Here is a 288,358-nt window from a genome sequence, read left to right as displayed (position 1 = left end):
TCCTCTTCACACAAAAAATTAAAAAGACACGATTAATTTGGTATAAAGAGCATGTCAAATGGACCCCCGAGAAGTGGAAGTCGGTTATTTTCTCGGATGAGAAGAAATTCAACCTCTGATGGGGGACAAACGATACGCCGTAGATGTGGTGAAGAATACCATCCAGACTGTCTGGTGTCTACAGTGAAATTTCCTACCAGCCAAATGACATGGTGGTGCATTTCGTATCACCTGTGCAGTTTATAAAAGGTTCCGTAAATGCCAATGGATACCTGGCTATATTGGAAGGCAAATTGCCCAACCATTAGAGACCATTTCAACCTGACAAGTAACTGCACCTTTCAGGACGACTCTGCTCCTTGTCATCGGGCGAAAAGTGTAAGTAGGCGCTTCTGTAATTACTTTCTGCATTAGAGGTTACACAGTAATGTGTTTACATTTGTTATAGGTGAAAAAATGGTTGGAAGAACGGTCCATTACAACTGTTAGCTGGCCAGGAAACAGCCCGGCCTGCAGTTGCCAGAAAGAAACCAAAGAGCCTTCGTGAACTTCAGGAAGCCATAATTCGTGTTTGGAACCATGAACTATCAGTTAATTATCTTCAGAAATTGATCTTGTCAATGCCTTGATGGTGTGCTGCTGTCATCAGGGCCAGACGCGGTCCAACTAAATATTAGTTTGCACCTGGTGAACTTTTCATTTTGTTTTCCATTTAAAATGATAAACTGAAGCAAATTGATGATAACATTTCAGCCATAATTGTCGTATTTACCAAAACTGTTGTATAAAGGTTGCAAATGCTCATTTTGGAATATTTTGAGAGCACCTTTCAAATATTACTTAGCTTTGCCTTAACTATTAATAAATATCTTTTGTTTATATTTCTATTTGTGACGCTGTCATTAATGTAACATACCATCTCGAAAAAGGGTTAGAAATGTGAAATTCCTAGCTAATGTACTTTCTTTGAACACCAATGTATATACAAAGGCAAAGTTCCCTTCAGGTTGGAAAAATGGCCAGGGATTTACATAATGAAGAAATAACTGGCAGGGAGGAAGCTGACATCAAAATATCCGGTATCCTCTTCCCTCGTGTGTTAAATAGGGTTAGTAAATAATAGAGTTGGTTGGTTAGAAAAATGAAACACATCTATTGAATACACTCAACTTTCAAGAATGCCATATTACTTATCAAGTTACAAAGATCATTCAGTTAAGTTGTTTTACAATATGACTGAATTTATACAGTTGACTCAAGTAGCTCAAAAAACAGGTCTATGGCCTATTTTTCAGCGATACTTTCTGTTCTTAGCGAATTTACCAAGGTCCACATCCAGTGACTGTGCAACTTTTCCCATGGAGAAATCTATCAGCCATGATAGATCCATCGTTGAGAGATTTGTGGCGTCATGAAAAATTTCCTTAAAATCAGATCAATATAAAATCTGGAAATTATTTCTTTGTCCGTCTGTCTTCATGTAATAATTTGACTCCTAGTGGATGGATTTCCATGAAATTTTAATTTGGACCTTCTCAAATTGCATTAAAATAGAACCAATAGACATCTGCCAATTTATTTTTTCATAGATATCATATACCGCAAAATGTAGGTGAAGCACTAAATATTTTTGTTTTGCACTTGTTGGAGGGATGAAAGGGCAAATGCACAGAAAGGAAATTTTCTGTTTTTAGAGGATAAGTAAAGGGGGAAGCGCGAACGCTATCCCCACGCAACAAAAATTACACGCTCCATCTATCCCAGTTTGGGAAAGTGGCAAGGGTCAACCAACTCGGTGTGCAATGAGCCAGCCTCTCCCTGGGGGTGCGTCCTTGCTGATCAACGCGGACCCCAACGCCAGGTAAGTATGAGTTCTGGGCCCTGTGAGAAACGTAGTTTTCTAAACACATACGTAAATTGATACGGTGTGTAAAGAACAATTAGTATGAAATTATTTTTCTCTCAAAACTTTTAAGTTGCTTTAAAAATTCCCTAAGGAATTTTATAAGCTACAAAATGTATTTAACGAATTATAACTTTTCTCAACATTATAAGTTTTTATTAATTTGTTATTTTTTGTTTTGCTTAATATGTACTTGTCCTGAAGTACTTAACAAGTACTTCAAGTACTATTTATGCTTATCCTGTCCTTTCGTTTGTTTTTGTGGTAGCAGGATTTAAACTGCGTGCATAATGCAGTTGTCTTTATTCTCACAGCAGAACAAACTTACTTTTGTAACGAGTTTTCCTGGTATTGCACTACTTTCGACTGCTTTAGGTATTACATTATTCACAGCTTTGAAAACTGATTTCGTATACTACATGACAGTTTACATTGAACAACTTTTCTACAACTGCTTTGTAGTCGTTTGTCATCAGGAATTACCAGCTATAAAGGAATAAATTTTGCCAAGTATATATATACAAACAGCAAAGTTCCTTTCAAGCCTGGAAAGATGGCCACGGATATAGTGAAGAAATAACTGGCAAGGAGGAAGCTGACATCAAGATATTAACACATGAGGAGAGTATCCTTCTCTCGTGTATTAATAAGATTAGCAAATAATAGACTTTGTTGGTTAGAAAAATTGAAACAACAATATTCTCTTCAATACATTCTAAAGAGGGAATGCTGTATTATTTACCAAGTTACAAGATATCATTCAGTTACGTTGTCTACAATATGACTGAATTTAACAGGTCTTTGGTCTAAGATTTTTCGGTGATACTTCCTGTTGGTAGAATTTACAAAGGTCCACATTTAGTGACTGTGCAACTTTCAGAAGTTGCCCATGGAGAAATCTATTAGCCATGCAATCTGTTTCTATTGGTGGTTAGGGAAGGAGTTGCCTGTAGAGTACAGAGCGAGATCCTCCATCGAACAATGAGTCTTCTCTCAATGATTGGGAATGAGCCAGGTTGTGCTCATGATAGAGAGAACACCATGTTTATGAGCTGCTCACTTGAGCAGCCAGTATTCAACAGCTTGCACTGGTTTTAGGGTTGTGGGGGCCACCGAAGTCCATGTTACTGCTCCACAGAGGATTGTTGAGTGGATAAATGAGACAGTCTGATGAGAAACCAGTTAGTCCTGAATCAGGATGTCATAACACACGCATTTGAAATTAATTATAATATAATTAATCATATTACAATTAATAATTTTATCGATATTTTCAGATTGTAAAATTCTGCTTTGTTTTTCGTTTGTAAAATGTAAAGATTGTAAAGAATTCTGGATTTTTCAATGTTGAATTTGACAGAATCTATTGTATGTAGTATTGTAATGAGAATTGGTTAAATTTTATTTTGTTTTGAGGGACACAGACATGAGTTGAAGGCCAAGTTTAGGAAATTTTGCATCAGGCTTTGGCTTCTATAAACGGCATTATTTTGATATCACAGATCATTACAGTGGAAGTTGAAATGTTCCACTTAACTTACAAAAGCAAGGAATATTTGCATTTCCACTGCAATGAATTTAACGTATTAAATAATAGCATGTATTTATAAATTTCGGGGAAAGGAGTCGACAGATAGCTTAATATTTATTGCTAAGAAATAAAAGAAATATACGAGGTGCGGCAGTAAAGTTCCCAAAGTGGTGCTGTTGTTGTCATGTTCGATGAATTTGAAAACAAACGGTAGAGACGTGTCGTGGTTCAAACTGCCTCCAACAGACGGTACAGAGATTGTCCAGTAGGCTCACAGGTTGCAAGTAACAACCAGTTTCATTAGTCGCGTTAACATTCCACGTCACGATTTTGCAATGGAGCAACGTACGAATATCAAATTTTGCTTTGAACAGGAAAAATCTGCAATTGAAACATATAAAATGTTAAAAACTGTTTATGATGAGAAACTTTCTTAAGTTGCGCCAGTGTGCTTGAATGGCATAAACGGTTCAAAGACGGGCATGAGAATGTTCACGACGACCCAAGAAGTGGGCGTTCTTCTACCTCTCGAAACGAGGAGAGAGAGAGACTTTATCCAGTCGTGGAACTTCATGACTTCAACATCATCACCAAGGCCCAAAATGTTTTCCTTTGCAACAATCCAGGATCAAGACGATGCTGACTATGTTTTTCAACTAGTAGAGTGATTCACAAGAAATTTGTGCCTGAAGAGAATAGATTTAATGCTGCGTTCTACGTACAGGTGCTTGAATGACTATCGAAGAGGATTTCCTAGGCGAGGTTTCAATTTCGAGAGAAAGGCAGTTGGCTCTTGTTGCATGATAATGCCCAGTAGACTGGAAGAGTATTTAAACACATTTGCATAAATGAGCCTCTCTAACAGAATCTCTCGCTCTCTGGGATTCTGACTTCAGAGAGGGCTCTTTCCCAATCTTATACAGTAGACAGTCCAGGTGTTTAATTAGACCCTAGGTCGGTGTATAAAAAATCAACTTTGTGAAATGAAAAAATCTCAGTTATATTCTGTGGGTTCCTCCTACAGGGCCCCATCAGAGAGAAGGGACCCTCCACCTGGCTTTTATGACATCAGAGAGAAGGGGCCTCTTTCCCAATCTGATATTGCAACACTCCATATAGATATTTTCAACCTGTTTGTGTATAAACTTCCGTGAAATGAAATCCTAACAAATAGATTATTCAGCTTCTTAAGAAAAGTGTAAAAAAAAAAACAGAGGGCCTTCCTATCAGACTTCACAATAAAATATACGGTTTTTAATGTTAAGAAAATAATTAATTCTGTGAAAAGTAGACCTGAGTTTATTCAGCTTCTTAAGAATTTTGTAGTTATATTCTGTGAAACGTGTAAAAAACGCAGTAGACCTCTCTAACAGGGCCTCTCGCCCATCAGAGAGGTCAAACTTCTTTCACCGGAATATTTTTTTCCAATCTGACATGCAACACTCTTTAAAATTACAGTAGATTTAAGAAAAGATTAATTTTGTGAAATTAATCTCCTCTCAAAACTGGTGGGTAAAACCTGGGTTCGAATCCGGTGAATGAAGCGAGGAATTATCACTATAACAGCAACTCACATTTAGCGCCACAATCTTCAACAAGAAAATTGTGATTAATTTTGCATTGACTGTAGAGTGAAGTAAGGTTACAAATTAAATTTTAAATTTCACTACAACATACCTATCAACACCTAACAAGAGAATTGTTTCATACTTTAAAACAAAACACGCTGTTTCAATGGTAAAGCATGTTTTAAAAGAGTATTATGAAGGTGTGCGACAGCAGTTGAAAAAATCGTAAAAGTCCCAATCCTTGATGAGCATCTTTCAGTGAAACTTCTTCTTCAACCACAGTAGATTCCTCATTTTCATCACTACAAATGTCTGCAGATTCCATTACAATAAGTTCGCAATGAGTTCCTCTTCATTCGTGCTATCCTGAAGCATTCAATGTCCCCATCCGCTTCTGCGTAATCTTTGAAGCTTAAGTTTTCCTCTTAAGTTTAGGTGATGATGCACGTTCTCAAATATTTCTTCTCTATTATAGGACTGTTCTTCGCAATTAATAGAGGAAGAAGCATGCAAAACTTCACACATTGCATGATTCAAGGCGGGTAAATCCAGCATGTGTGAAGCAGTTGGCGATCACTTTTTCATCAACTTCATCCATGCTGAAACTCATAAATATATTGCCTCCAGGATGCCAATTTCGCATTGATTTTTTCTTTCAAGACCACAATTTTGTTTAATAGCATTCTTCGGTAGTTTTTCAAGTGGCTGAAGATTCTATTCTTCTCACTCATCCTGCGATCTAAGTCTCTGATCCATTCTTCATGGATTTGTGATTTTATCCATGCGTGTCATCCACAGTTTGCTTTAATTAGGTTATCAGGCAAAAAGATAGTTATAATGACCGACGCAAATGCTTCTTCCACCATGTGGAACAGCCCCATAACGAATAATAAAGGTGAATTACTGGAAGAATTAATAATAACTAACGGATTGATTGTCTGGAACACCCCTGGGCATTTGTCCACTTATTCATCCTCTTCTGGTCAGTCTTACATAGATGTCACTCTGTCGAATGCAACATTCGGGAGATGCATAGAAAACTGGACTGTTCACTCCTCTTGGTCGGTAAGTGACCACAATGTAATAACCTTTGACATAATATCTAATGAAAACGCAGCAGCTTTGAGAGGAACTCATGACTTCCCCAGATACAAAACTCGACAAATCAATTGGAATCCTTTTGAAAAACTACTTAAGGAAAAATTTACGGAGGAAAAACTGACAAATCTGACAGACCTTACTTTGGACCAGCATCTAAAAGAATTGATGGCAATCATCACCGAAATATGCGACGAGACGATTAAGAAGAAACAGAGAAGGCAAAACTCGGTTCCTTGGTGGTCCCAGAACCTTTCTACTCTAAGGAATCATACAAAGAGCGCAAGACGAGATGTTCAGAGGGCAAGGAGAGATGGTAGACCTCAAGATGAGATAAACCGATTGAATGAAATATACAAAAACGCGAGAAGGACATATTTCAACAATATTTACAAAGAAAAACGCTCCGCTTGGGAACGCTTAGTTAAACAAACTATGGACCAGGAGCCCTGGGGCTTGATCTACAAGCTGACTCTAGACAAAATTCATCCGGGGGAAATATTCTCCTCTGTACTTAGACCTGATAACTCCGAAACCCTGACATGGGCTGAGACTATGGAAACAATTTTGGATGAATTGATTATGCAGGATGAAACTGTACCAGAAAGTCCGGTACAAACAGGCATTCGTTTAGAACATCTTTCCTACGTAGGCCAAAGCCACGAAGACGATTTTGACAGAAACGAAGTAGGTCTTGCTGTTGCGACTTTGCGTGATGGCAAATGCCCTGGACTGGACCTATTAGAAGTTACCATAGTTAAAAGAATCTGGAGCACCTGTCCCCAACTGATGATGAACCTCTTTAATGCCTGCCTACAATATGGATCCTTCCCCTCTCCTTGGAAAAAAGCAAATCTTAAATTACTCATTAAGAATCCCAACAAAACAGCAAATCTGGCAAATTCATACCGCCCAATAGCTCTACTTCCGGTCTTCGGAAAAATACTAGAGAAGTTGATTGTAGCGAGATTCCAAAAGCACTACAGAGAAAGAAACCTAAACTACAAATATCAGTTTGGCTTCACTGCTGGGATGTCTACAGTGGATGCCATTAACCTAGTTATTAATAACGTCTCAGCCTCCAATGAAAAGTATGTCCTCGGCCTCCTTGTGGACTTCAAAGGGGCCTTTGACACTGTTTGGTGGCAAAGTGTCCTGGAGAGGTTCCGAGAGGCCGGGGTCTCCGTGCCTATTTATCGTCTCATCACGGATTATTTCCAGAATCGCTCACTTGTAGTCTCCAGTGGATCCTGCTCTGTTGCGAGACCTGTGACTCGCGGTTGCCCTCAGGGATCAGTTCTTGGACCAGTATGCTGGAACGTGGTCCTTGATGGGTGGCTGGCTACCGAACATAATTGCACTACTAAGCTGGCTTACGCAGAAGATTTAATTATCCTTGTTTCTGGAAACTCCAGACTACAACTTGAAATCCGTGCTAACGAAGTCCTATCGGACCTAGATGAGTGGTGTAGTACACATAAATTAACTATTTCTGTTCCCAAAACAAAACAAATTCTTCTCAAAGGAAAATTAGACCCAAATAGACCTCCATGTATAAAGATTAAAGAACAATCAATAAAATTAGTTAACTCGTACAAATACCTAGGAATTATGTTAGATAACAAACTTCAATTCATTACCCATGCTAAATACGTACTAAGCAAAATCAAGACTTTGACAGGCAAAATAATCAGAATTACCAAAGGTTCTTGGGGTCTGAAACCCTCTACTCTCAAGCTGTACTACAAATGTATCTTTATTCCTATTGTCTGTTATGCTGCGGGCGCTTGGGGCCCCAGTATACGCAGAGTCATGGTGGAAAAAATCTTGACTCAAGCCCAGCGCTTCTTCCTAATTGCAACTTCAAGAGCTTGTCGCACAGTTTCAACGTCGGCATTACAGGTAATCAACGGCAAACTACCAATTAAATACGAAGTGCTGTACAATTACTTTCAGTATTGTAGAAAGAAGGGTATTGCGGCACAGTTCAACCAGTTTTCTGTTAACCTAGACGTGCCAGTGAAAGAAGACAACACTAGATTAAGAAACCAGTTCCTCCAGGAATGGCAAAACGAATGGACTAATGCCAACACTGGAAGAATTACTACCCTTTTTATACCCCAAGTTTCCGAATTTGACAAAAAACATTGGCCCTGGTTTAACCCAGGTCTTCACCTAACTTTCCTTCTATCCGGGCATGGCAGCCTAAACTCAAAGTTATTTACTCTGGGTTTGGCTGCGTCTCCTCTTTGTAAATGTGGCTCAGAGGAGACAGTCCAACATATAATCTTAGAATGTCGATATTATGTAGACATTCGATTTGAACTTCAGGCATTGACCGAAGTTTACGATGTAAATAACTTCACCAAGTTTTTAGAATGTAAAGAAAATTATCAGGCACTGGCTAACTTTGCAGACAAGGCTTTCCGCAGAAGGAAAGGACTTGCCGGCTGAGAATGATTATGTAATAAGTGTACTACCACTGTATATAGTTGTCTCCTTGGTATTAATCGTATTGTTACAAGATCTCTGATGAGGAAATGTATTTGTATTTATTGCCAGAAGGCAATATTAGCATTCAGAATATATAAGTCGATGTGCCAGGATCACTGTTGGGTGGACGGTGTCCTGGGACTTCGGCTTGTAAAAAGGTACATAAATTGTAAATCTTAAATTGTATAAATTGTAAATCTTACATTGTATAAATTGTAAATCATAAATTGTAAAACATAAATTGTAAATAATAAATTGCAAAACATAAATTGTATAAATTGTAAAACATAAATTGTATAAATTGTAAGATATATATCGGACCTCATTGTAACCGAACTGGTAGGTCCTAACTATCTGTATAGTTGTGTGAGTTGTGAAGGTTAATATAGAAGTTGGTGCCTTCAACAAATTGTAATAACTCAGTTGCAAGTGTTAAGGTTATATAGTATGTTTGTAATCATTCCTGTGAAGATGCTGGATCAAAATGTTTTGTAAAACCACAAATTGTGAATAATGTACAGTTACTCTTCAGCGGCGGATAGGGGAAACCCCTGGAGCCCGCAGAAAATAATAAAATACTTTGAATACTTTGAAATCCACAGTTTGCTCGATACATAGTCAGTAATGGCTTCAAACCTTTAAAGCATCGAGGTTTCATCTGCAAAACATTTTTTAAACGATTTTTCAAAGATGAATTCTTTCTTCAGCCTTTTATGTTAGCAAAATAATAATCAGTCATCAAAGTTTGTACTGCTAGTAAGTTAGTGGCTGTGGAAAGAACTCAAGGAAGCTTTACAGGAGGTAAAAACGAGTATGAGCAACACCAGATGCTGGTATGAAACGAACCAACTGTGTTGTATTACACTCAGGGTGGTAGAGAATGAAAAGGACCTGGGCGTACTTGTGCAGACAGGCTGCCAGAGAATATCATGGGGGCAGTCAATGATATACAGGAATTTGCTAGTAGGGAAAAGGAGGTGATTATCCCTTTGTATAAGACAATGTCAGGCCACAACTTGAGTACTGTATACAGGTCAGGAGGCCTCGTTTTAGGAACGATGTAGAGTTGCCATAACGATTACAGAGAAGGGCAAGAAGATTGGTGAGGGGAACGAAGGAGTCTTCTTACCAAAAAAGGCTTCAGTTCTGCAAATTGCAGCTCTGGAGGCTAGACAACCCACACTGGACCAGCGTGGCAGATTATGGTCCATTTCCTTCCTTCCTTTACCTTCGTGCATTTCTCTGTATTTGATCTCTAGAATAAATAAATGTTTATTGCTGAAGATATAGATACCAACAGCAATGTTCAAAGTTCCCTCCACAGCTGAAAGAATGGCTAGGATGCTGGACAGCGACATATCCAGTATCCTACATGTCAGGTGTTAATAGGATCAGCATAGCGTTAGGTTTATGAAACTTGATACCTTTTAACGTGCCATTAGTAGAATTAGCAAGTTTCAATACCCCAGGATCCTAAAAAAAATTAAATGATTTTGATCCTGAGAGGATATGGTTCAAAATTTTTTCTTTTTTAATAAAAGGGGGAAGCGCGAACGCTGTCCCCACGCAACAAAAATTACACGCTCCATCTATCCCAGTTTGGGAAAGTGGCAGGGGTCAGCCAACTCGGTGTGCAATGAGAGGCCTCTCCCTGGGGGTGCGTCCTTTTTGATCAAAGCGGGCCCCAACGCCAGGTAAGTATGCTCAACCACCCTACTGAGGACCTAGCGTCTGCAAAACATACTTAATTTGACACGGTGTATTAAGTTTCTTATAATTATTAATATTTTCTCTTAGAAATTTAAAGTTATTTTAAAGAAACTGTAGCAATTTTATAATCTCACAAAATGTGTTTAATGAATTACGTTTTTTTCGATATTATAAATTGTTATTAATAATTATTATGTTTTTCGTTTTTTTTTGTAAAGTACTTTAAAACGTACTTGTCTTTTTTTATTTCAAGTACCTAAAAGAAGGACAATTCCTTTATTACAACGGTTCTCAAACTTTTTCATCAGCGGGCCAATATTGATTAAAATACGACGATAAAAATTGTGGGTGGGCCGTATGTGGGGTTAATGTTGTGATTTCACTTCCATTCTCGCATGAAAGAATGGTTGCAGGTACATCTTGTTATCACTACTGTGATTGTTCTCTCTAATATGGGACCACAATTGTAATTCGAAAACAAGAGCCAATCGACAAATTTTAATGCGATTTTCGTGTTCAGCAGCATGAAATTAGTGAAGTATTTTCGTTTTTGTAATATTTTACGTGTCTACCAGTGTTAGTGCTATCTGTATTCCTACTGGACCCAAAGGGCAGGATAGTCTTGTAAGATAGTAAGATTGCTAGTGAATGCCACTCACTTACATTGAAATATATTATTTGTGTATTAGTAAATATTAAAGTTACAATATTATGAAATGTAATAAACATTTGTATAAAAATAATAATTGCTGCACCGCCTTTTAGATTTTTCTGCTATTGCGCAGTGTACCTTTTTCACCTGAACAAAAATTCTAACTTTTTTTTTTTAATAAAAGGGGGATGCGCGAACGCAGTCCCCACGCAACAAAAATTACACGCTCCATCTATCCCAGTTTGGGAAAGTGGCAGGGGTCAGCCAACTCGGTGTGCAATGAGAGGCCTCTCCCTGGGGGTGCGTCCTTTTTGATCAAAGCAAGCCCCAACGCCAGGTAAGTATGGTCAACAACCCTACTGAGGACTTAGCGTCTGCAAAACATACTTAAATTGATACGGTGTATTAATTACCATTGTTGATTTATTGTTACTTTGTTTCAAATAATATTAATTTATTTTAAATATTTTAAAGTAGTTTTATTAAGTATAAAATGTTATTGACGAATTATAGGTTTTTTTAATATATAAATCAATCTTTTCTCCGCACCTGTGTGTCAAGCCTGGGTTCGAATCTGAGTGACTCTGCAAGGTATGATGGGATGTCGAACTGGCCAGTGGCTTTCTCAGAAAACATATTCGTATATTAACAAAAAAAAGCTACAGGAGTAAATTATATTTATTGTTCTTCAGTTTATATTACTTTTTCTACCGCGAATGCCTCATGAAGGACCAGATTAAGAGAGCTAATGAACCCACATAGCTCGTTTAGGGAATCCCAGCCAAACTTATTAACTATTCATCGTATTACTGCATTCTACTTTTAATGCCAAATTACCACTCGTAAACAATATATTAAAAAATTTGTTTGTCTAAGGTTTTTCGGTGGTACTTCTTACTGTTAGCAAATTTATAAAGGTCCACATCAAGTGTCTGTTCAACCTTCAGAATTTTCCTCTCAGCCATGTGCAGCCTGTTTCTATTAGTGGCTAAGGAAGGAGTCGTTTTTTCTGGAGTGGAGAACAGTTGTGTTGTACATCCTTGTGATGCTAATATCACTGGCATTGAGGAGATGCTGCTTATCTTGCCATCTAAGTTTGGCCATTTTTGGGTGAAGAACATCTAGGTGATTATTAAAGGTCAATTTGGGGTCAAAAACGACTCCAAGGTCAGTGTGAGTGAACACATTATGGATCCGAGTGGCAAGTGCAGCAATGGAATCAAAGATGGTGCTGACTTGAGGGAGAAGGTCATTTGGGCTGATTTGGTAGGGTTTAGACATAGCCCAAATTGGTGTAAATATGCTTCAGAAGAGATAATTCGCGTAAACAGCTTTATATCATCTGCTTTGCAAATTATATCCATTCTCCCATGAACAGAGGAACAAACAGAGTAGTAAATAATAGGCCCGATGACACTCCACCTTGTGGAACACCTCTGCCTACACCACGGGTGGTCTGATTGCTCTAGTTTAGGAGTGTCCGTTTGTAGAGTAGTAGTGATTTCAAAAATGAGCGCATGTTTCCAGAAATGTGGAAGTGCCTCTGACATTGCAGGAGGAATGCTAATATTTTAATGGAGTCAAAGTAGATTTGAAGTCGAAGTAGGTGACAGCAACTTCTATATTGTCTTGTAATGCATTCAGAAATGTAGTCGTAACTGAGAGTAGATTGGTCGTAGTAGAACAACTTTGTATTGCCTGTGGGATTTGCGGAGATCTGTCTGCCAGAAGCTGTTTAGTGAGAATAGGTAGCAGGGTTTTCTCGAGAACCTTGAGCAACACGAAATGGGTCAATAGTGATTGATTCGCGTTGGAGACAGTCTTAGGTATGGGTTTCACACTGTACACCTTCCATTGTTGAGGGGAAAAGTTCAAGATGTTCGTTAGAGGTTTTAAGATGAAAGGTCTTAGGCATTTGATTATAAATTGTGGTCCCCATCACCTCTAGATGTGGCAGCCGGAAGAAGCATATTAATAGCTTTTATCAGCTGTTGCTTATAGTTTGTGATATTTGCTAAGGCATCAGATGGCGAATGAAAGTTAGTGATGTTGACGTCACGTGTTTTCAGCTTCGAGAATCTAGAAATCAGATCAAGCCATACTGTTGGATTGAAATGATTGAGAGTGGATTGAGAGTTAATTTGACTTCTTGGTGTACAGCCGTTTTCCTCTTTGAAGAGCCTGCTGAAGGTTATTTTTAATTGCCCAGACTTTAAAAAAGTGCACAAGGGCCAGGTTAGAGGAATTTGCAATAACCCACGAATACAATCGTTAATCGTATTTAGCAGTTATGGACACGAACCCCGGTCCACGCAAAGAGCGTGTACTACCGCACTCTTTCTCTTAACCACTCGGAAACATCAGGCCTGTACTTCTATTGAATTCAGCTTTGACCCTGAAGTAAGCGATAGTCCCAGTAGTTTTCCATTTTTTGTGGATATCCTGTTTGTGGTAGAAGCAAGAGTGAGAAAAGGAGACCACCATATTTTTGTTCTTTCAGAGAGCAGGCACATAGCAACAGTGTTTAGCCAGCATGCCATTAAGATGACCTTCGGGTCAAGATTACAGTACAGGAGGCTGTCCCAAGGAAAGAAATATGCTGAGAACAGGTATTTGTTAATATCCAGGAGTAGGGAATTTTACAACTAGTGGGACTGGTCTGTGATCGGAACTGAAGCATGTTTCCAGCTCACAGTCCAATACTGTAGATTTCGAAGCAAGAATAAGGTCGAGGCGGTGCGGCCCTTTCATAGCTTGGTTGTTATCTCAACCTTTAATGGGTTAAGAGCCCGGATCATCATTTTCTGGAAGTGTGAGTGATTGATTGAAGGCTGATCTGGGACTGATGGAATGGACAAAGTGGTTATGTCAACTGTGAATATATTGTACCAAGGTGTTCAGAATATTGTCCTTGAAGAACACGGTCACACCACCTCTCCTCCTAGAGCCACGTGAAGTGAAGCGGGTCTTGAACCCAACAACATGAGCGAGCGCAAGCAATTTTTCAGCAGGATAAGCCACGTTTCAGAAACACGCAGGGCATCTGTACAGCAAAATGTGGTCTGTGGCGCTTTCCATAGATGTTCTACTTTTTTTTTTTTTATTAAAGGGGGAAGCGCGAACGCTATCCCCACGCAACAAAAATTACACGCCCCATCTATCCCAGTTTGGGAAAGTGGCAGGGGTCAGCCAACTCGGTGTGCAATGAGATGGCCTCTCCCTGGGGGTGCGTCCTTTCTGATCAAGGCAAGCCCCAGCGCCAGGTAAGTATGCCCAACAGCCCTACTTAGGGCATAGCATATGAAAAACATAGTTAAATTGATATGGTGTTTTAACTACCAGTTCCAAAAATATTAAATAATAATTATAATATTCTAAAATAGTTTTATTAGTAACGAAATGTTATTAACTATTTATAGTTTCTATTAATATATTATTTTATTTTTGTTGTACGTACTTAAAGAAAGAACTACTTTTTAGTATTTCTACAATTTTGACGACAAGTTGCTCTGATATTGTACTACTTTTAAATTGTATACTGCATGGACGGTGATTGAGAGAGCTAATGACCCTCATATTGATGGGTTTGGGTGTGTGTTGGGGGGGGGGACTTTGACCCAATAAAAAAGGAAGTTAACCTTTCATGATTTCATCTTATTACTGCATTCTACTGTTAGCATAAATTACAATTCATAAACAATATATTAAAATATTAAAAAAAGATTTTAAAAAAGTTCCTTGTTTTAGTAAAATATCTTTCATTTTTGGGATCATAGATGTATTCCCTCCCCATGGAGGACGTTGCTCAAAATTCCTTGGCATGTGGCATGCCTGTTTGGAATTCTGATTATGTATATCCTTATTATCCAGATTAATTGAATTATAGTTTTTATAAATATATTACTTTATTTTAATTTTAACGAATTATGTATATACGTAATTCGTTAAAAATTTATAAAGTTCAAAAATATAAATTAACTAATGCTATTTGATTTTACTGAAATTATATAAAATTTGGAGAGCTACCTCGTCATTTTTCATATAATTTAGAGCAGCAGGGTTGAAACTGTTAGAGTAGTCTTAATGAACAAAGTCTTAATCAACTACCCTCACGACAAGTTGCCTTGATATTGTACTACTTTTAAACAAATTGAATTGCCAAAAGATTAATCTGGCAGATTTTAAAGTAAAGTACTGTGCTGGGTAATCACCGAAATATTATATATTATTAATCTGAAAAATATTTTAAAGATGAGATCATTATTATGAGAGCCCATTCGTCTTGCTGGTCCTCCAGTATGGCTTTCAGCATCATGCTTGGTAGTGCAGAACAAACGCGCAGTGACTCGCTAATCGCAGTTGTGCTGTAGGGTTACAGTAGTTCAAGTTGAACACACTTGAACATAATTACACCCTATATGTCTAGGGAGTTGAAACAATTAAAACGCGAAAGGTCGCGAGCAGCATGAACAGTCCCTTACTACTCATTTTTCGAAACAATTAAAAAAAAAATTTGAAGGCAAAAAATGATCGAGTTTATTGAAGCAAGCTGGAAAAGAAAACATTCGAATAAACAACCATTTAGGGACCAATTTTTAGGGACGTTTCGAAATCCTTTTGAATATCGTTATCGATCTAGAAGAAGGAAAAATAATTATACTGTATTTAATTTTTGTTCATTAATAATTAAAAGCGAATTTCTAACAATTATTACATAACACTTATACTATTCTTAGTAAGTGCAGTAGAACCCGGATAAGAAATTCCCGCATAAGAAGTTTTCTTCTGTTGTAGGTTTGGTTTCTTAATTCCCAACTTCAACTCTATATATTGTAATGAATTTTTTTCCCGAATAAGACGTTTCCAGGGTAAAAGGTTTTCCAGCATAAAAAGTTCGTGATAAAGAACACATAGTATATTATAACGTTTCCCACTTAATACGTTTTTTTTAATATAGAAATTATTTATTTTTATATTAAAAATATAAACTTTTTTTGTAATAGAAAAAGTTTATGCCCAGCATCATTTTAGTTCGTAGTAAACCACCGAAGTAGGTGAAATGGCGTCGTTTTTGTAACATCTCACCTTGTGAATGCCTTCACAACGAGTTGCCCTCATACTGCACTACCTCGAATAAGCAAAGCATCGCCAGTGAAGAAGAGTAATATTACTTATTTCCCGCGGATTGTGGTATCCACTAATAATCCACTGGCGAAGTGCCTAGTTGAGAATCCACTGTCGAAGCTTTGCTTATTCGTGGTAGTGCAATATCAGGGCAACTCGTTGTGAAGGCATTCACAATATGATATATTAGGATTAGTAGATACATGTGATGCAAGAAAGCAAGGATATACAGCATCAGCTAAAAAAAATCCCATTTCACCCATCCATTCTCTCCAAAAAGTTTGTTCACTTCTTCCTTGAATTTATTTAAGCTATCAACTTCCACAACGACAGATGGAAGTTTGTTCCACCAATCAACTACCCGTTGGCTAAAGGCAAATTTCCGCACAATTTATTCGACAACTGTCTTTCCTCAATTACAGTATATGCCCCCTCAGGTTTGTGATCTGAGCCTGCTCAATCCATTCACGACCTCATACCCCTCAATCAGTTCACCTCGCAGGTGCCTAGTCTCTAGACGCTGCAATTTGCAGAACTTAGCCTTTCTTCGCAAGAGCACCCCTTTGTTCTCCTCACCAGTCTTGTTGCCCTTTTCTCTACTCGTTCTAGCAACTCTACATCCTTCGGAAAATGAGGCTTCCAGACCTGTACGCAGTACTCAAGGTGTGGCCTGACCATTGCCTTATAAACAGAACTATGCTATTGCACTACTTCGGTCGGTGATTTTCTATGAACTAAAATGTTCGTAGTCTGAGGCTTTCAGCCCTAAAACTCTTTAGTATAAACATTTGATATAATGGAAGTTACATATTGCAATTGCTTTCATCGATATCCATAATTGGATATCGTCGAGCACGTGAAGCACTGTGAAGCATTTGCCGTTAAGTTCTGATGGTTGTGAACAGTTTTGAATTACTGAGTGGATTGTTTGCTGATGTGGCTTGTAATTGTGACCTTCTAAGGCGCGTTGAAACTCCAAAGGAGCTCATTCTTTCAACTTGGTAATGAGTTTAATGAACAGAACGTTAAGGAATTAGAAATCCTCAGTTTACAAATGTTTCTCATAGGCAGAGTAAAATATTTATAAAATTCAGAAATCCTACTTAAAAATCATATTTAACTTTTGTATGTGTATCATTTCATTTTTATTTGTGCAGTTTCGTACCCTTTTCATTTTCATACCTTAGGTCATTTTCCCTTCTAAGAAATTTTCCTGCGTAAAATGTTCTAAACATCCAGTCGCTTGGAAAACTCATTAGGGTTCTACTGTATATCGTAATAACAATCTCGGCTAATTTAAATGTCAGCGGGGCCCAACACGGGTCGTGGGTTTCTACCCCTGTTTTAGACTGTCTGTAGTTATTTAATAAATGGAAGATTATTAACCTTTTAGCGCGGCCATTCGTTTGAAAGAAGTTCGATACGAGTGCAACTCGTCGTAAAGGCGAGCTTTGTTCTACCATGAGCCAAATAAATACTGTGTTTGTGTGCAGGAGAGTCAGGTTGGGATTAATGGGAAGGACGGTAAGCTTCTCCAGACCTGGATTCCAATTCCGATCCAACACGGGAAAAAGTCAGTCGAGCTCAGTGAGGTTGTTTCCCATCGAGCCGTGACGTGATAGCTCTCGACACTCCCATATCTGTACGTGTTCCATTTTTTCTCAGATTCATTTCACTCATTCATAAATTCCTTACTCCAACTTAATGTTTTCCTTAATCCATTCCTTAATCCTCAATTCATTCCTTAATCCCCAATATTCTCCATTCTTTAATTTATTCTTTGATCTTTTCCTTAAGCTTTAATCCGGTCTTTAATGAGCTCCTTAATCTTAACCTTGCTTCCTTTCTTCCTTGTTCAGTGTTTATGTTGAACCTTTCCTCAACAATTATCGAATTTTTATATCCTTTCAATTTTATCTTTTATAGCAAGGTCACAGTAATGTCGTTAAATCTTGGAATTCTTACTTTGGAATCAATTTCTATTTTTATTATTTTAAGTAATGGTAAGAATTTCTATTTGCATTATTTTGCTCACAATAACCTCATGAATCCTGTAATAGAGGTAAGTATTTTCTTCGGTAACAATCTAATGTCAACAAATATATTCTGATTTCTCAATCTACAACCTATCCACAATACTAAGTATGTGCTATAGGTTCTAATTAATGGTGGGTATAATCCAGTGGTTTTCAACCGGGATGCCGCGGCACCTTAGCGTGCCGCAACAACATTCCAGGGGTACACGTAATTTGGGTTTAAGTTACTTAAACTTATTTTTTAATTTATATGTTTATTTCATTATAAAAAAGTGTACAGTATCTTTTTAATTTTGTGGTGATCTATAATTGATGTTTATTTAGTACCTCTATATAAAGAATAAAATTATATACTGTATATATATATAATTTGTATTATGAAATGTAATTTTTATAATTATAATAAATATCATATATATTTTTTATATATACAAACTTATGTTTTAAATTGTTGAAATTATAAAGGGTGAGATAGTCACACACTACAAGTAAGGGTAAGACCCCCTTAAATTTTTTTCCTATTTTCATTATTAAGATCTTGTGAAGTAGAAATTTCAAAGATGATCAATCACAAAATTAATTTGAAATATCAAAGGGTAAGTAGGGGTGGGCCCCCTAATTTTTGATTAATTTCAGGGTAAGCCCCTTAATTTTTCCTTATTTTTTGATTAATTTCAGGGTAAGATCACAACAACCCAGGCATCCTGCGAAAGTAAGCAGGTCACCCGAGGACGACCTGTCCCCTTTCAAAAATTCATACCACGAATTTAGTGGAAGAGCCAAGCGCTACCAAGGCTCGTTATTTTCCTTACTCATTAGTTTAAGGCACGAGGATCGATACCAGCCACAAAGCTGACAAGTATCGCGTATGTAATAAAAATATAGGTGTGTTTTTATACATTAAAAATTATTTTAAAACTTTGAAAATTATTCAAATTTATCTATTAGACTCTAGTTTAAATATTATTTGCCATCGAATGTTATAAGTAATAATTAGAATTTATTCTAATTATTCCTATAATTTGGCGCCATTTCGTTTTTTAACCAAATTTCTGGTATAGGAGTAATATTTTTAAGGATAAACACCCGGATAAGAAGTTTTACAAGGGAGGTTTAGAACTTCATAGAATGGAAAATGACCTAAGGGTATGAAATATTAACTATACAAATAATATAAGTACTATTTCAGAATTTTATAAATATTTTAAACCCAGGATTTTTAATTGCTTAAATTCTATTCATTAAACTTATTACCAAGTTGGAATAATGAGCTCCTTTAGAGTTTCAACATATCTTAAAAGGTCACAATTAGAGTAAGACAGAGTAATAATCTACTAAGTAATTCAGAACTGTTCACAATTATCAGAACGCGCTTAACGTGGTCTACGTATTCAATTATGGATATCGATGAAAACAATTGTAATATGTCACTCCCATTATATCAAAATGTTTATACTAAAAAGGTTTTAGGGCTGAAAGCCTCAGACTAGTAAACCACCGAAGTAGGTGAAATGTCATCGTTTCACAACGAGTTGCTCTGATATTGAACTACCTCGAATTAGCAACGCTTCGCCAATGGATTCTGGAATAAGCAACTCTTTGCCAATGGATTCTCCGGCAGATACCATCACCCAGGTATTCCAGGTACTGTACCACCACCCCTGGGTGGTATCTAATATTTCCTACCCTCCAGGTACCTGGAATACCTGGACAGTTTCTTCAAATCTGCATTATTACGCTCAAAAACAAGTACAACTTCTGAGTCTTCTATTGATGGATAAATCTATTGTCTTTTTAATTTTTAAATAAAGGCTCTACAGTGACATTTTTTATTTATTTTCTATTAAATTTGAACTTTTTAATTAAAAAAATCCAAATATACTAAAATTTATCCATTATATTTTAGTTTAAATATTATTCGCCATTAAATTTTATAAGTGATTATTCGGATTTTTATCTAATTATATTTAATTTTATTTGAGTAGGCTTCCTACAAATTTGGCGTTTTCCTATAAATCAGCGCTCTCTGTGTCATTAAATTAAAATTTTTTTTCGTCCTTTACTTCACTTATCCGGACTATCGCTTAATCCGGATTAGCAAGGTTTTACTGTACATATCATGTAAAGGTTGTGTCAAGTGCAGACATGATTTAAGTTTTTTTTTTTTTTTTTGGCAGTATTAGTTTACTTTTGGTCTTATTTGAAGAATTCCAATGTCTTTTTTTTTTGAGGAAGTGGCCATTACTTTGTCCTGAAAAGACGAGAGTGAGAGAGACAATTCTTTGTAAAGATTTTATATTTTGTCTATGTGAAGGAAATGAATTTGCAGTGCAGCAAAATAACTTGTATTTTGCAGCACTGCAAATTTTGTGTTTATGTGCACTCTGGGGAGGGATCCGTAGATTTCATCAGGATCTCAAAGAGGATCACAGATTAGGAAAAAAAAGGGTCTTAAGGGGGGGGGGGAGAGTCGGCTATCCAAAAAATAATCTCAAGTGTGGTGTTATTCAAAGGTGTTAAAGAGGTCCTTGACACCTTTAGAACCACTGGCCTAAAATATAGGTGCATTTTCATACATCAAAAAATATTTTTAAAATTCAAATTTACTAAATTTTATCATTATATTTTAATTTAAATATTATTTGCCATTAAATTTTATAAGTGATAATTAGAATTATATTTAATTATTACTTTCTTTATTTTATTTTATATGAGTAGTTTCTAAATTTGGCGCCATCTAGTACTCATAAGAGTAATTACGCTAACCAATTACAGGAGTTTTGGTATAGGAGTAATAATTTTAAGGATAAATAATTTATGGTGAACTGTTTATGTATTTAAGTTCACACAAGGCTAAAGAAAATTCATTTTCAGCATTCCTTGTATATACAAATCATGTAAACGTTGCGTCAGAATGCTCAAGTGATGATTTAAGTTTTTTGGCAGAATTAAAGTTTACTTTTGGTTTTATTTGAAGAATTCGAATGTCTTTTTTTTTGAGGGAGTGGCCATTACTTTGTGTGAAAAAACGAGAGTGAGAGTGATAATTCTTTGAAAAGATTTATTTATTTATTATTATTATTATTATTATTATTATTAGCCATATGGTGCAAGGAAGCTTTAGGCTTATGCTGCACCAGCCAAAAAAAAAAAAAATTTCTGAGTTACCCTGAAGAGAGAAGTAGAAAGGAATCATGATATCCAGCTCAGGACCCTGGGTGTGCCAAGCCACTCAACAGATATGAGCCTCTGGGATTAGTATATTTTGTCTATGCGAAGGAAATCAATTTGCAGTGTAATAAAATAACTTGTACGCAAGGTTTTGTGTGTTTATGTGTATTTTTTCTGGGGAGGGGATTCGTAGCTTTCATCAGGATCGCAAAGGTCAGTGATTAAAAAAAAAAATAGGTCTCAAAGGGGGGGGGGGAGTCGATTATCAAAAGAAGAGTCTTAAAGGGATCCTTGACCCAAAAAAAGGGTTAAGAACCACTGGCCTACTGCATAATCTAATTGCTCTCAACAGAACGAACTTTCCTTTACAACGAGTTGCCCTGATATTGTACTACTTTCAAACAAGTGCCATCGCGAAAAGATTCTGATACTTATTTAAAAGAAACACCTGCTGCATGAAAGGAAAGAGTAAGTCCTTGATACTGGCTGTAATCTTTAATCAAATGATAACGTAACCTTTTGGTAATGCCATTTCTTTGAAAGTAGTGCAATACCAGGGCAACGTGTTGTGAAGGCAAAGTTTGTTTTTTGTGAGGGATAATATCGTTTGTTTGACTAGGTTAAACCTCATTACCTACTATTTTATTGAATAAAATAATGTTGGCTATTATTTAATTGGCTGTTAAATGACATCAATTAATTAAATTTCAAAAATATGATACAGAAAAGCGCATTATCTATAATTTTCGATCACCCTGAAACTGCTCAATGAAAATATGAATACCAACACGTTGCCCTGGTATTGTACTACTTTCAAAGAAATGGCATTACCAAAAGGTTACGTTATCATTTGATTAAAGATGGCTTTCAATGCTATTGCGGATATTGAAACAAATATATTTGAACATTATTGCAGACATCCAGTGTATTTTGTATAATTATTGTAACAAAAGACCACTTTCTATAAGATGAAGGAACAGCAAGTCCCGAAAGCAGTTGTCATGAAGTCTCATCTTTCAAAATCCAATTTGTTTTAACGTAGTGTAATCCCATGGCAACTCGTCGTGAAGGCAAAGTTTGTTCTTTAAACAAATAAATCTTTATTACCAAAGATATACATACAATCAGCAAAATACAGGCTCCACTTCAGGGATGGATTTAAATATTTTGTTTTCCAGCAATTCTTTCCGTAAATTGAGTTAGCATAGCTGGCACCGTTGAACTGTTTACAAACAATGCTCGATATCTCATAGATAAAGTGACCAGACGTCCCGGATTGGACGTGTAGCCTCCGCCCATCACAAACATAATGCAAATCATCTGTATTTCTTTCTTTTAATTTAATTTCTCCTGTTTTTATTGTTAAAAGATGTATGTATTTTTATTATTAGTATTATTTCACAACCTCCCCCTCCCAAAAATATCTTGTTCTTGTTTTTACCTGCTTGCTGTAAGTCGATCATTTAGACCGTGTCTACCTCTGCATTGCAGATCCTATGTCATACAGTTCCAATTCAGTTTGAAGTAATTCTGTAATATTTACTGTATCATCGTCAGAAAGCTCTCTCTGCTATTGAGAGTGATTAAACTTATAATTTGGAGTTTCTGGAGAAAGAGGACATTAAAAGGCTTAGAATTATATTTCTTAAACCTAAGTTATTGACAATTAGCACATTGGGGTAATGACAGTTTGGTTTTCACTCTGTGCCTATTGCAACTGTGTGTTCTGTTTTGGTGTAGAACTTTCTGTTCTGCGATTGCAGGCTTGGTTGTGGAGTTGGATTTTGGTGATATTCACTCCGCTGAGCGTTAATCATGCCTGTATAAATGTAAATAGTTTTATGTATTTGGTATGTACAGTTTTTTTTTTTTTTTTTTATGTCTGCTGTGTATTGATAAGCTGGTTGGGCCCTGCTGGGCAGTGTTATTTGGTGATTTTAGTTAGTTCTACTGACACGGGCACTACATTTGGAGTTCGTGATTAACATTTTGATACTGTTCATTTGCTGAGATAATGGAGGCTTATTCAAATCGAGAGATGGCAGACATTCATTTCATGTATGGACTTGCTAGATGCAATGCAGCAGAGGCAAGACGTCTGTATGCAGAGAACTTCCCTAATCTTCCTGTGCCAAATAAGAACTTTCAGAAAATACACGAAAGCTTTGAGGAAACTAGTTCATTTAGAAAACGAGCTTCAGATGGTGGTAGACCCATCGGTACCAGAACAGCAAATCAGACGGACACCTAGAGCTTTTGAGCAGGTTAAGTCTATGATGAGTCATGTGCAGGCTTCTATTCGAGCTCACGATGGTCATTTTGAGCATTATCCTGTAAACGAAAGCGGATTGTTGCTAGAACAAAAAATGGCTGTAACTTGGAAACAAGGCGAAATCAGACATATGATTACATGAATTTTTTAAAAATTGTTTTTATGTTCTAAATTCGTCCCACATGTTAAGATACACCCTGTATAAAGACAAAGTTCCCTCCATGGCCGGAAATATAGGCAAGGGATTTACACAGTTGAAGAATAAACTGGCAAGGAGGAAGCTGACATCAAGATATCCAGTATCCTCTCCCTCAGGTGTTAATAGGGTCAATAAATAGAAATATTTATTGATATATACAATTTAACTAAATTTACAGAGCTTCTAGAGCAAACGAACGGTCTTCGGTCTAAGATTTCCCAGCAATACTTCTTTTCGCTAGCGAATTTAGAAAGGTCCACATCGAGTGACTGCAACTTTTAGCCTTTGCCCAGGGAAGGATCGCCTGAAGAGTAGAGTGCGATCCTCTAGTGCAGTGCTACTCACAGAGAAGTAAGATATGTTACTACTCTGTGGTACTACTCAAAGTGTGGTCCGCGAACTCTTTATTACTAGCCCGAAACGAATTGGAAATTGGTCGCGTACGTTACCAGTCCTAATGATTCGTCCGTTACCGGATAGGAAATAAAAGAAACTGGTCTTCCAGCACAGATAGTTTGATAAGCGCTGCTCTAGTGAACATTATACCACAGATCGGGACTTGAAATACGTCCTATTACCATATTTACAGTAGCAGTAAGTCTTCCTCGAAGATTGAGCAGCGGAGCGTTGGGATTTTTAGGACATGTCCCAGGTAAATACCAATAAAACGCTTTGCGAATGCACAGTTTGTTTTTTGTGAAAGATAATATTGTTCCATTGAGTGGGCGTTTAATTCTTGGTAGTCAGAAAAATACAACGAAATTACAAAAATAGTCCTTTCCTCTAGTCTATTCTATCAATAAAACAATAGCTGGATGAAAGAAGAGTAAGTTTCATGTAGCTATTATTTTATTGCGCAGCTAAGCAATTAATTATTGCTTAGGAGTCAGGACCATTTACTATCTGAAGGACCAGCAAAATCTGAAACACTCCTTCGTAATAATTCCATTTTTCAAGTATTTTTCAGATTAATAATAAGATGGGATTTCTGTTATTATCCATTAATCTTTGGCTATCCATTTTGTTTGAAAGTAGTGCAATATCAGGGCAACTCAAAGTTTGACCGTTATCATCATTACTATTATTATTATCCATATGGTTCAAGGAAGCCTGAGGCTTATGCTACACCAGCCAAAAAAGATTTCCGAGTTACCCTGAGAGAGAGAGAAAGTGAGAGAGGAATCACCAAGAAGAGAAGAATGATATCCAGCTCAGGACCTGGGTGTGTCCAGCCCATACTCATCAGATGTGAGCCAATTGCAGTACTATTCTCAAAAAAATATAAAAGGATGAGAGAGCCCTCCTAACTTTATTTAACTTAAAATCAAATAACATTGGTTAATTTATAATATTGAACTTTTAAATTTTCTTTAAATTTAAATCATATGTATGACTTAAATGAACTTGCACACTATTTGACTGTTCCTTTTGTTTTTTTTCAAATCCCCTTGTTTTGAACTAACCCTACAACAGCCCTACGATGGTCAATCACTGCGCATGCGTTCCGCCCTGCCAAGTAGGAACTCGAACGGTTTTAGTTACTTTAAACAAACAAACAAAACTACAAACAAAACTTATAATGTTAATAAAAGATATAATTAATTAAAAACCATTTGTAAATTATAAAATTAATTAGAATTTTTAAAAAACTTTAAAACTATTGAGCATAGATAATATGAAATTAATGATATATTACATATACCATATTTATTTACATATGTGATTAGAATTCTACTCTTCTTGGGGGTGGTGAATTCATACTTACCTGGCGCTGGGACTCGCGTTGATCAAAAAGGACGCATCCCCAGGGAGAGGCCATCTCATTGCACACCGAGTTGGCTGACCCCTGCCACTTTCCCAAACTGGGATAGATGGAGCGTGTAATTTTTGTTGCGTGGGGACAGCGTTCGCGCTTCCCCCTTTTATTAAAAATAAAAAATTAGAATTATTATTTTATTTTTCGAGGGGAAAACGTCATTTATAACAATTTTTTGAGGGAAAAATTTTTACCCGGGAAACTTGTTATGTGGATAATTAATACGTTACAATAGATAAAGTTGAAATGGGGAATTAAGAAACCAAACCCTGAAAAAAAGCCAGATGAAATTTGGGAAGGGACAAAAATCTTTCTAAAAAGCCTAAATATAAAATTTCATGAAAATCCTGCCATTAAGAGTCAAATTTGAAGGAAAAATAACGTGGGGAGAGACAGACAAAGCAAAAATAATTGTCAGATTTATTTTGGTCTGATTTTAATGAAATGTTTACCCACGTGTGCTATGTCTGTGAACTGTGTCTGTTCTCTGCTTGGTTTGCTGAAAGAAAAAGCTGTTTCCAGAGAGAAAAACCTTTCTTTCCTCATCTGAGACTGACTAACTCAGTCACGGAGCGTAAAAAAGCCCATAAAAAGTACCCCAAACCATTGACGGAATTTGAACCTTGGACTTTTTCCACCCAGTGTGGGGAAGACATGGTTTATAACCGCTGTGCTACTGCAAAGACACAAACCTGTGGAGAGTAGTAAACTCGCTGAATATTATTTTGTCACAGTATAGAGAGTTGATTGGTTGGGTATTTTACAGTTTTAGGCACATTGGCAACTTAGGCCATATTGCGCCATACATATAAATTGCGCGTTCTGTGGTCAACTTGCATAGGCTCAGAGAATTTTGTCGCATCTGATTACTGATGCCTTGACACAATCATTTCCAGGCTGCAATCTTAATATGGGCTTTTGTTGCACTGGCAAAAAAAAACAAAAAAAAAAAAAACAAGCAGATAAGAAAACACAAGTTATATGCTTCCCTCCTTACACAGGTAAGTATCCAGTTGACCTTTGAATTTATTTAAACCGTCGGCCTTAATTACCTGCGAGTGGAACTTGTTCCAGCTATCAACGATTCACTGGCTAAAACGTCTACAATTTAATCTAAACCTCAACCCCTGTAATTTGAATTTATGACCCCTAGTTCTGGAATTAACCCCAGGGGCTGGGGCTTACATCTGGTGCGTATGGGCTTGGCACACCCAGGGTCCTAAGCTGGATCTCTTTTTTGGTGATTCCTTCCTACTTCTCTCCTTTCTCAGGGTACTCAAATTTTTTTTGGCTGTGCAGCATAAGCCTCAGACTTCCCTGCACCATATTGCTAATAATAATAATTATTATTATTAGTAGTAGTACAGTAAAATAAATAAAAAAGTATTGCTGAATTATTTTTATTGAAAAAATAATTTCAGTACAATGAATGAAATAATTCATATAAAATATATTATAATAACACTAAAATTATTGGTCTATGGTAACTGAAATAAGATGAAATTTTGAAACTCAAATGATTTTAATTCCCGAGTGAATACTCCATCGATTGTCGTTCCATTATGTGGAGTATTTACTAAAGTATTTGGCTTAATATCTAGATTGAAGACATTTTTCATAATTTTATAAAACTTCTTTCCAGCTTCAGAATTTAATTCTAGATTGAAATCACCAGCGAGAACTATAGGTATACGATCCAGTGGCTCTTCCAATAATTTTGCACCTTAATGGAACACAGCATCAAATTCTTGTTTATGAATTTTCGAATTATATCTAATGACATTCTTGGAGTGATGTATATGGCAACGATGAAAATAGATTCACCAATGAATTTGCACAAAGATCTCCAATTTCATCTGATACCGCTGTCGCATTGCTGCTATTATGTTGTGCAAAGATGTGGTGTACTGATGATAGTTGAACCTTCACGTTGGTATATCGCAACACCACCACTATGAACATCCTACCTTTTAAATTGAGTCACACGTTGGAATGGTTTAAGTGATATATGTTCTGTAAGAGGTAAAATCTTACATGGTTAATATTTTAGAAGAAAAAGTGAGATTTATGTAAAATAAAGATTAGGATATGGCAATATGGGGGAGCGAACCTTACAAGTCAAGGGATTAAATTAGACAACGTCTGTACAAGGGGAGCGGTAAGTGGAAAGCTATTAGCAACCTGGGTACACTCGATTCCCAGCTCACACAGACAAACCAAAACAATAGAAGAGCGTAACTACTGCTATTTAGCAGAAGGTGGCAAATCTGGTAAACAATAGCGCCGTGGAACATGCTACTGTCAGGACATTTCTTTAATCGTGACACCTGGAGAAGAGAAGATAATATATACTGAACGAAATGCTGGGAATTAGATTTAAGGCTGGGGGCTGGCTGTCGTGATGGCAAAGTTGTTAGATCGTGGGCAATTAGTCTGCTACAGTGTAGCTATAAGCGGCTGACTTCAAAGGTACTGACAGACTGAGAAATTTTACAAAGTTCTTAAAATAAGAAGGGATAGGGCACAAAACGGACACCGTGAGAAAGATTAAAATTAGCTCTGAAGATACATACAGCTTGAGGAATTTTAAAGGACGAATAGAAGATAAAGAAAGTGGATAAAATGAGTATTATTGGTTAACTGTAAACTAGGGCGGATTTTTGGCATATGTAGGCGGTACAGAAATTCAGGGTAACAAAAAGTGAGTGAACAGGGGGAGACAGGATCACTGACCCCGAGTTGAGCTTTATGCGGGTTTTTTGCTAAAATGAGTTAAGGGAGGACAAAGTGAGATTCTTGTGGGTGTTTGGGGAATCGAGTTAAGAACGACAAAGTTAAGATTCTTGTCGGAGTTGTAAAATGAGTTGGAACAGACAGTTGGGTTTTTCGTCAATATAGGTAAAAATGTGCTAAGAACATGTACAGTTGAGGGTTCTGTTGTAGTAGAAAATATGTGTCAGTTAACAGTTGAGTGTTTGGTCGTGTTGGAAAATGGGAAGGGTAGCGCCCTGGAAAGTTATCTTCTGGAAAGAATTTTCAATAGGTGGAGCGGAAAAAGCGAGGGTAGCACCCTATGAGCTTTCTCCTTGAGAAAGGTTTTAATAAGTTGGAGAAAAAAGAGCGAAAACTGCAGAATTAGTAGCTCGATGAAGGAGCGAAAACTGCAGAATTAGTAGCTCGATGGAGGAGCGAAATCCGCAGAATCAGTAGCTCGTGAAGGAGCGAAAACTCGGAATTAGTAGCTCAATGAGAAGGAAGGAAGCAGTGAATGCCAGGTAGCCGAATAAAGTGGAGGAAGGACGCCAGATCCATGCAGCAAGGAGTTCCTGATAATTATCTATAGCAGTTCCAGGTGAAAGCAGATGAAGGAGAACCTCAGTGAGCCAAAAATGGAAGTTTGAAACCTCCCCGGAAAGGAAAGAAAAAAGATAATAGTAAGTAATGTAAGTTAACAAGGACTGTTAGGAAACAGTATAGTGATTAATTAAAATGAAAAAGAGTGGTACCACTAGAAGTAAATTGATAGATAAATCATCTCTGAAGTAAATTATAGATATACAAACAGAGTTTAATTAGTCAAAAAAGGCTATTGTAGAATGCAAGATAAACGAAAGATAAGTAATAGATTAGATTGTTGTCAAATGATTATATAATGTGTTAGGAAGATAGTAAATTTAATATGAGAAGGTTTGATTATGTTTTAAGGATAGATAATAGTATATAGTGATTGTATTAATGAAGAATTGTTGGTTCAAAGATAGATAATTGAATTATAATTGAATTGAATTTAATTAGATAATTGATTGTTTTAAGGATAAATAATTGAATATATAGTGTTTGTATTGATGAAGAATTGTTGGTCCAACTGAAAGACTAATAACAATAGAGACTTTAGGAAAATTAAGATTGGTCTTCAGTTATTGTAACAGAATGGTGAGAACACAAGAGTATAATGATTGTTAATATAAGAATAAAATATGCAAGGTATCCTATATTTAACCTGGTATGAATATTACATGTTTTTATTCAATTGCATATTATGTTGTATATATATATATGTAAATAAACTTTGTTGCTTATTAAAATGTGTTGTTTGTTATTCCTGAACACTCAGCCTGTCCGAGGGGAATTATAAATAATTGAAAACTTCCCTCAAATTTGGAATTGTCCTGTAAAGTAAAGTCAGATGTGTAAGTGGGGAAATTAAAATAAGGTGGACAAACACACATAAGGGAACTAAATAAATAAAAACAAATAAAATAAATATATAAAATATATATCATCATTCTTTTAATTCCACCCCCCACAGTTCATCATTATCCAACCACATTTCACTTAAATGCAATTTGCAAATTTTCTGCACTACGCATTCGCATAATTTTCATTGCCATATATAGCAAATGTGGAGTTACTCCACGTCGATCAGATCTACGAATTTCACTCGATGCCATCATAAAGGGAGTAATTTTCAACCATTTTTAAATTTTGAATCTTCAAAATTTAAAAATGTATGAGTCTTCATTTTATATGTACATTAATGGCATAATCATCATCTAAATCTCTAGGTAATTGATGAACCATCGTATTTACGTTAACTGGTATACATTTATTACTTGTCCATGCTTATAATGTAAACGACGAATTTGCATAAAGGGTAATCGTGGTGATATCAAATGCTCAGTTACAACATTCAGTGGAGGCAAATGAGTAGGATATGTTGAATATATAAATCCATTTGACGTGGCCATAGTTGGTATCCTTCCCTCTTTTAATGAAGTATGACATGTATTGCACATTATGAAAGTACTCACTTCTTATAAATGAAATTCATTTTGAAGTAATTCGTATGAAGTTGTTGGAAATGGTTTCAAATCTAACTGAAACCATAAACGATCACAAACATTACACAGTAGCGTAGCTACCCTTTTTTCGAGCCCGGAGGCAAAGAACATGTTCGGGGCCCCCTACTTAATTAATCAAAATTGCAAAAACAGGAGACAGCCCAAGACGTCGGGCCCCATAAACAGCCCGGGCCCGGAGGCAATTGCCTTGCCTACCTACATGGTAGCTACGCCACTGACATTACAACTAAATTCAAATGGGATTTTGTACATTAGTTTTTCAAACTCACTTTCAGCTCGTGTAGACACTCATTATTAGCTATTTCTAATTTCGCTTTTTTTCGTGCACGATATTCCTTCATTCGTTCTGCTGGAGTTTTAGATTCCTGATCAGTATCAGGCATAGTAGGACTCCGTGGTTGAATTTCATTATTATTCGGAATAGTTTGAATTTCTAATTTCGTTTTCTTCCATTCACGATTTTCCTTCATTATTTCAGTTCGAGTTTTTTTGGGTGCAGTTTGAGAAGTCCTAGGCATAACGGAACACTCTTGTTGAATTTCATCTGGATTCACATTTCTGTCTGACTTCCCTTTCTTTCTTTCTTTCACGATATTCCTTCGAACGCTGGGCTATAGATTTTGACACAGTCACTCGCGTATTAATCATTATCTGATATAACGTCGCGCATCACTGCTCAATTGTACTTGTTGTGTACAATTTTCTTGGGCGCATTCATTGCACTTGTTGCGTCACTGTAGAAACAAGTACAACACATTCGAATTGGGTTTCATGACTGTTTCTTGGTAACGTTATGCTTTTTTTCCCAAATAACGCCGGTAAAAACGTTTTAATGTAAACAGTAAGAATTCCATCATTTATTTTACTAATCCCTCTCAGCCTTATAAACATCAATCAGGTCATCTCTTAGATGCCTGGTTGCCAAGCTCTGTAGCCCACATAATCGGAGTCTTTCCTTATACGGTCATCCTTCTGCCAATTTCACCATTCAAGTTGCCCATCTTTGGACCCTTTCAAGATGTTCAATGTCTTTTTTCAAGATAAGGTCTCCATACTTGAACACAGTATTCCAAATACTGCTCTTATAATTGCCTTATACAGCAGGATTATGACCTCTCTATATCTACAGGATAACATTCGATAAATCGTCAATAGGACACCATGGGCTTTTCTGGCTGCCTGTTTGCACTGTTCAGAAAACTTCAATATGTACCCATATTGTAACTCTCAGACACCTTAACTCCTCCACTGTTTTTAATTCTACCCCACTAAGTGTATAATTTATTTGTGGGTTACTATTCCCCAAGTGTAAAACCTTGCATTTAGCAGCATTAAAACATAGATGTCGACATTGATTTAAAAACACTACATAAACAAAACTGTGGAGTAGATGGACAGACATTCCATCCATCTGCGCTTGAAAAAAAAACAAACAAAAAAAACTAGACAGATTTCAATGAAATTTTTAGATCTTTTACAATTCTAGATTATTATTATTATTATTAGCCACACAGTACAAGGAAGCCCGAGACTTATGCTGCACCAGCCGAAAAAAAAAAAAAAAATTCCCGAGTTACCCTGAGAGAGAGAGAGAGAAGTAGACAGGAATCACCAAGAAAGAGAAGAATGATGATATCCAGCTCAGGACCCTGGGTTTGCCAAGCCCATACTCACCAGATGTGAACCCCCGGGGTTAGATTAGCTGAGACTTCACAAATATCATTAAAATGAGACCAATAAAAATTAGTCATTTTTGTTCGTCCCCGTAAACATTTTGAGTTTATACATATATAAATGGAAGTGGATGCAAGATGTTTGAACATTATTCAACAATAAAATGTCAGAGTGAAACCAAATGTCAGAGTAAAACCTTTAAGAAGGATGTAGAGCTGTTGGAACGAGTACAGAGAAGGGCAACAAGATTAGTCAATAGAACAAAGGGTTGCTCTTACAAAGAAAGGCTTAAGTTTTGCAAATTACAGTGTCTGGAGACTAGGCACCTGCGAGGTGATCTGATTGAGGTGTATAAAGCCTTGAATGGTTTGAGCATGCTCAATGCCGATGGGATTCTTCCTCTTGCTCAGAATAATCACCTGAGAGGGCATAAATTCAAATTGAGGAAAGACGGTTGTAGGATAGATGTGTGGAAGTTTGCCTTTAGCCAGTAGGTGGTTGATTGTTGGAACAAACTTCCATCTGTCGTTGTAGAAGTTGATAGCTTAAATAGATTCAAGGCAGAACTTGACACATTTGGAACGAGTGGATGAGTGAAATGAGGGTGTTTTTTTTTGTTTTATGCTATATAAGCTTGCTTTCTTGCATCATGTGCCTTTGCTAATGCTAAATTTCTAGCATACATACTAATAGTCCCTGGGAAGGTTTCAGGATCATTTCTGATTCTACATTTGATATTAGTTCTCATTTGGAAGGAACTGATGTTGCAGTAACAAAAGTGTAAATTTTTGTAGATTTTAATGGTTATCAAAAGTAATTTTTTTTTTCAATGTAGCTTCAATATTTCCAGATTAATGACTTCCTTAAATACTCTAGCATGTAAATCAAGTGATCAAAGGAAAAATCTGAAAATTGCACTTTTTCCATGGTGGGTTTGATGGAGGGAAGGCCAGTAGTGTTAACAGCATAAAAAATTTCTAATAAGGATTGGGGTAAATTATGTAATAATAATAAAACTTTTTCAATCCAACAAAAAAGCCAAAAATTTTTTTGGCTTTTTTGTTGAATTTTGCAAAATAGCTTCTGTCACCTGATAATCTAAATGCATCCCTTGCACTTTTCTTCTCTGTCACAGGTTTCATCAATTCATCTGACATCCATTTAGGACTATACCTTGAGGAGTATTTATTTGGTATCAAGAGCCTAGTAGTGTCTATGATTTTATTGGAATGCTGGTGATGGGAGTAATGTTTTACAACACACAGTACATCAAACCCTGCTGAAAATGGGGCTGTGTATCCACAGGCCACTCTGAGTGCCCATGCTAACCATGGTTCACCGGCGACAGTGCCTACAATGGGCACACAAGCATCGAAACTGGACCTTGAGTGATTGGAAGGTCATCTGGTCCGATGAATCACGTTTCCTGTTACCCCATGTGGATGGCTGGGTACATGTGCATTGGTCATTTACCTGGGGAAGTGATGGTGCCTGGATGCACTGTGGGACAAAAACAAGCCAGTGGTGGCAGTGTCATGCTTTGGGCGATGTTCTGCTGGGATACCCTGGGTCCAGTCATCCATGTGCCGGGCATTCTGATGTGTACCACCTACGTAAACATCATTGCCGACCAGGTACACCCTTTCATGGCAACGGTCTTCCCCTCTGGCGGTGCCATCTTTTAGCAGGATAATGCGCCATGCCACACCACCCAGATTGTTCGAGACTGGTTCACGGAACATGAGGATGGCTTCAAGGTATTTCCCTGGCCTCCAAATTCTCCAGATATCAATCCCATTGAGCATGTGGTTTGTATTGGAACAGCAACTCCAATCTGCACAGTGTCAACCACAGATCTTACAGGAGTTAAAGGATCTGCTGGTTACATGTTAGTACCACATACAAGACACATTTAGAAATCTTGTGGTGTCCATGCCTTGCCGAGTATGCTGTTTTGGCTGCATGTGGAGGACTAACATCATATTAGGTAGGCAGTCATAATTGGTGTATCCCATCCCAGAAGCAGTCTCTCCTGTTAACAAGCACAGACCGTGTTGGGAAAAATTCTATCCCATGAGCCTTGCACAATCTCTCCAGGGCCAAATTGATCAACAAGGTTCTCATCATATACTCCCTCCTATCATGTCTGGGCAGAATTGCAGACACTTTCAAATTCTACCCTAACTCCCAACTTTTTTCCAACATTGCCCTGTATTTATTAAGTAAATCTGCAGAGCTATTCTTAATGTCATTAGTGCCAATAATTTCACTTTTTCTGCCTTTAAAAGATGATATCTGCTCTACGATGTCATAAACTTTTGCCCCTGGCAGAAGTTTACTCTGCCAGGGTAAAGTTTTTTACTGTTCCTATTCCACCTATCTTTTTTGCACAATATAGTTCCCGTTTTCCTGACAATAGAATCACTGACAACCAACTTGTGTGGGACTAGCACATTCTGTCTTGGGGTTTGTTGCTGTGTTGCCTGATGATCAATTGCAACTCTGGCAATTGATATGGACAGCTGAAAGCCTGATGAGTCCCCAATTTAATTCCTTCGAGGGCATCCACCCTGTTCGTCAAGCTGTCATAAAGGTCCATAACAACACTGAGTTGGCGTCTAATATCCTTACACTCCTCACATCGAGCAGACAGAAAGACATCTCCCTCGGCAATATTATGTCCCATTCTTGGTGGCTCTGAACAATTAATGGGATCATTGATGGGATTGAAACCCAGATTTTTTCACCATCTTCCACAGGGTGTGTGGAAGATGGTGAATATAAGCACAGTGCTACCCACAAGGGTGCAAACAGGAGATAGTCAGAGGTTCCCCAAGTTCAAGCTTCGTACCTCCCAATCTAATCAAAGTATATATAAAGATCCACAATGGACAAGAGAACATTGAGATTACATGCTGAAGAAGGGATAACAGATTTCTCAAACACTTCGCAAGTAAGTAGTTTTCTAATTTATATTGCTACATATGTTGTTAATTATTCAAAAGATGATCTTTTTGGAACTGCTAAAAAGCTTATGTAGGAAGTTGAATATAATGCAATGTTGATATATGTACAAATTACAGACATACAATGAGTTCTAAAGTAATAACCTTTATTGCACAGAAGTATTTTCACTTCTTAGAAATAACATTTTAAGAAATTTTAAATACTAACAAGATATAAAATTTACAAGAAAAAGTTTTAAATGAAACTTTGCATACACAAACTAGGTTATACACATTTCATAAAGGTTCATCCATAAAGTACTGACATCATAAAGTAAGCAAAATGAAAGGTATGGGATGGTTCTAAAGACTATTTGTATAGTATGTATATTATTTGTATATTAAATGTCCAAGTTTGCAGATGACACAAAGGTTGGCAGGGTTGTCAAGGACACTACTGACACTATGCTGCTGCAACAGGATCTGGAAAGGTTGAGCAGATGGGCTGAGAGGTGGCAAATGAAGTTTAACATTGACAAATGTAAAGTACTACACATGGGAAACAGCAACCCCAGAGCAACGTATCAACTCTGTGGTACTACACTGACAGTGGTAGAGAATGAAAGGGACTTGGGGGTGGTTGTGCAGGCAGATATGAAGTTCTCTGAGCAGTGCAGACAGGCTGCAAGAGTAGCTCATGGAGTATTGTCAATGATATACAGGAATTTTTCCAGCAGGGATAAGGAGGTGATTATTCCATTGTATAAGGCAATGGTCAGGCCACACCTAGAGTACTGTATACAGATCTGGAGGCCTCATTTCAAGAAGGATGTAGAGCTGCTGGAACGAGTACAGAGAAGGGCAACAAGATTAGTGAATGGAACAAAGGGGTGCTCTTACGAAGAAAGGCTTAAAGTTTGCAAATTACAGTGTCTGGAGACTAGGCACCAGCGAGGTGATCTGATAGAGGTGTATAAAGCCTTGAATGGTTTAAGCATGCTCAATGCTGATGGGATTCTTCCTCTAGCTCAGAAAAATCACCTGAGAGGGCATAAATTCAAATTGAGGAAAGACAGATGCAGGATAGATGTGCGGAAATTTGCCTTTAGCCAGCGGGTGGTTGGTTGGTGGAACAGACTCCCATCCCTTGTGGTGGAGGTTGATAGCCTAAATAAGTTTAAGGCTCAGCTGGACAGGTATTTTGAACGAACAGAGGGGTGAAGTGGAAGTGGGTTTTTTTTTTTTTTTTTTTTTTGGCTGATGCTGCATAAGCTTGCTTTCTTGCATCAAATGCCTCTACTAATGCTAATGCTAGTAAAATAAATGCTGATAAGCTTTTGAGAAAGATGTATTGACTAGGAAAATTATCCATTCACTGGCTTTGGTTTTAGAGGATGCAAAAAAAATCAAAGGGTAGAAAAGTGAAGAAATGTTTTTCTCAGGCATATATATATAGCATAATGAAGACCATTCTAGAAACTACCATTTATTTTTAATATATTTCAATTAAATGTTACATAATATATTTAAAAATTTTATGAGTGCCATACAAATATAACTTACCATACTTTAGTTGAGGCTGCCTTCAAAATTACAATATATGTATAAAATATACCAATAATGAGCAAAGAAAACATTACAATCTTATTGAAATGTTCACTCAAAAATTTGAAATAAGTGCATTATTGTTTAGTCTCACTCAGTGCTGTAGTCATAAAATTAGCAGAAGGTATACTCTATGAATGCTATGAAAAGCAGAGAGTATACTGTGCATATCAGGCTTATTAATTGAATTCGCTTTGGTCACGTAGAATAGAAAACCAGAAGGTATACACTATTCACCTAAAAAAATCTAGAGGGTATACGGCTTATACCCTCCAACTATAGCCCTGGTCTCACTATACAGGGTGTTTTAAAAGCATGTGTAAAAAATTCTGGGATGTGTTCTAGAGTCCAAGTTAAAAAAAAAAATAAAAAAAAAAGACATATAAACATGCATCTGATTCTGAATGGTTATGGGGCAATTGCTGGTGGAATTTCAAAAAATGGCTATGGAGTTTTGAATAGACCATATTTTAAAATTCAACCAGTCAGAGCTCTGTAACTGCTTGGAATTGCAAATGTTTATATGGTCATTCTTAATTTGAACTCTAGCATGTCCCAGAAATTTTTTTTATTGAATTCTACAATTTGTAATGTTCCTTTACTAGTATAAGATCAATTTTAGCATTCTTCTCTGATTTTTTTTTTTTTTTAATTACACTCGTGTGCATTCATCATCTTTAAAATGGAAAAGGATTGTTCCTTCAATTGAAGAAAAACCCCAGTTCATCATTAAACATGAAAAAGGTGCTAGTGTCAACTTTAACAAGTTGGCACTTTAGCACCTCTAATCAGGGTCAGACTGGCTGGTTTTGGCCAAGGAGATGATCGATGCCTGTCCACCTGGACCAATTTGTTCCTTTAGTACATGGAACAGTAAGGAGACATCACTTTCGCTGACATGACAGTGCTTTGAAATTTAAGTACAGTACAGTGTCGAAAATCCAAACTAATTGGGACGGGGGATGGTTCAGACTTCTGATTTGTTCCCATTTTCAAAATTTCAAAAAACTGTTCTGGAGACTAAAAAAAAAATAAGTTTATCAATAAAAACACCGGGCTTTAAAATCTGAAGCACCACCCATTTTTTTTTTTGTTAAAATACAGCACCTTTTTACACAACAAAGGTCCAGATTGGGTCATTAGCTGTTTTCATAGGTGTTTTTTTTTTTTTTTTTTTGCACCACCATCTATCTAAATCAAGTTTTGATACAAACTTTAAAAATTTTTCCTTGTTTTTTTTAATGTCTGTGATGGTTGACTTCCTAACTTCATAAAATTTTGCTAACGAAGACTCGCTTTGCTCCCTTTGAAAGACTGTTTAAAATCTCAACCTTCAATTCAATTGTTAAAAATTTCTGCTTCCAATTAAAAGACAAAGAAAACTACAGTACAGCAAAATAAAACTCTGAAAAACAGAATTTTTTTACTCTGTATCACACTTGTGATCAGAATCTATTCAGAATCTTTTTACTCCATATCTCACTTGCAAGTATCGTGTTAGTTGCAATTTCTACTTGCTGTGTTCTTTGTTATTAGTATTGGTATTAGTAATGGCCGCATGGTGCAAGAAAGCCTATGGCTTATGCTGCACCAGCCGAACCCCCCCCCCCCGAATAAAACAATGATAAAAAAAAATAAATAAATAAAATAAATAATAATAATTAATAAAAGAAAAGGAAATTAAACCTATCATCCTATGCACTTCCCTCACCTGAAGGTACTATCCAGATGACCTTTGAATTTTCCCAAACTGTCAGCCTCTACCACCCATGTAGGCAACTTATTCCAGTAATTTATAACTCGCTGGATAAAATAAAACTTCCTGCAGTCTAATCTAAACATTTCCCCCCGTAACTTGAATTTATGTCCCCTAGTTCTAGCATCATTTATAATCATGAAAATTTCATCCTCATTCATTTTACTGATACCTCTCAGAGCCTTAAACACCTCAATCAAATCTCCTCTAAGGTGTCTAGTTTCCAAACTCTGCAACCCACATATTCGAAGTCTTTCTTCATAAGGACGCCCTTTTGCCGATCTCACCAGGTGAGTTACCCGTCTTTGCACCCTTTCAAGAAGCTCGATGTCTTTCTTTAGGTGCGGTCTCCATACCTGAACACAGTATTCCAAGTGTGGTCTAACAAAAGTCTTATATAATGGGATTATTACATCCCTATCTCTACTTGCAAAAGTTCGACAGATCATTGATAGGACACTATGGGCCTTCCTTGCAACCTGTTTACAATGCTCGGAGAATTTCATGTCTGACCATATCGTAACACCCAAGTCCCTTTCCTCCAGTACTGGGTTTAGTTTAACTCCACCAAGTGAATAAGTTATTTTGGGATTACTGTTTCCCAGGTATAATACCTTACACTTTGTTGGATTAAAGCATAGCTGCCATTTTTCTGACCATTCCTGAAGTCTATCTAGGTCTCTCTGAAGAAGCTCAGCTTGACAGTGATCATTAACTACTCTACCAATTTTAACATCATCTGCAAATTTAGACATCACGCCCTCTATCCCTTCATCGATGTCATTTATGAAAATTAAAAAACAACAGTGGTCCTAATACTGATCCTTGGGGAACCCCACTTCTTACATCAACCCAATCTGAGAAATAGCCATTTATAACAACCCTCTGCCTCCTGCCCTGAAGCCATCCTGCTATCCATCTAAGGATTTTCCCAGTGATTCCAACCTGTTCCAACTTATAAAGCAACCACTCATGTGGGACTGAGTCAAAAGCTTTGCTGAAATCTAAATAAACAATGTTGAAATTATTCCCTAAATCTGGCTCGTGAGTGACCCTTTCAAAATAGCGAACCAGATTTGTTAAACATGATTTTCCCTTTACAAAACCATGCTGAGCATCCTTGAGAATTTCAATTCGATCCAAATGATCCTGAATTCCACCCTTGATCATTGCCTCCATGATTTTCCCTACCACTGAAGTCAGACTGACAGGTCGATAATTTCCCACTTTGCTATTGATTGACACATCTTTTTTTACTGTTTTAGCTTTTACAACCCCCCCCCCAAAGGTCAGTGAACAGAAATATCAGATTACAAAGTGTTATGTTTAATTAGTACTATATGCATATTAATTAAGTTATGTATGTAAGCGTAAATTTATTTTTATTTTACTAACCTGTGCCTATTCTTATTCTTCCGATTTTCATGTATCATTTAATTTTGTTAATTGGTAAGGAAAAGAAGTATAAACTTCCTTTACTACTGTAAGATCAATTTTAGCATTCTTCTCTGATTTTTTTTAATTACACTCATGTGCATTCATCATCTTTAAAATGGACTTTTATATCTTCATTTTTATTGTCTGTGGAAAATATTCCTCTGATTTTCGCTTATTAGAATTGCCATTTAATAGAGTCAAAATTCAATTCGCAAAGGTGATCACAATAACTGGCGTTTACTGTAATTATTTTATGGACCCAGCATAAAAAAAAAATAAATGCTAGCTTGGTCGAATTACTGACATTTCAAATTATGATGCTCTGCTGTAATACCACCTGTATGAAGGTAAATCAAGAGAAAAAGGTAAACTTTGTTGCTTTCCTTTTTTCAAAAAAAATATATATTTGTATTAAATTTTGCCACATTTAGTATACTTTTATAAATATGAATATAGTATTTATGATAATAAATTTGCATTTTTGTCACATTTACATGTTTTTCTTTCATTTTGTGGATCATCTGGGCAATTCATTTCCAGTCTACCCCACTTTCATCTTAAGAGTGAAGCCTATGACCCAAACATGTATCTCAACTACTGGATCATAATAATAATAATAATAACAAGACAAGTGGGCCATGTCACTAAAAAAAAGGTTCAGAAAACAAAACCAAACCAAAATAATTTGCCCATCATTGCAAGTTCTTCCTTCCTTCTTTCCTTACATTTTTTTTTAGCATAATGAGGGAAGAAACCACAAATCTAATGAATATTTAAAAAGCAGTCACAACTATACCTTAATACAAGTATAGGTACTATACTTTATTTACCTTATAGACAGTTCTAAAAGTTTAGTTTACGTTTTATGCAATTAATTTAACTACTGCAATATAATTCATATAATAATATATTTTATTTTTATAATAATAAAGTTTATAATAAAGATATTTAAAACATATTTATAATAACAGCTTGAATAAATAAATAACGATAAGCATAAATATTAATGCCATCGTACAACCAATGTTTAATAAGAGCAAATCACAGTTTCACTTAAATAGCTGTTCATATGTTATTAAATTAGCAGATTACATATAATTAAAACAGCAGACCACATATTAAAATCACAGGTTTTAATAATATAAATATTATAAATAACAGTTTGAATAAATAAGTAACAAAACACAGTACATAAATATTAAAACCATTAAAAAATCAGTACAGTTTTCACATAGAAAATTGTAATATGGGTATAATACACACACAGATTCAAGTGAAACATTTAAAAATTTTGCTTATACTTAGATAAACTTATCTGCAATTTTTGAATCCTTGGACATATTTTTGCCTGTATTAATTAAGCACATTTTTAATTATGTACACAAATTGTAAGTAACACTTATTTGCAATAGTGCCTGCTTTTAGTGACATTTGGTAATGTTAAATTTTTAAGTCGTTAACAGTAAAAATCGCATTTGTTGGAAATTGTCATTAAAAGTAATACTACTGTACATATATAGATAAAATGATCTTCAATAATTATATTATTGAAGATTATTCACTAGTCTTCAATAATTATATTTTCCAGCACTGGCAAGCATACTAAACAATAGCATATAATTTCTTATCTGTCCAAACCATTTCATGGAATTGAAAGCATATGTTCAGAAATGGATGTTATAATATATTCCTTTATTTAAATATGGAATTTAAAGATGTTGTTTCTTTATGATGTACTTCATGGATGACCTAAAGAATTGCAATGTTCTTTTATTTTATGCATTTGGCATCATATAGCACCATATTACATTTGATGCTCACACAAAATTAAAATTATAATTAAAGGTTTAACAGTTTTCATTTTAATTACACTGCTTTTTTTACTTAGTTTTCATAAAGTACTCGCAATATTATTCTACTTCTGTCTCTAAGGAGACAAAATTAAATTATCTGATGAGTACAATTACATTAAAATCTCTTTAACAATCAGCAACCAGTTTGGAAACTAAGCTCCAGATGATTTTTTCCCTTTATTTTTATGCACGTACACCTTATAATATGAGGTAGTATTATGTGCAAATGGGGGGGGGGGAGAACAGTCTGCAGCTGCAGCACTTAAACCAACAAGCCCTTAATGCATTCACTTACATATCAGTTACACATGTGAAAGATACTTGGGATTAACATTCTTCTGAAATTCAGAATTACAGTTAATTTTAAATGTATTTTATTAGTTATCATATCTTATTTTTGTGACAAGAGAAAATGTTCTACATAACAATTTATAAAACCCAATATATTGAAAAACAAAGGTTTTAACTATATAGTATAGTTTGGGTACATAGGAAATATTATTAATGCAAAGCAATAAGTTTATAAAACTAATCTGTGAGTTCATGATAATTTTAGTAGGAATAGCTAACAGCAAACTTTCTTTACTGTTCCTGTATATTTTTTTTACAATTAAAAGATTTCTAGTAAAAAGCCACATGAAAAAGAAAAAAAACTAATAATAAACACAACTCGAGGAGAAGAAATAAAAGAAATGTCGACCAGTAATGGAGGCAAAATGAATTGTGAGGATTTGAAATCAATCACAAAAAAAAGTAATTCTAGTAAAACAATCACTCTGATTTATTTATTAACCCCCCCTTCAATCACACACACACATACACCAATATCATCCAAAAAACTCACAGTATTTAAGCTTTGTTCTTGCATACAACTGTATATGATATGTATATATCTTATATTTTGCTGCTTATATTTTATGCATGGCAAAAAAATTTCTTATCTTCTGTTGAATACTGATTTAATTAAACATTTTGGTTTATGTACATTCACCAGAATGTTTCATAATAATATATTTTACACCTGACATCTCTAAATAAAAAACTATTGCACATTTATCCTATCATCTTGTTATTTTTATTTATTTATTTTTTATTTTTAGGAGCATTAGCAACTATGGCCACATTGCTCCAGGGATATGCGGTGGTCATTCCCTGACCTTTCCACACCTCCGTATTTGGTGGCTCACGGGCTCGAACCCCGGTCTAATCAACAAGCATGTGCTATGCACTGCTGCTCCTGCCCACCTAGCTACAGAGGTGCCTCTATCATCTTGTGATAGGATAAGCATAGCATTATCTTATCACAAGATGATAGGATAAATGTGTTGCTACAAAATGAAATCATTTTTTGACTTACAAGATAAAGACACATAACAGCTAAATTAAAAATTAAAGAAAATTAAATGCAACTGAATGTTCTACTTTAATGATGAAATAATCTATATCAGTGGTGCCCAGCCTGTAGTCTATGGACTCCTGGAGGTCTACAAAGTTCATAGACCCTCAGCATCAGGAGTCTGCAAACGTTTTTTTTTTTTTATTTTTTTTTATTTCAGTAAACTATAATATTGGTGCATGACTTTTTGTTATTTTGTCATTTAATTTTTTTTAGCTAACAAAATTTGCAATTTTGATAGTAAAAAAAAAAGAGGCTAGTTAACTATTAGTTAATAAAAACACCCTGGTGGTGATATAGAATCTTTAAAAAAACATTATAATTTCCCCAAGGACATGGGGTATCCTTGGATAAATTAAAATAATAATAATAAAAAAGAACTGATGGTCTATGTGATATATAAGACAGGGTTAAAAAGTTTCAGGCTTTTTTCTGCTGTTCAGAGATTTGTTCAAAATATCTAATGACTGACTTATGACAAATGATTGACTTATCTCCTGCATAAGAAGCATTATTCAAGCCCACTCACTAAAAAATAAGAATAGACATAGCTCTTCATGTTGAATACCATATAGTAATTGCCAAGCCATCATATCTGATATTTTAAACACAAAAAGATTATGCAACTCCTTTGTTCTCAAAGTTTTTAACATAAAAACAACAGTTCTACTTTCAAAAGAACTGGTTGAAATTTGTGATCATGATACAGGATTTATTCAAAATACCCACTTCCACAACATCACATGGCATGGCATTTTGTTCCAACAATGAATTGCTCTCTGGCTGAAAGCAAATGGCCAATGTATCCTGTAACCATTCTTTTCCAATTTAAATTTATGTTCAGCAGCTCCCTTTTGTGAATAGGCAAGTCATTAGTCATTGCCATATACAATAGGATAATCACCTCTTTGTCCTGTATAACACTGACAAAACTCCATGAGCCATCCTAGTAATCTATCTGCACTGTTCTGAGCAGTGAACTTCATGTATGACTGTACAAGATTACTGCTACCCATATGCAGTATTTTGCATTTAGTAATGTGAAACCTCAGTTTCCACTTCTCAATCCAGCTGCCTAATTTCTCTAGGTTTTGTTGCAGTAGCATACACCAGGGGCATATTCAGGGGGAGGCAGAGGTGGCATATTCCCCCCTTGACCATGCATATAAGTGTTTCTCGGTCTATCTAAAAAAAAAACTCAAAAACCTGGTCATCATGCCTGGATATGATGTAGGCATACAAAACTTAACATGCCTACATCAATATTTGTTAACAAACAGAAGCATTAAGGGACCCAATGTTGAACCCTAAGATATTCCACTCATAACATTATGTCTGTGAAGAGCGGTGCCCATTAATAACCACTGTCTCCTGCCACTCAAATATCCCTTTATTCATAGCAGTAATATGCTCGTACTGGCACATTGCTCTAATCTGAAGAGCAGTGTAGAAAGAATGCTGTTCAAATTAAATAAAAATACTTCAAAATATAAGTATATGATATAAAAATTATTTTTTTTGCGTTCAGTTCCTTTATTACTGCAACATAATAGCTAATCATATTGGTCAGACAAGATCCCCCTTAACAAATCCATGCTGATTATTGTATAACTGCATTCCTGTCAAGATGATCCCACATTACTTCTTTAATCATTGGCTCCATTATTTTCCCTTAGCACAAAAATTACACTTGTGTCTGTAATTACTTGCTTTACCTTTTGATCCCCTTTTGTGAATGGCAGAGCCATTAGCACATCTCTAAAGTATAGAGACACTCCTTGAATCCAAGGATATTCTTAGAAGTCTAGCCAAAGGTTTGCTTGTCTCTTTTGCTGCCTCTTTTAGTATTAATGGATATATTTTATCAGCCCCAGGTATCTTTATGTTTAGTTTCAACAATTTCTCTTCCAGTTTCTTTTGAGTTATCATAAAATCATTTAACTGCCAATTAGAATTAGTATACTTCTAGTATACCCATCCCTAAAAATTTATATTAGGGGGTCATACTGTTAATTTTACTGATAAGCACATAAATAAATATACTTATAAATGAATATAAATCATTAAGTACTCGAGAAATATAATAAAAGATGAAACTTGATCTGCAGGCAAGGAAAAATTGGAAATTACTCTATGACTGTTCCTGCTCATGATACAATTCCTGGATAAGATCTTTGAAAAAACTCTGTAACTGTCTGATGTTCTCCTTATTCAGCTGATTTAGCACCATATGATTTTTATTTCCTTCTCAAACTAATGAAAAAAAAACTAATCAAAGGATGACAAATTTCTAGTGAAGCAGAAGTAATGGCCACTTTGAGTGATGCAATCCAAGGAACTTTCAGAAAGGATTCTGAAAATTTTTTGCAATTATATAACTGACATAAAAAGTGTGTAAAGAGTTAAGATCATTATTTTAAAAAAATTCAATGTGTAATTATTTACAAATATTATATTTGTTCAATGAAGTTGATCATGTGAAGTTACATATTTAAAGCTTCAGCCCTGGCACTTTAAGTCTAATATGGAGTCTAATATGTATTTAACTACAAAAATAGCAGAGTACCAGATGAACACTGGCTTGGCTAAGTCACAGTAATACTATAGGTAATGTCATGTCAGAGAGCAAAAGATTGTTTCAAGAATACAGCTGTATATATTTTAGGGCTGAAATGCAAGAGATAAATCTGACTTCAAATGCAAAATATGGTCAACAAACTAAATCCAATATATGTACAGAAAAGACATTATATGGAGCATATAGTAATATACTATATGAAAATGGGCTTATAAGGAAAAAAAAAAAAAAAACTGGCAGGCAAATATTCAGAATGCCAGTATATATATAGCTATTTACTACTTTGTTTGTTCTATTGTGAAAGCTATGATTACTAAGTGGTAATGATTGCATACTGGTTATTCAAACTTCCTATATTATACTATATAAACCAGTGTCTATTGTGTAATAACTCTGCCATAAAATGCACTATAATAAAAACTGCTATAAATGTTCAGAGAGCAAGAGAGCGAGAGAGAGAAATTTCATTTATGTACACACATATATACATGTAAGATTGCACTTTCTCTAATATTGCCAAGGGTGACAGTACAAATTACAATAGTTCTTTGTCACAATAGGTACTAAAATTTTTTAAATATAAAATATATATGATAAAAATACATGCAAAGAAAAATTAATTAACATAAACAGTAGCAATGATAAACTATTTTGTGAAATCTGCTTCCAGTAATAAAACCAAGCAATAAGGCACAACATTAAAATAGATAATTGCTGCTTAAAATACATTAAAACATTTAATCTCTTTTCTCCTCAACTACTCAAATATTTGTTAAGTTTTTATCATTCAAATTTTCTGTATATAGAAATCAGAGTATCAGAGTAATAAACAAATGCCAGAGTAATAACCACATCAGAGTAATGAAATCACTTCCCATCCCCTGATAATTTATTGTGTATCTTGAAGCAAAAATTTTTTTAAAATGAATATCGTTGTAATGAAAATATCAGTTTAGCACAACAAAAATTCATCGTGCTACAAAAAAACATAATCATTATAACAATATTGTAAAAAGAAAATTCACAAACAATGTGACATACAATTTTTGATCTTGGTCTTCAGTGTTTAGCTTTTGACAGTGCTGTAATGATTTGCGGAGTAGTTACTTGCCTGTTTGAGATTAGTGGCTGTTGATCTGTTTTGTTTGTTATTTGGTTTTTAGGAGCATTAGCAACTAAGGCCATATTGCTCCGGGGATATGCGGTGGTCATTCCCTGACCTTTCCGCATCCTCCGTATTTGGTGGTGACGGGCTCAAACCCCGGTCTAATCAAGAAGCGTGTGCTACACACTGCTGCTCCTTCCCACCTGGCTACGAAGATGCAGGCTGTTGATCTGTCCACCTTCTAAAGTCTACTGAATAATTCTGAAAGTAGCAGGAGTTGATCATGTGAAGTTACATATTTAGTGAAACATGCTAGTAGATGTGGTGTATGCATTGAAATTGTTCATTTACAATTGTGTGATGTATAGTGGTTTATATTGCACCATCAGATGATTGCACTTATTAAGGTTTTATACATTTGAAATTGGAAGAGTGTTGTTTCATTTTTATAATGTTTTTCTTTTTTCCACTAGAATTAATAAGTTTTGTTTTGTTGAAAATAGCAAGTGAAAAACACAATTTTTAAAATTTTGAATTTTTCATTAAAAAATATAAAAATGCATTTAGTTCTGTTATAATTATTTTGTAATATGTGACTTATTGTTCTGACATTGTTTTTTTACTGTTTCACTGTAATTAAATTTCATTATAATCAGTAGTGAGCTGTGAATATTTTAACAATGGGCTTGCAGTTTTTCAGACTATCTCTACCGAGTAAATTTGATCGGTCACGGAAGTGATGCTTCCCATTCTCACACTACTAGTAGTGTGATTGGAGCGAGTGAGGTATTTTTTGTGACTGGTATGATATCTCGAGTCGGGGGCAGTGGACAGATGGGGCTTATTACCCTCTTAACCATGCGTATAAGTGTATGTGTATAATGTAAAATAATGTAAAAAAAAAGAAGCAAACTTAAAAACCTGGTCGTCATGCCACCCCTTATGATGATACCTGGATACGACAGTGTCTGGAGTTCTAACTTTTTAGAATTTTTGAATAGTATGATGTCACAATCATACTTTCTGAAGTTACTACTGCAGTAAGTATGATTGCAACCATACAAGTATTTGTCATTTAAGAATGTTATCAATTATGATAAGAATAATGTGCTAAAATTTTCTAATTCTTCAATGCAGCAAAGCACACAATTATTTCAGTGATTATACCCATATCAACAGTCTTGTTTCTCAGCTATATTATCTATGTTTTCCTTAAACAAAGATAGGTGATGTTTAAATCCAATTTTTGGACGACTACAAAGAAGGTACTCAGCATGGTTTTCTATTACTCCAGCACTGTTAAGATTTTTTAAAAGGCACACGAGTATGAATCATCACTCTGAGCAGAGTTCACGTGCTCTCCAAATCGGTAGTGATGATCTCACAAAACCCAGATACACATATAGATGGCTCTATTTTAATTCTACAATGAGACTCACTACAATCAAGTCCTCTAGTCTCACTGAGCACTATGGCCTTTGTTCATTCTAAGTTCCATTATCTTGATGACCATTACCTTGGTATTTGGGTTTTACTGTTTGTTTTAATGCTCTTAATCCTAATTTAGTTATGTTTGTCTTCATGTCACTGACAAAGTAAGCCAGACACTTTGCTTACCAAATGTTTTCAGTAGTTAGCATTTTAAGTAGTGTTAATTAATACTGTTAGAAAGTATGAATCAGAGCTGTAATACTCAATATGTTCTACGTTGATAATAATATTAGTAAATTAATAAGAGGAGTTTACCTCAATATAGTAACGTGGAACACTTCCGTATGATACCCTCCAGAAATTAAAACGGAAAAATCGACAACTTACCGGTCCATTAAAGTAAAATATAAATAATTAAAGTAAAATATAAATAATTAAATAATCAATTTAACACAATTCAAAATCAATTCAAAACGATTAAAATTAAAATTAACGCAATTAAAAGAATAACGAAAATATTCAAAACGATCTTCCTTCCTGAAGCTGACAATGCTTTTCGACCGACTGTCGTGATCACAGGAATGAAAATCACCGAATCAGGCTAAACCTGCAACTTAAATAGTGATTATGTGTCTTCGCGCATGCGCGTAAAGGTCCACGCATCGGAGATCAAATATGGCCGCCGAACATTAACAGAATTCTCGTGTAATTTAATTTCAATGGTTTCTGCAATTAATAGTCGCGTATAATTACGTTGAACGTTAAGTATTTTGGCCTCGTTAAATAAAAAAGTATGTTTTTCGTTAATGGCATGAAAGGCTAATTCTGACGCTGCTGACCGAGAAGCACGAACTGAGGCTTCGTGTTATTTTCGTTATTCTTTTAATTGCGTTAATTTTAATTTTAATCGTTTTGAATTGATTTTGAATTGTGTTAAATTGATTATTTAATTATTTATATTTTACTTTAATTATTTATATTTTACTTTAATGGACCGGTAAGTTGTCGATTTTTTCGTTTTTTCCGTTTTAATTTCTGGAGGGTATCATACGGAAGTGTTCCACGTTACTATATTGAGGTAAACTCCTCTTATTAATTTACTAATATTAATACTGTTAATATTTTGTGCCCAATATAATTGTTAGTGGTAATACTGAAGTAATATTTATAACAAAAGACTTACATTAATATCATGGGATCACAATACACAATAACAGTTCCAGAAAAATAAAGGATTAAAGAAAAACTAAATGTTATGGAAGAATAAAGCAAAATTCGATCATACGCATCCACAAATCATAAAGAAAAGAAGGACATCTAATGACCTGATATAAGATAATCCACTCAGAATTAAGCATAACCCAAGAATCTTATTAATCAAATAAAATCTGTGTGGCTTTCTTGTGTTCAATTTTGATCAGAGTGAGATCTTTATTCTCACTAAAGACAAGAATAATTCAGAATGATGTGGGCAAATAATAATCCAAATAAATAACTAATGCAAAACACTAGAAATAAATATTTAAATGTCGGATGTATGACACCTAAAAAAAAACAAAAAAAACCCCCAACATTTTCTAGTATATCCAATTCAAATTAAAACCATAAATAATGGTTTTCTTCTGAACCATACTGGTGAACACACTGAGGTTGCTCATATAGGTTTCCCCAGTGTGTTCACCAGTGGAGAACACACTGGGGAAACCCATATGAGCAACCTGTGAAGTGCTGTGGCTTTGTATGGCATCTGCGAAGGCCAAGTTTTTCAGATCAACAGCTATAAGGTCCTACAGGTGGTATGCAACTATCTCGAAGTTTGGACCATCTGGCATAGCCCAGGCACCAATGTGAACAAAAACAGGCAAGCATACTGTCCCCACCACCTTTGGCTCACCAGTCCCCAGGCTTTACAAGCTCATCACCCTAGCAATCCCTCTCTAATGAGGTCACAACAAATTCAAAATCGACTGGTCATGACTACGGTTAACCAGATAATACCAAAATCCATAACCATAAGAACTTCTCCCTCATACTTAAATAATCCCAATACACACTTGCTGTTTGTTTGGAGCATTAGCAACTAAGGCCATATTGCTCTGGGGATATGCGGTGGTTATTCACTGACCTTTCCGCATCCTCTGTATTTGGTGGGCACGGGCTCGAACTCCGGTCTAATCAAGAAGCGTGTGCTACGCACTGCTGCTCCTGCCCACCTGGCTACACACTTGCATGCCAAGCATAAGCTAGCCACATGCAATCAGATAGTCCCAAAGATCCTGCCCCTCATTTATGCTGCCAAGCTCCAACTAACAGAGGAACTGAAAACTTCCAGGACAAGGAAAATGAGGAGAGATCTGCTTTTTTATGCACTAACATATTTAACCTTGGGGGCTCACATCTGGTGAGTATGGGCTTGGCACACTCAGGGTCCTGAGCTGGATATCATCATTCTTCTCTTTCTTGGTGATTCCCTCCTACTTCTCTCTCTCTCTCTCTCTCTCTCTCTCTCTCTCTCTCCCTCCCTCCCTCCCTCCCTCCCTCCCTCCCTCGGTAACTTGGGAATTTTTTTTTTTTTTTTTGTCTGGTGCAGCATAAGCCTCAGGCTTCCTTGCACCATATAGCTAATAATAATAATAATAATAATAATGATAATACAGCATCCTCTTCTCTCACCCTTTAATGCACACCACACCAATTTTCTCATATTTTATTATTCTAGTGTATATTGTATTTATTTTACTTTGTCTATCTACGTGCATCAATATAGATATTATAGATGCTATAGTGCCTATTGGCATCTATTTTGTAATCCACCAGGAACGGCAGCCACTGCTCAATAAACATATAAACAGAGTGGTGTTTCTTCAGTGATATCCAAATTAAAATGAAAAACAAGTGAATATAAAACTAACCTTGAATCTCCCAGACAGGAGGACTACAATGAATTACTGCATGACACCACAAAAATAATGATATATATTTTCCATGAAATTCAACATGATACAGTACATGAAGATGGAAATAGAGAGATTCAACCTCAGACAACCTCAAAGAGCATAAAATAAAAAGTGGAAATTCTATTTATAGTGATAAGATAAAATGCACTAAAAATGAAAGGAGGCATCCTTTTGGAATGCCATGCAAATATTTGTTGCAATTCTCTCTGTAAGTTTCAAGGTAGTGTCATATAGCCATTGATATTCCATTTTAATTTGGACCGGATATACTGTAAATGGTTTTTTGTAAGTACAATATGATTTTTTACGTCAATTATTTATTTGGTTTATTATCTGCTTTCATTTTCTCTTGCTAAAAAGAATGGATTTGGATATTTTTAAACATTTTAAAACATTTTTAAACATTTGGACATTTTATATTTCACTGTGTTAATCTGTCATTTGAATTAATAAGATTTCTTATTCTAAGTAGTTTACTTTGTGTCAGTTTATTAGGTTGTATTTTTCTTTTATGATTTTTGATGTGAGGTAGAATTTTGCTTTAAATTTTTTTTGTAGTATTTGGTTATTTTTTAATCTTTATTTATTCTGCAGTATTTTGACTCATTAAGCAGACTACCTATTAGTAATTGAGTTTTATTTTAATTGCAGCCATCATTAAATATCGTGACTGCTTTTTGTCACCTGCCCTTTTCAACTTGGTTATTCATAGATGTTGGATATTTTATATGCTAGTATTCATTGATGCCATATTGATAGCTTACTATCATTAATTATGTAAGGACAGATGTATTATCGGTAGGACAAGGAAAAATATTCTTCATAATTGTCTGTCTCAGTAACTAATGTTTATCTTTATACAGTGTCTATCTTTATTCAAAGCAATAATCAAAATTTAAAATGATTAACATATGTGGAAGCAATTAATTTCCATGAACAAAGTGCAGCTATCACATGCTATATTCCACTATTTTAATATAATGCCAAGATTTTGATTTTAGATTAGCGAGTTGGATAATGGAATATACATATAAATAACCAACCATTCATTTTTACTTATAAAATAAACTACAGAATTTGGCTGATCTACCAAGAATGAAAAAAAAAAAAATAAATAAATAAAAATAAAAAATAAATATATTTTTAATGATAGTTTCTCCTGCTCTGCCTCTTATTTCTGTTCATTAATGGATATGCCATTAATGAACAGATTAGCTATCAATTCTACACAATGAATATCATTTTGGATTATACAGTGTAATGCTGAGATCAGAAGAAAAAAAAAAATAAATAAAATAAATATACATATATATATATAAAATTGGTAGATACTGGCAGAAATAATTTATCATGTTTTCACGTTATCCCAAAGAGCATAAAAAGAAAAATTTGGGACATAATTTGTAATAACAAAACAAAATGTATTTGACCAACCATGTTGATCATATTAAAGATAGGCAGTTCAGTCTATTTTGTGGTCCCTTTGAATTTATAAAATTTTATGTATGAAAATACAAAATTAATTTTCACATGAAATAAAGAAATAAAATTTACGTAAAAATACTAAACCAGCTGCATAAGAAACAAATTGTCATTAATAATTTTTTTTTTTTATCAATTATCGAAATTCTAAAAAAGGATGACTGAAATCCTATTAAAAAACAAATAGAAAATAAGTGACAATCCAAAACATAACATGAGTTTAAAAAAATATATTAAATATAAGAGGAATCTTTTGGCAACATGGAAGGGATGGGGCAAGTGGGGAACCATATGTATGCGTGTGTGCGCGCAATTATATGTAACTATAAAACTACTTTGTTCAAAAAGTAAACAAGTCATATGTAGAGGTCCAGGGAGTAACATGAGCCCAAGAAGGAACTCTTTTTAAAAATTCTGAAAAATCATCAGACACAGAGTCATGGCCATGAAGGTGATGCACAACGAAGGCCACATTTAGAAGATAATGGCTGGAGAAGTCTTCATGTATCTATATAAGTAAATAAGATAATTACTATACAGGATATTATATATATAAATAAATTTATAATATTAACTGTGCAGTATTTATGTTATAGTCCGAAAAAGCAAAACTCCAATCTTTTCAGTTATTCTTATATATTACATATAGAAACAAACACTATTGATAAATTACAGCCCATATAAGGTGAAAATAATTAGTGATAGAGATATCATGTACTTTGGTGAGGGCCGAAGCTATATACTTACAAAATAACTCCTATAGTATGAATTTTCATATTACAAGAATAATTTTAAGTAATTTTAAAATTACTTAAAATTATTTTATGTGATTTTAAATTAATGGAAATCAAACTTTTATTTGCTGCAAATCAAAACAAACTAATATTGTAAACCAGAATAAACTAGCTGAAGTAATTGGTTTGTGGTTCACGAAAAATACAATATTTTATGTATTTCAGACTGGGAAATGTTAGCATTGGATCCTTTAACCCTTTCTCTTTAAATGTATTTATTTTTTTATTTTGACTTTTGATACTTAATTCTTTTTAATTTATTTTTTATTTTGTGGATTTCTTTAGCTTACTGTTAATTGCAGGGATCCAATATTTGTAAGTCATAATCAAAAATGCCATGATATCCAAGAGGCAGATCACTTTGTAAATTACTCTGATAAATTGTTTTAATGAAAGCTTTAAGTAAATTCCAAATTACTTTGTTCCTGCTAAATTAAGAATTAAGTAGGAACAAAGTCAGAATTAAGAATAATTTTTAAAATTTTTACAGTTTCAATTTTTTCTTACTATTTATCCCCTAAACTTGACTGGCGAATTCTGTACACCAACATGCCACTACTTGGACTTTAAAAATGGACCCGCAAAAGGCTTAAAGTGACTGGCTTATTTTCATTGTAAAAATCGTATCCAACTATATCTTACAAAAATTTTAAGTATAGTGATACATGAGAATAATAAAAAATAAATAAAGGACTGGCATGTATCTAGAAGACAAAAATGGACAGCTGCACTTCATAAGATAAATATAGAACTTTATGCTTATAAGAGATGAGAAAGGTTGAACCACCATTAACCAAGGCTTGGAGTGAAGGTGAAAGTATTGATCCATGCTAGGTGTGGAATCGAATGGAACACTTTGGAATCGAAATTATTCTGGGTGGGTGAATTATAACACAATTTCACAAAAAGTAAAATTATGGCTAGTATTCAAGTCAATACAATTATGGCTAGTAATTTGCAGAAAAGCATTAATACAAAGAACCTCTGATCCTCAAATATGCTGATATAGGTAGCTTAAAAAGTCCACCACAGCTGCATTAAGTGCATTCAAGGACTAAAGTAAATTTTGTTATCATCAAACTGACCATTTGTTGAATAAGACAATGTTATTAAGAAGCACAGGCCCATTCTGGTTAGTGATAGTTACATCTTTTTTAAAATTCCTAAGCAAATCTTGAACATCCTCTTGATGAAAACCAATATATTGGTTCATCTACAGATAAACCAATATATTGGGTTTCTATATATTTTCATTTAATCACAATAGGAACAACATTTATAGATATCTCTCAGGTTTCTTGGATATATGCCTTCAGATTGCATGCATTATGAGGTCAGAAGGTGGACACTTACAATCTGTTATCTCACCCATGTGGGTCTCTTTTAAGGCTGTTATTGAATTTAGCATTTCATAAAAATATAGATAGCTAATACAAATAATAACACTATGGGATAATTACAACGAACATCAGAAATTCAAAATTATAAAATGAGAAATACTATTTGGCATTTGGAATATTACAAAATTATGACTATCTTCTTGTATGTTTTTTTTTTTTTTTTTTTTTTTTGTGGCTGGTGGGACTTAAATTGCTTAGTAAATTCAATGGTCTTAATGCTCATGGATGACAGACCTGGTGCTACTATGGCTTGTCTTGGTACTGCCCTACCAAGAACCAGTAAGTTCCAAAACAGGCTTGATATCAGTGCTACTACATTCTTTAAATAAATGACAGATTAACCTTTCAGTGATGCCTTTTTTTAAAAAATGTAGAGCAATAATACCAAGGCAACTTGTGATAATATGAAGTTTGCTCTGGTGTATTAAGACTATTATATTTACTAGGTACTTTAAACCCTGCTGGCTACAAAAATACAAAAAAGAATGAAATACTCATACTTTTCATAATTTGGAATATCAGAAAATTATGGAAGGGCATTACAAATTCTAAAAAGAAACAACTGTGCCACATCTAGTGCATTTTTTTTGTTGTGCAATTCCAAATAATGAACACGTACAACAGTTTACTATATCATGCATGTAGTTGTCATTATAACTCCTAACAGTCCAGTTTGCTATGAAGTGACAAAATATTATGATATCACCATACTGTATTCCAAAAATGGTATTATCCTTCTAATAAATATTAGAATAATGTCTTTTTTTTTTTTTTTGAAAGTGTAAGCAAGGCAATAACTCTAATTTTAGGTGATTGTGCTTACCTTTAGATCCACAGAGAACTGCCATGGAGTTTTGTATTCGCCATATGAATAATAGATGAAATATGTTGGATGTCCCTGCCATTGTCGACTAGTAAGAGGGGGATCTGAAGTCAATGACCATTGAACTAGTTCTACCCCTTTAACAGGTGACAGCAAGAAAACCATATGGTCAGAACCTGAGAAAAAAAAAATTAAAAATAAATAAATATATAAATAAATAAATACAATTTCAGTATACATAACTATCTGCATTTTTGGCATGCATGCCAGAAAAGGTTTGCTTATTTTTAACTATTACATTATATTTCAATTTCTGATATTTATGGAATAATAAACAAGCAGCAAAAGGGTAATACTACTTTTCACTTCTTTTACAAGTCAAATATTCATTTGTGCCATTTGTCTTTTATCAACTTTATTTTAATTAAAATATGTGCAAAATGTATACTCAAACTAATTCCAAAAGATTCTGCATTCAAGCAACAAATAAATAATGTTTAAACTGAACTGAAAGATTACCAATAGCTCTGAAAGTCAGTCGTTGCATATGTTTGCTGATCACTTGCTGAGAAATCAATTCAAACTTTTTTGGCATGTGAATTTTTGGTTTGGAAGCTCGGAGATAATAAGTTGATCTAACAAAAGAAACAATGAATATATGCAAATTCCAAGTTAATAATAAACAAGCATAAAAAATATGAGAAAAATTGATTTCATTGATTTAAAATATTTTTATAGTTATTTCTAACCTCTCTCTCCCATCAAAAAAGAAAAAAAAAAAAAAAAAAAAAAAAACAATGTGCATGTGTGTCTGGTGAAAGGCAGAGTTTATTTCATATTTTATGAACAATAATACTAAATATCATGTAAAAAAAAGGAAAAAAAGGCAAACATACAGTGTGCAATCAATGTTGGATATAAAAATAAGCTCGATAGCAATAAAAGAAATTCTAGTCAAAAATCTTTAAATACTGGAACAAAATATTCAATTAATTGAAGTCTTTCTTTGCCTATTCACTTAAGTACGTTGGCATTCGAGGTGAGCGGACGCGCTTAGACAGGGCTCCTCGGTTAAGTGGTTTACTTTTGGATAGTGCTTTTAAATATTTGATTTATTTAGATATTGTTGGATTATTTTGTTATAGGTTTTCCTGTAACTGTTTGATTTTAATAATATTATAGATATAATTTTTTAAAGTTACTTTCATTGATATTTATTTAATTTTACAATGGTAGTTACGAGATCTGCCTTAAACACGTCACAGGGTATCGTGACTCACACGGAAATAGCAGATGGCGATTTATGGGCGAGTCATGATTTAATCTGTTGTGGAACCTGTGGAATGTTTTCCAAGGTCGACCTGGTGACTAACCCTACCTCACCTGGGGATTCTTTTCTTTGTGATCGATGTAAGGAGTGCACCGATCTTAAATTACAATTTGGTGCACTGATGGAACAATTTGAGTCCCTGAAAAAACGAGTGCTTGCCCTCGAAAATAATGCATCTGGGAGCTCGTCAGGGACTCAAAACTCCAGCAATCTACCAAGTGATGCACACCCGATTCGAGCCTCAAAACAGAAAAACCAAGTGCAAACTACTCTGGTTAAAAAGGACATTGTTTTATTAGGAGACTCCATTGTCAGGGAAACGGGGAATATTTTTAGTAATAAAGATAGGTGGAGTAGAACCAGGGTATGTCTGCCGGGAGCAACTATTGATGATGTCACCAACAGACTGTCAAATTTTAAAGGGGGTAAAGAAAATATTATTATTCACGTGGGGACAAATGATATTAAACGTACACGATGTGACGATTTGTTGGAAAAATACAGGACCATGCTGAGGAAATGTCGCGAGCTAGGCCATAATGTCTATGTATCTGCAGTTCTGCCCAGACACGATAGGAGGGATTATATGTTAAGAGCCTTGTGGATTAACTCAAGATTTGAAGGAATCTGCAAGGCTTTAGGGGTTAAATTTCTATCAGCATGGCCCACACTTGTAGGTAGAAGGAATTTGTTTTGTAGAGACGGGATACACTTAAACAAAGGTGGTGCAAAAGTTTTTGCCAGTATTATTGAGGATACCTTAGGGGTTCAAGGAAACTGCTAGTTAGGGGGGATGTGGGTAATACTGACACGCGTTTATCTTATAATATTGGTCAATGTAACTCTTGCACATACCTTAAGAGTTCTTTTCTGTTACCCCAACTGGACGTATTATCTAGATGTTCTGGGGGCAAAGACGTTTCACGTGAGCGAGTAGCTAATATCAGGGAAGAGAGCCTAAAAAACTTCAAGGGTTGTGTTAGGGTTGTTAAATATACAAGAACAGTAAATCTTAATTGTTTATACAGTAAGGTTAGAAGTGTTGTCAATAAAATGAGCGAATTCGAACTGCTGGTTAAAACAAGTAACGCGGACATAATAGGGCTTACAGAGACGTGGTGCCACCCGGAAATTGGGGATGATGAGTTTCAGTACGGCTTGTATAATGTATTTAGGAAGGATAGGTTAGATAGAAGGGGTGGTAGAAGTAGCCTGAGTGCGACGATAGCTTTCCCGGATTCAGACATTTCACATGCTAGTATAGAGTCTGTATGGTGTGAGATAGTTGGAAACAAAGGTATAATGCGAATAGAAGTAATCTACAGACCAGGTGATTGTGAAGATTATGACAAAAGCCTCTACATGCAAATGGAATGGGCAAGTAAGCGTCAATGCCTTATTATGGGTGATTTCAATTTGCCTCTAATTTATGGGAGTAAAGGGGAAGGAAACTCGACATGGGGAACAAAATTTTTAAATCAACTAGATGACTGTTATTTGTATCAACATGTCAGGGAAAGTACTAGACAAAAGAATATCCTAGACCTCATCATCACACATGAATCAGATGACATAACAGGGCTGACAGTAGAGGAACCAGTAGCAGGAAGTGATCACAGAGTTCTAAGGTGAATGATGTCGAGAGAGGTAGCAGAAGTAAAAGGCAAAGGAATGGGTTTTAATTTCAGAAAAGGAAATTACGATGCCTTAAGGTACTACATGGCCTCTATTAACTGGGTAGATATCGCGCAGAGAATGAATACAATTGAACTGTGGTACGCTTTTAAAACATTAATCACAGATGCCTTGAATGCGTATATACCATTAAAAAAATACTCCACGAGAAAGGTTCCAAGTTGGATGAATAGTGAAGTTGCCGCATTACTTGAGCAGAAAAAGGTGGAATGGAAAGGTTACAGAGCAATAAAAAGTACTGAAGCCTATAACAGCTACAAGGTGATGTGTAACAGAGCCACAGAAAAGGTTTGACAGGCAAAGGCAGTTTATGAGAAATCACTAGCAAACAGAGCAAAGAGGGGGGGGGGATAAAGAATTCTTCACATATATAAATGCCAAGAAGAGCAGGACAAACCAGATCGGACCTTTACGTAAGGGAAAGGGGATAGTAATAAATACACCAGCTGCCGTTGCACATGAACTCAACAGTTATTTTGCATCGATATTTACAAATGAAAAGCCTTTTGTGGCAATGGGAAATTGTGGGAGCGAAGTTAAAAAATATGTAATTAATGATATTGAAATTTCGCAAGATTATTTAATCAAAAAACTTTCGAGCCTTCAGACCAGTAAGGCTCCTGGAGTTGATGGAATATACCCTATAATCTTAAGAGAGGCGGCAAGCGAGTGCATTGAACCATTGAGGCTAATTATGCGAACATCACTAGACTCTGGGGAGATTCCCTTGGATTGGAAAAGTGCAAATGTATCTCCCATATATAAGGGTGGCTCTAAAAGTGAAGTTGGAAATTATCGACCTGTCAGTCTGACTTCAGTAGTAGGGAAAATCATGGAGGCAATGATCAATGGTGGAATTCAGAATCATTTGGATCGAATTGAAATTCTCAAGGATACTCAGCATGGTTTTGTAAAGGGAAAATCACGTTTAACAAATCTGGTTCGCTATTTCGAAAGGGTCACTCACGAGCTGGATTTAGGGAATAATTTCGACATTGTTTATTTAGATTTCAGCAAAGCTTTTGACTCAGTCCCACATGAGCGGTTGCTTTATAAGCTGGAACAGGTTGGAATCACTGGGAAAATTCTTAGATGGATATAAGGATGGCTTCAGGGCAGGAGGCAGAGGGTTGTGATAAATGGCTATTCCTCAGATTGGGTTTATGTAAAAAGTGGGGTTCCCCAAGGATCAGTATTAGGACCACTGTTGTTTTTAATTTTCATAAACGACATTGATGAAGTTATAGAGGGCGTGATGTCTAAATTTGCAGATGATGTTAAAATTGGTAGAGTAGTTAATGATCACTGTCAAGCTGAGCTTCTTCAGAGAGACCTAGATAAGACTTCAGGAATGGTCAGAAAAATGGCAGCTGTGCTTTAATCCAACAAAGTGTAAGGTATTACACCTGGGAAACAGTAATCCCAAAAAAACGTATTCACTTGGTGCAGTTCAACTAAACCCAGTACTGGAGGAAAGGGACTTGGGTGTTACGATACGGTCAGACATGAAATTCTCTGAGCATTGTAAACAGGTTGCAAGGAAGGCCCATGGTGCCCTATCGAACTTTTGCAAGCAGAGATAGGGACGTGATAATCCCATTATATAAGGCTTATGTTAGACCACACTTGGAATACTGTGTTCAAGTATGGAGACCGCACTTAAAGAAAAACATTGAGCTTCTTGAAAGGGCACAAAGAAGGGTAATTCGCCTGGTGAGATCGGCAAAAGGGCGTCCTTATGAAGAAAGACTTCGAATATGTGGGTTGCAGAGTTTGGAAACTAGACACCTTAGAGGAGATTTGATTGAGGTGTTTAAGGCTCTGAGAGGCATCAGTAAAATGAATGAGGACAAAATTTTCAAGATTATAAATGATGCTAGAACTAGGGGACATAAATTCAAGTTACGGGGGGAAATGTTTAGATTGGATTGCAGGAAGTTTTATTTTAGCCAGCGAGTTATAAATTACCAGAATAAGTTGCCTTCATGGGTGGTAGAGGCCGACAGTTTGGGGAAATTCAAAGGTCATCTGGATAGTACTTTCGGGTAAGGGAAGCGCATAGGATGATAGGTTTAATTTTCTTTTTATTTATTTTTTTTATTTATTAATTATTATTATTTAGTTATTTATTTATTTATTTTTTTGTTTTTATTATTGTTTTGTGCGGATTTTTTTTTTTGGCTGGTGCAGCATAAGCCATAGGCTTTCTTGCACCATGCGGCCGTTACTAAAACTTATACTACTAATACTATTTGTTTAGTTTTTAAATATTATCTAATTTTTTTACAAATTTATTTTTGCTTTTATCTTTACTATTAATCTAACTTTACTTTCTTTTTCTCTGTTTTTTAGATTGTTGACTTGCTAAAGAGGATCAAAAACATTGTCTTAAAAGAGAAATTATTTTTAACGAATTGAGTGTGTCGTTGTAGAGTTCCTACTTAATAAAATAATAAACTAAAAAAAATTGCTTTTCAAGATATGTGGAGTCAAGCGTTTTTATTTTTACTCTTATTTACTTTTACATTAAGTTAATCTTTTCTTTTTCTCTTATTGCTGCTGTTCTTTGCAGACATAATTCAAAATAAAATTTTCACTATCTTCAAGCAAAGTTTTGCATTTTTTTGATATTTATACGAGATAAATATGAGATAATTTATTTCTAAATATGTATCATGATTCTGATATTTGAATGAATCATGTGCATTGCTAGAAAACAAGAATGTTTATTTCTGAAAGAGAGAATCTCTTTCAGAAAGGAACATTCGGCTAAGGTAAAGAAAGCCTGCATGAGAATGACAAGAAACGTTGGATAACTTATGCAGAAAATTAGTTTCCTGACACCGAACTCTAGCGCTGCTCGCTCGGTAAACAGACGGTAGGTGTTATCAGTCTGGAGCAGAAATCGAGACGGATATATTGATTGACAGGTAGGTGTGGCAAACGATGAAATCATTGGTGGTGGGAATGACAGACGACAAGCTACTGTGTAGTCATTGGTTGCCATTATAATGTGTATGTATGAATGTATTTCTAAATATGACTGCTTCTAAAGAAAAAAAGGTTAGGTTACCCCCTCTATTTCGGGAGGGGTTCAAGCTCCCATGGGATTCAAGTGGAGGTAACCTGACCTTTTTTCACCATTAGGGCATATTATTGAACAAGACAAGTTACCATTAGTGCTGCTAAAGTGAAACTAAACCAACATTATCGTGTGTTGTGTTTGCACATCAGCACATCGTTTGCCACGCCCAGCTGTCAATCAACATATCGTTCTCGACTTTGCTCCAGACCGATACCTACCGTCTGTTTACCGGGTGAGCAGCGCTAGAGTGCCATATCAGGAAACTAATTTTCCGCATAAGTTATCTGACGTTTCTAGCCATTCTCGTGCAGGCTTTCTTTACCTTCGCCGAACATTCTAATAATTATTAAACATTAGATAAATAATAATTATTTACTATTTATCTAATATTTAATTATTTATAACTGATTAGCAAGAATTATTAAATAATTTTAATAATTCTTAGTAATGAATAAAATACTTCTTCTAGGGCTAGGGTGTCAAACTGGTGGCCTGTGACAAAATTTTTGTGGCCCGCGATGCCCAAAAATAAAATGTTAAAGTAAACAATTAAAAAGTACCTATTTATAATTCTAGAATATAAGTATTACAAAAAACCTCTGTAATAAATATAAAAATAATCATTTTAATTGATAATAATTTAAAAAAAAAAGACTGGATCGATGGAGCCTTGATTAGAAAGAACTAAAAATATAAATAGTAATTTCAAATGAATGAAAATTGAAATTATTATCTTTATATAACATTGTAACTTTTTAGTTTATTTCTTTAAAAATAAAAGAGTTACATTTTATTTTTTAAAATATTTTTTTAAATCGAGAAATCTCAATCTAAATCTCTTTTACATTTAAACTAATATTACAATATTGCAAATGCAGCGTTTTTTTTAATTTTATCGAAAAGATACTTCATTCGTACTAGTTTCTTTGTCGGGATCTGCTGTGTTGTGTTTGCTATCTATAATTTAACATACGTAAGTAATCGTTTTTTAAATTTTATAAATTTAATTTCAATTATAGAATTTATATAGAAAATGTCGCTTTCAACACCAGTCAAGAAAAGAAAAACTGATAACGAAGGAAGAAAATTCCAAGAAAATTGGGAGCTGCACTATTTTTGTATGGAAGTGAACAGTAAAATTACATGCTTAATTTGTAAGGAAAATATTAGTGTTGCTAAAGAATACAACATTAAGCAGCATTATAACTCTAATCATAAGGAACGATATTCGGGCTTCGAAGGAAAAATAAGAGAAGAAAAATTAAAAACAATGAAGAAAACACTTCATAGTCAACAAGTATTTACAAAATTCATGAAAACTAATGAATCAGTAGTAAGAGCAAGTTACGAAATAAGCTATTTGTTAGCAAAACGTTCAAAATCATTCATGGATGGTTCATTAATTAAAGAATGTATGATAAAAGCAGCTGAAATCATCTGTCCTGAAAAAGTGCAATCATTTTATGATATTTCATTATCAAGAAATGAGTACCCAGATAAACCAAAAACCATGGCTGTCCACTGCCTTATTCATCAACAAGTTCTGTGTTTAAAAATATTAAAAATGGACGATGTATTGAAAACAGTAACAAAAATAATCAACTTTATTCGAGCGAGAGCACTCAACCATCGGCAATTTACTTCTCTTCTTAAAGATTTAGAATCTGAGTTCGACGATCTTCCTTATTATACAGAAGTTCGATGGTTATCATGCCACAAAGTTTTAAAGAGATTTTATATGCTTTTGGAGGAAATAACAGTTTTTCTTGAAATGAAAAATGAAAATGTATCAGTTATAAAAAATCCTTTGTGGATTTTTTTATAAGGATTTGGCATTTTTAATTGATATTAAGAAGCCACCTCAATAATCTTAACATTTCACTGCAAGATAAAAATAAGTTAATAACGAACATGTACGATGCAATAGCAAGTTTTGTACAAAAACTAATGTTATTTAAAAATCATTTAAAAAAAAGACGTTTTGACCCATTTTCCTACTTGTAAGCAGTTAAAAACACAAAATCAAAAACGAATTTGATAAGCATTTTAATGATTTTAAAGAGTTAGAAGATATGTTTTCTCTTTTTGTTGGATCTTTTTCATTTGAAATCGAAAAAGCTCCCACTTTGATTCAACCGGAATTAATTGATTTTCAAAATTATTCATTTTTGAAAGACAAATGTCGAGAAGTAGGAATTCCAAAAATATATTCTTACTTAGGTGAAAAATACCCTTAAATTAAAAAGTTTGGTGCACAAATTATGTGCTACTTTGGGAGTACATACTTATGCGAGCAATTATTTTTACGTATGAAATTAAATAAAACGGTGTATAGATCAAGATTGACAGATAAACATCTTTCCGACATACAAAATTGTATGTTCCCAGTCTTTGACTCCTGATGTGGAAAAACTAGCAGGGGGTAAACGCTGGTAGGTATCAGGGATTACTTTCATAAATACATTGAATATTTAATTTTTAAATAAAAATATAACAATTATATATACTAAAACCAAAGGAGCGCAAGGCAGCCAAAGTAACACACCTCTATTAGTTACAATTTATTAAGAAACGTTTCAGAAATTGTTATTGTTATACAATCCATCTTCAGTCTTTGTAGCAATTTCCAAAACGTTTACAGTTCATTGATCGTATACATTACTTAAAAATTACAAATGGCAAAATGGCAGAGTGAAAAAAAAAAAAAAAAACTTTTTATTCACTGAGAGAGAGAATGACATTATTAAGATTAGCAAACTGTTGCCTCTGTGGATAGAACTGAAACAAAAGTCTAGAATCCAATTCCCTATATACTAACATATCCTAGGGACAAATAAATATTTTCACACATCCTCTATTTCTCCCATCATTCCTGATGATTGTACAATTATTATATTTTATTTTTTTTTTTAAATAAAAAGGATATGCCAGAAAGCTGTAACATTCAGTATCAACATTTTTTTATGCATGGGGTGGGAGCGAGGAAAAAATCCTTTTGTTTTCCTTAATCATAACTTTGAATGAACCATTTTCTTCATGGTTTATTTCCAATATGATATACAAACTAGCTGGCAACATTTCTGTACTGCAATAAGTTAATTAGCTTATTCTGAATCACAATTTTAAAAAAAGTTCATGTCACAGAATCTATTTTCAGTTCCTTGATCATATGAAGATTTTGCATAACTTACAAACACAAATGACAGACCCAAAAAAAAAAAAAAACACTGTAACTCCTCTCTAATAATTTGAGTGAAAAAAAAAAATAGACTGACTAGAATCTAATTTCCAATAAACTGACATATCCTGTGGCCATATAAATCTATTCAAGCATCTTCTGTGTTTCTTCCATTGTTCCTGTTGATTGCATGAGTATTATATTTTCTGATAACCTCACCTGATACTGAGCTCTGTTAATCAGTGTTACTCGTATTAGTATTAGTAATGGCCGCATGGTGCAAGAAAGCCTATGGCTTATGCTGCACCAGCCAAAAAAAAAAAAAAAAAAAAAAAAACCCCGAATAAAACAATGACAAAAAAAAATAATAAATAATAATAATAATAATTAATAAAAGAAAAGGAAATTAAACCTATCATCCTATGCACTTCCCTCACCCAAAGGTACTACCCAGATGACCTTTGAATTTCTCCAAACTGTCAGCCTCTACCACCCATGTAGGCAAATTATTCAAGTAATTTATAACTTGCTAGCTAAAATAAAACTTCCTGCAGTCCAATCTAAACATTTCCCCCCGTAACTTGAATTTATGTCCCCTAGTTCTAGCATCATTTATAATCTTGAAATTTTCATCCTCATTCATTTTACTGATGCTTCTCAGAGCCTTAAACACCTCAATCAAATCTCCTCTAAAGTGTCTAGTTTTCAAACTCTGCAACCCACATATTCGAAGTCTTTCTTCATAAGGACGCCCTTTTGCCGATCTCACCAGGTGAATTACCAGTCTTTGCGCCCTTTCAAGAAGCTCGATGTCTTTCTTTAGGTGCGGTCTCCATACTTGAACACAGTATTCCAAGTGTGGTCTAACAAAAGCCTTATATAATGGGATTATCACGTCCCTATCTCTACTTGCAAAAGTTCGATAGATCATCGATAGGACACCATGGACCTTCCTTGCAACCTGTTTACAATGTTCAGAGAATTTCATGTCTGACAGTATCGTAACACCCAAGTCCCTTTCCTCCAGTACTGGGTTTAGTTGAACTCCACCAAGTGAATAAGTTATTTTGGGATTACTGTTTCCCAGGTGTAATACCTTACACTTTGTTGGATTAAAGCATTGCTGCCATTTTTCTGATCATTCCTGAAGTCTATCTAGGTCTCTCTGAAGAAGTTCAGCTTGACAGTGATCATTAGTGATCATCTGCAAATTTAGACATCACGCCCTCTATCCCTTCATCGATATCATTTATGAAAATTAAAAACAACAGTGGTCCTAATACTGATCCTTGGGGAACCCCACTTCTTACATCAACTCAATCTGAGGAATAGCCATTTATCACAACCCTCTGCCTCCTGCCCTTAAGCCATCCTGCTATCCATCTAAGGATTTTCCCAGTGATTTCAACCTCTTCCAGCTTATAAAGCAACCACTCATGTGGGACTGAGTCAAAAGCTTTGCTGAAATCTAAATAAACAATGTCGAAATTATTCCCTAAATCCAGCTTGTGACTGACTTTTCAAAATAGCGAACAAGATTTGTTAAACATGATTTTCCCTTTACAAAACCATGCTGAGTATCCTTGAGAATTTCAATTCGATCCAAATGATCCTGAATTCCACCCTTGATCATTGCCTCCATGATTTTCATTACCACTGACGTCAGACTGACAGGTTGATAATTTCCCACTTCACTCTTAGAGCCACCCTTATGGGAGATACATTGGCACTTTTCCAATCCAACGGAATCTCCCCAGAGTCTAGTGATGCTCGCATAATTAGCCTCAATGGTTCAATGCACTCGCTTGCTGCCCCTCTTAAGATTATAGGGTATATTCCATCAACTCCAGGAGCCTTACTGGCCTGTAGGCTCAAAAGTTTTTTCATTAAATAATCTTGCGAAATTTCAATATCATTAATTACATATTTTTCAACTTTGCTCCCACAATTTCCCATTGCCACAAAATGTTTTTCATTTGTAAATATCGATGCAAAATAACTGTTGAGTTCATCTGCAATGGCAGCTGGTGTATTTAATACTATCCCCTTTCCCTTATGTAAAGGTCTGACTGGTTTGTCCTGCTCTTCTTGGCATTTATATATGTGAAGAATTCCTTATCCCCCCTCTTTGCTCTGTTTGCTAGTGATTTCTCATAAACTGCCTTTGCCTGTCGAACCTTTTCTGTGGCTATATTACAGATTATCTTGTAGCTGCTATAGGCTTTAATACTTTTAACTGCTCTGTAACCTTTCCATGCCACCTTTTTCTGCTCAAGTAATGTGGCAACTTCACTATTCATCCAACGCGGAACCCTCCTCGTGGTGTATTTTTTAATGGTAAATACGCATTCAAGGCATCTGTGATTAATGTTTTAAAAGCATACCACAGTTCAATTGTATTCATTCTCTGTGCGATATCTACCAAGTTAATAGAGGCTATGTAGTACCTTAAGGCATCGTAATTTCCTTTTCTGAAATTAAAACCCATTCCTTTGCCTTTTACTACTGCTACCTCTCTCATCATCTTCCACCGTAGAAATCCGTGATCACTTCTCGCTAGTGGTTCCTCTACTGTCAGCCCTGTTATGTCATCTGATTCATTGGTGATGATGAGGTCTAGGAAATTCTTTTCTTTAGTACTTTCCCTGACAAGATGATACAAATAACAGTCATCTAGTTGATTTAAAAATTTTGTTCCCCATGTCGCGTTTCCTTCCCATTTACCCCAATCAATTAGAGGCAAATTGAAATCACCCATAATAAGACATTTACGATTACTTGCCCATTCATTTGCATGCAGAGCTTCGTCATAATCTTCACAATCACCTGGTCTGTAGATTACTCCTTCTCCCATTATACCTTTGTTTCCAACTATATCACACCATACAGATTCTATACTAGCATGTGAAATGTCTGAATCCGTGAAAGCTATCGTTGCACTCAGGCTGCTTCTGATAAGAAGCATTACTCCACCACCCCTTTTATCTACCCTATCTTTCCTAAATACATTATACAAGCTGTGCTGAAACTAATCATCCCCAATTTCCGGGTTGTTGTTGTTATTTGGTTTTTAGGAGCATTAGCAACTAAGGCCATATTGCTCCTCCCCAATTTCCGGGTGGTACCATGTCTCCGTAAGCCCTATTATGTCTGCGTTACTTGTTTTAACCAGCAGTTCGAATTCACTCATTTTATTGACAACACTTCTAACATTACTATATAAACAATTAAGACTTACTGTTCTTGTATATTTAACTACCCTAACACAACCCTTGAAGTTTTTTAGGCTCACTTCCCTGGCATTAGCTACCTGATCACTTGAAATGTTTTTGCCCCCAGAAAATCTAGATAATACGTCCAGTTGGGGAAACAGATAAGAACTCTTGAGGTATGTGCAAGAGTTACTTTGACCAATATTATCAGATAAATGAGTGTCAATATTACCCACATCCCCCCCCTAACTAGCAGTTTCCCTGAACCTTTAAGGTATCCTCAATAATACTGGAAAAAACTTTTGCACCACCTTTGTTTAAGTGTAACCCGTCTTTACAAAACAAATTCCTTCTACCTACAAGTGCGGGCCATGCTGATAGAAATTCCCCGCCCTAAAGCCTTGCAGAGTCCAAGTCTTGAGTTAATGCACAAGGCTTTTAATAAATAATCCCTCCTATTGTGTCTGGGCAGAATTGCAGGTACAAAGACATTGTGACCTAGCTCGCGGAATTTCCTCAGCATGGTCCTGTATTTTTCCAACAAATCGTCAGATCGTGCACATTTAATGTCATTAGTCCCCACATGAATAATAGTATTCTATTTACCCCCCTTAAAATCTAACAATCTGTTGGTGACATCATTGATAGTTGCTCCCGGCAGACATACCCTGGTTCTACTCCACCTATCCTTATTACAAAAAATATTCCCCGTTTCCCTGACAATGGAGTCACCTAATAAAACAATGTCCTTCTTCACCAGAGTAGTTTGCACTTAGTTACTCTTGTTCTTCAGATTAGAAAGCCAGCAGACTTAAAGCAAGTTTGACAAAGGCTAAATTGTAATAGCCAGAACTGGGTCAGATCATATACAAAGTGGCAGGGCTGGTGGGGCGCTCACGGTCAGCCGTGGTTAGTACCTTCCGAAAGTGGTCCAAGGAGGGGAAACCCATGAACCGCCGGCAAGGTTTTGGATGACACGGCTCCTCGAGGTGAGCGAAGGCTCTCCTAGATGGTATGTGGCAACAGAAGGGCGACTGTGGCGCAGATTGCTGGTAACTGGAATGCTGGTGATGGGAGTAATGTATCACAACACATAGTACATCGAACCCTGCTGAAAATGGGGCTGCGTAGCCGCAGGCTGCTCCAAATGCCCATTCTAACCACGGTTCACTGGTGACATCGTAATTTCCTTTTCTGAAATTAAAACCCATTCCTTTGCCTTTTACTACTGCTACCTCTCTCATCATCATCCACCGTAGAACTCCATGATCATTTCCTGCTAGTGGTTCCTCTACTGTCAGCCCTGTTATGTTATCTGATCCATTGGTGATGATGAGGTCTAGGATATTCTTTTCTTTAGTACTTTCCCTGACATGATGATACAAATAACAGTCATCTAGTTGATTTAAAAATTTTGTTCCCCATGTCGAGTTTCCTTCCCATTTACTACAATCAATTAGAGGCAAATTGAAATCACCCATAATAAGACATTTACGATTACTTGCCCATTCCATTTGCATGTAGAGGCTTTTGTCATAATCTTCACAATCACCTGGTCTGTAGATTACTCCTACTCGCATTATACCTTTGTTTCCAACTATCTCACACCATACAGATTCTATACTAGCATGTGAAATGTCTGAATCCTAACCACGGTTCACTGGTGACATCGTAATTTCCTTTTCTGAAATTAAAACCCATTCTTTTGCCTTTTACTACTGCTTCCTCTCTCATCATCATCCACCCTAGAACTCCGTGATCACTTCCTGCTAGTGGTTCCTCTACTGTCAGCCCTGTTATGTCATCTGGTTCAATGGGCACGCAATCATCAAAACTGGACCTTGAGCGATTGGAAGAAGGTCATCTGGTCCAATGAATCACATTTCCTGTTCCACCATGTGGACGGCCGAGTACGTGTGCATCGTTTACCTGGGGAAGTGATGATGCCTGGATGCACCTTGGGATGAAAACAAGCCGGTGGCGGCAGTGTCATGCTTTAGGCGATGTTCTGCTGGGATAACCTGGGTCCAGTCATCCATGTGCTAGGCACTCTGACATCTACCACCTACCTAAACATCATTGCTAACCAGGTACACCCTTTCATGGTAACGGTCTTCCACTCTGGCACTGCCATCTTTCAGCAGGATACTGCACCATGCCACACTGCCTGAATTGTTCGAGACTGGTTCGTAGAACACGAGGAAGACTTCCAGGTATTGCCCTGGCCTCCAAATTTCCCCAAGACATCAATCCCACGAGCATTTGTGGCATCTCAACCACGGACCTTACAGGAGTTAAAGGATCTGCTGGTTACATGTTGGTACCAGATACCACAAGACACATTTAGAAATCTTGTTGCGTTCATGCCTCGCTGGGTACAAGCTGTTCTGGCTGCACATGGAGGACCAACATCATATTAAGTAGGTGGTCATAATATTTTGGCTCATCGGTGTATATATATATACACATAAAACTAACATACTGTTAGTGCTATTAATATATATTTTCATATAGAGCTAGCTACAATTACTATATATGAAAAAGCAAATGAAATGAAAAGAATATACATAAATTATAACTCAGATCACACACAAAATGTTAAGAAAGGTATTACAAACACCATAACATACAAAGCAAACAAGCATCTGTGATGATGAGTTTCTATTTTGACAATAATTTAATAACCACCATATAATAATAAGAATAAGCTTAATAGGAAAAGAAAATGATTACATTAAAAGTAAAATAAGAGGCCATATTTATTAGGAAATATAATAATCATACAATTAATAGGAACACACAGATATATATACAATAATAGCTCAATTTCTTGTGTCTTTGTTCTTTGTGTTTTTCAAAAGTTATGCGTGTGATCCTTTAAATTGCACCAATCAAAAAACTGCCCGAGTTCTATAATATAATTCTTCTTCTGGAAACTGCAATGGAGAATAAACTAGTTAACTTAGCATGGTATAGTAATGTTGTCAGTTGATTTGTACCTCATTATGTTTTTATTTTCAATTGTTCACATACCTGAGCAATGACACTACTGGGAAATAGTATGGCATTCCACATAAAAGATGAGTATCACAATTTACTTTTTCTGCATTCTTTAACTCTGGAATGGCAGAATATAGAGCAGAGGGTCCATTGTAATCCATTGGAATTATCCAATATCCCCAATCCTTTGTTACTGGGAAACCAGAATGGTTGTGAAAGGTACGCTCAGTATTCTAAATCATAACACATATACCTTTAAGTTACAATGTATTAAACAAAGTACAACATTGAAATGACTAACATTAAAAAGAAAAACTGTAAAACTATTCAATTATCAGTGTATTTAATTTAATGAAAAATGATTTACAAATAAGAAATATCAGTTCAAAAATGGAAAATAAAAAACAAAACTTAAAATTACTGCACACAGCGATAATGGTAATTAATCAGAATTACTGATATATACACAATTTTAAATATTTCTATAGTGTTTTTATATTTGTTTTTTGTTTATGTTTTCAAAATATTTCTAAATAGTGACATATGGATAAAAAAAGATAGATATCTGAAAAAAATCCATTGCTATAAGAAACAACTTAATGTAAATTAGAGTATCCAGCATATTTTTTTAAAGAAAATGTGGGAACCATGTATAAATTATAATCATTAATTCTTTTAATTATCAATAATAAGTGCAGGTGCAAATTGACCAGAAACTTATTCTATGCTAGTGCTAAACTGACACAGGCAGAGAAGTTTCTCCATCATTCCACATTTTCAACATAACAATAATTAACAGTAATGAGTGTACGGTTTATTGCTGTTAATTAAAGAATTACAAGGATTATAATTTATGCATAGTTTCAAATTTTTTAGAAATTCTGTCCTTAACAATTAAAACTGCATGTTTGTGTAGCACATTATTTATAAAATCATGGCCACCACAAGGCAACTTCATATGATTATCAAGTGATCAAATGCAATTTTTTTTCCATATTATTCATTTATTGCCAGAAACAGAATACTATTCCAAACTAAGAGGATTGTGTTCTGTTTTACAGAGAATTACACCAAGAATATACAGAATACAAAGAGCCACCTATTCACAAGTAATGAATATGTACAGTATATACAATGGAACAATATTGAGATTACGTTGGCATTCGAGGTGAGCGGACGAGCTTAGACAGGGCTCCTCAGTTAAGTGGTTTACTTTTGGATAGTGCTTTTAAATATTTGATTTATTTAGATATTGTTGGATTATTTTGTTATAGGTTTTCCTGTAACTGTTTGATTTTAATAATATTATAGATATAATTTTTTAAAGTTACTTTCATTGATATTTATTTAATTTTATAATGGTAGTTACGAGATCTGCCTTAAACACGTCACAGGGTATCGCGACTCACACGGAAATAGCAGATGGCGATTTACGGGTGAGTAATGATTTAATCCGTTGTAGAACCTGTGGAATGTTTTCCAAGGTCGACCTGGTGACTAATCCTACCTCACCTGAGGATTCTTTTCTTTGTGATCGTTATAAGGAGTGCACCGATCTTAAATTACAATTTGGTGCACTGATGGAACAATTTGAGTCCCTGAAAAAACGAGTGCTTGCCCTCGAAAATAATGCATCTGGGAGCTAGTCAGGGACTCAAAACTCCAGCAATCTACCAAGTGATGCACACCCGATTCGAGCCTCAAAACAGAAAAACCAAGTGCAAACTACTCTGGTTAAAAAGGACATTGTTTTATTAGAAGACTGCATTGTCAGGGAAAAGGGGAATATTTTTTGTAATAAGGATGGGTGGAGCAGAACCAGGGTATGTATGCCGGGAGCAACTATTGATGATGTCACCAACAGATTGTCAGATTTTAAAGGGGGTAAAGAAAATATTATTATTCATGTGGGGACAAATGATATTAAACGTACACGATCTGACGATTTGTTGGAAAAATACAGGACCATGCTGAGGAAATGTCGCGAGCTAGGCCATAATGTCTATGTGTCTGCAATTCTGCCCAGACACGATAGGAGGGATTATATGTTAAGAGCCTTGTGGATTAACTCAAGACTTGAAGGAATCTGCAAGGCTTTAGGGGGTAAATTTCTATCAGCATGGCCCACACTTGTAGGTAGAAGGAATTTGTTTTGTAAAGACGGGATACACTGAAACAAAGGTGGTGCAAAAGTTTTTGCCAGTATTATTGAGGATACCTTAAAGGTTCAGGGAAACTGCTAGTTAGGGGGGATGTGGGTAATACTGACACGCGTTTATCTGATAATATTGGTCAATGTAACTCTTGCACATACCTTAAGAGTTCTTGTCTGTTATCCCAACTGGACGTATTATCTAGATGTTCTGGGGGCAAAGACGTTTCACGTGAGCGGGTAGCTAATATCAGGGAAGAGAGCCTAAAAAACTTCAAGGGTTGTGTTAGGGTTGTTAAATATACAAGAACAGTAAATCTTAATTGTTTATACAGTAACGTTAGAAGTGTCATCAATAAAATGAGCGAATTCGAACTGCTGGTTAAAACAAGTAACGCGGACATAATAGGGCTTACAGAGACGTGGTGCCACCCGGAAATTGGAGAGGATGAGTTTCAGTACGGCTTGTATAATGTATTTAGGAAGGATAGGTTAGATAGAAGGGGTGGTGGAGTAATGCTTCTTATCAGAAGCAGCCTGAGTGCGACGATAGCTTTCCCGGATTCAGACATTTCACTTGCTAGTACAGAGTCTGTATGGTGTGAGATAGTTGGAAACAAAGGTATGATGCGAGTAGGAGTAATCTACAGACCAGGTGATTGTGAAGATTACGACAAAAGCCTCTACATGCAAATGGAATGGGCAAGTAATCGTCAATGCCTTATTATGGGTGATTTCAATTTGCCTCTAATTGATTGGAGCAAATGGGAAGGAAACTCGAAATGGGGAACAAAATTTTTAAATCAACTAGATGACTGTTATTTGTATCAACATGTCAGGGAAAGTAATAGAGAAAAGAATATCCTAGACCTCATCATCACACATGAATCAGATGACATAACAGGGCTGACAGTAGTGCAACCAGTAGCAGGAAGTGATCACAGAGTTCTACGGTGGATGATGACGAGAGAGGTAGCAGAAGTAAAAGGGAAGGAATGGGTTTTAATTTCAGAAAAGGAAATTACGATGCCTTAAGGTACTACATGGTCTCTATTAACTGGGTAGATATCGCACAGAGAATGAATACATTTGAACTGTGGTACGCTTTTTAAACATTAATCACAGATGCCTTGAATGCCTATTTACCATTAAAAAAATACTCCACGAGAAGGGTTCCAAGTTGGATGAACAGTGAAGTTGCCACATTACTTGAGCAGAAAAAGGTGGCATGGAAAGGTTACAGAGCAATAAAAGTACTGAAGCCTATAACAGCTACAAGGTGATGTGTAATAGAGCCACAGAAAAGGTTCGACAGGCAAAGGCAGTTTATGAGAAATCACTAGCAAACAGAGCGAAGAGGGGGGGATGAGGAATTCTTCACATATATAAATGCCAAGAAGAGCAGGATAAACCAGATCCGACCTTTACGTAAGGGAAAGGGGATAGTAATAAATACACCAGCTGCCGTTGCAGATGAACTCAACAGTTATTTTGCATCGATATTTACAAATGAAAAACAGGCGCCTCCGTAGCCAGGTGGGAAGGAGCAGCAGTGCGTAGCACACGCTTCTTGATTAGACCGGGGTTCGAGCCCGTCACCACCAAATACGGAGGATGCGGAAAGGTCATTCAGGGAATGACCACCGCATATCCCGGAGCAATATGGCCTTAGTTGCTAATGCTCCTAAAAACCAAATAACAACAACAAATGAAAAACGTTTTGTGACAATGGGAAATTGTGGGAGCGAAGTTAAAAAATATGTAATTAATGATATTGAAATTTTGCAAGATTATTTAATCAAAAAACTTTCAAGCCTACAGACCAGTAAGGCTCCTGGAGTTGATGGAATATACCCTATAATCTTAAGAGAGGCAGCAAGCGAGTGCATTGAACCATTGAGGCTAATTATGCGAGCATCACTAGACTCTGGGGAGATTCCCTTGGATTGGAAAAGTGCAAATGTATCTCCCATACATAAGGGTGGCTCTAAAAGTGAAGTTGGAAATTATCGACCTGTCAGTCTGACTTCAGTAGTAGGGAAAATCATGGAGGCAATGATCAAGGGTGGAATTCAGGATCATTTGGATCGAATTGAAATTCTCAAGGATACTCAGCATAGTTTTGAAAAGGGAAAATCATGTTTAACAAATCTGGTTCGCTATTTCGAAAGGGTCACTCACGAGCTGGATTTAGGGAATAATTTCGACATTGTTTATTTAGATTTCAGCAAAGCTTTTGACTCAGTCCCACATGAGTGGTTGCTTTATAAGCTGGAACAGGTTGGAATCACTGGGAAAATCCTTAGATGGATAGAAGGATGGCTTCAGGGTAGGAGGCAGAGGGTTGTGATAAATGGCTATTCCTCAGATTGGGTTGATGTAAGAAGTGGGGTTCCCCAAGGATCAGTATTAGGACCACTGTTGTTTTTAATTTTCATAAACGACATTGATGAAGGGATAGAGGGCGTGATGTCTAAATTTGCAGATGATGTTAAAATTGGTAGAGTAGCTAATGATCATTGTCAAGCTGAGCTTCTTCAGAGAGACCTAGATAGACTTCAGGAATGGTCAGAAAAATGGCAGCTGTGCTTTAATCCAACAAAGTGTAAGGTATTAACACCTGGGAAATAGTAATCCCAAAAAAACTTATTCACTTGGTGGAGTTCAACTAAACCCAGTACTGGAGGAAAGGGACTTGGGTGTTACAATACGGTCAGACATGAAATTCTCTGAGCATTGTAAACAGGTTGCAAGGAAGGCTCATGGTGTCCTATCGATGATCTATCGAACTTTTGCAAGTAGAGATAGGGACGTGATAATCCCATTATATAAGGCTTATGTTAGACCACACTTGGAATACTGTGTTCAAGTATGGAGACTGCACCTAAAGAAAGACATCAAGCTTCTTGAAAGGGTGCAAAGAAGGGTGAGATCGGCAAAAGGGCATCCTTATGAAGAAAGACTTCGAATATGTGGGTTGCAGAGTTTGGAAACTAGACACCTTAGAGGAGATTTGATTGAGGTGTTTAAGGCTCTGAGAAGCATCAGTAAAATGAATGAGGATGAAATTTTCATGATTATAAATGATGCTAGAACTAGGGGACATAAATTCAAGTTACGGGGGGAAATGTTTAGATTAGACTGCAGGAAGTTTTATTTTATCCAGCGAGTTATAAATTACGGAATAAGTTGCCTTCATGGGTGGTAGAGGCCGACAGTTTGGGGAAATTCAAAGGTCATCTGGGTAGTACCTTCGGGTGAGGGAAGTGCATAGGATGATAGGTTTAATTTTTTTAAAATTTTTTATTAATTATTACTATTTAGTTATTTATTTATTTATTTTTTTTTTTTGGCTGGTGCAGCATAAGCCATAGGCTTTCTTGCACCATGCGGCCGTTACTAATACTAATATATATATATATATATATATATATTTGTTATAAAATATAACAAAGATATATATAAAAAAAAATGGAAGTATTTACTTAAGTAAAATCTCTTACTGAACCAATGCCAAATTTTTTCATAATTGCCTAACCTAAGTTCCATTGTCATGTTTCAGTGCAACACTTTCTACAAAAAATAATAACCTGCAGTTGTGTTTTGAATCACCACAATCCTCTGAGCTACTTCCTTTTCATTTAAGTGGCATATTTATGGGCATGTAAAAATCACAGAAAGTTACTGTGTGAATTGTTTACAAGCATGACAATCTAAAATGACTACCCAAAATTTAAAAATTGTTTTGGAAAAATTAGGCCACAGGTGGTGTAGACTTCATCACTGAAAGTATAGAACTATTTATGCATCACCATTAATACGTATGTGCATGTATTTAAAAACTTATGTATATGAATAATATATCTGTATCATCTCTGAAGAAGTGGAACGGTCATGGAATCCACAAAATGTCAGATTAGTTTCTGATAATTACTGATACTTTTCAGTTTAGGAAGTAAGCAAACCCTTAGCCATAATTATGAGAGCTTCCCTGAACACAGCAGAAGTACCCATGGACTGGAGATGTGCAAATGTGACCCCAATCCACAAAGGAGGATAAAAGGGAGACACAGGTAATTACAGACCTGTTAGTTTAACTTCTGTTGCAGGGAAATTAATGGAGGCACTGGTTAAAGAAGCATTGGAGAATCATCTAGACAAGACTTCAGTTATAGTTTGGACACAGCATGGATTTGTTAAGGGGAAGTCTTATCTGACCAATTTGATTGGATACTATGATGTAGTCACAAAGGAACTGGATGCAAAGAATAATTTTGATATCACATATTTGGATCTTAGAAATGCCTTTGATACTGTTGCACATGGAAGACTGCTGCACAAATTGGAGAAGTGTGGCAATGGAGGGAAATTGCTTCTATGGATAAAGGGATGGTTGAGCGGGAGAAGACAGAGAGTGGTAATCAATGGACACTGCTCTTCGTAGACTAATGTTATTAATGGAGTCCCTCAGGGTTCACTGTTGGGTCCATTGTTGTTTTCTGTATTTATAAATGATATTGATGATGGTATATCAGGCTTAATGTACAAGTTTGCAGACGATACTAAGGTTAGCAGGGTTGTTAATGACAGTACACTGCTGTAACAGGATCTAGAAAAGTTGAGCAGATGAGCTGAGAGGTAGCAAATGAAGTTTAACATTGACAAATATAAAGTACTACATATGGGAAGCCGTAATCCCAGAGTAACGTATCAACTCTGTGGTACTACACTGACAGTAGTAGAGAATGAAAAGGACCGGAGGATGTGCAGGCAGATATGAAGTTTTCTGAGCAGTGCAGACAGTCTGCAAGAGTAGCTCATGGTGTCTTGTCAATGTTATACAGGAATTTTTCTAGCAGGGATAAAGAGGTGATTATCCCCTTGTATAAGGCAATGGTCAGGCCACACCTTGAGTACTGTATACAGGTCTGGAGGCCTCATTTTAAGAAGGATGTAGAGCTGTTGGAATCAGTAGAAAGAAGGGCAACAAGATTAGTGAATGGAATAAAGGGTTGCTCTTATGAAGAAAGGCTTAAGTTTTGCAAATTACAGTGTCTGGAGACTAGGCACCTGCGAGGTGATCCTTGAATGGTTTGAGCATGGTCAATGCTGATGGGTTTCTTCCTCTTGCTGAAAATAATCGTCTGAGAGAGCATAAATTCAAATTGAGGAAAGACGGTTGTAGGTGTGTGGATAGATGCGCGGAAGTTTGCCTTTAGCCTGCGAGTGGCTGATTGCTGGAACAAACTTCCATCTGTCGATGTAGAAGTTGATAGCTTAAATAGATTCAAGGCAGAACTTGACAAACATGTGGAGCGAGTGGATTGATGAAATAAGGTTTTTTTTTTTTTGGCTGATGCTATATATGCTTGCTTTCTTGCATCATGTGCCTTTGCTAATGCTAATTAATTTATATGTATCCCATGCATTTTTCTTTTCTGCCACATGTCTCATTAGTTCATCTGACATCCATTTAGGCCTAAACCTTGAACAATATTTCTTAATTGGTATGTAAAGCCTAGTAGCTTCCAAGATTAATTCTTTGAATGCTTCCCATTTTGAATTTACTGTTTGTGACATCATCAGTTGGTCCCACTGTATAGAATTTAAATATGTCTCAGACCTCCATAGTCGCCTTTATGAAAGCAAAAACCCTTCCCTTTACCCCTGATTGGTAGTTACCTCTTTGAGTAAATCCCACTTGAACACACTGTGATCACTGTCACCTAGTGGTTCCTTTATCTGCAGATTCTTAATACATGAAGAATCACTAATGATAATCAGATCAAGAGTATTACTCCCTCTAGTTGCTTCCCGAACATGCTGATGTAGAAAACAATCATCCAATAAATCCACAAAAGCCTTGATAGTGTGTGAGTGACCAACCCACAAATTCCAGTCAATATCAGGGAAACTAAAATCCTCCATTATAAGACTCTCTGATTTACTGGCCCACTCTATTTCCCAGTACAGTTTTTTATTATACTCATCAGAGTCATTAAGCCTATAACACACTCCTATTCTCAATTTTGATCTCCCAGTGCTTATGTTACACCAAACTGAGTCGACATTGCACTGTCCAGCGATGTCTAGTGGCTGCACTTCCTTAGATTTTATGTGTTTCTTAACTAATAGCATAGCCTCCCTTTCCATCCTCTCTATCCTTCCTGTATACATTGTACTCCCCAAATTCCAGTTCAACATTCCTTATATCTGTGTGACACCACGTCTCTGATATCCCAACAATATCTCCCTTTGATGTTTTGACCAACACCTCAATTTCATCAAATTTAATTACCAAACTCCTAGCATTGGTGTACACACAAGCATACATGCACCTGTTCCTATTCTTAGCTACCTTAACACAACCCATGTGTTTACTTGTACCACAATGACTCCCAGCAGTCTCTGAAATACCCTGCATCTTGTTTTGCAGGCTGCTGCTCATTCCAATAGAAGCAGTGCAAGAATCATTTTCACCTCTGCCAGCAGCTACTGTTAATCTATTAGTCCATGTATCCCCCCAAGCTAGTAGTTTTCTGATCCACCTAACACCACCTTGATAGCATCAGCAAATATTCTTGCACCCTTTCTATTTAAGTGTATCCCATCCCTGTAGAAGCAGCCTCTCCTGTTAACAAGCACAGACCAGGCTGAGAAAAATTCTACCCCTTGAGCCTTGCACAATCTCTCCAGGGCCGAATTGATCGACAAAAAAGCTCTCATCATATACTCCCTCCTATCGTGTCTGGGCAGAATTGCAGACACTTTCAAATTCAACCCTAATTCACGGCTTTTTCAATTTTAGTTGGTGTAAGACCCACTGTACTTAGACCAATGGAAAGCTGTGCTATGGGGGTGATGAGTCACAGCAGATGGTCTGCTAGTCTGACAATCATTCATTGGGGGGGGATGCATTTGCCTGGAGAAAGCTATCTGCTGGACTCTATTGCCTTGACAATGAAGTTTAGTGGAAGCAGTATGCTAATCTGGGATTGTTTAGTTTGGACTGGGAACATTGGTTGTTTTGAATAAAGCTACAAATGCTAAAGTCTATAATGCATTAACCTGCAGTTGTGTTTTGAATCACCACATACCTACACTGTGATACAATGTCGAGCAAGGCTCAGCATGACAAAACTCCATGTCATTCTGTTTGCATTGTGATGGACTGGTTTGAGACAAGCATTAAAAAGTTGGCCAGCCAAGAGCACCAACCTCAATCCTATACAGAACCTCTGGGACGAATTGGATTGTTAGGTTCATGTGCAGAGAGGCTGCCCAAAAAACAATGCTCAAATAGTGTAGCCTCATAGATTAAATGGCAGAAAAGACTGGAGGACATTTTCAAACAAGTTAGTTAATGTATGTAGTGCATTACATTTCAGGCATATTCAATTTTATTTTTAAATTAATTGAATTTTTTTTTTATTTTTATGTGATTAATAGAAGTGAAAAGCAAATACAGTTATCTACTTATCAATTAATTACTAAAATTATAACTTTACAGAATACTTAATTAAAACTATAGTTTTACATTCTCTAAACTTAGCTATTCTGTTTAATTTCAACTGTATAATATTTATTGCTCTTCTTTCATATACTCTCTCTCTCTCTCTATATATATATATATATATATATATAACCATTATGTTTCCCTACCAGGTTATTACCATGGACCAGAGACAGCTATGACAGCTATCACAGCACTTAGTTACCACCTGCTCTTACACAAAATATTCATAGATATTAAGACTGATGTAATGTTTAATCTAGACATTGATGGCATTAATCAGCTCTTCTCTCCCATTGTCAGGTTCTGTGTTTAGGTTTTCACTGATTATCACCATTATAATTAAATATCTTACGTTTATAATTGTTAACTTTTGCCATATCCACTATATGTGTATATGTACATCTTTACAAGCGACACTATGTTCACAAGGCTTCCATAACAATACACAAAAAGCGTGCAAGCACAGCTAAAGCTAATAATACTGAATTAAAACTACACTTAACTTATGAATTCCTTTTATCCATACAACTTTACTGAAAAATGAAATATTAATTGCCAGATTTATATTGGTCCAATTTTAATGAAATTTGGAATGGCTCGATAAATATTTTTAAAAGGACCAAATATAATATTTCATGAAATTATGCCCCTGTTACATGCAGATGGATGGACAGACAGATGTGGTGAAGAAAATAGGTGCATATGCATACATATTTATATATTACACATACATACATACATATATATATATATATATATACAGTCGATTCTGGTTTTTGGGACACATCGGGACTAGTGCATTTTGCCCCAATTATCTGAAGTTTCATGTAAAAAAAAGTTAAAAATGCAATGGACCCTCAGTTTACAATTGGTTCACTGTACAATCAAATCACATTAGATGGAGTCACCACAGTAAAGTACCGTTCACTATATGATGGGTAGTAAACGCCGGTCATTGTGATCATGTTTGTGAATTGAATTTTAATACTATTAAACAGCAATTCTAATTAGCAAAAATAGGAGGAATATTATCCATAGGTTATAAAAGCAAAGATATATTAAGCACAAATTTATCCTTTATTACCTTATCAATTAAAATATTAAATGATACTCGAACATGGGAAGAATATACGTGATAATCAGAATAATTAATACGTACTGTAATATGTACATACTAACTAGTTGACATTTCTGTTCATTGACATTTGTGGGTGGGGGTTAAAATTTAAAACAGTAAAAAGATAAGCAATCAATAACAAAGAACACGGCACACACAAATTGCAAGTAACACGATACGTGCAAGTGAGAACGGAGTTACAAGTTACGAAGCTTTAAAAATAGGAATGAAGCGAAGATTCTGAAAATTAATTCTTTTATATGATTGAAGATTCCATGGAAGTGTAAACATATTTCACCATAATTACCCACAGAATTCCAGCTGTCGGTATTATCGCAAATTCAATAAGATCAAGTTTGCTATCCATTTATGATAAATTGCACTAACAGAAAAGCCCAGGCACCTCTGTAGCCAGGTGGGAAGGAGCAGCAGTGCGTAGCACACGCTTCTTGATTAGACCGTGGTTCGAGCCCGTCACCACCAAATACGGAGGATGCGGAAAGGTCAGGGAATGACCACCGCATATCCCGGAGCAATATGGCCTTAGTCGCTAATGCTCCTAAAAACTAACTAACTAACAGAAAAACCCAATAAACAGGTGACTGCTAATTGTTTTTGTTTTATGGTTATGCCCTCCAGAAATCTGACCGAACCATGTGGTATGGTCGGAGACAATCGTAGGGTAATCTCCAGTGCTGTGGTCTCCTGCCCCGATTAAACGGCATGTAGTTCCAATTAAGCGAAGTAAACCCCGGCTATTTTCTCGATTGGGTTCTGTTTTTTAAGATTTGCCGCAAATAAACGGCTGCCCTGATTAATAGGTGGCCCAAATAACCAGAATCCACTGTGTATATATATATATATATATATATATATATATATATATATGTAAACACAACTAAAAACTGGTGGAGAATGCTTCAAGGAGACTAGAGGCTAAAGCCTTCAGCGCACTTTATTAGTTTTACTGTAAATAAAAGTTATTTGTAGATATCTAGGTATCCAGATATTAGTGGTAGGACATGTATATTCTGATCAATACAATCTATGACAAAATGATAGGTAAAAAAATTTCTTCTATAAGGTCTATGGCCCTTTAGCACTATTACTTTTCTTAGATATTCATACACTAAATTAATATAGTTATACAGTAAATTAATTCTATTAATCAAACCTTCAAAATTAGAGACTTACATGTCATATTTCATGATCATGTTACTTATGGTTCTCACCTACTCTCGATTTTTAAACTTGCAGCTTCTACATTAGGTGTACTTAAATGTACACATAGTGACTTCAGCAAAGTTGTTCCTATGATTACCATCTTCAAAATGTTTGTTCCATCAATCCTGGAATATACAATTCAAATTTGATCTCCTTATCTTGCCAGTCACATTAAAGTTTTGGAAGGTCTGCAATCCAGTCTTCTCAGATTTATTTGCTATAAGTCTCGAATTAAACAATTATAAAAAATCCTGTAATGACTGGTGCACCCATTTTCATTTACTGCTTTTAAAACATCAATGGATTATATCAGACTGAAGTTTTTTAAATAAAATTATCTCTGGCTTCACTGACTGTCCCCAGCTCTTAAAAAATATCAACTTTAATTGCCCTCTAAGATCTCTCGGACACTTTCCAACATTTGTAAGAGACAAATCTCACACAAATAATTTTTCAGTTCTTTAACAGAATTGCAAAATCATTCAATGACACTTTGGGCATCTTTCCATCAAATGGAAAATTTAAAAAAGATATGCTTACTCCCATTTCTGGAAATCCCTATCTAGTTAATCTTATAGTTTCATTACTTTATTACGTAACTTTGTTCTCATTAAGTATCATTTTCCTTTTCTTGTTCTTTGTTAATATGTTATTATTTTAGCTATTTATTTTTCCATTAATACAATCAACAATACATTATTTGGAAACTTGCTTCCAGTTGCTCATTGATATGTGTTGTTATTAATGCATTGCTGTATATAATGTGCATACATACATACATACTGTTTCGTAAATACACTTCCATTTGTAATATTGTATATTTTTGTAATATATTTCCCTTGTAAGAATTGCATTCTGTTTCTGGTAATAAACAATACACAATAGTAAAGATATAACAATACATAGAGAACTGACATGTCTGCTCAAATTAAGATGTCTTATCTACAAAGGTTAGCATTCTGAAACAAGCAACAACCTAATGACATATTAATTAGTTGTGTAACAATGTATACCAAGACACAGCCAACCAAAAGACAGAAAAAAATATTTTTACTCTGTACTAATTATAAAATACTTCGGGAGCATATTTCATTTTATTCCATAATAAAACATGCCTAGTTTATAATAACACTAAAATTAATCACCATACAAATTAGCATAGTATCATATGTACCGTTATATAATATCTCTGGAGGGCAGGACCAGATGGATTTGTAGAGTATGGAAAACCTAGTGGAGTGGCGATGACTGCCGTAACTGTAACAATGCAAACTGTCAGCAGGACTCCCACTACTTTCAAGACATCTCTTACAACCTGAACTAAAACTACCTGTCAAGAAAAGAGATAATTGCTCCATTAAACATAACTTTAATTTACACATTGAATGATTTTCTGATTCAGTCACAATATTTTATACTGCATATTTAGGTTAGTTACTATCTTGCAATTGAGAACCAAGTTAAACTAATATATTAAAAAAATGCTAAAATTATGATATAATGATAAAACCTGCCATAAATTTGTAAATCAAGAATTTATCATCTGTTTAACTACCAATTTGTATGCTTATGTATTATTAATAGGGAAATCTAACTTCCCCCTCCTTCCATAATTTTTTTTTTAAAGAAACATATACAGGGTGTTTCAGTTAAACGTTTCAGAACTTCTAAGAGGGGTAGGATACATCCTGACAACTCGAAATCATATAGCAATGTGGGGTCGGAAATGCTTTCCTGAAGCGGTGTTGTACACAGAAGCACCATAAAGAAAAGAGACCGTAAGTGAGAAATCGTTTTAATAATACATGAAAAGAAGCAAAAGGTACATGGATTAAAGTAAGTGTTCTAAGTTTCTTTCACGGGCTACAATGCACGCCTCACATCTCCGACGCACGGACATCCGAACATTCTGGAATACTCCAGGCGAATTTCTTCGGCAGCTACTGCGATTCTTGCAACCAGCTCCTCAGCATTGGCAACAGGGGTGTCATAAACTAGCGATTTCATATGACCCCAGAAATAAAAATCAAGACATGATAGGTCGGGTGACCGAGCAGGCCAACGCACGGGACCACCACGTCCGATCCACTGTTGACCAAATGTGACATCCAGGTAGTTACGAACATCTCCGCTATAATGGGCAGGGGCTCCATCGTGTTGGAACCACATTGTCTGTTGCATCGATGCAGAAATCTGTTCATCTCTCAAAAGTTGTGGCAATACTTGCTGCAGAAAGATCAAGTAGATAGGTCCGGTTAGACGACACGGTAACAGGTAAGGTCCGATGAGGTGATCTCACATAATACCGGCCCATTCATTGACCGAAAATCGAATCTGTGCTGCACGACGTCGCACGACGACTTCTGTGTACAATACCGCTTCAGGAAAGCATTTCCCACCCCACATTGCTATATGATTTCGAGTTGTCAGGATGTACCCTACCCCTCTTAGAAGTTCTGAAACGTTTAACTGAAACACCCTGTATAATAAGCTAAGGGCAATTGCAGCATAATAATGATCATGCTATAAAGCAGTCTCACTGGTACAATGGATTTTACAGCAGTGTGTGTGTGTGTGTGTGTGTGTGTGTGTGTGTGTGTGTGTGTGTGTACAGTCAGTTATGTCTGTTACCACCACACATAATTGTTAAGAGCAATTTATCATATCTCTAAATTAGTTTGATAAAACTTTATATTAATCTAACAAAACATTATGATATTGTTTAGGCCTAGAAACTTCCAATGCAAAATAATATTTTGCATTGGAAGTTGCGCACAATTAATACAATATAAATTAATAAAATTTATATTTTATTAATTATATAGTAGCTTTTACTATGTGAAGTTGTTGTTGTTTGGTTTTTAGGAGCATTAGCAACTAAGGCCATATTGCTCCAGGATATGCGGTGGTCATTCCTTAACCTTTCCGCATCCTCCGTATTTGTTGGTGACGGGCTCGAACCCCGGTCTAATCAAGAAGCGTGTGCTACGCACTGCTGCTCCTTCCCACCTGGCTATGGAGGCGCCAAATGTGAAGTTTGAAGCATTATTATTATTATTATTTACTTTATCTTCATTACAGGTGCTGTTTGCATGAATTTATATTTACATCCATGTGCTTTCCCATTCATTTTTCATAGCTATGGGTGCTTCAGTAGTAAGGTATATGTTTGCCTACTGGTTGTCAATAGTATATGGTCCACAGGTGCTCAACTAGTCTCTTGCTGGGTTGAGGGATTATCGACACTGTTTTTCCTTCACCCACTGTTTTCCTTTATAGCATCCCTGAGACAGAGCATCAGCAGTCGAATTTTCTATTTACTTCCTCCCAGGTATTTCCATTTCCTTTTACAAGTATGGTGTATAACTTCCATCAGCATTTTATTAGGCTGGTTTTGCTTTAATTTTTTTTACTAAATTTCTCTGAATTCAGCATTGCAGTCTCTTATGAACATAAAGTTTATCATTTGTGATAAACTTTATGCTCATAAGAGACACACAGTATAACATTAGCATTAGCAAAGGAACATGATGCAAGAAAGCAAGTTTATATAGAATCAGCCAAAAAAAACCCCTTATTTCACCCATCCACTCGCTCCAAATGTTTGTCAAGTTTTGCCTTGAATCTATTTAAGCTATAAACTAAACTTCTACAACGACAGATGGAAGTTTGTTCCAGCAATCAACCACCTGCTGGCTAAAGGCAAACTTCTGCACATCTATCCTACAACTGTCTTTCCTCAATTTGAATTTATGCCCTCTCAGGCGATTATTCTGAGCAAGAGGAAGAATCCCATCAACATTGAGCATGCTCAAACCATTCAAGGCTTTATACACCTCAATCAGATCACCTCGCAGGTGCCTAGTCTCCAGACACTGTAATTTGCAAAACTTAAGCCTTTCTTCGTAACAGCAACCCTTTGTTCCATTCACTAATCTTGTTCCAACAGCTCTACATCCTTCTTAAAATGTGGCCTCCAGACCTGTATACAGTACTCAAGGTGTGAGTACTAATAAGAGGAACTTTTGAGTTTCTCACTTCTGAACTTTCTCCTATTTCCTCAAATTTAGTACTGATGTTAAATGCTAGTGTCAAATGATGCAAGAACGCAAGCTCATACAGCATCAACAAAAAAAAAAAAAAAAAAAAAACACTCCACATTTCACTTACCCCTACTCTCAACCTCAAACTGAATTTCACCATTAATTCAATTCCATCAACTTCTGGATCTGAATTCCAGATAATAAGTTCAATTGGCAAGTGTCAGCCTTAAAATGAAGCTAACACTTGCCAATTTTAAAAGCTATTTTCATGCTGCTATCTATTAAAAATTATGTCAAAATCAGTTGGGAAGTGCCCCCCCCACACACTTTGCAAACCACTGTAATAGCTGGTTCCCCTCTATTATGGGATGATTACTTTTTGTCAGTTTCTGTTGTGAAATTAGTGTTCTGCCATAAACTGTATTTTTTTAGTTCTATCGTTGTGGAGTGGATAGCATTAGCATTAGTAGAGGCATATGATGCAAGAAAGCAAGATTATACAGCATTAGCCAAGAAAAATAAAAACCCTCCCATTTTTCACCCATCCATTCACTCCAAATGTTTGTGTAGTTCTGCCATTAATTTATTTGAGCTGTCAACTTCTACAGCTACAGATGGAAGTTTGTTCCAGAAATCATCTACCTCACCCGCTGGCTGAAAGGAAAATTTCCGCACATCTTCAAACTATCTTTCTTCAATTTGTATGCTCCTCCCCTCAGGCGATTAATCTGGGCAAGAGGAAAAATCCCATCAGCATTGAGTTTGCTAAAACCATTCAAGGCTTTATACACTGCAATCAGATCACCTCGCATGTGTCTAGTCCCCAGAAGCTGCAATTTGCAGAACTTAAACCTTTCTTAGTAACAGCAACCTTTTGTTCCATTCACTAATCTTGTTAATCTTGTTGCTTTTCTCTGTACTGTTTCCAGCAGCTCTACATCCTTCCTGAAATGCAGCCTCCAGATTATGTCTTCCCTATCCACACCTACTCAAGGTGTGGCCTGACCACACCTTGAGTAGGTGTGGATAGGGAAGACATAATCACTCCTGCAGTATTTTTGAAACTGCTGTACACAATTTTGAGGAGGAATTTAACAGATCCCTTCTCAAAATAATTATTGTGCATTAATTGTAGGTTCAATGTTAATGGTTGAAAATTTCAGTACCTTCCTAATTATAGACAAAGTTTCACTGAAGCAGTTTAATCCATTTGCAGAGAAGTTTGATTCCTCTAAACCTGTAAAACAGAAGAGGAAATTTCCACAAGTCCAGTCTAATTTATAATATTATAATTTTAAACAACACCAGTATAAGTTCAGATGCACTATCGCACACAAGCACACACACATTGCCATCAATAAGAGTGAGTTATGAGTCAAAAGAGAACATTATTAAACAATTTGCATTATCACTGATCAAAGAAAAATAAATAAATAAAAAATAATAACAATAATAACAATATTTGCATATGGCCATATAATAAAGGCTTTTGTGCTGGGTACATTCTGTGCAACCACTCACATTAAAAACAAGAGTGTATCTACGGCAGAATTAAATGACAGTCAGAAATGTATCAACTAAAATTTTGTGTTAGATTTAATTATTAATAACAGAAACAGGATTCCTAGAGATAAATCATGAATATGCTCAACTGGCTCAAAAACTTTACAGATGACTGAAAGTGTTACAGAAAGGCAAAAATCAATGCAACAGCATTACTATTTGCCAGAATCATCTTTCAGTTATAAGCAAAAATTTCACGGATTATATGATATGCTCAATATACTCATATTAGATGTGAAATCTATTTGTACAACACTGCTTTGTTGAACAACTAATTCGACAATCAGCAATGAGTATACAACTACATGCAAATTTGATAAGATGTCAATTCTGAAACCAACTTCATTTTGTTTTCAATTTTTGAAATTTAAATTTTTCAATATACAGTAAGTCCCTGACATACGTAAATGATACATTCCAGGACTTCTTGCGTAAGTTGAGTTTTACGTAACTCGGGAATGACTAATGAAATATTGCTACTATATCGCTGATATGCCAAAATTACAAACCCACATAATATCCTCAGAAGAAAGAAGAAAAATAGTTATATACTGTATTTTTCAATTAATTAGTGTAATTAAAAACTTTTTCTGAGGACAGTTGTGAAGTAGCCGGAGCAGCACATAAGAAAAGAAAACATAAAAGGAAGAAAGAACGTATGTTATTGTACTTAAAAGTTGATATATATAATATTGGTGTTGATACACCATAGTTAACCCATAAAATTAAACTGTGTACTTTTAGTGTAAAGGTATTGTTTTAATTATATCTCATATTGTGGCTACTTTCACAACGAGATACCAGGGATTGCATTACTTTGAATAGGTAACACTTCTCTAGTAGAGATGACTCCTGTTACTTATTCTTGGTGGATACCACTGAGAATAATTAACAGTAGAGAAGCATTACTTATTCTTCTACTAGAGAAGCATTGCTTATTCATCTATTAGAGAAGAGTTACTTATTCGTCTACTAGAGAAGCGTTATTGTGACTACCTTCACAAAGAGATACTAGGTATTGCACTACTTCGAATAGGTAACGCTTCTCTAGCAGAGAAGACTACTGTTACTTATTCTTGGGCACAACTGAGAATAAGTAACAGCAGAGAAGAGTTACTTATTTGTCTACTACATTATTGTGGCTACCTTCACGAGCTGCCAGGTATTGCACTATTTCGAATAAGTAACGCTTCTCTAATAGAGGGTACCACAAAGAACTAGTAACAGTAGAGAAGCGTTATCGATTGACTTTTTTTTACTGTTTTAAATTTTACAATCCTAAAAAAAATTTATGCAACTAGGGCTTACGCAAGTTGGAGACTTACTGTAATTAAAATTTTCATCTTCAAGCAGTAATGTAAGGGGAAAAACATTCTTTATTTTCATTAGAATGCCCACCCACATTTTCTGAGAATAAGAAGCAATGAAACTTTGTATTTATAGAAAACACTGGACTATTCACCATACACTTTGATTTGGATTGCTGATGAGGTTATCACAGAGTAAAAAAATTTAAACAGTTTGAAAGAAGCTTTCCTACATTAAATCCTAAATATCTTAAAAACTGGTAGCAGTTCAACAAAATTGCATATCTGAGAATAATGACATTTGCAAAAGAGCCAGAGAACATTCGTTTCAGAAGAAAAATAACAGGTGCAACTATCCATAAACATTACATTTATAAAAAATCAGCTGTATATTAAATAAATGAGATAAATAAGCAAATGAAATAAATAAATAAATAAATTATGTAGGAATAAATGAGGAAGAAGAAAAATTGAAATTACTTCTTTGAAATTAATTGGAAGTACTATAAGTTTGAAGTTGGACAGTAAAAGGATGCTGACTGGTTGTGGCACATGTTGGGATTGGTTTGAAAGAGAGAGTAGGAATTATAGAAGTGAATCCAAAAGAACAGTGCCCATGGAAGTATCTACAGAAAAGGCATGCAGCAGAAACAGAATGTCTATGAGACAGGGCATGGAGAGACTTTGTTAGAGATGAGTCATTAATTAACCTAACTGCCCTCTTTTGAAAGGAATGTAGAAGCCCGAGAGAGGTTTACCAAACAACAAGAGGTTGAGAATGACCATGAGAGAAATGCTCCACTGGAGAAGAGGCTGTTGGCAAGTTGTGATCTGAGGTACCTAGATGACCATTCACCTCAATAGTGTACTTGGAAGGGTTGTTTGAAAGAAAAACATCAAACATGTTGACTGTGTAGTTAGGATTGTCTGGTATTCTGGTAGGTAAATGAACAATCCGCAAGGTCATTAGCAATTGCAAAAGCCTCAGCATGTCACCTTTGGCATCTATTTATAGCAATTCTTCTTCTTCTTCATTGCCTATATTATTGCATCCATCATCTGCAGCAGGAAAGACTTTTTTACTTTAACAGAATTCAGTTCTTTTTATTTCTGCATATTTTGAGTTACTGGAGGAGCAGAAGTGGATGGCAGTGGATTCAGGGTATTAATAGCATGGTCTCACATCCTGCTTTGAGAAGATTGCTCCCAATCTGCCAATAGAGATCTTGTCCATTCTACAAGTCCATTCTGAATTTAGATAGTGTGATTTGGAAAGTAAATAATACCTCGTGTCTGTAGATTAACCATTTGTAACTTACCGCCATTGTTATACGATACAATGTGTGCTAGCGTAAGGTTTAATGGAAAACTAGATAGCGAGTATAGTAGTATCAATTAATCAGTAAAATTTATTAATCTTATTAAATTTCATTGTCAATTGAATTGTACTTTTTTAACTAAATAAATATAGTGACCTAGTTATTACAAACGTAACATTATAAATTAATACATATAAGTTGACAGGGGATAAGAAAGTCACATAACGTAACTCGGAGATAATATTCGATACCGAAATACATATATATATATAGTGTTATAACTGCATTGGGATATAGGTTTAGGGTTATATTTTGTATTGGAATTTTATTGAACTTGAATAGAAATCATGACTCAGACCAGAGCAGCAAAGCAAAAGGCTCAAACTAGTGGAAGTGCTGTGGCTCAGGGAAGAACCGAGGGGACAGTTGTCCTCTGAATCACAGTCTATTGAAATGCACTGCTTGTTTGATGTTTGTGGAGCAATCAGGAACGGGACATGATATTGCCAAGGGATATATATATGATATTGCAGATTACGAGAAATCTTTGGCAAAGCATGCAAAGAAAAAGCAAAGAGTTCTTTCCTTATGTAAACTCTAGAAGGAAGGGGATGAATCAGATTGGTCCACTTGATATAGATGGTTCAACTGTTGATGATCCTGCTTAGGTAGTTAACAAACTAAATGAATATTTTGCATCAACATTCACACATGAGGAGTTATTCAGGGTGGGGAATGCCAGAGGTGTATTCAACTCTGGCAGTAAGCTAGTTAATCTTGTAATAACTGAGAGTAAAGTGGAGGAGAAATTTTTGAAGATAAACACAAGAAAGGCACCTGGGGTGGATGGAATCTATCCAGTTATATTAAAGGAGGTAGCAAAGGAAGTAAACAAACCCTTAGCCATAATTATGAGAGCTTCCTTGGACTCAGGGGAGGTACCCATGGACTGGAGATGTGCAAATGTGACCCCAATCGACAAAGGAGCATAAAAGGGAGACAGGTAATTACAGACCTGTTAGTTTAATTTCTATTCCAGGGAAATAAATGGAGGCACTGGTTAAAGAAGCATTGCAGGATCATCTAGACAAGACTTCAGTTATAGCTCGGACACAGCATGGGTTTGTTAAGGGGAAGTCTTGTCTGACTAATTTGATTGGATACTATGATGTAGTCACAAAGGATCTGGATGAAAGAATAACTGACATCATATATTTGGATCTTAGAAAAGCCTTTGATACTGTTGCACATGGAAGACTGCTGCACAAATTGGAGCAGTGTGGCATTGGAGGCAAATTGCTGCTATGGATAAAGGGATGGTTGAGTGGGAGAAGACAGAGAATGGTAATCAATGGATACTGCTCTTCATGGACTAATGTTATTAGTGGAGTCCCTCAGGGTTCAGTGTTGGGTCCATTGTTGTTTTCTGTATTTATAAATGATACTGATGATGATATATCAGGCTTAATGTCCAAGTTTGCAGACGATACGAAGGTTGGCAGGGTTGTTAATGACACGAATGACAGTACACTGCTGCAACAGGATCTAGAAAAGTTGAGCAGATGGGCTGAGAGGTGGCAAATGAAGTACTTCCCATATGTAGTACTTAACATTGACAAATGTAAAGTACTCCATATGGGAAGCAGTAACCCCAGAGTAACGTATCAACTCTGTGGTATCACACTGACAGTGGTAGAGAATGAAAAGGACCTGGGGGTAATTGTGCAGGCAGATATGAAGTTTAATTGGATACAGAGAAGGGCAACAAGATTAGTGAATGGAACAAAGGGTTGCTCTTATGAAGAAAGGCTTAAGTTTTGCAAATTACAGTGTCTGGAGACTAGGCATCTGCGAAGCCCTGAATGGTTTGAGCATGCTCAGTGCTGATGGGATTCTTCCTCTTGCTCAGAATAATCGCCTGAGAGGGCATAAATTCAAATTGAGGAAAGACAGTTGTAGGATAGATGTGCAGAAGTTCGCCTTTTAGCCAGCGGGTGGTTGATTGCTGGAACAAAAAATCCATCTGTAATTGTATAAGTTGATAGCTTAAACAGATTCAACGGAGAACTAGACAAACATTTGGAGCAAGTGGATGGGTGAAATGAGAAGGGTGGGTTTTTTTTTTTTTTTGGACTTATGCTATATAAACTTACTTTCTTGCATCATGTGCCTTTGCTAATGCTAATGCATCTGTGTCAGACAGTTTTTTTTCACTTACTTTTATGCAAGTATATTCCACCCACATGGCTTTATGTCTGTCCTGTGTACCAATCCACTTCAGCTCTGTTCAAGATTTTATTCTAATACATCCAGTTTCACATTTCTTTTTAAGAATGCTCAACTATTTATTTTGGAAATATATAGGCTAAGAAAGTCTCCCTGTCAAGAGCAATAATTATACTTTTCCTCCTTGGAGTTTACTTGTATGCCACACTGCTGCAGAATAGAAACTGATGGCTTGTGTTAGCAAGTAGACACCTTTATACATAGGATGATGTAATAGAATGCTAAAATTACACGATGATGAAATAATACTTTTGTATTTTATAATTTCAAGTGTAGGAAAATACTATTGAAATAATAAACTTTAAGGGAATGAAGCAATTTTTTGTGGCTGCTACTGTAAAACTCGATACTGCAGCTTACAAGAAAAATAAATGCATCACCAACAGTAACAATTCACACTTACCATATGAATTGTACAAGTAAACACAAAAAAGGCTGAGAAACCTCCAATAACAAGTTCAGGATTAATAACATGCCCAATTCTGCCCAGTATAGGAATAAATACATTATAGATTATCCAGCCAGCATACATGATTAGAGTAAGAGGTACTGTCTGCATGACAAAGTGTAGAATTAAATGTGGCACAGTAGAACCTGAAAAAAAATAAAATAAAATAAATAAATAAATAAAAGTTAAATGCTTTTCAAACATTTGCTATGTTAAAGAATTTTATAAAGATTATGTCTATGATACTGAAACAAAAAAACAAAAAAAACAACAAAAAAAAAAAAAAAAAAACAGGAAAAATAAATGCAAAAAATTCTTTTCAATATGAAAGATATATAAATAAATAATTTTTTTTTTATATTGGCTGTATTAGGAACACATTAAAGAACACTTGCTCTTCTGCTATCAGAAATTTTTACCACCTTTCAGCTGTCTCATTTCATTAAATTAACTTTGTATGATTGAAACAAGTTATATATTACTTTTCTAAAATATTAACCTGGCAGTTGTGAGGAATTTGACAGGTCCCTCCCCAAAAATAACTATCGCAAATTGTTGGATCAATGCTAATGGCTGAAAATTTAAGTACTTTGCTAAATAGAGACAAAGTTTCATTTGAGCAGTTTTGGAAGTGAATAATTATTGTTTACTTGGAATTATAAGCGTAAAGCAGTGTCAGATCTAGCACAGCCATTTGTGTAATTACTTTTAACTTCTGCTTCATTGTGTTACTTTTGGTATCATCATAAAGTAATGTTTCTTGGTTGATACATCTACAGAAATTAGATGACCTGTTTTATGTTTAATTATTGTAAAAAATATATTTTTTGTGTCTGTTATTAATGATTTGAAATGGATTCTTCTTTTGATTATTATTACTTATCCATTTATTTATTTATTTGATAAACCATATTAATACACATGCATGTCTAAGTTTATATTTTACGAATGTAGTGTTTTTCTTTTATTTTCAGAAAAATTAACAAAAGTTTTGTTTTTTTGAAAATAACACATATAAAAATTACATTTTTAAGTTTACAAATTTATCATTAAAAAATAAAAAAATCATACTTAATAAGTGTTACAATTCATTAGTAAAAGATCAAGCACTGATGTACTTCAAATAGAATTCAAAAAACCAAAAACTTTTTCCAGAAATACAAATGTCTAAATACAGTGGATTCCGGTTATTTGGGCCACCGGTTAATCGGGGCAGCCATTTATTTGGGGCAAATCTTAAAAAACAAAAACCAATCGAGAAAATAGCCAGGGTTTACTTCGCTTAATTGGGACAAAATGCCGTTTAATCGGGGCAGGAGACCTCAGCACTGGAGATTACCCTACGATTGTCTCCGACCGTACCACGTAGTTCGGTCGGATTTTTGGAGGTCACAATCATAAAACAATAAAAACAATTAGCAGTCACCTGTTTATTGGGCTTTTCTGTTAGTGCAGTCTATCATAAACGGACAGTAAACTCGATCTTATTGAATTTGCGATAATACCGGCAGCTGGAATTCTGTGGGTTATTATGGTAAAATGTGTTTACACTTCCATGGAATCTTCAATCATATAAAAAAATAATTTTCAGAATCTTCTCTTCATTCCTAGTTTTAAAGCTTCCTAATTTGTTACTCCGTTCTCACTTGCGCGTGTTGTGTTACTTGCAATTTGTGTGTGCCCTGTTCTTTGTTATTGATTGCTTACCTTTTTACTGTTTTAAATTTCAGTCCCCACCAACAAATGTCAGTGAACAGAAATGTCAACTAGTTTAGTTAGTATGTACATATTACAGTACGTATTAATTATTCCGATGATCACGTATATTCTTCCGATTTTCACGTATCATTTATTTTTTTAATTGGTAAGGTAATAAAGGGTAAATTTGTGCTTAATATATCTTTACATTTATATCCTATGGATAATATTCCTCCTATTTTCGCTAATTAGAATCGCTGTTTAATAGAATTAAAATTCAATTCACAAACGTGATCATAATGACCGGCGCTTACTGCACATCGTATAGTGAACGGTACTTTACTATTTTGAGTTCGTCGTAACGTGATTTGATTGTACAGTGAACTAATTGTAAAGGGGGGGGGGTAAATTGTATTTTTAACTATTTACGTGAAACTTCGGATAATTGGGGCAGCCGCTTAATCGGGCCAAAATGCACAGTCCCGATGTGTCCCAAATAACCGGAATCGACTGTATATGTTATCAATTTCTTTTATAGCCACTAAGTCTATCTTGTATGAAAGTTTTATATTATTTGTTCATATGACTTGTTGCTGAATGAGAATTTCTTCAATTTATTTGCTTTTGAATGGGAAATGTCCCCTTAATGGATCTGGCTAATGGTCCCATCAGCCCTCCAAATAACCTAACTTATGCTGTTGAAAAGATAACATGGCTGTTTTGCCTATAAAACTTGTAGTTAAGACATGTAAGTAGAACCTTGATGGGGTGGCAAGTAGAAAAAAACACAAGATAGTTAGTGCCTTTTTTTTTTTTTTTTTGAAAGAAAATGTGCAGATATGTAGCATATCTTTAAGTTGCTCCATAAATTCTCCATACACAGCATATCTTTAAATTGCTCCATACCTAAATAAATATAAATAGACATACCAGTCTCCACCCAATTTAGGGTTCATTAATTTGTTTTAAATGCAAGTTTGATAAGTGGCATTCAGCACCTAAATAAATACAAATAGACATCCCAATCTCCACCCCATCAAGAAAATAATATAATTATGTCACTTATCAAATATGTTGTGCAACGTGTGATGTGGCTATGTTATTTTCCCTGTAATTTCAATCAGAGAGTACTTTTTTTGGATCTGACATCATCAAGGAAGATGATGATATCAGATAAAATTATAACCACCACCCATTTTGAACTTTTATGTATATAGCTCAATCCAAATAAAACTCACAGACATGTCAGATGATTGCTTTAGTTCAAACTAATGACAATCAAAATGTCAAAAATCGAATGCTCTTGTTCAACACATACCAGTGGTTGCAAATATTTTTTTTAAAAGTGGACTACCACACTTAATGTTCAAATGCATGGAGAGGATGCCACGAAATTAAAATTTGTAGTGTGAGGGATGCACTTTAAAACTAATGTGAATATATTAAAAAAAAAAAAAAAAAAAGAGAGAAGAAACCTAATCACCAAATTAAAAATTTAATTTGTGCTTTAAGGCAAGAATCTAAACCAGTCAAATTTTGAAAGGTGCATGAAGTTAAAATATTTATAAAAAATTATTTTTTTTCCTTTTCGTGAAAACAAAAATGAACTAAACTTTTACCTTTTCTCTATTTTTTAAAAGTTACCTTGCAAGAATAATATAAAAAGAATAAAACAGTTTACCAGAAGAGACTAATGCTAAAATTAAAATTTGATATTTTGTTTTAAACATCATACCTTTTAAGGCAAATCTAGTAAATAATTTATCACCAATCATTCTGATTAGAGTTGGATAAAGAAGCCATATAGTACATAGAATTCCAGAACTAAGCTTCTTCCAGAGCATAAAAAGAAGCAAAAGAGTCCAATACACCTGAACAGCATCATAATGAATTTCTTCAGCTAGCCAGTCATCATTATTCTGAAATTTAATAATATATATTAATTCATGATTTGTAGAATTTGATTACTAGTAATATATCAAAGTATGAAAAATAATGGCAATGTAAGCTACACATTATTAATAAGCATATTCTATATATGTATGTATTTGTATGAAATGAATAAAGGTGATGAAGAAACAGTTATCTGTTCATACGAAGTTCTTACTGCGCCTCTATTATTATTTTGTGGACGGCACTTTAAAAAGCTGCCCAAAACAATTTTTAAATGTACACCCTACATGTTAACACAGGAAGCTGACTACAATTGACCTACAATTGAACAGTTATCTGTTCATACGAAGTTCTTACTGCGCCTCTATTATTATTTTGTGGACGGCACTTTAAAAAGCTGCCCAAAACAATTTTTAAATGTACACCCTACATGTTAACACAGGAAGCTGACTACAATTGACCTACGATTAGAGATTGCAGTCATAGTGAGACTCCAGGAAGTTTTTCCAGGAGTTAAAATCTCTGGCTGATTCACTTTGTTCAACGTAGCCATCGCAATATAATCTCAAATTCAAGTAACACACATATTGGCACTACTTGTATATACCATGCCACACTAGTTACTCACAAATGAGTAATTGGTATGATTTATAGCAGAATAACACTGCTCACGTTGGTGTGGAATTTTTATGGGCCTTTTTCACAATGGCTTAGTTAGTTGGTCTCAGGCGAGAGTAGCATGGTTTTTTTCTCCTGGAAACTTGTGTTTTGTATCCAGGAAAAGAGAAAACCGATATGGCCTTAAGTCTCCGATGCTCCTAAAACCCTACCACAACAACAACTTGCCATTTTATGAAAATGTTTAATGGTGCCAACCAAAAATTTCTAAGATAACGTGTGGAATGAGGTGGTTAGCTATTTGCAGGAAATTAAAATTTGCATTTTAGGCATACCACTGACTTCCATATGTATCTCTCGTTGCCATGGAAACTACAGGCCTTTTCGTTAGGCGGTGGATGGCTGGTTATACATGTTTGCATTAGCATTAGCAAAGGCACATGATGCAAGAAAGCAAGCTTATATAGCATCAGACAAATTAAAAAAAAAAAAAAAAACCCTTTATTTCACCCATCCACTAGCTCCAAATGTTTGTCTAGTTCTGCCTTGAATCTATTTAAGCTACTAACTTCTACAACGACAGATGGACGTTTGTTCCAGCAATCAACCACTTGCTGGCTAAAGGCAAACTTCCACACATCTATCCTACAACTGTCTTTCCTTAATTTGAATTTATGCCCTCTCAGGCGATTATTCTGAGCAAGAGGAAGAATCCCATCAGCATTGAGCATGCTCAAACCATTCAGGACTTTATACACCTCAATCAGATCACCTCGCAGATGCCTAGTCTCCAGACACTGTAATTTGCAAAACTTAAGCCTTTCTTCGTAAGAGCAACCCTTTGTTCCATTCACTAATCTTGTTGCCCTTCTCTGTCCTCTTTCCAACAGCTCTACATCCCTTTTTTTTTTTTTTTTTTTTGGCTGATGCTATATAAGCTTGCTGTCTTGCATCATGTGCCTTTGCTAATGCTAATTCTAAAAAGCAGAATAAATAAGCATAAAATGACATGCTTCTCACACAAATTTTTCAAAAGATACACTTCACTGCATGTAATAAAAAAGGGAATTTATTATGTGGTTAATTGATTTTATGTTAATTTGGACAAAAACTTAAAACAAAGAAATAGAGCTGGCAGATATTACAAATTCTAGCTCAAATTCTTCCTTGGTGGATAAAACTAAAAGAGATGCACTTAGAATTTAGACAAATTGCACTACAATCCTACTTCAATGTCTCGAGCCTTTGCATATCCATACTGATAGGCAATGGAAAAAAGATTAAAGATTGCATGCATCGAAGTATATATTTTTTCCAAATAAAGAATAAATTATTTTTAAAATTTCTGTCCACAGATTTTTATGGTAATCCAGACTGTTCGATATTGAATAAAATTGAATTTTGGTTGAAGAATGATAAAGACTTCTAAACTGCATTAAGAATCTGCAGGCAAAAGATCCATTGGGTGGCAGTGACCATAGTGTACTAATGTGGAATTTAATTAAAGACATAACTACTGTCAAGGGTAAAGAGAAAGGCTTTTTGCTTTCATAAGGGCAACTAAAGAGGTCTCAGACAGTTTTAAAATTGTGTGCAGTGGGACCAACTGATGATGTTACCAATAGCAAATTCTAAATGGGAAGTATTCAGTGAACTAATCAAAGAAGCTACTAGGCTTTTCATACTAAAAAGAAATACTGTCCAAGAAAAAGATAAACTATTGAGACACATGGCAGAGAAGAAAAGTGCATGGGATGTATATAAAGTATCAGGTGATACAGAAGCCTATGGTAGATATAAATTAGTCTGTTATCAAGTCACAAAGGAGGTTAGGCAAGCTAAGGCAGATTATGAGAAGTCTCTGGCAAAGAAAAACAGCAAAGACTTCTGTACTTATATTAACAGTAGAAGAAAGTGGTTGAATCACATTGGGCCAATTGATGTCTATGGGTTAACTGTTGATGACCCTGCTCAGGTTGCAAACAAATTGAATAGGTATTTTGCATATACATTCACACATGAGGAATTCTTTATGGAAGGGGATGCCAGAAGTTTATCAAATATTGGTAAGGTATCCAATCCACATGTTGGACAAGATTTTGTAGCTCTGGCGAACGCTAAGTTTTTATTTATATTTAGCCATTTTATTGACTTAATTGTTATATTAAATTATTTTCTATAAGTAGCTTATAGTCCTAGTCAAGCTTCTTGGTTTATTTTTAATTTAGATAGCGATTATGAAAGATAATACTTAGTGTCCAGAGATTTACCATTTGTAATTTGCCACCATTGTTATATGATACAACGTATATCCCAAACTAGATAGCATAAGGTTTAACGTAAAACTAGACAGCGAAACATGTAGCACTGTATTAGAAATCTTGAAAGTTTAGTATAGTATAGTATACTTAGAAAACTTAGTATAGTATAGTATTATCAATTAATCAGTAAAATTTATTAATCTTATTAAATTTCATTGTCAATTAAATTGTACTTAAATGGAATACCCAGGCTAGAGCAGCAAAGCAATGCTCACAGATTAGCCAGAGTGCTGTGGCTCGGGGGAGAACCGAAGGGAGCGATTCTCCAACACATCACAGGCTAAAAAAATGCACAAAATGTGAAATGCTTGGGGACCTATCTAGAACAGGACATGATCTAGCCAAGGAGGATGTCCTTATGTGTGCTAGGTGCAGAGAATGAGGAAATTAGGTGCCATAGACACCTAATTATTAGGTGCCTCATAGACGCCCATCAGAACACTGATGGGCGTCTATGAGAGCTTGAGGTGTAGGGTGGATGCTCTCGAGAAAATTAATAAGAGGGGCCCATCAAGCTCTCAGCTGCCTAACTCAACGCCAGAGCACACTCCTGTGCATCAGGCAACACAGGAGCAATCTCCAAGGCAGAATGCACTGGTCCACAGGAACTAGTTATTGTTCGTGATTCTATTGTCGGGGAGATGGGGAATATATTATGCAAAAAGGATAGATGGAACAGGACCAGGGTATGTCTGCCAGGGGCAAAAGTTGACATTGTAGAGCAGATATCATCTTTTAAGGGCACAAAGGGTGATAATGTTGTACATGTTGGCACTAATGACGTTAAGAGTAAGAGATCTGCAGATTTACTTAACAAGTACAGGTCAATGTTGAAAAAAGTCGCGAGCTAGGGTTGAATTTGAAAGTGTCTGCAATTCTCCCCAGACACGACAGGAGGGAGTATATGATGAGGGCATTGTCAATTAATTTAGCCCTGGAGAGATTGAGCAAGGCTCATGGGGTAGAATTTTTTTCAGCGTGGTCTGTGCTTGCTAACAGAAGATACTACTTCTAGAGGGATGGGATACAATTAAATAGAAAGGGTGCAAGAATATTTACTGGTGCTATCGAGGCAGTGTTAGGTGAGTCGGAAAACTGCTAGATTGGGGGGATTTCACAGACTAAAAGATTAACAGTAGCCGCAGGCACAGGCGAAAGCAATTCTTGCACTGCTTCTATTGTAACAAGTAGCCGCCTAGAGAGCAAGTTGCTGGGGACTTTAAGAGCTGCTGGGAGTCATCATGGAACAAATAAATACATGGGCTGTGTTAGGATAACTAAGAGTAAGAACAGGTGTATGTATACTTGCATGTACACCATTGCTAGAAGTATAGTAAATAAATTTGATGAATTTAAAGTGCTGATCAAGGCATCAAAGGCAGATATTGTTGGGATATCAGAGACGAGACATGGTGTCACACAGATATAAGAAGTGCAGAACTGGAATCTGGGGAGTACAATGTGTACAGAAAAGATAGACAGGGTAGGAAGGGAAGAGGGGTTATGCTGTTAGTTAAGAAACACAAAATATAACGAAGTGCATCCAGTTGACATGGGTGGACATTGCAATGTTGAATCATTTTGGTGTGACATAAACACTGGGAAAGGGAAAATGAGAGTAGGAGGGTGTTATAGGCCTAATGACTCTGATGAGTACAATGAACAATTGTGCAGAGAAATTCAGTGGACTAGTAAATCAGAATGTCTTGTAATGGAGGATTTTAACTTTCCAGATATTGATTGGAACTTGTGTTGGTCACCTGCATGCTAGAAAGACTTCTGTGGATTTCTTGGAGGATTGTTTTCAACAGCAACATGTTCAAGTGGCAACCATATGGGGGGGGTAATACTCTAGATCTCATTATCAGCAGTGATGATGCATGCATTAGGAATTTGCAGATAAAGGAATCACTAGGTGACAGTGATCACAGTGTACTGATGTGGGATTTACTTAAAGATGTAACTACCATCACGGCTAAAGGGAAGGGTTTTTGTTTTTGTAAAGGTGACTACAGTGGTCTCAGGCAGGTTTTGAATTCTATACAGTGGGATTTAACTGATGATGTTAAAAACAGTGATTTCTAAATGTGAGGCCTTCAGGGAATTAATCTTGGAAGCTACTAGACTTTTCATACTAACTAAAAAAATACTGTTCAAGATTTAGGCCTAAACGGATGTCAGATGAACTAATGAGGCTTGTGACAGGGAAGAAAAATGTCTGGATGCATATAAATTAGCAGGTGACACAGAAGCCTATAGCAGATATAAGCTAGTCTGTAATCAAGTCACAAAGGAGGTTAGTCAAGTGAAGGCTGATTATGAGAAATCCTTGGAAAAGGATGCAAAGAAAAACAACAGACTTCTTTACTTACACAAACTCTAGAAGGAAGGGGATGAATCAGATTAGTCCACTTGATGTTGGTGGTTCGACTGTTCATGATCCTGCTTAGATGGCTGAAAAACTGAATGAGTATTTTGCATCTACATTCACACATGAGGAATTCTGTAAGAAAGGGAAGGACAGAGGTTTACTAAACTAACAGGGAGCTAAATGATATTGAAGTAATGGAGAGCAAAGTAGAGGAGAAATTGTTGAAGTTAAACATAAAAAAGGCACCTGGGGCAGATGGAATCTATCCAGTTATATTCAAGGGGGCAGTGAGGGAAGTAAGCAAACCCTTAGCCATAGTTATGAAAGCATCCTTAGATTCAGGTGAGGTCCCCATGGACTGGAGATATGCAAATGTATCCCCATTTCACAAAGGGAGTTCAAAGGGTGATGCAAATAATTACAGATCTGTTAGTTTAACTTCTGTTCCGGGGAAAATAATGAGGTCACTGGTTAAAGAAATGATGCAGGATCACCTAGACAAGACTGCAGTAATAGTTCAGACACAGCATGGATTTGTCAAGGGGAAGTCTTGTCATAGTATCCACATCATTGGATACTATGATGTGGTCATAAAGGAACTAGATGCAAAAAATAATTTTGATATCATATACTTGGATTTCATGAAAGCTTTTGATACTGTTGCACATGGAAGACTGCTGAACAAATTGTAGTGGTATGGCATTAAGGGCAAGTTGCTGCAATGGATAAAGGGATGGTTGAGTGGGAGATGGCAGAGAGTGGTAATAAATGGACATTGCTCTACATGGACTAATGTTATCAGTGGAGTCCTCCAGAGTTTGGTGCTAGGCCCATTGTTGTTTTGTGTATTTATTAATGATATCGATGAAGGTATAATGTCCAACTTAATGGACATGTCAGGCTTAATGTCCAACTTTGCATATGATACAAAGGTTGGCAGGGTTGTTAGCAATAGTAAAAATAGTATGCTACTGCAACAGGATCTAGAAAAGTTAGATAGATGGACTGAGAAGTGGCAACTGAAGATTAATATTGACAAATGCAAAGTACTGCATATGGATAACAGTAAGCCAAGAGAAATGTACCAACTGTGTGGTACTACACTCAGGGAGGTGGAGAATGAAAAAGACCAGGGGTTAATTGTGCAGTTGGATATGAAGTTCTCTGAGCAGTGCAGACAGGCTGCCAGAGCAGGTCATGAAGTTTTTTCAATGATATAGAGGAATTTTGCTAGCAGAGACAAGGAGGTGATTATACCTTTGTATAAGGTATATTCACCTTATACAATGTCAGGCCACACCTTGAATACTGCATACAGGTCTGGAGGCCTCATTTTAGGAAGGATGTAGAGGTGCTAGAACGAGTACAGAGAAGGGTAACGAGATTGGTGAGAGGCTTAAATTCTCTTACCAGGAGAGGCTTAAGTGCTGTCAGCTGCAGCGTCTGGAGACTAGACACGTGCAAGGTGATCTGATTTAGGTATATAAGGTCTTGATTTGGTTTTGAGCAGGCTCAATGCTGATGGGATACTTCCACTTGCTGAGATTAAGAACTTGAGTGGGCATAGATTCAAATTGAGGAAAGACGGTTGTAGAATAGATGGGCAGAAGTTTGCCTTTATCCAGCAGGTAGTTGATTGCTGGAATAGACTTCCATCCATTGTTGTGGAAGTTGATAGCTTAAATAAATTTAAGGCTGAACTAGACAAACATTTGGAGTGACTGGATGGTTGCTAAACTCTAAATGGTAATGCTAAACTGTAACAAGGAGCTAAATGACTTTGTAATAACTGAAAGGAAAGTGGAGGAGAAATTGTTGAGGACCCACATAAAAAAGATACCTGGGGTAGACAAAATCTATCCAATTAAAGGAGGCAGCAAAGTAGGTAAGCAAACCTTGAACTATAATTATGAGAGCATCCTTGGATTCAGGGAAGGCCCCTATGGACTGGAGATGCATCAATATATCCCAAATTCATAAAGGGGGATCAAAAGGCAACATGAGTAATTACAGACCTGTTAGATTAACGTCTGTTCCAGGGGAAAAAATGGAATCACCAGTTAAAGAAGTAATGCAGGACCATTTGAACAGGCATACAATTATACTGCAATTACATGATAGATTTTTCAAGGGGTGGCTCTGTCAAGGCATGCCATGGCTGCAGGGTTAAAGGAAAAAGAATTTTTCGTACTGTTATAGAATGTTATAAGCAAACAGAAACCAAACTGTGAATTTCCAAAGGGAAGTTTACATTTCTATGTTGATTATTTATAGCTGTTAAGCAGAACTTCTCCTGAGAGTTTCAAGTCACACTATGGTTAGTATAATAAAGATTATACTGAATTGTGTCATAAATGTAATGGTTATTTCCATATAGCAAAGCATTAATTTTTAGTTGATTTTTATTTTTATCTAAATAAGTTTCTGAAACATCATTCTTTAATATGTACCTGACCATCACTTTAATTTCTATTCATAGCTTCATTCTCAAGTTCTAAATTTTATATGTAAGCATCAATCATTCTAATTCATCAATCATTGGAATTTTTTTAAAAATTATTTTACTTTTTTGTTTTATATGAACATAGTGTTCATATAGTTATTGATTCATGAGCCAAAAAATTAATGAGAAATATGTCCCATTAGGTTTAATACACTTTGAAACCAGAAAAAACAAATACAAAGAGAAATTTCAACTATTTATAGCTGTGCTATAAACAACTAAATATTTTTTGCAAAAACTAGTATCAACTGTGTACCACTTAAATTATGGTAGTTTTTTTTTTTAAAAGTATTACTATTATGAGTATAATATAATGATAGCACAATGATTATATAATTACTGACTAGAGAAAAGATAGAACATCAAGAAATGTTTGTGCTATTAAGCATCTAATTTTTGACACGTATACCGCTTACATTTGACAGCAGTAGCTAAATATTCCATAAGCAGCTAAACGATCTACAAGCTGCAACATACTCTTTTTATTACATATTATAAAAGCTGAAATTAAATTATCACAGAGCCATTAAATTTTCATAGTGAACAAGATATGACTCAAAAATAATGATCTCAGAAACTTCCTAAGACTATAAATTAATTTACAATAGCAAAAACCGCACACATATTATTGTGAAAAGAAAAAAAAAGTTACATTCCCAATCATAAAGGAATCTAGGGGCTACCTAACATTTCTCATAGATATGAATCATTATGCTTTCTTTAAAATATAATGTGAATTCCAAATAGGTAGGCAATGAGGTTGGAGAGCAGAAAGCACATGTAACCAAATAAAGTCTATTAGATCCCCATGAACACCACCACCACATGAGCTAAAATTAAGCTAGAAGAACTGTATAAGTTATTCCAGTGCACAGACCAGCATGAAGGTCATAGGCTCAATACAACAATGTCTGGTCAATAATTTTGGAAAGCATGTGGAAAATTTTTGAAATGACAGATTATCATCCATCTATATGATTACAAAGATTTATACATCGTCCCCTCACACACAAATAAGATGGTAAATGATGTAGGATTTTAATAAATGCTGGTTAACATGAGGGTGACAAGTATGCCAGCTAATATTATTACAGAACAAAAAAATTTTTTTTTCGTGCCACTTAAATTATTCTAGTCTTAAATAAACTTTGGTGTAAGTCAACTATATCCGATTCACATTAAAAAAAAAAAAAAAAAATCACCTCTTTCCTTCTTCTTCTTTGCACAGATATCCTTAGAATAATTACAATTGCTGCCAAGGAAGGACACATATAGATCCCAACAATCAAATAAGGACGATTATACCAAGACATTGTGCATCCTACCATTTCTAAGAAAAAGGCTATTAAAAGGTTTACAGTAACAGCTCCAATAAAACCTCCAAGGATCACAGCCAGAGTCTGTAGAATTTTTTTCAAATAATTTCCAATGTAAGAGGCTGGAAAAAGAAATAAAACAATATTAACTATTCTGTAAAAATTTAATTAATATCAGTCTTGTATAAAATATTACATTAATTACAGTTGTATCATAACAATAAAAATATTTATTTGCAGTAGTGATTAACTCTGGTAAACATCAAGATGGTCCTCAAGTATCAAATACACCAATGATGAATTAATATAATAATAAGCTAGTGTGTGTGTGTGTGTGTGTGTGTGTGTGTGTGTGTGTGTGTGTGTGTGTGTGTGTGTGTGTACTTAAGAAACATGAATAACCCATGAAAGGAAACCCCTACTTCCATTGTCCGAAACTTTTCTTTGATTCTTTGAACTTCTTAAGGGCCATTTCACTAAAGAGGCCTTTAAGAATTTTTCCAGTTACCAATAGGGGTTCAACAGACTGCTCCAAGTAAATAGCAAGTGCAAATTTGCCACTTTATACTGTTATACAAAGGACGTACCAAACACCATATTTAACACATACAAAATAAAAGAAAGGTGTGTACTGGAAAACTGTGGATTCTTATGAAGTTTTATTAATAAGAATGTAAAACAAAATAAATCAAAACTACATGTAATATTTTACAGTCAAAAAAGTGGATGACTTTTAAGTTCAACAATTATCATGCAGCAACAATCTGGAAACAAAATTACAGCAGATAATGAAAACACCAAACTTGTAATAATAACGGTAATTACACAAGGTCGGTAGACCTTGTTCAATTACCGTTATTATCACAAGTTTTAATATTTTAATATTGTAATTTTAAATTTCACATTATTTTATTATTTTAATTTCACATTATATTTTAAAAGTCGTGTTGCAAAATTAAAAAAATAATAATAATAAATAAAACAGTAAAAAATAAATAAATAAAATGCATAAATAACAACAAGGATGACTTTGCAAAATAAAATCAGCAACTTAATTTATAACACAGGCTAGACAAAGCCATGGATTTTGAGACCAAATTTTTGTGCTAATTTAGTACAAAGTATAGGATCAACAATGACCAGACTATAGAAAACCATTAGCTATTCCGCAGACAGTTGTTTCAATGCTTTTTGCCACTTCCACAGAATGATTACACTGAAGAATTGTGTCCAATTTTAAGAGCACATAAGTTGACTTAATCTTGATTTTTGAAAGGCCCTCACAGAATGGGAAGATAACAAAAATCTACTGGAATTAACAAAAATTGATTCTATTTTCATAGTTATGAGCCATAATTCAGTCTTCAGAAGCTTGAGGTTTGTCACAGACATTCTCTCAGGTATGACAAAATAGGGCTTGCTACCTGGGAGTCTAAAATTCTGATGAAACTGATATTAGGTAACACTTGTGAGTTGTGTAGCCTGAATTTCAGTTAAGCTGGTTGTTCTGCAACAAACAAATCCTCTTCTTGCACCTTCATGATGGTGGGATTGTCACTAACCCTGGGTATAGCTCCTGTGTGCAAGTCCTGAAATGTTACACCTCTCCAATACACTGGAGGTGACCATCCTTAATGTAAGTAGGGATTGAGGTGTGGTGTCCAGAGGAATGCCACCCCTCTGTGTTACCAGGCAATACTAGGTAGCAGATGACTCTCATCAACCAGTGCAATACCAGCACTTTGTTTATTGGGGGCTTGAAATGATTTTGGTCTCTGGAGCAGAGCTCTGGCAACCCCATCTCTTCCATCATGCAGTATGATGTCTTTTGGGATTATGATGTTCATCATGGCAAGATCCAATCTTCCTTCCTTACCCCAAAAAAAAAAAAAAAAAAGGTGAATTTTTATGTGACACCATGGGTTCAAGGGGGAATATCTGTTTTGTGTAACTTAGATAAGCTAAAAATTTGAGGCATTACAAAATTTATTATGGCAATACTCTGTAACTGACCCAGGTTTATTTTATTTTCTTTCCTAACTTTGAAAACATCGGTGTTTATTTTTCTCATTTGGATCATGTTCACCTGAGATTGTGTGGCTGCTCAAACTGATGTATGATTATATTATGTAAAATCTTAATGTTTTTAACTCTATTTCACACATTGGCAGATGAGGGTTCTTCCAAAAATTAGTAGTTCCAGTTCCCAAAATTTTAATGTCTATCAGTGATTTAATCAGAATGACCAAAATGATGTGCACATTCTTTTGGCAAATTGCTTTTTAATCTCATTTAAATTTTTTTTTCACAGCTTCATCAAAATAGCATTAAAAGGTGAGTAGTGTAAAGAACTGAGGTTATTTCATTCTTAATTAGATAAAAAATATTTTATACTTAAGTTTCAACCATTAAAGTTTTTTTTGATTTTAGCAACTTTTTCACTTTAAACTGTTTTAATAAATGTCTTTGCCAGCTGATTTACCTTCCCTGTCCTGCATTATGGAGACTTCTGCTTCAGTTCTACTACTAAAGACAAATCTTACCTAAGTAATGTATAATTAGGACATATGAACTTTAATTCCTCTTTAATTATAGCTTTTCAGCAGGATATACATTGGGAAAAGCATTATAACGTGTCTAAATTTAACAAATACAATTCTGTATTTAAGTTCTGTGTAGCTTGTTCTTATTCTTGGAAATTTTTTACATGTCAACCACTCACACCAGTTGTAGCAGTTTTTACAATACTGCAGTTTATATAGTTTAAAGTGTCATCATTATCAGTTTTACTGATTTGATTCATTCCATTTAGGAATAAATCAGCTGAAAGGTGGTCATGGCATCTAGCCAGTAGTAACTGGCTAGATGCCACATAATACAAAATGTTGGATAACCAAAGATCAGTTAAGTGAAGTCCAACTTTATAACAATTTGAATAATCAAAAAAGCAGAATTTAGGAAAACTGCTAACAGATACATGACTACTAATACATCTCAAAGTGCCAAAAAAATATTTAACTTATTTTGTCCAAATGTACGATAATCATAAAACTAGAAGATTTATGAATGAGTTTGGAGAAAATGATCCAACTTAAAGGTTAGTGAATTGGTTTTAATTTAAGCTAAGCAATATTTAAGTTATTTAATCACCCAGCAATTTAATACTTACCACGCAAAGGTGATTTGTTTAGTTGAAGAAATTTGTTTCCAGCTGGCAGCAGCAGAGCAAGAACAGTTATAATGCAGTTAACACCAGGGGAAAGTAGAACCATAAATAAGCCAAGGAAATCCAAGAACACAATTTTTCCTTGATGCTGATCTGATAAATCTGACATTCCTGCAGAATTTAATGCTGCATGAATCAGCCCCAAGAGGTTTTCACCTGAAAAAAAAAAAAAAAAAAAAGGTAGCATGAATCATTCAGTTATTAATAAGCATTAATTACATGACATGACTAATTTTTATTTATTTATTCTGTTGTTTTTTACTTTAAACACTCTACATGGTTCCTCTTTTAAGTTTAAAGTAATAGACGAGATAAAATGATGCAGGAAGCTTATGCAGCATCAGCAAAAAAAAAAATCATTTGCCCATCCCTTCTAATAGGTTGTTTAATTCTCCCTTAAATTTATTCAAACTGCTCACTTCTACAACACTAGATGAAAGTTTGCTCCAACAATCAATTACTCTGGTTAAAAGAAAAATTTGCACACACACACACACACACACACACACACACACACACACACACACACACACACACACACACACACACACACCTACAGGCAACCATCCTTTTCCAATTTAAATTTAATGTCCCTTTGTGTGTATGTCTTTCTAGAAAGAGGAAGATGCAGCAGCATTTAGCTTCCTCAATCTATTTAAAGCCTTGAACACTTCAATCAGGTTTCCTTGAAGATGCCTAGTTTCCAGAATGCAACTCAGGTTTTTTTTTTTTTGCTAACAGAATCCTTTTTTGCCTCTGACTTGTTTGGGTGTCTAACAAATTAACTACACTACTAAATTTATTCCATTCCATCTAGAAGTACACATCAGTAGCTATACATGGACAAAAAGAATAAAATTTAATTAAGGGAGAATAGAAACATTTCCAAACTTTTGTTTATAAAACTTGATGATCTGGAGTAACTCAAGGCTCCCAACTAATATTAATACAAAAAAAGTGAAGTAATTAATATTTCCATTTTAAGAGCACAGAAGATTCCTATTACCCACATTTACTTCAGTGATGGTGAACACTGAAATGTCAAATGAAAGTGGCAAACATGACTTACCACTCTCATTATTCTTTTTAGTTGAGATGCTTTCTTCTATAATATTGAACAAAATTACAAAAAAATTAAATTCTGTACCATATAAATAATGTGTCGTGCTGCTAGCATATTTAATGTGCATATTTTGCTAGCATATTTTACATTTAAGAGTCATCAGCAAATACTAAAAACGTTTTAATTTTCAGATATTAATAAAATTCATGGATAATAATATAACAATGTTTTTATTTTATTAATAATAATTACATATAGGTTACTGAAAGTATTAGTCTGTGATGACTAAAGTAGGATATATAATTTTTACATTGAAGAGATTTTAGTTCACTACTAAATACACCATCTATAGTTGTTCCATTATGTGTAGTATTTATTGAAAGATCCAATGACATGTCCAAGTTGAAGAATGTTTTCATAAATGTGCAGAACTCTTTTCCAGCCTCAGAGTTTAATTGTAAAGAAAAAAAATTACATTCAATCTGAAAACACAAGGTGACTTGAAACCAGATGCGTTTTCAAATTAATGCATTTCCCAGTTTCCGAATGTTTTTTTGTATCTTAAAAGTTTAATATTTCTGTTTCTAAATTCTTTAGCTTTCAATGATATGCTATATGTCCACATTATCCTGTTTATTATGTGAGAAAATTTCCTTGATCACATGTTCATATTTTCCACTATCCTAGAAAAACTACTGCAATTTTCATAGGTTTGAAAGTTTTCCCTTTAGTATAGAGCTAAGATGAAGCTCCGTGCAAAATTTTATTAAATTTGGTCCAGTAGAAGATAAATTAAACTGTAATCATTTTTGTAATGCTTTTCGCATGACAGTTTTTCGTTGCAAACTTTTTGGAAGAACGCCAGAAAAAACGTTTTTAAACGTCAAAACATCTAAACTCTAGCCCATAAATAACGATAGCTATTGACCACTATTTTATTGCATGGTATACCACCCTATGATCTAAACAGTTACATGCATCTTTCTCTCTTAGTATATAACAATATATTGTTATCTGATTAATTAATTATATGTCACACAATGTCATAGATCAATTATGTATGAGGTACATCCAAAGAGTTCTGGGAATTTTACAGTTTTACTGTAAAAGTTTAAGTGAACAGTTGGGATTATTAACCTAATCACCTTCCTTCTGCATGCACACACCCAATCAGTCTTCCCAAGCTTTCAAACATTCTTTAAAATCATGTTTTTTATCATGCATAGGGCTGCTTTGGCATTTTCTTTGATTTCATCTACTGTAGCAAAACGATGACCACGAAGCCCCATTTTCCATTTAAAGAAGAGGCAGAAGTCAGAGGGTGCAAGCTCAGGGGAGTAGGAAGGCTGCACAACTGTGATATTTTTTTTTATAGCCGAGAAATGCTGAATTGCTATTGCTATGTTACTGAGTGCATTGGGTGCAATTTCCATGTAGCCAGATGACTGGCATATGTTTGTTGCTCAAAACTATGACATCATCCTTCTACTGTTATTGGTTTTTGGTAAATTTTCTTGTGCCCTTTCTCAACAATTCCATTTGTTGAGGGAAACGTGGTGGCTGTCAGCGATTCCGATAATATGGATGACCAATCTATGTGTCCTCAAAATAATCACAAACCAATTGGGAATCTGGTGACAATATACTGCTATCACACAATACTTCAAAGACATTTTCTTATTTCTTAAACCGTGAAATGTGTATAGCTGAGAAAAAAGAGGGGGGGACAGTTTAAAATGTACAATCTGCATACAAGTGCTGGGACTGTGCTCATAATTAAAGGTTCCAACGAGTTGAAAATATTAAAATACAATCAACTTTAGGACCAGAGTCAGTAAAAAATTCTGCCATTTGCCGTTTGTTTATAAATCTCAGGAAACACTATATCTTCTCATTTCGCAGGCACCACTGGCCCAGCAGTCTTCTTCACATGAATATTTCTCACTGTTCTTTTCCAATTTTGTAAAGTTGGTAAACTAGCAGCAGTCAATTTACTAATTCTAATTGATTGCTCTGAGATAATGTAATCTGAGAAGTTTGTTCCAGCAAGTACTCAAGGCGTGGCCTGACCATTGCCTTATACAGAGGGACAATCACCTCCTTTTCCCTGCTAGCAAAATTCCTATATATCATTGACAAAACCCCATGACCTGCCCTAGCAGCCTGTCTACATTGCTCAGAAAACTTCATATCTGACTGCACAATTACTCCCAGGTCTTTTTCATTTTCTACCACCTTAAGTGTAGTACCACACAGTTGGTACGTTTCTCTGGGGTTACTTCTACCCATATGCAGTACTTTGCATTTGTCAAGGTTGAACTTCAGTTGCCACTTCTTAGCCCATCTGCCCAAATTATCTAGATCCTGTTGCAGTAGCACACTGCCATTACTGCCATTAACAACCCTGCCAACCTTCGTGTCATCTGCAAACTTCGACATTAAGCCTGATATACCTTCATCAATATCATTGATAAATATACAAAACAACAGTGGACCCAACACCGAACCCTGTGGGACTCCACTAATAACATTAGTCCACGAAGAGCAGCACCCATTGATTACCACCCACTTAACCATCCTTTTATCCATTGTAGCAACTTACCCTTAATACCATTCTGCTCCAATTTGTACAGTAGTCTTCCATGCGCAACAGTGTCAAAAGCTTTCCTGAAATCCAAGTATATGATATCAAAATTATTTTTTGCATCCAGTTCCTTTGTGACCACATCATAATAACCAATCAAATTTGTCAGACAAGACTTTCCCTTAACAAACCCATGCTGTGTCTGAATTATTGCTGCAGTCTTGTCTAGATGATCCTGCAATGCATCTTTAACCAGTGACTCCATTATTTTACCCGGAACAGAAGTTAAACTAACTGGTCTGTAATTATTCGTGTCACCCTTCGAACCTCCTTTGTGAATTGGGGATACATTTGCACATCTCCAGTCCGTGGGAACCTCCCCTGAATCCAAGGATGCTCTCATAATTATGGCTAAGGGTTTGCTTAGTTGCTTTGCCGCCTCCTTTAATATAACTGGATAGATCCCATCCGCCCCAGGTGCCTTTCTTATGTTTAACTTCAACAATTTCTCCTCCACTTTGCTCTCAGTTATTACAAAATCATTAAGCACACTGCTACAATTTGATAACCTTCTTCCATTTTCAAACTGTAATGATTCCTCACGTGTGAATGTAGATGCAAAATACTCATTCAGTTTGTTTGCTATCTGAGCAGGATCATCAACAGTCGAACCATCGATGTCAAGTGGACCAATCATATTCAGCCCCTTCCTTTTAGAGTTTATATAAGTAAAGAAATCCTTGCTGTTTTTCTTAGCATCTTTTGCCAAAGATTTCTCGTAATCCGCCTTTGCCTGCCGAACCTCCTTTGTGACCTGATTACAGACTAGCTTATATCTGCTACAGGCTTCTGCGTCGCCTGATAATTTATATGCATCCCATGCATTTTTCTTCTCTGTCACGAGTCTCATTAGTTCATTTGATAACCATTTAGGCCTAAACCTTGAACAATATTTCTTCATCGGTATGAAAAGTCTAGTAGCTTCCACGATTAATTCCTTGAATGCTTCCCACTTAGAATTTACTGTTTGTAACATCGTCAGTCGATCCCACTGTACAGAATTTAAAAACTGTCTGAGACCACTGTACTCCCCTTTACGGAAGCAAAAACCCTTTCCTTTACCCCTGACGGTAGTTACCTCTTTGAGTAAATCCCACTTCAGCACACTGTGATCACTGCCACCTAGTGGTTCCTTTATCTGCAAATTCTTAATACACGAATGATCACTGCTGATAACCAGATCAAGAGTATTACTTTCTCTGGTTGCCTCTCGAACATGCTGCTGCAGAAAACAATCATCCAATAAATCCACAAAAGTCTGACTAGTGTGTGAGTGACCAACCCACAAGTTCCAGTCAATATCTGGGAAGTTAAAATCCCCCATTATAAGACATTCTGATTTACTGGCCCACTCTATTTCTCTGTACAATTGTTCATTGTACTCATTCGAGTCATTAGGCCTATAACACACTCCTACTCTTATCTTTGCTTTTGCAGTGCTTATGTCACACCAAACTGACTCAACAGTGCACTGTCCATCTATATCAACTGGATGCACTTCTTTTGATTTTATGTTTTTCTTAATTAACAGCATAACACCTCCTCCCTTTCTGTCCTGTCTATCCTTTCTGTACACATTGTACTCCCCAAATTCCAGTTCTGCATTCCTTATCTAACCCCGGGGGCTCACATCTAACCCCGGGGGCTCACATCTGGTAACCCCGGGGGCTCACATCTGGTGAGTATGGGCTTGGCACACCCAGGGTCCTGAGCTGGATATCATCATTCTTCTCTTTCTTGGTGATTCCCTTCTACTTTTGACTCTCTCTCTCTCTCTCTCTGTCTCAGGGTTACTCGGGAACTTTTTTTTTTTTTTTTTTTTCCTGGTGCAGCATAAGCCTCAGGCTTCCTTGCATCATATGGATAATAATAATAATAATAATAATAATAATATCTTTGTGACACCACGTCTCTGCTATCCCAACAATATCCGCCTTTGATGTCTTGACCAACACTTCAAATTCATCAAATTTATTTACTATACTTCTAGCATTGGTATACATGCAAGCATACATGCTCCTATGCCTATTCCTTGTTACCCTAACACATCCCATATACCCAACTATTCCAGGATGACTGCCATCCGTCCCTGAAACCCCCAACACCCCTCGCTCCAGGTCGCTTCTTATTCTAATAGAAGTTGTGCAAGAATCACCTTCACCTCTGCCTGCGGTTACTGTTAAACTATTAGTCTTTGTATCCCCCCAAGCTAGCAGTTTTCCGACCCACCTAACACTGCCTCGATAGCATCAGCAAATATTCTTGCACCCTTTCTATTTAAGTGTATCCCATCCCTGTAGAAGCAATCTCTCCTGTTAACAAGTACAGTCCAGGCTGAAAAAAATTCTACCCCTTGAGCCTTGCACAATCTTTCCAGGGCCGAATTGATCGACAAGGCTCTCATCATATACTCCCTCCTATCGTGTCTGGGCAGAATTGCAGACACTTTCAAATTCAACCCTAATTCTCGGCTTTTGTTCAACAGTGACCTGTACTTGTTAAGTAATTCTGCCGGTCTCCTACTCTTAATATCATTAGTGCCAACGTGTACAACTATATCACCTTTTGTGCCCTTAAAAGATGATATTCGCTCTACAACGTCATCAACCTTTGCCCCTGGCAGACATACCCTGGTCCTGTTCCACCTATCCTTTTTACATAGCATGTTCCCCGTTTCCCTGACAATAGAGTCACCAACAACTAATAGTTCCTGTGGGACCAGCGCATTCTGCCTTGGGGGTTGCCGCTGTGTTGCGTGATGACCAAGTGCAAGCTCTGGCGTTGATGTGGGCAGCTGAGAGCTTGATGGGCCCCTCAATTTATTTCCTTCGAGGGCATCCACCCTGTCCTTCAAACTCTCATATAGGCCCATAACAACGCTGAGTTGTCGCCTGATTTCCTTACACTCCTTACATCGCGCACACACAAAGACATCCCCCATGGCAATATCATGTTCCGTTCCAGAGAGTTCGGCAAACATTTCACAAGTTGCACATTTTTTTAGGCTGTGACGCGTTGGAGAATCGCCCCTCTCAGTTCTCCCCCGAGTCACAGCACTCCTGCCACTTTGTGCCCGTTGCTTTGCTGCTCTAGTTCGGGGCATGGTAGTTTAAATTAATAAAATCAATAAATTAAATGTCAGTAGTATTTGAATAGAAACTATGAAATAGAAACAGTGAAGCGTATTACTATATAATTATGCGTTAGAGCTACCTCAATTAAAAAATTTGAATTCCCTACAAAAAACTTTGAATTCCCTATATACAAAAACAATGGCTACAAAAATCGAACAAAAATAACGGTTTTACCTATCGTAAGTAAAATCCACAAAACTCTTTATCTAAATTAAAATAAAAAATAACCAGCGTAACTATAACTATATGACTACGTATTAAGTACAATATAAAACAACAATCATGTAAATAAAAGGCAAACACTTATCGTTTTTGCGGAGCCTGTAACTGTCAGCTGTAACTTTTAAATAGAGTCAGCGCCCTCTCATCACATTTAACAAAATTCTTTCTATACTATTAAATTTTCTCAGTTTTTAAATATCAACGTGAAATTCTGAATGTTATTTGTGAAACTCTGAAGCATCTCTACAAATCAGAAGTTTGCAGATCACAGTTTGAGAAACACTGATAATGCTGATCTACAAATTACTGATGTTGCATCCAATAGAACCACCTTTCAAGGAGAGTGGAAAAGTACAATATTTAAAAATCTCTGTATTTTACTTTCATAGAATGTTAAGACAATGTGCTAGGGTGGAGCTCTAGACACCTCAATTGCAGCACTGTTACTATCGGTTAAAACAGAAAATGGTTCATTTTGCAAATATTTCAAACTCCAGAAATTATATCACATACTATATCTTTCAAAATCGCAGTTATGTTTGTTCTGCCAGAATCAATATTTAAACTTCTGATTTAGGAAGCATTTTCCTAAATAAGGTACTAGTGAGAGGGACAAAAGGGTGCTCTTACCAGGAAAAGCACAAGTTATGCAAATTGCTGAATATGGAAACTAGCCACTTACTTGCAAGTAGATCTGATTAGTTGTTTAAGGCACTGAATGAACTGAGTAAGCTTAATGTTGATGGAATCCTTCCTCTTGCTCAAACTACACACAAGGGGGCACAAATTCAAATTGAGGGAGGAAGATTGCCGGATAGATATGCAGAAATTTGTCTTCAGCCAGCAGATTGTTTATCGTTGGAACAAACTTCTATTTGGGCTGTAGAATTGGGTAGTTTGAATAAATTCAAGGAAGCCTACACAGACTATTAAAGGATAGACAAGTGCTAGCTTTGTTTCATCATTTTCCACTACTAATACTAGCACAGCCTACTGCACTCAAAAAAAATTGTGTCCTACCAGGAGTGAAGTAACAAAGCCATTCTGCTTGTATAACACCTGAATTGGTATTTCCTCTATTGACAGAACATTGTGTTTTGAAGTGATCTTGGTACTCTGTTGCCAACATGCTTTGCACACTGAAATATAATGGTTAATATCATGTTTAATATTTTTTCTACCATGTGTTATATTAATATCACATTAACACAAAAAATAAATATTTCTTCTTTCTAACCTGAAAATACAGACAAGCACTTGTATAAGCATTCACGAACAAATGAAAATTATACTTCATACTTTTTGTCATCTGGTATTATTATTTATTTGTAATTTGAAGTAACAACTATAACTTCATAATTCACAAGCACAAAACAACATGTCAGTGGCTACAGCATGTACTCTGCATGAAATATGAATAGAGGAAGAGCAATATCGATAAAACTATAATAACCTTCATCTCATTATTTAGTATTAGTATCAGTAGTGGCCAATAACGCAAGAAATGCAAGCTTATACAGCTTGCTTTCTTGCAGACAAATAAAAAAAAAAGCCCCAACACTTTTCATATCACCTGATCATCCCTTCTACTGGTTTTTCAATTCTTCCTTGAATTTATTCAAAATACCCACCTCTACAACACCAGATGGGAGCTTGTTCCAAAAATCACCCACACACTGGCTGAAGGCAAATTAGCACACATTGACCCAGCAACGAACCTTATTCAGTTTCAATTTATGCTACCACATGTGTATAGTCTGGGCAAAGACTCCATCAGCATTGAACTAACTCAATCCATTCAAAGCCTTAAACAACTGAATTAGATCTACTTACAGGTGCCTAGTCTCCAGGTGCTGCAGTTTGCAGAATTGAAGCCTTTCCTGGTAAAAGTACACTTTCGTTCCTCTCAATAATCCTGTTGCTGTTCTCTGCACCTATTCCAACAAATCCATCTTCTTCGTAAAATGAGGCCTCCAGCTCTGTATGCCATAATCAAGATGTGGCCCGACCTACATCATCAGGCCACATCTTGACCTTGCAAAATTCCTGTATATCACTGACGAAATTCTATGAACTGCCCTGTCCGCCTGTCTGAACTGCTCAGAGAACTTCATATCTGACCACAAAATTACCCACAGGTCCTTTTTATTCTCCACTACCCTGAGTGTGGCACCATATAGTTGGTATGTTAATCTGGGATTACTGCTACCCATATGAACTACCTTGCAATTTTTGATAAAATTATATTTCCACTTCTCAGGCCACATTACCGATTTGTCTTTGTATCATTTGCAAACCTAGACACTAAGCCTAATACACCTTCATCAAGATCATTAATAAATACAGAAAACAACAATGGGCCAAGCAGTGAACCCTGGGGTACTCTGCTAATAACATCAATTCAAGAAGAGCAGGCCCATTGATAACAACTCTCTGTCTTCTCCCAACCAACTACCCCTTTATCCATAGCAGTAACTACCCCTTAATGCCACACTCATCCAATTTGTAGAGCAGTCTTTTATGTGTAACATTATCAAAAGCTTTTCTAAAATCTAAGTATATAATGTCAAAATTATTTTTTGCATCTAGTTCCTTTGTTACTGTGTCACATATCCAATCAGATTGGTCAGACATGATCACCCTTTAACAAATCCATGTTGTGACTGCAATATAACTACATTCCTGTCTGGATATTCCTGCATTACTTATTTAACAACTGACTCCATTATTTTCTCCAGAATGGAAGTCAATCTAACAGGTCTGTAATTACTCATGTCAATCTTTGATCCGTGCTTTTTGTGAATTGGGGGTACATTCACACATCTCTAATCATGGCTAAAGGTTTGTTTACCTCTTTTGCTGGTTCCTTTAATATAATTGGATAGATCTTGTCTACCCGTGTCTTTTTTACATTAATCTTCATCAATTTATCAACATACATCAGAGGGTATTTGACAAACATGACTAAAAAAAGCAACCACTCAATAAAACGGACTTTTTTAAAAATTTTAGTGGTAAATGAAAGTTTACAGGCATAGATAAACATAAATAGCACATTAACACCTGCAAAAATTTAAATGATAAATATTTGCTTTTATCAATAACATTCTCTTTTTTTAATATTACACACACACACACACACACACACACACAAAGAGAGAGAGAGAGAGAGAGAAGCAAAGATTTAGTGATCATGCTTTTCCAATGCAAAATCAGCAGCATAAGAAGAGGAGCGGGCGTAATTACAGCAAAAGAATATATTTAAATGTAATCTAAGAAGCTGCTCATTAAAGAAAAACATTCTCAATCTCATAATTTCCTAAACATATACACATTCACACACAGCTGTTTCTGCAGTAAATAAAATGTCATTATTACATTAGTGACAGTTAAATATAAATTTTCATTTCATTATTGTCTCTCTTTTATTAATCAACATCTTGCCAATATAACAGCTATTAATCTGAAAGGGGAAGGTCCTAATTCTGTAGTTTTAGCTAAAATCGTTACTAATATCCTTATCTCAATTAATGTAGTTCAGAATTTCATACATTTTCACATTTTAATTTCATTATATATTACAGAAATATAACATCCCATTCATAAAGTTTCAACATTTTCACACCTCTTAAGTTATCACAATTTATAATATTCGGTTTAAAAGATATAAAAAAAATAGTTCGGCATTATTTGGGCATCCAGCTGATCTACTTTTATAAAAGTAATTGACTACTTCATCTAATAAATCAGTATTTCATCTATAAATATGATTATGCACACAGCTCTTGAAATCTAAAGATCTGTTGGATCTCTACTAACAGTTATCAAAATGATGGAAATGAATCTAATACTAGAAACGTTTTATACTGCTGGAAGATTTGAATATACAAACCTGCTTGTTGTATGGAACCAGGTGAAACAAATTTTGGAATGTCATATTTGGTATGATAGACATAACCATTCTTAATGTATGCAAAGTCCAATCCTAAATGATAAAAACAAATATTTTAATAAACTATTACAGCCAGCTACAATAATAAGCAATATAAACAAATAAACATTATTCAGAGCATGTGTATGTATTGTATATGGTTATGTGAATTGTATGCTCTGGAGCTTTTTAATAATTTACATTTTTCCTATTTTCAATTTTAAATATTAGTACCTTATTGGAAGATGATGTTGCTTCAGCGTACCATAAGCAAATTGCTATCTGGAAATTTTTTACTGATAAATTTTCCTATCTGATAGGTGCTGTTTGGTTTCAGGCATATCAGCAACTTAAACCATACTGTGCCATTGGGTATTATGTCTGTACAAGTGCATGTCCACAGGTAAATTTACATATTCTACAGGCAGAAAAGGAATAACTCACAGGGGAAAACCCTACTCCCACCTGAGAGTGGCTATTTTTACTGATCTTGACAGAAGTGTATTTCAGAAATTCCTCTGCTCATTAATAGGAGTTGAACTCAGGCTTCACCAAACAAATGACAAAACCACTATTACTCAAAGAGGAAATATAATATGATAAGTTACATGGACAGCTGCAGTATGACACAAGATCAAAGTATCCAGCTAAAAAGAGTATACAATCAGTTAAAGGATCATCCTAGATACCAGTTAAATGCGGGTTGTTTGTTTGTTTGTTATTAGGAGCATTAGCAACTAAGGCCATATTGCTCCGGGATATGCGGTGGTCATTCCCTGACCTTTCCGCATCCTCCGTATTTGGTGGTCACGGGCTCAAACCCCGGTCTAATCAAGAAGCGTGTGCTACGCACTGTTGCTCCTTCCCACCTGGCTACGGAGGCGCCCCAGTTAAATGCATTTCTTCTGGTCATGGACAGTTCTAGATTTAGAGTAAGTAGTGGTAGGTGATGCAAAAAAGCAAGCTTCTACAGCTCAAAAAAAAAAAAAAAAAAAATTTCAGATTTGTATAGAGTCATTTGTATATGACTCTATAATTACCCACACTTTTTTTCATTCTCCACTAACCTGAGTGTGGTACCATACATACAGTTGGTATGCTAATCTTGGATTACTGCTACCCATATGCAGAACCTTGCATTTTCAATGTTAAACTTCAATTGCTAGTTCTCAGCACATCTGCCTAATTTTTATAGATCTTGTTTTTCTAGATCTATCTCGAAACCTTTCAACTGATCAACGATTACCAATATGAATTCTGTTAGTGAGCCACTGGCGACATATTGGCTTATGTTATACCCATCTATGGACAAATTCAATGGAAAAATTCAGTGAAAGTTTGATTCTTGACATTTCTAATGCTTTTGATCATGTCTAGCATCAAGTTCTTCTAAACAAGCCTTCCATCTTATGGATTACCAAATGTTTTTTGCAAATGGGTATCCAATTTACCATCTGACCACTAGTTAATAGCTCCCTGTCCTCTAACTTCTTGACTAATGCTGGTGTTCTTCAAGGTTCAGTTCTTTCTCCCATTATTTTCCAATTGTACAAAATGACCTTCTTCCACTGACTGGAAATCTTATCCACAGTTCTGCTAATGACAGCACATTGCAATCCACGTTCAGTTTGCAGTTTGAGAAACCTTGCTCTGCACAAACAGCTTCAACTTTTCGAATATCCATCACCAATTCCTTAAACAATCTCCAGGTAATTCTCCAATGGGACAAAGATAACTTAGTTCATTTAACTTTTCTAAAAAAAACTCAGTTGTGTTTATGTCTTGCAAAAATGAGTCTACTGCTCCTATTCTTATTTTCAATGATACTCAGATTTCTAGACAAGATCACATATCTCTATTAGGGATTACTCTGACTTCTAATCTCTTTTGGAATAAGAGAGATTAGAAGTCAGGGTCACATCTAAAAAAACTGGGGGTTTTTTTTTTTTTTTTGTGAAACCATCTTTGGCGGTGCCTAATAAAGTTTTCGGACTGAAGTAAAACTGATTGGTAATGAAAATTTGAAACAGAAATAATACAAAGCACGTCACATCCTAAATGACACTAACTCAGTCACTAACATTTATTTGGTAGAGTAAGTAGTGGGCATGAGCATAAAATGTTACATCGTTCATACTAAATATTTTGGACTGAAGTAAACCGATTGGTAATTAAAATGTAAGACAGAAATGACATCACTTCCTAAATTAGGCTAACTCAGTCACTAACATTGATTCGGTAGAGTAAGTAGCAGGCGTGAGCATAAAACGTTACATCATTCATAACTTTGGTTCTAGCTGTTCGACGTTATGAATGATACTTATGAACTGGCTTATCTGCTTCTGCTCTGCCTCACTTCTCCTATACGTTGACTGGATAGAGTGAGTAGTGGGCACGAGCATAAAATGTTACCAATCGGTTTTACTTCAGTCCGAATGCAACAATACAAATCAATCACTTCCGGCAGTAGCTTTTGATTGTGACGTCATACTATTCCACAAATAGATTTTACTAAGTTTATTAGTTTTAGTTCATTCTTAAAATCCTTTAACCTTGTCCAAGCCAAGGATGTTTTCACATAAAATAAAACATCTTTCATGCATATAGGGTACACACAGTTGTTTTTTTTTTTGCTGTCAGCGCTACTTTTCTTCTAAACAACTACTTATGCCCTACAAATCTCAACCTCTGTACATCTCCCCCCCCCCCCCCCCAAACCTCTCTCAGGCTTTCAGACTCCACTCAAAAGAGGGCAGTCAAGTTAATTAATGACTCATTTCTTACACAGTCACTCCACTCTATGTCATAGATGTTCAGTTTAAGCTTCATACCTTTTCTATAGATACTTCCATGGCCACTCTTTCTTCTAAACTGGCATCTCTGTTTCTCCACACTCTCTTCCAAACTGGTCCAATATATGCCACAACCAGTTGGCATCCATTTACTGTCCAACTTCAGAGTCACAGAACCAACTTTTCTTCTTCCTCATTTTTCTCCTTCAACTTTTTTTTTCCTGTAACAACCTTCCTTCACGTGTATTTTCTGAAAATTACAAACTACATAAATTTAAATCTAATGTCAACAAGACTGAAGATATCTTCTCAGCCTTTAACTCATTCACTGTCTAAGTACAGGGAAATAGAGTGGGCCAGTAAATCAGAGAGTCTTATAAAGGGGGATTTTAATTTCCCAGATATTGACTGGAATTTGTGGGTTGGTCACTCACACACTAGCAAGGCTTTTGTGGATTTATTGGATGATTGTTTTCTACAGCAGCATGTTCGGGAGGCAACTACAGGGAGTAATACTCTTGATTTGATTATCAGCAGCGATTCTTCATGAATTAAGAATCTGCATATATAAAGAACCACTAGGTGGCAGTGATCACAGTGTACTGAAGTGGGATTTACTCAAAGAGGTAACTACCATCAGGGGTAAAGGGAAGGGTTATTGCTTTCGTAAAGGCAACTACGATGGACTGAGACAGTATTTAAATTCTATACAGTGGGACCAACTGATGATGTTACCAACAGCAAATTCAAAATGGGAAGCATTCAAAGAACTTATCTTGGAAGCTACTAGGCTTTACATACCAACTAAGAAATATTGTTCAAAGTTTAGGCCTAAATGGATGTCAGATGAACTAATGAGACATATGGCAGAGGGAAAAAATGCATGGGATACATATAAATTAACACGTGACACAGAAGCCTATGATAGATATAAGTTGATCTGTAACCAAGTTACAAAGGAGGTAAGGCAGGCGAGGGCAGATTACGAGAAATCTTTGGCAAGGGATGCAAAGAAAAACAGCAAGGAGTTCTTTACTTATGTAAACTCTAGAAGGAAGGGGATGAATCAGATTGGTCCACTTGATATCAATGGTTCAACTGTTGATGATCCTGCTCAGGTAGCTAACAAACTAAATGAATATTTTGCATCGACATTCACACATGAGGAGTTATTCAGCGAGGGGAATGCCAGAGATGTATTCAACTCTAGCAGTAAGCTAGAGAATCTTGTAATAACTGAGAGTAAAGTGGAGGAGAAATTGTTGAAGATAAACACAAGAAAGGCACCTGGGGTGGATGGGATCTATCCAGTTATATTAAAGGAGGTAGCAAAGGAAGTAAACAAACCCTTAGCCATAATTATGAGAGCTTCCTTGGACTCAGGGGAGGTACCCATAGACTGGAGATGTGCAAATGTGACCCCAATTCACAGAGGAGGATCAAAGGCTGACACAAGTAATTATAGACCTGTGAGTTTAACTTCTGTTCCAGGAAAATTAATGGAGGCACTGGTTAAAGAAGCACTGCAGGATCATCTAGACAAGACTTCAGTTATAGCTCGGACACAGCTTGGTTTTGTTAAGGGGAAGTCTTGCCTGACCAATCTGATTGGATACTATGATGCAGTCACAAAAGAACTGGATGCAGGGAATAACTTTGATATTATATACTTGGATCTTAAAAAGGCTTTTGATACTGTTGCACATGGAAGACTGCTGCACAAATTGGAGCAGTGTGGCATCGGAGGCAAATTGCTGCTATGGATAAAGGAGTGGTTGACGGGGAGTAGACAGAAAGTGGTAATCAATGGACACTGCTTATCATGGACTAATTTTATTAGTGGAGTCCCTCGGGGTTCAGTGTTGGATCCATTATTGTTTTCTGTATTTATAAATAATATTGATGATGGTATATCAAGCTTAATGTCCAAGTTTGCAGACGATACAAAGGTTGGCAGGGTTGTTAAGGACACTACTGACGCTATTCTGCTGCAACAGGATCTGGAAAGGTTGAGCAGATGGGCTGAGAGGTGGCAAATGAAGTTTAACATTGATAAATGTAAAGTACTACATATGGGAAACAGCAACCCCAGAGCAACGTATTAACTCTGTGGTACTACACTGACAGTGGTAGAGAATGAAAAGAACCTGGGGGTAATTGTGCAGGCAGATATGAAGTTCTCTGAGCAGTGTAGATGGGCTGCAAGAGTAGCTCATGGTGTCTTGTCAATGATATACAGTAATTTTTCTAGCAGGGATAAGGAGGTGATTATTCCCCTGTATAAGGCAATGGTCAGGCCACACCTTGAGTACTGTATACAGGTCTGGATGGCTCATTTCAAGAAGGATGTAGAGCTGCTGGAAGGAGTACAGAGAAGGGCAACAAGATTAATGAATGGAACAAAGGGTTGCTCTTACGAAGAAAGAGCTTAAGTTTTGCAAATTACAGTGTCTGGAGACTAGGCACAGGTGAGGTGATCTGATAGAGGTGTATAAAGCCTTGAATGGTTTGAGCATGTTCAATGCTGATGGGATTCTTCCTCTTGCTCAGAATAATCACCTGATAGAGCATAAATTCAAATTGAGGAAAGACAGATGTAGGATAGATGTGCGGAAATTGCCTTTAGCCAGGGGGTTGTTGGTTGGTGGAACATACTTCCATCCCTTGTTGTGGAGGTTGATAGCCTAAATAAATTTAAAGCTCAGCTGGACAGGTATTTTGAACGAACGGAGGGGTGAAGTGGAAGTTTTTTTTTTTTTTTTTTTGGCTGATGCTGCATAAGCTTGCTTTCTTGCATCATATGCCTCTACTAATGCACTATAAAGTACTAAGTACTACTCAACTAGAGGAGGATTCTAATACCTTTCTCAGATTGAGGTTTTCATAAGAAAAAAAAAAGAAAAAGAATAACACTTTGAAGTAACTAAAATCTTCATTTATAACAGAAAAGATCATATATAAACTGTTTCAGTGTAAGCCATATTAATTAATTCTAGCCATGCCATATTTTACTTGTATCATTTTTACATATTTTAATAGAATACCTGGTATTTTCCCAAAATCTCTAAAAATTCTGTAGTCTGTCTCTGCAGGTACAAGGCCACTCTGAAATATATCCTCAGCAATAACAGAACCAAATGGAAATTTTGCTGCCTTTGCATAGATCACACCCAACCAGTTTCTCTTGCTGTCTGTTTTTTAAAATGGAAAAGATCATAAGATATAAAAAGAACAAATAAAAATATGTTAAACTGTTTAAAGATAGTTCATGTGAACATTAATAACAAAAATAAGTATTTTATTTGAACTCAGTAGAGGTGGTCTTATTTGTAATTAAAATTAAAAAAAAAAAACTGCCATAATGGCAGCAAATCTCTCTCTCTCTCTCTCTCTCTCTCTCTCTCTCTCTCTCTCTCTCTCTCTCTCTCTCTCTCTCTCTCTCTCTCTCTCTCTCTCTCTCTCCTACTCCAGTTACATGACTTAATGTTTCATCACTGAGTGCTGTTACATCTTTAAGTATTCTGCTGCAATGTTACTATGCAGTGCAGAAGTATCTTTTTAACAACAGCAACCCATGAAATTCAAGGCAATTTCAGGCAGTATAAACTTTACTTAATTAAGTCAATGTAGGATACGTGGGCTTATTTATATAAATAAATTTACACACATACATGTGTGCATGCACTTTTCAAGGTTCTGTCAGTGCAGTATCAACAAATTACATCTCCATATGTACAGATTATCTTGAAACTATAAAGACATGATGACATCTGTCAACTGTGTTTGCAAGTAATAGTAGCCATTTTACATTATGACAGTTTCAAAAATTGGCACAGGAAGGCACGGCCCTCTCAAAAAAGCTCTGAGATAATTTGGGCTGAAAATGAAGATATTCTCATGAATTTAGATCTAGAAGTTGAATGAAAGTGAATTAAATAATATACCGTGTTTCCCCACGTATAAGATGCACCTTAATTTTGGGGCCCGAAATTTGAAAAAAAATGTATTACATAAAGTTATTGAACTCAAGTTTTATTCATCATAAAATTCATACAACTCATCACTGTCAAAACTCCCATCCATTAGCTTGTCCTCGTCTGTGTCTGATGACGAATCACTTTCTTCATATATTGCCTCGTCCTCAGTTCCATCTATGGCATTTGAAATGCCACACTTCTTAAATGACTTGACAATGATCTCAATCTTGATATTATCCCAGGATCTTTTCACCCAGGTACAAACTTCTCCTATAGTTGGTTTCTTCACTCTTTTTGCTGGTGTCAAATTGTCCCCAGAAGAATTCATCCATTGGTTCCATTCGTCTCTCATGGCAGCTTTGAAGGGTTTGTTAATGCTGACATCAAGTGGTTGGAGCTGGGAGGTTAAGCCTCCAGGTAGGACGGCAAGTTTTGTTTTTTGCTCTGCAGCAATCTTCTTTGTATTTTTTGTTATGTGTGCCCTGAACTGATCAAGCACCAATAGGGCAGGTTTACGTAAGAGCCCACCTGGTCTCCTGCTACAAACTTTCTCAAACCAGATCTTCATCTCATCCTGATCCATCTAACCCTTGTTATGAATGTGGACAATCACTCCTCGAGGAATGTCTTCTTTTGGCATTGTTTTGCATTTGAAAATCAGCATAGGATGCAGCTTGGTTCCGTCGGCACAACAAGCTAGAACAACTGTATAATGGCTCTTTTCATGTCCACTTGTCGTCACAGTTACAGTTTTCACCCCCTTCTTATCAACAGTTCTGTTACTTGGGACATCAAATTGAAGGGGGGGACTTTGTCCATATTTGCAATCTGTCTCAACTCAAATTGATGTCTTCCGACATTGAATGACAAAACGATGAAATTCAAGGACCTTCTGCTCATAGCTTTCAGGCATCTTTTGGGCAAGTCTGGTGTGTGTACGCATGCTTAGTCCATTCCGTTTCATGAACCTGAAGCACCAATTGTGTCCTCCTTTGAAATCAGTAACTTCTTTTTCATCAGCAATTCTTCTTGCCTCATGCTGAACCATCTTTGTGGACACAGGAATTCCAATTGCCCTTTGCTCTTCAATTCCCTCTCTAAATCAGGCCATTTTGCTGACTTGCCTCTCATGGCCTTCTGCCGTGGCGTTTTCAGTAGGGTTTTTCATCCCGTAGCCAGTCTCGGATTGTTTTCTCAGTTGGAGGAGGACCGAACTTACGTTCAGCAGCACGATTTCCATTCACTTTTAACTTGAATTCAGCACTGTACGAAAATCTTTTCTGAGCCATTTCTGTGCAGAACGTGGCAAAACGTAACCTAATATACCGGTAACAAGTGCGAAACAATGAGTGCAAAGACAACAAGCGCGAAAAAGCGGGAAATGCAAGTAAAAAAAATCTACAACCACTGTATAAGATGCACCCAGTTTTTAGACCCAAAATTTTTTGAAAAAAGGTGCATCTTATACATGGGGAAATACGGTATGTGTAAAATGATATAATAATGAGGATATTACTGTAAAAAAAAAAAAAAAAATTAATGATGAATTCTTTTTTACAAAATTTTGATTTTATTGTTTATAGCAATCCTGCTCTAATGTTTGGTTATAAAATCAAAACAGGAAAAAAATTAATATTTAAAAAATTATTCATGCACATAATTTACTTCCAAATTGCTCAAAAAAATTTCACTTCAGGTGGAGCGCATATGAAACCGACTCGTGAAAGGATTAAAAATGCAATTTGAAAAAGTAAAGCAAAAAGTACCTACCTGCTTGAAAAAGGATCTGTTTCCCTCCAGATCCAGATGCTTCTAGATTTATAAATGCTACAATTTCTTTTGCCCATTTGTGCTGTGTAATGAACCCATGGGCAGCCTAATAAAACAACTTATTTTATTAAAAGTATTAAAATGATGTACAAGATAATATATAAGGAATAAATACTTGTATGGCATCTTCCATAAAAAATAAATCAATTAAATTTAATTAAATAAAAATAAAATATCTCTCCAGTTTTATATTTTATCTATCTTTTCCATATATTTATATAAAAGTGCCTTATCATTTTATTTTAAATTTAACAGTATTAAATAAATAGTATTAAATAAAATCTTGGCTTCTTAACCTAGAGAAGCTAAAATTATTTCTTGAATGTTGCCATAAAAAAACTTTTTAGATACATAATATAAAAATTCTATAAACAGAATGGAAAATCAACATTTTTTTTTTTTTATTAAGCAAAAAAAAAAAAAGTCATTTTTTCAAAGTCAAAGTTTTTCTGTGTATTTGCTATAATCATATTTCAAAATGCAATTTTAACGGTATTCTGCCAGTCTCAGATTAAATGTACATCATTATTACACTTTTAAAATCTGAATTTTAATTAATTAGAAATGAGTCAATGATCAACACAGTCACGTAGAATTAGGCAAAGTAGTAAAGTAGAGAAAAAGTAAATTCGTAATAAATTAGTAGAAAACTTGTATCTTTAAAAATTTTATGTGTATAACATACAAACTATTACTATTAGTTGTCACATTATACAAGCTAAAAATATTTCTGTACTTAAATTATTCTAGACCACCCCAAAAATTTATATTTACGGCAGACTCTCGATTTACTGAGATCGGATTAACCGGGGACACTTCAAGACTCCAAATTAAAAAAAAAAAAAAATCAACCTGAAATCATAAAATTCAAGTAATAACTAGAATAGGTATAAACATATGTTTTGCAAGTCGTAAATAAGTGACAAGAAGTTCCATTATAAGTCTTCATTGGGAGATAGTGCACCTATTATCTTTAGTTTAGTAAGCTGTGTCGTAATGCAAATGTTTAGTTTGTTTTAGTAAGTCGTGTTGATTGTTGTGTTTTGTCGCAAAAGTAAAAATTTTGTTTCGTTATTTATGTCAGGGATGTTGGTATTTTTTTTTTTTTTTTTTGTTTAGAAATCGCAAAAATCATGGGCAAATGCAAGAGTTGTGCTTTCAATAAAACAAACACTTGAAGTTATTCAAAGGTTTGAAAATGGTGTATCCGTTAAATCTCTAATGAACCATTATAATGTTGGTGACCAAACCATACGAGACATTGCAAAAAATAAAGGGAAGCTATTTAATTTAAAATGGACATCGTAAAAAATAAAGGGAAGCATCGTATTTGGCCACGCGAGTGGTGCGTGGTAACTTTTTTTTTTGTTTTTTTTTATATCGCCATACTTTTTACATAGGTTGCTGAGTTTTTTGATACAGTAAATCCAAGACTTACGTAGCTTCGAACTTACATTACGTTACACAGAATACGAGAAGCAGTGAAAGGATCGGCATCAATGAAGTCAACTATAATAACCAAGGCTATGAAACACATATCAGTTTTTACAGTACAATAACATGCATTTTTTCTTCCTTTTATGTTTTCTTCCTTTTATGGTGTATCCGTTAAATTCTAATGAACCATTATAATGTTGGTGACCAAACCATACGAGACATTGCAAAAAATAGAGGGAAGCTATTTAATTTAAAATGGACATCGTAAAAAATAAAGGGAAGCATCGTATTGGCCACGCGAGTGGTGCGTGGTAACTTTTTTTTTTGTTTTTTTTATATCGCCATACTTTTTACATAAGTTGCTGAGTTTTTTGATACAGTAAATCAAAGACTTACGTAGCTTCGAACTTACATTACGTTACACAGAATACGAGAAGCAGTGAAAGGATCGGCATCAATGAAGTCAACTATAATAACCAAGGCTATGAAACACATATCAGTTTTTACAGTACAATAACATGCATTTTTTCTTCCTTTTATGTTTTCTTATGTGCCACTCTGGCTACTTCACCACTGTCCCCAGATAATTTAATTGAACTAATTAAAAATATATGAATATTTTTCTTCATTCTTCTGACGATATTATGTGGTTTTTGTAATTTTGTCATATCGGGGAGACAGTAGCAATATTATATTAGTCATTCCCGAGTTCGCAAAACTTGACTTACGTAAGAAGTCCTGTAAAGTACTCTTACGTATGTCGGGGACTTAAGTGTATTTTTGGATTAACCGGGAAATCGGGGAATTATCCGGGAAATTTTTTTTACCATCTATCCCGGAAAATTGAGTCTACTATAGTTTCTTCTCAGTTTAAAATTTTTATCTTTGATTTGAGAATAATTTTTTTTACACACTCCAGCATAAATTTTTAACAATATATACTGCATTAATTGGGTGATAATCACTGATGATTTTTACCTTGGCAGATTTCTAAAACAAAATGAGGAAATAACAAATCAATTGTCTTGCACCTTACTGCTTCTTGTTCCCATTATGCAGCTTACCTATCTAATTAGTAAAAGATGAATAGTGACTTCGAACACGAAATGTTATCAGAATCAATAATATTGAAGTAGTACTGTGAATAAGCTAAAAATCAGAATTCGTTCATGCTAGACTTAAATTTCTGTAGTTTGCAATTTTTAGAAAATATATGAGGAGGATGACTGTTCCAAAGAATAGAAGAAGGAATAAAGTAAGAAGAAATGCTAATCAGATTTGTCTGAGTTGAAGTGTTAATAAGTGGACCACAAACAGTTAGATAAGTAATGCATGTGCTCAGATAGTAGTGAAATTGCACATGCCAATTCAGAATAGCAAGAATAGAAATAATACTATTTGGTATTTATACTAATACTAATAGTAAAAATGATGCAAGGAAGCAAGCCAACACACACACACAAAAAAAAAAAGAAAAAAAATGCCCATTTCATTTGTCCATCCCTAGTAACAGCGCTTTTTTTTGTAAAAAAACATAGGTGCCGGTACTCATTCTTTGCTATCAGGAAAAATTTAAAATTAAAAGGATGTGAAAAGTACTCTAAAAATTTTTTTTCCTGATATTGTTACTTTTGTAGTAATGCTTTTGGAATAAGAACAACAAATTTAGTATATTAACACAGTTTATTAAGTATAAATTAATTATTCAAGTATATATAGAAAAATAAGTAAAATGGGAATAAAATAAATAAATAAATCGGTCAACTACTGAGTGCCGGGCACTCAGGATGAAGGGTCCATAGTCACAAATGGTCGTTAGTGTAATATCACAAATAGAGAGCTTTATGGTAACTGAAAAAAAGTTTCTAGTACCACGGCTTGGCCTAAAACTTAGGAAATAACAAAAACATTGTCTATTTGAATCTTTCCAGTTGTTGTGAATGCCAAGAGTGGGAGAAGCAATTAAAGTCTCTGAGGAGAAGCGACTGGCAGGTGAGGGCCGTGCAAGACTCCCCGCAGGCACCTCAACACTGGCTCTCTGAGTATCTCCTTGCCGGGACAACTCCAGCTTTGAAAATTGTTAAAAAATACTTCTCGTTGCAAAATTTATAAATGACCTTTACAGAATTATTAACTAACTATTTAGCAACCTTTTTGTCACCAAAAGGAGAATTACTTAGTACAAAGAAGCGTGCTATCAAAGTGCAATAAAAAATTGTTTTTTTTAATTTTAACACATATATAATTTATAATTTATCATTTAATTATAAATGATCGATTTCAATCGGAGTAGTTTTCCCTTGATAAGCATAGCTAATGTGATTTTTAAATTTTTAGCTCCGTTAGCAACGGAAATAGAGAGGGGGATACGAAAGTTACTCACATTTTCCTGTCAGGCGCTGCCATTTTTAATTTAAAAATTATATTTTAAACATACTCGTTGAGCTCTTTTTCCAACGGTGTAGCTATAGGTTGTCGACAACATTTTTATACCCCACATTTTAACCCCCCTCCGTTTCTCACAAATTTTTATCAACAATGATCGATATGGCGTTATGTTGGCCCACTCGATGTGCAAAACCATGCAAAATTTCGAGTCAATAGGTTGAGTGGTTCCAGAGATACAATGCTGTGATGGACGGACGGACAGGCAGACAACCGAGTGACATTTTAAGGGTCCTTCGTTAGACTATGGCCCCTAAAAATAATAAGTAAAAATAAATAACACGAGTAAAAATAATTTTATAATAGTTTTTGTAGAATATTCCAAATTTTTATTAAGTTTTAATCCGACACCCCATGCCGACTTCTTTTCTTCCTCTTCCTCCTTCTTCTTTTTTGTGTGTTTCGGTTGCTGAATGACGTTTCCGAAGCAGCCACAAATCGACATATTTTTCTGGATTGAAGCAGGTCAGTGGTGGGCATACAATTTTAAGAAACAGTAGTGAAGAAACTGTTTTTGTCATCAACGAAGCTCTGGTTGGGCTGACAATCAGATTCATTTGTGAAAATCCTCATTCACATTTAATCAATGAAATTGGTATCATATTCAGAGCGTCCATCAAATTCTTCAATTCTTCTGAAACCATCTTTTCAACTAGGTACCCCCGAAATCCACGAATTGCATTTAACTGTAACCTAATTGACAATTTTCTAACTTCATTTTCACCAAAATGCCAATAATTCATGTTTAGAAGGTTTAATACCTTCGTTGTCCTCATTTTCCTTCTCTCGTCATCGGTATTGTCACTAGTCCTTAAATTTGAATTTTTTTTTTTTTTTTTGAAACTGTCCAAAATGTCAGTGTCATTCAGATACTGTGGTCATGTAAACAGAGATAGGGAAAATTTACCGAAAAATGTGGATAATGCACTTCCGCGAAACAACAGATGATTATTTGTCGGGGTAAAAGAAAATCACATTTCTAATTCTCAAACGAGGCCGCTTACAGTTGATTCACGAAGTTGTCCAACCTACGGCCAGCCCGGAAAGTGAACTAAAACAGCATTTTAAATCTTGTTAATTATCAAAAACATTTTGTAATTAAATGTTTTGTTCAGTAAATGTAATTGTGTATTGTATTTAATAAAATTTTTGAATATTTTCAATTTTACTTTAACAAGCAACAAGATATGGAAAAGGTAACACACTAAAGAAATCTAACTTTGAATTTTTTTTGAATAAGGCCCCTGTACGGGAAATGTTTGGACACCACTGCAGTAGAAGGTGGACCACAGCCCATTGGGAATACACCTTGATCAGCTCATCGCAGACCAGCACGACTTCTCTGTATGTGGGACAGATGGTCGGATAGTTTTTACCAGGTACCAGTAAGTTGCAGAATGGTAATCCCTTCAGCTCTCTTAATTCGCGCAGCAGCACTAATTGCCTGAAGGCCAGAAATGCGAACAGGGCATATTGAGTTAATTCTCTCCTAATCCGTTCGCTATATGAAAATTTTCTCGCTCAACAGAAACTATTTTAGCATTAGCATTAGTAGAGGCATTTGATGCAAGAAAGCAAGCTTATGCAGCATCAGCCAAAAAAAAAAAAAAAAAAAAAAAAACCCACTTCCACTTCACCCCTCTGTTCGTTCAAAATACCTGTCCAGCTGAGCCTTAAACTTATTTAGGCTATCAACCTCCACCACAAGGGATGGGAGTCTGTTCCACCAACCAACCACCCGCTGGCTAAAGGCAAATTTCCGCACATCTATCCTACATCTGTCTTTCCTCAATTTGAATTTATGCCCTCTCAGGTGATTTTTCTGAGCTAGAGGAAGAATCCCATCAGCATTGAGCATGCTTAAACCATTCAAGGCTTTATACACCTCTATCAGATCACCTCGCTGGTGCCTAGTCTCCAGACACTGTAATTTGCAAAACTTAAGCCTTTCTTCGTAAGAGCACCCCTTTGTTCCATTCACTAATCTTGTTGCCCTTCTCTGTACTCGTTCCAGCAGTTCTACATCCTTCTTGAAATGAGGCCTCCAGACCTGTATACAGTACTCTAGGTGTGGCCTGACCATTGCCTTATACAATGGAACAATCACCTCCTTATCCCTGCTGGAAAAATTCCTGTATATCATTGACAATACTCCATGAGCTACTCTTGCAGCCCGTCTGCACTGCTCAGAGAACTTCATATCTGCCTGCACAACCACCCCCAAGTCCCTTTCATTCTCTACCACTGTCAGTGTAGTACCACAGAGTTGATACGTTGCTCTGGGGTTGCTGTTTCCCATGTGTAGTACTTTACATTTGTCAATGTTAAACTTCATTTGCCACCTCTCAGCCCATCTGCTCAACCTTTCCAGATCCTGTTGCAGCAGCATAGTGTCAGTAGTGTCCTTGACAACCCTGCCAACCTTTGTATCATCTGCAAACTTGGACATTAAGCTTGATATACCATCATCAATATCATTTATAAATACAGAAAACAACAATGGACCCAACACTGAGCCCTGAGGGACTCCACTAATAACATCAGTCCACGATGAGCAGTGTCCATTGATTACCACTCTCTGTCTTCTCCCCCTCAACCACCCCTTTATCCATAGCAGCAATTTGCCTCCAATGTCACACTGCTCCAATTTGTGTAGCAGTCTTCCATGTGCAACAGTATCAAAAGCCTTTCTAAGATCCAAGTATATAATATCAAAGTTATTCCCTGCATCCAGCTCTTTTGTGACTGCATCATAGTATCCAATCAAGTTGGTCAGGCAAGATTTCCCCTTAACAAAACCATGCTGTGTCTGAGCTATAACTGAAGTCTTGTCTAAATGATCCTACATGTAACAAAAGATTTTACATGTAACTTCCAAGGGGAATTCAAAATAATTAAACAGAGGTCCGACTGAGTAATTTAGAATTATGAAAATGGTTACACAGTTTTATATAGAAAATATCTTAACAATAGACAGTGAAAAATGTAAATTTAGTTTGCATAGTAGATAAACATGTAAAAAAAATTTACGGAATATTACAAATTTCAAAGTGCACTACATCCAGATGTCATACATCACTGTTAATGAAGGTGCCGGTACACCGTACCGTTGTGTACTGTCACAAAAAAAGCATTGCCTAGTAATAATCTATCTAATCCTCTAAATTTATTCAAACTACTCACTTCCACAATCAGATGAAAGTTTGTTCCGACAATTACTCTGGCTAAAAGCAAATTTTAGAACAACTATCCTGCAAACAATGTCTTTCAAATTTACGTTTATGTCCCTTTGTGTGGGTATCACCCCAGAAAGAGTAAGGATGCCATCAGCATTCAGTTTATTCAATACACTACCTTAAAATACTTCAATCAGGTCTCTTTACAGGTGCCTAGTTTTTAGATGGTGCAATTTACAGAACTAAAGTTTTTTTTTTTTCTTTTGGTAATAAAAACCTTTTATACTCCTGAGCTACTCTTGTTTCTCTCTTCAACATATTATCTGTTTCTGTGAAAGAGGTGTGCAAGAGATTTAAGCAGAACTAAACATCTGTGTGTGTGTGTGTGTGTGTGTGTGTGTGTGTGTGTGTGTGTGTGTGTGTGTGTGTGTGTGAGAGAGAGAGAGAGAGAGAGAGAGAGAATTTACCCAATTTGTAAATTACTTTACAAATTGAGTATATTAGCAAAAGATGGTTCACTGATTAACTCAACTGTTCCAAGCTTCTTTCTTGATCTCTGATATGCTTATGCCAAGTAAGGTTGGAAGTTAAATTAAGTTAGATGTACATTGTTCCACATAACAAAATAAAATTAGATAAAATTTTTATCAATGATATTGATGAAGGTATATCAGGCTTAATGACCAAGTTTGCAGACGATATGAAGGTTGGCAAGGTTTTTAATGATATTAATGACAGTACACTACTGCAACAGGATCTAGAAAAGTTGAACAGATGGGCTGAGGGATGGCAACTGAAGTTTAACATTGACAAATGCAAAGTACTGCATATGGGTAGCAGTAACCCCAGAATAAAGTATTAACTGTATGGGGACAATTGTGCAGTCAGATATGAAGTTTTCTGAGCAATGCATACAGTCTTGAAGAGTAGCTCATAGTGTCTTGTCAATGATATACAGGAATTTTTATAGCAGGGATAAGAAGGTGATTATTCCCCTGTATAAGGCAATGGTTAGGCTACACCATAAGTACTGTACAGGTGTGGAGGCCTCGGTTTAGGAAGGATGTAGAGCTGCTTCAACAAGTACAGAGAAGGGCAACAAGATTGGTGAAAGGACCAAAGGATTGCTCTTACAAAGAAAGATAAGTTCTGCAAATTGCAGTGTCTGGAGACTAGGCACCTGTGAGGTGATCTGATTGAGGTGTATAAGGCCTTGAATGGCTTGATCAAGCTCAATGCTGATGGGATTCTTCTTGCCCAGATTAGTCACCTGAGAGGACATAAATTCGAATTGAGGAAAGAGAGTTGTAGAACAGATGTGTGGAAATTTGCCTTTAGCCAGCAGGTGGTTGATTGCTGGAACAAACTTCCATCTGTTGTTGTAGAAGTTGACAGCTTAAATAAATTCAAGGCAAAACTAGACAAATATTTGGAGTTAATGGATAGGTGAAATAAGAAGGATTTTTTTTTTTTTTTTTTTGGTTATATAAGCTTTCTTTGCTTTCTTGCATCATATGCCTCTACTAAAGTGAATGATAATGCTAAAATAATAAAGAGAAGGTATAATTTATAAATATTGAAAAATAAATTTGGGAATAACTGACCATATGTTATGGTCTATCCTTCAAGACCTTCATCTGTGGCAAACAAGCTATACTGTAGCTGGTTGGGTTGGCTAAGGAGGATTTACTACAAATTAAAATAAATTACACATTCCTTATAGAAAATGTTTACATGAACTTAAAAGCTCAATAGTGTACACATTATAAATCATTGTGATTATGTGAATTATTCTTTTAAATTATGATTGCAGCAGGGACAGCTCAATATAATTTACATTTCATATTTTGCTTTAAGACTGGTAAATTAAGTTGTTCATAGTTAACTTAAAATTGAATCTGGTTAATAATTACAAAATGCAAATTTGTTAGGTGAGATGCCATATAAATTATTATATTGAAATAAGGACATGAGGATACCAGTCAATAATTGTCTAGGCAATGGTGCACTAAGAAAAAAAGAACTCTTAGTAGTTGCTCAGCCCAAAGGAGTCTGACTGCTAGTTCTCTGATTCTGGTGCCTCTTGGGATGATGTTGCAGTTCAGTTGAAAGAAAGGAAGGAGAGCTGGCAGCAAGATTTAAAAGAAATAAGAAATAAAAGCAGGTAACTATCTAGTTGCCCTTTGAATTTCTTAAAACTGTCAGGCTCAACTACCAGCAGAGGCAACTTATTCCAGTAATCAACAACTTACTAGCTAAAAGAAAACTTTCTACAATCTAGTCTAAACCTCTTCCTCTGTAATTTGAATCTGTGGCCTCTAGTTCTAGAATTCTTTATAACAGTGAAAATTGTCTTCGTTCACTTTACTAACTCCTCTCAGAGGTTTATAAACTTCAATCAGGATCCCTCTAAGGTGCTTGGTTGCTAAGCTCTGTAGCCCACATAATCAACATCTTCCCTCATATGGTTGCCGTTTTCCTGATCTCACATAGTGAGTAGCCTATCTTCAGACCCTTTCAAGAAGCTTAATGTCTTTTTGCAGATGAGGTCTCCATACCTGGACACAGTATTCCAAGTGTGATCCTACAATTGCCTTATACGCTAAGTTTATGGCCTACTTATCTCTACGGAATATTGTTCAATAACTTGTCAGTAAGATACCATTGGCTTTCCTGGCTGCCTGTTTACACTGCTGAGAAAACTACATATCTGTCCACATCATAACACCCAGATCCCTTTATTCCTCTAGTGTTTCTAATTCAACCCCACCAATGTATAAGTTATTTTGGGGTGCTACTCCCCAAGTGTAAGACCTTGAATTTTCTTGCATTAAAACAACCACTTTTCTGACTATTCTTGAAGGCTGTTCAAGTCATCCTGAAGGATCATTGGTTGGCACTGACTGTTAACAACTGTCCGATTCTTTACACTGTTTGCAAATTTTACATCATGCCTTTTATCCCTTCATCAATGTCATTTATGAAAATCAGAAACAACAGTGGCCTGAGATCCAATTCTTGGGGTACATCACTTTTGATGTTACACCAATCTGAAGAATATCCATCAGTCACAAACCTCTACCTTCTATCTTGCAGTCATGCAATCCATTTTGGAATTTTGGCAGTAATCCCAACATATTCCAGCTTACACAGTAACCTCTCATGAGGGACAGAGTCATATGCCTCGCTTAAATCTAAATAAACTATGTTGAAGTTGTTCCCTACATCCAGCTCATGAATAACTATGTCAAAAATAGCTTACTAACAAGTTAGTACGTTCTAACTAACAGGTTGGTTAAACATGATTTTCCCTTAACAAAACCATCTTGTGTGTCCTTCTGAATGACAATTGTATCTAAATGTCCCTGGATTGCACTGTTAATCAATGCCAACAAGATTTTCCCTACCACCGAAGTCAGGCTAACTGGTCTGTAGTTACCAACTTCACTTTTAGAATCACCTTTATGTACTAGCAATATGTTGGCACTTCTAGAATCCAAAGGAATCTCTCCCGAGTGCCCTCATAACAAAATTAACCTCAAAGATTCAACGAACCCTCTGGCTGCCTCCTGCAAAATTACTGGGTATATGCCACCAACTGCAGGATCCTTGTTTACGTTTAGGCTCAAAAATTTTTCTAACAGACATCTGAAATTTCAGAACCATTAATGTTATATGTCTCTCACTCACTCGCACAGCCTCTCAGCATGATGGGTCTTTCATCAATAAAGACTGATGCAAAGTACCTATTCAATTCATCAGCAATATCAGCTTGTTTATCCAAGGTTCATTTTCTTTTTTGTATTCACATACATCAAAAAGTCTTTGTTCTCATTCTTTGCTCTCTTAGCCAGTGCTTTCTCATACTCAGTCTTGGCCTCCCTAATCTTATCTGTGGTACTGTTACAGATCAACTTGTAGATGTAAGCTACAGTACTTTTCATCGCTCTGTAACTTTCCCATACTATCTTTTTCTGCTCTATTAGACAAGCCAGCTCTGATTGATCCATCTCAGCATCCTCCTCATGCTCTATTTTCTTAATGGTATATTATGTATTCATGACTTCTGTGATAATTTCTTTCAAGGTATTCCATAATATTAATGTATTTTCCCTCCATCTGCAATCTGCTCATATAACAGATGCCAAGTTGCACCTTAAACTGTCACAGTCCCCTTTTTCTAAAATTAAAACTGGTGCCTTTACCTTTAACTACTGCAACATCTTTCTTCATATTCCAACTAATGATTGTGTGATCACTACCTGCCAATAGTTCTTGTACTTAGCTCTGCAATTTGTGATGATGAGGTCTAGAATATTCTTACCCTAGTATTTTCTTCAACATGCTAGTACAAATAATAATCATCCAGTTTATTTAAAAATTCTGTACCCAATGGTGAGTTGCACTACAATTGATTCCAATCAATTAGGGGCACATTGAAGTCACCCATAATAAAACATTCACACTTGCTTGCCCATTCCATCTACATGTTAAAGCTCTTGTCATACTCTTCACAATCCTCTGATGTGTAGATTACTCCCACTCTCTTAATCATAATTTCATGGGAAGAAGGGTAGGTTGCAATTAGAACACATCAACAATTTTCATTAAAATAGTTAGTTGATTCTGTTAAGGATTCCATATACATACATGTGTGTACCAGAAATTCCAAAATACACCTGACAATTCAAGAATATATACTGCAGAACTGGAGTTAAGGACTGGCAAACTAAAAGATAACAAACCAATGCACTATGACATTGGTTTGTTATCTTTCAATGAGCAGTTAGAGACCATTTAGGGATACATTTTGGAACTGGTACCAAAGGAAATATCTTGCACAGGGTAATTTTGGCTAGCTCCAGCCATGAATATGAATGTAGTTGTAGCAGGGAGGTTACTACATACTAAAAGATATTACCTACATATGTTTCATGAACCTACCTGTAATATATTCTCTTCAGCTCCATTGAATAGGAAAACAACAGGATATTTCAGTGGTTTGTTGTGTTGGGTGAGAGAGATCAAAATTTCCAGCATGATAGCACAGTTCACTGCATCATCACTTGCCCCTATTCATATATAAAGCAAATTACATTATCCGTGTTTTTTTGTTTTTTTTTTAATGTAACAAACAAGTAAATTTTGTTTTGAAATTTTATTCAATAAATGGGAATCATGACTCAGACCAGAGCAGCAAAGCAAAAGGCTCAAGCTAATGGGAGTGCTGTGGTTCAGGGGAGAACTGAGGGGGGCAGTTGCACTCTGAATCACAGTCTTTTAAAATGCACTGTTTGCTTGATGTTTGCGGAGCAGTCGGGTACGGGACATGATACTGCCAAGGGGGATGTCTTTGTGTGTGCACGATGTAAGGAGTGCAAGGAAATCAGGCGACAACTCAGCGTTGTTATGGGCCTTTATGAGAGCTTGAAGGACAGGGTGGATGCTCTCGAAGGAAATAAATTGAGGGGCCCATCAAGCTCTCAGCTGCCCACATCAACGCAAGAGCTTGCACTTGGTCATCAGGCAACACAGAGGCAGCCCCCTAGGCAGAATGCGCTGGTCCCACAGGAACTAGTAGTTGTTGGTGACTCTATTGTCAGGGAAATGGGGAACATGCTTTGTAAAAAGGATAGGTGGAATAGGACCAGGGTTTGTCTGCCAGGGGCAAAGGTTGATGACGTTGTAGAGCGGATATCATCTTTTAAGGGCACAAAAGGTGATATAGTTGTACACGTTGGCACTAATGATATTAAGAGTAGGAGACCAGCGGAATTACTTAGCAAGTACAGGTCACTGTTGAAAAAAAGTCGTGAATTAGGGTTGAATTTGAAAGTGTCTGCAATTCTGCCCAGACACGATAGGAGGGAGTATATGATGAGAGCCTTGTCAATCAATTCGGCCCTGGAGGGATTGTGCAAGGCTCAAGGGGTAGAATTTTTTTCAGCCTGGACTGTACTTGTTAACAGGAGAGATTGCTTCTACAGGGATGGGATACACTTAAATAGAAAGGGTGCAAGAATTTTTGCTGATGCTGTAGAGGCAGTGTTAGGTGGGTCAGAAAACTGCTAGTTGGGGGGATACAAGGACTAATAGATTAACAGTAGCCACTGGCAGAGGTGGAAGTGATTCTTGCACTGCTTCTATTGAAATGAGCAGAAGCCTGAAAAACAAGATGCATGATATTTCAGAGACTGCTGGGAGTCATTGCGGTACAAGTAAACACATGGGTTGTGTTAGGGTAGCTAAGAATAGAAACAGGTGCATGTATACCTGCTTGTACACCAATGCTAGGAGTTTGGTAAATAAATTTGATGAATTTGAGGTATTGCTCAAAATATCAAAGGCAGATATTGTTGGGATATCAGAGACGTGGTGTCACACAGATATAAGGAATGCGGAACTGGAATTTGGGGAATACAATGTGTATAGAAAGGATAGACAGGACAGGAGGGGAGGAGGGGTTATGCTATTAGTTAAGAAACACAAAGTCCAAGGAAGTGAAGCCAGTCGACATCGATGGACAGGGCAGTGTAGAGTCAGTTTGGTGTGACATAAGCATAGGGAAATCAAAATTGAGAGTAGGAGTGTGCTATAGGCCTAATGACTCTGATGAGTATAATAAGATATTGTACAGGGAAATAGAGTGGGCCAGTAAATCAGAGAGTCTTATAATGGGGGATTTTAATTTCCCAGATATTGACTGGAATTTGTGGATTGGTCACTCGCACACTAGCAAGGCTTTTGTGGATTTATTGGATGATTGTTTTCTACATCAGCATGTTCGTGAGGCAACAAGAGGGAGCAATACTCTTGATCTGATTATCAGTAGTGATTCTTCATGCATTAAGAATCTGCAGATAAATGAACCACTAGGTGGCAGTGATCACAGTGTGTTGAAATGGGATTTACTCAAGGAGGTAACTACCATCAGAGGTAAAGGGAAGGGTTTTTGTTTTCGTAAAGGCGACTATGATGGTCTGAGACAGTATTTAAATTCTATACAGTGGGACCAACTGATGATGTTACCAACAGCAAACTCAAAATGGGAAGCATTCAAGGAACTAATCTTGGAGGCTACCAGGCTTTACATACCAACAAAGAAATATTGTTCAAGGTTTAGGCCTAAATGGTTGTCAGATGAACTAATGACACATGTGGCAGAGAAGAAAAATACATGGGATACATACAAATTAATCGGTGACATGGAAGCCTATGATAGATATAAGTTGGTCTGTAACCAAGTCACAAAGGAGATTAGGCAGGCAAAGGCAGACTACGAAAAATCCTTGGCAAAAGATTCAAAGAAAAACAGAAAAGAGTTCTTTACCTATTTAAACTCAAGAAGGAAAGGGATGAATCAGATTGGTCCACTGGATATTGATGGTTCAACAGTTGAGGATCCTGCTCAGGTGGCTAACAATCTAAACGAGTATTTTGCATCTACATTCATGAATGAGGAGTTATTCAGGAAGGAGAATGATATAGGTAAACATTGGCAGTGAGCTGGATGATTTTGTAATAACTGAGAGGAAAGTGGAGGAGAGATTGTTGAGGATAAACATAAAAAAGGCACCTGGGGTGGATGGGATCTATCCAGTTATATTAAAGGAGGCAGCAAAGGAGGTAAGCAAACCCCTAGCCATAATTATGAGAGCTTCTTTGGACTCAGGGGAGGTACCCATAGACTGGAGATGTGCAAATGTGACCCCAATTCACAAAGGAGGATCAAAGGCTGACACAAGTAATTATAGACCTGTTAGTTTAACTTCTGTTCCAGGTAAATTAATGGAGGCACTGGTTAAAGAAGCACTGCAGGATCATCTAAACAAGAATTCAGTTATAGCTCAGACACAGCATGGTTTTGTTAAGGGCAGGTCTTGCCTGACCAATTTGATTGGATACTATGATGTAGTCACAAAAGAACTAGATGCAGGGAATAACTTTGATATTATATATTTGGATCTTAGAAAGGCTTTTGATACTGTTGCACATGGAAGACTGCTGCACAAATTGGAGCAGTGGGCCTTGGAGGCAAATTGCTGCTATGGATAAGGGGATGGTTGAGTGGCAGAAGACAGAGAGTGGTAATCAATGGACACTGCTCAACGTGGACTAATGTTGACTAAAGTGGAGTTCCTCAGGGTTCAGTGTTGGGTCCGTTGTTGTTTTCGGTGTTTATGAATGATATTGATGATGGTATATCAAGCTTAATGTCCAAGTTTGCAGACGATACAAAGGTTGGCAGGGTTGTTAAGGACACTACTGACGCTATGCTGCTGCAACAGGATCTGGAAAGGTTGAACAGATGGGCTGAGAGGTGGCAAATGAAGTTTAACATTGACAAATGTAAAGCACTACATATGGGAAACAGCAACCCTGGAGCAACGTATTAACTCTGTGGTACTACACTGACAGTGGTGGAGAATGAAAAGGACCTGGGGGTAACTGTGTAGGCAGATATGAAGTTCTCTGAGCAGTGCAGATGAGCTGCAAGAGTAGCTCATGGTGTCTTGTCAATGATATACAGGAATTTTTCTAGCAGGGATAAGGAGGTAATTATTCCCTTGTATAAGGCAATGGTTAGGCCACATCTTGAGTACTGTATACAGGTCTGGAGGCCTCATTTCAAGAAGGATGTAGAGCTGCTGGAACGGGTACAGAGAAGGGCAACAAGATTAGTGAATGGAACAAAGGGGTGCTCTTATGAAGAAAGGCTTAAGTTTTGCAAATTACAGCATCTGGAGACTAGGCACCGGCGAGGTGATCTGATAGAGGTGTATAAGGCTTTGAATGGTTTGAGCATGCTCAATGCCAATGGGATTTTTCATCTTGCTCAAAATAATCACCTCAGAGGGCATAAATTCAAATTGAGGAAGGACGGATGTCGGATAGATGTGCGGAAATTTGCCTTTGGCCAGCGGGTGGTTGGTTGGTGGAACCGACTTCCGTCACTTGTTGTTGAAGTTGATAGCCTAAACAAATTTAAGGCTCAACTGGACAGGTATTTCGAACGAATGGAGGGGTGAAATAGGAGTGGTGTGTTTTTTTGGTTTTTTTTGGCTGATGCTGAATAAGCTTGCTTTCTTGCATCATATGCCTCTACTAATGCTAATGCTAAGTAATTTAAGATATTTATTTCTAATCTGTCAAAAGACTTTGCTTCCCTTTCAAATCTAATAAGAGATATTGCTTACCTCTATACAAATATCTGTCAACCTAAACAAAAGAAGCTAAAGAAGGTCAAAGAATAGGCTATTGCAGCTCCTTCCTCTTAAATGGTTAGTTATCATCTGGTAAACCAGAATGCCATTCTGGTTTATCACAGGCATCAGGTGAAATGAATCAGAATGATATGTTAAAAATAAAATATTTCCTTGTCCCTGCTGATAAAATACCTGTTGTATTCCTGTTCCTATTGTATAAGGCAAATGGTTAGGCCACATTTTGAGTACTGCATATAGGCCTGAAAGCCACCCTCAATAATGGATGCAGATCTGTTGTATGGGTGCGGAGAGGAGCAATAAGATTAGTCAGGAGCAAAAAAGGGTACTCTTTTCAAGAAACCTTCAGCCCATAAATTGAAACATATGAAACTAGATACCCACGAGGTATCTAGTTTCATATGTTTGTAATAGTACTTTAAAGCACATCAGCAATTTAGACCACATTGCTCCATGTGTATGCATCTGCATAAGTGTGTATTCACAGCCAACTTGCATGCTATGTGGGCTCAAAAACATGGAATAACTCACCAAAAAAATCCTACTCCCTCTACCTGTGATTGGCTAACTACAGCCCAAGAGAGATACTGTCATGGAGAACACCTGTGAGGAGCCCTGATTGAAGTATTTAAGGCTTTAAAATTGAGTAAACTAAATGCTGATGGCATTTTTACTCTTTGGATTAATTTTTGTAATGAACCATGGATAATCACCATGTAGTAAAAGTAAAAAGTAAAGTGCAGCCATTATCAACCCACTGCAGGATGGAAGCCTCCTCAACAATTCATGTTGAGGGAAATGGACCATAATCTGCCACGCTGGTCCAGTGCGGGTTGGCAGATCGACCGTATTCAGCAGTCAGGGGCTTGAACCCCGGTCTACTCAAAGAGCAGGTGCTACTGCACTCCCGCTCCTGCCCACTCGGCTACGGAGGCCTTAGTATCATTTCCAAATTATATTACATCCTTACTCTTTTTTAAGGTGACCCACATAAAGGCAAATTTAAATAAAAAAAGGATGGTTGCATGATAAATGTGGGAAAATTTGGTTTGAGCCAGAGAGTAACTGATTGCTGGATCATACTTCCATCTGGTGTTGTAGAAGTGAATAGTTTGAATAAATTTAAGGAAGGACTATGCAAATTATTAGAGGGGATGGACAGGTGATATGTGTAGCTGTTTTTTTTTTTTTTGCTGATGATGTATAACTTTGCTGACTTGCATCATTTACCACTACTAATACTAAATTCATCAAAATCAAAAGATGCTTTCAACAGAAATCATTTCTGTATTGCAATTTAGAGAATGTTCTGAGATCGGTGATGAATGATCAGAAGCATATTTCAACCAAAATGATGTGTGAACTCTCATAATTACAGAACACAAACCAAAAGACATCTATGCAAAATGCAGGAATAGTCCCTTGCCTAGTATAACTGTGTACTGTAGCAATACTGAAACAATTCTTGACTACCTCATTTTCTTAAGCTGAATTTCTGTAACTTTAAGTTATGGAATTACTTAAAGGAATGTGTTGATGTGTAATGATCATATTAACATCGGATTGCATTCTACCATACATTACATAAGGTCAGAGGAATTTTAAAGATAGAAATATATAAGCAAAAGTATAAAAAATGTCTCTCATAGGATGGATTAGCATACTAATTTTAATAGTGCACAGTAATAATTGAAAAAATTAGTATGTATGTAAATGTAAATTAACATGCACCCCATTTTGTTATATGTTAGTTTCAAATAAAAGTTGAAACTGAATTACTGACTGCACCACAGTGTGTAATAAAAAAAAAAAAAGGTCTCTCATAGATTTGCATACTAATGTTTAATATTGCACAGTAATAATGGGGTTTTTTCCCATTATTACTATGCAATATTAAAAATTAGTATGCAAACCCATTGTATGAGAAACATTTTTTTACTATACTTTTTGCTTATATATTTCTGTCTTGAAAATTCCTCTGACCTTATGTAACATTCCTGGATTATAAACAGAAATTTTATTTTGAGTTGTTTTTTGTGTGGGTGGGAAGAGAGAGTCCCAAATTCTTCATTATTTCCCATAGTCTCTCCCTATGGATACTCTTTGCCCTATAACCCTTTTGCCCGTTGCAAGGGGAGTACAATATGTATAGAAAGGATAGACAGGAAAGGAAGGGAGGAGGGATTATGCTGTTAGTTAAGAAACACACAAAATCTAAGGAAGTTCATCCAGTTGACATAGATGGACAGGGCAATGTTGAATCAGTTTGGTGAAAGCACTGGGAAAGCAAAAATGAGGGAAGGAGTTTGTTATAGGCCTAATGACTCTGATGAGTACAATACAGTGGGATCTATACAGTGGGACCAACTGATGATCTTACCAACAACAAATTCTAAATAGGAAGCATTCAAGAAAATAACCTTGGAAGCTACTAAGCATTTTGTTCCAACTAAGAAATACTGTTCTAGGTTTAGGCCCAAATGATGTCAGATGAACTAATGAGACTCGTGGCGCATAAGAAAAATGCATGCAATACATATAAATTTTCAGGCGACACAGAAGCCTATGGTAGATAAAAGCTAGTCTGTAATCAAGTCACAAAGGAGGTTAGGCAAGCAAAGGCAGATTATGAGAAATCTTTGGCAAAGGATGCAAAGAAAAACAGCACAGCAAAGATTTCTTTACTTATATAAACTATAAAAGGAAGTAGATGAATCAGATTAGTCCATTTCTAATCAATGGTTTGATTGTAGATGATCATTCTCAGATAGCTGCCAAACTAAATGAGTATTTTGCATCTACATTCCCACATGACCATGGTCGATTGACAGAACAAACCTCCATCTGTCATTGTGGAAGTTGGTAGCTTAAATAAACTGAAGGAAGAAGTGGACAAACTTTTGGAGCGAATGGATGGGTGAAATGGGTTTTTTTTTGGCTGATGCTGTATAAGCTTGCTTTCCTGTATCATATGCCTCCACTAATGCTAAAAAAGAGTAACTGATATAGCTCTAATGAAATTTCTAATTTTTATGTCTGGCATTTTACCCCAGGGGCTCACATGTGGTGAGTATGGGCTTGGCAAACTCAGGGTGGGTCGTGAGATGGGTATCATCTCTCTCTCTCTCTCTGGGCAATGCAGCTAATAATAATAATAATAATAATAATAATAATAATAATAATTGTTACCTGCGTGACTTTGATGCTATAATTAACACTGAATTCATTCACTGACTAGCCATTTTTTTTTGTTTCGTCCCTCAGGGGATTTGCCATTCTCTTCATCTTAATTATTTTAAGATATTGATCCCCTTATAAATCTTTTAAATAACTGTTATCTCAGCTTATACTTCAAAAAAATAAATTATATTGAAAGGAAAAAATTTCATAAAAAAATTAGAATATCTAAATAGAAATAATGAGATGTTACTATACTTGTATATATGTAGTCACTAAACTTTTGAAATAATTAAAAAAAAAAAAAAAAGTACCATTTGCATTATACTCGCAATAAAATGTATTTTGGAATCACTATACCAACTTACTGCAGCCTGCCATATACAAGCACTTCACATAGAGTGAGAAACTCTTTAAACATCACATACCATGCTACCACGGTGTGATCTCATATTTACATTGTGATAGGACAACATGAGAACTTCTTTAACATTTTTAACATTTATATAATTAACCAGCATTAATTCGATGATCACATTAGTTGTAACCATGGCACTACACAAACTATCATGCACGTGTAGTACCATAACTAAAAGTTTGAAATTTCTGCCAAGATGCAAAAAATAACAACTCCTTTCTTGAAAAATGGGCTTGTGTATTGGGATCATATCATCAATAATAAAATTACTTGACACAACCAACTAAATGTTAATTAAAACAAGTATACAAAATTAAGTAAAAATAAATTAAAAATAAGTAAATGAGTTAAAATAACAGTTCATAAGATAAAATAAATTAAGCACATAAGTTAGAATCACAAATTTAAATGAAGTTTGAAGGCAAGACATCTCTTTGTCCACTAAACTAGAAAATGGCACAATATGACATAAATAGCAGATTTGCCATGTGAGAGAAAGTAAAATATTTGTATTTATCGTTAGACTGCATCCCGTGATATATTTTTTTTTCCCCTCTGCCACTAAGTACACTAAGGTTTGTCTAACATCCATTTAATTCTAAATCTTGAATAATATCCCTTAGTTGGTTTTAAAAGGACTAAGTAACCTAAATACTCTTTTTGAAAATGAGAAAACTTATCTCATCTCTGTCTTCACAGTTGACAAAGATAAAAATACAATTAATCTCATACTTGGAATTTCCATTATTTTAAAATTTTTAAAAATTATAATTGGTATTTTCTACTTGCAAATTAAGAGCTTAAAATTTTTGCCAATGTGATTAATAAAAGTTATTAACACCACCTCAGGCAGACTTTACTTGCAAATTATAGAAGAGAGAAATACTACAAGTGGTTGAAGGTCATTCATTAGCTGTCCAGTTCTCTCTCATTCTGTATACTTTCACTTACATAATTTGTGGTACTGTCTACTTGCCCTTGCAGATAGCACAGTTGATATTATCATCACTGTCCTCCCCACACCAGGTGGAAAAGACCAGAGTTCATACCCTGTCAATGATGTAAAGAACTTTTATGGACCTTTTTCACAATGTGGTTGAGGTGAAGACACTATGCTACCCTTTCCTAAAATGACAAAAATGTCAGTTTTAGGCAAGGGTAGCATAGTGTCTTCATCCAGAAACTTGGTCTTTTTGTCCAGCAAACAGGAAAATTAATCACAGAACACAAGCAATTTTGAGGTAATATGTGCAATGCAATATAGTATAAGTTGCTGATGTACCTAGAACCCAACTACAACAACAACCAACAGATGCTTACATAAGCAGTGTGCTTCTTAGACCAACAGTTGTTTATGAAAAGGGTGGAACTGTGCTTGAATACACTGTGCGAATAAATAATGAATGGCCCTTATAGGTAGCACAGTTGGTAGCATTGCCGTCCTCACACTGGGTAGAAAAGACTTGAGTTCAAATTCTGTCGCTCGTGGGAGGAATTTTTATGGGTCTTTTTCGCAACATGGCAGAGTTAGTCGCTCTTTGGGTTAGCATGGTTTTTTTCTCCCGGAAACTCGAGTTTTTCATCCAGCAAACAGAAAATCAACCTGAGAACACATGCAATTTATAATATACATGGAGCAACATGGCCTTACTTGCCAGTGCTCCTAAAACCCAACAACAACATAATGAATGACCTTGACACCTACAGAAATTCTCTCTACTACTGCTGGGAATTTGGTTGGCTAGTGATTTTGGAGGTGCTTGCATATCAACTACTTTAACCATTAAATTATTTAGATTTCATTAGTCTGTATATCACACTAAAGAAATCAAAAAATACAAATTTGTTAAATAAACAATACATAATTTGATTTCGAAAAAAGAAATTATTATTATTGTTAACTGAGATGCTACAAGTGTAATTTTTTTAGCGCAAAAAAATAAAAAAAAAAATGAAATTACATTTTTTAAGAGACGCCATTGAAACCTAGGTGGGAGATGACTCTCATCAACCAATACCACCACTTTGCTTAATTGGAGGTTTGAAATGGCGAAACTCATGTTTAGTCTCCAGAGCAAAGTTTCTGGCATCCTCTTCCTCCTCCTCTCCCTCACCAACTCCTTCATTCTATGCACGATACTAAATACTATTAGTTTTGATACCTTTCGTGTTTGGGGATTTCATAAAAAAAAAAAAAAAAAACTTAACTATAAGGAAAACGTTAAAAATGCACTGAGAATAATATAAAAATATCGAATATACAGTACACTAAACTCCTGCTCATCTATTCTAGTCCCATAATCTATCATGTGAAGTGGGGATCCGGTTTAAGTGATCTTGGGGTCCGACCCTTCGAAAACGCTAACACAGGAGTTTACTACATTGTATTTTGCATCCAAGATATGACCTTTTTTTTAAAAAAAAATCTTTACAAATCAATCCACACCAGAACAAACAACAATAAAATAAAACAACAGATAAAATTTATCGGAGCAATTAACCAATTCTGTTAGCTACACCGGAAAAAAAAATTCAAAAAACCGAAGGAAACTATCGACTTACCTGGGCTGATCGGTACCGAATCAAAATGGCAATTCACAAGTAAACTTCTATTAGATGAAGTTGGGGAGCTAATTTTTGCTATGATATTTTTTACATCTGAGTAACAAGATGTCATACCGTCCTGACATTTCAAATTAAAACACCCACTGGTTTTTTGTACATCAAATTCAAGCGTGTGATGGGGCTTAACATAACTTTTAATATGGGTTAATTGCCTCAAAAGATAATCTACTGCTAAAACTTCATTTTCATAGCTTCCAGTTGGCCTCGGACCAATACTGCTTAATTCATTAAGAAAATTTCTGGCTCTCTCTTCACTAAAACGATAACCTCTCAATTCCACTTCATTCCAAATGTGATCAGTTGAAATTGGCGCTGGTAAGAGGAACTCATCACAATACACCACTATCATGAAAATAACAAAAAGAAAAGAAGATGAAAAAAACACAATTCTTTCTTCATAAACGTGCGAAGTGTGCTTTCTACTCCGACCATCATCAATGATAGAGTAATCTGCTATTTTATAAGACAAATTTTTTGATCTAAACCGGACCCTTGACTCCATTATTCATAAGATGCACCGAGCCAGCGTATATGTAAGAAGCTGCAGACAGGCGCACCGTACATGAATTAACAAAGCCCAGAATGCAGTGCAAGCACAGCTTCTTTATTTTAAATTTTCCTTATTCCATTATTTTCCATAATTATAGTAACTTTTGATATATTTTTCAAATAATATCTTTGTGATTTTCTCATAACAATATATGGCATTTACTGACAGCATATAACATACATGAGAACATTGTCTCATTCAATACTAATCAAATCCAGAACCCCCCCCTTTAAAATGTATGCTTAGCAGTTCATTTTACATAAAAATTTATATATTGAAATTATTTTTAATTTCACATAATTCATGAAACTGAAATTTTGTGCATATTTGAAAATCAATTCGCTTTTACTGTTGACGAGCGAAACAGTAATTGTGTCGATCAAGGGGTACAGTATATACACTGAACGGCCATTTTATTAGGTAAACCTAGCGTTTTCACGAAATAGGGCGCTCCTTTAATAGTGGCATGCACACATACTCCTATAGAATCCTCAATGCATGGTACTTCATGCTATGCATTATATATTTTATACTACAAGAGGAGTCTATATGAGTATGTAGTAGCGGATTTCCGCACAGGCGCACGAGGCGCGCGCCTGGGGCCTCTTAAATCGAGGGGGCCTCAAATCTCAGGTCTCAAAAAAAATAATAAAATTGTTTCATTTTAAATTTTTACACTCATCTTTATTACCGTTACTGAATAAAACTATAATTTAATATGAGAAGTTAGTAAACTCTTATGCGAATATCCCCACATATTATATGAAATATCTATGCGAACTAAGTGAATCTGAAGTAGAATACATATTATCATTAATGCTAGATTTTATGTATTAATGTTAGATTTGGGAGGGATGGTAGTTGTGTCATTTTTTCATTTAAACATTAGTTAAAATATGTATGAAAGAACTGCGCAACCAAAATGATTAAAACCGCAACACCAAATCTAGAGCGCGTGCTATAGTAAAAACGTGCACGTAGAATGCACACTGTAGTGGTACCGAAAATATTTAGAGGGAGGGCCTCAAAATTGAATTGCGCCTGGGCCTCTCAAGTGTTAAATCCGCCACTGTGAGTATGTGTGCAGTTCAGTGCGAGCATGGTCAAGCATAAGATTTAGACATAGTAGTCAGCGCCAGATGCGTCGATATGAGAAACGGAAACTCCAGTCCTGCTAGGATTTTCACCTACCACTGTTTCTCTGTTTTTTTATTTTATTTTACTTTTCCTTTTCCTGCTGACGCCCTGCTTCGAGCGTGGAATCTCCCGGTTCAGGACCCTCCTGCTGCCTGCTCCTGCCAGGCGGGCAGGAGTGTTTATGCCTTGCTCTGCATGATGCTGATTCGAATCCCGTCGATGACGCGAGGAACTTTAATAAGCTTTTTTTCCCCTCCGTGGCTGAGTTAGTCGGTCTCAGGCATAGATAGCAAGGTTTTCCCCGAGAAACTGGGTTTTTTTGGTCCATCAAAACAGGCAAATCGACCAGAGAACACACGCAATTTACAGACAAAATAGATATATGGGTATATATTAGAAATAATGGGTGGCCCTAATATAATAATTTGATTTGATTTTTTCGATTCTTACTAATTTTAATCTCACTATGTGTTTAGGTTGTGCTGCTGCTGTAACAGAAAGAAGGAAGACACATGTATCAAATTATGGATTTGCTGAAATTGGAGCATCATTCAGTCATAATGTTTCTCACCAAAGAAGGAAATGGGCTGAAGCCATTCATGAAAGGATGGCGGTTGTGTATGGCAACAGTGCACTTTCAGAGTACCTGGTGAAATTCTGGTCAAAACAAATGAGGTAGGATAGAGAGTCCACTGAAGATGATTCATGTCCAGGAAGGCCTGTGACGAACATTCCAGAAATGTGCAAAGCTTTGGAAACTCTTGTGCTGAATGACAGACGTTTAAAGGTGTCCCAAATCTCTAAGGATTTTGTGACATATCTGAAGGAACACTTATAACCATCTTCTATGAACATTTTGAGGATGACTAAGGTCAGTGCAAGGTGGGTCCCCAGATTTCTGACCCCTGTGCAGAACCAGCCCTCGAAGAAATCAAAATCCAGTTCTCAACAAGAACTAAGTCAAAGGATAACCTAAATTGGGTCATCAAAACCTAGAGTAGAATCTTCATGGGATGGCCCTCCTACTATTTCAGGGACTTTGTTCCTTTCATGGCCACTGTGCAGAGTCTGGGCACATAGAAAAGAGATCACCCTAGCAAATGCAACTGCAAAGGAGTAAATTGGCCGCATGACCACTATCAGGGATGAATCCTGCTTCTACATATAAACAAGTAGGGGGGTGTTTTCAGAAATCAGACCAATTATCACACAAGTGAATGCACAATCTGTCTAGGTAGCCAACCACCTCACCAAGTTTATAGAAAAAATAAACACTGAAGTGAATCTTCTGCAGGAACCTGTTTGCAAATGGGGCGAGGTCTCTGGCTATCTACTGTCATATCACAGGATCCAAATCTGTGATACTACCTACATGGCTGCCATCATAATAAGGAATCCAGTCCTAGTGATTACTAGAATTTCCTCTTTATGCACCTCATATACTGCAAGTGTCACCATCAAAAGCAACACTAACTGTCATACCAAGATGACAGTGTACTATCAATTTTGCAACCATATGGCACAATTATTGAATACTGTTGATATCACTGGGAGAGGAGGGCACTTGGTGGCTGCAGATGCCAATGCAAACTCAACACTGTGGTATGATGCAACCATGGATCAGTGAAGCGTTCTCTTAGAGGACTTCATCACGTCTGCCAGATTGGACATTGTAAATGAACCAGGTATGCCCACGACATTCAACTCTATGCTCAACAGCAAGGAAAAGGCAGCGGGAAAACAAAACTAAGAGTAAAAGTGTGTTTTAGGCTTAATGACTCTGATCAGTACAAAAAACAGTAAGTCTGAATGTCTTATAATGGGAGATTTTAACTTTCTATGTATTGACTTGAACTTGTGGATTGGTCACTCACAGAGTAGCAGGCCTTTTATGGAATTTTTGGATGGCTGTTTTCTACAGCAGCAGCATGACAGTGAGGAAACAAGAGGAAGCATTACGCTTGATCTGATTATCAGTAGTGATTATTCATGCATTACGAATCTGCAGATAAAGGTACCACTAGGTGGCAGTGATCAGTGTGGGATTTACTTTAAGATGTAACTACCATCAAGGGTAAAGCGAGGGGTTTTTGCTTTAGTAAAAGTAACTACAGTGGTCTTAGGCCGTTTTTAAATTCTATACAATGCAACTAACTGATGATGTTACCAACAGCAAATTCTAAATGGGAAGCATTCAATGAATTAATGTTGGAAGCTGCTAGGCTTTTCATACCAACTAAGAAATACTGTTCAAGGTTTAGGCCTAAATGGATGTAAAATGAACTAATGAGAGACTCCTGGCATGTGATAAAAATATTAATCATTAGGTGATACAGAAGCCTATTGTAGATATAAACTAGTCTGTAATCAAGTTAAGGCAGATTACGAGAAATCGTTGGCAAAGGTTGCGAAGAAAACCAGCAAGGACTTTTTTACTTATGTAGACTCTAGAATGAGGTCGCGGGGATGAATCAAATTGGTTTACTTGCTATCGATGGTTAGACTGTTGTGTTGATAATGCTACTCAGGTTCCTGACAAACTGAATTGAGTATTTTGCATTTACATTCACACGTGAGGAATTCTTTAGGGAAGTGGAGGCCAGAAGTTTATCAAACTCTAACAGGGAGCTAAATGATTTTGTAATACGTGAGAGGAAAGTGAAGAGAAATTGTTGAAGTTAAACATAAGAAAAGCACCCGGAGTGGATGGGATCTATCCAGTTATATTAAAGGGGCCAGCAGAGGAAGTAAGCAAACCCTTGGACATAATTATGAGAGCATCATTGGATTCAGGAGAGGTCTCCACAACTGGAGATGAGCGAATGAATCTCCAATTCACAAAGGGACAAGTAATTACAGACCTGTTAGTTTAACTTCTGTTCCAGGGAAATTAATGGAGTCTCTAGTTAAAGAAGTAAAGCAGAATCATCTAGACAAGACTGCAGTTATAGTTCAGACACAGCATGGATTTGTTAAGGGAAAGTCTAGTCTGACCAATTTGATTGGATATTATGATGTAGTCACAAAGGATCTGGATGCAAAAAATAATTTTGATATCATATACAGTACTTGGATTTTAGGAAAGCTTTTGATACTGTTGCACATGGAAGTCTACTGTACAAATTTGAGCAGTATGGCATTAAGGGCAAATTGCAGCTATAATATATTTATTTATTTAAATAAATTATCAGACCAACGAGAACTGTACAGTTGAACTGGGGTCCGAGATTAATATTGGGCGGATCCTTCGGCGCATGTCATGCAGAACGGATGGTGCATGAACGTTCCATGTATCAATCTTCATCCGCAATTTCATTTCTCAGAGGAGATGCTATTGCATGTTCAGGATCTGGATGGCGACCGAAAAAATTCTGGTGAGGATCGACAGATATACAGGCAGTCTTCAGTGATCGTCGGCCAAGGTAATCACAGTCATCTCCCGTGACTCACTGATCTGCATCTCCAGCCAATTTGTTTGAAGGTTCATTCACGTAGTGCCGTCGAGGAATCTGCCTGACACTTCTCTTCGAATCCATGTTCGACTGCACAGTTCCGTAAAGAATCCTCATATTTTAACGTTAGCTCCTGGCTATTACCGTGTGGCTGTTTATAACGGTAGTTTGCTGTACAAATTTGCTTTTGCGTGCGTTGTAAAAAGAATTACTCTGGGATCGGAGAAAATTCGGTTATTTGCTCGTCGACAAGAATGGCGATACTTTCATTACAGCTCTTAGAGCGTATCAAAAACATAAAAAACATTTCTGTCTTTGATACGCTCTAAGAAGGATACATTTCGAGAAGTATACTTAAACGTATTAAATATATGCAGTAACTATTACTAATATAAAATAACACTAATAATACAATACTGTACACTATAATATAATATAATACTAATACTTACTGGTACTAATACTAACACTAGGTGGTAGATGGCTCTCATCAACCGGTGTAATACCACCACTTTGCTTATTGGAGGCTTGAAGTGGTGAAACCCATGTTTAGTCTCTAGAGCAAGTTTCGGGCATCCCCCCACTGCTCCCTCAACCCATGCACTGTACTACTAATAAACCAGTACCACTACTAACACTAATATAAAATAGCACTAAAAATACAATACTATAATATAATACTAATATGCACTAACACTAGGTGGTAGATGGCTGTCATCAACCGGTGCAATACCACCATTTTGCGTATTGGAGGCTTTAAGTGGTGAAACTCATGTTTAGTTTCTAGAGCAAAGTTTCCTGCATATTCCCCCATACTTCTCCTTCAACCCATGCACGGTACTAAGTACTATAGGTTTTGATACGTTTTGTGTTTGGGATTTTCATTTAAAAAAAAAAGGAATTCAGAGTACAGTGTTGTTAGCAGAATTTAGAGCTTTATGGAAGGGATCCTGAACATTTCATATCCAGAATTGTTACGGGTGATGAAACAGGTTCATTATTGGGATCCTGAGACAAAGCAAGAATCGATGGAATGGAAGCACAAGGGTTCTCTCCACCCAAAAAATTTCTGGCACAACCTTCAGCTGGCAAGATTATGGCCACCATTTTTTGGTATGCTGAGGGAATGTTTCGCATTCACTACTTGGGACACGAGCAGACAGTCAGTGGGGAGTCATGCATCTCTACCGCACAACCTAAGCGATGTCATAAAGGGAAAACGCTGTGAAAAACGTTCTAGAGGTGTGCTGCTTCTTCACGACAATGCACCGGTGCACAAGTCGCATGCTGTTGCTTTGAGAGACTGTGACTTTACATAATTTACCCATCCATCTTACAGTCCGGATCTGTCCCCAGTGACTATTTGCTATTTCGACACCGCAAGATGGATAAAGTACCTGCCCGGCACCCAAAGGTCGCGGGTTCGATTCCCGCCTCGGGCTTGGATCAAAGTACTGCAAAAACCTTGGGAGGTGCAATATGGCCACAGAAGCCGATGCGCCAACAACTACCAAATCAATCAAAAAATCAATCAAGACACCGCAAGAAAAACTTATGTGGACGCCGCTTTGTTGATGACAATGAACTGAAGTAAACAATTTCTGCGTTCTTTGACGGACAGGACAAAGAATTTTATTTGTCTGGTATTTCCTCATTGCCAACAAAATGGAACAAGTGTATTGAAGTTCAGGGGAGTTACATTGAAAAATAAAACCAGATTTTTGCCTCTATCTAATTTTCATCATAGGTAGATAGACAATCTACCTATTCTTTTTTTCCGTTTTTTCTTTATGACATCCCTTAGGTTGTGCAGTAAGGATGCATATGACCAATCCTTTGTATAAGGCAATGGTTAGGCCACACCTTGAGTACTGTATACAGGTCTGGAAGCCTCATTTTAGGAAGGATGCAGAGTTGCTGGAACGAGTATAGAGAAGTGTAACAAGATTGGTGAGAGGAGCAAAGGGGTGCGCTTACGAAGAGAGGCTTAAGTTCTGCAAGTTGCAGCATCTGGAGACTAGGCACCTGAGAGGTGATCTGATTGAGGTGTATAAGGCCTTGAATGGTTAAAGCAGGCTCAATGCTGACAGGATACTTCCGCTTGCTCAGACTAAGAACCTGAGGGGGCATAGATTCAAATTGAGGAATGACAGTTGTAGAATAAATGTGCGGAAGTTTGCCTTTAGCCCAACGGGTAGTTTATTGCTGGAACAAACTTCCATCTGTTGTTGTGGAAGTTGATAGCTTAAATAAATTTAAGGCTGAACTAGACAAACATTTGGAGTGACCGGATGGGTGAAATTGGAAGATTTTTTTTTTTTTTTTTTTGGCTGATGCTCTATAAGCTTGCTTTCTTGCATCATATGCCTCAACTGATGTTAATGCTAATTTACTGAACGCCCTTTGTAGCTAAGCCATTGCGTATGGCTGCAGTAACAGCGAAGTTGCTGATGCGGGGAACTTTTTATCTGAAGAATAATCAAAAGTATAAATGAAGCTTATTCAAATATTTCGATGGAAAGTTTTTTCTTCTTTTATATATATAACCTGTGGGTTACAAACTAAAACCTTATCGCAATGTTTGGATGTGCCCCTGCCCATAACAGCAAACAACCTCATTCCCGGAAGTGTTGCTAACCATTGTTTACATCGGTAGTTTGTTTACATTCACATTCCATCTGCTTGTTACAATTTTTTTTTTTTTTTTTTGTGAAATCTGTGGGATGCTGTACAAAGTCTGGATTCCTTATGATAAATATCAAAACACATGCTGTTTTTCTTTGATCGGTGTGACGTCAAAAGTCAATTAATCTTGAGTTCCGTCTCAAGGCGCTGAAGCTTATGGCTGCACTTGGAGTTGAGCTGAGGCTGATTTTTCCTTGTTGATGATATTTGTGCAAGTTTCGTTACACACCAACAGCCTTTGGATTCTTATTAGCCAATTTTTTACATCAAAATAAATAACATCCATCGTGTCTTTACGAACGTGATGTTTTAAAAGCGTTATCAAGATTTTTCAGCTTTCTTTTAGGTAAGTAATCCCAAAGTGGTTATTAACTAGCCATAAACTGTTTATTTTCTTCGAGGGCTGCAGATTAAATTTTAATAAGCATTTATTTCTTCAACTACTAAAAATCCAGTATGGTTGATTTAGGTTTGCAAAGACCCTATTGAAGTAAACAGAATTTCAGGACGAATTACAAAGATGAGATTGAAATTAAAGATGTTTACAATTTTTTAAAGTCGATAATGGCATATTTTCAGTTAGGTACTCTAGAATTTAATAGAAAAAAAACTTTATATATATATATAGTGCTCTTTGACTTAGTAAATAAGAAGTTAAGGCAAAACATTCTTATAAATGTCTTAGCTCTTGCATCACATGACTATATATGACGTAGCTCTGAAGTTTTCCATAAGCACAACTAATTGTCATCTTGCAACATAAAACATGAAGGTGAACCGGGTTGAAAATGCTGCGATGCAGACAATGTATCTCTACCCAGTAAATTAAAATTATTGTATAATTGGGTTTGGGAGCTGGAAATTCTAATCTACTTCATTTGGACTTGCACTTTAGAGATATTAGGAAAAAACTGCCAAGGCGAAAACAAAAAAACGCATTAGTTTATTGTGATTAACTGATGTAATTACATGTGAAAAATACTTAGGAAACTGGTATTTAACTGTTTTGCCTATTCGCATGCTACTAAATCCAACTTTGTAATTAAAGGCTCTTGCCTTTTAATTCGTTTTCTTTGTTGTGATGTGCATTATACATATATAAGTGTTTGGACTCATTAAGTTATACATAATTTTATTCCGTCAATTTATTGACATAAGGAGGAATATGGAATTGAAAGGACTGTTATGAAAACAAAATAGTCCTTTTGTTTGTAAACAGAACAGTATATTTATATCATATTAGTATTAATAATGGAAAAATAATACAAACAAGACTTATTTTGTCACTCTTAGCAAAACAAAATAACAAAAAAAAGTAACCTAATATCATCTGAGTGCCTGTTCATATTTTATTAATATTAATAGAGGCAATGATGCAAGAAAGCAAGCTTATACAGTATCAGCCAAAAAAAAAAAAAAAAAAAAAAGAGTTAATTTTTTTAGTTGGGGGGGGGGGGGGTAAGGCAAGAAATGGTTTAGAATGAGAAAGTAAAATTTTTATCTTTAATTCTTACATTATATATAATAAGATGAGGAAAAAACATCATTATAAACAAGTCTTGTTATCAAAAAAAAAAAAAAAAAAAAAAAAAACCATACTAACTTTTCAGACAAATTTCAGGAGAGTGAACAGCTGAAAAAAAAAAAAAAAAAGGAAACTGAAACCCCAAGAAAAAGTTATCATAGTAATGACTGCTTTTAATGCAATTTCCTCCCCAGAAAATTTTGCTAGTTGGGTGGCATTATGAAGTAGCCATGTGGGGAAGTGCAATACTTTGCAATATTATAAAATTTTCTGTTATTTATAAATGTGACTTAAGTGATCCAGAGCAAAAATTAATTGAATAATTTAACATTATATGCTCCTGTCACGTTGATCTCGATTGCATAGTATGTTTGAATTAATATTGATCGAGATCAGTGAGCAGTGCCATACAGTACTGCGAGAATCACTTAAATTTTAGTTGGGCGGTCAGTTAAATTTGCTGGGTGATGTACCCATTCGATAGGTCCTGGGGAGAACACCGTAATGTATATGGTGCCAAAAAGATTTTTTTTTTTTATAGAGCCAAACTTTTCGAACTGAAGAATAATTGATGATAGAGATCTAAAAGTGAATATTATAGTGGAGGAATATTAGATTTGGTGCATTATGGCTTAAGCTGCTGATGCATCATTAAAAACAAACTCAGTCAACTGGAGGAATACTAAAATTCACACTGCTGTAATTCTAATAAATATTTAAATTCCTAAGTTTTATTGTTTGTGGTGTACAGATACTCCAACATGTCAACTAGGCAGTTAAATTTGTTTAAGCCTTTTGGTTCTACAGCATTAGGCAAGTAGTAATTAACTATAAGGGAATTTTCTTATTCCAGTCTACAGTTGTTTTTCCTTGATTTAAGTACATGTTCATATGAGTATACTAAATTTGGAAGGTTTTTGTTAGAAGTGGCAACAGCAAACAAATGTCCTTCATTACTTAGTATACTCAAACCTTTCAGAGGTTTGAATTATCTCTCTCAGTATATACAAGGGGGTATCAATAAGTTTTTCCCCGTTATTGTGTTTTACATGTCCCAGAAGGTTGAGTTTGGAATATTTATTTCTTGTTCTCTATGTAGTTACCACCCAAAGCAACACATTTTTCCCATATTTTGCAGCACTTCCTTAGTCCATTTTTGTAAAAGGATTCACCATATTCTTGTCATATAAATTACCTTGCATTGCCAAAAGAAATGCTTTCCATACAAAAATGATTTCAGCTGCAGAAAGAGAAAGAAATCAGAAGGTGCCAAAGTCAGAGGAATAAGGCCAGTGTGGCAAGATAATGAGGTGCATTGTTATGAAGCAACTGCATGCTTTTGTTGAACATTCTGTCTTGCTTTTCCTTAATTGCTGCTTGTAATTGCTTCAGTAAGTTGCTGTAGTAATGTGGATTGATGTTGGTACCCTTCTCCATGCAATCTATAAGAATAATGCAGATATAATGCTTGAATATTGGCAGCAATACCTTTCCCACAGATGGTTCTACTCTGGCCTGTTTGGGAATCAAAGATGGATGATTCCATTATTTTGAAACGTGTTTTGTTTCTGGGTCAAAGTGATGTATCCACAATTCATCCCTATTCACTATTTGGGGAGGGGGGGGACAGGTCAGGATTGCTGTCACACATGAGATCATTTCAGCAGAGCAGGACTGCTTTTTTTCCTTACTGAAGATGTGAGAAAGTGAGGAATCTATCGTACTGAGACCTTATTCATATTCAAATCATGAATTATGTTCTCCACTGATCCAAAGCTTATGAACTGTCTCCACTAATGTTTTACATCATATGATGGACAGATATCCCCCATACACTGTAGAACTCTCTTCGTGGATAGTCCTTGGCCGTTTGCCTTGCGTAAACAGGAATTTGATATTCAACTTTATCCATGATGACATTGTCACACATTCAGCTCTGTAACAAAAGAAACATAAAAGTTAGAGAAATAAAACTTCTGTCATATATTACTGGATAAATAAGCAATACAGCCAATAAAACATAATGTTCATAGACTACACAGAAAATGGTAAGGGGAATAACTTTTTGATACTCCCTTGTATATAAAAATTCCTGTACCTCCTATTGTTGCAGTTTAGCTTGGATATTGCGTAGTCTACAGTAGTGGTTCCTGAACTACTGAGATTTACGAACCCCTTCAAAAATCAAAACAAGTTTGCGAACCCCTTCAAAAAAGAAAACCCAGTATGAACACTGGGTTTTCTGAAAAGAAAATTCAAAGTTTAATGTGTGAAACAACTCACCTTTATTCTTATTTTTATATAAATACATAATAATAACTTTATCATCAATTTGCTATACATAGAGGCGCCTCCGTAGCCAGGTGGGCAGGAGCAGCAGTGCGTAGCACATGCTTCTTGATTAGACCGGGGTTCGAGCCCGTGAGCCACCAAATACGGAGGATGCGGAAAGGTCAGGGAATGACCACCGCATATCCCCGGAGCAATATGGCCTTAGTTGCTAATGCTCCTAAAAACCAAACAACAACAACAACAGCTATACATAGAACAAATAATTTGATATATGGATACAATTATATACACTAATTGTATTGAAAATAAGTAATGTTCTAGGATTTTTTTTTTTTTTTTTATGTGAACCCCAAACATGAGAGGTATTAGAACCTATAGTACTTAATACCGTGCTTGGGTTGGAGGTTGAGAAAACAAAAGAAGATATTTGTTGACATTGGACTTGAGCTTCTGTAGATTGTAATTTTCAGGAAATACGTATGAAGGAAGGTTGTTCCAGAAAACGGCAGTTGAATGAATAAATGAGGAAGATGAAAAGTTGGTTCTGTGGGTTTCAAGTTGGACAGTAAATGGATGTTGGCTGGTGGCAGCACGTGTTCGGACTGTTTTGAAAGAGAGAGCGGGAATTATAGAAGCCAATTCAGAAGAACAGTGCCCATGGAAGTATCTGTAGAAGTGGCATGCAGCAGAAACAGTACGTCTATGAGAAAGCGAGTGGAGAGACTCTGTTAGAGATGAATCATTAATTAACCTAACTGCCCTCTTCTGAATGGAATTGAGAAGCCTGAGAGAGGTTTTGTGGGGCACCTCCCCAGTGTGGGAACAATATTCCATGGCAGGGCGGATTTGCGATTTATACAGAGTGAGCAGCTGTTTGGAAGAAAAGTAACGCCGAGAGCGAAAAAGAAAACCAAGTTTTTTAGATGCAGAGGAAGGCAATATTTGTAATGTGCTTGTGCCAAGAGAGATTAGAAGTCAGGGTAATCCCCAAAAGAGATATATCATTTTGCTTAGAAATCGGAGTGTCACTAAAGATAAGCTTAGGAGCAGAAGAATCCTTTTTGCGAGATATAAGACAAGACTGAGTTTTAGAAGGGTTGAAATGAACTAAGTTGTCTTTGCCCCACTGGAGAATTACCTGAAGATCGGCATTTAAGGAATTGGTAGCAGATTTTCGAGAAGTTGAAGCTGATTGAGCAGGACAAGGTTTCTCAAAATGGAAAGTGGAATGCAATGTGCTATCATCGGCAAAACTATGGATAGGATTTCCAGTCAATGGAAGAAGGTCATTAATATACAAGAGGAAAAGAGTGGGGAAAAGAACTGAACCTTGGGGGACACCGGCATTAGTGGAGAAGTTAGAAGACAGAGAGCCATCTACCATCACCCTCAGTGAGCGATCAGAGAGAAAACTGGATAACCAATTACTAAAAACAGTTGGCAAACCATAAGATGGAAGCTTGTTTAGAAGACCTTTATGCCAAACACGATCAAAAGCCTTTGAGATGTCAAGAGCAACTACTTGTGTTTCACCGAACCTTTCCATTGAATTAGTCCATAAATGGGTAACATAAGCCAGAATATCACCAGTGGATCGACACTGATGGAATCCATACTGGCGATTGTTGATCAGACGGAAGGTTTCTAGGTAGTTTAAGGGTTGGCGGTTAATTGATTTCTCCATTACTTTAGAAAGAGTAGAAGTAATTGCAATGGGACGATAATTGGATGGGAGGGATTTGTCACCCTTTTTAGGAACTGGTTGAATATGATCAAATTTCCAAGCAGAAGGAAAAACACCTTTGGAATAAGAAAGTGAAAAAAGGCGGCAAAGAATAGGAGTAAGTTCAGGAGCACAGGTTTTGAGAACAAGTCGAGAAATACCATCAGGACCTGGAGCTTTCTTAGCATTAAGATTCATCAAAATCCTTCTGATATCCTTTTGATGGAAGACCACAGGCGGCATTGAATGGAGCGTGTTGGGAATGGTGGGAGGTGTTTTACCAAGATCATTAATAGATGAGCTGGAAGAAAAATGGGATGCTAGCAGGTCAGCTTTATCCTCGGCTGAAGTGACAACAGAACCATCTGGTTTGGACAGAGGTGGGAGCAGAGATGGGCAAAAGTTGCGGCCAATAGCTTTGGCAAGAGACCAAAATGCTCGGCTACCATTAGGGCAAGAAGCAAGTTTTCTACTCTTAGCCTATTCAAACTCTAGTTTGGACTGATTGATAACTGCTTTACAATTGTTGAGAGCTTTGGTGTAAGCAGAAAATGAAACTGAAGAATTAGAAACAAGCCAGTTACGATATGCAACATTCTTCTCTTGAACAGCCTTAGCACATTTATTGGAAAACCAAGGTTTAGATAAAGGATGAGATTTTAAAGTGGAATGTAGGATAAAGAATTCCATTCCTGCAAGAATAATTTCACTGACACGATCTGAGCAAATGTTGACATCGGAAGTTTTGAAACAGTAATCCGACCAAGCAAAAGAAGAAAAGAAGTCTAGCAGGTCATCCCATTTTACATTCTTGTAATGCCAAACAACACGAGGTTGGGAATAGCCATGAGATAAAGGTTCCATTGGAGAAGAGACAATCACCAAGTTGTGATCTGAAGTGCCTAAAGGACCTCTCACTTCGACCGTTTACTTAGAAGGGTTGTTTGTGAGAAAAAGATCAAGCGTATTGGCTGTATGATTAGCATTGTCCGGTATTCTTGTAGGTAAATGAACAATCTGTGCTAGGATGAAGTTCATTGTGATTCTGTCAGTATAATTTTTAAGAAAATAAACACATATTACTTGATACCTTCTGAACGTTTTGCAGACCCCCTAGAACTGGTCTTTGGACCCCAGTTTGAGAAACGCGGGTCTACATGAAGCATGAGATTAACATTAGCATTAGTTGAGGCATATGATGCAAGAAAGCAAGCTTATACAGCATCAGCCAAAAAAAAAAAAAAAAAAAACCCTTTCCCATTTCAACCATCCAGTCACTCCAGATGTTTATCTAGTTCAGCCTTAAATTTACTTATGCTATCAACTTCAACAACAACAGATGGAAGTCTGTTCCAGGAATCAACTACCCGCTGGCTAAAGGCAAACTTTCGCACATCTATTCTACAACTGTCTTTCCTCAGTTTGTATATATGTCCCTCAGGTTCTTAATCTGAGCAAGCAGAGGTATCCCGTCAGCATTGAGCCTGCTCAAACCATTCAAGGCCTTATACACCTCGATCAGATCACCCCGTAGGTGCCTAGTCTCCAGATGCTGTAACTTGCAGAACTTAAGCCTTTCTTTGTAAGCGCACCCCCTTTACTCCTCTCGCTAATCTTGTTGCCATTCTCTGTACTCGTTCTAGCAACTCTGCATCCTTCCTAAAATTAGGCTTCCAGACCTGTATACAGTACTCAAGGTGTGACCTGACCATTGCCTTATACAAAGGGATAATCACCTCCTTGTCTCTGCTAGCAAAATTCCTATATATCATTGACAAAACTACATGATCTGCTCTGGCAGCCCATCTGTGCTGCCCAGAGAACTTCATTCTCCACCTCCCTGAGTTTAGTACCACACAGTTGGTACATTTCTCTTGTGTTACTGCTACCCATATGCAGTACTTTGCATTTGTCAATGTTAAACTTCAGTTGCCACTTCTCAACCCATCTGCCTAGCTTTTCTAGATCCTGTTGCAGTAGCATGCTGTCTTTACTGATATTAACAACCTCGCCAACCTTTCTATCATCTGCCAACTTGGACATTAAGTCTGATATACCTTCATCAATATCATTGATAAATACACAAAACAACAATGGGCCCAGTGCAGTGCTGACCCCTGGGGGACTCCACTAATAACATTAGTCCACATAGAGCAGTGTCCATTTATTACCACTCTCTGCTGTCTCCCACTCAACCATCCCTTTATCCATTGCAGTAACTTGCCCTTAATGCTATACCACTCGAATTTGTACAGCAGGTTTCCCTGTGCAACAGTATCGAAAGCTTTCCAGAAATCCAAGTACAGTAAATTATTTTTTGCATACAGTTCCTTTGTGACCACATCATAATATCCAATCAGATTGGTCAGACAAGACTTCCCCTTAACAAACCCATGCTGTGTCTTGTCTAGGTGATCCTGTATCACCTCTTTAACCAGTGACTCCATTATTTTCCCTGGAACAGAAGTTCAACTAACAGGTCTATAATTATTTGTGTCACCCTTTGAACCCCCTTTGTGAATTGAGGATATATTTGCACATCTCCAGTCCATGGGGACCTCCTCTGATTCCAGGGATGCTCTCATAATTATGGTTAAGGGTTTGCTTACTTCCCTTGCTGCCCCCTTTATTATAACTGGATAGATTACATCTGCCACAGGTGCCTTTTTTATGTTTAACTTCAGCAATTTCTCCTCCACTTTGCCCTCAATTATTGCAAAATCACTTAGCTGCCTTTTAGAGTTTGATAAACATCTGGCATTCCCCTTCTTGAATAACTCATCGTGTAGATGCACAATACTCATTCAGTTTTTCAGCTATCTGAGCAGGATCATGAATAGTCGAACCACCAACATCAAGTGGACTAATCTGATTCATCCCCTTCCTTCTAGAGTTTACATAAGTAAAGAACACTTTGCTGTTTTTCTTTGCATCCTTTGCCAAAGATTTCTCGTAATCTGCCTTTGCCTGCCTAATCTCCTTTGTGACTTGATTACAGACTAGCTTATATCTGCTATAGGCTTCTGTGTCGCCTGATAATTTATATGCATCTCATGCATTTTTCTTCTCTGCCTCGAGCCTCATTAATTCTTCCGACATCATCAGTTGATCCCACTGTATAGAGTTTAAAAACTGTCTTAGACCACTGTAGTCACCTTTACAAAAACACTTCTCTTTACCCTTGATGGTAGTTACATCTTTAATTAAATTCCACATCAGTACACTGTGATTCAAATTCCTCATGCATGAATAATCACTGCTTATAATCAGATCAAGAGCAACTTTCTCTCTAGGCTGCTGCTCATTACAATAGAAGCAGTGCAAGAATCGCTTTTTCTTCTGCCTGCGGCTACTATTAATCTTTTAGTCTGTGAATCCCCTCAAGCTAGCAGTTTTCCAACCCACCTAACACTGTCTCGATAGCATCAGCAAATATTCTTGCACCCTTTCTATTTAAGTGTATCTCATCCCTGTAGAAGCAGTCTCTCCTGCTAGCAATGAAAACCAGCACAGTGTTTGAATATATTTTATTCGCTGGTGGATAAAATATTTCAGTGAATTAAAGGTTATTTTATTACATTGTTTTTTTTTTTAACTTTTGAATTTGTCCAAATATCTAATGTCACTTTTAGCATTAAGGTAAGGAAGTTTTCTGATTTTTCTAGTTTATAGTTGTTTTGGTGAAAGTTTTTTATTAGTAGTAAAAAAACTTCTTGCTATGCAGGAAACTTATATGAAACTTATTGTTCCTCAGCAGTGTCTGTAAACTGCTTTTTCTGACTGTCTCTGATAGTTGTACACTATATTATAATTAAACAAGTGTGGTTATGTCTACAAGATTGTTATGAAAAAGAAAACACTCTTTTCCACAAAACAAGTAAATGCTACATAATATTAGGGTAACTTCTCAGAAAGATGCAATATTGTTACCTCTATGTAAACCAAAGTTACATGCACTCGCAGCAGTGCAAGATTATGACTCCCCACCCAAGAAGATGCACCCCCATAACCACTGAAGCACAAAAGCCATTTATCTATAGAATAAAAACCAAAGACAGGAAACTCACAAACACCATCTTTTCAAGATACATCAGCACTGGTGATCACCAAAAAGCATCACAAAAAGCACCATCGATGGCTATCCAGCCAAAATGACAATAGAACCAGCCAAATGCCAATAGACCTGAGGGGGTATAGATTCAAATTGAGGAAAGACAGTTGTAGAATAGATGTGTGAAAGTTTGCCTTTAGCCAGCGGGTAGTTGATTGCTGGAACAGACTTCCATCTGTTAAGGAAGTTGATAGCTTAAATAAATTTAAGGCTGAACCAGGCAAACATTTGGAGTTACCGGATGGGTGGAATTTTTTTTTTTTTTTTTTTTGGCTGATGCTCTGTAAGCTTGCTTTCTTGCATCATATGCTCAACTAATGCTAATGCTCCTGTGTGATCCTTAACACAAAAGGAGTAATGAACAAACTCAAATTATAAAATATGCCACAGCCACCACCACCATCCCTATAGATTAAATAAGAAGATGTAACAAACAAAATGCAAATTTACAGGAGTATAAAAGTATTGAAATTTACAGTTCTGAAAATTTACCCTAATTGTAGCATTTACTTGTTTTGTGGTAATAGTGTTTTCTTTGTCATAATAGTTTTATGTGAATCAAAGATTTAAAAAAAAAAAAAAAAATCACAAAAACCACTTATATCTTCACGGACTGATTTCCATGTTGTCCAGGTTTTTCAATCTGTATAACTTGCATATCAGCTTTTCAGCACTCACTCCTACAGACTTAATATCCTCAATACAGATATAAGTTATGCTTGAGAGCTGTTAGCATAATAATTTTATATTATTTCACCAATTCATCATTATAAATATAGTGATTTCACATTAAGCTGTCTGATTATCTTGTACACTTTGGTGCTGTTGCAGAATATGAATATTACCTCTGTGCTTTGCAGAAGTAAGCTACCTCTGCCTTATCTGCCATATTTGTTTGGACACTAGTGGTGACGTGGGCTTCCAATTTGTACTGCAATGCATAATTTCCAATATTGTTGATCTTTACAGTAACCACTGACAAGTCATAAGAACAGAATTTCAACATGTTGGATAACAGAGGTTGCCAGTGAAAAACTCCTGACGTGCATGGACAACTTATATGACATCATCAAGGTGCAGATCATACATCAGCATCAAAATTTCCAGAGACCATAATAATATAAATAATGTATGTTTAAAGAACTTCCCAAGGAATCCAAGAAATATTTTGAGGACCTTGAACTTTTCTTTTAAACTACAGGCATCCCTCACTGATTTTAACGGTTAGTAACTGGCAAATCTTGCAATTGACAAAACAGCAAATACTTAAAAAAAAAAAGGGGTTCCAGATGATTTGGAAAAAGAGAAGTGTAATTTTTAAATAATAGAAAAGAAAAAATATAGTCATTAAATTATGTGTGTAAAAATATATGTTTAATTTGGCAGAGGTAAATGCAGTGGAAATAGAAATTGTTTTAAAGAATTGTGTGATTGAAAGTTGTGTATCTTTATTTTTAATTCTGTTATAAGGTAGTACAGCAGCTTCAGGTTTTCAAGCTCCCAAAACACAAATTGATTTGTGAACACACTCTTGCTTAGATATAATACGCGATAAACCATGTGAACCAGCATATGATCAGAATAGTCAGATGCAGCAAAAATCTCTGAAACCAGGCCAAAAACCATAATAAATTTATATCTATTTACCAGCATGTTTTCATAAATTTAAGAATTATCTAAGATAAAGTTTAAATTTGTGACTCTATTCAGTAGACCATGCTGCTTGTGCCCATGGATAGGCTTAGATTTTTATTTTTGTCATTGTATTTTAAGAGTTTCACAGCTGCTATTGTATGTGTAAATCAAATTAAAAATTGCCAGTTTGTATATAATCTAACAGTTCTCAAAAGGTCTCAAAATGATTGTTCCTTTGTAGAGGAGAGGGACAGTTGAATTACGTACTATATAAGCAAATCTGCCTGTATAGTAGGCTGTGTTTGTAGTATAAAACAGTGGAGGATAATTTAAATGCCTTTATCAAGTCACCATGCAGACATTTGGTTTTGAAATGTTTGCCACTCACAGAATTGGTCTCTCTTAGAAATGCTTCTCATTTCTACTAACTAACCTTATTCTCTCCTATACTTTTTTTTTTTTTTTTGTAAATTTGTATCCTGAAATGGGGTCCCCAAACCTGTATGCATACAACTTCCAAGAAATGTGGTTCAGAGGTTTGCACTGGGCAAAATTTTTTAATTTATCCTATCCATCCAACTGTTGCTTATCCACACCTGACTAAAATCAACCTTTTATTCACAATTAATTACTCAAAATTCATTTGTCTGAATCAGTAGCAGCTCTAATTAGCAAAATTATGAATAGTGGAGGAAAGCTGATCTCAGGGCATGTTCATTATCTCTTTTGTCTGATGAATGTATGTGCAGCCTTTTAGATAATTCCACAACCAGCAAGGTTTGGATCTGTCTGGAGTGTAGTGTGAGTACTTTTTTTTGAAAGCTTTATGGATGAGTTGTGCACTAAACTAATCCCCCACAACCCCAGGGGCTCATATCTGGTGAGCATGGGCTTGGTACACCCATTTTGATCATATACTGTACTTAGATTTCAGTAAAGGTTTTGATACTGTTCCACCTGAAAGAAGTGGAGTTGCTCTGTGTTCAGTGCTGGGCCTCTTATTGTTTTCAGTATTTATTAACAATATTGATGAAAGAATATCAAGTTTAATGTTGAAGTTTGTTGATGATACAAAGATTGGCAAGATGGTCCTATCAAAAATGATAGAAAAACCAGAGTATGCTACTGTGGCATACCTAGAAAAATTAGGCAGATGGGTTGAGAAGTAGCAGTTGAGGCCACTTCTCGGGCCATCTGCCAAATAATTACTACCCAAATGCAATACTTGCATTTATCAGTATTAATTAAGAAAACATTGATGGCTGCTGGGTATTACAATTGGGTACTAATCTCAGAATGACATACATTTGGTGGTACAACACTCCATGCAGTGCCACCACCGGCGCCTCCGTAGCCAGGTGGGAAAGAGCAGCAGTGCGTAGCACACGCTTCTTGATTAGACCGGGGTTAGAGCCCATCACCACCAAATATGGAGAATGCGGAAAGGTCAAGGGAATGACCACCGCATATTCCCGGAGCAATATGGCCTTAGTTGCTAATGCTCCTAAAAACTAAATAACAAACAACCACAAACAGCAGTACCACCAAATGTAAGAAAATGAAAGAGACCCAGGAGTAACTGTATAGTCCAACATGAAGTTTCCTGAATGGTGCACACAGGGCCCCAGATGCCAAGCGTTTCTTAATCCTAACCTTCAGTATACCAAATTTACCAGCTTTAATCAAAACACGTTGCTTAAACTACCAGATTCAGCCCTTTATCCTGAACCTCCTAAGATGCAACAAATGCCAGAAATTTGGTGACTCCCAGGTCATATAGATGCAACATGTCCAAACTGTGAGTGTAAAATTCATATGCAAACAGAATGCAAAGCACCACCACTGCAGTGTCCTAATTGTAGAGTAGAGGCAACCATCCAGCATACTTTAAAGATTATGTACTCTGAATGTTAGGATAAAAAATACAAGAACTTGGGCTGAATTTGAAGTTTCTTATTGGGAAGCAATGAAACAAGTTAAATTAAATATGCCAAAATGCACTTATACTTCTGCTACCCACGGGCACCAATCAAGAGCAGATTAGACAGAAGTGTTGATCACTACTCTGGATCCAGCATCCATCTAAACTACACCTAGTAGATTAAAGTAATAATTCACCATTCAAATTCCATCACCATTGTCAAGTAGCAGAGAAATTGCAAAAATCAAATCCTGTTGAGGTGAAACAATCACACTCATAAAGCATGGATACAAATGATGCAACCTATCAAGAAGAACTGCTTGAAATACATGCAGATGGTATGGAAGATAGCAATGACTTAGGATGCCCCACTTTGCCCAGAAAAGAAAAATCAAAACATTTACTGTTATAAATGTCTGTGGAGGAGTAGCCATACTCTTGGACTCAGGTGACCCTTAAATGCCGATGGGATTCTACCTCTTACCCAGAATAATTGCCTGAGAGGGCATAAATTCAAATGAGGAAAGACAGTTGTAGGGTAGATGTGCAGAAGTTTGTCTTTAGCCAGCAGGTGGTTGATTGCTGGAACAAACTTCCATCTGTTGTAGAAGTTGTTGTTGTTTGGTTTTTAGGAGCATTAGCAACTTAAGGCCATATTGCTCCGGGATATGCGGTGGTCATTCCCTGACCTTTCCACATCCTCCGTATTTGGTGGTGACAGGCTCGAACCCCGGTCTAATCAAGAAGCGTGTGCTATGCACTGTTGCTCCTTCCCACCTGGCTACGGAGGTGCCCCGTAGAAGTTGATAGCTTGAATAGATTCAAGGCAGAACTAGACAAACAGTTGGAGCGAGTGGATGGGTGAAATGAGGAGGGTGTTTTTTTTTGTTGGCTGATGCTATATAAACTTGCTTTCTTGCATTACATGCCTATGCTAATGCTAAACAATCCATTCATAAAAAGCACGTGGATTCATCTTCCTCTTACAAAACCAAATAATGGAACGCATCATACAATGGATTTAGAAGTTTTCTCAGCAACTTCAATGATATCTGTGAACTAATTCACCACTACAATCCTGATGCCATGTACTTACAAGAAACAAATTTGAAACCCCAAAAATTGTACTGTCTTCATGTAAGATAGATATGACACTAACAATGTTTGTGGAGGAGTAGCCATACTCTTGGACTCAAGTGACCCTTCCAGATGCATTCCATTGCAAATCTCCGTAGAAGCCATTGCCACACTTATAGTAATTGTTATCACTCTGACTTGTCTCAATTTATCTTTCGCCTAATCATCCATGTACTATTCAGGAAATCAAAGATCTTGTTTTGCAATTACCATTTCCATTTTGTTTACCAGGCAACTTTTTTAATACAGGCCATCCGTTATGGGGTTCCTCCACCTCAGACAGATGAGGGAAGCTTATTGAAATGCTCATAGACAGAATTTTGATAAGCTTTCCTCACATGTCTGAGGCTCTCCAAACCTCTTTCCAGGTATAGATTGGTATCATTAAAATGGTATCATCATTAAAAGTTCTATCATTAAAAACTTTTAATGATGTTCTCAACAGCAATGATTACCTGCTAATATGTCAGATTTAAATATGCTATTCTTTACTAACAGAAAATCCAGAAAAGTGGAAATTTTCAAATGCCGATTGGATAAAATGCAGCACATACACATCTCATTTGACAACCATATCATCCAATCCTGTTCCATCAACAATATTACTAAGAATATTACAAATCCAATGATAAATCTATGACCTTTGCCATTCCACAATATCAAGTAAGAAATCATCAACAAATAAATTACTGGTGGAATGAAGATTACGACAATGCAAAAAAAAAAAAAAAAAAAAAAAGAGAGGAAAACAAAGCATGGAACTAATTCTGCAAACACCCAACAACTTTCAATCTTATCGATTATAATTGACTTCAAGCAAGAGCCTGTTATATCAGATGGAGAGCAAAAAAAAAAGAATCCTGGATTAAATTTTCTTTTTCAGTTAATAAAAATACTGATGTCAGACTCTGGAGAAAAATAAAACAGTTAAAAAATTTCCTCCATTATCTACTCCAGTACTTAACTGGAATGGACAGGAGTTCTATTCCTACAGAAGTCACAAATGCACTAGGAACCATATTTTTTCAGTTATCCTCCTCACCCATTTCAAAAAAATTAAAGCTGTAAATGAGAAATCCAAATTGATCACTGACACCTGTGCTTTCCATCAACCATTTACAGTGTTTGAACTGCAGCAATCTCTTACCAACTCAAAGAACAGACTGCTGGTCCTGATGGAAGATATGTAATACTCCAAAATTTAGATCAAATATCACTATCTTTACTTCTGGCTCTTATCAATCGAATCTTTACTGAATGCACATTCCCAAGCTCTTTGCTTCATTCCTATGTACTGACAATCCCAAAACCATCCTGTTCTTCACAGCTACGACCGATTTCTCTTACCAGCTGTCCAAGCAAAACACAAGAAAAAATGATACATCATCATCCCACTGAGTTCCAAAACTTGGTTAATAATAATCAGTTTGGATTCTGAAAAAATTAATCATTTCATCTCATGATTAAAGCTGAAGGAAACATCATGAATGCATTCATCAAAAGTGAATATCTTGTCATGATCTGTCTTGATTGAGAAAGCTTTTGACACTACATGGTATTTTGGCATCTTAAAGGATCTATATTCTCTAGGTCTGAGAGGCCATTTACCATATTTCATCCATAATTTCTTCAACACAGATTTTTCCAAAGTTTGTTATCTGGCAGTTCTCCCTGAAAATTTTGTCCATGAAGAAGGAATCCCATGAGGTTCTGTTCTTAGTGCCACTTTATTCGCAGTTGGAATGAATCATATAACCCGAATCATTCCAAAAACAGTGCATTCATATGCCAGTGATCCCACAATCTCCTGTCATTCTCAAAATACGAAACTACATTGAGTGACACCTGCAAATTTCAATAAACTGTATCTAACTATGGATGACGCTAAACAATGATAGAAGAGTATTCATCCAGAAATCTACTGCCATTTATTTCTGTATTAGACATAAGCTGCATCCTGAACTCCACATGGATAACGATCCTCTTCCAATAGCGAATAGTATTTGTCTTCTAGGTTTAATTTTTGATAGCAAGTTAAACTATTGAAAGCACATTGAACAACACAACTCCAGACTGCTTGTCAAAAAAATGAGCATACTCAAAGCCTTATCAGCAACAGCCTGGGCCATAGATTGTTACATCTGGACTACGACTTTTTCAACTGTGCTGGGGAAAGTTGAAAGTAGCTCTGTATGCTATCAAAACATCTTCATTACAAAGTCTCTATGTTGAAGCCTATGGAGCTCTTCTAAATATCAGGAGAAAGATGTATTACTGAACTATGCAATTAATATCCAAAACCAGATGAAGGTAAATGTGAGCTTCATCAGTCCATGAAATGCAGTCTAGCCATTGTTGGTTTCATTCAAGTTGGGCAGTATATGGGTGTGAAATGTAGATGGAACTTCCTCAGTCAGAGGGCAACAACTCAACCTGTTTTGAACTTTTTTTTTTTTTTTTTAAGAGTGCAGTTTGACTATAGATGTCTAGGGTCTTTGTTAATATCTAGATACTTATGTTGCATTGCATTCTCCTTAGGATCAAGTTGAGGATATGTTCACAATTCAGCTGAAATGGCAGTGGTTTCTATATGTAGGGATAGTGTTTTAATTTTTTATGAATAATTCATTCCGACTCTTTGGACTTTATCAGTGCCCTCAGGGATTCAATTGAGCAAGTACTTTGACCTTCCTTCATTTTTATTCCATTCTTTGAGGGCAGCCATAGCATTATTACCATTTTCACAATAACAGCAGGCAAGAGAAACACCTTATTGCAGAGAACATTGTTTGGTTTACAAATTGCAATGCTTTACGACCTGTTCCTTTTATATGAATCATAGCATATGATGTTTACCTTTGACAAAATGTTTTTAGTAATATATGTACAAGTAATTTGTGGTGCCTCCATAGCCAGGTGGGCAGGAGCAACAGTGCGTAGCACACGCTTCTTGATTAGACCGGGGTTCGAGCCCGTGACCACCAAATACGGAGGATGTGGAAAGGTCAGGGAATGACCACAGCATATCCCCGGAGCAATATGGCCTTAGCTGCTAATGCTCCTAAAAACCAAACAAACAAACAAACAAGTAATTTGTAAAAAGTTAATGATATGTTCCGTATTTGCATATTTTTTTTCCCTTTCAGGCATTACAATAAAACTTGGTTATCATGTTTACTTCTATATAGTTTAGTATATTTATGCTGAAATATTTACATATTTTTACATTTAGTTGCTTTATGCCCCCACCATACTTAGCACATAAGCAGTGCAGAAGCCTAATTTGTGGTAAGTATGGGGTGGGGGCTAAGTAGGAACCACCGTGTTATACTGCATTATAGAGGGTGATCCATTAAGTAAGGAAACTATTTGGAATAAGTGCTGTTGTAAATATGTATGTTATTTGAAAAATAATAATTATTATTTTTTTATATATTGTTTCTGAATAATTTGAATATAGAAAAAGTACTATGAGCCCTAATGAAGGAGACAATTGTCAAGTGGCATGTAAAATATGAAAATGCTGCAGAAGTTGAATGCCAGTATAAGAAGTTCTTTTGGGCATAAACTACCCACAGTAAAGATCATAAAACAAATTGTGATGTAGTTTTTTTGTAGTTTCATGAAGTAGGAATAGGATGGAACAGTGCACAATGTACTAAAACCTGATAACCTTGTATCTCAAAGACATCTGCCAATTTGAAACTCATAAGAAAGAATATCGAAAGAAGTCTAAAAAAATCTTAAAGAAAGCAAAGTTTGGAACTTAAAATACCTAAAGCAACCTTAAATAGAATCATAGGAGGTTTATTATCCTACGTTGCTATAAAGTTTGAATGAGGACGACTCAGATGGTAGATTGGAATTTGTTGAACAGTGTTTGGCCATGAGTGTTACAAACCCAGATATTATTGATAATATCTTGTGGACTGATGAAGCTACATTTAAACTAAATGGAATTGTTAATTGCCATAACTGTATTTATTACTCTTCTAACAATCCTCATTTATTCTTTAACAAGAATTTAAATGATCCTAGCATGACAGTCTGGGCTGAAATTTGGACAGCAGGTATTTTCAGACTTTTTTTCTTTGAGGGAACCATGACAGAAGAAAGCTACCTGAGACTACTAAAAGCCAAAATCATTCCATTAATGTAGTTAAAAATCAATTTTATGCATTGCTTTTTTGTGCAGAATGGAGCAATAGTTGAATATGCAAAAATATTCTGCAAATTCTCAAATCAGTGGATTGGACAGTGGAGTTCATTGAATAGTCACCACACTCCCTGTATTACTTTTTAACCTGTGATTACTTTTTTGTGGGGATTCTTTAAGGATAAAGTAGTTAATAATAAGCACAGTTCTCAGCTGGAACTTCAGCAGCTAATTGTTAAGAGAATTCGAGAAAAATGTCTAAGGAGTTGTGCCTTTGCTCTATCACTCTGGGCTCAAAGCCTACAGTTTTGTAAAGACCAAAATGGCAGCCATATTGAACAGATTTGTGAATTTTTTTTTTTTGTGTATGCCCTCTCTGTTGTGCTAGCATTAATTAAAATATATATTTAAAGTAGTGTTGTTATTTACAGTCAAACATATTTCCTTACTGATGACCATCCTGTATGCATACTGATGATATACCTCGAGATGTTGCCCAGAATAAAAAAATTTTCCCCACTTAGGTACTGGTTTTCATTTCATTATGTCTGAGGCTGAAGATGATACTAATGGTGCAAAATACACCGCATCTGAAGATGGTGGTGCAGCTGCATCGCAGGAAGGAAACTTTGAATGCAACATTTGTCTTGATACAGCTAAGGATGCAGTAGTAAGTTTATGTGGACACTTGTTCTGGTAAGTTTTGTTATTGCAAAATATAAAATAATATAATTACTTCTTTAGTCTTTGCTAATTCGGCGACCTAGGCTAAGTCGCCGTAGCCTAGTGGTCAGGCGCGCGGGTGCATAAGTACACGTGCCTTGAGTGACTGGGTTCAAGCCCGTGACTGCTGAATACAGTGCTGTTTCTTGTATTCTGTCTACCTAGTGAACTCCTCTGATCATTTGGTCGTCCCGGAGTATAAACAGAAAATTTATTTATTTATTTATTTTAATTAATCTGTTATCAGGTGTATTTTGTTTCTTAATGTAAGCTAGACATGTGTTATAAAATGTTAACCCAAATTTAAATGATTGTAACAAGGCCCTTATTAAAGTATTTATCATTAATGTTTTTTGTTAATAATGTCATAAATAGTCTACAAATAAAATATCCTATTCATAACAGAAATATCTGTTAAAAAGTAATGAGCAACAAAATAAGATTTTTATTTTTAACCCAGAGTGGTTGTGCTGATTTTCATATAGATTTCTAATTAAAAGCATTTTTTGATTGATAATGTTATACAAGGTGTCTCAAAAATATTGGTACAGACGTTTAGGGGAGGTAGGTAACATCTAAAGGAATGTGAATCGCATAGGAACCCATAACAGGAAACGTCACCGTAAGTCGGTACATGGCGCTGTTCATCAGTTCACGAGAGGGAAAATTTCTGGTTTACTCATTCAAGCGGTAGTCGCCGCACGAAGAGCATACATCGATTATACGAACTGTGAGCTGGCAGACATGCACCTAGTGTATGGATTAGCAGAGGGCCCACACGGTGTGCGCCCCCATGCGGCACAACATTGCTTCGCAATAAATGTGTGGGTAGGTATGGTCGGTGACTGCTTAGTCGGCCCATACCTATTACCATCCTGCATGAACTCCTCTAAATATCGCATCTTTCTTGAACAAGTTCTACCAGGGTTACTTGACGATGTTCCAGCAAATGTGAGACGCAACATTTGGTTTCAACATGACTGGGCACCTGCCCATTATGGAAGATGTGTTCGTGACCATTTGAACAGGCGTTTTGGGCGTCGATGGATTGGCCGTGGTGGACCCGTTGCCTGGCCCCCACGCTCACCTGATTTATTGAGCCTTGATTTCTTTCTGCGGAGGGCTCTCAAATCTATCATGCATGAATTGCCTGTGTAGATGGAAATGAATCTCGTGGCGAGACTTGTCTGTGCTGCTGGTACTGTCAAAGAAACTCCAAGTGTATTTGACCGTGTCCGCCAATCCATGCTGCGTCGGTGTCATGCATGCATCACGTCTCATGGTGGAACCTTCGAGCATCTGTTGTAACATCATGAAATGCATCCATCTCGTACTCCATTGTTAATATTATGTCAAATAAATGTTTGCCACTAATTACTGTCTTGTGTCATTTCTGCTTCTTGTGCCTTTGCTACTACTTTCCCGTGATGTTTCCTGTTATGGGTTCCTATGCGATTCACATTCCTTTAGATGTTACCTACCTCCTCTAAATGTTTGTACCAATATTTTTGAGACACCCTGTATACAGCAGTACCTCACTTAGCACGGCTTCAAACAGCACAGGTTTCACTATAACACAGTTTTCAATTAAGTTTAAGTCGAAAATTTATTGTACATATTAAAACTCATTTAATAGCCTAGACAGGTACTATACATATATGCTGCATTGTCTTAGCCAGGTACTATACATATATGCTGCAGTGCCGTAGCCAGGTACTATACATATATGCTGCAGTGCCGTAGCCAGGTACTATACATATATGCTGCGTTGTCATAGCTAGGTACTATACATATATGCTGCAGTGCCAACTCTATTGTCTACCATGCACATGATACTTTAGCTCCCTTCAGGCAGTCAGCTGCAACGTGCAACAGTGTTCAGTATTCTTAATTCCATCCTGATGAGACAACATGATAGTTTTTCAAACTTTTCATTTCAAAATTAATTTTTTACCCCTTTAAATACGATCGAAAATATATCTGCCTTTTGGCTAGAAATCACTGCCAACAACATGCGTTCTGTTTGGCAGCATGTGTTGCCCCATTTGGTAAATGATTTCACTTGTTTTGAATTGCAAGTTCAGATAATTTCTGAAGACATTGTGAAGATCGGAAAAGACTTGGAATTCGAAACTTTGGACACTGCCAATGTATGTGACTGCATTGACTCACATGCAGATGACTTGGTGCAACTCTCCTTGAAATTGACGAGCAAACTGCATATGCAGAAGAGGAAAACGATTCTGAAGTGGATAACACTGAAGTGCCACCAAAACAATTTTCAACAGAAGAACTGGAGAAATTTTTGTTTGGGGGGGGGGTTGACATGGACTGAGAAGCGATTAAGAATGGAGATCTGAATGTTGAACGTAGCATCAAGATACAGCAAATTTTACAAGACGGGATTCAATGCTACAAAGACGTGTACGCCGAGAAAAAGAAGAGACGGCTTCACCAGACTTTACTGAAGTCTGGTGAAGCTGTCTCTATTCCGAATTATTGAAAAGGTAACATCTCTCATGATGTTACCTTTTCATTAATAAAATTTTTGCAATATTTTTTTAAACTTCAAATCCTTTTAATTGGCTATCAAGTGCAAATTGTTTATAGATTTATTATAATTTGTTTGTAGACTGTTTCTCTGGTACGCATTCAATTAAAACCCATTATAATTATACCTCAATCAGCACGGTTTCACATAACACGGAATAGTTTCGGTACCAATTATCAGTGCTATGCGGGATATTACTGTACTTTGTAGAAATAAAATATTCATAACAATAATAATAAAAAATAAGTAAATTTGCAACATAAGCAGTTTCAAGGCAACATTTTATTAAATTGCTTTTTTTTCTTGGTGAATAATAAGCATTAAAAACATTAGCAAGCAGTATAAAAATAAAATGCTATGTTCATAATTGCAATGGTTAATTTTAAGAAAATTATAATGTCATTTCACCCAGTTTTTAGAAGCTTATAATGGAGTTGAAAATAAACTACTACTGGATTTATTTAATTTTTGTTAATACAGTGGATGCCATTTATTGTGATCACTTTGGGGCTCAGCTTAATTGATAACAATAACTGATGAAACAAGAATTCGGCTGTTCAGGCTTGTTTATTGATGCAGAGTGGAAGTGTGTACCTGAAAAGAGCAGAAAGAAAACTTTAAAATTAAACAATATAAAATACTTTAATTTGAGTGCCAACTATTTCTTTAAAGAAAGTCGTCAATAAAAATGAAACTTATGTTTCAAGAAATCCGTACAAACTTTCAAAAACAAATAAATAAAATTTTAAAAGAATTAGTGATATATGCTAAAACAGTCAGATTGGTACAGGTACAATACTTTCTTTCAGAGTAAAGACACCAACAGTCATATGAATTGTGCTAAGCAACAACAGTAACTAGATACACAGCATGTTGGAGTTCAATAACAAACCTAGTAATGTAATCACTTCCACTGTATTTGTGCAAACCAAAAACAATTGCAGTCAAAGTGATTACAATAAACATGTTTTTTTTATGTATTAGTATACAGCTGATCAGGATTTCATGAAAGTGATAACATTAAACAAATAATAATATCCTTGATCACAATAAGTGGCATGTGCAGTATATATTTTGCTGAAAGATGATAGCAATGTTATTTTCAAATATATATTCAGTGAAATAGCAAGTCTAAAAGTATTAGTAGTGGCAAGAAAGCAAACTTATACAGTATCAGTCAAAAAAAAACAAAAAAAACCTAACACTTCCCACATCAACTGTATACCCCCACTTCTAATAGTTTGTCTAGTTCTTTCTTAAATTTTCTACAATGCCAGATGGAAGCCTATTTCAAAAACCAACTACCTGTTTTCTAAAGATTACACTGGACCACCTTGCAACCATCCTTCCTCATGAATTTGTGTCCCCCTTCTGTGTAATCTGAGCAAGAGGAAGGATGCCATCAACACTGCGCTTACTCAGTCCATACAAATCTTAAACACCTCAACGAAATCCCCTTATAGATGCCTAGTCTAAGGACCTTGCAACTTGTGGAACTGAAGCCTTTCTCCATAGGAGAACCCTTTTTCTCCCCTCACTACTCTTGTTGCTCTACTCTGCACCTGTTCCAACAGATTCATATTCCTTCTAAAATAAGGCTTTAAGAACAGTAGGTAGCACTCAAGATGTGGCCTAACCATTGCCTTATACAATGGGATAACAATGCCCTATCCCCAACGGCAAAATTCCTTATATTATTGACAAAACACCATAAACTGTACTGGCAGCCCATCAATACTGCTTAGAGAACTTTAGCATTAGTAGAGACATATGATGCAAGAAAGCAAGCTTATACAGCATCAGCTAAAAAAAAAAAAAAGAAAAAAAAAAAGCACCATGTCACCCATTCATTCATTCTAAATGTTTATCTAGTTCTGCCTCAAATTTATTTAAGTTATCAACTTCCACAACGACAGATGGAAGTTTGTTCCAGCAATCACTACCCACTGGCTAAAGGAAACTTTCCGCACATCTATTCGACAAGTGTCTTTCCACAATTCCAGATTATACCCTCTCAGGTTTGTAATCTGTGCAAGAGGAAGAATCCCATCAGCATTGAGCTGCTCAATCCGTTTAAGGCCTTATACACCTCAATCAGATCACCTCACAGGTGCCTAGTCTCCAGATGCTGCAATTTGCAGAACACCCCTTTGTTCCCCTCACCAATCTTGTTGCCCTTCCCTGTACTCATTCTGGCAACTCGACATCTTTCCTAAAATGAAGCTTTAATACGCATTCAGTGCCTGACTGCATATGTTATTCTGGGATGACTGTTATTTGTATGCAGTACCCTTTCTTTTGTGAATTTTAAACTTCAGTTGTCACTTCTCAGCCCATCTGCCTAATCTTGTTGCAGTAGCATTTGCTGATTACTGTTATTAACCACTCTGCCTTGATTGATCTGCAAACTTAGACATTAAGCTTGATATGCCTTCATCAATATCATTAATAAATATAGAAAACAACACTGGGTCTGGTGCTTGAATCCCGGGAGTCCACTAATAAGCAGTCCAAGAAGAGCAGAGCACCATTGGTAACCATTCCTTGCCTTTTCCCAGTCAACCATCCCTTTATCTGTAGGAGTAACTGGCCCCTAATGCCACACTGCTCCAATTCATGCAGTAGGCTTTTATGTAGAATAGTGTCAAAAGCTTTTCTGAAATCTAAGTGTAAGATATCAGAATTATTTTATGTATCCAGTTCTTTTGATATTGCACATAGTATTGAATCAGATTGGTCAGACAATATCGTCCATTAATAAATCTGTGCTGTGGCTGCAGTATAACTGCATTCACAGCACAGATGCAGAAACATCTAGATTTTGCATCGCTTCTTTAATTAGTGACTGTTATTTTCCTGGCACAGAAGTCAAGCTAAAAACTTTCTAATTACTCATGTCAGTTAAAACAAGAAATAAAAAAATATATATTAATGTGCTTTTTGGAGTTGGGCATTTTTCACAGCTGCTAGTGTCTCGTTAAATTTGTTACGATTGTTGATGAATTAGTTTGAAAGTTATAATATGTCAGCCTTGATTTTGTATTATTTTATGTATTTCATTTTGGAAAATAGCAACTATACATTTATAGGTATAGTTGAACTTCTCAAATCTGGCAACCTCAGTACCAGATCTTGGAATATTCCTGATTTTAATTGGTCATATAGTCATAAAAAAATTGTGCAGCCTTTTTTTCAAGAATAAGGTAATGTACAATACAACGGAATACAGTTATTTCTCATTTTGAAATACACTGTGCACACTACAGTAGGAGAAATAGCAAAGTTTCACACATCTGTTACCCCGAAGTTCCAGCATCGAGCACCTTTGATAATACAACCTTTTTCATAATAGATAATACCTGTGTAGGCCTTTAAGAGCCCACCTCCCTCTGGGATACTTAATTTTAATTTAGGAGACATGTGGACAATTACAAATGGATGAATGGTTGCTGTTGGTGATACTGTTCTTGAAAATTCATTAAATGTGATAAATCTTTACCTCAGTTTAATGTTCATTCTGTTAATTGTGAAACTTAGAAACTGAAAAATCCATCACCTATTATCACTTATTATCAATAAGTTACTAGTCTTGTTCACAAATGTCAGTTTAGATAATTCTATGGCGTAACAAGTTTCTCAATGTCATTAGAGCTTGTTAAAAACTGATGGCTTTGAGGTGAAATTACCAACTTGTGTGATCAGCTCTGCTGTGCTACTTTGGCAAATAGTTAATCTAAGAATTAAATTTACTGATTTTCAGACTTACTGGATTTGTTCATCATCCTAAATATAGTTGGTGGTGCTGATAATGGATCAATGGATTTGGGAGGTTCAACTGTACCTGTGATTAGGAATGTTTTAGAGATCATTGATGCAGCAGATTGCATAAGAGGATATAGTATAGCAGTAAAACTGCAAATTCTGCTCCCCCATGGATCCCCCCCCCACCATTTTCTTTAATAACCATAAATTCAATAATCGTGCTCACCAACTCTTCCGTACTGAAGAGGATCCAAATCTAGTCATTACTCATCCTTAATGGATATCTTTTAAGTTATTAATTCATATATGTAAGCAAAATGTTTAGTTAAATGAAAACTAACCTGAATGGGGGAGGACTACATTTTTTTTTTTTTTTTTTTGTTAATTTGGCTTTATGGCAATTAATGCTTTATATATGACTAACATGAAATAATTTGCTAATCTGGCTGGAGAAAACAAGCAGGTTAAAGAAATGCTATGCAACAAAAGTGCATTACTGTTGTACCCGCCCTTCTTTCTAGTTATGAAACTAGTTTTACCAGCTAATAAAAGGTAAAAAAAAAAAAAAGTAAAGTGCAGCCATTATCAACCCACTGCAGGGTGGAAGCCTCCTCAACAATTCATGCTGAGGGAAATGGACCATAATCTGCCACGCTGGTCCAGTGCGGGTTGGCAGTTAGGGGCTTGAACCCCGGTCTACTCAAAGAGCGTGTGCTACTGTACTCCCGCTCCTGCCCACTCGGCTACGGAGGCGGTATTAGCTGGCTAAACTAGTTTTAAAGGTAATAAAAGGTATCATTGTTGCGAAAATTAGAAATTGAACTTTCTAATTGAATGTGATATTTTAGTAGTGTGATAATGATATTTGTTATTATTTTTTATTTTAGTTGGCCATGTTTGCATCAGTGGCTAGAAACAAGAAGTGCTAGACCAGTATGTCCAGTATGCAAAGCTGCAGTTAGCAGAGACAAAGTTATTCCACTATATGGAAGAGGAGGTTCCATGCAGGATCCAAGGTTTTAATTGCCATCCATATATTTATTTATTGCTTTGTTAATACTGCATCACTTTCTTTGATTTCGAAAAGTACTAACTAAAAGTCACTTTTGTCTACCGAGGTCATCGTAACTCGTCTGTCGGCCTTGACCATTTATGGGGGCCTCCTTTAAATGATCACGGCCAATTTACAAATTTTTGTAAAATAAAAATTTGTAAAATAAAATACAAATGAAAACATCAAAAACTAAATATTAAATATTGTAGGTGAATGTAAATTCCCAAAATGGCAATAGAAATATTGCTTGCTGGGAAGCCATTTCCACAAGAATTGCAGGGCCTTGGTGAACAAAACAGTGGCTTCCTGATATGAGGAGTCCCTCTGCAGACAAAAATCTGGTTTACATTAGGCTTGTATTTATCTTTTGATTTTGGGATTTTTTTTTTTTTTTTTACAAAGTTTAACACTCTTCAAATTGTTGACACCATCCTAAATTTCTTTCTAAATTGATGACTAGTAAAAAGTTAGTTTGTGTAATGCCTACATTAATTCTCCCTTTGACTCTATATTTTCTTGTTTACTTATTTTTGTAGCAAATGAATTCATATTTACAGTTTAGATCAGCAGTGGAAAACATTTTCCAGCCCATATACCAAAAATAAACAAAAACAAACAAAAGATTTTAGTAAAAAATCTTTTACTAATGCTAAAAAAGATTTTATCATTATGTTTAACTGTCTTTACTGTCTGGGAGCATTATTGCCTTTCTTGTGACAGTAACAGAACTTGGGCTTGTGTTTTTTAAAAACAACTATGTTCATCTACAATTTCACCTAAAGTTATTAATATAATTTTTTATACAAATTAATCACTATTTGGTTCCATCATCAAACAGTGGACACCTTCAATTAACAACTTTGTATTGAGTGGTGGATTAATGTATAGAATCTAAAAAGCAGTCAAGTGGTGTGCAGAAGAAAATTTCCAGTTCAAAATGTAACTTTCATTATATGTATAATAGAACCCCATTATTGGGCTGCTCTGTCCCAAAACAGCATTTTAGTTAAGATTTCTGGTACTATTTAAAAGCATGTAATGGAATAATAAAAACTTAACACAAAGTAGCATTATTTTGAGAAAATAATGCTACTCTGTGTTTTGTTTTACTGTCTGGGGATGCTATTATTCATGCATGAGAGTGACAGAGCTTGGCTTTATGCTCTTTGGACTATGGTAGTGTGCAAATTAATGGAAACAAGCATTGTGATGCAGAAAATGTTGGTTTTGTGTGATGAAAGCTGTGGGAAAGGAATTATATTATATTGTCACTTCACAACAAATTATTTTAAAAAAGTAGCATTACTTTAATTAAATTTCCTTATAATTAGTAGATAGAAGTTTTGCAGTGTGATGTAGCATATTTGTAGCAGTTGAAGCATATTTGTGGTTTGTGTTTTTTCATATTTCAGCTGTTGATATCACACCAAAGAAAAGAACAAAAATTGTAATGTCTGAATCATACCAATGACTCAAAGAGAAATAGCAAAAACATGTGGAGTGAGTGTGAGTGCTGTAAATAAAATTCTACAATGCAAGAAAGAGATAAGGTCAGTTTCTCCAAAGTGGAAAGGAACCTCCGGGAAAAAGCAAAAAACTACAGTTAGAAATGATGCAATCCTTTTAAGAAAATCTAAGATTGACTCACAGAAAACAAGTCTTGATCTTCGAAAAGAACTTGCTGGTCCATGACTTTGCAGTTCATTGCTGACTCTTAGAAAGTGATTGAAAGGAAAAGTGCCCTCTGACAAAACAGCTTCTAAGAGAGATTATGAAGAAAAAAACAATTGGATTGGCAAAGAAATATGCTGGATAACTGAACATTGGAAGAAATTGCTATTTTCCAACAAGACACTTTGTTGTTCAAAAAATATTACTGTTCCATCGGCAGTACAAAATATTTGCAAATTTTGGAAACATTTTATTCCTGCATTAGTCACACAGGTGTCTTCCAGCAGGATCTTGCACTTTGTCATTTTTTGAAAGTTGTTAAAGCTTTTTTTGCCGGAAAATGGCATTACATGTTTCAGTTGGCCAGGTAATTCACCTGACATTAATCCTATGTCAGGATTAATGTCAGGTGAAAATTAGTGGGCAGTCTGTAAAGGAAAATTGAGAAAATTGGAATGCATAACAAAAGTTAAAATGGTTCAGTCCTTAATTTAAGTTTGGTTTCATGATCCAGAAATGCCAAAAATTTGTCAAAATGGAATCTATGACAAAAATAGTGAAACAACTTATTTCAGCCAGAGGAGGCCATATCGCTTACTAAGTTCCACTTTTATAATACATTTATTCAATAAGTGCTTATCTGTAAATAACTGGCTTGTTTCCATTAATATGCACACTATTGTATGTTTATTCACAATCCAACCTAAAGTTACTAACATCATTATTAATTGAATAGCCTCACCAAGAAGACAAATCTGTTATTCGTTAAACAGTAGAGTGGCATTATTTTCCAAATATATAAAAATTTATATTATGCTGTAAAAAAAAACATGAAAAACTGATTAAAATTAGTAAATATGAAAAAAGGTAACAGTTCATAATATCAGTAAATGCAAACTTGGTTGCTACATAATTTTGGCACAATTACTTTATGGTTGTCACCGTTAAATGTGGTTGAAAGGCCATAAAACAAATTTTTCATCAAATAAAAAGTTCTTTTTTTTAGTATAAAGTATTTATGGTTGGTCAAGTGCTGGTATATTTTCTTGTTTGTGCTGTGGGGTTTTAATGGCACATATAGTGCTTGGCTGTAATGCACTTATTTATATATTACTTCATTTGGTTTTATCAAATTCTAGAACTGAATTTCACCAAAATTCTTCAGTTTTGGTTTTTGTAAATCCGAATCAGATAATTGATGTTAACAAATGTGATCTCCTCCTATTTTCAAAGCTAATTTCATGCTGCCATCTATTGTAAACTGTATCTATAATTAGTTGGAAACATGGATAACTGATGGTGGCATGTACTCAAAAAATTTCTTCAAGGCAGTTCATACTTTCTGAACATCACTTAAGATATTTGAAGCAACCTTGAAAATGTGGAACTCTATAAAACAATCTCTTACATTAACCCTTTCAGCAGTACATACGTACTGCTGAAAGGGTTAATGGAGGAGATTGTTTTTATAGAGATGGGATATATGTGAAAGAAGGGGCACAAGAATATTTGTTGATACTTTTAAGTCATGGTAGGATGGTTTGGAAACTGCTAGTTTTGGGGGGGGGTGATGCACAGAGTAATAGTTTAATGGCAGATAGTTTAATAGTTTAAAGCTCAGGTGCATTTGATTTTTGCATTGCTTCTATTGGAGCATTCAGTAGTCTAGAAAGCAGGGTAGGGCAGTGGTAGGTTATTGCTGGGAGTCTTTGTGAGTCAAACAGTTATATGGACTGTATTAGTCACTAACAACTCAGAAAGGTGCATATATACAGTACTTGCATTATACACTAACTGGAAGTATAGTTTATAATGGACATTGTAGGTATATGATGTGTATAGGAAGGACACACATGATGGGATGGCGATTATAGCCATACTGTCCCACAGCTACTTTATATAGTGGAATTATAACCTCCCTGTTGCTACAAGTAATTTTTGACTGAAATGTTCACTGTCATCAAGAAGACACCAAGGGTCCTCTTGATGATAGTGAAGGGTGGCAACGGTCACCCTTTCCACCTCTCTGCACTGCACAGAGAAGTTTATGGTGGAAATTCCTAATGGAATATTGTGTTCGGGTTTCTAAAAAGGGACAGCGACCTTCTTGAAAAGATCTAAGGGCAGGCAGTGCAACTGATGATACTGACAAAAGGATGCCCATGCATGGAAAGACTTCAAATATGATTGGCTACAGAGCTTAGTAACTGGGTGTGTTAATTGGAATCTAAAGTTTAAGGCTTTAGGGATGGAAATAATAAAATGAATAAAGGTGAAAATTTCACAGTATTAAATGATGTTAGAACCAAGTTGCACAATTAAGGGGGAAGACTAAGTTTCCCTTTATCCAGCTAGTTGTTAATCAGTGGATTTGAGATGCCAGTGGAAAATTGAAATACCAGCTGGATTGATATCTACAGAAGTAAAGAAACACTTAGGTAGGTGGTTTTTTTTTTTTTTTGCTACTGCCAGCAAGAGCTAGACCACCTTACATTGCATGCCCAAAACCAATACTAACCCAACACTATGATATTAATAACTAATTTATTCTGTAGAGAATTGCAATACCTAAATAAGCATTTTGCATTCTAATTAGTGCCACTTGTCAGTATGTGAATAAGGGATTCACATAAATCTCATAAAATAAAGTTTATTCTAGTGTTTGATATTGTAATTCTTTGTGGAATAAATTGGTAATTGTCAGTATCCTGAAATTTAAAAACTATAATTGATGAATTTAGCTGCGACATATACCTGACATATACATATAAAATACTTTTATTTAAGTGTTTGGGATTCCATTCTTTTTATATAAGGAAACCCCTGATTTTAGGATGCCTCCTGAAATTTCATAATGTGGAAATTTATCAGAAATAAATTAACCTGATTGTTTTTAAGTTTATCTAAATAGTGTTAAGTAATTTAGAATGTCACAACGTGATGATTTGGTTTTTACCTTATTATTTGAAGGAATTATTTTTCATTTAATATTGGTTATTAATAAATTTTATCACTTGCTTCTTTTTAATAGTTTATAAACAAAAGGTATGCATGTAATTATGTAGGGACAAGCTGCCTCCACGACCTCCTGGGCAACGAACAGAACCTGATAATAATTCTGGGGTAAGTCATTTCCAAAATATTGTCATTTTGTAAAGTTTTGTTTTAGATTTGCAAATTTATTTTTATAGTATCGAAGAAAAATTGTTACTTAGTGAAATTACTTCAGAGTTCACTTGCAGAGGAAACAAATTACAGTTGTGCCCCCGTATCTGCTGATTCAGTATCCGCTGATTTAGTTACTCACGATTAACTACGGAAAAAAACAAAAAACTTAACACGTACTACTTGCATGTGCAATACAATGCTTCCCTTTATTTTTTACAATGTTGCATATGGCTTTAATTTGAAAGCACAACTCTTGCATTTGCCCATCATTTTTGTGATTTCTAAACAAAAAAAAAAAATTCTGACATCCCTGACATAAATAACGAAACAAAATTTGTCCTTTTGCGGTGCAACGGAACACAAAAATCGACATGACACACTAAATTAAACTAAACATTTGGCCTTGTAAAGTGTCCCGGTTAATCCAATCCTGTAAATAAATCGAGAATCTGCTGTACTTTATTATTACCGTATTTAATGCTGGTAGTGTCTTACTGTGTGTTTAATTTATCAATTAAACTTTATTATAAGTATGTATGTACAAGAAAACCATTCTATATATGAGGTCAGCAGGTGTTCGCTTATATCTGCGGTTTCAGCCATCCACGGTAGGTCTTGGAACGTACACCCCGCGGATATGGGGGTCTTACTGTATATGGGTATTTACATTTTTTGCTTAAAAGTGTAAGCCTAATTTACATTTTTATTTTAAATAACTTTACCATTTATATTTTTACTTTATTAGTGTAATTGAAATGCTTTGAAGTTGATATTTTGTTTTGTAATTCTCAAAGGTTAATTCTATATTTTTGGAAAAGATACTGGTTTGTGGGTAGCTGAAAGATGCCACTGAAATCTAGAAAATCTAATATACTTTTCTTGAAAATAAGAAAGAGCTTAATAGGTTTCTATGCTATTCTGTATTAATAGTATTTTCAAAAGTTCAGATTCCAGGCCCTCCCTCCCCAGAAGAGCATTGCTCTGTTAATGTCAGCAAGCAAAAATTAGGTAGTTAATCCATATCCTGTTTTAAAAAGACTTAAGTTGTATTGTATTTACCTTATGTAATGCTTGAGTTAAGTATGGTACTTGTTGATGAAATTAAACTGAATAACGATTGAATATTAAAATTTTAAAAGCAGAATTAACCTGTTCAAAAACTGCAAATGAAAGTAAACCCAGTAACTATTAAAATTAAAGAATAAAATTATGATGTAAAATGAAATATAATGATGACTAACATAAATTAATTGGGCAATTAATAAAATCCATAGCCAGGTGGGAAGGAGCAGCAGTGCGTAGCACACGCTTCTTGATTAGACCGGGGTTCGAGCCCATCACCACCAAATACGGAGGATGCGGAAAGGTCAGGGAATGACCACCGCATATTCCCGGAGCAATATGGCCTTAGTTGCTAATGCTCCTAAAAACCAAATAACAAACAACAACAATAAAATCAACTAATTAAAAAAAGTAGAATTTTTTTTTTTTTTTAAACAGCAGAGAATATTGAAAATTTAAGTTGCAGTAAAGAACCAGACTAAAAACCTATGTCACCTGTATGGTATTCATTGACAACCTTTACATAATTTTCTGTAGCTTTGCTTTCAATTGCTTTGCATTAGTAAATATTGGAATTGAGATAAAATAAATGAAATCAAGTTGTGTTATCAGCCCTTGGGTTGTCATTCGTATCCATTTTGTTTGTAGAAGCGTGTGTTCATGGAGTGATTTATATGTTGCGCAGGCTGATAAACTCAGAATTACTCGAAGAACAATCCTACTCCCTTCACCTGTGATCAGCTAATTACAGCCTTGATTGAAGAGGCAAACTTTGTAGCAACCAGTAAAATATCTTCTTGTTTTTTTCCCTTTAGGAATTCTTTCAGTTGCAGTTGGGAATCAAACCCAGACCTCTCCAAATGAGTGGCAGATGGTGATATGTGGTGCCAACTAAGTTACCATAGAGAACACTGGAAGCGAGGTAATCAGGAAATAATTTTCTTGGGTATTAGTACAGGCCCTTGCTGCACCAGCAAAGAAAAAAACAAAAAAAGAAACGTGTGCCTCAACCAGTTTGTTGAGGCACATGTTTGTTTAAAGGACTACTTTAAGGATGCTGTTTGTCACCTACTTTGTTTAAGCTATACCTGGAAGTTGTTCTTAAGCCATGGTCACAGAAGTGCAATTCAATGGGTATTCCCCTTGGTCAAAATAAGTACCTCTACAATCTACTGTTTGCAGACGACCAAGTTATGGTAGCACAGGATGATGAATATGAAAATTACACGGGCAGAAAGTTATTAGAAGGATATAAAAAATGGGGACTGACAGTTAATTTTAATAAGACAGAGTACATGAATCGAAGTGAGGATGTTCTGGATTTGGATGGATTACAGGCAAAAACTACAGCAATTGAAATTCTTGGGTGCAATTATTCGGGCTGATGGATCATCTGTACAGGAAATTGAGAGAAGACTGGGTGAAGGTAGAAAGGTCATAGGAATGCTCAATTCTGTGCTGTGGAATAAAAATATCATTAATAAAACTAAACATCAAATATATAGTGCAATATTACAAAGTATTTTATTGTATGGATGTGGGACTTGGACCTTAAATGAAAGACAAAAAAAAATAAACTACTGGCTGTTGAGATGGATATTTGGCAAAGATTGGCAGGAAAGTCTAGGACTGGAAAAGTTAGAAATGATGTAATAAGGAATACAATGAATGTCCAAAAAACCATCATTGATAAAATACAGGGGAAAATATTGGAGTGGTTTGGCCATGTAAAGAGAATGGATGACGACAGACTCCCCAGAGGAGCCATGGAATGGATGCCATGGAGAAGGAAAAGGAGAGGAAAACCAAAACACATGAATAGAGGGTGTGAGAACAGCTATGAATAGAAGAAGACTAGTGGATGGAGATTGGGAAGATAGAAGAGAGTGGAAAAAAGAATAAAGGAATGACTTTTTGGTGTTAGGTTGAGGATAACCATTGTGATAATGGAATGAATCCTAAGAAGAATAATGAATAATGAAGATATGTGTCTTAGGAACTGTACAGCGTTATAATGGTGACAGAAATCTTGGTTGTGTACAATTAAATCTATTGTTTATGTGCATCAGTTAGTTGCTGTTTAGTAATAGTAATTGTGGCATGTGATGCAAGAAAGCAAGCGTATGAGCTTATGTAGCATCAGCCAAAAAAAATTCACGCAACCATTCCCTCTAAATGTTTGTCCAGTTCCTTCTTAAATTTGTTTAACCTATCAACTTCCACAACAACAGATGGAAGTTTGTTCCAGCAATTAACTACCCGCTGGCTAAAGGCAAATTTCCACACATCTGTTCTATAGCTGTCTTTCCTCAATTTGAATTTATTCCCCCTTAGGTTCGTAATCTGAACAAGTGGAAGAATCCCATCAGAATTCAGCGTGCTCAACCCATTCAAGGGCTTATACATCTCAGTCAGATCACATCACAGGTGCCTAGTCTCCAGCCACTGCAATTTGCAGAACTTAAGCCTCTCTTGGTATCAGGCAATCCCTTCATTCCCTTCACCAATCTTGTTGCTCTTTTCTGTACACACTCAAGCAAATCTATATCCTTCCTGAAATGAGGCTTCCAGACCTGTACGCAGTACTCAAGGCGTGGTCTGACCATTGCCTTTATGGAAGAGGTTAACCATAGATTTAATGAAGAATGTATTTTTCCAGTTGTACCCATACAAGTCTCTCTCTCTCTCTCTCTCTCAGCTATTTGGCACCTCCGTAGCCAGGTGGGCAGGAGCAGCAGTGCATAGTACACGCTTCTTGATTTGACCGGGGTTCGAGCCTGTGACCACCAAATACAGAGGATGCGGAAAAGTCAGGGAATGACCACCGCATATCCCCAGAGCAATATGGTCTTAGTTGCTAATGCTCCTAAAAACCAAATAACAAACAAACAACACAGCTGTTTGACCAGCCACATAGCCATAATTTGCATGAGCAGTTCAAGCAAAATTACAGAGTTTGCTGAATAAGTGATAGAATTAAATGAGAGAATTCTTGAAGACGAATCTGAACATAGATGTTAGCTGCAGATTGCTTTCTTAATATCTTCAGATTGTAAGGTGTTTTAAATGTGCCATTCTCTTTTTCTGGAATTGAACTTTTCAGTATTCTCCTCCCTTACGTTAATAATTTTTATTAATTTATTCTCATTATGAAAATTTTCAATTAAATAATAGTGTATAATTAAATTAATAAATCTAAATTTACTTTAATTGCTGTTTTTAAGCATATTAGAAAAATAACTTCAGAAGACTTTCCTGGATTTAATTATTTCTTTATTTTATTTTATTTCATAAATTATTAAATACGGAAATTTATAAATTTGTTTATTATTTAATTATTTCTACACTGTCCACTCAAAACAGTTCCAGGACAACTATTAGCAATTGTATCAACAGTGGCTTTAGTTATGTTTAATATGTAAGTCCTGGAACTTTTGGCTGTATTACATTAATATGTATATTTCACTCTTTTTAATATGTTTAATAATATTTTAAGTTTATTTCCTGTTTTTCTAGTTTGTTGGATTATTCAAAGTATTAAAAATCAGAATATATGTCAACTTCTCTCTAATTATAATGTATGTATGTTGTATTCTGATTACATGTTGCTGTTTTTCTTTCCAAAAGAGTTATCCTGGATTTGATAGTAGTTTTCATATGTCCTTTGGTATTGGTGCCTTTCCTTTTGGATTTTTTGCTTCAGCCTTCAATTTTGGAGATAGCCGACCTGCTGCCTGTAAGTAAATTGAATATTTCAGTTTGTGTTTGTGTGTTTCCACCTTTTTATCTTAAGCATAAATTCACCAAAATTTGTCAGAACAGATTGCTGCATCAAAGAATTAGCATTATATTTTTTGTGACTTGCTTTAGTACCATTATAAAGATGACTTTATCCATACAAAAATATATTGTATGACTTTATATAAATATGGTTACCTTTTGGATGCTAACTTGCAAAGAGGGATATGCTGTCATCCTTTAAAGAAAACAGTTATATTTGTAGGTCAATAATAAAGGGACTACCAGCAGCCCCTTACTAACTACCTATGTATCTGATAACCGGTCCTTGGGTGCAATGTGTGCATTCCATCCGTGGACAGATCCAGCTTTGAGTATTCAGTTATGAGATGAACAAGTCTTAGCATTTGTATAACTAATAGTAAGTTGTTTATTACTAATTTGATATATTGCATATATGATACAGCTTGAAAATTTTAATCCTTCTTAACCTTTGAAATCTTACAAAAAAATGTTATAAACTGCACAAATTCAAAATTTGTGAAATTAACTTCTCTCCTTCATCAGGGTGGTGGTAAAAAAATTTACAACAAAGTATTTAAACCTTTTTTTAATTCACAACACATAAAGGTTAGGTCAAGTACTACATATAGGTCTAGAAGCCTCATCTTAAAAAGAATATGGATCTGTTGGAACAGGTCCTTAACTAACCTTGTTGCAGAGGAGCAACAAGGTTAGTTAAGGACTCAGAAGGGTACTCTTGCCATGAAAGACTTCAGTTCTGCAAATTGTAGCACTTGGAATCTAGGCCCCATAAGAGAATCTGATTGAAATGTTTAAGGCTTTAAATAGATTGAGTAAATTAAATGTATCAGCATCCTTACTCTTTCTCAGACTGCAACATAAGGGGGATTTAAATTGTAAAAGGATGACTGTGGGATAGATTTTTGAAAATTTGCTTTCAGCCAGAGTGGCCCTCATGGGCAGCACAGTTTGTATAATCATCATCCTCCCTCACACCCAGGTGGAAAAGGCCTGATTTCGAATCCTGTCAATGATGCATGGAATTTTTATGGGCCTTTTCCCCAACATAGCTGAGTTAGTCAGTTGGGTAGCATGGATTTTCATCCAGCAAACAGCAAATGGACTACAGAACACACAAAATTTACAGGCATATTATATGCTGCACAATATGGCCTAAGTTGCTAATGCACCTACAACGGTAAAACCAGAGAGCGATTGAAGAAGGTTTGTTGAAACAAACTTTCTATCAGGTTTTGTGGAAATGGGTAGTTTGAATAAATTTAAGGAAGAAATATTATCAAAGGGGATGGACAAATGAAGTGGATTTTTTTTGATGCTGTATAAACTTGCTTCTTTGCACTATTTGCTACTGCTAATACTAAATCTAGGGTGTTATATTTTCTCAGCATAGATGAAACACCACTTATGGATGCTAATTGCACATATATCAACCTTGTAGAATTATACTGGCAAAACTACTTTAAAATCACATAATACATAATTATGACATCCCAAATGAGAATCTCTGGTCTAAAGAAATGATGAGCAATTATAGTATCATTATTTATACCCTATGTTTTTATTCAGGGTGTTTCAAAATTTTCACTCTTATGCACATAAGAGTGAAAACTCTTTTGGCTCTTATACATACATGCATATGTTGTGGACTAAAAGCATTACTAGAAGATAAAAGTTGCATTACCCATACCACATTTGTTCCCTGGATTGACTGGACAGTTGTCTCATGTTTAAGTCAATAGAGGCAATGTTAATGCAATTAAAAACAAAATATTATTTTTAAGTAAATAAAATAAAATAAAATGAATAATAACGAAGATAGGGCAAGACAAATAACATAATACCCCCGTATATAGGTAATCCCTGGGCATGAGCTTTCCACACTGTGAGACCCGACAGTCTTGCGGGTATAAAACTATACAATATGTACAGGCCTGAATGTAAAGGAAGTTAGTCTACTGACATGTTGTTTAGAACTAAGTCATAGTTTGTAATGTTTTTAAATTTAATAATGTTAAATGCTTTTTTTACAAAGATAATTTACAAAGAGCAGTATTTAAATTGAACCAAATAACAGAAGAATATAAAGTTAAAATATCAATGATGAAAACTAGAACAATGGCTTTTAAAGGGAAAAATACGGTGAGAACGAAAATAGTTATAGACAATAAAATATTAGAACAAGTAAAGCATTTTAAATATCTAGGATGTGATAAAACATATGATGTTGAAGAAGATATGAACCAGAAATTGGCAAAATTTCAAAATATACGTGGAACAATAAAAAGAACCATGGCTAAGAAAACAAGGAAAGAAACAATTAAAATTGTACAAAGTAGTCTTAAATTTAGCATGCATTTTCTCATATTTCTGCTATCTTTTTCCTCTTGGCTTTTGGCATCCTGTGTAACTTACACTTCCAGCTACACACACACACACACACACACACACACACACACACACACACACACACACACACACATGTATGTATGTATGTATGTATCTATATAATATCGGTGTTTAGATACACCATAGACACTCTTAAAAAACTACAAAGTAGTTGTTGTGGGCATCATTTGTTCTTTCTCATATTGTGCTCTGTCTTCACGACGAGTTGCCATGATACTGCACTACCTCAAATAAGTAACGCTTCACTAATAGAGAAGACTATTGTTACTTATTCTCAGTGAGTAACACCACCCAGACATGTTTCAAGGCTATTGGCCTATCATCAGTGGGTGGGCAGGTACCCTAGTATTGCAGACATGACGACCCAGTTGTGAAGTTAATCGCACAATATGGGAGATGCCAAAAGGTGTATAAGATAATATTTAAAATAATTAAATGCACATGGCATAATACTTTAAGAGTTTAGTATCTATATAATATCGGTGTTTAGATACACCATAGACACTCTTAAAAAACTACAAAGTAGTTGTTGTGGGCATCATTTGCTCTTTCTCATATTGTGCTCTGTCTTCACGACGAGTTGCCATGATACTGCACTACCTCAAATAAGTAACGCTTCACTAATAGAGAAGACTATTGTTACTTATTCTCAGTGAGTAACACCACCCAGACATGTTTCAAGGCTATTGGCCTATCATCAGTGGGTGGGCAGGTACCCTAGTATTGCAGACATGACGACCCAGTTGTGAAGTTAATCGCACAATATGGGAGATGCCAAAAGGTGTATAAGATAATATTTAAAATAATTAAATGCACATGGCATAATACTTTAAGAGTTTAGTATCTATATAATATCGGTGTTTAGATACACCATAGACACTCTTAAAAAACTACAAAGTAGTTGTTGTGGGCATCATTTGCTCTTTCTCATATTGTGCTCTGCCTTCACGATATTGTGCTCTGCCCACCCACTGATGATAGGCCAATAGCCTTGAAACATGTCTGGGTGGTGGTACTCACTGAGAATAAGTAACAATAGTCTTCTCTATTAGTGAAGCGTTACTTATTTGAGGTAGTGCGGTATCATGGCAACTCGTCGTGAAGGCAGAGCACAATATGAGAAAGAGCAAATGATGCCCACAACAACTACTTTGTAGTTTTTTAAGAGTGTCTATGGTGTATCTAAACACCGATATTATATAGATACTAAACTCTTAAAGTATGTATGTATGCATTTGCAATGAGTATGTAAGCACTTTTGGCTTTGGCCATCACAAGAATAAACAGAAATTTATTTATTTTGATGTGTGATGATGTACATATGTCCATGTAGTGTGTTTCTTGAACTGTCTTCTTTACAGTTCAAATTTAGCCCTCAGTGATTATCACTTGTATGCATCAATGAAGAAGCACCTGGGAGACCATTTAAGGAAAGTTTGAAAACATGTTTTTTTTTGTAATAAAAGTAATTTATCCTTTTCTTTACAGTTCATGGCAGTCCTCAATATATAGAAGATCAAGGAGGCGGCAAAGCAACTAAGCAAACCCTTAGCCATAATTATGAGAGCATCCTTGGATTCAGGGGAGGTTCCCACGGACTGGAGATGTGCAAATGTATCCCCAATTCACAAAGGAGGTTCGAAGGGTGACACGAATAATTACAGACCAGTTAGTTTAACTTCTGTTCCGGGTAAAATAATGGAGTCACTGGTTAAAGATGCATTGCAGGATCATCTAGACAAGACTGCAGCAATAATTCAGACACAGCATGGGTTTGTTAAGGGAAAGTCTTGTCTGACAAATTTGATTGGTTATTATGATGTGGTCACAAAGGAACTGGATGCAAAAAATAATTTTGATATCATATACTTGGATTTCAGGAAAGCTTTTGACACTGTTGCGCATGGAAGACTACTGTACAAATTGGAGCAGAATGGTATTAAGGGTAAGTTGCTACAATGGATAAAAGGATGGTTAAGTGGGAGAAGACAGAGGGTGGTAATCAATGGGTGCTGCTCTTCGTGGACTAATGTTATTAGTGGAGTCCCACAGGGTTCGGTGTTGGGTCCACTGTTGTTTTGTATATTTATCAATGATATTGATGAAGGTATATCAGGCTTAATGTCGAAGTTTGCAGATGACACGAAGGTTGGCAGGGTTGTTAATGACAGTAATGGCAGTGTGCTACTACAACAGGATCTAGATAATTTGGGCAGATGTGCTAAGAAGTGGCAACTGAAGTTTAACCTTGACAAATGCAAAGTACTGCATATGGGTAGAAGTAACCCCAGAGAAATGTACCAACTGTGTGGTACTACACTTAAGGTGGTAGAAAATGAAAAAGACCTGGGAGTAATTGTGCAGTCAGATATGAAGTTTTCTGAGCAATGTAGACAGGCTGCTAGGGCAGGTCATGGGGTTTTGTCAATGATATATAGGAATTTTGCTAGCAGAGAAAAGGAGGTGATTGTCCCTCTTTATAAGGCAATGGTCAGGCCACGCCTTGAGTACTTGCTGGAACAAACTTCCATCTGTCGTTGTGGAAGTTGATAGGTTAAATAAATTTAAGGAGGAACTGGACAGGCAATTGGAGGGTATGGTGTGATTTTTTTTTTTTTTTTTTTTTGGCTGATGCTGCATAAGCTCCTACACTTGCTTTCTTGCATAAAGTGCCACTACTACTACTACTACTACTACTACTACTACTACTACCACCAGAAATTCAAGACAGATGACAAAAAAAGCATGGCGTTCTGAATTAGTTAAGCAGGCAGCCTACTTCTTTTTATGTGGCCAGTATTGGTGTTTTGCCACATAAGAGCCAAAATTGTGTCAGTGTAGAGGGACAATGTCATTCTGGTATTTATGCGGTTGTAAAAAAAAAATAAAAGTCCCTCAAACAACTGTCACATATGTTAAATGGTTGTACATGTACTGTATAATTATAGTGCATGCTATGTAGCATGTTTCTTGAAGTATGTATACATATATGCAGGTGCATATATATGTAGCAAATATTTTAAGGAAAGTTTGAAAACATGTTTTTTTTTGTAATAAAAGTAATTTATCCTTTTCTTTACAGTTCATGGCAGTCCTCAATATATAGAAGATCAAGTGTTCCCTCATGTGTTTCTCTGGATTGCTATTGGCTTTATATTGTGGTTATTTTTTGTGTGACTACGAAGTAGATCAGTTCAGAAATCTGATATTGATCATCTGAACAGCGTAAATTTTTAGGAAAAACACAATACATATTATTTTGGTTCTGCACACAGAAAATTCATAAACATTTGTTTGACAACTTGCATTCAAGTGTATAGTCTTTTGATAAAATTTATATTGGCTGTGAGTATATATGTATATATATATATATACATGCATACATAGCCATTTTGCTACTTAAGTTTACTTATTTATAATTAGGGTTCATAATGTGCAACATTTTATTTCTGAAATTGACAACTAAAGCGGATTTATTTTATATTTTTATTTTCTGTGTGCAAGTATGATGATATATAATAGAGAGGGAAAAGAAAAACACTGTCCAGTTGTCACTCACTTGGTCATTGCTGATTAGATTAATCTGGTAGGACAGTAATTCTGAGTGATTATTGATGATTAAGATTTTGTCTTGTTGCTCCCTTTGTTGTTATAGAACATTTTCAGCTGACTGAGGTGCTTTAGAGAAAATTATATTCATTGCCTTTTCTGAACTTTCCTTAAACAAACAGTACACATGAACTACATAGCTAAGTTTTGGAAGTATTGGAATTTTATAGTAATCAGTTACTGTCTTTTCCTAATTTTCTGCCACATTTTTTGTCATGTACAAATGAAATTCATTCATGATCACATTAGAGCACTTTCATTAAAATGTCATAATATTTGATATTTTTCAACATTTAAAATTGCATAAACATATCCTCAAAATGTTAAAATTTGAAAAGTATGAACCCTACTTATAATAAAAGTAAAGAGATTTTCTTTACAGTTGTTACAAAAAAAAAAAAAAACTGGTGGAAAAAGTTGCATAAATAAAAGTAAAATACTGTATAGAGATTCAGAGAAATTATATGAAATACAATGTATAAGTTTATTTAGTACATTATATAAAACAGTAATAAATGTACTCTGCCTTCTTGTATTGTGCAAATACAAGACTCTACAATATGGATGCTGCATTTCCACAGACTTGCAAGAAATTAAGTATATATTATGTAAATAACTTTTATGAATATTATATTAATAACTTATGCTGGAACCATGTAATATAAGGCAGCCAGTAGTGACAATGGGATTATTTCTTATGAGGGAATATTATGGGGGAAGGAAATTAAGTTTGAACTTATTTTGACAAACTTTTTTACGATAAAATTTTTCTGTCGTGTGGTACTTCAGCAAATCATTTCATGTTCATACATCTGTTAATTAGTAGGATATTAATGAATGAACTAGTTTAATGTCCTTTTTTAATTAAGCTTGTGAACTCATTTAATAAGGATGAGTTTGAATTGCAGATTTAATTTCATATTTCTCTACACATAGTAAGGAAAGTTTAGATATTTGCATAGTGTGATTTTTTTATGAAAATTTTCACAATTACAGTAAATCTCAATATTTGGGCAAGTGCTCAATTTGTGTGTGTGTGTGTGTGTGTGTGTGTGTGTGTGTGTGTGTGTGTGTGTGTGTGTGTGTGTGTGTGTGTGAACGTAGGCATATGTTTGTCTATATTTATGATGTACTTAAGTCAGATCTGCCCAATTGTATGTTTGTCTATAGACATTAGAATTATCTTTGTTAAATTTTAAAGTTAATTGTTAATGTAATTAAAAACAGTTCGTTTGTATATGTATGTGTTTAATTGTTATTCAGCACTTAACATGCACTGAAAAAAATGTTTAGTTGCCGAATAGACTTGTAAATTGTTAACCACTCTACGATTTTATATTTATTTTCAAATCTTGAACTAAATCATTGAGATTCCTAAGTATTGCCATTACTTTATAATGAAATTCATCAAATTATTCTTATAAGTACATTTTTCAGAGGGAAAACAATTTATTTTCCACAAGTTTTAAAAAACTATTTCTTGATTGACTTGTGAACTTGCTTCATAATTGCATGTACACTATGACCACACAGCTATTTTATAAAATAAAACATTCCCAAACTTCAGTGAAGCATTTACTCAGCAAACCTTAACATAAGAAAGCAACTGTTGTTCCACCAAAAAACAATTTAAGCAGGTGACAGACTGACAAAGTTCATCATCATGATTTCATTATGATAATTCATAATTATGAAATTGATTTATATTATATAGTATAATAGGAAATTTCATTAAGAAAAAACATTGAAGTGTCTTTTTTCCTGTTTTGTGTTCATAATACCGTTTTTTAATTCATAGTATACTATTTTATTGATATCTTAAAAAAAAAAAAAAACTTTTGGTGTACTATGAAAATTAAAACTATAATACAAAATTCTTTTAGTGTAACTTATGGCAGTTACAACATTGATCTTTTGATGCTCCTGATAGGAGAGAGGAGATGTTGCTAATCCACTACATTTCCAAAATAATCACTAATTTTGTTGAAAACAATCTTCATTTTTGCGGCAGCCAATTTTCAATTATTGAACACGTTTAAACGAACTTACTGCAGAATATCTTTATATGCCAAAGGTATGCCCACATTCTTAGCAAACACTCATCTTCATTAGCATTATCATGATCATCAGTTTCAGATTGCATTTCAGGGTTGGTTGGTGCCTTATTGAAATTTTCAAGCAGTTGCCTATTATGGCATGTTGTAGTTGGAATTTCTTTCTCATGTTACATTGTTATCAAATTATGCAGTTACCTTCCAGAGAAACCAATTCTCTTTGAGTGTTCAGAGGGTGACTAAACTCTTTCTGACATCTGCTGCATATTCCTGTTCATCTTCAAGTACTTAGTAAAAATCATTGGCTACACCATGTGCTATTAATCCATCAATTGCATCAAACAGTTACTGATTTTGCAGTTTTCTAATTTTGTTGAAAAGCACTGTAGCACCTTCCAGTATCTTTGATATCCTGTATAATTCTGTAGCTTATGTGCTGAACATATGATATCAAATTTGGAAGAAGAAATTTGATAATGATATGGCACATATCTATTGTATGGTAATGATTACTAGTACTGTTTACTAAAAGCAGAATCTTTTTGATATTTACTTTTCATCTTCTGCTGTACAGATTTCATCTGTTGTTCAGAAATAACAGAAGTTATCCATGCTTTCTTTTTGAAGCATTAGCCATATGGTGCAAGGAAGTTCCATATTTTTTTCTGAGGTATCACATGATAGATGAAAAGTGTGTGTTCACAGTGTTTATTTTTAAATGCATGGGGGACTTCAAATTTTCACCTATGGGTTTAAAATTAATGGATATTTCTTAAATTCTCCTCTGCTAGTCCCTTACCAGTTGTTGTTGTTATTTGGTTTTTAGGAGCATTAGCAACTAAGACCATATTGCTCCTGGGATATGCGCTGATCTTTCCGCATCCGGTGGTCACGGGCTCGAACCCCGGTCTTATCAAGAAGCGTGTGCTACCGCACTGCTGCTTCTGCCCACCTGGCTACGGAGGCGCGTCCCTTACCAGAGTTTAACTTTAATTACCATACTTCTAAATTAAAGATGTTAATAAAGACCTTTTGCAACAGTATTGCATTGATTTTGGGGATGATGTTGCTGTTGCTTTAAAACATTCAGTAGTTTCTGTTTACAAACTTGAGTTGCATTCAAGTCCATATTTGCAGATTCACTGCATAGGGATGGTAATTTAATTTCTATCCCAAATGATTCCATCTACTTATTGGTGGCTTGAAAGTGTTCACTATATGATTGCCGAGTCATTTCTTTTTGCCTTCACACTGAAGCATTGGATTAAAAATTAAATATTTTTCGCACAAAATTTCCGAAGAAATTCTTAGAGAAAAATATTTATGCTATAATTTTCCGATTTAAAAAAAAAAAAAATTCTCTCATTGGTACTGTTGTTTTCCTAGGCCTTTGAACTCTGTGTGCATGTGTTTGTTTTTATTAATGTGCCTGGCTGTCCATTTGGCAACACTGAATTTTCTAAAGCATTCTAGCTGACACCTTTATAGGTAAAGTCCAAAATTTTCTTCTTACTTTGCTTTTTGAAAATGTTTCATTTAATCTTTTTACAGAACACTAATAAACACTGTTGTGTGGTTATGTAACCAGCATTTAGTGAAGCCCATTCAACAATTATTTTGGGTGTTGTGAGATTATAAGTCACCATTCACATAACTGTTTTGAAATAGTCAAGTTTTTCTGTCCTGTTCGATGCTGGCATGAGAAAACATTTGATATTTTGCTATCTGCTATGAAAAACAAAAATGCTAAGGTTGTGCACTCACCCTAATATTGTTGCTTTTCGGGTCTTGGGATTTTTGTTTCCACAGAAATTTGGCTTAATGTAATGTCTTCGTGTAACCATTGTAAACAGGGACCAAATATAGCAATGTTTTAAGTTTTTTTTGATTCTTTTCAATAGTGAATGTTTGTGTTTTTGTCTCTCCTAGATTATGTACATTAGTTACAAAAGTAAGTGGACAAGTTGTGGAGAGTTTAGAATTTATAAAACTTTGAAATGGGGTGCAAATTATACAAGACAAGATTCATGTGACTTAAGTTATAGAGGCTATGTATAAATTAATACAAAAAAAAAAAAGTTCTATTTGGGACCTATCTGGCTTGGCACCACAACCAAGCCAGAAGGTTTTACAAGTAATCATTTTGGACAATGAATACAATCATTAACTGTATTTAGCCATCATGTGGCCTCAAACCACAGTCAACTCAAACATGTGTTACTGCACTTCTATGCTGACTACTCAACTATGTAGATTTTTATTTTGGGTTATTTGCATCACTAACAGATTGCAAGTAAAGAAGCTTATCTACCTTTTGATAGACAGGCTTCTTTACTTGCAATCTCTATTTATTTAGAGATGCACAGCTTTAAAGGCTAATTAAGAAATTTAATTGTTTACACGTCATATTAAAATTATAATAGTGCTAACATTTTAACTCTTACATTTTACACTTCATAAATGTAATTGCATCCCTCTTAATATCCAGTGAAAGAAAGAGAACAACTCTAGAATTATATAGATACAAAAATTACAATTAATAATAAAGTATGCCCCTTCCTCCATTGTACAATAAAAAGCCATTTGCCACTTAATTAATTTTGCATTACTAAAGACCCAAACCCTGCAAGGAAATGTAAGTATTGTTTATATTGAACAACAGTTCTATGAGCATTACATAATGAGGCAGTTATTTGGTAATCTTTTGAGATGACATTTTGGCAGGTGGTATGAGTCAGTGTCTTGTATTCATATTAGGGTACAGTATCATTATGTGGGGGGAGCTTTGAATGCATATTACACTTCTCTCCATGTTTATTGGCAAATGTAACTAGTGTTACCATTAAATTTCTTTGGTATAATTTGTGCTTTTGTTTCAAGTTCTTTCTTAGCTTGCATCATAAGATTTTTTTTACATATCTACTTCTCTTTGTCAGGCCCAGTTAGAAATATATATGGGAAGGAAAATATAAAAGAGTGCAAACTATTTCATACTGCTTACTCCACAATTCCAGATTCCTAAATTCTTTAAAACTAGCACTTCACCAGTTTTTCACTAGACTATCTTCTGATTTGGAAACTCTTATATTAGTAATCAGTTAGTCACAAGCCCCCTCCCCTACCCTGTTTCCTGCGAGAATTCATTCTGTTACTCTAATTAGCATTAGCAGTGACATATGATGCAAGAAAGCAAGCTTATACAGGATCAGCCAAAAAAAAGAAGGAAAGAAAGAAAACAAACCCATTTCACTTATCCATTTGCTCCAAAAGTTTGTTTTCCCAGTTCTTCCTTGAATTTATTTAAGCTATCAACTTCTAGAACAACAGGTAGAAGTTTGTTCCAGCAATCAATCACTTGTTGCAAAAGGCAAATTTCCGAACATCTGTTCTGCAGCTGTCTTTCCTTTATTTGAATTTTTGCCAACTGGTGTGTAATCTGAGCAAAAAGAAGAATCTCATCAGCATTGAGCTTGCTCAATGCATTCAAAGCCCTATACACCTCATTCAGATCACTTTGTAGGTGCCTAGTATCCAAACGCTGCAATTTGCAGAACTTAAGCCTTTATTTGTAAGCACACCCCTTTGTTCCTCTCACTAACCTTGTTGTCCTTCTCTGTACTCGTTCTAGAAGCTCTACATCCCTCCTAAAATGAGGCCTCCAGACCTGTATGCAGTACTCAAGGTGTGGCCTGACCATTGCCTTATAACTGCAGCCATTATCAACCCACTGCAGGATGGAAGCCTCCTCAACAATTCATGCTGAGGGAAATGGACCAAAATCTGCCACGCTGGTCCAGTGCTGGTTGGCAGATCGACCGTATTTACCAGTCAGGGGCTTGAACCCCGGTCTACTCAAAGAGCGTATGCTACTGCATTCCCGCTCCTGACCACTCGGCTACGGAGGCCACTCATTGCCTTCTACAAAAGGATAATCACTTCCTTATCCCTGCTATCAAGATTCGTGTATATCATTGACAAGACCCCATGACCTCCTCTGGCAGCCTGTCTGCACCACTCAGAAAACTTCATATCTGACTGCACAATTACCCCCTCCCCAGTCTTTTTCGTTCTCCACTACCCTGAGTGCAGTACCACACATTTGAAATTTGGTACATTATTCTGGGGATACTGCTACCCATATGCAGTACTTTGCTGCATTTGTCAATGTTAAACATCATTTGCCACTTCTCAGCCCTGTCCATCTATCCAACTTTTCTAGATCCTGTTGCATTAGCATACTGTCATTAACAACCTTGCCAAACTTGAACATTAACCCTGATATACCTTCATCAATATTATTGATAAATATAGAAAACAATAATGGACCCAACACTGAGCCTTGGAGGATTCCACTAATAACATTAGTCCACAAAGAGCAGTGTCCATTAATTACCACTCTGTCTTCTTCCACTCAACCATCCCTTTATCCATAGCAGCAACTTGCCCTTAACTGCTCCAATTTGTACAGTAGTCTCCCATGTGCAACAGTATCAAAAGCTTTCCTGAAGTCCAAGTATATGATATCAAAATTATTTTTTGCATCCAGTTCCTTTGTGACCACATTGTAATATCCAATCAAATTGGTCAGGCAAGATTTCCCCTTAACAAACCCATGTTGTGTCTGAAATATAACTGCAGTCTTGTCTAAATGATCCTGCATTGCTTCTTTAACCAGTGACTCCACTATTTTCTCTGGAATAGAAGGTAAACTAACAGTTCTGTAATTACTTCTGTCTCCCTTTGTGAATTGGGGATACGTTTGCACAACTCCAGTCCATGGGGACCTCCTCTGATTCCAAGGATGCTCTTATAATTATGGTACTAAGGGTTTGCTTACTTCTTTTGCTGCCTCCCTGAATATAACTGAATAGATCCAATCAATCTGAGGTGCCATTCTTATGTTTAACTTCAATAATTTCTCCTCTACTAGCTCTCAGTTATTACAAAATCATTTAGCTCCCTGTTAGTTTAATAAGCTTCTGTCCTCCACTTTCCTACAGAATTCCTAATGTGTGAATGTAGATGCAAAATACTCATTCAGGTTGTCGGCTATCTGAGCACGATCATCAACAGTCGAACCATTGATATTAAGTGGACCAACCTGATCATCCCCTTTCTTGTAGAGTTTACATAAGTAAAGAAGTCTTTGCTATTTTTCTTTGCATCCTTTGCCAAAGATTTCTCGTAATCTGCCTTTGCTTGCCTAACCTCCTTTGCTACTTGATTACAGACTAGCTTATATATACCATAGGCTTACATGTTGCCTGATAATTTATATGCATTCCATGCATTTTTGTTCTCTGCCACGAGTCTCATTAGTTCATCTGACATTCATTTATGCCTAAACCTTGAATAGTATTTCTTAGTTGGTATGAAAAGCCTAGTAGCTTCCAAGATTAATTCCTTGAATGCTTGTGTGATTCCTTGAATTGTGCAGTTGTGATAATTCAGACAAAAGCAGTCCTTTTAAGAGTTTAGAAACCAGATAATCTGCCGTTAGTTTCAAATATATTATCAGAAATCGCCTCTACTTTATACATTTGTTATCACTGTCTTTGGGTATATTTGTCCTTATATTTATGACTGTAATTAACATCCATCCTCAGACTGCTGGTCTCGCAGACAACAATTGATCATTGCTGTAACCATCTCTAAGGAAATTTCTTCTTCTTTAGCTCTGGTGCTGCCCTCTCCATTTCACTTCTCCATAATTACATTTTCCTCTTTCCAAGTTCTTAATCCTGCCTTCAGTTGTCCAGTTGATTTGAGCAATAGCCACTTCTTTTTTGTGGTTGTTGTGTATTTTGTTATTTAAATTTGTAAACACTATATTGTCATGTATAACAAAATTTATTGCCAATTGAATTATCATATTTACCTGTTTTCTTTTCCTGAAAGTAATGTCTGACACACACACACACACACACCACACACATACAAGAAAATAAAAAAATATTGCATAATTTTTCCCTGTTCATATTAGTGAGAAATTCTTCCAGAGTGAGAACAAATATATAGAATTTCTCTTAGTGAGAAATTCTATATATTTGTTATAAACTCCTAAACCAATCACAGTTAAATAATTTTGTTCCATTATGCAATTGGTTTATTTATTCTTTTCAGAATGAGAATTATTCTTGTGTGGTTTTTTTTTTTTTTTTTTTTTTTTTAATTGTTGGCACATTGGCTTCTGTGGCCATAATGCACCTCCCAAAGTTTTTGCATTTTACTCTGATCCAAGCCCGAGGCGGGATTCGAACCCACGACCTTTGGTTGCCAGGCAGGCACTTTATCCACCTGGCTAGCCCGGTCGGCTCTTGTCTGTGTATCCCAGTTATTGTTAAGATAATGCAATCTGTAGCTGATTTGTTCTATTATGTTTTCTAATTCAGTGCCTTTACTATCATACCTTTGAACCAGCTTATGCTGCCCTACCAGATACTTTAATAAATTACACAATTGTTTTAATGTAGAATTACATTTTCTGTTCATTGCCTGAATTGTAATAAAACCAGTAATTTGTTTCTTTTCACTCAAATATACCTTCTCCCATATATAGTTCCACACTAAAAAATTACCTGTATGTTTTCCCACTGTGCTGTTTTTATGTGATAGTAGGAAACATAAAAAAAAAAGAGAAAGATATATAGTTTAAGTATAGAAGAATGATTTTTTTTGTATTCCTCTTCCTATGTTAATTTTTTTAGATTATATTTACATCTACACTGAATTTTGCAGACCTACAACAAGGAATAATTGGCAAATGTTACCTTTATCTCCTTGAAGTTCTGCTTGCTTTCAGATTTTCTTTGTCATACTCAGAATGCTTGGCTTAACATTTAAAATACTGCCAATCCAGGTTTTTTGAGTTTGAATCCCTTGTTACGGGCTGATAATTGCAGGTTACTGTCCTGAAACATACTCACAAATTAGCATTAGTAGATGCACATGATGCAAGAAAACAAGCTTATATAGCATCAGCCAAAAAAAACCACATTTCACCTATCTAGTCTCTCCAAAAGTTTGTCTAGTTCTTCCTTGGATTTATATAAGCTATCAACTTCTACAACAACAAATGGAAGTTTGTTCCAGCAATCAACCATCTACTGGCTAAAGGCAAATTTCCACACATATATTCTGCAGCTGTCTTTCCTCAATTTGAATTTATGCTCCCTCAAGCGTGTAATCTGAGCAAGACGAAGAATCCCATCAGCATTGAGCTTGCTCAAACCATTCAAAGCCTTATATACCTCAATCAGGCTTTGAATGATTTGAGCAAGCTTATCATCTATATGCTCTTCTGAGTTCCAGAACTGATTATAGAAAACTGGTTATGAATTTATGCCACATTTCCTGATGAAGAAATCCTCCCCGCCAGATATTTTCAACATCTAAACTGATAGCAAATTCTAAAATATATTCATATTACCATATAACATATAAATTATACTTATTTATCAATGTAATTTTCGTGCTTATGGTCTTAACTTATAAAATATCTAGTCATAATTTCTAAGTAAAAAAATTATTTTAATAAAATTCTTATTTTTAAAATAAGAATTGTAAATGCTTACAAATTGCAAATGTAATAACTCCACCTTTTTTTTATAAATAAAATTTAAACTGTCATTAGCATATTCCTTTTGCTTTTGTCAAAAATGAACTTATTGCTTACTTCCATCAAAGACAATGATGTTTCAATATGAACTATAAGGTCATGTTAATGGCATAGTTACTAACCATTTCCTAATCAGCATAATTGGTACATAATAAATATTTTCAGTTTATTTGTGTGTATATGATGAGATCAGGGATGAAGACAGAGAGAGAAAGAAAGAAAGAGAGGGACTGTATATATTTTGTATGTTTGTAATATATATTGTATTATCTATATTTATTTTTAAGGCTTAAGATTGGCATTTGGGCCCTTGAAATGTTTGTCATCAGAAGGACACATTGCTATTGTTATTGACTGTGTGGGCATATTTTATTTAACACGTTAGCTGGTTGGGTTAATAATATCAGCAGATACTTGGTGTATTTTATACATCAATAACCTATTTTTGGGGAAAAAAAGGTAATAAATAGTTTAAAATTGGAAATTTTAAAATGTTATTCTTAATCTGACACTTTTATATAAATGAAAGGACTTGCCTCTTATTTTTTCCAAGTACTGCTAAAATCAACACGTACAGAGTTAAAAAGATTGCAATATGAATTTTAGTGCTCCTAGAAAAAACACATCAGAAACTTAAAAAATGAATGGGCACCCCTATTGCTATAAACAGTGGAATAAGAAATGTAATTAAAATTCAGAGAGGCCCACCAAAAAAGAAATCAGTAATTTAAAATCTACTACTTAGCCCAAAATCGAACCAGACCTCATCAAGGCTAACCTCAGGAATGCAAAGGGAGACTTTAAATAGGTTACTTGGCATCAGGTGAGAGACTATTGTGCATGTGTTCATTTTGCTTAAAGTCTGATTAAATGTGAACATCTTATGTTGATGGAAAAGGGTCAGTTGGCCAAAACTGAATTTACATATTGGTTTCATCTCTGTATGAGCATACATGTGGTAGAACCTTGGCATGAGGAATTACAAGCCATACAGGAAATACTGTAAGCCAGATTATGTCTCTGAAACAAACTGACCAATGAAAGGATTGCAATTTGAAAATTGTCTGCAGTTTACAGATGGGTTTTGCTATGATTCTGCATTGTTTTTAAGTATCTGTATTAAGGTTTTATACCATTGTTCAGTATATGGAATACGGATAACTTTTTGATTGAAATTTATTAGACTGATTTGTAACTGATTTCAGATGAACTACCTTTTCTTGTACGGTTTTAGTTTTCACATCTGTTCATCAGGATGTTAATTTCATTATCCAAGGTGCATGAATAGTACAGCATTTGTATGCATTTAGGAATTGGAATTGATTAAATAAGACAGATCTTTTGTGAGTAAAAGGTTGCTAATTATCATAGTGGTAAAACTGTAACATTGATATTTGTGAATTTATGGTATATATTGAATTTTGATTCATTTTAGAGTAAGTTTAAGAAATTTAAGTGAATTTTAATCAGGTATAAACATTACTATTCATATTCATAATGGTATGTATGGACTTGGCATCCATGATGCAAAATATTTCATCTAAGCTATCTTCTGCAATATACAATTTACAGAATAAAAGATTGTAGGTGAATTTGCCCAATTTTTGGATAAAAGTTTGCTTATGCTGAAGCCCATCCATTAGTAACCCATAAATTTGTTTAGCAACTCATTTTTTTCCAAGGTGATGTAGTTTGCAGGACCCTTAACAATTTAAATACATTTTTATTGGCTAATTTTGTCCTTGAACTAAGTGGAATCCCCACTGTAGAGACCAAATGATATCAGTCATATAAGAAAGAGGAATATTTTTATATAGAGAGAAATGCTATCTAGTGAAAATAATTTATCATTAGCAGACAGGCTGTTGTTTCTAATACCATTGAATAAATGATCTGTATGTTTAACAGCATAACAGTATCCCATAAATAATATGATAGATGTATGTTGCTAAGGGAAAAGAAACAATTTCTGTAAACAATCAGTCTAATGGAATGGCCATCTTTGCAAATCTTTACTTGTCCAAATAAGGTGAGAATGTTATAGGTACTTTCTCTTAACTCTTTAAGAAGTGCCATAGAAATATAATCACTCTTATGGAAACCAGTTATGGTAATCACTCTTATGGTAACCAATGTTTTTCATTGCATTTGTTAATCCAATTATGGAAAAAGGATTCAGAAGTTTCAGCATAGGTAGAAGTATCAGAAATAATGAATGAATAAATGAAGTTTATTATGCACTAAAGGAAAGTACAGAACTTAATACATAATAATACCCATCATGGCAAGGTACCAGTGGCTTATAGTAGGATATATATAGAAACAGAGCACATGGCTATCTTAAATAATGTAACAAAAACTGACATAATGAATAGACTGCTGTACTATGTTCTTGAAAGGTGATCATATCTTACAGAAGATGTTCAGCTCATTTTAGTTGGATATACTGAAGTATTTTATACAAAGAATTATAAAATCAAAGCCAGGAAACCGTTTCAACATTGACATCCAGCCTGTTTTCTCAATGGTTTTCAAATTGCAATCTCTTTGGAGATCCAGTCTACCATTGTGGATATGTGTTGGCAGCTTCTGGAGGACCCTCTTCCTGACAGGAGGAGGGTCCTCCATAAACTGGCCGCAAGTATCTAGTTGGGAGAAATCTTTCTGAAAGAGAGAGAGAGCCTGCTGAAGCATATTATAATAAGATACAATTTTCATGGATAGAGCTTTGAGGAATCCTCTAGAAATGGCATTTGGCTTTATCCATGATGATATCTTCCTTAGTGACCAGCTGAATTGAAATTTGAGCATTTTTTCAAAGCATAGTAAGTGTGTATCACTTCTTGTGTTTGTAAAGCACTGTTTTTATTATTAATTAATAATAATAAAAGCATTGTTATTATAAATGAATAATATTAAAATAATGTATGTATGGCAATGTTTTTATTATTAATTACCTTGTTTACTTGTATAATTACATCTTGATTGGTTTTTGCATCATAATGAAAATTGGACATCAACCACAGTTTGCTTCTCAAAGAAAATTGGGAGTAAATTATAATAGGGGCATCAGTTATAAAAATGGATCAATACTTTTATGCTTTTAAATGGGCATTTATCAGACATCACATTTAAATTTTTTTTTTTTTAATTGGTAAATCAAGTCCCCCCCACCAGTTCTTTTGTCCACCAATATTCTGTAATTCATTATACAATATTTTCTGTTTTAATTTCCATATACTATGAATTATGGGAAATTTATTTTTTATTTGGTGTTTAACAGATGCCAGAGAAAAAGCATCTGTCTTTGTTATACACAACTCCAGTTCCTGTGGCTTGTGTGAGAAACCAGTGAGAGCTCTCTAATTCTTGCTAAACATGAACAGCTGGCAAAAATACAATTGCTCATATTGCATCTGCCAGATGCACCGGATCAGTGACAACCCCTGGTTAAGAAGTATAACTCCACAATATGAGAGATGCCAGGTGGTGTGCAACAGTATAGACCTTGACTTGGCACATTATGGTCTTTGCTGCCAATGTGCCATTAAAAACCAAATAAAATCAAATCAAAAACAGTACAGACCAGCAGTTTCCAAACTGTGCACCCCGGGATATTTTAAATTTTTGATGGAAACACAAGGATACTCGACATCTGTCGGACACCGAGCGAACTACTAGCTCTAGGTAGTTCACAGTTTCAGCATTACTTATTAAGTTGTTTGGACCTAACTACTAGGTTAGGTATTTCTTTTGGCCTAGGGGTGCTGTGAAAATATTACCGAGACACTAGGGGTGCCGTGAAAAAATTAGAGCTACTAAGGGTGCCGTGAACCAAGAAAGTTTGGGAACTTCTGGTATAGACTAAAATGATTTTAGGGCTAAAAGCCTCAGACTATGGAAAATTCACTAATCAAACAAGTTAGTGCCTAGCATCATGTTAGTTCATAGTAAATCACCAAAGTAGGTGAAATGGCATCATTTTTGTTATATTTCATATAACAAAATGCTTCACAACCAAGAATAAGTAACATTAGTCTTTTTCACTGGTGAAGCGTTGCTTATTTGACGTAGTGCAATATCGGGGCAACTTCGGTAATTTACTGTGAACTAACATGATGCTATGCACTAACTTGTTCGATTATTGAATTTTCCATAGTCTGAGGCTTTTAGCCCTGAAACCTTTTTAGTGATTTCTCTTGTTTATTTTTGTTAAATATTTCGTAATTGAGTTTAGTAATGATCTAATTTACATTGAAAGCAGTAACTAATGCACAAAAATGAAATTAATACCTTACATGAAATGTGTTCGATATTTGGTAGTTTTAGTTTATCAAGAATTCAGAAAAAAGTAAGATGCCAATAAGTCCATTTTAACTTTAAATGACTGGTATTGAATCATAGGGTTGTAAAATTGATATATTTGATGAACAGAAATTGCATTGTAGACCTATTAATAATTGCTATTTTATTTTGATTTAATTTTTTATAAATTTTAACTTTGCTGAAGAGACAGTAAGCCAAGATAAAAAAATAAGGTTAAGTTCAATGGAAAACTTCACTATCTTCATCTGGCACTAATGATAATTAAACTATAAATAAATTAATTATATTTAGTGAAATTAATGTCTTTCCTAAAATTTTGTCTGGAATGTTTTTGCCTTAAACTTTGTCTTAACAAAACCTTTTTGCATTCATAAAAAGTGAGCCTATATAAAATTTGGAAACTTAATCTGCTATAATTTTTTTTTTTTTTCTACAAGGCAACCCATAAGTTTGATTTTGAAAGAAATATATATTTGGCTAAATCTAATAAAATGTCACAACTAAAACATCTTCAGAGTTATGACTTGTACTGAGGAATGCAACTTGCTTCCACATTAATCATTGTATATTATGCTATAAGCAAAAAAAAAAAAAAAAAAAATTAAAGCTATATTTTCCTCTGACCAAGACTAAACTTCTGGAATAACCTGTATATCTTTGGTTTAGCTTTGTAAGTAAAAAATTGTCAATAAAATGGTATGAAATGGTTTTATTAGAAAGAATTATACTAATATGAATTAGAAATGTGAATTATAATAACAAATCTGAATTATTGCACTGCATATTTCTTGACTGTTATACACTATATAGTATATATTTATTGAATATACACTATTTGGTGTAAACTACAATAAACTATATACATTTTAGAATAAGAGGTCTCAGATTTTACACAGTTCTTAATATTAATGGAATGGTACATCTGCTAGTAGAAAATTCCAGAAAATGAATAAAAGAATGGTTACCTTAATAAATAAAGCTCCTGTTATTGTGTATTAAAAGAAAAAATTACAGAGTGGTGAGCATGTGTAAATGTGTTTTTGTAATTGTGTAAAGTGTTATGAATTTATATTAAAAAAATTGTAAATATTCTAACAGCTATTTCTATTTACTGCTCTCAGATTCTTCATAAATTTTCTTGAATTAATCTTCAGTGCAAAGCAATTTCAGAAATATTTCACAATAGCGCGATTTACTTTTGAGTGCTTTTAGATTTTAAAACTTTTCTGATTAGCAATAATATCATTCAAATGCTACTTTTGTGTAAATAAATTAGCTTCTAATTGATTCATTTAGTGAATATCATAAACGTTAGCCCCTTCTCCTTCATCAAAAAACTTTCAGACATGAAGATAATTTTGTATAGTATAATGTTCTAAGAATTATCAATTCAAATTAAAGCTAAATGTGAGTTCACTTGCTTTCCAGTATTCAGTAGGAAGATTTGATGAAGTTATTTTGTGTTGCTGAATTAAATTTGGGATATTATTTAATTACAGTTTTATGAAATTTAAATTTAGTGATGGTTCCTCCTCAGATCCCAGTACTAACTTGCCAAGGGTACATAGAGACCTTTTATCCTTTTAGCTCTAATTATTTTTTCCATAAAAAAAATAAATAAAATTAAATTAAATCGGATACTGTATTATATAAAGTAGTTGGAGAGGTGATCTGTACAGCTACTTCATGCAGAGTGTGGAAAAATCTCTCTCTCCCAGTCGCATAGCTTCCTGAGGAGCTGTTGTGGCCACTAACAAATTCCTCCAACTGCATCGATCATGTGCTCTATGAGCGGCATCGCAAAATCTCATGCCCAGAAGTTCACTGATCCCATCCTTCCACCTAGTTGCAGGTTTTTCTCTGCACCTCTTCCCTCTATTTTTCCTTACATTATATTCTTCAACAGAAATTTTAGGCCTGCCAATTTTGTTCAATACCCACTCATGTTCTTTGATCCGGGTAAGAAATACACAGTATTCTCCTGTAACACAACATTTCAAATGCCTCAATTTTCTTCCTGTCAACCCTTCAGATCCATTAGTGGCAACGGGAAAAATTAATGAATCAATGATTCTCAGTTTCATCTTTAGGGGCAGATCTTGAACTCTCCATAATTTTGTCAGATCAGTTACCAATATTTTAGTAATTGCCTGTCGTCTCTTGTCCGTTGCCTGTCCTTTTTGGAAAAATATGGATAAGGAAAATATTTTCTTCCTCATCTCCCTCAAAATAGTTCCCAAGGATCGAATACACTTGTTACAGCATTCATACAATCTATGGAAAAACTTGGAAACTCATATGTTTTGATGGTATTTAGTTCTGCTGCCACATTCTTCTGAATGTCATGAATGCTGTCAAATTAGCATCCTTTAAATCTCAATTTCAACTTGAAGTAACTCAGTTTCATCTTACAGTGTAGAACAAATTTCATATGAATTTTTCTTTTTCCTGTCTTCAATAATTATGGACCTTGTTGATTATTCACAGCAAGGTCCATAATTATTCAATGGGTATTCACGCTTTGTCCACGAATTCAGGGCTGCAGGTTGTTTTCAGTCGTCCAGCTTGAGGATTGTCTGCTACTCTATCCTCTCTGCTCCTCTTTAAAATGCTTAAACCATTGAAATGTTTGTGTGTGGGACAGAGCATCATCCCCATAAGCTATTTGTAACATTTTGTGCATTTCAATAGAACTTTCCCCAGGTTTACATAAAACTTGATCTGTTCCATTCTTTGGTTTCTGATGGGGAATTTAGACGTGATACATAAAGGTCTGTACAAAAAAGCAACTTAAGGCCAACTAGTTTTGGTTGGCAGGACTGCCAGAGTCTTACTTGGCAGTTCTGTGCAAACACCCTCTTCCAGAGTGATTATTATTATTATTATTAATCACTCTAATAATCGCTCCTTGTTATTATTATTAATTTTTTCAAATTCAGTCTCATTTTTTTTTTTTTGCCACACTGTGTATGAAGTAATGCAGCAAAGTGAAATTTGATAAAAGGAGTGAAATGGGGGTATTATTATGAAATCTTAATTTTTGTTAGTTTGAAAACTGTATAAATATAAATGGAATGATTAAGAAATATGAAGGTTAAATCATAAACAACAAATTTTGCTTGGTTAGATCTTAAAAAAAAAAATCTACTTATTTTCTCAATATCCTTGTAATAAATTTTAAATTCCTAAACAGAAACAAACATTTCAAAGAACCATTGTCTTAAAACGTACAAAAATATTAAATGTTTGAATTATTTAATTATTGTAAAAATTATTAGTAACCAATTTGTGATATTTTATATGTATAGTAAATTATATGTTAGTGCAATTTATAGATCTGTAAAGCATTCCAGATCAATTAAACAGTAGAATATTCATGCCTTCTTCCAGGTTGAAATTGTAGTAATTGAATTTTTTTTTTTTTTAAGTGGATAAATAGTGATTATTATTTTGATTTCTAGCTGTGTTTATTGTAATAATGACTATAAAATAATGTATACTATTAAATTTCTTTGAAAAATGAAAAGTTTTTTTTGTATAAGAAGTTTGTGAATAAAGATATTATGAATTTGTGCATTTGTTTGACATTTCCATTGATAGTATTTGTAGATTCACTGGATTCACATTTTTGAAGTCAAAACCTCTGAAAAGTTCTTTCTAAAGATATCAAAAAAAAAAAAAAAAAAAAAAATTTCCACTGGATATGAATGGTATAACTTTAGATGACCCTGTACAGATAGCTGATAAATTGAATAAATATTTTATATCTACATTCACATATGAAGTTTTTAAAAAACACTTAATGGGCCACTATCTAATACGGATTGAGAGTTTAATGATTTTATAATAACTGAAAGGAAGACAAAAAGAAATTGTTACAGCTAAATGTGAACAAAGCACTTGGGGATGATGGCATGTATCCAATTATATTTAAAGTAGCAGCAGAAGTAGGTATTCAAAGAAGTGGGTAGCCATAATAATAAAAGCAGCCACAGAGTCAGAGGAAATATCTCCGATTCTGTGGCTTTTTTACAAATATGCATTTGCATCTCCTGTTCAGTAGTTGAAAGGGTGGAGTGGGTAACTGTAAGTGTGATCTCTGTGCCAGGGAAAATAGTCAATAGGCAAAACTAATATACAATCACTTTCTAGGAGTTAAGGCAATCACAGCATGGATTTGTTAAAAGGAACCCATACCTGATCTGTCTGGTAAGTATTGGCAAATGATGCAAGGCAGCAAGCTTATACAGTATCATCCAAAAAAAAAATCGAACTGTCCATTCCATTCAACAGTTGCCGATGTGCCTAATAAATCCCGAAACAAACAAACAAACAAACCATTCTGTAACAACTGTCTAATTCTTTAAATTTATTTGAGCTACCCACTTCCAAACTGCCAGATGGAACTGTGTGCCACCATTCTAAATATGCTTCTTGCTGGAAGAAAATTTCCATACATCCGTCTTGTAACTAACCTTCCTTGTTTTAAATTTGTGTTGTTGGCTGAGCAGAAGTAAAGATTCATCAACGCAGTTTACCTCAATCAAATCTTGCAGGTACTTGGTATCCATATGCTGCAATTTGCAAAAATCAGGTTTTTTCTTTATAAGAATACCCTTTTTGTTCTCACTAATCTTACTCTTCTCTACACCCATTCCAACAGATCCACGTACTTCCTAAAGTGAGACTTCCAAATCAGTATACTGTAGTTGAGATGTGGCCTTATTATTGGCTTATACAGTGGAATAACTACTTTCTTATCCCCAATGGCAAATTTCTTGTGCATCACTAACAAAACTCTTGTGAGCTACCTTGGCAGCCTATCTGCACTGCTTGGAAAACTTTGTCTGACTTCATAGTTACTCCCAGATCTTTTTTTTATCCCTACTTACTACCTTTTGTGATATCACGCAGTATGTTATTCTGGAGTTACTGTTACCCATATGTGTTTGCCAATACAGTCACTTCTGCTGTAACATGTGTTTCTAAAAATTTCCATATTATGGAATTTCATGCATTAAAAGTAACAGGGCTTATGGGAAAAATGGAGATAGGGGCAGTGCACTCAAAAATATTCAAGTGTGGTAAGTAAAACACTTAAAAAAGTTAGAAACCCAATAAAATTGCTAACACAGGTTTACATGTCCTAAATTTTTAATAAATAAATATTACAGTAAATATAGCACTGTATACTATTGATATTTCTGTTCACTGACTTTTTTATTGTAAAATTTAAAACAAATTCAATAATGATGAACACGGCACACAAATTGCACAAGTGAGATATGCAGTAATAATTTTGCACATTAAAAATAGAAATGAGAATATTCGGAAAATTTTATGTTTTTTATATGATTGATGATTTCATGGAAGGGGAAACACATTTCACCACAATAATGCAAAAACCTATAGAATTCCAGCTATTGGTGTTATTGCAAATGCAATAAGATCGAATTTACTACTTGTTTATAATTAGATTGTACTAACAGAAAAGCCCAATAACAGGTACCTGCAAATTGTTTTTATTGTTTTATGGTAGTGATCTCTAGAAATGTGTCTCCTTGCATTGTCCCACCTCATGAAATTTCTGTTTGAACAAAAAAATGTAAGCTCCTGAAAACATGAGTTGGCCTACAATATCGTGTTATCTTGTGAATACAGTGAATGACAACAGTGTCCTGACCAATACAACTGTAGTAAATGGGAACTATAGTTCTCTCACGTTTGACATTTTTTAAGCTTCGTAAACTTGTATGTATTGCTGTGCAGGTCACTACATTTAGCTTTGTGCTGGTTTTTTGCATTCACCTGGTGTTACTTGCAGATGAAATCATGCATGAGCCAATGTGAAAATTGCATTATACTCACAGTGTTCCCTAACATATTAGTCACGTTGGAGCAAATTCACATTGCCAAAATGCACGTTATAGCAGAACTGACTGTATTAAATTCCAATTGCCACTTCTCCATCTACCTAATTTTTCAAGATGTGGTTTTTCTTGTGATTATCATTAGTCATGTCACCACCGTTTGTGTCATCTGCAGACTTAGACATTAAGCCTAATATGTATTCATTAATGAATATCAAAGATAATGGGCCTAGCACAGCCCTAGGGACTGTCTAATAACAGTCCAAGAAGAGCAGTGCCCATTGATAACCACCATCTCCCACTCAACCATCCCTTTATCCAAAGCAGTCACTTGCCCTTAATGCCACACTGCTCCATTTCGTACAGCAGTCTTGTGCAACAGTAGCCAAAGCTTTTCTGATATATAAGTATATGAACTCAAAATTATTTTTTGACATCATATACATAGATTTGTTACTGTGTTATAGTATTCAATCATATTGGTCTGAAAAGATTGTCTCTTGACAAATCCATTTTGTGACCAGTATAACTGCACACCAGTCTAAACAGTCATGCATTACTTTTTTAACCAATTACTCCATTATTTTCTCTGGAATAGAAATTAATCTAATCCTTTGTGAATTGGGGAGGCATGTGCTCATCTCCAAACCATGGGATCCCCTTAATCCAAGGATTTCATAATTATAGCTAAAGGTTTACTACTTCTTTTGCTTCTTTTAATGTAATTGGATAGATCTAATTATCTCCAGGTACCTTATTTACTTTTAGCTTCAACAATTTGTCTTCCACTTTCTTCTCTATCATCACAAAAGCATTTAGCTCCCATTTATAAATTGGTGTACTTATAGTATTCTGGCCCTAAAATCTTCATAGATAAATGTAGATGTAGAATATATAGCTTGTCAGCAACTTGGACTGATCATCAATAGTTATCCTGTTTATATCTAGTGAAATTATTAGCTACTATGCATTTACATTGCAAAAGTAACTGGATATAAAGAATATGTTTGGCATCACATATGTAGTTTTAGAAAAATTGTTGGGGCACCATGTGAATGAATGTTATAAATTTAAGCAATGTGTATTAGGGGCAAGGGGTACTAGTATGGATAAAAGGATGGTTAAATGGTAGGAGACAGAACAGTTATAAATGGTGACCACTCACCATAGACTAATGTGTTGCCCTCGTGGGTAGCACAGTTGGTAGAATCGCCATCCTCCCCACACTGGGTGGAAAAGACCCGAGTTTGAGTCCCACCAATGATGTGAGGAATTTTTATGGACCTTTTTCACAATGTGGCTCTGTTAGTTGGTCTTAGGCAAGGGTAGCATGGGGTTTTCTCCTAGAAACTAGGTTTTTTATCCAGAAAACAGAAAATCGACCCCAGAACATATGCAATTTACAGACTATATTGGGACAATATGGCCTTAGCCACTGATGCTCCTAAAACTACTACTAATGTGATGAATGAGATACCATGGGGGGGATCATTATTTTGGAGCCACTTGTGGCTTTCCCCAAAATAATGATTAACTGTTAATTAGTTAAAAACTGTTAAACTAAAAAAACCCAAAACTGTTAATTAGTTAAAAACAATTTTTTATACCTTTTTAAATATAGACAGATTTTTATTTGGCATGTTTTTGAAGTGATTTTTATGGTTTTCTCTTAGTAATTGAGTGCAAAAATGTCAGGTTCTCTGCAACCATCTTGCAACTGCATGAAACGTCAAAGTGTCGGCACTGCTGATGCTACAAAGCCTTGAATTTCACAAACAATTAGTTTTTTACACTTCAAGTTTGGTTGGTTGCTTTTCCTCTCACTAATTCTATAAATGTCTGTGTGGGTAGCACAGTGGCATCATCACCAGGTGGAAAAGACCTAGGTTCAAATCTCGTTGATGACGCAAGGAACTTTAATGGGCTTTATTCACTCTGTGGCTGAGTTAGTCAATCTCAGGTGTAGATAGCAAGGTTTTTTTGTCCAGCAAATCGACCAGAGAACACACACATGCAACTTACAAAAAAAATAAATATATGGGTAGATGTAATCATAATTTGATAATTCTATAAATGTCTGCAAATCTTACATGAGTTGTTTTTGAATATTTGTTATTATTTTTGCATAAGAAAATGACACTCACTCAAGATGTCGTCTATTCTGTGGACAGTAACTTGCTTAATTTTGAAATCTCACCTGATTCACATTGCCAAATTTGAAATCTTAAAAATTGATGGTACAAAATATGTATACATGTTTTTTTTTAGCATTTGGGATATTTATTTGAAACTAATGTTTCAAGGTCTGCATTAATTCTACAAAGCTTGAAAGCATGCATGTGATCATCATTCAAGTTTTACTTACTTTTAAACTGTGTATTTAATAAATGAAAATTAACCCTTTAGAGGCTATTTGTTTGTAAACAATCGTTATAATGAAACATGTATGCACAGAAAGATGGAAGAATAATTCATTAATTTGTAATTTAAAAAATCTGTAATAGCTCTTTATAAACAGTTCATACCTTGTTTTACGTATAAATGATTCAATAAGATTATTGGAATATTTTACATTTGGGTTGTGCATTTAGTTGTTATCAGTGCATGGATAATATTATTTGCATCATATATGTAGATGATAAATTGATATATCATCTGATATATCAATTTATCATCTATTTGATAGCTATTTTGGAAAATATTTTAAGATTATAAATATTGGGCAAATGCAGTTTTTAATATTTATAATAAAAAATTACATTTGGCTAACAATTAAAAATTATGGCATTGAAAAGGGTTGTTGAAAACACTGGAAACAATCTTTCTCTGGCACAATTTAGCCATCTTTTTTCAGTAGCAAGCCAGTTTCACAACATGGTTGAGTTAGTAAGTTTGGATTGCAGGGTTGTTACATCATCTTTATCCCAGTAACTGGTCAACCTTAGTTTCTGTGGTGCTTAACACAAACATCCAACCTAGTATTCCAAGAGTTGTTATGGTAAAATCACATTATGCAGAAAATCCTTCATTTTGTCGGTTTGATGGTAAGAATAACCAGAATTGCTAAAGGCAAGAACAATAAAGTTCAATCCTTCCTACTTCAGTAATATTGTTAAATATAACCAGAATGGAGTGGGGAGTTGAAGCCAGAGCTTTAGACTGTAAGATCTGAAAATCTTACGAAACATAAAATATTTTTTTAAACTTTGGAAGTTAGTTTTCCTTTGATTCTTGCCGTTAATAGGATAAATGGGTAATATATGCAGTTTCAGAAATAAGAATTATTCTGGTAAGAGGTATAAAAATTAAAAGGTAGTAGGAACGAAAACAGAGCCATTAGCTTTACATCCGTTAAAACTGGGAACTGATGGAGAATACTATGACAAACCCAGCAGGGGGTCCGGCGCTACAAAAACAACTTAAGGTTTATGAGGGGTAACACACCAGAAACGTATTCTGAACAACACACACTAGTTTCTAAAAATAGACGCTATGGTAGCCAGTGTCACGTTTTGTGGTTTTTTTTGAGTGCAATAGAGACAAGCTGTTATGAGACAGGAAGAGTTGTTTTGGAGTATTCGGCCGACATCAAAGAACACAACGGATGTCAACAGGTTGTAAAGAAAGGGGTATAGAGAATCACGTGCTACGGGGCAGGCTGAACTAGGCCTTCCAACAAATGAAAAGAAAAAAAAATGGAAAAGAAAGAGTGATTGGAAGAAAACACTGTGGGGAGGCGTGGAAAACTCCGGGAGAAAATTATGGATGGATACGGACACAAGAGGAGAGAGAGTGAAAAAGGAAGAGAAGGAGAGGGGAGAATTTTTGAGCGGTGCTAGTGAAAGGGTGAGTCTGGAAGAGTTGCTTGAGAGATGATGAAGAAATAGCCGACGAAAAAAGTCGAAGTGGGGTTATCAGTAATGTAGTGAGTGAGAAATTAGGAGGTGAACTGGAAAGGGGTAGTAAAAGGGAAGTTCTGCAAACCGTGAGAATGAGAGAAGAAGATTCCCTTAGAACACCCAGTCCACCGAGGAAGGCGATAATATCCTGGTATAGTCTTGAAAGGCAAAGTAACAACCCTGGAACAGAAGGTAGCCGTCCTGACAGGAAAAGTAGCAGATCCTGAAAGCGGAGTAGCAGTTGCGAACGCCATATGATGATGCCCTGGAAGCTGTAAGATGTTGCCCTGGATAGCAGAAGATAGCAGCTCTGGATAAGGATAGGATAGAAGGCCCTTATGAAGACACCTGATCACAGAAATTAAGTAAGTGAAAGTTAATTTGAGAATACTGTAAGTTAACTGCTAGAGAAAGGACTGTAGTGCGATAATTGGGGAATTTAATGATAAAGATAAGATTAGATGGGTGAACCAAATAGGAGTAAAATCTACTCTAAGGCAATTATGGTTGGTTTAGGCAGTAATTTGGAATAAGGAGGATAGTAATGTAGATGAGAAAGTGAACGGAAGGAATTGTAGTAAAAATAGAAATATTAAATGTGTGGAGATAAAATTTATGTATATTGCCAACCCTTAAAGGTGTATTTGAATGTAATATTGTATTTTGGTGATCAAGTTCTGTAACTGACAATGGTTAAAGAAATATATAAGAAAGAGGAATAGGGAATTAAAGAATAAATTGGTAGTTATGATGATACATAAAAGTAATATGATCAATGATATATTTAACTTTAATGATAAAAAAAATGTTATTGACACCTATGAGGTATGATTTGATTGTGTTGTAATAGGAGCAGAAATCAGGTGAGCATATAAAGAGTATAACTATTTAACTTGTGTATGTGTAATGAGAAAGGTGAGATAAAAAAAAAGTCAAGTCTGTAAAGGAGCCTGTTAGATAGGAAGAAGACTGGATATGTTGTAAGTACCTTGGTGTTGAAACAGTGAAATTCTATTCTTAATGAGATTTGTTATGATTTAACTGTAAATATGCATAATAAACTTGTTTTTTTGTATAACATTTGTGTAATTATTTGTTGTACTGGACACAAGCCCATCCGAAGGGAATAATATACATCTAGAAGTTCCCCCCCAAAACCTGAAGTCTTCTGTGAAGTTGAATAGTCAGATGCGCAAGTGGGGAGATATTATAAAGGGGAGTTGTTTAAATAGGGGAATAAATTAAAATAATATAAATTATATATATATATATATATATATATATACACACACATTTAACCCCCCCCCCCACAAGACCTACTCTACGACTATCTTTGTACAAATTGTTGGTTATGGTACTCATGTTTGGATAGACTGTGCATTGAAAAGGGCAAATGTGCACAAGATACTTCCAATTCAGAGAGCAATGCCATTTACGGCTCAGTATGACATAATAGATGGTGTCAAATAATACACTGCATGTAAAGTATAGATTAGTGCAATTGCGTGAGTTCAATTCATAGCCATCTCCAAAGTAGTTAAATTGACATCATTTTAATTATATCTCATATTGCATATACCTTCACGAGTTGCCTTCACAGTATATTACTGTACACCAACAGGGATCTCTCATATTGTGGAATTATACTTCATAACTGGGTTGTCACAACTGCAACACCCACCCACCGAGGGAATGCCAAATAGCCTTGAAACGGTGCCGTTTGCGGGACTTGATGCTGCCTGAGTTACCGAGAATAAGTAACAACGGTCTTCCCTAATGGGGAAGAATACTTAATATTATTTTAAAGCTTTTTAATCCCCTCCACAATACTTTTTAATAAGATACAATATGTGATTTCCAATATTAGATAACAAATTTCCCCTCCCATGGCTGAGTGGACAGTTTATTAGAGTGTAACACACTTTTGGCACCAGCTCGTGGGTCCCATGAGACCCACCAGGTGGTGCCAAAATGTTCCACACAGATGCTGGCCCATATAAACCCAATTGTGTCCTACAGTTGTTTAAATTAGACAGGCATATCATCCTGCAAATATCTCATTCCACATCATATAGATGCTGTAATGAGGTGAGATCTGTTACAAAGCAGTACAACCTTAGCCTTATTACACGTCACATTATGCTGCTAGAAGTAACTGTTACCAAATGGATAAACTGAACATGAAGTGAAGCACTTGGCCAGCAATAATGTTTGGGTAGGTTGTGTCATTTAGGCATTGCTCCACTATACTTTCACTAACAGCCTGCATTGCTAGCCATAGTAAGAGTGCAATGTATCTGCATTGTTGACATCTGGAATGATGGGCACATTTATTCATGCTGCTGTTGCCTTATCCTGGTCCTGCTATCACTATGAAACAACTGACCAAACAACCTTTTTCCACTCGATTGTTTACTGAGTTCCTGTACGCATACCTGATTGTCCTAACTGTGCTGTAATTTTGGTCCCTCTGTTAGACTGTGTGATTCTTTTCACCCCCTGTCAACTTTCCCACATCAATCTGTTCTCCAGTCACAGGACTGTCATTAATTAGATGTTTTCTAGCTGTCAGTTCATTCTAGATACTATTGTGCATGAACCTTAACAGTGTGGCAGGCGTGATAGATAGAACCTATCTGTTATACTTGCTCAAGTCTGTCTCCAATTATCACACAACACTTGAACATTACGCTGTGATTGCAGTATAATTGTATTCCTCTCTAGATGGTCTTGCATTCCTTTAACCAGTAACTCCATTATTTTCTCTGGTACCGAATTTAAGCTAACAGGTCTAATTACTCGTGTCACCCTCTGTGAATTGGGGATACATTCACACATCTCCAGTCTGCAGGGACCTCCCCTGAATCCAAAGATGCTCATAATTATGGCTAATGGTTTGTTTACCTTCTTTACTGCCTCCCTTAATATAATTGGATAGATCCCATCCACCCTAAGTGCCTTTTTTATGATTAACTTCAACAATATCTCTTCCACTTTCCTGTCAGTTATCACAAAATCATTCAGCTGTCTGTTAGATTTTGAACTTCTAGTATTCCTCTCCCCAAAGAATTGCTCATGTGTGAATGTAGCTGCAAAATACCTATTCAATTTGGCAGCAACCTAAGCATGATCATCAATAGTTAAACCGTTGATATCAACTGTTATTACAGTGGTCAACATGTAAAATGTTACGAAAACGAAAATACCCAGTCTTGACTAATCACATTAAAATTTGTCGATTGGTTCTTGTTTTCAAATTACAGTTGGGGTTTCATATTAGCGAGTTACTGTACATTATCACCTACGGCTATCGGCGAAACGCATGGCAACACCGCAGTTTCAGTATCACACGCTCTTATCACGTGATCGGCAACTGTCGCCTTGCTCTGCATCACGTGATAAGTTGTCGCCTCAAATGCGTCTTCTACTCTGGCAATAATACTCGAATACGGCTAAGTACAGGATGATTAGGGTCGTCGATGCCCGGGGGCAACACGTATTCCTGGCTCCCCTGATTGCGATAGATAATTCCTTCAGTTTGCGCTCTTGAAGCTCGGCGCCCGGAGAAAATTCCCCCCAGCACACACCCCCGTGCTACGCCTCTGCAATCTTTATGAATTTATAAAAATTACTATTGCAACGGTCTACGATTTTCATATTTATTAATAAAATAATATAATGAATATAACAAAAAAATATCAAAGAAAAAGAAACTTCAATACTGATGAACGAATTGGAGAAGTCGTAAAGGGGGTATAGATTTTATATCCTACAGAAGTGATAAACGTGATTGTTGAAATAACAACAGCTATTTGAAAAATTTTGTTTGTCCTCCTGTGGTTAGCACTGGAGGACAAACCAAAAAGCTCAGAGGTGTGATGTCACAAAACGGACCATACTTTATAGAAGTCTGTAATTGGAGTTTCTCTGTTTTCGAAATTTGTAAAACACTGTTCCTCCCTGATATTTTTAATTTATAATTTATAATTTTTTTCAAATAAATTTTTGGAATCGTGTAGCATGTACAAAGATAATTCAGTATTTTAATATTTTTTTTATTTTTATTTTAAACAAAGAACACAAGTTGACCAGTAGCTATTATCCGTGTCTGGAATACGCCTTAAATCTTTTGACTGGCTATAGAAAGCAGTTGACAGCATGACTTCTCGATAGGTGGCTGCATACGTTTTACGTTCCACTTACATTGTAGAACCATAACCCCTTTGACCCTTAATTTGTTCTTTCTAATTGCTTAAATTGCCTAAAGGCAAAAGGTGGAAACAAGCATACAAAGTTAAGTCTCTCGTATTCCTTTCGTTGTATAGAAATTTTCTTCATTCTCGTAATTTCCAAAAGGAATTAAAAAAATTCGCTATAAAGAAGTTCGTTAAACACGTCCGACTGTAATTTAATCAAAAATGAAGCAATTTTAAAATATATAACTGGTCGAAAGCTGCACCTGGGGCCCCGCTCGCCCCACCCTAGTTCCGGCTCTGTAAGATTAAATTGGCGTGAATAGTCCGGATGACTTCTGTTATGTATGTGGAGAAGTCACATTAGCTTCAAGAAAGCGTCCCTTAATTCGAGCCATAAAAAATGCCTACTTATATCAACTCAACGTCTGGTTCATCAAAACTCAACGCGTGGATGAATCGAAAGGAACGTTTTATGCCTTTCACAGTGCCCATGATATGGAGGGAGCCACAAATCACGTCACAGCCTGTTACTTCTGTATGGTGCCTCCTGTTAGAAAAGGGATGACAATGAAGAAAAAGTGGACGGTGACGTAACCAAATATGCCATCTGCAATTCGTCCCGTGCCTCACGGTGAAGTACTACATATCCTGAAACAACCGACCGTTTTTTTGTACACTCTGATGAGGATGAAGACACTGATGTATATCAAGTTGTATATCAAAAGATAAAGGTTTGGACAAAATGGTGGATCCCTTGACGAAGAAGTACAGCAGCCATCTACGTCAAGGGATCCACCATTTTGTCCAAACCTTTATCTTTCTGAACTACATAAGATCACAGAAAGTGATCTTAATGACCTCATCAGTGATCTCAAACTGCCGAATAATAAGGCAGAGCTTTTGGCTTCGAGGCTTCAACAGTGGAATCTTCTAGAATCTAGAAGATTTCAATGATCTAGAATCTAGATCATTCTGTGAAAGTGACAACATTTCGTACCCGAAATAAGACTATGATAAATTTAAACAGAAGGTGAACTCACTGTTTGTGAGAATGTGGATGGTCTAATGGCAGCAACGAACGTGAAGGGCAAGTTCACGAAAAATGGCAAATACTTATAGACGCTTCTAAGATTAGCCTTAAAACTGTGTTATTACACAATGGAAATACGCTGCTTTCAATACCTATTGCGTATGCCGTCCACAAAAAAAAGAGAAACATACGGAAACATGGAGAACATCCTCTTAGGTGTATGCTATCAGAAGAAGTATGAGTGGCAGATATGTGGTGATTTAACGGTAATCGCCATTTTATTAGAACTACAAAATGGTTACTATTGTTGCTTTCTCTGCGAGTAGGATAGTCGTGCCAAGGATATGCACTACAAAAAGAGGAGTTGGTCTCAACTAAAGTCATTAACACCTGGAATGAAGAACGTAGCATTTGACCTCTGGTACGTCCAAATAAAGTTTTGCTGCCAACGCTCCACATCAAACTGAGGCTCATGAAAAATTTCGTGAAGGCTTTGGAAGTGAAAGGTCTTGCATTCATATACTGTATGTGCAAGAGAAATTCCCAAGATTTAGTACAGAGAAGATTAAGGGAAGCGTTTTCACTGTTCCACAAATAAGGCAACTTTTCAAAGATGAATAGTTCGAATGTGCCCTTAGTGATAGCGAGATAGCAGCGTGAAAAGCCTTTCGAAATGTTTCGACTGGTTTTCTATGAAATGTTAAACTGGCAGCTTGTGGAAGATCTCATTACTTCTTACGAAAAACTGGGGTGCAACATGTCATTGAAGATGCATTTCTTGCACCCACACCTGGATTTCTCCCCGACAAACTGTGGTGTCATCAGTGATGAATATGGTGAGCGCTTCCATCAAAACATAGCAGCAATGGAACAAAGATACAAAAGCAAATAGAGTGCCGCCATGTTAGCTGATTATTGTTGGATGGTGAAAGGGATGATCCCAAAATTGAATACATGAGAAAGGCGAAAAGGTCTCGTGTTTGATACAGGTATGTTCGTAGCTACATATTACTTATAAATAATAAATATAAATAAAAAAAATACCTTGTATAAATATAAAAACTACTTTTTTCGAAAACAAGAGCCAATCTGCCTTTTTAAGCACTATTTCCGTGTTTAGCACCCCAAAATATATAAAATAAACTTACTTTCATGCCCATAACAAGATATGACCCAAAATTTGTTGTTCAGGGTTATGGAAATGTGTTTCCGGGTTTCCTAAGACAGTTCCTGGAATTAACAACCTATCACAAGTCTTCGGGTTGGGCCCACCCCCAGAAAGATGACACAAGAGCTGAAAGTAGTCACGTGTTGACTGTACCCTTTTCCGAGTATTCTACACATTCCCTCTTTTTCTTTCCAATTGAACAACTACATAATCACTTTTTATCGCCATGACTGAATTATTGTGGACATGAGCAATGTAAGTAAAATCCAATTGGTCAAAACATTGGATTGTACTTTGCTTTCACAACGAGTTGCCATGGTATTGAACTACTTTCAAATGCATCTATTTATTTCAAATGAGGAATTAGCAGATCAACATTGTAGGTTTGACATTATATTGGAAAATGTTAATCTGCTATTTCGCCATTTTCTCCTATTTTAACTTAATAGCAGATTAATTTTTTTGTCATGTGATTTGTTAAAAAGTAGTGCAATACCAATGCAACTCGTTGTGAAGGCAAAGTTTGTTCTACTGTTCAAAATTGCTGGCTGCAAAAAAATAAAATGAAATTATAATAAATAGAAATAGTTATTTAATTGACATCCCTTTTTCAACAGCAATAATCAGTCACTGCGTCTTTGACTATTATCTACCTACCTATACCTTTTTTTTTTTTTTTAAAGGCTTCTTTTTTTTTTTTCTTTAAGGCTTCTGTTACACTGAATTAGTGTTTTTATAATCTATTTTATTTCTTGTAACCTGATTCAGGGCTGTGGAAATGGGAGGTGTATTGGATGTAGCGCACCAGGGTCCCCAATCCATGGAGCCATTAAAGTCTCAACATAAATAAACAAGGTCCTTTAACCCCTTTTGCATCCGGGATCCCAAGTACCTTTGCACGGCTCCGATCAAATTAATATTAAAATTAATTAACATTATAATACGCTAAAATTAAATAAATTCATAATATAATTTATTTTAATGATAATTATTATTATTTAATTCTAACCTCATTTTTTTACTTATTTTAGAACGAAAAACACGAAAGATATTAGAACCTATAATACTTAGTAGGATGCGTCAGTCTGAAAATAATTTTGAGAACAAGTGGAGAAATGTTAGGACCCTGTGCTTTCTTGGCATCAAGAGTGTACAGAATTTTTTTAATGTCCTGTAAATCTCCTACCGGTATGGTAGGAGAATATTTACCAAGAGTGTCGATACAGATGTGTTAGAAGAAAGTGCGATACTATTAAAACGGTTTTATCTTTGACTGCGGATGCAAAAAGACCATCAGGTTTTAACAAAGGTGGGAGTATTGATGAATAAAAATTGCGGCTAAACTACTTTGGCAAGAGACCAGAATGCACGACTACTACACTGTTCGACAAAATTAACAGAACAAAATGTTTTTCATGAATATTTTATTGTGAACAGTGTCGCCGAAGGCGAATATTTGATATAAATCGGCATCCTGGCATGCAAATTCAGAGTATCCAATAGAAATCGATCTACCACATTACAGAGACGCACATTATGCAAATTATTCATGCTTATTAATACACAGGTTGCGACCACATCACTTCATTTGCATTTTTTTGGCTTGCTCAGTGGGATAGTCGCATCTCCAGTACTCGGGATGGCAAGTCATCGTTATTCACATGATTCTTTGAGATGGCAGGCCGTTGGACGACTTGAAGCAGCGCCACCTTAAGAATATATTCTTAAGGTGACGTTGTATCCCTCCGTAGCCGATTGGTCAGGAGCGGGAGTGCAGTAGCACACGCTCTTTAAGTAGACAGGGGTTCAAACCCCTGACTGCTGAATACGGTCGATCTGCCAACCCGCACTGGACCAGCGTGGCAGATTATGGTCCATTTCCCTCAGCATGAATTGTTGAGGAGGCTTCCATCCTGCAGTGGGTTGATAATGGCTGCACTTTACCTTGTATCATGCAGTGCCGTCTCTGCACTATGGAAACAGTTTCAGGAGACAGGAACCATGGCAAGAAGAGCTGGCCAAGGTCGCCGGAGGGCGCTGTCACTCAGAACAGATAGCTATCTGGTTCCAATAGCAGGACGGAACCCTACGATGTCCTGTCATCAACTGTCTCTTGAGGTTACTGCGGACACGGGTGAAAACATTTTCAACCGGACTGTGTTAAGAAAGTTCAATTGCAGTGGACTCGACCCAAGGAATCTAATGGTTTGTATCCCATTAACCCAAAACCACCGTAGAGCTCGTCGAAATTGGTGCCATAAACGTGTGACTTGGAGCCCTGACAAATGTACAGTTCTGTTCTCTGATGAGTCCCGTTTTAGCCTACAAACTGATTCTAGATGTTATTTCTTCTGGTGACAACGAGGAATGCAGTACCATCCCTCCAACATCAGAGAAAGGAACAGTTACAGTGGAGGTAGTGTCAACTGTTTCACCCCTCTTCATGTTTTTAATAGGGATACTGTAACTGCGCAGAGGTACCCAGAACGGATCCTCGAAAAGCCTATGCATAGATTTTTTTGGGTGCGGTATGCCCAGATTTCCTCTTCATAGAACTCAAATGATGGTGGAATATCTTGAAACAAGATATCCAACGGCTACGGTGGCCAGCACGATTTCAGACTTAATCTGATTCGAACGTGTGGGGCCCTCTTTGGGTTATATTGCACGCCGATAACCAACTCCTCGGTCATTTGGTGACCCAGGTGGTCTGCGCTGGTGAAAGAATACGATTTGTTGCCACAGCACTTGTACAAGAAGCAAGTGTTCTACAGTTCAAAATCGAGTTTGGATTAAGTAATAATGTTTTGAAATTGGAGCTTTAGTGTTGGTAAAAATTGAATCTGGATATTTGAATAGGAGCCAGTTTCAATATGCGGTATTGTTATGTTGAACAGCCTTAGCGTATTGGAAAACCAAGGTTTCGATAACCGAAGAGATTTTTTTGGAGAGTGCAGAGTAAAGGATTTTATCCCTACAAGAATAATTTCACTGACACGATCTGGGGAAACAGTAGGATCAGAAGATTTGAAACATTGATCCAACCAAGGAAAAGAAATTAATATGGCACGAAGCTGAGAATGATCATAACAGAGCTCTGTGGAGAGGAGACCACAACCAATATGCACTACTAACATTGACAGCTTATGAATAATTCTGAATGTTTTTTCTTTATATTGAAGCCATTTTGGTCCCCCACTTGAACGAGGGAAAATGGTAACCTTGCCCAACAAGAACTAACCCTATCTGCTGCTTGTTTAATGAAATAGGGATAAGCGCGAACGCAAATCCCTACTACCAAAAATTTCGCGTGCCAGCTATCCCAGTTTGGGAAAGTGGCAGGGGTTAGTTATCTCGCTTATGAATAATTCTGAATGTTTTTTCTTTATATTGAAGCCATTTTGGTCCCCCACTTGAACGAGGGAAAATGGTAACCTTGCCCAACAAGAACTAACCCTATCTGCTGCTTGTTTAATGAAATAAGGATAAGCGCGAACGCAAATCCCTACTACCAAAAATTTCGCGTGCCAGCTATCCCAGTTTGGGAAAGTGGCAGGGGTTAGTTATCTCGTAGTGCAATGAGAAAACCTCACCCTTGGGGGTGTCCTTGCTGATCGACACAACCCCTACGCCAAGTAAGTATGCTGTTTCATTGAACTGGAGTCACTGCCATATACAGGTATGAATTATCGAAATGGGTGTCTCATAATTTAAGTGGAGCTAACCTGCTGGGTGACACCCCGATAGGAAGTACTGTACACAAATAATATTATATAAAATTGATGAGAATAAATGCACCTTCTTTGCAATCTGAAAAAGCACATGCATGAAATTTTTACGTTCTTAATTTCCAAGCGATTATTTCATATGCATTTGATTTTCGGTTGGGCCGGCTCGGTTCGAACTCTTTCCCAGAGAATTGCACACAGTCCAGTTTTTAAGTATGGTTATAAACGGAAATTTAACTGAAGCCTAATTATATATACAGGAATTATATTATATAATTAAAATTTTTAAAATAATAAAATAATTCCAAATTGCGAATAAGAGCTACCAAAAATTCCTCACTTAATAAAATTGTTTTTCGTAATTAATTATAATTAATTACGAAAACCAATTCGTAATTAATTACAATTAATTAGTTACGAATTATGATTATAATTATGAAAAAAACAGACAAACAAATTGATTGATGTAGCGTTTTAGGCGTGACTTTATTGTGCCATGCAACCCTCTCCTGAGACCAACTAACTCAGCCACGCTGTGAAAAAAAGGCACATAAAGGTTCCTTACGTCATCGGTGAGATTCGAACTTGTCTTTTCGATCCCGTGTGTGGAGGATGGCGATTGTACCAACTGTACTAACCACAAGGTGTGCACATAAATTTGATTAAAGATGAGTATTTTGGTTTTAATTCCAAAGAAATATGCGAAGGCACCATTTAAGTGATGGCCCTTGTCAAAGATAATAAATCAAAACTGCCAGATCCTAGAAATACTTCTAAATCTTAGCCATGGGAGTTTAGAGGTCACGTGTAGCAGTCAAGAAATACGGTTGAAAAAGAAGGGTTATTATAAAGTGCTTTTTTATTGAATAAAAAGGGAAAAGGGTGAATGAAAATCCCCAGCTGTCAAAAATTCCGCGCCTACAAAAAATTGTATTTTTGTAATTAATTGTAGAATAAATTATTACCAATTAATACATAAAGACAAATACATGCTTTTAGAATCATCCGAGAGGGCCAATTTACTCCATCCCAAATTCCTGAAGCGGCCCTTGAAATTAACTGTTACTTTTACACGCCTATGAATCATATTTTTGCTTTTTAAAGATCGTTGACAAGAAAAACAGCGAATACCAAAAACAAACAAATATATAAAATTAATTTTGATTTTTATTCTAAATTAACGTGCGATGGTGAGTGGTAACCCGAGTCAAAGATAAGTGTCAAATACGACTGTTCCTCTGTTTCTAAGACATCATGACGCAGCAAATTTGGAGGTCACACGTAACAGTCAAGAAACGCGACTGAAGGACACGGGGGTGAATGAATTCCAAATGCCTTTTTTTTGGTTGAATAAAAAGGGAAATGCGAGAACGCAGATGCCCGGGTAACAAAAAAAAAAAAAAATTCCGCACCAAAAAAATTGTATTTTCGTAATTAGTTTTAAAATAAATTAATGCAAAAATGATAAATGCATGCTTTTAAAATCAGAGAGCCAATTACCCCATCACAAATACCTGAAGTGGCCCTTGAAATAATTTTTACTTTTACAAGCTTATAATTATACTTTTGCTTTTTAAAGATCATTTACAAGAAAAGCAGCGAATACCAAAAACAAAAAAAAAAAAAGTATAATTACAAATAAAATTAACAAAGGACCAATTACGAGTGTTTCATTGCTTCTAAGGCATCGTGATGCAGACGAATTTGGAGGTCAAGGAACGCAACCGAAGGACGCGGGGGTGAATAAAAAGGAAAAAGCGCGAACGCAAATGCTAACAAAAATTCCTTGCCTTAAAAAAAAAAAAAATGTATTTTCGTACTTAATTGTAAAATAAATTATAACGAATTAATACATAAATGAGAAATGCATGCTTTTAGAATCGTCTGAGAGGGGCTTCACAAATTCGTGGAACGGCCCTTGAAATACACTGCTACTTTAAGACGCCTATGAATCATATTTTTGCTTTTTAAAGATCATTAACAATAGGGAATACCAAAAACAAAACATGATTACAAACAAAATTTTGATTTTTATTCTAAATTAACGTGCGTTGTGACCCGGGTCAAAAGATAAAAGTGTCAAATACAATTGTTCCTAAGGCATCGTGACGCAGACGAATTTGGACGTCACGCATGCCCGGTGAAGAAATGCTGGAAAGGGGCACGTGGGGGGGTTAATGATTTCTGAATGCTTTTTTTGATTAAATAAAAAGGGAAAAGCGCGAACGCAAATCCCCAGCTACCAAAAATTCCGCGCGCCAGCTATCCCAGTTTGGGAAAGTGGCAGGGATTAGTCACCTCCTTGTGCAATGAGAAACCTCTCCCCTGGGGGCATCCTTGCTGATCAATGCGACCCCAACGCCAAGTAAGTATGCTGCCAAATAGCAATGAAGGCATCGCCATGTACAAGTATGAAATAAAGCAATTGGTGCCTGAAAAAATAATCCTATTTTTTAAAGATCTATCGGAATATTTAAAAGCATTCTTTAAATTTTATAGTATATTTTATTTACAATATTATTATAATTTTTAAATATTTATTTATGCGAATATATTAATGTATATTATTAAGTAAATATTTAATAAATGCTTTCCTGTGTTTGTGGTTTTCTCTGTTACTGTAAAATTCTGTTTACGTAAAAGGTATTCATGTTTACTTGCTATTTACGACTATTTATTTTGATCCCATTCATTTCTCAATAATTTATATATTTTTTTTCCAGTTAATTTATTAACTAGAAAAAAAATATCTATGTATATTCAGCAAAAATAGAAGACTTAAATATTTAAATATCCATCGGTTTGAATTTTGGTATTCATGCAGTATTCCCAAGTTTGCATCATGAATTATTTTGTTATTGAAAAAGAATAGCCATGAAAAAAATTCTTTTGCAGAGCGTTTTTTTCTTTCCTCCATACTTTTCCACTCCGAGATTTGACAATAAAGTAGTTGGGATTTTTCTATTTTATTATTATTTTTTTTGAATAGCAAGAGTGTTGTGTTTTGATCTTATCACACAATATAATTTCAGAATTAAGAACAAAGTTTTAAAGTTTCCCATATCCTGTTGACTGCAAAAACACATAAAGCCTTAGCTAATAACAGAATGAACGAGAGAGCTCAACTTCCATACAAATCGACTTTTGTTATTACTGGGTTTAGACAGTGTATTGTATAAGTTTTTGAAAAAAAGTAAGTTAAAAAACAGTTTTATCCTTTAGAAGAAATTTTAACACAAAAAACTAAATAGCAGGAAATTTGGTTTTCTATTATAATTTTAATCCAATGGTCTTATCGCTCGCAGCAGAAGAAACTCTGCCTTAACTACGAGTTGCCCTGGTATTGTACTATTTTCTATGTCAATCTTTTAATTATACATTAATCTTTTTTGGGATGCTTTTTTTGATATTCCACTATTTTTAACAAAAAAAAATGAGAAAAGCTAATACACTTAGTTTAATGCCAAAGAATATATTTTATTTCGGACACTGCCTCCTGTTTCTCGGCCTGTCTGCAAACATTTTGCTGTTTATGACTCTCAGAGCTTTTCTATATATTTTTTTGGATGTTGAGCTTTTCCGCCCCTTAAATTAAAACAGGCTGTTATAGCAATGCTTCTCTTTAACCTTCAGATAATCCATTTATTTCAGGCAGTGTAATATTAGGGCAACTCGTTGTTAAGGAAGAGTTTGCTTTAGCTGTGAGTGATTACATTATTTCCAGCTTATGTGAGCATAAGTTGTGTGCACAGTTTGGAAATACAGTAATATAATTTAATTTTTAAATTTATGACTCTTTCTCAGAGCTTTTATTTTTTTTGGATGTTGAGCTTTTCCACCCCTTAAATTAAAATAGACTGTTATAGCAATGCCTCTCTTTAATCTTCAAGCAATCCATTTGTTTCAGGCAGAGTTTGTTTTAGCTGTAGGTGAATACATTTCCAACCTGTGTACACACAACTTGTTTTTTTTTTTTGTTAGTTGTTGGCGCATCGGCTTCTGTGGCCATAATGCATCTCCCAAGGTTTTTGCACTACTCTGATCCAAGCCCGAGGAGGGATTCGAACCCGCGACTTTTGGGTTGCCAGGCCGGCACGTTACCCACCCGGCTAGCCCGCACACAACTTGTATGCACAGGTTGGAAATACAGTAATATAATTTAATATTTAAATTTATGACTCTTTCTCAGAGCTTTATTTTTATTATTATTATTTTTGGATGTTGTGCTTTTCCACCCCATGAAATTAAAACAGGCTGTTATAGCAATGCCTCTCTTTAACCTTCAGGCATTCCATTTGTTTCAGGCAGTGTAATATCAGGGCAACTCGTTATTAAGGCAGAGTTTGTTTTAGCTGTGGGTGAATACATTTCCAACATGTGTACACACAGTTTGTGTGCACAGGTTGGAAATACAGTATATTATTTATTTTTTAAATTTATTCTATCTGTGTACACAAAAGGAATTATTGCTGTTTACACACAAGAAAACCATACGATCCTTCTTTCCTAAGGTTCATGTTCGTCGTCGGTTTTTTGGAGTTTGCTAGTGGTGTTGGGCAACTTTCCAGTAGGTAGGTAGTCTTTTCCTTCTTGTAACTGAGGGTTATGTCCGGTTTTTTGTAAGGGATCATCTTGTCCTTTCTTGATCTCGCTTGAGTGATCTCGGGAGGTCACACAAGCGAGGTCAAGAGAGAGAGACAGACAGGCGTATGAATAAGGGCGTGTCAAGCCGGGGTTAGAGTGCACAGAGTGGCGTGCGTCTGGTCCAGGCGGCCCATCTCACAGAGCTCTGAGCACTTCTTTCCCGAGAGAGAGAGAGAGAGAGAGAGGAGGTGAGGAGATCCTGGCGGGATTGGTCCAGGGAACAATGATGCAAGGAGGTACACAAAAATTCTCGAGTAGAGACAGAATGAAGTAGAGGTGTAGAAGAGATTATAGATACCCAGAGACAGTTCCTCGAACCAATCTCGTCCTTTCTTATGACATGGTCTCAGCACAGTTTGTGGATATGGGTCTCTAGTATGTCTTGAGGTTTCGTACTTGTAATACTTTCTGTGATCAACTGGGGTATTTCTATAGCTTCTGACATATTCTCTTGGCGACTTGCTTGTGCTTGTAAGTGTACTGCGCCTGGGTGATCACCCTATATATCACGGAGACGTGTTGTTTCTGGAGAATTGTACAGCTTAGAACTCGTAATTATTGCATGTTAATTTTAAGAAGTAATTAAAACAAGAATACATTTTTAAAAAGGCTGCTTTTTTCAATGATAATCATATATATTTGGGTACTCCCTCATGGCGATACTTTACTGATGTCTGAAAAATAACCCAGAAGCAACTGGCGGCCTTTCCCTCTGCTGAATATTCACTATAAGATTCTTGCCAAGCTACTAACGAGAGGTTACAATTATCTATACACATATACAATTATACATTTATTATTTATTTTATTTTTATTTATTTTTGTGCTGGTACTCAGGACTTCGTTTTGATAGTTTCTTTTGTTAAGAGAGGTCCATAAAATTGACCCATTTTAGATGCCCATAAAGAAGCTCCCATCCGAAAAGAATTTAATTTCCAATTCGATAAATATCGAAACCAATCGATACCTCAGTACTAGAAATCAATCGTCACAGTACTATTAATGTTATACAAGCGAAACAGGATTAACATTTGTTATTTTGTGACATTTAGACATTGCATTTATTGAGAAATTCCTTAACACTGTCATTGAGTAAAACACGTCAAGAGGTTTTATAAGTATGACTGTCCCTAATAAGTAATTTAATTGCATATTATAAAAACCATTTTCCCTATTAATATATACAGTTCAATACCTATGCAAAGTTTGTGAAGGAGAGGAGCATACTCTGTTAAACTTTTACTTTTTGTGTTTCTATTCTAATCGAATAGTGTCAGCACACCCAAGTCGAAACTGGAACGAACGACCTTACAGAAGAAGTTATATTTCATCCTTGGTACAGATATTTAAGGCGTATTCCACTTAACTTTCTTATATTTCTTTCTCCCCTTTTAACAACACGAGATTCACCCAAAAATAATCCAAAAATTACCAAATTATGTGCACATTACAGTAATTAGTTAGGAGTTAATTTCTAATAGGTACGCATAGCCCTAAAATGAAGTTCGGTGTCAACATAGGATACAATATATAATGCATTATTTTAAAAACTTTACTTTAAAAAAATATATGTTTTCCTATAAAATACTTTCTAAATTATATAATTCTATATAGAAAAATAAAGTAAATTAGAATTATTTAAAGCTGCTTTAAATTTTATGAATATACTGTTCACAAACCATATTTATTAAGGTATCTGTTTAGAAGGCCTCCTTTCCCTGAATGGTGAAACTCATACTTACCTGGCACTGGGGCACGCACTGATCAATAAGGGTGCACCCCCAGGGAGAGGCCCTCTCATTGCACACCGAGTCGGCTGACACCTGCCACTTTCCCAAACTGGGATAGATGGAGTGTGTAATTTTTGTTGCTGGGGACTGCGTTCGCGCTCTCCCCCTTTTTTTAAATCAAAAAGTAGAAGCTTGGGGAATACAAGATCTTCACCCCCTTGGTTGGTTGCTATGTTACTCCCCAACCCCTGCTGGCCCCCTTCACCTGGTGGGCAACCCCCACCTCATCCTTCTAGCACTTTGTGTAACTTTCACATCCATTTATGCATATTTTAATTAATACAGACTTAATAAAGGCATATTGATTTGTCATAAAATTAATTAACCGATAATCCACTGGAGAAGAGATATTGATACTACCTTATTCGAAGAAGTTATCGATAATTAAGGATATCGATGGTGGTGGACTCCACCACGTTAAGTTCTGATGGCTGTGAAGAGTTCTGAATTACTTAGTGGATTATTGTTCTGTCTTATTGTAATTGTGACCTTTTAAGGTACGTTGAAACTCCAAAGGAGCTTAAACGTACCTTAAAAAATTCCAATTTGAAATTTCTTTCAACTTAGTAATGAGTTTAATGAAAAGAATGTTAAGCGATTAAACATCCTCAGTTTAAAAATGATTTCCATAGGCAAAGTAAAATATTTATAAATTCTGAAATGGTACTTAAATATTATCTTTATCTTATGTATATGTACATTTTTATTTGTTGTAGTTAATATTTCATACCCTTAGGTCATTTTCACTTCTAAGAAGTTCTAAACCCTTGGAAAACTTCTTATCCAGGTTCTACTGTACTTGGACATGGCTACATGATTAGAGGATCACCAGCATGATTTTTAGCAGCATTTATCAAAACTGCACAAATTTTCATTGCCAAATTTAACGAACGTGCTTTCTCCACTTCTGCTTATAAAACTAGAAATTAAAGCGGTTTACATGAATTCGATCTTCAGTCTCTGCGAAAAATTGTCCCACACTACTCGGCTACGGAGGCCGCCAAGACGACCTCCGTAGCCGAGTGGGCAGGAGCGGGAGTGCAGTAGCACACGCTCTTTGAGTAGTCCGGGGTTCAAGCCCATGACTGCTGAATACGGTCGATCTGCCAACCCGCACTGGACCAGCGTGGCAGATTATGGTCCATTTCCCTCAGCATAAAAAGTTGAGGAGGCTTCCATCCTGCAGTGGGTGATAATGGCTGCACTTTACTTTTTTTTTTTTTTTTTTTTTACTTCGTTTTTAACAAAATACAAACGTTGACCTATATTTAAGTCCCGGTTGCCATCGGGATAATAAAAAGGTACAGAAATTGATTACGTGTTCCCCCTCTGGAGTGGGCCCCAAGTGGTATTTTTATGTTTATTTTATTTATTTATTTATTTTATTATTTTATATATACATTTTTCCCTCTCTCCTCTGGAGTGGGCCCCCAGAGGAATCTGGACCACCTCTTGGCAACATCAGGTGGGCCAGAGTCTCGAATTGAGACACATATCTGGTCTTTTTGCAGTGGTACTGTTCTTCACAGTGATACGAGGCTGAGTTGAACTGTCGTTCTAGGAGTCGTCCTTACACATGTCCACATGTTATGCAGGGCCGGAAGAAGGTATTTCGGCCCCCTTTACTAAGGATATAGATATTTTCTGCCTTATTGTTCTGTTTTTGGCGCCCCTTAAAGAATGGTGCCCAGGCCAGATCCTGCAGCCCGTGCTTTAATCCGGCACTGATGTTATGACAGCCTGTTTCAGAGCTTTGTGGTCCTTCATTAAATAGCAGGTGGTCTCTAGTGACAACACGCAGACAACCGATTGTAAAGATGATCGATGTGAGCAAGGAAATGTGTTCCAATCTAGCTAAAGCTGTTTGCAGAAAGTAGTGCAATACCATGGCAACTCGTTGTAAAGGCAAGTTTTTCTGTTATCAGCATTAATTCAATTCCTTTATCTATATAATTTAAACACTACTAGCCATTAAAAGAGATGAAAGAATGAAATTAATCATGATGACTGTTTACAGATGTAAATAAGTCATTTTATGCTTAATATTCATTGAAATGTGCTGCTCTGCAACTGTTGAACCCACTAGATGTACCTATAAAAAATCAGGAAATTTTAACATCTGGCACCTATCAATCCCCGAGAGGATGTCGGATTCTTCAGAGTTTACTGTATATTAAGAGCGAATACTCAGTTTATATTTAATAATAAAAGGATAATAATAATAAATTTGATAATTGAATGTGCGCATAATTTGTTTTGTCTCACGTTCTAGTTGTGCAATACCAGCACAACTCATTGTGAATGCATTTGTTCTGCTGTGAGCATTAAGATCATTACGTTAACTAATCATTTTAAACAAATGAGACTGTAGTTATATAAGAATTTTAATCAATGATTTTAATTTATTAATTTAGTTTAATATCAATTACATTATTAAAATCAATTATGAAAATAAAATAATTATTAAATTGTGGAGTAAGAGGAATATCCAGTCCTACTATCTGTGGCCAAAGAGATTTAATTATTAATTAACTAAATTCATAATTTCATTTATTTAATTATGTTGAGCCTTTTTTTTTTTTTTTTCTTAAATTGAAGCCATTTTGTCACCCAACTTGAAAGGGGAATTAAATTAGTGAACCCCGGAAAAAAATAAAGGCAAGAGCTGATTATATAAAAAAAGAAAAATTTGTAGAAATATTCCAAAATTTAATTAAAATCAGATCAACAGAACTGTGGCAATTATTATTATTATTTATTTTTTAATGCACGTCATATAGGCTATTCATATAGCATACATTGTAGCTGAAGCAGTGAATATTGCTTGTTGCTATGTGTTTGGAGGATTGAATGGGTAATATGGCGGATGCGCAGAAACGAAATGTTCTTGGTTCAAGCATAAAACTCATCAGTATTTTCTCATTTTTTTTGTTATAAATCATGAATTATTACTCTTTGCAAACACGCTTGAAATGTAACGCGGTTTTGACCCATCTTGTGTTCCATTCCTAGGAGTTATTCCTGATATTTTCGCATTCTGAGGGTAATTTTTTCTGCAGCTATTTCTTCCGGAGGATATTTTCCAGGGGAATTTTTTCATGGATTTCTCGTGTTAATCCCTTGGCCACATATAAGTAAGCCGTGGGGGGGGGGGGAGCCTTGACTGCTTATATGTACACTATACTCATGTCTTCAGCAATAAAGATAGTCCTGAAATCGGCTATCATTTCAGTTGTTTTAAATAACTGACCAATTAACCTTTTGGCCAAGTTACCCCTTTAAAAGTTGTGCAATACCAAAGCAACTCGTTACAAATGCTGTTGTGTTCCTGAAACAGTCTAAAACTAAGTCATCGTTTCTCATCTGCCCAGGCACTTTCAAAAATATAGTTTCCTAAAGTGGATCACATCTGTACAACTGGAATAAGTTTTCCTAAATTTTGGGTATGAACTGTGTCAGAGTACCCAGCGATGAAATCATGAAAATATCATCTACCCCTCCCCCTTTCGCATATTTAAGAACAATATTTGAGGGTGGGTAAGGAGAAATATCCCCAATAAACTGATTTTATATAAATACTAATTGGATTAAATATCTAAATAAGATGTGACAATATTTAAATGAACTGTAGGAGACTAATTATAGCTCCACATTTGCAATTTTTCTCTTACTTTGAATTTTTAACTTGGGATGGGGTATATGAATGCTCTGGACTTTTATATATATAGAATATTAAACCAATATATTTGGTAATACAATACCATGGTAACTCGTTGTGAGGGTAAAATTTGGTCTGTTGTTGTTGTTGTAGTAGGATTTTAGGAGCATCAGGGACTAAGGCCATATTGCTCCGTGTATACTGTCTCTAAATTGGGTGGGTTCTGTGGTCGATTTTCTGTTTGCGGGACGAAAAACCCGAGTTTTCGGGAGAAAAACCATGCTACCTCGCCTTAGACCGACTAACTCCGCCATGTTTTGAAAAAGCCCATCGAAATTCCTCACGTTACGGGTGGCTTTTCCACGCAGTGTCGAGAGGTCAGCGATCCTATCAACTGTTTACCACTGTAATAAATATCAGTTAACTGGCCATAAAGAGAATATGCCATTATAGATCAGATTATTGATCTGCAAAAAGAGTATTCTCAAGTAGCTGATGATTTTCAGTTCTTTTGAGCTACTTTCCAGGAAACATTCTAAATAATCCATACATAAGGGGATTATTTATTATACCTTAACCAGGCAGTTCCAGATGTACCTCACAGGTGTAGCACTAGCTAACACCTGTGAGGTGCATCTGGGAAATACGTTAATTGTAGATTGACGATAAAAATTTGTGATTTTCTGTAGCTTGTTAAATGTAGACAAAATTTTAATGGGTATTTTATCATTTTCCCAGAGTTATAAATTTTTATACTCAGCAAGTATATGCTTGGTACAAATTTTCACTGGCAGTAGTATAACTCACTAGTTCTGAAGGAAATAGGAAATATCTCACTATGAAATATTTCTCGTGTTTGTTATTGGCTATTTGCGTTATTTTCTCTCTATCTTTAGAAGTCTCGATCTGATATAACGATTTTTATGTGAAATAATTATTTCTCAACACAATTATTTCTAATAATAATAATAAATAGGAGATTAGCCAGGCCATTTGTGTTCAAGTAGTTCAATACCAGTGCAACTCGTTGTGCAGGTGAATACAAGCATAGTACAATAAACTCTCTACAGTAAAGAACTCTCCTTAGTATTTCATGGATAAAAATTTTAAACAAGTTTTAAAATATTGTAAAATAGAAGTACATAATACTTTCTAAGATGTTATATAGCTTTTAAATGTTTTTAATTTAAACAATTCCATTTTAATAATAATAAACAGCAATAATGGACATGTTCACATTTACAATTTTAAGCTATTAAAAGTTTTTAAAATTAGAAAAAAAATGGAAGAAACTAACAGTTTCACTTATATTTTATGTCTACAATTTTTTTTTATTTAATTTTCAGCAGAATTAATATGTTTTTTTGTTTTTTTTGAAAATAAAAGGTGTAAAAAGACACCTTTTATAAATGTTTAATTTTTTTAGAAAAAAAAATATATTGTTAAGCTCTAAGCAGAATTTAAAAAGTTCATAAACTTTTTCTAGAAATTAAAAAGAAAGTTTACACCTGTCAGATGTAGCGCTACCCTTTAGTAATAATTAGTGCTCCACTACTTAAAAAAAAATAATAATAATACTAATAGTGCAGGAACCTCATTAAAAAAAATACAGTTAGTATGGCAGATTCTAGAGTTAAGCAGGACACGGGTGCCAGAATTAATGGTAAGCAGGGCCGGATTTACATATAAGCTAAACAAGCTACAGATTAGGGCCTCACACTACAAGGGGCCTAGCTCCATCTTAAAAAATCCTTTTTTAATATTGTCACAGGTGCACTGTAAGAGAGAAGGACCTCATACTTAGGGTTACAACAAGTTTAAATCCGGCCCTGATGGTAGGGATACTTGGTCTTCCTTGCTGCAACTGAGGGTCCCTTTATTCGGATTTGGGACCTTACAATGACTTTGCTTACAGATCATAAATAAAATAAAGTCATTTGAAACGTTAAAAAAATTACACGTTGTTGGGAAAAATACATTTATTCAGGATAAAAAAAAAAATTTACAAATGTAAAAAATTGTGCATCGTTTAAATTTAAAAGACTTCCGTTGGATTGCAGGTCTGACCTAGATCCACGCTGTTCGTAACGAATGACGCATTTGTGATATTTTGACGCACTTTAGTCTTCTGTTCTGCATTTTTTTTTTTTGGAGAGTTCTTTCGGTTATTTCATCCCACGTGAACGTTGCCAGTTGTGAATTTACAGATGACTGTTTTCACTTCATCTCCACCGAGTTGTAAAGTCGAATGATGTCGTATGGACAGAGTATTGATAAAAGTTCCAGGGGCGCACTGAAAAAAAACAAACAAACTTTTGTATTAAATTATGAATCAGTTGTAAACTAAAATAAAGAGTTTGTTATATAGAAGGTGTGATCAAAAAGTTCGGTGACTGATTTTCTATCTTGAAATTACTTCGTCTTAGCAAGTCTGGACTTGTCGCAACGTGTTCAGTGACACACGTTGCGACAAATTTTAGCATAATAGAATCACTTCAATTTACATCACTGATTGTTTAAAACAGTTATTAATTTTGTTATCCGGCAACGTTGGTTTGGACAGAATTTTGACCTCCTCAGTTTAATCTTTTAATCAAAACTTACTGTTTTACATCATGTTCAAGATGATTTGAAAGTCTAAACATAACATTGTCAACAACCTTTCTCAGTCTCATTGCTATCTTTTCCACCAAGCATGAAAGACAATCCACAGGAGTACTACCAGTCACTTTCCTGATTATTTCCTCCAGCATATCAACAGGTTTTGGCTTTCTAGGATTTGGTCTAACCCCAAAAGAAGAACCAACCACTGGGGCACGTGTGGTCAAGTCAAAGTCCAACATCGGGCAGGAATTTTCAAGTCATCGAAGACCGGTAACGTACTGAACCAGTTTTCAGTGAATACAGTACGTGGTAATCAGTGGAAGAACTTGAACGTTCATCAGTTTCTTCCACTTGAGGTTGAGGACCCAGGGCATCAACACAGACCATGTTTTCAAAAACAGGACTACACTGTTCCAGTTGCAGTGGTAATAATCTGATGGTTTGGTGCTGAACTGTTGGACCGACAGGTTCTATGGACTCTGCAGAAGGAAGGACAACAGAAACCAATGGTACAGTTTTTTTACGTATTGTAACATCCTCGATAATACCATTCTTTAAACGCCATTGCAGTTTTATGGTCCAGGAACTTGAGATTTTCGATAGACCAATTTTTCTTGCCACAATGCTCTATGTGTGACTGCTTGGTTTGGGGAGAATAAAGTGACTATAGAACCACTTTGGGACAAATTGGAAACACGAATATTTTGGTCATAAATTACAGGCGAGGATGGCTACATGTTAAAATCTGATCAGTGTCTTCCTTCTTAGTGTCCCAATACTTTCGGTAACATGGTGCAGTTCGAGTACAACTATCAGTAACATTATTGATTGATCAATTTAAGTTTATTGTTTAATATCGAAAAAAATATATACGTACCGAATGACCAACGCAAGTTCCACAGCCCTCCAAGGGTATTTTAAATACGTAATTTCGTCTTCCATTACCTTGGATGCTGCATCCTTTGGGATCTGGGCCAGCTTGGACAACACCCTTGAAGGGTTCAGAGAAGTTCAGGTGGATGAGAATTTCACCGGTGTCGCAGGACAAAGAGACTAGATAAAAAAAAAAAAAAAGCGGCTCCATAAGTTCACAATCCGATTCCAAGATATAGGATTTTTCAATAATAAATAAATAAATAAATCATCTTTATAAGTTTTAAAATTTCAAAGATTTTTAAAATTTGAGCATTTGAGATCTTTCATGGGACTTTATCTTTCTAACAGCATCCCTGTAATATCTATCAACACTGGGAATAAGTGTAATGAATGTTTGTAATATTTGAGATAAAAAGTCGTGCACAATATCATTTAATTCTCAAAAATGGCAGCACTATATATTTGAGTTTGAGATTTAAAACTTGGTTGGCAGTGTTATACTCCTCTATGTAGCTGAATTCTAGAGCTACACATTTTTTCCAATTGTGGAGAAGTCTATTCAGCCCCTTGAACAGAAAACCAGCCCTCCATTTCATTAATTACTTCCTTCTCAATCTGAAATCTGCAGCCCCTGCAGTTTCTTTATTTTAGGCTTCTACAAAAAGAGCCCTGTGAGCGGGAGAATTGTCTGGTAGGAGGTGGATACTTTTGGATGGCTTCCCACTTCTCTTTAACTTAATAGCCTCCATTAACTTTCCCAGGTGCTTTCTGTTGTACTTTCCAGGTGGAAAAGCCTTGAGTTAGAGCCCCGTCAATGACACCATGAATCTTTATGGGCCTGTGGTTGAGTTTGTCTGTCTCAGGCGAAGGCAGCATGGTTATTTCTCACAGAAACTTTGGTTTTTCGTCCAGAAAATCGACAATAACAGACGGGACTCACAGACAATAGATACGGCACAATATGACCTAGGTTGCTGATGAACCTAAAACCCCAACAACCAACCAGTACAGCTCAGTACTGATGCTGTTACCTTTTGGGAGGTAATCTGCACGGACTGACAACATCATCTTTTTTGGAAGACTATGGAATCTTGGTTTTATTTTGGGGGTTAGTGAATACGAATCTTTCCATTGTTTGCTCGTCTATTTTGTTTCTGGGTCATGGTGATGTACGTGTCAACTATCTCGGAATCCATCGAGATGCCACCTTAGGCATGTGCAGGAACACGTGCACTATTGGCAAACAGACCCATTTGGGTCTGTTTGCACAATAGTGTTCAAGGACTATCTGTTCCACTTTTGCCACAGTGGCAGGGTCTGTAGCTCAGATGGGATTTCCTTTTCTTGGGTCTTCGTACATGCACACACACCACTTCGCCCACACCTGAACTGTCTTTCCTATTTTTTCTGTCTTATATGATGGTCAATCCTCTCCTTATTTAGCTCTCATCTCCTCCTGGACAACTTAAATTTCAACAGAACTTAAATCTTGAATAATGTAACACATTAACCATACCTTTGGCTTTATCTGTTCTGAATTCACTTTGGATCCCTTGACTGGGTCGATACCTGGTTCCACTCCTTAGGCGTTGCCCAGAACTCAACTCCAATATTAGCTAAACAAAAATGTAAAATACCAATTATTAACATGCTGACAAAATACCAAAATACTAAATAAATCTGAAAATTAAAATTTTAAGATTTATTTTAGAAATAGATTTAATATTTAGAAAAATTTCAGGACACCAAGATATAGTTCGCTTAAACATGTCCTGGAAAAATAAATTTTCTTTTATCCTTTGAATATCTCCTAGGTAGGATGGAAGGAATGGACATAACCCATTCTAAGGATTATTCTTTTGAGCAACGAGTCAACTTCGTACCTTGCAAGTGGCCGATGCTGCCTTATAAAGAAAAAAATCGTCACGTGGAAGTGAGTTTACAGCAATATTTCTCTAAATTTCTAGAAACCACAATGGACATTTCTGTAACATCTCGTCCTCGTGGGTACAGTTGGTAGAGTCGCTGTCCTTCCCCACCCCGATGTAAAAGATTTGAGTTCGAGTCCCGTGGACCACGTGAGGAATTTTCATGGGCCCTTTTCATAATTTGGCTGAGTTCGTTGGTTTCAGGAGAGGGTAGCGTGGTTTTTCATCCAGCAAACAGAAAATCGACCACAGAACACACACATTTTGGCCATGCAATATGGTCTTAGTCGCTGTTGCTTACAAAATCCTACAACACAGCTGTAATTCAACTAAAAAGCTAAAAAGGCAAACTGCAGCCATTATCAATCCACTGCGGGATGGAAGCCTCCTCAACAATTCATGTTGAAGAAAATGGACTATAATCTGCCACGCTGGTCCAATGTGGGTTGGTAGATCGACCATAGTCAGGGACTTTAACCCCAGTCTACTCAAAGAGCGTGTGCTACTGCAGTTCAGTTATTTATCTTAGATCCAAAACCATTGATTAGCTAATAGAAAACATATCCCAAAATTTTTCAATTTGATTCAGATGTGGAGAATTAGCATTAGTAGAGGCATGCACCCTTTTGTTCCTCTCACCAATCTTCTTGCCCTTTTACATCCTTCCTAAAATGAGGCCTCCAGGCCTGAACGCAGTACTCAAGATGTGGCCTGACCATTGCCATATACAAAGGGATCATCACCTCCTTATCCCTGCTGGAAAATTCCTGTACGTCATTAACAAGACCCCATTGCCTGCTCAATCGCAGATTACTTCTACCCATATGCAGTACTTTGCAGTTCTCAAGGTTAAACTTCAGTTGCCACTTCTCAGCCCATCTGTCCAACTTTTCCAGATCCTGTTGCAGTACCATACTGTCATTTAAGTGGACAGAGTACATGGTGGTAATCTTAGGAATGTTCCTGAAACCATCCAAATCCAATTTTTGAAAACGTCGTTTCATAGCCACTTTTAGAAATAATTGTTTCTAAATAACCTAAGCCCGAGCACTGTCACCATCAACAGTAACGTCCTCAGACAGTAGATTGAAAAACAAAACGAGGAGAAGCGTTATTTCAATTTTTTGCAATAACCTGCGTTGAAGTAGCCTTCATGATTGAAGCATTTAAAGGAATAACTGTGGATGCTTTTCTTTTTTCTATTTAACCAGTTATGAAACGTAAGGGTTGTAAATCGTTTTCAAGGAAACAATCTAGTGCTGCCCTAGTTTGTCTGACGAACAACTTGTTCCAGACTTGCGTTTCTACCCACTAATGATTCAGCAAGTTTGCACCAACACCCACACATCCTCTCTTAAATCTGACCGAACACCTTTTTGTAGATAAGACAGAAGAGTTTTGAGGAAATTAGGGTTTTTCCAGAATTTTTATATCAATATAATTAATCCATCATGTTTTGTTATTTTGAATTTTCATTAAACTTTTAATTCGATATTTAATTTTAGAAATTAGAAATAAAAAAACAAACTAGATTATCGAAAAAATCTCCAGAAAACGTCGAAATCAAATGATGTCGTTTATGTTAAGGGTCCTTCGGAAAACTGCACTCTAAGCGACTGCCCCTTGCGTCTTTAGCTTAGACCGGCCCTGCAGAAAGTATTCAAAATAAGCAACGTTCAAGTGAGATTGCTAATAATTGAATTTGTACTTCAAGGGTCCTAGGGTACATGTAGTGAGCTAGTGCAATGCACCTGGCTATCCCAGATAGCCAGGTGCCTTGCACCTGGGGGAGTATAGCGCCAGGTTTCACCATTCTTCCATCAGGATGTTTTTCAGCTATTTTTCTGATATTTTTGTTTCTAAACCTTTTGACACACCAATTCTTGGTGTATCACCAATAACTTGTGGTCATACCACTTTCAATTATCGGTTGACGCCAATTGCAAATGGTTTCTAATTTTTTGGACAGTGAGTGTATCTCAGAAGGGGTATCCACATTTCGGAATTGTAGTCTGCCCTTGAAAACGTTCGGCTGAGTTATAAGGGAGCTCATATTGCGCACACAGACAGGACAAAGTCACGCTGATAGGGTCTTCCGGGTTGTTCGAGACGCCCACTTATTTGCGTGGCATGGCTTTGCACTTGTTAGGTCAGTAGGTGCTTAGGACAGTAGCTGTAGGTGTTTACCAGAAATACTGCCCACATACGAGTGTACGAACATGTCAACGGATATAACCTAGTAATTAAGGGGAGAGCAACAGCGTCATCCTCATTTTATTTTTGTTTAATGATAGTCCCAAACACGGATGGGTTGAAAGCTGAGAAGACAGAATACTTGTCTACATTAGACTTCAAATTGGGTAACAGGAAGTTAAACTATCAGGACATCATAGCAAACAAACAAGTAGAGTCATCTTTAACCCCCGAAAGACGTTAACATTTTTCCAGGAGATGACATCGTCTGCTTTTAGGGATCGTCTGCTTTTTGGGATCGTTTGCTCTGAAAAATATTTTTAGTCCATGATAGGGATTTATACCATTCGTAAAAGGTATGAATTCCACCCAAATTTCTATACGTCCCGATATTAGGGTTATTGGTTTAGTTATAGGGTTATCATTGGGAAAATGTGGAGATTGAGGTGTTTAAGGCTTTGAATGTATTTAGCAAGCTCAATGCTGATGGGATTCTTCCTCTTGCTCAACCTACACGCATAAGGGGACGCAAATTCAAACTGAGGAAGGATGGTTGCAGAATTAGTGTGTGGAAGTTTGCCTTTAACCAGCGGGTGGTTGATTTCTGGAACAAACTTCCATCTGTTGTTGAGAAAGTTGATAGCTTAAATAAATTCAAAGAACTAGACAAACTTTTCAAGGAAATGGATAGCCGAAATGGAAGTGTTGTTGTTTTTTTTATGATGTTGTATAAGCTTGGTTTCTTGCATAATTTACCACTACTAATGCTAATGGGGACAGAGTTTCAAAAGTTCAAGAAATTGTGGCAAGAGAGCTCTGTTTCTCTTTCAGAATGATGGCTGATGAGTTGGGTGTGATTAAGGACACGATTCGTTGAATTCTGCATGAAGGTTTATGGAAAAGGAAAGTCTCCGCAAATTTTGTGCCGCACAGTCTGATGGATGAGCAGAAGCAACGAAAAGTGTCATAATCCGAAGACGTCGTCCAGACTTTTCAAGACAATTCTAATTTCCTCGACCGTACTGGCACTAAATGTTTCGGTAAATCATAAACGAAGCGTGAGAGCATTCAATGGATTTCAACACCATCATCAAGGCCCAGAAAGTTTCGTTTACACAAGTCCAGGATCAAGACGATTCTGATTATGTTTTTTAACAAACAGGGAGCGATTCACGAGGAACTTGTACCTGAAAGGGAGAGAGTCAAAGCTGCGTTCTTTGTAGAGATGCTTCAAAGACTATTGAAGTGCATTTTCCGGTTGTAATTTCGAAAGGCAGCTGGATATTTTTGCACGATAATATTCGCACCTTGTTGAGAAGAAACGTTTCTGACTAAACATGGCATTGTACAGATCAACCATCCTCTTTACTTTCCTAATCTAACACCAGCCGAACTGAACTTCGTCTCTTTGGATGTCTTCTCTGACTGACTCTTTTCAGAATCTTTTAGAACGATGTAATAAGTGCATTCCATTAGGTGGTGATTCCTTTAAATAAAAATAAAGCAATTTTTGGGCTCCTTCACTTTGTGTTCTTTTTTTTTTTTTTTTTGCCATACTCCAGGAACTTTATTGCTACACCTCGTGTGTCCATTACTCTCTGTAGTAATGCGGATGATGATGGCAGGTGACACTAAGTCTCTAATTTCGAAGGTTCTGTTAATAGGATTAGTTATAATCATAATCAAACGTTAGGAGCAGGTCACTGTGAAAGTCATAAAGAACAACAAAGGACTTACCAAAGTTAAGATTAAGACCAATGTAGATCATCTATCTTCAATGGGCAAGCCGAATAAAGAACCAGTTTTAAAAGCTGAATCTTTAATGCCATAATTAGACATCAAATAGATGGTGTCAAATATCAGTTGTTGAGCGAAATCTTGTCAAAATAAAGATGATAGGTGATTTCCTTCATAAAAGTATAGGATTTTATATCCCAGAAATTCAGGTGTCATCTCAGTTTTACAAGAAAACTAACCTTTAATGCACGTAATTTACGGTTCATGGTCACAATTCTTGTTGCTTATCTTAAAATACTCCACCTCCGTTTAACACGCAGCGCTGCATCCGTGATTGCAACACCTAACGATACGGCAAATTAAGGTCCACCGGTGGAACCATGGTTGTTTTATTCCTTCAGTGCAATAAAGCACATCCTACATATGAACTATAAGAGAAAATCAAGAAGACAGAAACAAAAACGCCCATCTGGCTACCACAATCATTCTTCACCCTTGACATTTCAAGGATGTTTTTGACCCATTTATCATTTATACCGCCTTTATATGATCCTCCTAGTATTCATATAAAATGCGCTTACATGGAAAATCGAAAACTACTATGTCCACAAGTTCTAGGAGTCTTTGGAGAAAATATACTCAATGTTTCTTGTTGCCGTTTTTCAAATAACTAAATTTTTGGGTTAAGTTTTCAAGAAATCTTCAAATCAGTCTATCAGCAGGTAAGAATTTAATCTATTTGTATTTACCTAAGATTTACTGTTTCTATTGCAATGGCAATTCAAAACTTAATACTTTTTATATACGATAATAACCTCTATGGACAACAACCAGGTAGCATCCTTCCCTAACTATAATATATACATTTTTTTTTAGCAGAATGTACCCTAAACAGTTCTACAGCAAATCCAAAATTCCCTCAAAACTAAATGACATTTTGGATTCAACCGAAGATGACTGTCCACCCATGAAGGACAAAGAAAAAGAATTTTTTATCGCTATATTACCACCCGAGAATGCAACTGGGGATATTGCTGATGAAGATTCTGGTGAAGAAGATGGTCCAGGAAGCATAAATAATTTGCCTGGAAGCATGCTCAAGATGCTTTAGATGATTCTTTAATTGAAGATGAGGAGTCTAAATCCCCTCCGAAGGAAAAAAGGAAGGAGTGGGAGGAGTAGACCGAATGGACCAGAATATATTTCATTGTAAATCATAATTTGATGAATAAAATTGCATTAATCATGTCATTAGGTTCTAATTGTCCTTATTCCCCACACAAATTTAAAATTCATAAAAAATCCTGATTTAAGGCATAAATTGGGTTGAGTATTTTATAGAGATGGCCATTCCTTGCCTGAAAAAACAATTTTGTAAAGATAAAAGAAGAAACCAATTGTTTGCTGATGTTCCATATGGTAATATGATACAACTATCGCGTTAACCACGTGATATTTCGAAAGTCAAAGAACTGTTTCTTGTAGGAAAATCTCTTACTTACCGCAAGTACAAATCCCAGGAGTAGCCACAGAGGTCCCATGCTTGTCTTGTGCAATGTCGTCAGCTGTTTCCCTCTTTGTTTTGTCACCGCATACACTTGAAACCTGTCGGTGCTGGGCAGGGCCGCTCTCTTTCCATGACCTCCTTCTTTAAGACTGACGTTGCCCCACGTGATATTACAATCAACACCTTACAACCAGTAAGAGATTCCGTTAACTTTTCAAGACCAAAATTTCGGGGAGGGGAACACGTGGTTGTCATAGAAACTAGTATTGCAACTTCGAAATATGTGGGCCTTCAGGAAACAGTTGAAGGTAGACTTGGCACCTTTTGTTTCTGAAGGGAAGGGTGGGCGTGGGGAAAGAGATTAATATTTCCTTTCAAAGTTCATTCGTAACAATATTCGATTAGGGTTTTATAATTTTTATGGGAAACAAACCCTTGCCATAAAAGTGGTAAAGATTGGCAAATTCAGTATGAAACATCCATCGAAAGTTGACACCAAAGTAGATATTATAAATTCAGTTTCCATTAGATATATCATTGCATATGAAATCCGTCTATTCTTAATCCTTTTTCTTCAGAAATAAAAGACTTAACCATGAAGGTGTGGCAGTGGAATAAGGTTGAGAACCCTGTCCTTGAGGTGCACGAGTTACACAGTCTACTTTTACATGTTTAACATTTTGAATTTAGTTCTCAGAATGATGATGCTAATCGATGTGTCAATAAATCCCTCGTGGGTGGGACTGTTGGTAAAATGGCTGTCCTCCCCACACCGGGTGGAAAACACTTCAGTTCGAGTCTCATTGGCGCGAGGAATTTTTATGGGCCTTTTTCAGAAAGTGGCTGAGTTAGTCCATCTCAGGTTAGGACAGTATGGATTTTTTCTCCCGGAAACTCGGGATAAAAAAATATACCAGCAAACAGAAAATTCACTGGTGTCCTAAAGTTGCACAATATTCTTTTTCTGGAATATAAGCAAATGCTGGTCGAGTCACAGAGATCAAAATTCCTTTGACTTGTAAATGTTTGGAAATATGTTTAGTAGGTTTACATACAGGTTGATTCGAAATTGCATGTCCTTAACAGAGGGTTACTAACAAAAGGAAGGGTCCATATTGTTCCTAGGTGGTTTTTCGGTTTAAGTCGATCATATTAATTTGCTTTAACCTTCAATTATTTCAAGTTTCAAGTTTACTCTGAGGTTCAGAGTAAACTTGAAACGCCACCAAACTGTTTTAAGGGTGAATCGAGGTGGAAACATTTCATTAAATACCAAAAATAAATTTAGATGGAAGCCTCATGATGAGAGCTATAAAACATTACTCAAGAAACAGCTCACGGCTTCAGGTTTGCTCATAGTGCATCGATTTCTTATTGGGGAGGCAGTTCACCACACACACCGGGTGGAACAGAGCTGAGTTCGACTGTCTTCAATGACGTTAGGAATTTTTATGGGCCTTTTTCACAACGTGGCCCAGTTAGTCGGTCTCAGGAGAGGGTACTCCTGACTCGTGCTTTTCTTCCAGCAAACAGAAACTCTACCACAGAACACACAGAGCAATATGGCCTTAGTGCTTATAAAACATACAACAACAACAACAATTATCCTGAATAAGTGTCCCATTAAAATAGTTTTTCCCTGAATGCCAATCTTAATCGAAGATTTAAATATTACATTTTTTAAAAAAAAGATCATTTAGTTTTTCGGGAGCAACCGAAGCAGTTTATTTGAAGATTTTATAAAAAATTAAAGCAATATTGAAAATTGTGGATTGTTTTAACTAAAGCAGAGAGAGAAAGAGAGTTCAGCTTTATTTTTAATATATATTTTCATCCAGACGATGACTGCCAATAAACAGTGAGTTCTCCACTAGATGGCAGCACATTTGCATTAGTCTTCTGTGTGAGATATTCGAAGAACTTTTGCACGTTTTTTGAAGGATGCAAGATTGGAAATCAAATGCGTCATCAATAATTAATTATCCCCTCTGCTTTCAATGAGATGTGATAGAACAAAGAATATAAGCTAAGAAGTCTCTGCTTATATTCATAGTAGAGGAATGGGTTGAATCAATCATTGATTCAGTCAATCTGAATCTGAAATTGAGTCAATCATTGGATGGGTTCCTTATTGAGGGGAATTCCATAACTTCATCAGGATATATCAAGAAGATAATTGGTTTTGTTATAACTGAGAGGGAAGTGAAAGAGAAATTGTTGAAGCTTAATACAAAAAAGGCCCCTGGGATGGATGGGATCTACCCAATTATATTAAGGGAGGCAGCAAAGGAAGAAGGCAAGTCCTTAGCCATAATTAGGAGAGCATCTTTGGATTCAGGGGAGATCCCTATGGACTGGAGATGTGCTAATGCATCCCAATTCACAAAGGGGGATGAAAAGGTGACATGAGTAAATACAGACTTGTTAGCTTAACTTCTGTTCCCGAGGAATGCAATTATACTGAAGTCACAGCACGGATTTGTTAAATGGCAATCTTTACTACAAGGCGTCTCTGTACTGTGAGGCGGTTTTCATCTAAGTAACGAAAATATTCATACAGCACGTAGACAGAATGTATCCCAATCTGGTCCCATGAGTGACTCCCAAATTCTGGTGACCCGGATAGGAATAACTATGCAAACTCTTAGGCTTTACAGAACCTAGCCCCTACGATGTTTTTTGTTTTTTTTAAATAGGCCCTGGCCACTGAAATCCCAGGAAACTAGGTGGCAGGGCCTGCCGGAGTAAAAATTTCAAACTACTGTGTACCTGGTCTGCCTCCACGAGGCCAAGTGTGGGCAACGTTGGGCCATAGCAGGGGTCTAGTAGCTAAATGGCCAGAAGAACAACGATACAAAATACTACACTTACAAAATCCATACACTTTTAAATCTCTGGCCTTTGCAGTGAACTGTTACACCCACAATGAAAGCAACGTGGAGATGGGGGAAACCCCTGGTGCCCTCAGACACGAATACACTTTACACTTTGTCTAATACACGAACACCTCCGACATCATTTGATGTTCCATTGTAACGTTTTTGTATATTAATGTTAGCTGATGAAGGGATCCATCGTCCCGATAGTATGATTGTAAATAGTTTAGTATTTTGTAAACATTTTAAATATTTGTATAGTTTGTAAATATTTTAGTCCTGCATCTTTTGGATGCAACAGTGTTCCTTATGCATTATGGAACCCCAAGCAAGGCCTTTTCCTAAGTGTCCTATGTAAATGCGGGTAAATAATTACGTAGTGATATTTATTCCACCTTGAGAATGCCGCGTGGTGGGGGGTAGGGTAGCTAGTGGGAGAAGAGGGATACGGGTCACGTGGTACAAGTGGGCAAGGCAATTACGTCACTACAAATGAACAGATAAATAATTAGATAGGTCATTTCCTGATTGGATATTGATCGGTGCGTTTCCACAGGTGTGTCTTTCACATAGAAAAGATTTGACTTACTCCGCCATACCTCTACATTTTACATAGAAAAGCGTGCGCGAGGGTTGGTGAGCAAAGCGAGCAGGGAGCGAAGTTCCCTGGTTATTATTATTATTATTGGTAGTAGTAGTAATCATTTCACCTGTCCATTCATTCCCTACAATAATATGTCAACTTCTTCTTGAATTTATTCAGATACCCACTCGCACAATAACAGATAGAACTTTCTTCCAACAACTGGCTGAAGACAGACCTCGCAACCGTCCTTCCTCAATTTGAATTTGTGTCCCCTCACGTGCGTAGTCTGAGCAAGAGGAAGAACGTCATCAGCATTGAGCTTGTTCAATCAATTCAAAGCCTTAAACACCTCAAACAGATCAACTCGCAAGTGCCTGCTCTCCAGACATTACAATTTGAAGAAGGAAGGTTTGTTCCCTTCACCAACATCGTTGCCCTTCTCCGGTTGCAAGAGATCCATACCCTTTGTAAAATGAGGCCACCGGATCTGTATGAAGTACTCAAGATGTGGCCTAACCATGACCTTGTACAATTGCAATATAAGTACATTCCTATCTAGATGGTCCTGAATTAATTCTTTAACCACAGACTCCATTATTTTCTCTGGAATAGAAATTAAGTACACAGGTAATTTGTTATTTGTATTTTTAAGATGAAAATGGATTGTTCTATGATTGGATAAACCACTTGGGATTTCCAAGATGAAAACGCTGTCTAGACAGCATAGTAAGAAGCAAAGCGAGCCCCTCCAATCAATTTATCACTCAATGGCTGGCACAATACACCCTTAATCATCGAGAATTCTGAAAAGGGTAAAAGTGATCTAAAAATAGCGGAGGGATTTCAGAATTCTTTCAAGAGGAAGTCATTCTAGATCAATTCAAATGTAAAATTTGTGGAGATGATAAAGCGATTAAGTGCAATGAATTCCTAGGATTGATCTGAAATCCTTGCGCTAAAATAAATCTAACTAAATTATCCAAAGCAGAAAGAGGTCCTTTTTGTTATTGATCACAGTAAGGAGAACACGAAATCAAAAACTTATCTGTAAATTATCAGATGAAAATCGTGATAATAATTTTACGCAAATTCCTCTGAGCATTCAAGATTACTTTGAGCTGGATCAGTCCTCTGACCATCAGGAAATCAGTGCATATTTCTACGCATAATAACCCCTCGTGTGAAATTCGTATAGTAAAAAAATGACAGAGGATTCATTCATAAATGGTCCTCGTGGGTATATAGCACAGTTGGTAGGATCACCGTCCACCCCAAACCGGCTAGAAAAGACTGGGTTCGAGTCCCATCGATGACGTGAGGAATTTTTATGGGTCTTTTTCACAACCTGATACGTCAGTCGGTTTCAGACAAGGGCAGCATGGTTTTTTCTCCCGGAAACTCGAATTTTTGTACATCAAACAGAAATCGACTGTAGAACACATGCAATTCACAGAGAGTATACACGGATCAATATGGCCTTAGTTGCTGATGCTCCTAAACCCTTTTACAACAACAACTGGCAGCTGCTTTACTGGTGGAATGGAGGTGAATCCTGTCCAACCTACAGGAAATCGAAATTATACTCAGTAGGATTGAGACAGTGACACAGGCAGGTGGCCATACTGGGTATTTGGATTTTTAATTAAGAATCATTTTCGCAAGTGCCTATGTGAATACGCATGCGTGAAAATACATTTGGTCATGTCTAATTCCTGATGAAGGAAAGATTAGCCAAGCAACATCTTTAATCAGAAACGAAAGCGTATTTTTATTACACATGAAACATATTCTTGGAGATTAATGCGCAACGAACTCGTAATTACAAAGAATGTCCTCTCTTTCAGAGTCACAACGGAATGGAACTAAAGGGAAAAGTTGCCATCGTGACAGGATCTGCTCAGGAAATAGGAAAGGCTGTAAGTGAAGCTCTTGCAGACCGAGGATGCAAGGTAAGTTTTTCTATTGTGATCTTTTTCCGAATTTTGGGAAGTTGGACTTTGGGAACTTTCAATAAAATGCTCAATAACATTCTCCACTTTTAGTGAACGAGTACATGTACATTGAAAAATGTGGCTAATATGGGTATATATCTTAGGAGTTACACTTCATCCTGCGATTAACTTGAATATTCAAAGATTTTGTTATCTATTTTAAAACTATGGTTCTTTTTTCTGTAAATCTCTTTGAAGATTCAGAGAAACTGAAATGGCATAATGTACTTTTTAATGTATTGAATTTTTCCCACGGAGCAATATGGCCTTAGTCCCTAATGCTCCTAAAATTCAACAACAGCAAACTCCAAAACCAAAATACATTAAAAAGTGTCTTAGGCCCATTTCAGTTTAAGACTCCATAATATGGTCTTTGGCATGATCAATACAACTCTAGAAGAGCTCTTAGCCAAGATGGACTCTTCAGGAGAACCAAATACGGAACACTCTGAGGAGAACTCCATGAGAGGAAAAGATGAACTCAACTTTGACATGATAACAAATGACTCAAGTGCTCTGATGAAGACATTTGCCGAAGTAACAGAAGCCTACCAATGAGCTGTAACTTGAAGGTTGGAATCATAACTATCGAAAACCTAGTAAGATCAATTTGATCTACGAGAGTACATGCCACGAAAGAGTATCAATGGGCCAATTTTTGCCCTATTTTGAAATGAGCCACAGACCCTTATGCCTTAGGAATATAATGTTCTCTCATGAAACTGAACAGTACAAATCAAATTATTCTTCAATGAGTAATTTGTATCTCTTACAGGTTGCTGTAATTCGTGGGATCAGGCTTGCTTTCAACGTCATGGGAAAAGACCACGGAGGCCAAGGTGGAACTGTAATAAATATATCATCCTTATCAGGTAATAAAACATCAATTAGATGTATTGGATTAGTTCCATCAGCCACAAAACAATTCTCAATATTCCAAGTACTCCTGTGATCGTGTTGTATACTTTATTTTTGGCTTTCTTCCTCCTCTTGCTTTCCAGTTGTCCATTGAACTTTTTCAATAGTCCAGTTCCTACATGACTGGAATGGGCGACCACTCTGCGCATCGTCCTGAACGTCTTCCAGCCCTTCAACATTTTATGGTTAATTTTAGCTGGGTCCTCGAATCCATGACGATGCGATTTTACTGAACTTAAACACGGCTTTCGAGTAGAACGCCTCTGTGCACACTCCAGTTCAGACTTCATAGTGAATAGTTTCAACAGTGGCCAACGTATGGCGCTAGTAGTATCGTTTAAAAAAAACAAGTCTTAAAACTTTTTTGAACACTTTGTATGCCCAGGAGGATTGAGGCTCGCGATGCATTCTTTTTTTTTGAATTAAAGGTCCGTTTTCTGTGTGCGCGTGTGTGTGTCCGAGTTCTTTTGGTAATTTAGTGAGGAATTGCAAAATTTCAGCGATTTACGCATCCAATGCATGTTTTAAAAGATTACAATCAATATTGTTCTAAAAATTATGGGTGAATTCTTAAAAATTGAATTTCTTTCTAGGTTTGCTGCCATTACCTCCAGCTCCAGTTTACTCTGCTACGAAGCACGCAATAGTTGGTCTCACCAGAAGTGTTGGGCTAAGTGTTTTTCATTTGTCATCTTAGTCTTCAGTTGATCAAATCCCCACTAAATAATCTCTCCCTTTAAAGTATTTTTTAAAAGAAATGAATTCTGACTTGGAGGATGAAAATTTATCTACAAGGGGTGATCCTTTAATTCGCTGGCTGGTGTAAGATTTTAAGTTTATCGCGCGTACTTTCCATAATTACCACTGGAGGCGCTCTCCCTGATGGCTACTGAGCAGACTCTATGTGTGCATGTCAGTACTTGTCGAGCGTTGTGAAGAGGGTTTTTTAGCCGCATATCACTGGCGATCATTTTAAAGCGTGTATCATGTCGGACATACAGACTGAACAACAATATGTGATTCGTTATTGTGTAAGACGGGGCTTAAATGCATCGCAAATAGTTAAAGAGAAGAACGAAACGAATGATGGTAATGAGTGTCTTGGTAGGACGGCCATGTTCCGGTGTGACTGAACTTTCGGGTATGAAGTGGTTCTACATCATGACAATGCCAGGTCGCATACGGCCATATTGTGCAGGCAGTGATCACTGCCACAGGTACCGAGGTTCTGCCACATCCCCTTTATTCACCGGACTTAGCCCAGTGTGATTTCTTCCTGTTTCTGCATCTGAAGATAGCTCTGAAAGGCAAGCTTTTTGTGTCCGATACAATGATGCTCGCAGTCTTTCGAAAAATGGCTTGCAAGAAGCATTTGATGCGTGGGTACGATGGTGGAGAAAGTGTGTAAAGTTCAAGGTAGAGCGTTTCGAGAAGGAGAAATCCACAAAATATTCAGATGATGACAATTAAGATAAGATCGTGCACCATTCCGCGAATTAAATGATCACTCCGCGTTCTTTTAGAGAGCTAGAATGGCAAAAGTATTTCTTGTATTTTGCAATGAGTAATGGCAGAACATGCGATGTTTGAAATGTAGAATTTATAAAGGTTGTAATCAAAAAAATGGAAACACCAAAGTCGTATAATTTATATGAGGAATACTGGACCTGCAGCAGAAGAGCCATCGAGACTGTTCGCTGGCTCTTCTGCAGCAGAAGAGCCAGCGAACAGTCTCGATTTAAGCTTCTCAGCACCGATGGAAGAGTTCACATATAGAGGAAACCTCACGAGGGACTGGAACCGTTCTATTGGGAACAGAAATCCTGGATTCAAGTATAAGCTAGGGGTAGAGGAGCTAAACGTTGTTCAAGATGAAAAAGAATTAGGTGTTATGATTTCTGATGTTCCAATTAACAGTACCGTACAATGAGTGGCCAGAAATCGTGGGATATCTACCTAGTAACGGGTAGGCCCACCTTTAGCCCGGATAAGGACAGTCACACGGCGAGGCATTGAGTCCACTAGTTCACGAAAGCGTTCCACAGGTATTTTCATCCACGCCTGCTGCACTGCTGTCCATAATTCCGTCGCATTCCTGGGTGAAGGATTCAAAGCTCGAACGGACCTTAAATTCAAAGCTCGAACGGACCCTAAATATGCTCCACAGGTTTCATGTCCGGTGAACGGGGAAGCCATTACATGGTGGTAAAATCTGCGGAATGCTCTTCGAACCATGTTCTAGTCATCACGGCTCTGTGGAGAGGCGCATAGTCCTGCTGGAAGAGTCCATTTCCCGGTGGGTGAAGGATGACCACGAAGGGATGCAGATGGTCTGCAAGGATGCACACGTAACTTGGACCGTTCAGAGATGCGTCTAGACATACCAGAAGTCCCAACGTCTGCAAGTTGAGCATGCCCAGACCATTACCGACTGTCTACTTGCCTGAACAGTTCTTTGTTGACATGCCGGGTGCATAGGTTTCCGCTAGATATGTATCCTTCCGTCCTCTTGAAATAATTGGAAAGGGGATTCATCGGACCAGGAGACCTGTCTCCAATCATCCAAGGTCCAATGCCAATGTTCTTTCGCTTAATTGAGGCGTAGAGTCCTGGGTCGTGGTGTTAGCAATGGGACTCAGGTGGGTCCCATAACCTATTGAGGCCATCGCCTGATGGTCTTGGTGGAGACGTTTCTGGAACCTCCCTACTTGAAGTCGGCGGTGATTTGTGCTACTGTCGCTCTCCGGTTGGATGAAACAATGCGAGACAGACGTCGACGGACTCGTTCATCCGCCACCGTTCTCCGACCACAGCGCTGTCCACGATGAGATGTTATTCCGGAAATGGCGTATTCCCGATACACTCTTGAACTGTCGAACGGGGACAGTGCAATTTCTGTACCACCTCCGCGATAGAGTGACCCATGAGTCGGGCACCCACCGTCATCTCTCTTTCAAAGTCGGTTAACCCACGACGTTTATCCATACTGACGTCGAATTATCGTCTACGTGAATGCAGTGTACTTAATACCTGCCAAGAGGTGGGTTCGTCGACTAGTGAAAAAGGTGACAACGTCGCGTTGCCCAGGAACCAGGTATCCCACGAATTCTGTCCTTTCAGTGTATATCCCCTTGCACCAATGTTCTGTCCCTCTTATTGCAGTCGTATGATTTTATGGTTAAGCAGTTTTCTTTTCAATTATAAGACTGTCTTATCAGCTATCATCGTATAATAAGATAAACACAAGGCTGAAAATCGATTTTTGCTTTGTAGACTGATTTATATTTTTCGAAATCAGGAGTGAGCGTGTGCGCGGTTTATCCAACGTTCGTGAACACTGATTTGTATTCTGCTCTCCTGGAACACTGTAACAGCGCTGATGTCACCAGAATGATGGTCGCTGGTGCATTAGAAGAATACGCAGTTTTCACGTAAGTGTTCCTCTACTTTATTTTTAATTTATTATTTTATGTTAATGTAGGAGGCGAATCCTTCATCAATTTTATTAAATTATTATTTATTAATTAAAAAACGTATGTAGAAAAAAATATGACAGCACTAGTATATTTTCACTAGTGTATTTTCTGCGATTTTAATCTCATTAAGCATATCTATTGGTACTCTTTCCAGTCCTTCTGATGTTGCCCAAGGTGTTCTGAAGCTCCTGAAGGATGGAAAAAATGGAGCTATTCTGAAAATGCACAAGGACTGTGTCGAGTATGCGTGATCTTTATTACTAGAAATGATGAGATAGAAGATACTTCGGTTTCTCCTTCTATAATTGAACGAAAATTCCTTCAGTTACTTTGCCAGTGGAATAAATGTGAAAATTGATAGATGATATGATTAAATAAAGTAGAATTTTCTCAATAATTTGTCGTGTGTTTATTTGTTAAGTGTACAGACTGCTGCAAAAATAAAATTCAATTTTGATAAATGAGATTAACACAGTAAATTAACAATACCGTATTTACTCACTCAAGATATCTACATTTCAAGAAAAAATCACATGACTTCACTTTGGCGCTGTGGACGGATCTACAATATACAGCACACGAACAGTCTATGATATACGCGCATAAAAAAAAATAAATCTAAAACTGCATGATAATCCATCTGCTGAAAATGGAATTATTACATGCAACCGGACAGACAGACAAATAATAATTGCCAGATTTCTGTTGCTTTAATTTTAATGAAATTGGGAGTGGCTCGACAAATCTTCTAATAAAACTGAAATATTAAATTGCACGAAAATTTATCGGTGTTTATTATTATTATTATTTGGCTGAAGTTTGTTTCTTTGCACGATTTACTACTACAGTAATACTAACGCTTATCGAATAAATTGCTTAGCGCTCCACTAGATGGCAGCACCATAGGATGCAGGTTTGTAGGATTATTCTGGAGACTGGATAAAAACCCTTTGCTTCCAACTGATATGAGTATTCGGTGCAGACTGCCTGATTAAGTTCTTAGTTCATTAAAAAAGTTCTGCGGTGGTGTGCACCGAGTACTCATTGAGTACTCGGTCTCGGTGGATACCTGGCTTTCCCAGGTATCCTTACTACCCTCCATTCTCCTTCATAGGCAATTTGTGTGAGTTTTGGAGCCACCATCAGCGTCACGATGATGTCTGTTTGAAGTACTTTGCAGAAAAAGTTGTCGTGTGAATGACCTTATCGTGTCCCTCAACGTTCAGTGGTTTCAAAAATTATTGATTATCCATCAGAAGAGCTGATTTCTTGAATCCCTGGAGTGCTCAGAAGGTAGAAATATTAGGTCCACCCGAAAACTCATTCATCTGCCCATTCCATCACTATATATGCTGCGCTGGTAGTTGACGTCCTTCCTTTGGGATGCGTCCACTCGTGAAGACAAGGGTGTCTATAATATTTTGGCTGGTTAGTGTATATTCTGTGTATTGTATTACGCAATGTTCATATTGTATAATGCAATACATGTCTACACTGCCCTACCATTAATATCCGGACACCCCTCCATGGATGGGGAAACTGGTCCTATGCATGCAACACGTCACAGAACCTGCTATAAATATGCACACTGGGCTTCGAACAGACAATTGCAGAAGTGGTCATGCAAGATGGTACGTTCAATATAATTAAAGGACTTCAAACGTGGAATGATAGTAGGATGCCACATAAGCAAGCGTTCTGTACGAGACATACCTCCCACCTCGGTGTTTACAGTGACAAGGAAATGTAGCACTTTTTTGCTGTTTTGGGTCCAAAAGGACCCAAAACACCAAAAAAGTGCTCTCAGCAACTTGGAATAGTTGCTGAGAGCACTTGGCTTTGGTAAGACAATTGAGAGCGCTCTCCCATCACAGAAAATCGAAAGCTCCCTCGAAGTCAATGAATATGGCCAGTTCATATTTGGCCCTGGAAGCTGATATGTGGTTAACTAAAGAGACCAAGGCGTCTTCACAGGATTTTCTCTTCTTGAAGCCAAATTGGAATATTTTGACCTTCAATTAAATCTGCTACTCTGTGCTAACAATCTGTAAGATTTGAAAATCTTACAAAAATAAAATATTTTTTATTAAGACTTTGAAAGTTAGTTTTCCTTTGATTCTTGCCATTAATAGGATAAATGGGTAATATATGCAGTTTCAGAAATAAGAATTATTCTGGTAAGAGGTATAAAAATTAAAAGAGTAGTAGGAACGTAAACAGAGCCATTAGCTTTACTTCCGTTAAGACAGGGAACTGATGGAGACAAACCCAGCAGGGGGTCCGGCGCTACAAAAACAACTTAAGGTTTATGAGGGGTCACACACCGGAAACGTATTCTGAACAACACACACTAGTTTCTAAAAATAGACGCTATGTATCCAGTGTCACAATTTGTGGTTTTTTTTTTGAGTGCTATAGAGACAAGCTGTTATGAGACAGAAAGAGTTGTTTTGAAGTATTCGGCCGACGGATGTCAACAGGTTGTAAAGAAAGGGGTATAGAGAATCACGTGCTAGTGCTACGGGGCAGGCTGAACTAAGCCTTCCAACAAATGAAAAGAAAGAAAAATGAAAAAGAAAGAGTGATTGGAAAAAAACACTGTGGGAAGGCGTGGAAAACTCCTGGAGAAAATTGTGGATGGATTTGGAGGAGAGAGAGAAGAAAAAAGGAAGAGGAGGAGAGGGGAGAATCTTTTTGAGCGGTGCTAGTGGAAGGGTGAGTCGGGTAGAGTTGCTTGAAAGATGATGAAGAAATAGCCGACGAAAAAAAGTCGAAGTGGGGTTATCAGTAATGTAGTGAGTGAGAAATTAGGAGATGAACTGGAAAGGGGTAGTAAAGGAAGTTCTGCAAACAGTGAGAATGAGAGAAGAAGATTCCCTTAGAACACCCAGTCCACCGAGGAAGGCGTTAATATCCTGATATAGTCTTGAAAGGCAAAGGTAGCCGTCCTGACAGGAAAAGTAGCAGATCCTGAAAGCGGAGTAGCAGTTGCGAATGCTGTAAGATGATGCCCTGGAAGCTGTAAGATGATGCCCTGGAAGCTGTAAGATGTTGACCTGGAAGCTGTAAGATGTTGCCCTGGAAGCTGTAAGATGTTGCCCTGGAAGCTGTAAGATGTTGCCCTGGATAGCAGAAGATAGCAGCTCTGGATAAGGATAGGATAGAAGGCCCTTATGAAGACACCGGATCACAGAAATTAAGTAAGTGAAAGTTAATTTGAGAATACTGTAAGTTAACTGCTAGAGAAAGGATTGTGGAGCGATAATTGGGGAATTTAATGATAAGAGAAAGTTATTTTTGAAAATACTGTAAGTTAACTGCTAGAGAAAGGACTGTAGTGCGATAATTGGGGAAATTAATGATAAAGATAAGATTAGATGGGTGAAACAAATAGGGGTAAATTCTACTTTAAGGCAATTATGGTTGGTTTAGGCAGTAAATTTGGAATAAGGAGGATAGTAATGTAGATGAGAAAGTGAACGGAAGGAATTGTAGTAAAAATAGAAATATTAAATGTGTGAAGATAAAATTTATGTATATTGCCAACCCTTAAAGGTGTGTTTGAATGTAATATTGTATTTAGGTGATCAAGTTCTGTAACTGACAATGGTTAAAGAAATATATAAGAAAGAGGAATAGGGAATTAAAGAATAAATTGGTAGTTATGATGATACATAAAAGTAATATGATCAATGATATGTTTAACTTTAATGATTAAAAATGTTATTGACACCTATTAGGTATGATTTGATTGTGTTGTAATAGGAGCAGGAATAAGGTGAGCATATAAAGAGTGTAACTATTTAACCTGTGTATGTGTAATGAGAAGGGTGAGATAAAAAAAAAGGGGTCAAGTCTGTAAAGGAGCCTGTTAGATAGGACATAAGAGTTTCTCCCCTATGAACTTAGAATTTTCTGAGAAGTAAAGTCAGATGCGCAAGTGGGGAGATATTATAAAGGGGAGTTGTTTAAATAGGGAAATAATTAAATAAATATAAATAATATATATATATACAACACTAATAAACCCCCCCCCCACAAATCTTTCAAATAGTTTGCCAAAAGAGAGATGGGTCTGTATGCTATGGGATCAGATTTATTTTTGTCAAGCTGGTGAATAATTTTGATCAAAGCTACCTTTTAGAGATTAGGAGAAATCCCCTCAGTAAGACATTTGTTGTACATAAAAGTATTTCTGGAAAGATTTCAGCAAATTTGAGAATTACAGAATTTTCCACAAGATACCTGGACATTTATGGATATTTATTTTTCTTAGGGCCAGCTTTAGCTCGGGAAGAGTAAAGAGATTCATTTCATATGAGGAGTGGTAGGTTGAGTTGCAACTCCTAATAGATATTTGTTCTGGAGTTTCTGTAGCAAGCGATCCAGGATGGCATTAACTGAGTCATTCCAGTTAGATACCTACTTAGGATTTCTCTAGAAGATCTATTATGCTGTTATGTAAGATCTTTGGCACCATACCGGTAGTTGACACGCTGATCGGGATGGTCGTTACTTGTTGCATATGCCACATCTCTTTGATGTCCTGCTTTAGGTCCGTGTACTTCCTGATCTCTTCCTCGTGGATTTTCCAGAGGTTGCCAGCATTGGGCACCACTGTGTCAATCAGATAGGTAGCCTTTTCCTTCTTGTCGACAAGGGTTGTGTGCAGTGGGATTGTCTTGCGCGTTATTATGGTAAGGTCCCAGTACAGTCTGGGATTCATACTTGTAATAGTACACTTTCTTTAATCAACTGGTATTTCCTCGCTAGCTTGTGATGTATTATCTTGTCTGCATGGTCGTGTCTACGGGTGTACTCCTCTGTTTGGGTGATCACCTTGCATCCTGCGGTTATGTGTTGGATCGTTTCTGAGGACAGGTGGCATTGTCGACATGTATCATCCTGATACTTTGGGCTCTTTTTCGATGCATTTTCTATAGTTCCTGGTATTGATCACCTGGTCTTGGATGGTGAGCATGAATTTGGTTGTCACATTGCTGACAATGGAAGAGTGGGGGTTCCTGAAAAACACTTTTGACACTTCGTGGAGTCTATACCCTTATGACTTGAGGCTTAATTATCTAATAGACTGGACACTCAGGCTTAAGAGTTAATTTGTTCCTAACGCGCACTCGTAAAGCGAGAATTTATTTCCCATAGACATAAGGTTAAAAATAGGGGTTACGTTCTCAACAATGAAATTAGTTAGCTAATTAGTTTATGTTTAAATAATCATTGATTTATCGAAAGAAATGAAAACGTAGCCTGCAAAATGAAGCAAATTATAATAATAGAGAAATTATTTGCGACTTACAAATGTTAAAGAATGTTTATTCTTCACCATCATCATCGACTAAATGCACACTCGTTGATCACTCATTATTAGCACTCGTTGGTTAGTTGCTCGAGGAGACGTCTTCTTCAGAAATGTTTCAAGAGGCGTTGTTTCCAAGATAATCTCTTTTAATTATAAATTTCACAAATTGCAACTAACACGATTCACGTGGAGTAACAAGTTTACGAAGCTTAAAAAAAAAGGAATTAAGAGAAGATTCTGAAATTTTATTTATGTTTATTATACGATTGAAGATTACAGTACGAAATATCACAAAGGCGTTCAAAATGGATTCTTATAACGGAACATATAATAACGATGAAAGTGTAGTGCATTTTAATGATTTGAATTGGTAACTAATACAATTTACAAACCACTCTGGTGATCTTAAAAATGACATTTATAATTAATCTTCATATCTTAGATTTTGTTGATACTTGGGAAAAGAAACTCGTAAACCTGGGAACTCACTCGTAAAACGAGAACAGCCTGTACATGTTTTTCCTGGTAGCAGTCTAACTGGTGATGACGAAACTTGGCACCAAAATCACCGGATGAGATATCACAATTTGTTGCTTATCAATAGGGACAGGACCTTACATAACAGAATTCCAAAGATATTGCCCTTGTTGTCACTCTGTAAGTGAACACCGAGGCAGGAGGTAAGTGTACCAGAAAATATAAAGTAAGGTGAGGTTCATTGAAGGATTTAAAATTATGTGGAATATCAGAAATGTTCAACTCTATTTTATTGTTCTAATTCGGTGATTTTATTCATTTTTTAAATTTTCAATTTCAGTTTTTAATTTTTAAAAAGATTGAGAAAAACTGCTGTCGATAAGGAGCAACGAAGTCCATCAGTAAATTATCTGCCAATTTGCTCTTACTTGTGGTTGGCTTACTGGAAAGTTTTCCTTTAACTGCTTTAATATTTTATTTATTAATTTTAAGATATTAATGTATAACAGAATCGATGCTAGAATTGTTGACATATGCCAGAAGGTTTCCAAATTTTCTTGAAGATTCAGGATCATTCAACAAGTATTTTGCAGATGGTGGTAGATCAATTAGCACCAGAATTGCTGGGTGGGAGATGAAGGTCCTGAATCGAGTGGAAGAAAAGGCTTTACTTGTAACACATTCAAAGATTATAAGCTCTTACTGAAGAGAGCTTTCTGTACTTAGTTCCTACAACAGACTCAATCCATTTGGATTTGATTTGACTCTGTGTATAGTCCGATCGCTTTCAGAAACCCGACCCTTCCACACTCTTTGTCCCTCCTGTACATTCTACACTCAACCTAATGAAATCCTTCATCTCCTATCTCTGGATGACACCATATCTCGTTAGTTTTATCACAGCAACGTTGGTTGGTCAAATCAAGGCTCTAATTCATGTAGTTTATTGGACTGATTTCAATATTTTTATTTTTTTCCTCTCATTAGTTGGATCAGCAGTTTTTAAAGGGAGGATGCAAGAGTGATTTTGGCCTATGTCACTAACCTTCGTCATTCTACTGGCTCTTCTAATCCATCGGGTTAGCAATTTCCCTGAAAACCCTCAGCAAAACCTTGTTTTCAAATAATTTCCATCTTTCGAGTAACCGCAGCTATTTGTATCAACAATTCCCTGAAAATGGCAAAAGCCGAGGAGACCCCATGGACTACAAGCTCCTGACTTGAATCCACTCCGTTTTTACCTGTGTATGCGATACAAATATTTCGCCAAAGAGTAGAACAAACTATAGGTGGTATTGACTATCGTTCCACTACGTGCGTTATGGTAATTTAATTGTAAAATTAGAGAATTATGTTTTCCTTCGTCAATGAAATGCCCAAGCCAAGAAAGAATATTTCTTTAAAAGGAAGCAACCCAATAGGCAATAAGTTCTAAGTGGTTTCTTCTTTTTCAGGATGGAGCTACAAGGAAAAGTTTCTATCGTGACTGGAGCAGCCCAAGGCATAGGAAAGGCCATAAGCGAGGCCCTTGCAGAGCAGGGATGTAAGGTGAGTTTTTGAACGTGACATTTTTCCGAAATTGGTAAATTCTAAACCAGTGGTTGCCAAACAATGTGGGAACAATTCAAAGACAATAACGGATTCAGCTTTGGCTCAGAAGAGCGATGCAACATAACCTCGAAATGTTCCAACTGGTAAAAAGTTTTAAAATGAATTGAACAGCCTCATAAGGGAACATCTTGCAACACAGAAAAATTCGACTGGGTTAGAGATCCATTTGCGAATTCCAACTGTTTACATCTGACATTAAATGAGGAGGAGGAAATGGACTGGATTTCGAGTGATCGCGCCTTGAAATTGGAACACGGGAGTATGCCACTGGACTCTTTTAGGATATACAACCAGAAACAGTATCCACGCATGTCTTCAAGAGCATTATCCATTCTTCTACAGTTCTCCACGACATATTGGTGTGAACAGAGATTTTCAGCTCTGATAAATATCAAAGACCAGAAAAGATAGAGGCTTATTTGTGTTGATGAGGAGCTGAAAGGTTGTTTGTCTCAATTAGACCTAATATAAATTAGTTTAGCCGAAAAAAACAAGCTCACAGCTCTAATTGAATTTGTATATTTTGTGAATATTCAGTGAGAATCATGTCTTTATGTAACTGCATTTTTTTCATACTTTCTGGATGTCTCATGATCATATGAAGTAGTTGAATTAAATATAATTTTTCGAGGTGCGTGTGGTTGGAGAAAAGATTCTGATCAACCTGATCGATTTGAAACGTAAATTCCTGGAGCGCCAAGGTTGTTTGATATTCTATGTTCTTATCCTGAACAGGTTTAGCACAGTTAATGGAAATCCATGGTTCTTTTGACCAGATACTCAACCTTTTTATATAACTCGATTAAAAATGGATACCATTTTTAAATTAGATCCATATCATCCTACCAACGTGATGATAATTGAAGAATAATAAGTTATTCTTAAGTTTAGAAGAAGGCACCATTAAGAAAACAAAGTTAGTCATTGATGTGTCGAAAGCAGCCATCCCAAAAGAACACACAATGAGTGGCAGAAGAAAGGAGAATGCAGCTCTAAAAGGAACTGTATCTGAATGATTGCTTTCCCAAAGTACCCAATGTGTACATTGGCTGCCTAATTCTCCAGATATGAATCCAATTGAGAATGTCTTGGATATGTTGGAAAGGAAAGATATCTACCGACCACAATACAATAGCTGACAAATATCTTGATGAAAGAGCAGTAAAATCTGGAGGAAGATTCCCTCAGGGTTCTAGGGTTCTATTTTTTGATCTCTTAGACAATAATCCTCTCATATAAATTTTCGTTAGAGCAGTAAATTCTTGTACAAACTTAAATCATTATAATTTCTGGTATTTTTCCGTCCATCCAAAATTAACATGGAATGCTTCCTCTTTAGGTATGTATAGCAGATACCAATGAGGAGAAAGGTCAATCCACAAGTTCGGAGATCAACAAGAAACATGGAAAAGGAGCTGCAATGTTTGTTAAGTGTGACGTGACCTCAGAAGCTGAATTCGAAGGTAAATCACGTTATCTTAAACACTGACTTACCCTTAACTATAGACACCATCTTAAAAAAAGAAATTCGGTACGAAAAGGGACAGCATTACCTGATGATGTCTGTAAGAATTCCAGAAGGCAAGTGGAAACAAGTGATTTGATATTAAACTCATTTTCTAAAATATAATCACTAAACAGCAGCCAAAGAACCATACAAGAAATTCCATAACTCATTCAAAATATTTTTGTTTCAAGGTCTATTCCGGGAAGTAATCTCCAAGATGGGGAAAGTGGACATTGTCATCAATAACGCAGGAATATATTCAGAGGAGAACTGGGAACTGATGATACAGGTTAACCTGGTGAGTATTATTCCATCTACACAAAAAATGAATTATGTTATTCAAACTTATCTTTAATATACAATTTGTTATTGTTTCCAGGCTGGTGTTGCTCGTGGGAACCAGCTAGGTCTCCGATTCATGGGAAAAGACAAGGGTGGAAATGGTGGAACTATAATAAACACCGCATCCTTAGCAGGTAATAGAATCATCAACGTATTAGACCCATTTTACTTTAATGATCAGTTGCAGGAAAAATTATCATAATATACCAAGAAGCTACTGATTCTGATTTGATACTTTAAAAATTAGAAACCTTTTGAAATTGGGGTCACCAGATAGTTAAAAGTAAATTGTGAAAATAAGTTGTCAGATGGTGTGATCACCACTGTAAGCTTTTCTGGAGATCCATAGTCAGCCGGTCATGGGAAGCCAGGTGATGCATCCAGACTCTTTCGTGTTCTGTTGGTATGGACTGAGTCCGCGTATGCTTTTAGAAGGTCTTGTTACATCCAATGGATATCGTTCGGTCGTACCGAACCAATTTCACTCTGCAATGCTTCGTTTTTATCCGTTTTACGATGGAATTCTTTCAAGACGACAACAGAACTATTAGCTGCACCGAATGGTTCGGGGAACCGTCCTAAGGTTTCCAACATCTACCATGGCTGATTAATTATTCGTCATTAGAGATTACTGTATAAATTAGCGCAGGTTGGAATAACAGCGAAGATCAATTAGTGGATTAGGGGTTGGTTGAAGAGGAGACAGCAAATGATGGTATGGGTATTTCTCGGAGGAACGTGGATCTGGTAGTATCTTATCTGATTTTCGAGGTGAATATTCAGAACTGTTCAGTGATAAAATTTTACTGATTCTGTGCGACTAAACTAACACCATCCCATGCATAGAAGGGTAGTAACACAATAATTGATTCAGAGAAATTTGCGTAGTTGGTGGGAAAAGGTTAGGTTGAAAAGGTCATTGCAGAAAGTGTCTGCAATTCTGTCTCAGACACAATAGGAGGGAATACACGATGAGAGACTTGTCAACGAATTTGGCCCTAGAGCAAATTTGCAAGGATCACGAGATAGAATTTTTCTTTGGGTCAATGCTTGTTAACAGGAGAGACTGTTTTTACAGGGATGGGATACACTTAAATAGAAGGGCCGCGAGGATTTTTATTGATATTTATTTATTTTTATTCTAACAGATTCATACTCTTTCTAATATGGGTCCTTCAGACATCCATGAAGGACCTGCATACAGGTAGGGAGGACTCATATTAGAAAGAGTATGGCTGTGTTGGACCCGGTATAGAGGACATCGAGATCAGTGAAGGGAAAGAAAAGTTTTCTTGCCAAAAAAGGCTTCAATTCTTCGAATTTCAGTGTCTGGCATCTTCGAGGTGGTCAAATTGAGCTGTCTAACGCTCTGAATGGATTCAGTAATCTCGGTGATTATGGGATTCTTCCTCTAGCTCAGATTACACAAATGAAGGGGTGTGTAAGTTCAAATTGAGGAAGGATGTTTGCAGGTCGAATGTGCTGAAGTTTGCTTTCATCCAGCTGGTGGTTGATTTTCTTAACAAACTTCAGTTTGTTAAGAAAATTATGGAAGTGGTTAGTGGGTATTTTTAAAAGAATTCAAGGAAGAACTAGAAAACTTGCATCATTTGCCACTATTAATACTTATGCAAATACTAAAGTAAATGTAGTTAGAATGGACGTGTTAAGATAATGCAATCAGAGTTAGATTCTATGTTTAAAAAATGAATAAAAGTTTCAAGTAAAAATTTTATTTTCAGGCTTAATACCGTTTCCTGCAGCTCCACTTTACTGTGCGACTAAACACGGAGTGGTTGGACTCACCAGATGTTATGGGGTAAGTGTTTCTGATTTAATTATGGAGTCATGGTGGAGTCATCGAAGTATTTTCAATTAACAGACACTTAACCCACCTATCGGTAACAAAATTTCAGTTTTATTGAAAATCAGAAACAAAATCATCATTCATTTTATGATTCTATGGAGCTTGAAGAAGGGCTCAGTGGAAGACCCAACCTCCAGTAATTTAGAAACCTTTATTGAATGTCTAGTAAGATCGTCTTTTAACCAAAATTTTGTTACCAACAAGTTGGTCAAGTGTAGAAAGGAATATAGGTCCATTTCACTGCAATTCTTTTCTTCTACTATCTTTAACTGCCTTATTTCTTATCATCTTGTAATGAAATAAATACAAAGCCAAAAATTCATCTGACTACTTTGGCTCTCTTTGTAGGACGATTTTCATTTTTCCAAATCTGGAGTGAAAGTTTGTGCTGTTTGTCCCACGTTCGTAGAGACCGACATGTACTCTAAGGTACTAAAGGATGCCAAAGACAATAAGATTATTGAAGATGCAATTCGGGAATTCTCAGCTATTAGGTAAGTATTCAACTCATTCCACAGCCTTCTTCTTAGACAGTAAAATATCCTTTTATTCTTCTTCCCCAACTTTTGGTCATTAGTGCATGTACAATTATATTTTTACTAAGTCTATTATTCCTTCCAGTCCTTCTGATGTTGCTCAAGGTGTGCTGAAGATTCTGAAAGACGCTAAAAACGGAGCATGCTTGCTAGTGGACAAAAAGGGTCCCAACTATGTCTAAAAATCATGTACTCCAGGAATGCACAGTTTGAAATATCAGTGAAATAAACTCTGCTTTTCTCAATAAGTGTTGTTGTGTTTATTGAAATGTATATGGATTAATTAAAGGACATAATAAACATTCAAATTTGAAAGTAAATTAGAAATACCGAATTCACTCGTCAAATTTATTTGCGTTTGTTTTCTAAGAAAAGTGGTTTTCTTGAAAATTTCATTGAACTATAGATTGTAGAAAAACAACCAGAATATATTTTTTTTTCAGTCCGCGGATTCAACTTTTTCTTGTACAAAAATGAGTCTTTGGAGAGAGAAGAAAGGTCCATCTTAGAAATCAGAACTTCCAGTCAACGTATATATCTTCAGAAGCGCGATTGAGTGAAAATGTTATTTCCATTAAAAAGTTAGTGAATTTGTTCATGAAAATTAGCTCATGAACATCATGGAAACAGCATAGCCCACCACTGTCCAAAAATTCAGAACTCATCCCGCCACGGGGATGATCATGGCCACCAGGTTTTTAGATATGGAAGGAATTTTTTTTGATAGACCACGTGCCATATAAGAAGACCATCATTGGATGAATACATTCTGTTCCATTATGGCCTCCTTTCAGAAGGGACCACAGAGGAACAAAAATAAAGGAAATCGAAGACAACACTCCTTAGCACAGGTCCCATGAAGAAATTTCTGCTCTGAGAGATTTCGGATTGCAGAAATTAAACCACCTACTTACTATATAGGCCAGTCCTTGCCCCCAGTGATTATTTCCTCTTCAGAAATCTGAAGAAACGAAATACTTGCGTGGGCATTTTTTCAAGTGTTGACCATCTCGAAAAAGCTGAGAATAGCTTTTGTAAATGGCTTTTTCAGAGACCAAACAATGTTTTTTTCAGCTATTTCCTCTTTGCCTTGAAATGGAGATGCAAGCAAAATAGAAACAGAAGATACCAAACTCTTTAAATCTTAGTTTATGTCTAAAGTGGTCTACTACCAGGGTTTCAGCGTTCATTGTTCATTGTAATTTCGTTGTTGAGTTATTACTGCTCAGTGACAACTTATATTCACAACGAGTGAGATACAAGATGGTAGAGCATATTGAACCCATCACTAAATTTAAGCCATAGAATTTTATGCTTCGAGAGATAAAAATCATTACTTTATACACATACAATAATGTCTGCTGAAAAGTTCATTTTCTGTTTGCTGGACGAAAGACCTGATTTTCGGGGAGAAAAAACCATGCTACTCTCGCCTGAGACTGACTAACTCAGCAACGTTGTGAAAATTGGCCCATAAATAATTCCTCGTTTCATAGACGCGACTCGAACTCAGGTCTTTTCCACCCGGTGTGAGGATAATGGCGATTCTGCCAACTGTGCTATCCTCGAGGGCTTTATGGACTGTACACTAACCCCACTTTTAATTTTTCATCCCAAGATAAATAATTATCTTGATATACTAAGTATCATCATTTTCCCAATAAATTTAAAGAAGGCTATATATGTAGAAAAATCTTGAAGGAGTTTTAAGGAACCGAATACCCTTCCAAGAACAGACATGAATTCTTCCTGGAAGGGTATTCAGAGAACCATGGCGGAAATGGACTAACGTTTAGGGGTCGCCTTATGTAAGACACAACACATGTACCCATGTACACAAGAGATTAGCCGACCATGGCAGAAACCAACCAGAGAATTTGGGACTGTCTGCTACCTCCCAGAGGATAGTGGCAGGCAATGTGGGGTCCCATCAGCGGCACCGCGGCAGAAAGCCAGATGAACAACACAACTCAACATTACAGTTGCATAAAACATCAACAACTCCCACTTCTGGGTTTTTACAGAGTACTGTTTCCCCAGTACAAGAGAAATTGGCGCAGTTGTGGGAAACCACCCAAACACCATACCACAAACTGCCGTGACCATGTTGCTTTCCATTAGTAGGGCGTGTTGCACAGTTGGTACGCCTGCCCCACAAAAAAACCAAATTATTTATTAGGGTCACCCTTAATCGATTACATCTACTCATGTGTATTCTGTCTGTAAATTGCGTATGTTCTCTGGTCGATTTTCCTGTTTTGTTGGATGAAAATCTCCAGTTTCTGGGGGAAAATCTTGCTATCTAAGCTTGAGACCGACTAACTCAGCCACGGAGTGAAAAAAAGCCCATTAAAGTTCCTTGCGTCAGGAGAGGACTATTCAAGCGCCTAAAAAAGGGTATATCAATACAACTGGACGTAGAAAATGATATTAGGCAGAAGCGAAGACATCTCTGACCACCTACAAAGTTTATGGGAACAGAACAGTTTTGGGAAGAACCGCCCAAGGGTGAAACAACCAAACGATTCCTACCAAGTATAAGTGTTACTTGTCCAAAGGCCCCTTTCTGGCTTTCACCTGGCCTCAAAGTCACGACCTAATCACTGGACATGGCCCATTTCAGCAAAAACTGACGTCTATGGGTATTGAAGCTGATCCTCACTGCCACTATGGCGAGGAAGAGACATGGCGACACCTACTGTATAACTATTCCTCCTATGAAGGTGAAAGAATCAGATTCCTCACTGAGCTACAATGCAAGCCACGGAACAATGAAAACTACCTACTTCAGGAAGAAAATATGTAGAAAGCCCTCACCAAATATGCACAGTCGGTCTTCACCACCCGGAGAATGAAACTTTGCAGAACTCAGGTCCCATCAAGAAAACGTCTCCAACCACCTCCCTACTGGGGAGGGACAGAGTGTCCACAGATGAGAAAACGTAATACTGGACAACAATCTTTGGTGCGGATCTAACCGCTAACCCAACTTAGAGTAGGATAATGCTGACACTCCGCTGAGTGCAGGATGCAAACCCAATAAGGGTAGGATACTGCTGGAACTGTACGGAGTGTGGGACAATAACTGCAAGCCCACTAAGGGTAGCATGCTGGTATCAGCTGGGAGAGGTTGCTGGCGGTCCCTGGAGGGCGGGATTCTAGAGTGTCTCCCGGCCGTTGGCGATTACACAGGATTACTAAGATTTCGAGATTAAGGATGTCTTCTTCAGCTATGAAAATACACATATAAAACATAAAACGTTACAAATGGAATGCGTCGAGCATGGCAATGCCAGGCAAACAGAGCGTGCACCAGGATGTGTACGTAACATTAAAACATTTACTGGACACAACTAAGTGATCGTTGCTGCGAATGCAGGGTAAGCACATGAGCTGAGTGCAAGCGTCTGTCACATTGCAACGCTACAGCCTCCATGATTAAGTGTAACCACATGCCTCAATTGCGATTGAAAACGCTATGGCAACCAAATATGTGAAGTGACTCAAGCCACAGTCGTTGATGGTAGTGGCGCGATTGGACAACGGCCTCGGTATCACGCCTGGGATTGAGGTTGCGCTGCATGGAAAATAGTGCTTTGCAACTGCAGAGTGTGCAGAATCAGCCGTTCGAAGGGCACTTTCATGTTAGGTATTAGGTATTAGGTATTAGGTATGTTCGGGGTCTGACGGCACCTGGGATTTCTCCCATCTCCGCGTATGTTCTCTGTATCGGACAAGCCAGAGATTTAAAAGTGTGTGGGATATGTACTGTGTAGTTTGTTGTGCCCATTGTTCATCCGGCCTGTTAGCCGCCGGGCCCCTAGTGAGACCCGACGTTACCAATACCCACCACAGGGAGGCGGGTATTGGTAACTTTCATGTTTTGAGATGCAGTCCTGGAGCCTTCTGGCAGTTTCCCCCACGTAACAGCTGCCCCAATCGTGACAGATGATGCAGTATATTGCGCCGCTGCGCAAAAGAGCGGGGGGGGGGAGGTTGTCTTCACCCTTGAGACAAGAGATTGCAATCCTCTACCGGGAAGTTGCAGGCACTTTATCTGGTTCCCAATCAGGATCTTAGAAATGAGATCTGAAGCGCCCGGTAATACGGGAGGTAGGCGGCAGAGATGGTCTCGTTACTATGGGGGCCTCTGACGCGCTGCAAGCTCACGGACTTGTAGATCACACTTGTCCAAAGACTAGGTAGGATAGCCACAGTTGGTGATGTCGGCTTGTATTTTAGAAACTTCGTTACACCTGACGTCCATGGAGCTGGAATTAGTCCAGGCCCGATAGAGTAGTGCGCGCGTGATACTGAATAGGTGGCAGGGACATGTAGTTCGTAAATTGACCAGAGCAGATGGGCTTTCGGTAGATCGAAGAAGTTTCTAGATATGAGCCTGCACGCACCAGAACATCCAGGAAGGAGAACACCTATATTACCTGGGCGCTTCAGATCGCATTTCTAAGATCCTAAGTGGGAACCGGATAAAGTGCCTGTAACTTCCCGGTAGAGGATTGCGTGTCTTGTCTCGAAGGGTGAGCACATCCGTACCCTCTCTTTTGAGCAGCGGCGCGATATACCGCATCACCTGCCACGATTGTGCAGCTGCTATGTAGGAATAACTGCCAGAAGGCTCCAGAACCGCATCTCAAAACATGAAATGGCCATTCGAACTCGCTCCACTACCATCAACGACTGCGGCTTGAGTCACTTCACATATCTGGTTACCATAACGTTTTCAAATCTCAATAGAGGCATGCGGCTACACTTAATCATGAAGGCTGTAGCGTTGCAATGTGACAGACGCTTGCACTCAGCTCACGTGCTTACCTTCATTCGCAGTAATGTTTTAATATTACGTACACATCCCCGTGCACGCTCTCTGTTTTCCTGGCATCACCACACATTCCATTTGCAACGTTTTTATGTTTAATTTATGTATTTTCATAGCTGAAGAAGAGATCCTTAATTTCGAAAGCGTTTATTTAATTATTTATCTCGTTTATTATTTTTAACCCTATTAAACTTAGTTATCGTTTTTCCGGTTGAACTGCATTCTTTATTGTTAATTAATTAAAAATTGAAAATAAGTTAATTATTTCTTTACTTTTCAGATAATTTTGGAAATATACAATACCCTCCAAAATTATGGGCACCTCTGTTTTCATAGCCCATTGGTCCTTCCTGTTTGAACCAAACGTTTCATTGAACAGCTAATTGATTTCGAGAGGAGTGTTTCTTTTGGATGTCACATTGCTAGCTTGTCCATTAGTGCAATTGCCGACAGCCTACGCCATCTAAATTTAACCACTGGTAACTTTATCACGAAATAGAAGGTGGGGATTACTGGAGAACATTTTTGACATTTCGTGGAGTCTATACCCTCATGACTTGAGGCTTAAGTACCTAATAAACTGGGGACTCAGTATATAACCCCGAATTGTGACTTCCAGCATTAGCATTAGCAAAGGCACATGATGAAAGAAAGCAAGCAAGCATCAGCCAAAAAAAAAAAAAAAAACCTTTATTTCACCCATCCACTCACTCCAAATGTTTCTCTAGTTCTGCGTTCAATCTATTTAAGCTGTCAACTTCTACAACAACAGATGGAAGTTTGTTCCAGCAATCAACCACCCGCTGGCTCTAAAGGCAAAAACTTCCGCACATCTATCCTACAACCGTCTTTCCTCAATTTGAATTTATGAGCAAGAGGAAGAATCCCATCGGCAATGAGCATGCTGAAATCATTAAAGGCTTTATACACCTCAATCAGATCACCTCGCAGGTGCCTAGTCGCCAAACACTGTATTTGGCTAAACTTAAGCCTTTCTTTGTAAGAGCACCCCTTTGTTCCATTCACTAATCTTGTTGCCCTTTTTTGCACTTGTTCCAGCAGCTCTACATCCTTCTTGAAATGAGGTCTCCAGACCTGTATACAGTACTCAAGGTGTGGCCTGACCTTTGCCTTATAAAAGGGGATAATCACCTCCTTATCCCTGCTGGAAAAATTCCTGTATATCATTGACAATACTCCATGAGCTACTCTTGCAGCCCGTCTGCACTGCTCAGAAAACTTCATATCTGCCTGCACAACCACCCCCAAGTCCCTTTCATTCTCTACCACTGTCAGTGTAGTACCATAGAGTTGATACGTTGCTCTGGGGTTGCTGTTTCCCATATGTAGTACTTTACATTTGTCAATGTTAAACTTCATTTGCCACCTCTCAGCTCTCTGCTCAACTTTTCTAGATCCTGTTGCAGCACAGCATACTGTCATTAGTGTCATTAACAATCCTGCCGACCTTTGTATCGTCTACAAACTTGAACATTAAGCTTGATATACCATCATCAATATCATTTATAAATACAGAAAACAACAATGGACCCAACAGTGAACCCTGAGGGACTCCACTGATAACATTAGTCCACGATGAGCAGTGTCCATTGATTACCACTCTGTCTTCTCCTTTTGATCCTCCTTTGTGAATTGGGGATACATTTGCACATCTGCAGTCTATGGGTACCTCCCCTGAGTCCAAGGAAGCTCTCATAATTATGGCTAAGGGTTTGTTTACTTCCTTTGCTACCTCCTTTAATATAACTGGATAGATTCCATCCACCCCAGGTGCCTTTCTTGTGTTTATCTTCAACAATTTCTCCTCCACTTTACTCTCAGTTATTACAAGATTCTCTAGCTTACTGCTAGAGTTGAATACATCTCTGGCATTCCCCTCGCTGAATAACTCCTCATGTGTGAATGTAGATGCAAAATATTCATTTAGTTTGTTAGCTACCTGAGCAGGATCATCAACAGTCGAACCATCGATAACAAGTGGACCAATCTGATTCATCCCCTTCCTTCTAGAGTTTACATAAGTAAAGAACTCTTTGCTGTTTTCCTTTTCATGCTTTGCCAAAGATTTCTCATAATCTGCCTTTGCCTGCCTAACCTCCTTTGTGACTTGGTTACAGACCAGCTTATATCTATCATAAGCTTCAATGTCACTGATTAAATAATATTTTTCTTCTCTGCCACATGTCTCAGTAGTTCATCTGACATCCATTTAGGCTTAAAAACCTTGAACAATATTTCTTAGTTGGTATGTAAAGCCTAGTAGCTTCCAAGATTAATTCTCTGAATGCTTCCCATTTTGAATTTGCTGTTGGTAACATCATCAGTTGGTCCCACTGTATAGAATTTAAATACTGTCTCAGTCCATCGTAGTCGCCTTTAAGAAAGCAATAACCCTTCCCTTTACCCCTAATGGTAGTTACCTCTTTGAGTAAATCCCACTTCAGCACACTGTGATCACTGCCACCTAGTGGTTCATTTATCTGCAGATTCTTAATGCATGAAGAATCACTGCTGATAATCAAATCAAGAGTATTACTCCCTCTAGTTGCCTCCCGAACATGCTGATGTAGAAAACAATCATCCAATAAATCCACAAAAGCCTGGCTAGTGTGTGAGTGACCAACCCACAAATTCCAGTCAATATCTGGGAAATTAAAATCTCCCATTATAAGACTCTCTGATTTACTGACCCACTCTATTTCCTTGTACAGTATCTTATTATACTCGTCAGAGTCTTTAGGCCTATAGCACACTCCTACTCTCAATTTTGATCTCCCAATGCTTATGTCACACCAAACTGACTCGACACTGCACTGTCCAGCGATGTCGACTGGCTTCACTTCCTTTGATTTTATGTATTTCTTAACTAATAGCACAACCACTCCTCCCTTCCTATCCAGTCTTATCCTTTCTGTAGACGTTGTACTCCCCAAATTGCAGTTCTGCATCCCTTATATCTGTGTGACACCACGTCTCTGATATCCCAACAATATCTGCCTTCGATGTTTTGAGCAATACCTCAAATTCATCAAATTTATTTACCAAACTCCTAGCATTGGTGTACACGCAGGTATACATGCACCTATTTCTGTTCTTAGCTACCCTAACACAACTCATGTGTTTACTTGTACCGCAATGACTCCCAGCAGCCTCTGAAATATCCTGTTTTTCAGGCTTCTGCTCATTTCAATAGAAGCAGTGCAAGAATCTCTTTCACCTCTGCCAGTGGCTACTGTTAATCTATTAGTCCTTGTATCCCCCCAATATAGCAGTTTTCCGACCCACCTAACACTGCCTCGATAGCATCAGCAAAAATTCTTGCACCCTTTCTATTTAAGTGTATCCCATCCCTGTAGAAGCAATCTCTCCTGTTAACAAGTACAGTCCAGGCTGAAAAAAAAAAATTCTACCCCTTGAGCCTTGCACAATCTTTCCAGGGCCGAATTGATCGACACGGCTCTCATCATATACTCCCTCCTATCGTGTCTGGGTAGAGTTGTAGACACTTTCAAATTCAACCGTAATTCAACAGTGACCTGTACTTGTGTAATTACGCCGGTTTCCTACTCTTAATGTCGTTAGTGCCAACGTGTACAAGAATATCATCATTTGTGCCCTTAAAAGATGATATCTGCTCTACAACGTTATCAACCTTTGCTCCTGGTAGATATACCCTAGTCAAGGAAAGTAACAAACTTGGAAAATGCTGTAAAATTACTCAACTGTAAAACAATAGGGATTAAACAGTGGCGTGACAAACAAGGGATTTAAGAATTAATATTTCCAAGTTTTCAACTTTCTGGTAGTAATCTAGTTGGCGATGACGTAACTTGGCACAAAGACAGAGATATCGCGATTTGGGGTTTATCAGTAGGTACAGGGTACACAATAGAATTGCAAAGATATTGTATTTTGTTGTTGTGACTCCATAAGAGAACACCGAGGCAGGAGGTAAGTTTTCCCGAAAATATAAAGATTTAAAATTATGTGGAATATCGGAAATGTTCCATTCTGTTTTATTGTTCTAAATCGGTGGAAAAAATAGTATTTATTCATTAATTAAACTTTTTTAAATGTTTAGTTTTAAAAAGACTGAGGAAAACTGGTGTAGAGAAGGAGCAATGAACCATCAGTAAATAATGTCAGCCAATTGCTCCTACTTGTGTTCGGCTTATTGGAAAGTTTGCCTTTAACTCCTTTAGTATTTTAGTTCCACTCGTGTACATTAATATTTTATTTAATTAATGATATTAAGTAATTAATAAACTCGTATACCGGAAGCTGTCCGAATTTTCGTGTCACATAAAAAGCCCTTTTGGAGATTTGCGGGAGCGTCTTGGAGATTCAGGACCATTCAACAAGTACTTTGTTTCAGATGATGGTAGATCAATCACCAGAACTGCTCAGTGGGAGATGAGTGCCCTGAATTGAGTGGAAGAAAAGGCTTTATTTGTAACACATTCAAGGTTTATAAGCCCTTACTGAAGAGAACTTTCTGTAGTTGGTTTCTACGTCAGACTCAATCCATCTGAACATGATCTGACCCTGAGTCAGATCATGTTCAGATGGATTGAGTCTGATCGCTTTCAGAAGCATGCATCACCTCTCTTTCCACAGTCCCTGTCCCTCCTGATTGTGCTATACTCACCCTAATGAAATTCCTCATCCCCTCTTGCTGGATCGGACCATATCTTCATTATATAGAGTTGTTATGGAATTAGTTTTGGAGCATCGGCAACTATGGCCATACTGCTTTGTTAAATTGATTGTGTTCTGTGATACAGACATTTCGCCAAAGTGCAGAACAAAGATTCTAGCAAATCCAAACAATATCTGGAACTCATCAGGCAGTCCATGAAGAGGCATG

At 36.2% G+C, this 288,358-nt stretch overlaps 6 protein-coding genes and 9 non-coding genes across 15 annotated transcripts in view; 6 read left to right on the top strand and 9 right to left on the bottom strand.

Moving 5' to 3' along the window:
• Positions 1–1,704: 1,704 nt before the first annotated feature.
• LOC150086247 (U1 spliceosomal RNA) lies at positions 1,705–1,869 on the bottom strand. Its single transcript, XR_016547014.1, has one exon. It is a non-coding gene; the product is annotated as a U1 spliceosomal RNA (small nuclear RNA).
• Positions 1,870–10,131: 8,262 nt separating this feature from the next.
• Positions 10,132–10,295, bottom strand: LOC150086246 (U1 spliceosomal RNA). The gene has a single exon (XR_016547022.1). It is a non-coding gene; the product is annotated as a U1 spliceosomal RNA (small nuclear RNA).
• An 841-nt stretch (positions 10,296–11,136) lies between these two features.
• Positions 11,137–11,300, bottom strand: LOC150086245 (U1 spliceosomal RNA). The gene has a single exon (XR_016547020.1). It is a non-coding gene; the product is annotated as a U1 spliceosomal RNA (small nuclear RNA).
• A 2,761-nt stretch (positions 11,301–14,061) lies between these two features.
• Positions 14,062–14,226, bottom strand: LOC150086244 (U1 spliceosomal RNA). Its single transcript, XR_016547016.1, has one exon. It is a non-coding gene; the product is annotated as a U1 spliceosomal RNA (small nuclear RNA).
• A 4,565-nt stretch (positions 14,227–18,791) lies between these two features.
• LOC150086243 (U12 minor spliceosomal RNA) lies at positions 18,792–18,944 on the bottom strand. Its single transcript, XR_016546999.1, has one exon. It is a non-coding gene; the product is annotated as a U12 minor spliceosomal RNA (small nuclear RNA).
• Positions 18,945–25,514: 6,570 nt separating this feature from the next.
• Positions 25,515–25,679, top strand: LOC150086242 (U1 spliceosomal RNA). Its single transcript, XR_016547001.1, has one exon. It is a non-coding gene; the product is annotated as a U1 spliceosomal RNA (small nuclear RNA).
• Positions 25,680–52,914: 27,235 nt separating this feature from the next.
• LOC150086241 (endoplasmic reticulum metallopeptidase 1-like) lies at positions 52,915–152,689 on the bottom strand. The gene is made up of 14 exons (XM_090374837.1): positions 152,125–152,689; positions 141,688–141,815; positions 129,626–129,731; positions 126,923–127,069; positions 121,048–121,140; positions 110,036–110,248; positions 106,753–106,988; positions 97,580–97,763; positions 94,102–94,292; positions 84,355–84,510; positions 71,205–71,404; positions 56,191–56,306; positions 55,672–55,847; positions 52,915–53,162 (listed from the first exon to the last, which is right to left on the bottom strand). Exons 1-14 carry the CDS (start codon positions 152,687–152,689, stop codon positions 52,995–52,997), a joined length of 2,679 nt encoding a protein of 892 aa, XP_090230963.1. The 3' UTR covers positions 52,915–52,994.
• Positions 152,690–160,183: 7,494 nt separating this feature from the next.
• On the top strand, positions 160,184–201,983 carry LOC150086240 (E3 ubiquitin-protein ligase RNF185-like). Its single transcript, XM_090373784.1, has 6 exons — positions 160,184–160,357; positions 179,036–179,207; positions 186,435–186,563; positions 191,338–191,395; positions 196,130–196,238; positions 201,774–201,983. The coding sequence occupies exons 2-6, from the start codon at positions 179,056–179,058 to the stop codon at positions 201,866–201,868; spliced, it is 543 nt and encodes a 180-aa protein (XP_090229910.1). The 5' UTR covers positions 160,184–160,357; positions 179,036–179,055; the 3' UTR covers positions 201,869–201,983.
• A 33,958-nt stretch (positions 201,984–235,941) lies between these two features.
• LOC150086239 (U1 spliceosomal RNA) lies at positions 235,942–236,104 on the bottom strand. Its single transcript, XR_016547041.1, has one exon. It is a non-coding gene; the product is annotated as a U1 spliceosomal RNA (small nuclear RNA).
• Positions 236,105–238,399: 2,295 nt separating this feature from the next.
• Positions 238,400–238,562, bottom strand: LOC150086238 (U1 spliceosomal RNA). Its single transcript, XR_016547021.1, has one exon. It is a non-coding gene; the product is annotated as a U1 spliceosomal RNA (small nuclear RNA).
• A 4,005-nt stretch (positions 238,563–242,567) lies between these two features.
• LOC150086237 (U1 spliceosomal RNA) lies at positions 242,568–242,731 on the top strand. Its single transcript, XR_016547019.1, has one exon. It is a non-coding gene; the product is annotated as a U1 spliceosomal RNA (small nuclear RNA).
• A 5,511-nt stretch (positions 242,732–248,242) lies between these two features.
• On the bottom strand, positions 248,243–262,291 carry LOC150086236 (uncharacterized). Its single transcript, XM_090374836.1, has 5 exons — positions 262,282–262,291; positions 257,122–257,309; positions 251,278–251,377; positions 249,763–249,938; positions 248,243–248,574 (listed from the first exon to the last, which is right to left on the bottom strand). Exons 1-5 carry the CDS (start codon positions 262,289–262,291, stop codon positions 248,452–248,454), a joined length of 597 nt encoding a protein of 198 aa, XP_090230962.1. The 3' UTR covers positions 248,243–248,451.
• A 153-nt stretch (positions 262,292–262,444) lies between these two features.
• LOC150086235 (15-hydroxyprostaglandin dehydrogenase [NAD(+)]-like) lies at positions 262,445–267,224 on the top strand. The gene is made up of 4 exons (XM_090374835.1): positions 262,445–262,537; positions 263,355–263,451; positions 266,796–266,928; positions 267,128–267,224. Exons 1-4 carry the CDS (start codon positions 262,445–262,447, stop codon positions 267,222–267,224), a joined length of 420 nt encoding a protein of 139 aa, XP_090230961.1.
• A 5,692-nt stretch (positions 267,225–272,916) lies between these two features.
• LOC150086234 (15-hydroxyprostaglandin dehydrogenase [NAD(+)]-like) lies at positions 272,917–278,830 on the top strand. The gene is made up of 8 exons (XM_090373782.1): positions 272,917–272,973; positions 274,225–274,318; positions 275,721–275,844; positions 276,080–276,186; positions 276,268–276,364; positions 277,973–278,049; positions 278,446–278,591; positions 278,719–278,830. Exons 2-8 carry the CDS (start codon positions 274,226–274,228, stop codon positions 278,813–278,815), a joined length of 741 nt encoding a protein of 246 aa, XP_090229908.1. The 5' UTR covers positions 272,917–272,973; position 274,225; the 3' UTR covers positions 278,816–278,830.
• Positions 278,831–287,385: 8,555 nt separating this feature from the next.
• LOC150086233 (15-hydroxyprostaglandin dehydrogenase [NAD(+)]-like) overlaps positions 287,386–288,358 on the top strand; it is a 5,947-nt gene continuing 4,974 nt past the window's right edge. The window contains exon 1 of the mRNA XM_090374834.1: positions 287,386–287,442. The gene's annotated coding sequence lies outside the window, so the exon portion shown is untranslated. The remainder of the gene's footprint in view (positions 287,443–288,358) is intronic.

This window comes from Mastigoproctus giganteus, chromosome 5, assembly GCF_048544385.1.
Source record: "Mastigoproctus giganteus isolate SK-2022 chromosome 5, ASM4854438v1, whole genome shotgun sequence".
Taxonomy (NCBI): Eukaryota; Metazoa; Arthropoda; class Arachnida; order Uropygi; family Thelyphonidae; genus Mastigoproctus; species Mastigoproctus giganteus.
The sequence above is the reverse complement of the archived record's forward strand: the minus strand, read 5'-3'. Positions and strand labels throughout refer to the sequence as shown.

What these genes read in the sequence shown, in the direction of transcription:
- LOC150086241 (XM_090374837.1), bottom strand. Translation starts at nt 152,689, where the DNA reads ATGGAGTCAAGGGTCCGGTTTAGATCAAAAAATTTGTCTTATAAAATA. An exon ending in CTGAAGAGAATATATTACAG is followed by an intron (nt 129,732 to 141,687) that starts GTAGGTTCATGA and finishes TTGTTTTATTAG; the next exon opens with GCTGCCCATGGGTTCATTAC. An exon ending in CCAGTAGTGTCATTGCTCAG is followed by an intron (nt 56,307 to 71,204) that starts GTATGTGAACAA and finishes TTCTTTTGTTAG; the next exon opens with ATCAACTTATTATCTCCGAG.
- LOC150086236 (XM_090374836.1), bottom strand. An exon ending in TCCTGGGATTTGTACTTGCG is followed by an intron (nt 251,378 to 257,121) that starts GTAAGTAAGAGA and finishes ATTTTTGTTTAG; the next exon opens with CTAATATTGGAGTTGAGTTC. An exon ending in CAGAACAGATAAAGCCAAAG is followed by an intron (nt 249,939 to 251,277) that starts GTATGGTTAATG and finishes TTTTTTATCTAG; the next exon opens with TCTCTTTGTCCTGCGACACC.
- LOC150086235 (XM_090374835.1), top strand. Translation starts at nt 262,445, where the DNA reads ATGGAACTAAAGGGAAAAGTTGCCATCGTGACAGGATCTGCTCAGGAA. An exon ending in TTGCAGACCGAGGATGCAAG is followed by an intron (nt 262,538 to 263,354) that starts GTAAGTTTTTCT and finishes TATCTCTTACAG; the next exon opens with GTTGCTGTAATTCGTGGGAT. An exon ending in GAAGAATACGCAGTTTTCAC is followed by an intron (nt 266,929 to 267,127) that starts GTAAGTGTTCCT and finishes TACTCTTTCCAG; the next exon opens with TCCTTCTGATGTTGCCCAAG.
- LOC150086240 (XM_090373784.1), top strand. Translation starts at nt 179,056, where the DNA reads ATGTCTGAGGCTGAAGATGATACTAATGGTGCAAAATACACCGCATCT. An exon ending in AACCTGATAATAATTCTGGG is followed by an intron (nt 191,396 to 196,129) that starts GTAAGTCATTTC and finishes TCTTTCCAAAAG; the next exon opens with AGTTATCCTGGATTTGATAG. An exon ending in AGATAGCCGACCTGCTGCCT is followed by an intron (nt 196,239 to 201,773) that starts GTAAGTAAATTG and finishes TTTTCTTTACAG; the next exon opens with TTCATGGCAGTCCTCAATAT.
- LOC150086234 (XM_090373782.1), top strand. Translation starts at nt 274,226, where the DNA reads ATGGAGCTACAAGGAAAAGTTTCTATCGTGACTGGAGCAGCCCAAGGC. An exon ending in TGATGATACAGGTTAACCTG is followed by an intron (nt 276,187 to 276,267) that starts GTGAGTATTATT and finishes TATTGTTTCCAG; the next exon opens with GCTGGTGTTGCTCGTGGGAA. An exon ending in GACTCACCAGATGTTATGGG is followed by an intron (nt 278,050 to 278,445) that starts GTAAGTGTTTCT and finishes CTCTCTTTGTAG; the next exon opens with GACGATTTTCATTTTTCCAA.